Source organism: Pantherophis guttatus, chromosome 7 (genome assembly GCF_059756535.1).
Source record: "Pantherophis guttatus breed Tessera chromosome 7, ASM5975653v1, whole genome shotgun sequence".
Lineage (NCBI taxonomy): Eukaryota > Metazoa > Chordata > Lepidosauria > Squamata > Colubridae > Pantherophis > Pantherophis guttatus.
Genome location: NC_142069.1, coordinates 37,364,229 through 37,621,309, shown reverse-complemented (window position 1 = coordinate 37,621,309; position 257,081 = coordinate 37,364,229). Strand labels below are relative to the sequence as shown.

Genomic DNA, 257,081 nt, shown 5'->3' with positions numbered 1-257,081 from the left:
ACCCTGCTTATCACTTCCCTTGCCTCCTGGGGTTGGACGCTGGGGGTCAGAAACAGGTTTGGGAAGGGAGTGAACTCTTAAGACTCCTGGTTGCAATTCTTTCTTGCGTCTGAGCAAAAACCAACAGCCTGGCTTGATTTGGCTCAGAGTGTTGTAAAACCCAATCTCTGGATTTATTAACCCGAAAGGGCCTATAACCGAGCATAGATAAAATGTTTCTTTTTCTACTGACTTAACCATCTGTGCACACTCTAAAGGTTCACACAACTTGCTGGACTAAAACTTAGTTGACTTTGTGCTTCAGTGTGCTGCTCAGTTAGATGAATGGCTGCTGTGTAATTAGAGTTAGTATAGGGTCAGCAAAACAATTCTGATAAATACTTTATGCTGGTCTATGACTGTCACAAAGATTTCACTTGACTAGTTTTAACAGTATTTTATCTATACAATGCATAATATCTGGTTCACTGGCCCCTTCAGAAGAGATTCCATTATTTTTGCCTGGTGGGCATATTTGGAAAATTGGGGATGTGGTGTAGTAGACTTGTTTGCAAAATAATTTTCTTGGAAAATATTTATCAGTACGAGGCACCTATATAATTCCTTTTGCTACCATTTAGCTTGTCTTTATACTGGTTCAAGGCACATTGACATACTTAGATTAGAAAGCAAGTACTTTACTGGGGTGAAGGTTTAGAATGTCATTTTGCAATCCAGAGGTATTTTTTGAAAAGTAGGTGGGCCTATTCCGATGCTAGTTTTGCATCAGAATAGGCCCACCTCTCCACTTAAAAAAAATTAAAGAGATTTATTTTTATTTAAATATCAGGAAGCTTAGTGGGTACCAAAGGCAATCTATGGGCACAATGACAAACTAGGTGCTGTTGTAGAGGCTCCAGCATTAAATGGACGAACCTTCCATGATATCAGTATGAGAGAATATACACAACCAGCTTGCGTAGACAGTCTCTCCTTCAACATGGTGTCACCAGAATTACAACATATTTCAAATATTTCATATTTCAGACATATTTAACTGGTTTATTGAATAAATACCAAATGACTAGATTTATTCAATATGCTAAATCATAAACCTAGCTTTACAAATAGAAATATGTTTTGTTTGCTTTTGCTTAGTATGTCATGTGAACCAATTCAGCATGTACAGAAGAGATAAATCAGTTAGAAAGAAACAGAATTCTACTATTATTGCAATATATACTAAAACAAAACTTCTAAAAGTATGGATTCCAATTAAATGGTCTCCACTTCAAAGAAAAGTAAAGGTCATAACATGTGGCTCAATATTACTCATGAACAACAGTCTGCAGAGGTAAGTGTCAAGGTGGCTGAGGCTGGCAAAAACAACCTCATGATACAAGCCCACCCCCAACATTCATTCATGACCCAGTCAGTAGTGGGTTCCATTTACCTTTGCTACCAGTTTGGAATCAGGAGCACGTGTGTGTGTGAACGAAGCGAACGCGCAGCCCTTCTGTGCATGCACAGAGCATCCATGATGACGTCTAGGCGGGTGGGCGGAGCCACCACCACTACCGGTTTGGCCAAACCAGGCCGAACCAGTAGAAACCCACCATTGGACCCAATGAACAAAGCTTGTGGTACAACACCACAAACACTGATGGCAAGGCAGGAAAATCCTGAAAATATTGCTATTTATGCAGTGGTTCTCTAACCAGATCCTAGGATTTTTCTTTGATTCCAAAATTCTAAGTACCAACCTTAATTCCTTTAATTATAAAACCATACATTTACTATCTCCCATATAAAAAAAATGCTAAAATGTACAATAATACTGTCATTTTGTATTTTTTTTGTAGAACAGTTACTATTCCTGTCCTTGTAATTTAGGTGGTTAGTAGGTGCTGTGATAGTATCAGGTGCTTTTATACTCAAACTTGATCAGACTGGAAAAGAAAAGAGCTTTGCTGCTATGGCAACATGCTTGAATTGCTACTTGCATGATACGCTTTGAAGAGTAGGAAATGCTCTTGAGTTGAAGACAGCATAAAACGAACATTCATTATGCCAATGATGCTTTTACTAAGAAAGCAAGATTTAATGCAATTCTAGAATCAACACAATCCTATGCATATTTATTCTGGAATCAGTTCTGTTATATCACAGACATTCATGGCCTTTCTCCACTGCTGAGTTATCCAGCCTTCCCTTGTGTTGCCAAAGATCTACTTGCTGTCCCTACTGCCAATCTTATCCTACCTCTATTATCTTTACAGATGTCTTCCATCTAAGAAAAGTCAAGCAGATTTTTTTACATGTTGAAACCTTCTTTATATGTTGAAGCTATTTTCCAGTAGTATAAGACTAGGGGGTGGGGGAGGACATTACTTTAAAACTGGTACAGCTAAGAGCGACTTAAAGATGCCTCACTCATGGTGCGTCAATTAAATAAAAGGATACCAGGAATTGGGGAGAGGAAGGATGGCATTTTCACAGCATGTTTTTGTGCTGTGGTTACTATAGCTCTAAGTAGGAAAAAGCCCTTTGGAGCAGATAAGAGTGCGCTGGTTGTGGGAGGATATCTATAGCTCTTCAGATGTTGCTATAAAGCACATTTCTCAGCCTCAGCAACTTTAAAATGTGTGGATTTCAACTCCCACAACAACTGGGCAGGGAATTTTGGGAGCTGAAGTTATTAAAGTTGCTGAGGCTGAAAAATACAGATATATAATATTCCAATTCTCATTATGCATTGTAGAACAAGAATCCTAAAAAAAATATTTGTATTTTGAAGAAGGAAAAAAGTAATATTCATTTGTTTACTTATAAAATTTATAGGCTGCCCATCTTACTTTGAGATTGTGCAGCTTAGAATCATAAATATATATATATATATAAACTAAATGTGTAAATAAGATAGGACAAAATCAAATAATCCTATTCATGCATTATTTTATTTTGTATATAAGGCTGATATGTAATTTGCGTATTAAAGGCTGTGAGAAAGTTTTGTACCAGCCAAGCTTTGCAAAGTTTAATGCTACAGTTGATTTTGGAGAGTAAGGATGAGCTTGATTTGGGAGAAAGGGTTGCCTAGCAACTCTAAAAGTATTGTTCGATCTCTTTATTATGGCCTTGCCTTCCATCTACGCTAACTTTGAATTGTTTACTAGAACTGGTACACTAATGTTACCTTTTCTGTTACAGGCATTTGAGAGACTTTAATGAAGTCTCATCTTTTAGATTGTTAGCAATGTTGTTTTGGAATGCTCAGTGCAAAAGCCAGGCTTGGTGGGGTGGGTGGGAACTAGATTACAACCAAGATAAAATAAATTATATAGAGAACATGAAACTTTGGATTTCACCTAAGATAGAATTTGATCAACTGTGCCTTGGAGTATGTCCAGCTGGACCCATTCTGGAACAGCTGTGTGCATCATCAGAGGAGATTACTGGCAAGGAGTGTCTGCAGCAGCTGGCTGGAATGTGTAACCCCTTTTGATCCTTTTCTTCCAGGAATAGGTAAATTTTTATATTTTTGTTTACATTTGATGTTTCATCCTAGGTTCAAAATCTGTACTGGTTTTTAAGGCATTTTACTTGCCAGATCTTATTAGGTATGCTCTTCAAACAACACCTAGAGATAATGGAGCCCAGAATATTGAGAATAGGAATAATCATTTTGGGGGGCAGGTCGAATTAATTTAACATTTTTAGAAGGCATAGTTCTTCCATACTTAGTGTGTATTGAAAAGGTCTGGGAGGGTTTATTGCTTTCAGTAAGACTGTTTTAGCCTCACAGTGCACTATTTGTGTAATTCCCAACTCAAAAAGGTGAAGAATGTCTAGTAGCTACTATGATTGCAGCGGATTCTGGGACTCAGAAGAAGCTTCCTTCAGCACTAAATCAACAAATACCTTTCAACTGACTTATTGTCTCCAGTAAGTATTATTTAAATAAATGTCTTCTGTTTTTATTACTTGGGGGAGGGTGTTCCTAGCAGGCCCACTCACTGCCTGCATTGCCATTTCACAGCAACCGTACTCAAGAACAGATTTTCCTTATTGTAAATCACTCCTTCCCGCTTCACCCACCTTGTCCTCCATGTTAATATGTCCTAGCCTATCAGATGAGATACTTTTGGATATAGGATTAGCCGTCTTTCTGAAGAATGCTAGACCCATGTTCAGAAATAGCCTGACAGTAGTAACAAGAGTAGAACACCTCCATTCCTGGGACCCACTTGAGAGGTGGCTAATCCAGCCATTTTTAACACCCACCAAAACTCACCCATCCCTGATCCACTGTACATGAAGAACAACTAATGGCTGTTCTTCACACAGGCAGATTATACTGACACTGGAGGGAAAATGAACGTGGGAGAACCTTAATTTGTCCCTTTTTAAAACAGGAGAGTGTCACTCATCAGGCTGAATACTGTGATAGAAAAGAGTTAGCAAGGAGAGTGGTACAGATTATGCTGATATGCTTTTCTGCTGGTTCACAGACTGAAGGGCAGCACTTGAAGTGTCCATCTGACTGTGCCCATAGTTGGGTCAAAAGAAAAATATATAAAACATTTAAATAATTTAATATTTTAGGACACTGTTAGCCTAAGGAAGAGCTGAGGTGGCGCAGTGGTTAGAGTGCAGTAGTGCAGCTACTTCAGCTAACTGCTAGTTCAGCAGATCAGCGGATCAAATCTCACCGGCTCAAGGTTGACTCAGCCTTCCATCCTTCTGAGGTGGGTAAAATCAGGACCCAGATTGTTGGGGGCAATATGCTATTTAGTATACTGTCTTTGGTGTAAGCCGCCCAGATTCCTCGGAGAGTGGGCGGTATAGAAATATGACTAATAAAATAAATAATAAAATAAATAAGGGAAAAATATTTTTATTCCATTCTAGAAAGTAGTCACTTAACATGATTTTATTTATTTAGCAGGGGATCAAATGAAAATAATGTTGTGTGATTAAATTCTAAGACCATGAAGATACCACCATAAACTTCAAATAGGACAAGGTCTGAGACCTCTATCAATGTTTCCTCATTCCTAGAACTGCTTCTTCAGGATATTGCTATACTTTAAAACCAAGATAGTAAATTCACATTTCCTGCACTAGTCCTGCCCCAGCATTTGACCACCCTCATGCATTTAAAAAAAATATTTTGCTGGAATATGGAGAAAGCACATTTGAAATGTGGAATATGGGGTTTGAACACACATGCAATGCTTTTGTTATTAAGTCAGCAAAGCTACATTTATCCCAGTGGCTGCTGGTCCTCAATGAGCAGGGAAGAAATAACTATTGTAGATAATAAATAACAAATCTTAAGACAATTCCAAAGTGAAGTCAGAGACTTTTTTACAAATGAATGTCAGAATGTCAGACTTGCAGGTTTAAAATATTATGACCTATACATAACATCCCTTCAGCATGTTAGTAGGAGCAGGAGTAGAAGCAATTAAAGGCTAATATACTAGCATTTATTTTGCATAAACTAACATTTATATGATGTAGAAAATGTTATCATACCATAGTTGACACTTGGAAACAGAAAATTTTCTGTTATTCTTACAAAGTGAGTCACGTGTATCATTTTAGAAAGCATGAATGAAATTGAAATCCATTCATAATTACAGATTAACTAAAGCATCTTATACCAATCTAAGGACCTCCAGATATGGGGAACTATAAATCCTGGCATTTCCATGCTGGCTGGTGATGATTGGAGTTATGTCCAGTATATTCAGAGAACACCAGGCTGCAACAACAAAGTATATTAAGCCATTATTTTGTTACTTGATATGTCACAATTGGCTGGGTTCATCTTTTATACCTAGTCACAAACCCTGTATGCATAACACCCCAAGTCAAAATGAGACATCCACCGTACAGACTGTCTGAGATATAAAGCCTATCTTCCGAGTATAGTTTAATTAATAACTAATTGGCAGAACAAGTTGAATGGACAATTATACAACTGTTAAGTGGTCATTTTCAAACTCCAGTGAACTTAATTGTACACAGTTGAATCTATAAATGGATTCCCAGATTCACAGTGAAATTCCCCTTGAAACTTCTGGAAGGTAAGTTGGCTTTAAGTTTTAAATTCCCTGCAGATCATACAGTACATGCGCCATCAAATAGTGGATCAAAACTTTCTTTACAGATTTTACTTTATTCTTTATTTAAAACAGCTAAATTTTTATGTATGAAAAGCTAGTTTATAGGACTGTAAGTAAATATCAAGAACAACAGGAAACAATTTGGTATTTATGCTTTTCCCCCCTTGCATCTAAATCAATTGTCTGAAAGAGAACAAGGAAATTGCTGTAGCATAGCAACTATGATGTTAGCAAGCATTGAAATAGTATCATTAGCTACAACAGCACTCTTAGTATCTGTACGATTTGAAAGGCAATAAACCCATTTCCCACTAAGGTAGAACTGTAATTAGAAAACTAAACATGATTTTTTTCATAAGAGATAATGTACATAAGCACCACTCACCATGCCAAATAATTACAACAATTTAAAATGACAGGATTAATGACATAGGTTCCTTTTTTAAATGACAAAACAGAAGTCTGGATTCTGGCTCTTTGTCCTCTAAGAGAAAATGGCTCCAGTAGAAAATGCAGGTCATCCTGCTCCCTCAGTGATTTCAGCCAATGCTCCCAGCCATTTTGTACAGCTCTCATTCTTTCCTTTGTACAGCTCTCACTCTTTTCTTTTGCTATACTTGTTTTCTTATTATTAGGTGCATGATTATTTGTCACTTCCATTCTGTATGGATCAACTACATACAAATTTGTGGTGACATGGTATGAACATTCAATAAAATAAAAATGCTATAATAAATAACTGAGGATAAGTGCAGGAGTAAAAAAATGCATAGCCGCCTTTTTCTTGCTGAATTACAACTTCTAGGAGACTGTCAGGATGACCACACAGATGGGATACTGAACACTATAATTCAGAAGTATCTTGAAAGACATAGATACCCCCCACTTCTGGAATGAAAGAGTAACTCTATTAATTTGTAAGTGCTTATTTTGTCAGAGGGGACGGGTTTATATTTTTAATTGTTAAAGTTGATATTTGGAAGACTGTTCTAAATGTAAATTTGTTCTATTAATCTGCTCTAGTAGTTTCCCCCTGCAAAAAGCAGATGCCACTAAGTAAGTAATGACAAACAGTTATTAGGTTTTTTGTACCTCTTTGCCACCATCCAGGATTTATATGTATTTTTGCAGCCCAGATAATAAGCCTTATAACAAACTCAGTTTTTCTTTTATGTACAGTACAGTATCTGAATGTATTGTACTAACGGTGGCATTCAGCAGATGGAAAAATAGGAAGTCAAGTTTTTCTTCTTATTCAATGTTGAATCCAGTCTTATGAGGAAACCTAATATCCTTTTGAAGCAAATTTATTGGGCATATGTACATAAAGGAGGGTGGAGAGCAGGATGAAGTTCTTTATACAATTTTATACGAGTGGAACACAAAATTGTTTAGTTTCTATGTGTTCCTACTGCAGGCCTTGGTGTTCTTTTTGTTTTGCTGGTGTATCAAAATAGAAATTCCCTAGGATTTCAGAGAAGTCATCTGGGAATGATGTTCTTAAGAAATCAGAGCAGTGGATTCTACTGCTGTGAACCATTCAGGAAATTTGATTGGAAGAAAAGTTGCATGTAAGAGGTGTTCCTTGCTTTGTTTTGTTTTATGGGATGTTTGGACAATAGGGACCAATTTATGTTCTTAAGAGTGGGAACATCTGATTAGAATCACCAAGAGGTATTTTTGATATATAATTGAGAGTAGAATCTTAAGCTGCTACTTATTGGAAGAGGTTACAATACCAGCTATTGCATTAAGGTTGTCATATTATAATAGGAGGAAGGGACAAAATGGCTGGGTTTGTCAGCTGAAAAGCTGATAGCCTAGATTCTAGAGCTGAACACTATGCAATGGGATGAGCTCCCTTTCCTTGCCCCAACTTCTGCCTACCTAGGGAGAACATGCAAATGTGAGTAGATTAATAGGTACCACTTCAGTGAAACGGTAACAGCTTTCGGTGCGCCTTTGGCGTAAAGCCATGTTGGCCACATGATGACGGAAAATGTCTTCAGACAATGTTAGGTTCCTCGGCCAAGAAATGGAGATAAGTACCATGCCCTAGAGACAGATACGACTGGACAGAGAAATTTTTACCTTTTTATAATAACATAATTATAATTATATATAATTACAATAATAATAATAATTTTTTATAATGTGTTAACAATATAATAATATTGTGTTTGTATAGAAAAGAACAATAAATCATGCTATGGTTGCAAATGCAATAAGAATAAGGGTTAATTCAAACTTTGTATGATTTACCCTTCATATATATGACTTTGTAATAGTATTTTTGTGAAAGTATTTTTGAAAATCTGTATTATTTGGAGCTACTGTACATTCATGGAAATTGAAGGAGGGATAATGAAATGGATTTGTCACATGGCGAGAGACTTGTCATTCAATTGCTTAAAGACAAATTTATGAACCCAATTACGCAATGAACTGAAGATCTGATATTAATTGTGACTTACAAAAAATGCTTTTGGATAGATGTATAGAAAATTATAATGAAATATGATAATTATTTATCATATTTAATATTACACACAGAGACACATATATGAGATGCTCCTTAAATTTTTTATTTTCTGTTTAATTGAATAAAAGCATAAAAATACAATAAAAATGCTAGAAAAGTCTATTTTGTCTTGTTTTTCAAAACAAAAGTATATTTAAAACCAAATGACATATTTAAAATGTTGGTAGGTAGTGATATACTACCACTAATAATAGTAATACTAACTTACTTATTCAAGCACTACCATTAGTGATTGGTTGATTATGTGCCATCAAGTTTGGTGTCAACTTTCAGCAACCACACAGATTTTCTCCATCACGTTCTGTCTCTAACCCAGTCCTTCAGGTCAATGGTGATTTCATTCATCATCAGTGTAACTGAGTTCATCCATTGTACTCTTGGTCCTCTTCTTTTTCTCTTTTCTTCCACCTTCCACTGCCTCAGAGGCTTCTCCAGAGAGCTAGGGTTTCATATAATATGTCCAAAGTATAATAATTAGATCCTGATCATTTGTATTTTGAGTGAGTGAGAACTCTGAATTGATTTGTTCTATGATCCATGAGTTTGTTTCCTTAGCTGTACATAATACTCAGAAATCTTCTCCAACACCAAAGTTCAAAAGCATTAATACTTTTTCTACTTGTTTCATCTAAGTCCAACTTTTATTTCCATAGAATGTCACAAGGAATATTATTATGTTTGCATTATTATATGTTTGCATTTTTGTAGGTATAGATGTATTTCACAGCATCTGAATGTCTTTTCCAAGGCCTTCCTGACTGTTCTACCAAATGCTAATTTGTAGAATATTTCTTGACAGCTTGTTCCTTTATTATTAATAGCAGATCCTAAAAGGCTGAAGCTATCTACTACTTTGATATCTTCATTATCAGTTTTAAGCATGGTTGTTGTACCTGTAGTCATTAGTTTGGTTGCCTTTAATTTAGTCCCATTTTCTCACTCTGCTCCTTGCCTTTTATTGCTAGAACCTATCAATCCTTTGTATTTTTTGCTATTCATGTGTATGATTATTAACACCAAATTTGCCAAAAACTATAGCCAAAGTTCATGTTCACTATTTTTTTTTCAATAGATGGAAAAGAGAAGGGAAAAATGAGCAACAAGATCTTTCAGCAATAGGTTTTAAAATTCAATACAAGAGTGAGTGCTGCTTTAAGTGAATTAGGCTAGAACTGTTTACCTTTTCAGACTTTTTAAAAAGTTTAAATGTTTGGGAGTGTGAAATATCAAGTGTGTTGTGAACTGTCAAATAATGGCTACCACAATGAGTGCTTTTAGTTTCAAAACATTCACTTCAGCCAAAAGCCAACTGGTGATCTCAGAAAAAAGCAACCTGCCAAGATTCAAAATACCAAATTAAGTATTTGTTCCATACAGTATATGAAAACAGAGCTTAACAGAAATCAGACTGAGGATACTTAGAATACACCATCCATTATATTTTAAAACAAATGCAACATTATCACTGGTGGTCTATTGGTGGGCGAGTTGGGTAGTAAAAAAACTCCAGATACTAATCACAATTGTGCAGTTGAAGCCGTGCACTTTTCTACCTGTGTATGCATAGACAAAAAAGGGGCGTCATTATATGGTCACAATTGTTATTTCACCTTTGACACACAATCCCCAGCCTGTTGCCACTAAATATTTTTTGTTATTTATCAAGTGAAAGCTACCAGTTTAAATGGACCTAAAACAAATGGTTAAAATACAATTCCAGCAATAATCTGCATTAGAATTTAATTATGCCTAAACTAGTTATCAAAAGACAGTGACCTAAGAATTTGCTGCTTCATTTTACATCAAATAAATGTTTCATAAAGGCTGAACTAGACCGTTTTTTTTTAGTCAAAAAGAAAGCTCTAGAGTAGAGGTGTCAAACTCACGACATCATGGCAGCATCACTTGACATATCTAGACTTTTTTCCCTTTTCCTAAACTGGGAGTGGGCATGGCCAGCGCATGATACATCCGGCCTGCTGGCTGGGAGCTTGAGAGCCCTGCTCTAGAGTCTAGATCTGTGATGGCAAACCTATGGCACATGTGCTGGAAGTGGCATGCAGAGCCACCACCTGGGCATGCAAGCTGTTGCCCATCGCTCTTCCGGGTCCCAGTGCACCGGCCAGGTGGTCTCCACGTGTGCGAGATGGCCGGAAACTGGAAGATCATATTCCTAGAGCGTGCATGTGCACTGGACAGCTGCTATTCCATTTTCCTGCGCTTCTGCGCATGTGAAGACCAGCTGGCCAGTGCACCGGAACCCGGAAGAGTAACAGGCGATGGCTCACGTACCCAAAGACATGGTGAGGGGATTCTGGCAGTCACTTCCTAGGAGAGCAGAGCTGTCAGCCAGGACGGGTGAGCCGGGGCTCCCCTCCCTGCCCAAGCTTCTTGCGCAGCTCCAGCCCTCCAGCCCATGGCACTGACATGTATCTATGGTCCGGAGCGCCTGGCCAGCTCAGGCACCCCAGAAGAGCAGCAGTGGCGGCAGCCACAGGGTGAGGGGCCTGAATGACCAGCCGGCCCCTGCAGCCACTCCCACACCGGAGAGTGGGAGCAGCTGCTGCTGCTACTGCTACTCTTCTGGAGCGCCCGGACCACGAATGAGCATCAGTGCCACAGGCTGGAGGGCTGGGCCATGCAAGAAACCTGCTTGGGCATTGAGGGAGGGAAGTCCCGGCCTGCCCATCCTGGCCAACAGTTCTGCTCCCCTTGGAAGTGACCACCAGGATCCCCTCTCCAAGTCTTTGGGCACACAAGCTGTTGCCTGTTGCTCTTCCGGATTCCGGTGCATCAGCCAGCTGGTCTTCATGCATGTGCGCTCCAGGAAGATGATCTTCTGGTTTCAGGAACATGCATGCACACTGGCCAGCTGGTCTTCGCACACACATGTGCACCAGAAACTGGAAGACCAGGTGGCCAGTGTGCATATGAATGCTGGAAACTGGAAGATCATCTTCTCAGAGTGCACATGCACACTAGGCCACTTCTCTTCTGGTTTCTGGCGCTTTGCGCAGAAGACCAGCTGAACCAGCGTGCCGGAACCTGGAAGAGCAACGGACGACAGCTCACGTGCCCAGAGAGATGGTTCTATGTGCTACTTCCAGCATGCGTGCCATAGTTTCACCATCATGGACATAGGGCTTTATAGGTAAAACCAGCATCTTAATTTGCATTTAGAAATCTATTGGAAGCCAGTGTAGTTCCCGCAGGACAGCATCACTTAGCTGCACACAACTTCGACTGTGTTCTGAACTACCCTATTTTTCGGAGTACAAGATGCACCAGAGTATAAAATGCAGCTTAGTTTTTGGGGAGGAAAATAGGGGGAAAAAATCTGCCTACCTGGTATTCATCTGGCTAGTGTCCTTAGTCTGGTCAGCTTCAGCGCATTAGTTTGCTGGTTTTTATCCCCTGCTTGGGGATAAAAAAACAGCTTCTAAAGCACAAGTGATCTTTGGAGAGAGAAGCAATGAGAAAAGCAGGCAAACCACGGAGATCGCTTCACTTGCTAGCGCCTCATTAGGGCTGAAAAAAAGCTTTGAAAAAGCTACATTCAGAGTATAAAACACACCCAAATTTTCAGCCTCTTTTAGGAGGGAAAAAAGTGTGTTTTATACTCCAAAAAATATGGTAGTTGAAGTTTCCAGTTGGTCTTCAGGACAGCCCTGAATAGAGTGAACTACTCTTTTATTTTTATTAATTTTATTAAGAGATGACAAGTGTATGAGTGACCCTCTTAAGTACATCTTGTTTCAGGTGGCTGCACTTAGGACACTGACTAAAGATATTAAAAGTTAATGGTCCCATCTGATATTTTGAGAAAGAACCTACTCTATCATGAGCCACAAATAGTAGTCTTTGAATCAGCCCCAAATCAACAACCACTGCACCTTGTTTGGGTTGTCTGAATTTGTTTTCCTCATTGAAACCCAGTCCGCCACTAGACACTGGCTCATCATTTCTACTCTAGCTCCCAATAGGCCAAAGGTGTAACTGAGTATCATTTGTATATTGATACTTCATCCTCAACCAGAAAGAATCTCTCCAGTAATTTTATGTGGATCTTAAACAAGAAAAAACACTGAACTGAGACCAAGTGTAGGTGGATATAACTTCTCACCGCTGATACCTATCCTAGGACACCCATTTACTGTGTTCCCTATTTTCTTTTTTCAAAACCAAACTTAGGGCATGACCTCAAGCCTGTCTTTGTCAGCCTCCTCTGAACCTGCTCCCAGAATCACCACACTGCCCCAGCTGTATCTTCAGCAGTAGCCTCCAGAAGAATAAAGACTTCACACATTTTTATTCCTTTTTTTTTAAAATTGAGGCCAAAGACTCAAATGACCATGTGTACAATACCTTTTCTTAACCCTTCTAAGCTATCAAGAAGTCCTTAAATTACAATGGAACTGGGCTGGAATTTCCATTGCTAAGTGTTGCATGTGTAAAATTCAATGTCATATGCCCACACCCCTTAGCGACAGCAATCTTGGCAATCCTGGTTGCTATTGCAACCCCAGGATTGTAGAGTTTGTTAAGTGGGAAGAGACAGGAGTCCAGGCAGAGAGTAAAGGGGGTTGCATGAATACCGCAGTCAAAGAATAATCTACACCTCTATTCTGCGTTGTAGGGGGTGGGATGTCACAGGCAGGTGCTATAGGTTGGTGGAGCCTGTAAGTGGCTTGGTGGGGATTGCAAGCCAGGTTGGCAGAGACTGATGGCAGGTGTTATACAGCATGGGGTTAGCAAGGAAGAAAAATAGCAGAAGCAACTTACCAGAGCAATTTGCAACTCACCCTACTGCATTTTCTATTGACTTTGCTTGTAGTAAAGCCAACAGGGAAGGTTGCAAATGACAATCCTGATCATGGGACGCTGCAACCATTGTGTGAGCTGATTGCCAAGCATCCAAATCATGATCATATGACCTCAGGGGTGTTGCAATGGCTGGAACTTTGAGGACTGGTTGCAAGTATTACTTGTTCAGTACTAACATGACTTTGAACAGTTGCTGAACAAGTGGTGATAATCCAAAGGCTGCCTGTACAGTAGTCAACAGTATTAAAAGCAGCTGAAATATCTAGGAGGATGATCACACCACTTCCACAGGCTCCTCCATGTGTCAACAATGAGTAATTCATGTAGTTTCTGTCCGATGCTCAGGTTTGAATCCAGACTGTCAAAGTTCTAAATAATTTCTGGCCTTTTCCCATTTCTCAGAAACACATTGGCTTTAGCCCAAATCTGATTTGCAGTCCCTTTCTCGTCCGTTTAATTAGCCAGGTAGGATTAGGGGTCCAATCTGTAAGTGGCAGAACTAAGATTACACAGAACTCTCTATTCTTACTTGAGTCTACAGTACTTGAGGTTTGAAAGCCTCCCAAGTAACACAATGCATACATCACCTCTACCATAGCAACAGATTCAGCCAGATATTAATTCAGAGCAAATATTTTATCTGTCACTGCGTTTTTTTATTTACCAGCTGAGCTCTCATTTCTGGACTATCAGACTTTCCGTAGCATGCCAAGAATCCTTATCAGTAAGCTAAACTGCACATGTACTCCACCCACATTCTTTCACACATCTTTCCTTTGTTCTCTTGCCAAGAAAGGTCCGGCTACTGAGAAACAACCGGCACGAACTTTTGCAAAAATGTAACAATTAACTAATTAGATCAGTAAGATGTTTTATTTTCTTCTTTACAATAAATATGAGTATAATTAGAAGATGTATTCCGGTTTTATTTTTCAAAAGTATACACAAGGAAAATGCCACTATCCAGGCAATTACCCTAGGAAGGTAACGGGGCTGATTGCCTCTGACATTATCCACAAAAAGCTTATATTAAATTATTAGTCTTAATACCTTAAGATCAAGGAAGCTTACCGGTATTTATTCTTATCTGCTTATTTATACTTTAAATATTAACTTTTTAAAATATAAAATGCTATCCATTCAATTGTGTCCAATTCTGTGGACTAGCTCTCTTCATATATTTCGTGCTGTTGGTTTCTTTGTTGTTTTAGGCTCTAGCTCATTGGCTTTGATGGTATCTAGCCAACACGTTTTTGGTAGCCTTGTTTCCTTGTACCACCAACCCAGTAGTGGGTTTCAAATCCTGCCGCTACCGGTTTGTTGGTGGACACTTCTGTGCATGCGCAGAGATGTCCGGGCGGGTGGGCACTACCAACCACTGCACCAATCATTCTAAGCACAACTGCCTTTTCCAGTGAGTTTGAGCATATGGCATGGCTGAAATAAGACAACATTTAGTGATTTTGCCTCCCAGCAATATGCATGGGTTTATACACTCCAGTCCTTGTCATCTTTGTGGTCCAAGGAATGAACTCTCTCCAACACCACAGCTCAAATAGATTTTGCTCCCGTCAACTTTCACAACTATAGGTAGCCATAAGTAACACAATACAGATAGTCCTTTATTTACAACCAGAATTGAACCCAAAATTTCTGTTGCTAAGAAAGACATTTTTGAGTTTTGTCCCATTTTATGACCTTTCTTGCCATAGTTGTTAAGTGAATGGCTGCACCTGTTAAATTAGTAACACAATTGTTAATAAATCTAATTATCCCAATGTATTTGTCAGAAGGTCACAAAAGGTGATTACATGACTCTAGGACACTGTGATCATCCTAAATGATGTGATCATCCTAGTTGCCAAGTGTCTGAATTTTGATCACATGACCATGGGGATACTGTAATGATCATGGGAAAAACAACTCACTTTAAAAAACGTGTAACTCACTTTTTCAGTGCTGTTATAACTTTGAATCGTCACTAAACAGTTGTAAGTCGAGGACTATCGTGTAACCACAGGTGTCAAACTCATCACATCACGTTGCTGTCACGTGACGTATCACGTTTTCCCCATTCACAGAGCTGGGATGGGTGTGGCCCGTGCATGATGCATCCGGCGTAGACTAACCTACATTTGGTTCCCAAACCAATGTCTTTTCCATTTAAAAGTATACTGATACATTTAAAATATGTATAATATGTATGTATTTAATATATTCTGGAGTGATATGTTTATTTTTATCATATATAATAAAGATATTTTATCTGGCTGGCCTTTTTCAAAAAGGAATTGTGCCCTTTTATTTTTTAAAACTTTTTGATTTTGTTAAGAAATGATCAATGACCATCTTTTTTCCTATTGCTTCTCAGGCTGCAAGGAAATTACTACTGAGAGGGACAGAGAGAATGAAAACTTAGCAGCCTTTACTAGAAGACAGGTACACTAGAGCCTGTCATCAGTTTTATTGTATATACTGTATGAAATACAGGGCTAAGTGCTGGTTAGAGCTGAGTGTCAAAATAAACTCATATACTCCCTCCTCTGGCACAGCTGTGGAAGAACTCTGAATTTTTTGTATTCAGTATAGATAAGTCAAAATTTGTTTTACTGTCTGAAATGAAGCAAACCATGGTCTTAGCAATTAGTAGGTACGGTAAGCCAAAAAAACTGAACTTGAAACATAACTTTTAAATAGTTTCCATTAACCTTTAGGATTCAAATGAGACAAAATGCAGCTAATATATAACAAAACTAAGACAGTACAGTATATATGCCTTGAATACTTGTAATATTAATCTTAATTCTCTAAACAATAATATAGAAATAGGCTTAATTGTATTCCATATTTACCACATTTAATAATTTACCCAAAGGGCAAGGTTCTGAATAGTCCTCAGCTTTTATACAGATTTATGTTTAGGAAACTGACTTATTAGAATTATTAAAATGTATATAGAGTTTCAGGCAGAATAGTTTATACTGTATAACATGGCACCAAAGATACATCCATAGCATAATATTTGAATATTTAAATGTACTCAAGAGAAACAACTAGGACAGAAATTATTATTTTCATATTTAGCTTGAATAGTAGTATGCACGTCATTTAACTTTACAATATGTTAAAATTAAATCAATGTTAAATTCTGTAGGACAAAATGACAACAATGAAAGGAGGATTTTCTAAAGCACTGAAAAGGGCTTACTCAAGATCTTTTACATGGCAGAGCTGACATTAGCTGAATGAATTCCTAGAAAAAGGAACATTATTCTGGATGACTTTATTTATAGCTCAGTCACTATACTATATCAAAGAAAAATATTCTAAATACAATATTTGATATTCATTTATTTGATCAATTTTATGGGTAGTTATGGGAGCAGCATGGCGCTCCATGTGGCTCCCCTCCTGCGCGAGCTGCACTGGCTCCCTGTGCTCTTCCGGGTGCGCTTCAAGGTCTTAGTTACCACCTTTAGAGCACTCCATGGCTTAGGACCGGGGTACTTACGAGACCGCCTTCTGCCACCAATAGCCTCTCACCGCCCAGTACGCTCCCATAGAGAGGGGCTTCTCAGGGTGCCGTCAGCCAAACAATGTCGACTGGCGGCCCCCAGGGGGAGAGCCTTTTCTGTGGGGGCACCCACCATCTGGAACGAGCTCCCCCCAGAGATACAGAAGATTCCGGATCTGCGCACTTTCCGCCGTGCCCTCAAAACATTCCTGTTTCAGCAGGCCGGCCTGGCCTAACTTTCCCTTTATATTGCTTTTTGATTTTATTTTAAACTGGGATGTCTTGAATTATCTAGGACCAGAATGTTTAGTATATTTTAATTGGTTTTTTTTTATTATTAACGTTTGTATTACATGTATTTTTATCGTTCGCTGTTCACCGCCCTGAGTCCCTTAGGAATAGGGCGGTATATAAATTTAATAAATAAATAAATAAATAAATAAAATTTTATGTATAAATTATTTTAACTCAGAATTTGGTAACTAGTCTAAATTTTGAATATACTAGTGACATTATTAAAACATTATTGAAGTTCAAAGATTTTACGCTGCTGATTCTTTTAGATATTATAAACCTTTAGACAAATCTTAAAAGCATGTTAATTTGAAGCACTTCAAAACATCCTGCATTGAACAATATTCTTTTCAAGGTCAAATCAAAAGTGCAAGAAATAAAATAATTGATTTGTTAGACTGTATTTTCACTTTATTTTATTCACCCAGATAGTGTTAACATTAGACATTCAACAGATATCTATATTTCATTACTTGTTTTGGTATGGTGTTACAGGTGGAATCAAGAAATTTTGTTTGAAGTTAGTTGACATTCCTCACTTCTGATTTAGTCTCCGAGTAAAGTTTTTAGTATTAGTTTTTCCATTGCACACTGTGTGACTTGAAGCTTTTATACATCTAATTTATATATCTAATAATTTATATATCCTACAATGATTATAATAGAGATCCATTAATCCATGTTTCTATCCATCTGGTGAGGTCAGGAAGAGTAGGTATGTTCCAGGTTCCATCAATCAAGCAGTGTGTCTTCCCAGTGGCAACCTCCTCATCCTTTGAAATGACATTCTCAGAGTGATCTATACTACTTCCTCTTAGTGACTTTATGTAAATTGTTGAAAACTTGGATTGTTTTCCCAGATCTTGGACAGAGTATTTATGATATGGTAAGCTACATTCTTGTTTGATCTTATATTGTTTTCTTACTGAGGAATATTTTATAATGAAAGCTACTGGATTCTACCAGACTCTCAATTCTACAAAAATATTCCCCAAACATGCACTTTTACAGCATATTATATATCCGGTTTCTGCCCATTCCATTACTCAGATAACTCTTTCCCAACAGTTTTTTGATTTCAAAATGTTTTTAATCAAAATTTTTATTTTAAATAAAGATGCACAACAAACAATCTTTTTCTTGCAAATCACCATGTTCTTTTTCTTTCACTTGCTAGGTGTAGATGGTGGAACCCACTCTTGTATCTTCTTACGTGTTGTAGAGTATGGTACATATTGTTTAGGAGTACCACTTTCATTCATTCTATGATTTTGGAAAATGAATTTACGACTCACTGGTGGATGTGTAGTTGGGGGATCTTCTGTCATACAGTGAATCCAACGATGCCTTGTAACGAAAACAATACAATAAAAAATATTTCCTAAGGACATATATTTGCACACATAGGTTCACAACAAATTATGTTTTATGGACAACAGTTATACTACCTAAAACATAAAAAATATTTACATTTTTAAAATTATGCAGACTTATCGGTTAAATTTTATATTTAATAAATTTGAAGTCATGGAAATTGAATATAGTTGTCAAAAAACTAAGGGCAATTTCTCATATTCAATAACTTGACAAAGCTAAGGCTATAAGATTTGGACTGCAAATATTACTTAGTTTTATAGACTTTTCTGCTGCCAATGAATGGTAATCAGGAGTTTTGAAGTACGGATGCAGTAGTCCAAGAGAAACCTGGTTGTGACAAGCTGATTAAATAAAAATATGATAAAAGGTCTAATGAGGAAAATCAGGAAAAAAATTCTCTTATTTATACCAATGAGTACATCAAGGATCCAGAGTGATAGAATTTATTTTATTCATTGCATTTAATTTTAAATTCTCAGTACTGTTTCCACATGAAAACAAAAATTTAGAGATTTCTCTCCCCAGGCTTCAGTGAAAGACTGAAAAACATAGGCCTGCTTTAACCAAAACTTTTCTTCCAAAGCATTTTTTAAATATGCAAACCTTAGAAATTAGCATACTATAACATAAATACTAATCAAACTTTAAAAAAACAGAACAAGTTCTTACAAGAATTAAATTAAATTAAAGCAGCAAAATGGTTATTGTTAAATCAGAATTTTTTCCATTGAAGTAATGGGAAAATGTAATATTTAATATATTCATAAAATATTCATGTAATATTTAAAACTTATCAATGATGGTGCAATTGAAAATATCCAACAGTACAATATTACAGAACATTTAATGACCTTGACTAAAACTGTAGGTATTAATATACATAGTTTTTCAAAGCAATTAGCAATTGACAGATTAATCATTAGACATTAAATGAAGAATATGGCAAAAAAAATTATAGGCACTGTGCCTTATTTCTAAAGCTTAAGCTAAGAATTATTTATTTAATTTGTATGCCACCCAACTTGCCAGAAGCAATTCTAGGCGATCTACAGACATTCAATTAAAATGTTCTAAAAACATTAAAACAATAAATAAGATCATACATTTAAAATCAAATTAAAATAAATTAACCAGGATGGAGAGGGAGGGAACAAAGTGTGTACAGGAAAGAAGTGGGATGTTATTGTGGTAAATTAGCACAATCATTATGGCAATTGTTTGGACTACTGTAGCCCCACCCCCTCTAAAGTCTAATTTAAAGGAAAACAAAAGACAAAATTTTAGTATTATTTGAATCATATTTCTTTTCCAAAACAGCCAAGACAGACAATGGAACTTCATATGTAATATTGTTTTTGGTTCTAGCAAACTTTTTGTAACATGTTTTTTCAGATCTTATCACGATAAAATACCAATAAGGCTATTTAATATTTCCACAGAATGTTACCAATCACTCTACAAGTACATAAAACAAAATTCCAAAGACACTGGTTAGTTTCCAGTAATAAATATGTATTTATAGTGATGTTTGAACCTAACACTTTCACTGATCTGATGTAACGACCATAATGATCCATAATGATCCATTTGCTGGTAAAGGGTTAGAGACTCAGGTATAGTTTAAAAGACTCAAATTAATTTACTTTATAAACAGAATTGTTCTGAGATACCTGTTTTACAAGTTATTAAAAACATAAATAAATGTATGTATTTACCATTCAGGAGGTATCATGCTTCCATCTAAATCCCAGTATGTGTTCTTGCCATCCATTTCTGCGGTATATATGACCCACCTATGACGACCTTAAAGATAACAATTTTAAAAAGTATATCAGAATTTTTAAAAGATCTATGTATGCTATTTTATTAATTACAAACTAATTCTCTTAGAGTTATACAAAATCAAGTTTTATGGCAATCTATAGTTCTATTCTCAATTTTGGGAAGGACTAGCTTGACATATGGAAAGAAAGAGGATAATTAGAAACCAAAAATATCATTCACATATACAGTTGTTGTTTTTTTAAATAGAAGAATGCAGGACAATATATGTATCTTTACTATGACTTCCCAGGAACTAATATTTTAATTTAGCAATTTAAATAACTATTATATAGGAAAAATAACTTCTAATGGTAACATTTCAAATGGAATTACAAGGACAAATATCTATTGGTTTCTATAAGATAAACTACTTGTTTATACTTCTAATTTTGATACAAATTATTTACCATTTTCAGATTTATAAATCTGGAGTTTATACATCTCTTAAGATTAAATTTCCCTTAACAGTTTTATTTGTATGAGAAACGTAAAATACAATATTTTGCAATACTAAGGAACCTGTGATCAATATAATTATTATGTATTAATTATTCTTCTAATTAAATTACGGGTCTGTGTCTCTCTGATTGTTTCTATCCTTCCTATTTGACCCATAGGAGAAGCATGTTGTAGATTCCATAGGCTAAGTAGTCTCAGCAGGCAGAACCCAAACAAGACCCCTTTCCGCTTCTGGAACATTGAGATTTGGTTCACTCCCATTCTGTGGGCCTTTCGGAAAGTCTTGAAGATCCGGTTCAATAACTACGTCTGCCCCCATGTGTGATCAAGTTTCCTGACTATATTGAACATCTTTTATGATTCTTCAACTGCCACATATTTTACCTGTGATTCATTTTTAAGTTTATTTTAGTAATTGTATATATTTTTACTTATTTTAAAATTGAAGGTTGTCTAGAGTCAGGATGTGAGATGGGCAGCCATATACAATGAATAAACAAATGCAAACATGTTTTAAAACACTAACATTGTTTATTTTTTCTATGCATGAACTTTTTTTTAAGTAAAGTTACTTTTTAAAGCTAAAATAATGCCAGAAAAGCAAGATCAAAATCTGGCTTAGTCATACAAAAGATTTAATACTATTTAACCCATTTTAAAATATATTTATTTGAGCAAAAATCCAAGTCTCTGTTGTGGCAACAATGACTTCTTATTGCTATTGGCTTTTCCTATTTAACATCAAATTTAATTATATCCATATAAGACACAAGAAAAAACAATACTATTATTGTTGGTAAATATGTTAAATAACCCAAATTCTTTAGAAGAATAAACTCAAATAATCCAAGTATCCTTACTTACCAAAAAAGAACCTCTTGTCTTCATAGTATTTGTTTCCATACTTATCAGACCCTACTAGGGTACCAATCTTCAGATCATTGACCCTGTGAATGTCCAAAATAAGATAAAATCTTCAAGGGGTTTATAGTTATGTGATCTTGAGTCTCTGTCACCTTCAAATAAATTGTGAAAGTATCTATCTGAAAGCCTGGAGATCACTGTTAGATAACTAATGCAAAACTACTGTAAAAGGTAGCTTTGGTTGGTTTTACCTTTCAAATATCTTATTAGGGCAATCAAATGGATAAGATTTTTTTTTTCAGTTGCTGCTCCAAATAAACAAAACTATTAGGGGAAGGTGAAAATAATCAAGTCCCCTATATATTACATTATTATTTATTACATTCTTACAAATAATACCACAGAAATATTATTATTTCTACATAACTTGCTTGCAACTAGACAAGTTATCTGCCAATGAGTTAGCAGCCTGAAAAATTATTCCCAAATAATTGTAATCAATTATCTGTTCTCTAAGTGACTAAACCATCTCCGCCGTATTATTTAAAACTATTGCTATCCTTTCCTTCAGCACAGCACCGGTGAAACAATCGGCGCAAATGTATTTCTTAGTCCAGTTACAGTAACCTTGTTAAAAGCAAGGTCGGGAGGCAAAGAGCAGCTCGACGTCAGGAGTGACTGGGGGAGAGTGACTGAATGCAACCTGTATCTCTCAAACCTTGGACGGCGCCCATAAACAGAGCCCCGTCCTTTCGCAGGGATTACGCCCCAGTCAAGAAGAGCCCAAAGTTAGAGAAAGCTTCCCAACAGTGACCTTCCCAACAACAGGCTTTGCAGCCATTATAACAGAAGTCCTCAAACTTGGCCGCTTTAAGACTTGTGGACTTTAACTCCCAGAATTCTCCAGCCAGCATAGCTGACTGGAGAATTCTGGGAGTTGGAGTCCACAAGTCTTAAAGCGGCCAAGTTTGAAGACCTCTTCATTATAAGATCGCCCTAGTTCCCATCTTCGAGAGATGCCCGCTCCGGACATCAAAGGTCGGCTTCCTTTCGGCCCTTTTCTGCTTAACTCACGAATTTCTGGAAATACTTTCTCCTCTAACGATCCTCTGAGGGTCATGTCATTCAACCCTGCGAGCCGGAGTTTCCGGCAAGGCGTTCCCCAGGTGGAAAGGACCGCCCGTCCTAGTTCCTCACGTTGGCGCAATCAGCACATTTCACCTGAGCAGCTGCCACATAAGGCCACGGATGCCGCCATGTCCACCGAGCTGTTGCAACGCCCTCTTCATCACCTGCACGTATTCCGCCATTTTCCCTATTCTCCTGGAGCTCCGCCCCTTTACTCGTTTCTGCGCCTGCGTCGCAGCTCCTTGGTTTTTTTTTTTTTGGTTTTTTTTTGCAGACTCGAGGAAGGAAGGAAAACTGGTCTGTTTGGCGCGCGCGTTACTTACTCGGCTGCGCGTGCGAAAGGCGGTATTCGCAATTTTAATGCACAATTTAGAGCAAACCAATTCATTGGCGTGACAAAATTGAATATGAAATGAATGCCATTTGGAAATATAACTTTTATCTCGCCATTTTATAACATTTTCAGATTCAGTATTACTCAATGTGTATCAGACTCAAGATTATTGATTATTTCTGTTGTGCTTTCAAACTTGGTACTGTATCTCCAAACAGGAAACCAAACTAAATTACATAGAATGGGAAAAGTAAAAAGATGTAAACTAGTGAGCAATAAACGTAGAAAAAACCTAATGAAGAGCCAGTGTGATCATTTGGTTACAATTTCAGCTAATTACTGTATATTGAACTGTAATATTGATGAATAGTTTGCCTGAGAGGTTTTTTTTAAAAAAAATGCGATTAACAGGATTCTATAATAAAAGTTACAATTTATTTTTTAAAAATACAGCCAAAATAGAATTTACACTTCTTTAAGTTTAAAGACATTTACAACAGTATATTTACACAATAAGGTAGTAATTGGGACATTATGATGTGTACACTACAAGTGAATCACTAAAACGAATGAAAAATTGGAATGGAATTCAGAAAATTTCTACTGACTGCAGAACAGATTTACAGACACCATTTAGGGAGGTGTGCAATTCAAATGATTTTTAAATATGCTTTAAAACAGGACAAGTTATATATGTAAGATGTTGCCAAAAATACAGCAAAAGCTACCACAACTGTAGATATGATTAATTTCTGCATGTGCCCAAGTGTATGCATATATTTTGTGTGCATAAAAAAATTAACTAATCAATTCATTATTAGGTGTTTCATTATGAAATATATAAAATATATCCCTTTGTAGTCAAATAATTTTAGAACCTTCAAGTAAATAATCTTACCTGTCATATTACATAAACTCCTTTTTATTAATTAGTAGAGCCCATAATTTGATAGAGATGGTTCAATTGCTGATTAAGAATATCTAAAGTAAGGGTGAATTGACAGAACACCACTGTATCAGTATCCTCTGGTATAGTAATATGGTGAACTCTACTACCTTTACTAAACAACTAATGAAAAACCACACTTTTAATAAATCTGAAAGGTGCACTGGGAAAAGTTTTCAAAAGCTGAAAATACAAAGTAGCAAACTCAAACATGGAAACATAAAATATGAAATAAGGATTCTAGTGCAATCACTGCTATTTAGGAACAACATACCATTTAGTATGCAATACATATATTTCATCAATGTTTACTTGTTTATTCACTTATTGCCTTTTCAAAAAAAATTAATTTTATCTGAATTCTTTAATGAAAACCTGAAACTTAAATCTTAAAGGACACAGAATTTAATAAATTCATTTCCAATAAAAGTGGTAATTTTATTCATTAGGGTAATTCTGATGGTGGAACAGTATCAATGGGGAAAAATTCTACTGTCATCTTTCACTTTCTCTATATTCTTCCCAAATTTGCTCCAGGTTTAAGATAAGGGAGCAAACCTGGGATACACAAGGATATAGAAAAGGAGAGAGGGAACACAGTGCAAGCATCATTGCTCACATAATACTGGATGTGGCTGAATGTATTGTTTCATAGAGTTGCATACAATGAAATTCAATAAACTTCCAAATTTACCTAGATACATGTGGATAAACATTATTAAAGCATAATCACAGTGACAAATTATCTTGCATTTATAAATAACAGGAGTTAGAAAATAACAATTCTTGATGTGATTAAAATATCTAGGATTATATTTACTCTGAAATCTTGGCAACTACTAAAAACTCTGAACATAACAATTACTGCATGTAATCACTGATTTGGAACAGTAACATGAGATAAAGCCCTGTTTTAAGTAACTCCAAAATCACCTGTTTCTGAATAAAAAATTAACTTCTGAAAAAAGTAGGAGTTATCCAGGATTGAAACTCTGTCTCATCAGAAATGAAAGGAGAAATAAAACTGACAAAAGTAAACTTGTAGAAACAAGATACTGAATCCAGAATATTTGGAAAAGAAATTTATTTGTCCTAGTATCAGGTTGAAATGTTTTTATGAAGCTTCTCTTTATCAAAGGTTAACTTATGTGTATTTGCTTGGAGTTCACAAGTTCCATGTATAGCTAAGCTACAAAAATAGGATGAACTACACTTCTTGATTTTCACTAATTATCAGAAATGTACAAAGTTCTTGAAAATCAGATAAAAGCTAAGTCATCCTGTACCACTGAAGATATTCCATTGTGTTTTTCAAATGAATTGCTAAAGAAGAATTAGCACCTTCCTTTATTTTTCGTGCTATGCCTTCACAGGAAAACTTTTTTTTTTTTTTATCTCTTGGAGATAATGTACATTTAAATCACCACGATTGCCATGGTATAGAAACTGGTTTAATTTTTTTTTATATAGTATGACCAATTATTTGAGAGTTGTAGTCTGCAGTCTCCATTCGTAGAATATATGGTATGATACTGTCAATCTGAACATTTCCAATTAGTCCTGCAAAAAACAGTTCTTCTGTGATAGCTGCACTCATCAGTCTTAAAGCCGGCAATCTGAGAAGTAGCCTAGAGAGCCTGGAAGACAGATTGGACAAACAGTGGTGTTAAGGTTATATCCTAACCTTATCCTAACAAGTGGCACACTTTTACATGTACAGACGAGACTGATTATTTAATACCAATGAATATTAGCAAACAAAAAGTATAGTTTTTCAGCAATAAATGCTAAATCATATTTTTCATGATACAATCCTGTTGACCACTCAAGCTAAATACCTCATTTCTGGAATTTTTGACAGATACTATGTGAGGACCTCCTCCCTCCCCACATAACTCTAAAGCACCTTTTTTGCTTTGAATCCAACATGATGAAGAGCACTACAATTGTAATTAAATTTGAATATTCTGTCTGGATAAACTTCATTACAATTATCTATGGATTAGTTTTAACAGAAACAGCAGTTTGGTAACTTCATTAAAACAAGGGTAACAGAATCCAGCTATGCATATATAATTTATATGGCTATAAGTGAAATAACATGGAACTGCATTCTATTAACACTAAAATTAGGAGCTAAAAACTAATATTTAAGATTAGGTTAGATTGTTTAAAAAAAATAAAAAATTAGTTATAAGTGAACTCTAAAACTAGATGCTTGGTTTATAGTGCACTAAGATGTTATATAAAATTATATCCAATTACAAAATCTAATAGATTCATAAGTGAATAATTGATAGTTTATTCATATATGATAATGTTTGAGAGCAAATATGAAGATATTATTCAAATAGTCTAGAAATTAGTTGTTTGCATAAATTCAGAGCTGCTGTGTGAAATTTTGCTACATTATGCATAATAAAGTTCCACAATTGTATATCTTACAGTCAATAGCTTATCCTAACCCAACGTGGCAAAGAAACAAGTATGCTACCCTACTTGTTAAGAAATTTTGATGTTGAATTATTACATTTTATTCAATTTTGCACTAGCTTTTGCAAGTGATTCATTCCTAAAAACTGTCATACAAGATCATACAATTAGGCTGAGTAACTTTTTAGCCCATCAATTTTCCTCCAATAGGAAGCAGTTAGATGCCACTGACTAGTTCACTAGCACACTAGATGGTATACCCAGGTTTACACTATTTATTGTCAAAAGGACTAAGGGATCCTCTGGACTCACGACTCCTGTTCTAAAACGAGGTGGCAGTTGTGGCCAAGAGGGCCTTTATACCAACTGTATTGTGCACGAGTTCGCTCTTAGTTGGATCTGAACATAGTCACTCATGTTTTAGTCATCTCTTGGCTGGATTACCGCAACACATTTTACCTGGAGCTACCCTTGAATAATCTAATCAGAAGCTGCAGCTGATGCAGAATGCAGTAGCACACAGCACACAATGGAAGCTCCTAGGGCTGCACATATAACACCACTACTGCACTTGCTGCATTGGTTGCCTTTTACTTTTAAAGCCCTACATGGTGTGGGTCCAGGATATCTAAGGAGCTGTATCCAGGTAAAGCCGTACATGGTGTGGGTCATGTATCCAGGTAAAGCCCTACATGGCATGGGTCCAGGATATCTAAGGAGTCTCCAAATGGGACTAACCCGCCCCACTCATGCCAGTGGAAGAAGCTGGTATGGGTCCCATCAGCTGAGGAATTTCAGCAGGCGGGTTCAAGAAGAACCATTGTGGTTCCATCGCTGGGGAAGACTCTACCACTGAAGGTGAAAACTGCTCCCAGCCTTTTGCCGTCTGGAAGGGTATCAAACCTTGGATTTGCCAGTTGGCATGGGACCCCAAGGGGTACATTCACCAATGGAGGTGGCTGATGGGGTAAGAAGATTTCATTCACGTCCTGTTTCTTAGTTCTGATTTCAGTATAGTTTTAAAATAATAATCTCTGTAGTTTTAATGTTTTAATATTCTAATTATATTTTTTTACTTATGCTGCAAGATAGAGATTTAGACTTCCTTCAGGGATTATTTACCCAGAAATTAACCAATCCAAATCTTAATTTTGTAAGATTTGTTATATTAATAGTAATTGAATAAAGAATATGCTATATTTTAAATCCTTATTTGTTGATAAAAGTTTTGGTGCTACAGGAAAAAAGAGTTCAGTGTTCAGGTGAACACAATATTGCCTGGAACGGACAGAATTTTTACAAGTAGTACTAAATTGGAAATATTTACTTGTACAAAATAACTGACAGGTTCTTGTTGTGTGTATACTTCAATGGCACCATATAGTTTTTATACTAATAAACATTTAAAATATGTGTGCAGCCCTACAGGATTAATTTTTTACTAGTCTTTATACAGCCTGTGACTTTACACCCTATTATTTTAGGGGAAAATCAAATATGAATTTAAATTTATATCTACTATTCATTTACTGTTATTCCTGCAAGAAAATGCAACAGGGTAACACTATAACAATATCACCCCACAGTGAAGATAGAAAAAAAAGCTTGAAGTTTCTCAAATTTTAAAAGAAGCCTTTTAAAAACATGGAAATAAGATACTTGTTCAGATTCTACACACCTGTAGGTATCATCGGGATATACTTTCATTACATAATCCTGGAATTCCATATATGCCTTTTCTTGAAATTTTTCAATCTGTACCACATTTTCTAAGCCTGGGTGATCTAAAACAAATCTACAGTTATATTTACTTGAAATAATACAGCTATAAGAAGGGTGCAACTAAACATATCTTATGACAAATAGTTTGATTTTTAAATTGTTCATTACATGTTGAGAATTAGGACTACCACATTTATAGTGACTTTGCTGGAAAAATAACATTTTATTTGAACAGGTAGAGATATCAGAACTCAATGGGTCCCATAAAAATTATCAGAACTCGAAATCTATTGAAGTGAAAAATGCTTTCTGACCCACATATGGGGAAGATAATAGTCCTTGTGTGATATCAATTACATTACAAAATTGGTACTTTCCTTCCAAGATCCATCCAGAGTAAAGGACAGCATTTTATTAACTTGAGCTTCTTAGGCAATCATATAAATTTAAATAAAATTTATTTAAAAAATTATTTATTGAAATAAAACTAAATAAATCCCAAGGTCTTGTATCAGTATTTTGTGAGATTTTGACAATCTAGTCTCCAGAAGTTGTGAATGTTCCAACACTGGAAGTTTTAAAGAAGAAACTGGAAAACCATTTATCTGAAATGGTATAGGCCTAGGGTTTCCTGCCTGAGCAGGGGGTTGGACTAGAAGACCTCCAAGGTATCTTCATTCTGTTCTGTTCTGTTCCCATTCTCATTCCTATTCTGAAATTTTGTATGATTTTTTTTGTGAACTGCTAGTTCCAGTTTTAAAATCCAAAAACATGTTACTGAGACATACGCATTGTCAGATTCCTCAGATTACTCCACTTCAGCATTATATCCATGTAATAACTCAGCATCAATCTTGGACCATATTCACAGCCCACATACTAATTTAAAAATGATTGAGACATCCATATATTGTTGTTAATTATTAGGTTATATCTATATCTCGGTTGGATTACTGCAATGCCCTCTACATGGGGCTGCCCTTGGGGTGCACCCGGAGGCTCCAGCTGGTCCAGAATGCGGCCACGCGGGTTGTTACGGGAGCTTCCCGTTACTCCCGTGTAACACCTCTCCTGCGCGAGCTGCACTGGCTGCCGGTGGCCCTTCGGATCCACTTCAAGGTGCTGGTACTTACCTATAAAGCCCTTCATGGCATGGGCCCGGGGTACTACTTGCAAGACCACCTCCTACCAGCCTCCCACCGCCCAGTGCGCTCACATAGGACTGCCCTCCTCTGGGTGCCGTCGGCCAGACAATGTCGGCTGGCGGCCCCCAGGATGAGGGCGTTTTCTGTGGTCGCACCGACCCTCTGGAATGGGTTACCCACCGGGCTCCGGACGGCCCCCGACCTCCGTACTTTCTGCGCCGACCTGAAGACATGGCTTTTTCAGCAAATTCCCTGATCTGCCGCGAGGTTTTAATTGTCTGGGGATTTTAAATTGGCTTGTTTTAGCACTATTTTATTGTTATGTTGTTTCTATTCTGTGAGCTGCCCCAAGTCCTACGGGAGAAGGGCGGCATATAAATTTGATAAAATAAATAAATAAATAAATATGTATTGATAAGATGAAATATGAACAAAAATGGATGATCTCAAGTCAATATATTTATAGAAAAGTTAACTATGGCACAAGTTATTTCCCCCAAGAAGAGAATGTTTCTACCCAAAATATATTCAAATATGTCTGGATCAGAGGTATTTGAAATTAGTGTAATCTCAAGTAAAATAGTAAGGACAATCATTTTTATTGCTTTAACAAAGATAATTTTTCAACATAAGAAAGCTGGATGCTTAGATAAATTTAGTTAAAGCAGCCATGCATAAGAATTTATTTATGAGAAGGCAGCTTTTCTATAGGCCATATTTTCACACAGACAGAAGAAGGACAAATGCTTTAAATTCATCTGTTTACATACCTGGACTGAAGAGGACAATTGCTTTCAAATAAGCATATTCATAACCATCAAGACAAAGCTTCACCATGCTGTTGCAGAACTCCTGAAGTTTGAAGATATGCTCCATCACTAGTTTTCCTCTATCTGTTGACAACTTATCTACATTAATACACAGCAATACAAAGATTCTTATTTAGAATTTTAAATTATTTTAAATGGAAATTTAAATCCAGATAACCACTGTTATACTCTGTCAGAAAATAGTTAATTACACTTTTCACAATCTATGTAGCAATAATGTTTATTATTCTATCTACAGAAATAATACATACACACACAAACACACATATATTCTTTTAGAATTAACCAAAGTCTCAGCTAATTTTGATATACTAATATCAATTGGTTTGAGATGGGCAGCTATAGAAATGGAATAAACAAACAAACAAATAACAGATTAACAGAAATAATGAATGAATGTATGAAATCATAGACAAGGAGAGTGTGATAGGAGAGTGATATAAAAAAATAACAGGAGAATTATAATTGTTTCCATATTTACTCTTTTCCTTTCAATCATCTTTTATTCATCTCCTTTTTGCATGAATTCAAGTATCTCTAAATAATGACATGTCCTTATATTATGTTTTTTCTACCAGTATATTTGGCAAAAAAAACAACAACAAAAAACCAGCCTGTCCAGAAGAAAATAGTAAAAAATAACTTTTAAAAGATGGCTGTCAAGACCAACTAAGAGATTAGTAATTTACTGTCTTTTTATCAGTCAGGTAATGGTGACTATTTGCTATTTCCTCTTATTTTTATAATGAAATAGTGCCATTTCTATTTTACTGAAAAAGAGTGAAAGCAGCCTCCCTTTTTTGGTATGAATGCACTTATCAATTCAGCATTATTTATATTACCACAGGGTACATAAAACTTGACTGACTGCTATTAAAGATGAAGTTTGAAAATTGAACAGATTAAAATGGAAGAAAGAAAAAGAAGGAAATATTTGGCAAAAACAAATATAAGGAATACAATTAGATGCAAATAGTCCTTAAGATTTCAATAGCATTCCTTTTTTTTCCTTTTTCTTTTCTTTCCTTTTCTCTCTTTTTCCTTTCCTTTTCTCCTTCTTTCCCTTTTTTTTCTTTTCTTTTCTTTTTTTGGTGTTTTTGCTTGTATTTTTGTATGTATGTCTTTGGTTTTGTGTTTATTGGAAAATTAATAAAAAAATAATAATAAAATGTCAATAGCAAAACAAATAACACAAATTACTGAAATCACCCATATCTATGTATGATCCTGGTAAGAATATATTTACCTTGCTGTAAACTATTGTGAAGATGATTAACAAATGCAGTTAAGATTGTTGCTACATTCATTACTTGTGAACACTGTGCCAAACCAAGTGTAAAAAGTTCATTCCAGCAGGCTTTTACTAACGATATGCTATTATCCTGCCTATTTAAAAACAAACAAAAACCAGAATTATTTAATGAAAATATATGCTTCAATTCAACATGTGCATAATTCTGTTATGCAGTCTCTCTTATTGTACAAGGAAAAGTTCGAGGCATAATTTTAATAAAACGTGTCTCATTAATAAATTTAGTGCAGGAATCAGGGAGCAGAAAAGAGATAAGGGTAGTTTGGTTATTAGTTGGTTCACACACATCACACAATGCCATAAACAACACTTTATAAACTACAATGGTTGGATTCATATAATCAAACCAAATCAACTTTATAGTTCAGTATTAATGCATTTAAATCCACCCAATGAGTCATATGATAAAATTCTTCTCCATGGAAATCTATATTTAAGATGCTACTCATCTGTATGGTACCAGATCAGTTGGAGGTTTCTGACATGACAGAAAATGAAACTGAAATGCTGAGAAAAGCCGATGTTTTATAAAGTGTTTTAGTATAATGAAAATAATCTATCCTCTTGCTTAGCCTTTTGGGAATTGCATTTAGAAAATATCAGATTGGAAAAAGTTAAATTTTTGATATTTTTTATTTAATATGAGTTTCAAGTAATAAGTAATATAAATCTGTGTTGTAAAAGAAAGCTTAATTGGAAAAAATCCTGCTCTTTTTATTTCTAAAATAAAGAGCAGATAAACAAATTATGACACTATGCCTTTGTTTTTCATGTGTAACGCATAAGAGCAAAAATTACAAGTGAGCTTCAGGGATTTTATTTGGTCACAGCAAGTGCATCCTCATCGTCTGCTAACCATGATCAATAGGAGGTAATAATGAAAATTATGTAAAATAAGCGAAGTATGTAGAATATTCTGGCCATAAAAGTTCACTCTGTCAGGAAAAGTTGAAGGAGAGGCTGGAACTATTGGAAAATGCTTAGGATGACTTTAAGCAATGACACTTACGCTTGCATACTGTCCTCATCCCAGAAAAAGCTAGAATCTTGCATAAAATGTTTGGCCAACTATAAATGTTTGGCTTAGCCAGGTAAAAATTATATATTTTTAATTATCCATGCACCATAGCAACAATATTAATGCAATTATGTTAGAATTATCCAAGCTAAATATTTTGACATATGCCAAGAGAAATATTGCTTAGAAACTTGATTATCTAATTCAACTTTTTCAGTACTTACCCTAAAGCTTGAAAGGAAGGAATAGAACGGGCCCAGTGCATAGATAAGAAAAGCAATCTGGAAGCTGATTCACAAATATAATGAACATTCAAATATTCAGGCATAGGTGAAGGCATGGTGAGCTGTCAGAAAAGAATTTTAAAAATGAACTTGATTCATTGATGAAATGATATAATTTGTATATTAACAAGAATAAATTGTTTGTGTATGTGTGTGTGTTTGTGTGTTTCAAAGCCTAGCATAGTATCAACTATCAGAATTGGAACACTTTTTAATTAATACCAATATTCTCAATAATCTGTCTCAGAGAAATGAATTATTATAAAAATTTCATGTAAATATTTAAATATAAATGTATTTCTTTCAATAAAACTATACTGAGAATAAAGAATGTCACATTTAAAACAGTTTACAGAATAAATAATGTCCACGTAATCTTTTCCATTTCAATATCACTGTTAATTTAGCAAAGATAAAAATTTTCTTTTTCCTTCTAACCCATGCTTATCTCCAGGTGGCACAACAGATTTTTTTTTTGGGGGGGGGGGTTCCCAACCTCCAGGCCTTCTGTAAGGCTGTTAAGACCTGGCTTTCCCCCCAAGTACTAGGCTGAGATATTACAAGAACCCCAAATTAAGTCACATAATAGTGGGAGGCATGTTTTATGTTAAAAAGGCCACAAAGTAGAACATTCTACAAAAACATGAACATTGTTTATTAAGAAATATGTTGCACTGGTTTTGAAATAATTTATTCTTTAGCAGCATATTATTAAAATGTATCATTAAACTTGGTTGGAAAAATCAAAATAGCTACATCCTATATAAATTACTTAATACTGTTTTATTTAATTTCATATCTAGTAAAATTAGTCTACAGACCTCTCATGGTGGGTATTTATTATTGATTGATTGATTGATTGGTTCGATTTATATGCCGCCCTTCTCCGGAGACTCAGAGTGGCTTACAATGCGTTAAGCAATAGCCTTCATACTTTTGTATATACCTGCTTAGTAGGCTTTCGCCCCTCCCCAAGCAGTGTTCTTTTTTTAATACAAAGTCAGCTTATTGCCCCCACAAATCGGGTCCTCATTTTACCTACCTCGAAAGGATGGAAGGCTAAATCAATCTTGAGCCTGGTGAGATTTGAACTTGCAGTAATTGCAGGCAGCTGGTGTTACTTAACAGTGCTTTAGTCTGCTGCGCCACCAAGGCGCAGTATCCATATCTATCAGAATTTCTATTGAACCTTTCTATTATGTTGATTTACTGCAAAAGTATCAGTTCTCATTACTGCTAAATGTTCTCTGTTGTTTGCCTTGTACAAGAACTATTCACAGTTACAGTAGTGATAAAAAGTAACTTTGTGACAAGTCTCCCATTTACGACCTTTAAAGGTCTGTAAAGCAAACCAAAGATGAAGATCACAAGCACAGTAACAGTTTTACTTAGCAACTGCTCAGCTTAATGACCAAGCTACCGGTTCCACTTGTGACTGTTAAATGAGGAGCATCTGTATTGTTCAATTAAGCAATTGTATATATTCTCTAGAGCTGTCAGCTACTCAAATTGAATCTAAATACATTCCTCAAATATTAAATGCATATAAACTCAAACTTTAAAATAATCCCTACAGAAGTTAAATAGCAGAGTTATAAATAAATGCATATTTTAAGTACCCGGAAAGCTACATGAACATCGGTTAGTAGTGGGCCTTCTATTTCAACAATATTCATGCTTGCTTCTTCTCCAGCTAGATGTGCACTTGCTTCCATACTTTCTGCAGAACTTGGACATGGTGTACTTTCTCCTGGGTTTAATGCTTTTGCAAGAGTATCAAATGCCCTATAGACAATACATTGGATACTAAGATTAATAAACTACAAAAGGCAAAAAGATTTTTAAAAAATTATTGATCCAAAGAATACAAATTAAATTAAATTGTAAGAGGAAAGGAGGAACCAGAAATGAGATTCCAGATCCTGAATCTTGAAGACCAACCAGGCAGAACCTGAAGATGCAATTTATTTTAGTACAAAGCACTGAGTGGTGAGCTACAAACACTAGTTGTCAGCGTTCCAGAAAACCCCCAACTCCCAGTAAAGACGCGGAAGCAGGCATTTTCCAAAGTTCTCTTTACTCGAATAGGTAAACTGACACATCTGGGAAATCCCGAAAAGCCCGGGCTTTCCTTCAGTAATTCAAAGCTCCCAAAACCATCTCCCTTCTCCCAAAACCATCTTCTCCTTCTCCCCCTTCTCCCATCACATGCTCCAATCAACGTCCGTTCCACCTCGACCCAGCCCCTGACCACGCCTCCTCCAGATGCTGGATCGCCCTGACTTTGACCGATAGGAAGAATGCTATTATGTCTACTAATTCCCCTCTCCTAAATCCCCCCCTCCTACTTTCCCACACATGAGGAGGTGGCAGCATTGAAGCTTCCGGCCTAATATGGCTTCCAAGGCTGACACTAGTATCCTGTTAATTCATATAATTCATTCTTAGTATCTGACATGCCTAGAGTCTCAAAGCACACTCAGTCAATATTAAAAAGAAAGCTGGTACATAATTTTGAGTATCAACATATATTTAATATACTCTTAAATTCTGGGTCACACCTCCCGGAAATTAGTTATCTGAATCATAAATCAACTTCAATCTGTGATGTAAGGTTCTGGTTTTTTTTAATTTAGTTAAGTAGACTTTCCTAATCCAGACATAAATTGAAACTATTGTTAATTAACCCACAAAATGATGATTCAAGGCACTCTAAAAAGATAAGAATGCCAAAATAAAGGAGCAAGTGGGCATAATACTCATGCATATATCTCCTGCTCTAAAATCAGGTAGTGAGCATGACCAGGAGAATTTTTGCACAGCTCCAGTTGTGCACCAGCTGCAATCTTTCCTGGTTTCTGACTCCCTGCGCTCAGTTACTCAAGCCCCAGTCATCTCTCATCTGGACTACTGCATATCCATGGGGCAAAATCTATTCAGAAGTTTCAGCTGGTGCGAAGTGCAGCAGTGAGAACATTCTTTGGGACCCCATCTTATATACTTCTATTGTGCAAACGTGACTGTCTACCAATCTGCTTCTGAGGGAAGATCAATGTGTTATGACCTTTAAAGCTCTTAATGGTGTAGGTCTAAGCTACATGGTGAACCTTAATGGCATAGGTCCAGGTTTACCTTGCCTGTCTTACTCATGCCATCAGAAAGGGCCTACTACAGGTCCTGTTGGTCAAAGAACTCTGACTATCAGGATCCAGAAGAAGTGCCTTCTCTGCAGCAGCGCCTGCCCTTTGGAATATCTTAACCTCTAGAGCAGGGGTGTTAAACTGGCGGCCTGTGGGTTGGATGCATCATGTGCAGGCCATGCCCACCCGAGCTCTGCGAAGGGGAGAAACATTGCAATATGTCATGTGACAGCAACGTCACGCTGCAAATTGGATACCCGTGCTCTAGAGTAATAGCTGTACTATCTCTCCTATCCTTCCACATGAGTCTGAAAACTTGCCTTTGCTGGTTGGCCTGAGGACCCAATGGGGGAGTTCCACGCTTGAGGTGGATGCTTGATGGCAGACTCTACCTACCCTTCTTGCTCTCTACTCTTCACCCTTTTTGTTATTATATTGATATATTCTTAATTGTTTTTTCATTGTTTATGTTATTGTTTTACTATTTTACTTGTTTTGTTTACATTCTTTTTACAGGTAGTCTTGATTTACAACCACAATTGAAGCTAACATTTTTGTTGCTAAGTTTTACCCCATTTTATCACCTTTCTTGCTAACAGTTATAAGTGAATCACTGCAGTTGTTAAGTTAGTAACACAGTTGTTAAGCGAATCTGGCTTCCCTATTGACCTTGTTTGTTAGAAGGTTGCAAAAGATGATCACATGACCCCAGGACACTGAAACCGTCCTAAATATGAGTCAATCGCCATTTGTTTGAATTTGATCACATGACCATGGGGATTCTGCAATGGTCATAAGTATGATAAATTACTTTTTCCAATGCTGTTCTAACTTTGAACAGTCACTAAACAAATTGTTATAAGTCAAGGATTACCTTTATTGTTGTAAACCGGCTAGAATAGCCCCATGGGCAGATAGGCAGCAAATAAATTTAATAAATAAATAAATAAATAAATCTCACTAATAAAACAACGTACATGTATTCCAACTAGGTATCTCTGTTAAACTCTGTTAAACACTTAGCTGGCTGCTCCATGTTGCCTACTAAGATACAGTTGAACATTCAACATTATTTTTTCATATTTCTTCAAGATTCTACTGCATTTCCTATATTATGACAACATATTCGGATATTATTACTCCTTACCTTGTAACATCAGCACTTGCATGTTCATCTTGCTGAAGCTCTGATAATGATGCATCTCCATTGCTTAAGTTGTCTATCATTGACAGATCATCACTATTTTGAGATATATCTTTGGACTTATTTAGATTTGCTAGTGAAGTTACAACATTTGCTAAAGTACTTAAATCTCCTTGACACGTTTCAACCTAAAGAGTGGGAAAAAGTAACTTAGTCATTATTGATAGGTATTATTCCTGACACTATTCCTGACATTTTATTGCAGAATATTTGTTGCTAGTTTTATAAGATGCTTGATTAATACATAAAAATCGAAGTACTGATACTAGTCATTATATATTTTAACTAAAACTTATTGCTTAGCAATGTTTTTGACAGAAAGAGTTTTGTAGATACTAAGCTGCTAGAAATAGCTACAATCTTTATGTTAATAACCACTGAAATATTAGGTGGTTCACAACTAACAATGACTACCAATTCTTTTACTTGCAGAAACAAGAATCCCCATAAATCTTGCCATTAGATATCCATTTAAGAGATTAGCATGATGTTGCAATCTAGGAATTTAAACACAGTCTCTGTCATGTATTAAAAGAGAAGTCATTTGGGTTTTGAATATAAAAAGGGGATTCCTGCACATCCAAATCTCCTCTCTATGACAACTTTCTTTAGCAGAGATTATTCAGGAAGTACTTTTGTCTTCAACTGAATTCTGATGTATATTTAATCTTTTTGTGGTGAGTAAAGATTCAATCAAACTATAGCATAAACACTGAGGTGATGATACAAGGAGGAGATAAGCATTGAAGAGTAGGCCAAAAGAAAGTATTTTAAAACAATGTACAAAAGGTGCATTTTAACAGAAAAGGTACAAGCCTTTAAAAAAGACAGTCAGATGAACTCACTTTCTAATCACATTCAGAAATGTTCAATTTAACTTTATGGATATTAGAATATTCAAAACTGAGTAGTTTGACACCTAGTGAATTTTACCTTCTTTGGGTTTAAGAAATTTTAAACAGAGACTAAAGAATTTAAAATAATTGTACAATTAGCAAAAAGCAAAAAAAGGAAAGGATTTGGATTTAAGAAAGTTTTAAACATATTGGGAGAGCAAAAAGATTTTAGAATATTGGTTATTTTTTCTGTAAGAGTTGAAAAACAAGAATATAATTAAGTAATATACTCATGGAAAACAACTCTAAATCTGTAATAGGAATGAGACTTGATGAAGATTGCAAATGGACATTACAGGGAAATAAAGGATCAATCAGAAAAGAGTCAAAATGGCAAAAAAGTTTTTTTTGACAACTGGACTGAGATATTGCTAACTACAGAAAAGATTCCGATTTTAATGGATACATTTGTAGAAGATGAGAAAAAAATTGAAACTACTTTTACCTGACATTACAGAATTTGAAGGCATAGAAGACAACAAATTTGAGATCACCAAAATGGGAATATAAAAGACAAATAAAAAAAAAGTTCTGGACATAGAACAGTTGTGAGAAGAAATTCTGGATGACGCGTCTTTATTATTACAAAATAAAACATTGAAAACTCCTCTTGAATGCCAAAGATTGATGAAAGATCAAAAACTATGTTGCCATTGGAATGATTTTGATCAGAGAAAAATTAACTATTTGATATTTATGGCAATTCCTAATGACTTTTTGCTGAACAAAGACTGAAAAGATGGCAATTCCCTAATTACATATAGATAAAAGTTATGCTAAGGGGAAAAGATATTTTTTTTCACCTTCATTTGCAGATTTTTTTTAATTTGTACTTTAAAAGACGGTGGAATGCTATTATATTAGCTTATGGATGGCATGATAAAACTTGGAAGCCACTTCTTTAATATTATAAAAATATTGTAAAAATCATTTATTTTATTCAATACCTTATCTGCAGTCATCAGTACTGCAGGTTCATTCTTTAATCCAGACTGATGAATATTAACAAACATTCCAGACTCCAACATTCCTGTTGATCTGAAATGAAAGAACACAAATATTGCTTCATGGTTTTAGAAAGGCCTCAATGTCAAAGAGATTGAAACTAAATTAATATTTGCGTACCTCGCTGTTTCGCTATCTGTTACAAAAGTGGGAGTTGCTGTAAGTGGGCTTCGCAAATCTTTTCGAATATAAATCTTTTCTGTAGAAGCTGCACAATTTGAAGATTTTTCTCGTGATGCTTCAACAGGTTTTCTTTCACACTGTACAGCTACAAAGAATGGTGGAATTATCAAAATCAATTCAATATTCAACCACATTTGGCTTTAGTTTTTAGAAACCAGTTTTGAATTTTTAGTTACTTGGTCAACTTGATAGTTTTAAATGTAATTGCTTCTTGTATTAAATCTAAATAATTTCTTTTGAAACAACCTCAGATATTATTGATGATTATCTTATGCTTTGAAGTTTGGTATACAGAATAACATACCATCATTTCTTTCATATGTAAATTCTAATAGAAATAGCATTAGCATCAATTTATATAAATGTATAGAGCTTGTCGAAGTTAATATGATTATAAGATCAGAATTCATGCAGGGGAAACAGGAGGTTAGGAATAAGAAGATCATAACTTTATAGCAGTTTTCTAATAAATTTTTATTACTGAAACGTTTCCAGTGTTGTATTCCTATTACTGCATAGTTTTGCAAAACTGAAATTGTACAGTATTACCAATTTATGTAACCATATATTTTCATAAGAAAATATTAGTTTGTAACAACAGTAATTACTGCTAACAGTAATTAACAGGAAATTACAGCAGTAATTTCCAATCTTATATTGTCTCTGTAATGTTTTAAGATATTCATTCAACTATTTTGTCTCAAGTTTGTATTTGTTATCTCTGGGAAAATAGTGAGCCCAAAAGTCTTAGCAAAGACTAATAACAGGTTTATTTATTGTATAATTGTGTCCGTTTGCACAGCAAGCTCAATCCTCCCATTTGGTTGCATGTTTTAAAGCAATTACAATGTATTTGATAAACTTTCAAGGAAATAGCTATTTATATTATTGAGAATCTCTAGAAAGGTCCTAAAAATCTTGTGGTTCGTTCAAACAGAATTTGAAAGCAATTGGTCCAAAAAAAACCTGATGCCACTGATTTAAGCATCAGAGAAAGGTCTCTTTCAACCCAAGTAAACAAATGAGTTGTTTTCCATAGATGTCAATATGTACAGTTCTCTGTTTTATAACGGCGGAAAAGAATGGACTCGCAAAATCTAAAATATCTTGCATCTTTAAGATATACTGCAAGCCTCTTTATCAGCATTATATATGCACACATATAAGAATTCTAACATACAGGTAGTCCTTGATTTATAACAGCTCATTTAGTGACTGTTCAAAATTATGTCACTGAAAAAAGTGACTTATGACCATTTTTCACACTTACGATCATTGCAGCATCCCTATAGTCATGTGGTCAAAATTCAGACATTTGGCAACTTATTAATAACAGTTGCAATCCCAGAATCCCAGTCCCAGAATCATGTTTTTGTGACCTTCTGACAAGCAAAGTCAATGGGGAAGCCAGAGTCATTTAACAACCAAGTTACTAATTTAACAACTGCAGTGATTTATTTAACAACTGTGGCAAGAAAGGTTGTAAAATGGGGAAACATTCACTTAATAAATGTCTCATTTAGCAACATAAATTTTGTGCTCAATTGTGATTGTAAATCGAGAACTACCTGTATAAGAATCCTAAGAAAAAAGATCATTCCAAAAATAATTTAGTTTTCAGAGCTTAAGTGGCATTTTCTTTCTAAACTTTTAATTTATTATTTACCAAGATAAATGTATCATGCAAGAATGGTGCAAAAAACAATACAGCATTACATGATTTTATTTCTTTCGAACTTACAGTCTTGTTTCATTCCAAATGCAATACATCTCTGCAACCTACAGTACTGACATCTGTTTCTATGATGCTTGTTAATCACACAGTCTCTTGTTCCCCGACATGAATACACTAAATTCTTCCGTATACTTCTTTTAAAGAATCCTTTGCAACCTTCACAGGTCACTGCTCCATAATGGCGTCCTGATTTCATAACAAAATGTATTAATTTTACTCTAAGTTTGCTTTTGTTTATCAAATACACACTAACAAATGTACTGTTCTCAGAACTGCTGAATGCTCAAAATGTTCTCAAAATACAAAATGTTTTATGCTTAAAATGAGCTAACTGTTGCCATTGAGAAAAGAGTGCAGGCTTATGGAATATAAACATTATCATATGCTCATCAGAGATACTCATATCAACTTCATGGAAATAGAAATTGACATGATCAAAGAACTCTGCTACTTATCACATATAAGTGCTATTCAAAATGTCTCATTTTAAGCAGAATTATTTCATGCTTTCAACAATTTCATTTTTCCTTTCTGATGTAACAAATTGTTTTTAATAGCTCATAGCTTCGATGCAATCATATTTATGCAATGTTTAAGTGTATTAGTCATAAAAGAAAAGGAAAATTAAGTTACATATTTCATAAGATGAACATAGGTTAAAAAGTCTTCTAATTCATTCTGCAAAGTACATAGTGATTTACCTGAAGCCTTGTCTCCACAAACAACACAGAGATCAAATACTTTATTTAAGCTTTGCTCTGTTGAAGAATTGTCTGTCAAAATCTGGAAAAAAAATTACAAAGTAATACATCTTGTTTTCACTAACTTCTTTTTTTAAAGTCATATTTATAGACAAATTCCCAAAAATGAAGGAGGGTAAGCATATTTCAAAGGAGTATGTATTTGATAATATTTCAGAAACTATTATTGTTTTACTATAATCCTGCACTTGGTAAAAACTGAACAGGAAAGAATAAAAATAATTATGATTAAAGGCTTATGAATCATTCTTTAATTTGATTTTTCTATTTTACTGTTCAATTTCAGATTGAATCTATTCAAAATTAAATTGTATTTACTTTAGAAAATTAAGATTTAATTTAAGATGCAGGATATCTAGAATGGTTATAAATATAGTTTTATTATAATTTTCCTAATTTCATGAGTATCGTAAACAATAAAACTATTCATTGGACTACATTGTTCATTATCTAATTTATATCAAAGAAAGTTGCTATATGTTGATAGCATGAAAATGCTTAGTATAACTACTGGGAACAAGGCTTTCATTTTTAAAAGTTGTATGAATAAACCATCATAAAATAGGATACCATACCTGAATGTGCTGTGCTGATATATCTGGGGATGTAAAAAACAGTTGGCCTCCTGCAGCATCGGGAGTTGTCAGAAAAACCTTTCCTGGTGTAGCATCTTGTCTTGCAAGGATCACTTTACTTGGGGTAGAACCATCATGATTTGTTAAAATGAACTGCTTGCTTGTTGCAGTCTGATCGAGTGCTGTCACAATCTGAATTTTCTGCCCTGTCTGTTGATCTGTAACAATCTGGTGACATATTTACTTTGACTTATTATTGTGGTTTATTATTAAAAAAAGTTTTTAAAAGATGTGATCTAAGATAGCTGTGATATTATCAAGTTTGACTGACAAAATGAATCTGCTTTCAGAAGATGAGCATGTAGAGTATTCCATGAATTAACATTAAGGACAACAATATTTCAACCTTAAACATTGTGCCCAGACAACTCTCAGAATCCTTGTCTGTGGAAAATTACTCAATGGAATACATTTTATAGTTTAGTTCTCAATTTACCAATAATTTTAAAAAATCTATGCTTGCTGGCCTGAAAAGAATTTTATAACTTTTATTAAAAAAAAGAAAAGAAATCAAAACCCTAAAAAATATGTGCACATTTTGGAATAGATTCAATTCTTTTCAAGGTAAGAATTTATTCCTGTACAATAGGTAGAATACTAGACAACCATCCATATTTCTCAGTCAATATGTTGGATAAAAATTATTATCAAACCCATCTGAACAACATTAGATGGGAAGGCTAATCTAATGCATTAATAAGAGATCATTCCTTTTACACTACTATATGTAAATAGTATAAAGTACATCCCTTCCTTCAAATCTATCATCTATTTCAGAATTCAGAAGATGATCTTTTCTCCATAAGAACACATGGGAGCTTTCACAGTTGCTTGTGTTTTTTCTGGAAAACACTTTTATCTGGAAACGAAAGAAATCAATATATTGGCTGATTTCTTCTGACTTGTTCCTTGGCTTGAAGAATTAAGATACACAAATCTGAAGAACAGAGCAATGGTTTGTAACTCACCCTCTTTCTAATACTGTCATTTTACAGAATAGTTCTTTAAAAAGATATTTTAAAGCATAATGCATGTTATGTTGTATTCTAGATAGTTTTATTATCTTTTATTATTTTTTTCTGCATATTTTTCTAGGGCTTCAAAAATCATGTTATTGTACACCTGATGTTTAGATACCAAAATATTTTTCAATTATTTAATTAAGTAAAAAAAGAAACAGATTTTTACCTGTATCCGCTGTGGTAAGGAAAGTCCTGCATCAGCAGGAACAATCTGAATTCTTTGTGCTGTTCCGTCCATTAATGTCTGTGTAACAGATCCTTGGGAGTGTGTTATCTATCAAAAAAAAAAAGGTGAAAGCTGCATTCTTTATTGGAAGTAAACTCCTCTAGCACAGGATACAGTTATTTGCTTTGTACTCAAGATGTCTATAAAATTCTAGTGTTGGATAATGACCTACTAGAAAATTTCTATATATTCCTTATTATTATAAAACTTTTTTAAAAATGTAAATACCTCCCCCATTTGTTGTTCCATAATTTGATGGGCCAATTCCTCAATAGTTGCCATGATTCTGAATCATCAGTATTCCCTGTTAAAGAGACATTTTCCTTTAAAAAAAAATTACAATACAAATAATGAACAATTTGGGTAAGGGAAGTAGTTGACCTCATGCTACTTTCTTTAATTTCCCTCTTTTTTACAGAGAAAAATGAGTACCCCTTTCAAGGTCTATTCCATATAGGCTCATGACATTAGCATTTCCTGCTTATGCAAAAAAAGAACAAATAATCTTCTTCTGGCAACCACAACTGGTACCAGCAATTTGATCATAAAGTGAAACAGTCGCTAAGTGAAATCATGACAGCCTTTATGATCTTATTTCAGTTTTCCTTTGCTGAAAGTCTTAAATGCAAGAATTGGACATAAATTATTTTTCATCACCTTCATAACTGCAAACAGTTGCTAAACAAGGTGTAACTGCTAGCAATTACTTCTATTGTTCTACATTCGTAGTTGCTTATTCACCCAACATACTGTATTAACACAATAGATAAGGAAAAGATCATGTTATATGGCTATATTTTACAAAATGGACTTGACTGCATACATAATTACTAAGTTTTATTTAAGGCATCTTTTAAAATTTCATTTTGAACAAATATCTATCAATTATAGAAGTGTATATTTCCTTAAGAATTAAGTATTAATTTCAAAGCCACCATAATTTCTATAAATTTCCCCCCAAAGAACATACCTTCTAGGACAGTGATGGCTAACCTTTTCCGGACCGAGTGGCCAAAGCGCATGCCCGAACCCCCAAAATGCAATGTGTGCGCCCCCCCTGCACGTGCGCATAGCCCCCCTGCATGTATCCCGCGCATGCGCGGCAGAGAACTGACAACCAGCTGGCGAGGAGGCATGCGCACATGTGAGGTGGAACTGAACTGGGGCGACGGCTCACATGCCCACAGAGAGAGCACTGCATACTATCTGTGGCACATGTGCCATAGGTTCACCATTACAGTTCTAGGATAATGTTTTTGGGAGCAAATATTTGTATAAGAAAGTATCTAAATAGCAATCATAATAATAAATCCAGGTAAACAAAAAAATAGTTTTTTCCCCATCTAAACTGAAGCCATAAAAGGCTAGACTGGTGGTTTTCACAGATCTTATTCTGGCATTCACTACAGAGGCAATATAAATTTTATCTGAAATACATGCTTGATTTTACTACATAGTTTTTGACTTATGACTACAATTGGGATCTAAATCTTGGTTGCTGAATGAAGTGGTTGTTAAGCAAGATGCCCATATGAATGATTTGCTCAACAACCGTAATACTGGCACTCCTGGTTGAGGACATTAAGTGATCTCCAGGGTGGTTAAGTGGACAGAGTGAAAGAGCAGCCTGCCAAACGATTTTGATTTCTCTCCATGCGTGGAATAGAACTTTGAGAGCTGAGCTCTTTTTTTGCAACCTGGTGAAATTCAGCTTCCTTCTGTGCAAAAACGCCTTTCCCAGGCTGCAGGAACGGAACTTGGAGTTCTAGCATCCAGGATCCATTTCTGGAGTCCAGTGAAGGAATTCAGCTCCCCTTGGCAGGCAGCTCTTTCGACCAGTCCCAGAAATAAGAAGAAATCTTCTTGATAGGCAGCTGCAGCATGCAACCTTCCCTGTCGGCCTCCCCATTTGCTTTCTGGAGAAGCTGGTAGAGAAGATTACAAATGGCGATCACATAATTTCAAGGCATTTGGCAAGTGGTTGTACGTGCAAACAGGTTGCCAAGTGCCCAAAAAGCATTGTGATCATGAGGGGGATGTTTTATGAGAGCTGTAATTACTTAACAGACCATAAAGTACCTTTTCCAAGGCCATTATAACTCTGAATGGTTAAACAACTGGTTGTACATTGAGGACTACCTGTATATAATTCTTTTTTAAAAAAACTAATTATTTCTTTTCATTTTTCTTCAATATAATTCTAATTTTTGTATTAGATTTGTTAAAATTATATCCATTCTAAATGACTAATCCACACTGGAAGGCAGGCTTTATATACTTAAATACCTAAATGTTATTTATGAATACACTGATGTCAGGTGTTTAATTTTTCTTGTTTGTATTCTTTTTCAAATTTTTCTTTTGCTAATTTGAGTTGAATTTGAATTGAATGATGAAATATAAACAAACAGAAATCAAGAATTCTTCTTACCATAGGTATAATGTTATACTTCAGTTCCTGTATGCATAATCATTATTTGGAGACTCCTGTGAGTTTATAGAAAGAAATATAATTCATTATAAAGCATTATAAAATCCAAAAATGGATTTATAGAAGGATTTTCAATCAAAGCAAGAATTAGCCAAATACCAAGCATATATATTTTATTAAAATTTAATTATCTGAAGTGAAGATTGTCAATGACTTTTTAATATTAATTGATTATGACTATTTAATATATACATGCACACATTAATGGACTGTATCGAGATCTGGAATCTAAAGGGAAAGGTGATTTGGAATGCATACACATCATACCTCTCAACACCTCCTTAAAATAGATGCATTTTCATCAAATTTGTGTAACAGTAGTTGTGTAAATCAGAAAAGAATTGCTGATAGTACAAGATGAATGCCTATACAAAAGCAAGGGCTGTTCAATGCTAGACTATCATCTAGTCCTCTGACTGAAAAGGCAAACTCATTAGACAGCATTAATTGGATCCCAAGAAGCAGGATATGGGAGAAACCAAGTCTCATCCACTGATTAGCATTGTCCCATGCTAATTATGAAGAATAACATCATACTAATCCCATGCAGCTATTCAGCCCATCTGTCCTCTCTCCAACAATTTCCACTCAGCAGGTGATGAAACAGGGATGTACATTTGTCCCAACTTCATTCAACTCCTCTATATTACGCAAACTATCAAAAAAGAAACATCACCCACCTACAATGGATAATAAAGAATTCTTGGCTCTTAATTGGCTATGATAAAATTCTATTGGAAATATAAATGTAAGTTCCTTGACCTAGATTTACAAAAAGACCTAAGCTTTACTTCAAAAATCTGAAACTTAGCCATGCTAGGAAGGCCATGGTCAGAGATCAAATACCTTACCGGAATTTTGTGCCTAGAGGCAGATGAGTCTGTACATTAGCTAGACTCAATGTTTCCTCTTTGCCTTTTCCAGAAGGGTACAAAATGGCATACCAATACAATAACATCCATGCACACAGAAGAAATGGAATGAATAGCATGTCTATGTTACCCCTTTTATTCAAATTGGCCTTAAAGACTCGATTAGACTTCTTTTAACAAGAGACAGGCAATATACAGATGCTAATTTTATTGTGGCCCTTACTGCAGACACTTTGGATATGACCTCAGGAAAGTGGCCAGTTTAGTTTTCCCTATATAATCTTATAATCTTCTGATCAAGGTATTTTAAAATTCATCACATATTTTATAATGTTATACAACAATCAAAGTTAGCTAACACATGTGTATTACTTTATTTATGTTAATAGAGTTATCACTTAAAAAGTTAAACATTCTAATTACAATTAACTTAAAATTAAATATTTGAAGTTTTTTGTGATGGATAATTTAATCATTTTAGTAATTTAGTAAATTAGCTCTGAATATTTTATAGTTAGTTTTATACATTTTTTCAACTCTTATTTATTTTATAATGGTCTACCATTTTACCTGAATTTACCTTTTTCTTTTAACGTAAGTGTTTTTATTTGTAATTACTGATAATAATAAAGCTATTACCACTAGTGCCTACATACATTGTTCTCTAAACTACTTTGCTCATTTGAAACTTTATCACTGCCTAATCCTAACATATATACACACACTATGAGGTGCTCTTTATGGCAATTAAGATTTTTTTCTTAATATAATAAATAGCACATTAAGAGCATATGCCCACTATATGGTGCTATTATGTATACTGCAAACCAAAATTTGTTTAAATTATATCAATAAATGTCTTATTCCTAAGAATGCATACTTCTACCCATTACTTTCCAACCTTGAGAAAAAGCTAGATGTATTAGAAACTACATTCTATAACCAATTCTTTGTTAATGCCACTTTTTTGTCTTTGTCAATTTATTGGCTCTTGATGACTGCCTGGAGAAATCCCTGCAGTGTTCTTGGCGAGAATTTTTGGAAGTGCTTTGTCATTGCCTTAGGGCTGAGAGTGACTGGCCTAAGATCATCCAAACTAGCTTCATGACTAAGACAGGACCAGAACTAATGATCTCCCAGTTTCTAGCCTGATGCCTTAAAACCACTACACCAAATTGGCTCTCCAGGTACTGTATATTCTCAATTCCTTAAGTATTTCTACAATATTAACATTCACTGTACCTGTTTACAAAGAGTTCTGGTTTACTATGAGTGGATTAAAAAATTAAACTTCATAAAAACAGTTTTCTATCCATGGAATATTTAAAACAATCATAAGTTGTGTAGCTGAAAAGGGTGTTCACAATTTCTGAGGTTAAAACTGTTGAGACATGTTATTCCATAGCTAATCTTGATTTTTTGTGACTGAAAAGACATTATTTTGTTGGAATCTTGCTTCTTGGAAATCTTACAGATTCATGCTAAGTCATTGTGATACTTTTAGCTACCATATTATCTGTTGGTCTTCAATTGCCTGTGATTCTTCCAAGCAAGATGATCTTCTTGGATAATTCTTACCATCACACTATATGTCCAAAATATTTAAGCTTTAGTTTTTTATTAGCATTTTCTGTCTATTTTTCTCCATGTAGTATTAACTGTTTTATTCTTACACTCTATAAAGTTCTCAATGAATTTCTTGAGCATCACAATTCAAAGGCATCCATTTTTCTTTATTCACCTTTTTGAATGTTTTCAAAGCCATATTTTACAACTCAGAAAATTATCTTGACAATATTGTTCTTGAGAATGTTATGTCTCTGCATATGCATGTAGTTGTCAACTTACAATATATTTAGTGAACGTTCGAAATTATAATGGCACTGAAAAAGGTGACTTATGACCGCTTTTCACACTTAAAACCATTGCAGTATCCTCTGGTCATGTAATCAAAATTCAGATGCTTGGCAACTGGTTCATATTTATGAGTTGCAAGGTCCTGGTGTCATGCAATCACCTTTTGCAATCTTCTAACAAGCAAAGTCAATGGGGAACTACTCAGATTCACTTAACAAATGTGTTACTAACTTAATAATTGTAGTGATTCACTTAACAACTGTGACAAGAAAGGTCATAAAATGAATTTGAAATGAAAGGACAAAAAAAGATGACAAGAAATTAAGCTTTGGGACTGCATTGCAAGGAGTTCAGAATGTTAAAATTATAGAGAAGGAATTTAAGGTTGGCTTATTCAATCAAGGTTATGAAAGGTTAAGAAAGATAATTAGTTATATGTGGCATCCTTCATTGGACTTTTGCTGATTAGTTAAGAGAGAAGAGGTGAAGAGAATATACTCTGTATCTTAAGAAAGGTGATAAATTACTTAACTTGTTTGCATTTGTTGGGATGAAGATGGAAGTTGGAATCAAAAGTGATGAACCTATGAAATGAACCTATAAGATGGATGGCCATACAAATTTGATATGCAAGTATAAATAAGGTAGTTTTTCTTCATATTTTTTTTTATATTTTATAGTTTGTATACTTTTTCTTCTACTTATACTATTCAATAACATTATTTGGAAAAAAAAACCAGAAGTATAAACATTCCAAAGAAGAGAAAGCAGGCTAACCATGAAGCAGGCTAACAAATATATTAATCAAGGAACTACCAAGGAGAAAACCAGACCTCCACCAAAACCATATTCTTGAGCATGCTTTTAGACCTTAGTGTTTTTCAGTACCTTATTTGTTTTCCGTTATGCTTGGATTTTTGTATTATATGCTTTATTGTGACACTATATGCCCAGAATCTATTAGGATTGCGGGAGAATATAAATACTGGAAATAAATATTACAACTAAGATGATGGTGATACTATCTGTTCAATTGTGTCAGATTCTCAGTGATTGAATGGACCACCTCTCTATATATATTTTCCTACCTTATATGGCTTCTTTCAGTTGTTTTATGCTCTGGTTGGGGTTGGCTTTGATGGCGTCTAGTCAACAATGTTTTCTGGTAGCCTCATTTTTAAATCACCATTTTGAGCATATCTGCCATTTCCAATTAGTTTAATCGCATGGCATGGCCAAAGTAAGTAAGGAAAAATTTTATGATTTTGCCTTCCAGTGAAACGCCTGGTTTTATACACTCTTGTCACCTTTGCTGTCCAAGAAACATGCAGGAGCCTTCTCCAATTCCACAGTTCAAACAAGTTGATTTTCCTCCTTTAATAGTTTTCATTGTCCAAAAATTAATGTATCCATACAGTAATAATACATTGCAATAGTATAGGTAACTAACACCCATCATCCTCCAAATACTTCCTAAAAAGTTATGTTCACTATTTTTCAGAAGATCATTAGTATGAGCACTGATCTGACAGAGAGATATTGGTAATGAAACACCATTGACAGATGTGTTGGAATGCATATATCAGTTTCACACACAGAAGGCAATCTTACAAAGAATAGAAGCCAAATTGCCCAGGATTTTAAGATGAAAACCAGCACTCTGAATTGCACAATAACCAGTTCCACAGCAGTCAGCATTAATTGCAAATTTTTGGTGGTCTTAAAAGGCAGACCTTTACACATTACCAATCTGGCATGACACTATCTTCATCTTATTATGGGAAATGGGTAACTATGTCACTACAAAAAATAGCCGAGCCACATTGTATTACAAAATCTTCAGATACTGCTGAATTGTTGAAATTAATTCTTCACCATTAGCTATGTAGATTAAAGTTGCTAATAGTTATTCCATAATACCCTAAGCATCACAGACACCTTAATTCTGTTATAGCTTCTTATGTTTCTATTTTTGGCAAATGTACAAATCACATCTAAAAATTACTTGTAAGCATTTTAGTCTGGATTGCTTATTCCCGGGTAAATCTACAGAAAGTATCAGAGTAGTTAATTTATATCAGAAAAAAAGGGAATCTAGACCACAAACTGGATGAATTATTTTAAATAGCAACTTCAGAGTTTACTTCATTACACTAAAAATATTTAAAAAATTAAGTTATATATATCTTGCAGCAATTTAAGTACTGCTATACAGTAAATAAAAATTACAGCAATATGTATTGCAGTATTGTCACAGAGGTAAACCTTTTCCTGATTTCCAGATTAATTTGTTTACAACTACAGTCTGTTCTGAAACTAAGAACTATGAACACAATTAAGTCACTAGGTTCTTATGCATTCTGATTTTTAGATCAAATATAATGGTTTTTCTGAACAATCAAGAAAAATACAAATGATGCTTCTAATTAATCTGAAATAAATAAGATCATGACAATTATTTGGAAAAGGTCTACAGCAGAATAAAATAATCATTTTATTTTCTGCAATGTTCAGCTGAAAGGCCTGATAACTGCTTGAAACCTAAATATTCATATGGATGTTTGACCCACCCTCAATTTTTTTAATAATAAGAACAGTGAAAATTAACACATATATAAACCTTTTTAAAAACAACAGAAAGATCTATTAATCTTCAATAACTTCTTTGCAACAGTATAATTGATCTTATCCAGCAGAATTTCCTTTTTGAGATAATGATTCACTTTTAAAATTTAGAGACAATATGAATGTAAGTTCAGCTAAGTATTAGAAGTTTCAGAAATCACATTAGTTCACTGTTATTTTTGAAACTTACAAAATTGAATTTTAAAATTTAGATCAGAACTGTAATACTCAGACTAGAAGTATATAATCTAAGCAATCTAAGAAATGCATGTTAAGAATAAGTAAGGGAATGGGCAAGGGAACGTTTTTAATGTCATTTTCAAAGAAAACCTGACATATATCTGTTTTATTGAATCAAAATGCAACATCCCAGACTTCAAAGCCAGATACTTTTTGATGTCATTAATGAGAAGTATTCTGACCACCAGGAGGCAGTGTGTGTCTGGTTTTATTACGGTTGGGACTCATTAGGTATATATAATTACATATCTTTTCCACTGGGTTTATCAGGAATTGAATTTGCAGGCAATTGCACTTTAGAAGACTGTATATCTCCTCAAAATGAAGTCAGCAAAACAGCATTGTGCAGTTTAACAACCTTTAAAAGAAAAAACCAAAATAAATACTCCATCACTATTATCGTTGCCCCTCCAAATATATTGTTGACTGCCTCCATCTCCAGGTCCGTCAACTCCAGTTCTGCTGACACATTGCTAGGCCTCTAATGAGCTGATCAGCATGGCAAGTATTCCTTTGCAACTAGTAATTATTTTTAATTCATCAATGTGACCCTTTCACTTTTACAAGTTGTACGATTCATTAGCTTTAAGGAGATACTCAGTCCCAGTGGCGAATGCTATTGCAGGGCGGGATAAGGTGAGTCATTGGAGGGAATGACATAATGTAACATCTGCACTGACACTGGTCTGAAACCTAAGAAAAAGTGGACTATATATACCATGCTTAAAAAAATGTAAAATAATTAGTACAGTATTTTATAAAGCAGAAACAAGCAACCAGGTACTTTGCTATATTAGTTATGGATGACAGCTTAAAATCCTTACCAAAGATTAACTCATCAGCCGGAGAATTTAATTAAATTATAGTGAAAGTGTTTTGGCGTAATTATGATCCCACACTGTGCATAAAAATAGATTGATGAATCAGAAAGAAATCTTTTATACCATTACTCAAAATTTTGGGATAAAAGAACTAGCAAATTAAGCTAAATCTTTTAAAATTAAGAACAGAGGTTACTCTCCCTTCAACATAATGTACCTCTACAGACCGAGAGTATTTCTTGCACTCGGAGAGAGGAGTTAACTGTGTGTAAAATCAACATTATCAGGAAAAATTAGGAAAGGGGTCAGTCAGTGACATCTAAGGTGCAAACTGGTTGATGGGTGTGCTGTTGCCGTTGTATCCACCAACGTTCATCGATACAGGAAGGGATTAGCCCACTTCCTCTGGAGTTTTGAATAACAGGCCTCAAGTACTGAGCCCACCCGGGGAGCCGTCCGTCCGTCAACCAGTCGGAGGGAGGCACCAAGCCCGCTGTCACTCGCCGACACAAAATGGCTGCTGCGGAGGCCCGGCTGCAACGCTTCGAAGCCTTTCCACACAGCAAAGCGGCAGCCTAAGTAACGACCGGGCCGACTCCAACTCCAATTCCATCGCGTTCCCATAAACCTGAGGGCGAGGTCCATAATGAAGAAAAGGCCCCGGGGCGCGGCTAGGATCCGGGGAGGGGAGATACAAGCCTTTCCTGTGGGTGAAAGGTCAGAGGGGCGGCGGCGGCGACACCAGGAGGAACTACTTCTACCGCCCAGCACATGCATAACGGCATCCTGCCACTGCAGGGCACGGAAGAGGCCGCAATTAGGCAGCACCACCACCACGACGACGCCTCGCCAGCCAAGAACCGAAGGAAGGGAAGGCCTCTCTGACTTGGGATACCACCGGCGGCGCTTCGGCTCTCTCTCCCCGCCCTCCCCTCCTCTTACCTGTCAGGCGCAGCTGTAGCTCTTCGGGGTTTATTTGTCGGTGGCGGCTCCGGATCTGGGAGGTCAGAGTTCGTGACCCCGCCTTCTACGTTCGGTCCTGTCCCGCCGTGTGGCGTGGCGTAACGTTCTGTTTCCCCTCCCCCTCCGCAGTTAGCCTCCGCCACCCGCAGAACGGCTGCGCATGCGCAAAGCCAGCCCGTAGCGAGGGAAGAATGAACGTCACCGACGAGGAAAGGGAAGGAAAGAAGACTTTCGCCTTTGGTAGCCGTAACAATGAGGGGAGGAGGGGAAGAAGCAACACGAGAACTAGCTAAACATTTTCTGCGCGTGCTCGCGGGTTTTCCTGTCAATCAGGTTTATTAAGGAGACAAGTGGAGAGAGCTATTGGAATGGCCATTCAGTATTCCGGGCATTTTTCAGAGACATATTCTAGGAAGATGTTTTATCGCTTGGAAGTCCCCGGAGGACTTAGTCTAGACTTTGACACTAAGAAGGACTTGATCTAATTAGTACTTAGATGGGTGGCCACCATTACTCTAGGCTTTAACTGGGAAATCGAGGAAGCACTTTCCTTTGTTGCCAAGAAATTGTACGCTTGGATCCGTAGAAGCCCTTGGGGTCAGGCATCTTTAATTTGGCCTTCTATTTAGCATGCTTTAGAAAGTTGTTTTTATCTTTTACAAGAGAGCCCTTTTTACTTAACGTTTAAATATTGAGATGTCAGGCTAGAAGGAGGAACTGCAGGCAGATTTTCAAGAGGCCTCCTGGCAATCTGTTTGCTGTCAAAGTTAGAAACTATCAGAGCTTGCTATTGGTAGCACATTATCACTAAAGGGGGCTGCTTCTTTTTGCTTATCCCTTTGTCTTATGAAAAGGCTTGAACCCACCCTTCTTCATTCTTTAATTGGGAGGGGGGGGAAAGAGATGAAGAATTACCGGGTTAAGAATATGCTTCAATTTGTTTTGTTACGTAATTGGTAAGGACTGTATGTGGTAAAGGGAAATAAGGGCCGGTGTCATCAGCAGAATCAAGTTTCTTCTGTAGGAAGGAAAGGTGAAGGGATTAGGAAGTCAGAAGATGACTGTTCCTGCCCTGTGCTGGTTTCCCAATGGGCTTGGGAGAACATAGAGACCTCCCTGTCCACCTAGAGCAGCGGCCTCCAACCTTTTGGGCACCAGGTACCGGTTATGCGGAGACAGGTTTTTCTGCAGACTGGAGGGTGTATGGTTTTGTGTGCTGTTTGCATCCCGTGGATGGGGCTTTGCTTGTTTGTGCAGCCCGGTTTCTGACATGTTGCAGACCAGTGCCGGTCCACAGACCAGGGATTGGGGACCCGACTTAGAGTGTTGTTAATCAGTGCAGTTTAATTTGGAACATAACAGTTCTCATCCCTGATGAAAAAGGCTATCTGGTTTTACATCACTGACCTAGAAGTGGCGCAGTGGTTAGAGTGCAGTACTACAGGCTACTTCTACTGCTCACCCACTGCCAGCAGTTTGGCAGATCGAATCTCATCAGGCTCAAAGTTGACTCAGCCTTCCATCCTTCCGAGATGGGTAAAATGAGGACCCAGATTGTTGGGGGCAATATGCTGACTCTGTAAACCACTTAGAGAAGGCTGTAAAGCACTGTGAAGCTGTATATAAATATAAGTGCTATTGCTATTGCTAATATAACAAGTAAAAATTCCCCCAAAGTGCATAGTTCTCTACCCAGCAACCAGGCGCATTAAGTGAGAAGACTCACAGCCTACATCTTATCAACTGGCAATTTTTTAAGAATGGAATCTGAAGCATTCTGGTTGTGTCACATTGGATGGACAGAAATGATGAAAGAAAGTTGGTCTCTCAGATACCCAGGCCTTTGTAAATATAGGCTTTGCAGGTCATAATCAGCACATTATTATATCTGGAAACTCACTGACAATTGGTACAATTAATGTAGCAGAGTTATTACATAGGCACATCTTGCTATTATTGCCTGTACAGCCATATTATGGATCAGGTATAGCTTCCCAGTAGTTTTCAGGTAAAATATAATTGGGTAAATCCAGTAAGTGGTCAGTGCCTCTTTATTGAGGACATTATTTATTGGCTTGAAATAACTAAATCCATAGATTCTAAACAACAAGCACCCAAAAATAATGTCTTGGGAAAGATTTCAGCCATTCAACTACAAGTATGATTGAAAGATTATTTAGATCTTTTACAGTCTGGTTTCAACCAGATATAGCACAGAAAATCCATACCACTCTGTTCATATTTCTGTATCTCTAAGAAATTTTTAATACTAATGAACTGATCTTGAGATATTGCTAGAATGGGTTGAGTATTTGCTAGAAAGTTGCAACTGGAGATTTATTTGTCCCCGTGGCACTTGAATTATGAGCCTCCAGAAGGTTCTGTTCTTCTGGAACACAGTGGTGGCCTGTTAAAAATAGTGATCCAGAAATGTAAAATTAAATATCATCAGGAAAACTGATGCTTGACAGATGTTTTGAGGCTGTGATGAAGTGGATAATGACTAAAAATCTGAAGCTCAATTCAGATGATGGTGAGATTATTGCCAAACCTGGCAATAAAGTGGTAGCTGGTATTAGACAACATAGCACTCTCATAGTGCATAGCTTGAGGCTTCTCTTATTTTCTATCCCTGAATATTACAGTGTTTGTTCTTAAGAGACAAGGAAGGCCAGTGGTTACTTTTGTTTGCTGACTTCAGCCTATTTTCTGTGTCTTATGTTCTAATAGTTTTTGTAATTATTGTAATGTATTCTCTGAGGATAAAACAAAAATACAAAGAAAAGAACTGAACCCACATGAACTCCTGAAAAGGTCATGTGATAGTGAAGAAACTTCTGCCAGCTTAGAAGAACCATCTTAAAAATAGTGTTTAGAAACAAAATGGGCAGCTATTTCATTTTTTCTTTTGATTCTAATTATACAAATTTCTCTGTGATTTCTGGATAAAAATATTTATGCCTGAATCAGGCATATAGATAAAAATATCTCGATAAAGAAAAAAGCCATCCTCTTGTGGCTTGTTACCCAACTGAACAGCTAATGATGTTTGACTATCCAAAGAGAGAGTTCTAGAGAGATTGGTATATTCCATTACAAATATTTGGACTTTTCCTGCTAAGACGTTTCATTAATTTTAGTCTAGTTCAGGCTTTAGTGAAAAAAGCCCCACACAAAAACTTTCGTATATAGCACCAGTGAGTGATCAGATGCAGCATTATGGAATATGAAAAAGATAAATAACGTAAGAGATTAATGTACAATTAATCATTATAAAGTGATTTGTACATTACCTCATGTAGGCCAATTAATAAACTTAAATATAGTTGTTTCAAATATGAAATAGTACTATATGTTTGATAGAATGCACAGTAGAGTTCAGTTGATTTACCAAAAATGTAAAAATAAATCCTAAAAGCTTACTGAAAAGGCTTGCATTTTGCACATGTGAAATTAAATAACAAATGGAAAATAGTCTTTGGAACAGACCAGAGAAATATCTTGTTGCACTTTTCCACTTAATGATACTGTGGTTTATAAGGTTCTGTAATTAAGGAAACTTTCAAATTCAGTTTGAGTTTCAGAAATGATTCTGACCATTACCAAATGTAAAACAGTGGCAGAGTTTAATAAATAACATATTTTGTATGACAACAATTATTCACATTCCTTTAAAAATCATTATGCCTGAACCAGAGACCAGGTTCAGGCCACTCTTTAAAAAAAGGCTTTGCCCAGCCCTGTGCCAATTTATTGACTCTAACATACAGAACTGTAATATCATTTAGTTATCTGACAGTGTCTTTAAACCCAGAATGTGCTACAATATTGTGGCTTCTTGAAAAGCTTCTATCCACCTATTGAAAAAGAGAAAACATTATTTTAATAACAAAACCACAACCCCATCCCCATATGCTCTCTCATTAACCTGCCCACCAGCCTCTTCATTGAGATGGCAAGCTGCTAGTTGACACATCTCTTTCTGTTGTAAAGAGAAGCACATAGTTTTGGCACATATGAAACAAGCAGCTTTTTTTCAAATCCTTTCTTCCTGCTCATTAGAAATCTTTTTTTAAAAATCGCTCAGACTTTGCTAGGCAAAAGGCTGGAAACAAGTGGGATTTAAAATAACCCTTTAGACTTGAATTACAATTTGCAGGAAAAAGCATTTGCTAAAAAGTACTGTATGAACAAAAGGAGTATCTGTTCTGAGGGTTATCTATTCTCTAGGAAAATAGGAAAAGCTAGGAATTTATATTTCTTTGCTGTATCTACTAGTTAATGCCTTCTTGTTTCTGATAATTAGGTTCTTTATTTCATGTTCTATATATTTCTCTATGAGAAACATGTTATCTGTAATGTTAGTTGCTCTATATTTTTATCTCCTCTGCTACTGAATGTTTTATGTGTATATTTAAAAATATGGAAAAATTTCTTTTTAATAAAAGTTTTGATTCCATTTATATTCTGTATGATTGTTCTGTCTCTGTGAGGGGATGTTGATTTTTTTTTCTAGTCAGCCAGCTCAACAGAGGGCCAACAATTATTATGACTTAGTGTTACAACATTTATTTCCATTTGTCATTTAATTTAATTTGATTTGTCAGTAAGGGTTAGGGTTAGGTTTGTTTGTCAGTAAGGCACATAGACTATGGGTACCATATTTTCTCATGTGCCAGGAATGGAGAACGATGCTAGATAGCAGGATTTCTTTTGAAGAGTGGCGAGCACACTAATAACTACTACTACTAATATCAAGTCAGGAAAGGGTGTTAAGATATGTAAACCCAAACAACTTCTGGGAATACAAGATTTCTAAACTTACAGCTGTGTTACTACATCAAGTGTAATGGTTTTTAGAGTATATATAATTAGAACATTCACCAAATTGGAATATTTAAGTAATTGACTCAGTTTATCCTTATTTAGCATAATTACAATCAAAGCCACACTAGAAGATGTTACAGTTAGTTACCTTGAGGTAAGATGGGAAGCCTATAAATTTTATAAACAAACAAATAAAAAACCATGCATAATCCTAAATGAAAAATGGTTAAGACAACAGGTTTGAATCCAAATATTAAAGAGCACCCTACTTTTTGGAATTGGCTTTTAAAAAAGAAATGGGGTTTTTTTCTGTATTTTTGCTCAATTTATATACAAGTAGCAAATGCCTGCTTTTTTCTGCTAAAATCTAATGAAATGAACTTCATTTACTCTAGTTTTTAGGTTCTTCACTGAGAATATTAAAAACATATCTATACGTTGGCAAAATAATTTCTGTACAATCAGGGAATAATCAATAGGATCACAGACACAGATAGAGATATATACATACAAACAAAACAAACAAACAAATAAAATAACTGACCACTTACCTCTGTGTTGACTGGGAATCATCAGATCTGAATATGTAAAATAAAGTATTTTTGTGCAATAAATGGAAAACTTTAGATTCTAAGTGTTCATCTTTAACTTCAGCAACTGTAAAACCCAGTAAAGGTTGGCTCTCTAAAGCAGCTACATCCTAATATTAAAAAGAAATCCAGAATTAGACGTGATTTTTCATTTTTGAAACTCTGAAAATGCTATACAAGAATGTTTCTTGCAATTCTAGGCCAATACCAAATCCTGAGTTTGATTCTAAATGTCCCAGTTGTGAGCAAACAGGAATTATTTTGGTTCAGATCCTTCAATTACAGTATTTAGCTAATGGCTCAATACATACCATTTCTACCCTACATTTCCTTCCAAACTCATAAGCATGAATAGAAGGGTGATAACTCTCTTCCACTATTGTTTGTTTAGGCTTCATGAAGCCACCCAATTCCCTTGAAATCTATCAGAATTGCTGGCTGTTGCTAATGTGTGAGAATAGTGAATTCCAGCTATATACTGTTCATTATTTCGTGTGAATCATTTTACATACTAGGTTATTTTCTTCCAGTGATTTGTTTAAAGATACTCTCCACATTCAGTTCAGGTGCCCTTCACTTAATGACCCATTAAAATTATGTCAGTGCTGATTGAAAGGACTTATGAGCCTTGCCTGAAGGTATGGCACTGCAGGATCCCTGCAGTCAAGTGGTTATGATTTGTAATCTGTTCACATTTATAACAGATTACCTAGTGTTTTCCATTCATCTGTTCACCATTTGCAATCTTGCCTACTAATTTTCCCAGGAAACCAGCAGGGAAGGTCCCAAGCTACTGTCACCTGCTGAGATGACTCCCTCTAGTTTCTGGTGGCTGGATGAAAACGGTTCATCCAGAAATGATAGCTTGACAGCATGATCACTTAATACCACAACCAGGAGTGCTGAGATTGTGGTCAACTACTGAGGATTCCAGTGTCAATTGATGTCATAAATCAAGAACTATCTGTAAACAGAATACATAGTAGTACAATTCCAACATTCTGCCTATATGAAGTATTTTCTCTGTTTTTCCTTTCTTACCTCACTAGCAGCATATGTGTATAGCACTTTATTTTTTATCACAAACCACAGGTGTTTCCATGGTTTCTTAGCGCCCTTTGATCTGTACAAGTAGCCACTTATTGAAGAATCTTCTGTATTAGCTGATACCTATAATGAACGCAAGTATGTAGTTTAATTACAAGAGAGTGTCATATAACTGCTCCTCTCCCTAGTGTACTGATCATTAACTTCATTATAATCATGCTGAAAATAAATAGTTTCAGTTAAGCATAACTGCTTGCTATATTTATATTCTACATTTTTGTTAATTTACTGTCCAAATGCTCAAGTTCTGTTAGTAAACTGGGTTTTCAGCAACTTTTATGCTCTATGACACTTTCAGCATTTCCAAAAAACCTAGGAATCAGTCTTTCTCTCCTGCTAATTAGCCCTCCTTCAGTGAAGTAGAGAAGGGGTCCCCAACCCCCAAGCCACTACTGGGCTGCGGCCCCTTTGGAACCGAGCTGCACAAGTGGTGTTTGTGTGTGCATACGTGCAGCTCCACTTGCACGAGGAGCGGGCATTCACACATGAAGCTTCATTTGTGTGAGTGGAGAGCTCACGCCTGCAGCTCACATGGAACCATCCCCCATCCCCGCTGGCCCACCAAGCTGGAAATATTGGACCGCTGAAGTAGAGAACTATTTTTAAAATAAACAAAATATTTTACAAATGCAATATAGAAAATAATGTTTGATTCAAATATACTATGACAAAGCTATGAAAAGTCTTTTAAGAGTTTTGTTTGCTTATTTCTTGGACTCTTATTTCATATTATATTCCCAAGGGCCTTTAGAATGAATGAACAAATGAATAAAAACAATTACAATTAGGTCTTATATTAAAATCTGATTAAATAGATCAGGGATGTCAAACTCAAGGCCTAGGAACTGGCCCACGGGGTGCTTAGATCTGGCCTGCGAGGCTGCCCTGGAAACAGCGAAGGACTGGCCTGCAGGGCCTCTGCCAGCGAAAACGGAGCTCGAGAAGGCTGTGTGCGCCCCTATCAAGCTCAATTTTTGCTGGCAGAGGGTTGCAGGAGGCCATCACAGCCGAAAATGGAGCTCACAAGGTCCATGGGTGGCACATCCAGCTCCCTTTTCGCTGGCGGAGGGTTGCAGGAGGCCGTCACAGCCAAAACAGAGCTCGGGAGCTCGTTTTCACTGGCAGAGCGCTTGGGCTACCACAGGCGCCCCTGATACAAGTGACGTTGAGCTGGCCACACCCACCCTAGCCACGCCCACCCCAGCCCCCCAAGGTCAAACACAACCCTGATGCGGCCCTCAATGAAATCAAGTTTGACACCCCAGAAACAGATCAATCAGATACATATTTTAGCTTCTACTCTGTATTCCATTCTCTCCAAATCAGAATCTCAGAAACCTAGAGGAATTAAACTGAACAACACTCTTCTGAGAATTTCAGAAAAGATATTTTCTACCCTCTAGACATACCAGGGATTGTGTTACTTGATTTACTATACCGCACTTTCTGGTTAGTCTTTTTCTCATTACTGTTTTTCCTCACAAGTAAGGCAATATTTTTCTCTATAGTTGAGTCTGATGCTGCACTTCTATATTCACCTAGGATCAAACCCATTCCACACAATGGGACTTATTCCTGGGTAAAAAGGAATGTGCTGTAAAGGACATTTTGCTATCATTCCTTCTGCATCTGAGAATACCCTGTGGGCAATTTGTCGTTTTTAAGATCCTTTTTTGAACAACATTTTTATTTTCAATTATACATATATAGACTGCATATAATGCTTGTTGGTGCCTTCTGGAAGTGTTGAGCTATAATCTTTCACCTCCATAGCCAATATGAAATTTTAAGTCTCTACAAATGAAGCACATTATAATTCATTATTTTGATGCTATTGTTAAATGCAATTCAGCTTGATCTGATGGTGGATAAAAGCATCAGATTTTTTCAGCACAGAATACATACAATTCAGGGGTGAAATCTAAATTTTTTTGCTATCGGTTCTGTGGGCATGGCTTAATTAGTGGGCGGGGCTTGGTGGTAAGGTGACTGGGTGGGCCAAGTCAATGTCACTTCTTTGCCCTTTTTTAACCTACAAAACACAACACAACACAACTGGCTCACCCACAATGTAAAAGCAGCTGTGCTAGACCCAAAATGGCCCCTGCAACAAGCAGAAACCTCACACAGCCACAAAAAGCCCAAAAAACCAACTTTCACACTTTACACACACAAAATTCCACATACAGCTTTTTGAGATTTTGTGTGTTTGTGTAGTTAGAGTGAAACACTACAGAAACACACTAAATCTCAGAAAGCTGCACAAATATTATTTTATTTTATTTTATTTTTATTTTTATATAAAAGCAGCTAAATTTAAAACTTCCTAAACTTTAAATGGCTAAGTCTAAAAAAAGAACAACTAAAAAAAACCCCAATTAACTATTTTTTTTAAAGCTCCCAAAGGGGAAAAAAACTTACCCAATATAACAGGGGTCTCCAACCTTGGCAACTTTAAGACTTGTGGACTTCAACTCCCAGAATTCCTCAGCCAGCTTTGCTGGGAGTTGAAGTCCACAAGTCTAGGCAGGAAGGCAGGCAGGCAGAAAGAGCTGCTCACCGATGAGCTTGATTGCAGGCAGGGAGATTCAGTTGCTTGCTGATGCATGGATTGCGATCGTCATGCGATCAGCAGCTAAGGTAAGCAAGCTGGAGGCTGGGGGGGGGACTTTTTTTCTTTTACATGGCTCTGGCAATCCAAGCTGAGTTACCTGATTAGCAGGCAACTTAGCTGGGATGTCAGAGCTTGGCTGGTCAGAGCCATTTAAAAGGAAAAAAAGGCTCTGATGATCATGGGACTCAGCTGGGCATGGGGGGCGGGGGCAGGGATTTTTGCTACCGGTTCTCTGAACTGCCCGCCGCCATTGCTACCTACTCGCCCAAGCAGGTCCAAACCGGGAGCATTTCACCCCTGATACAATTCCTATTAAAATTAAAAAAAAATTACTAGCATTTACTTTTCTATAAAGGTATATTTTAATGAAAAATTACCGTAACTCATATTAAGAATCCCAAAGAAAAGTTGCACACAGGCAAAACTCAAATCTCAACATTCTCTATGTGGTATTTTGTATTTCACATAACATTGCATAGCATTCCTCCCAATATAAATTAAAAATTAAAGCAAAAGAATTATAGCAGATGCTAAAAGGTTTCCGATAGCAGGATAGAATATAAATATACTGAAACTATATAAATAATTTGTGTTCAGTAAATACTCAGAGGGAGCCAGTCTGGTGGAGTGATTAATGGCTTCAGGCTAGAAACTGAGACACCATGAGTTCTAGTCCTGCCTCAGGCACAAAGCACGTTGGGCCAGTCACTCACTCTCAGCTCCAAGTCCATGTGAGGGAGGGTAGTGATCATCAACCAATCACAATCCATCTCTATAGCAGATCTGATACTAGCTTATACAAGCCCCATGATAAGAGGTTATTAGTTAATCTTGAAGTGAAGCAGAAAAGAAAGCTTAATTGGATCAAGGTTGACATCAAGGCATTATCTAGCTTTCTGAATTCAGAACAGACTCAGCCTTGGAGAAACTCCATTTTCTCCTCTACCCAAGATTCAGATTTGCAGATCTGTGTCATACACTGAGAAATTTTTTAATAGTCAACTTCCTATTAGAAACTGTCAGCAAATATAGTAAGTTCAAATTGGTTTGATTCTGTTTATGTAGCAAAAAGCTATTGAGGGCAGCAATGTGTCAGGCCTGGGACATCTTACCAAAAGAACCCCCTGCTAAAATGCTAAAGCTTAGCATGACCACAAGAAATTGCTAATATTTTTTTAAAAGTCTCCTTTAAAGTTAAAATATGGTGAGATCTGGAAATTTCAACAAAAGGGACAATTTTCTTCTGGAATGCTATATTAGGTTTATTGAAGTTTATTGAATGCTATATCAGGTAAATTGCAATTTGACATTCCAGCTTCAATTTGGGAGGATTTTGGTTTTTTTGCAAATCTTTTTTCAAATTCTAACCATGGTCTCCCAAACAAATTACTGATACTGTAGCCTTTGAAAACCTTCCTCTCTGGCCTCTAGTGTATCAGAAATAAAATTTACAACTTGATCGCTAAAATCTAATAAGGCACCTGTAGAAGGTTTTCTACTCCCAGAACTTTTGAAGATTCATATTGATTGGTGGGCCCCAGCAGGGGGTTCACCCACATAAATAATATAGTTGAATTCCAGTCAGATAGGAAGTTGCCATTATACTCCCCCTATATAAAAAGGAAGACAAAAGTGACCCAAAACCCTACAGACCGATAAGCCTTATTGGCTAAAATGTATGTGAAACATCTGTTAAGCAAAACAGAAAATGGGATAATGGAAATAAATCTCTTAATGGAGGAATGAGCTGAATTCAGACCAGAGTGCTCCACAATAGATAATTATTTGATCTTACACCATCTCATAACAATTAACAAATGGCAATAAACTGTTTACCATATTTATGTATCTTAGTATGGCTTTTGATTCTACAAACAGAAACATTCTAGGAATGAAATTGGCTGGCTTAAATATGGAACCCAGACTTTTTTATTCTTGGTTAAATTCCCCTACTCAGAAAACTATTTGAAAGTCTGTATAGGTGTAAATAGTTCTCTAATAAACAGTATACCCACCCAAAATGATGTCAAGACAGGATTGTATTCTAGCGCCAATGCTTTTTAATTTCTGTGTTAATTATTTACTGGGATTCCTGTATGCTGCAGATACTCATATGCCAAAGACCAATGATAATTTTATTCTCTTATATGTTGATAATGTGGTTCTAATAGTACATTTCCAAATAGGCCTGAGAAGACTGCTGCAAAAACTAAATACCTACTGTGCCCTTAATTCTTTAAAATCAATAAAATCAATAAAATCATATCTAAAGTATTTAGCAGAACAAGTGTGAAATATATATGGGAAATATATGGAGAGCCTATCAAACAAATGCATTTTTTAATCTATTTAGGGATGGTTTTTACCAGAACTGGGTCATGGTTAAATCATTTTAAAAGAAACTCAGCAAGGGCAGAGATAAGTATTTAAAGACTATGCAAAGTTAACTACAACTACTTGGGTATCTTGATCTTTAGGCTGAAAGTATTCAAGGCAAAAATAGTCCAATGCTGACCTATGCCCAGAATTATGGGGCCTTAATATAGCTACGCCAAATTGAACAAATTCAGACCTGTTTTTTAAGATGCATACTGGGAATGGATAAGAACACATCTTCCCCTGTGGTCTGGTACGCATTCCTTGCACAGTCACTTAATAACTAAAATATTCATATACTGGCAGAGGATCCATTCAATGAACCCTGACAGACATTCCAAAATATGCCTAACAGAACAGATAAGTATGGCCCAGTCCAATTCCTGGGTCAACCAATTTTCCAAAGTTATTTCACAACATGGCTTTTCTACCCAGCATCTACTCTTAATGACCTTCCAGGCAGAGGAAATTTTTAAAGAGATAGTCCTGGATTTTAGCACTCAAATCAGCATGAAATTAAAAGGTTAAAAATAGATCCCAGAATTGGCTAACAATAACATGTTGGCTAACAAGAAAATATATATATATATATTAAACCTGAGAAATATCTGTCATTGAATCTGACACAATCTTTAAGAAGGATCTATTCTAGAGCAAGATTTGAGTTATTGGTCTCCATGGCCAAATATGGGCGTTTCCTCCACTTGCCTTTAGAGAACATGCCATTGAAAATATTTCTCATATTTTGTTTGACTGTCAATTATATGCCCCAATTAGTCTTAAATACCTATCATCTCTTTTGGAAAGAATAGCCCACTGGGATCCTAACACAAATTGTTATATTTCCTTCTAGGCCAAATGTACATAGAACTGCTAAGTTTATAACTAAGGGAGTGGTTTTATGAACCACTGTATTTTGTAAGGGAGATTTATTTATTTAATTACTGTATCTTTGTATTATTAACACATATATTTTATCACTTTATTTCTTCCTATCTTATTGCAAATTTGGACTATGTACCGGTACTATATTTGATTTGATTTGTTAAGGTCATAAGACTAATAAATCAATAAACTACTACTATTACCACTCCCTCTCAACCCTAAAGAGGCAAAGACAGAAAACTTCTGAAAAATTGACAAATTGACAAATCGGTTTCAGACCTTTATCTTGGTAGAATTCTGAATTAGATGGGAATAAGAGTGATCTAAAGCTTACATACTTTACCCACATTTTAACTGGGTCTAATGTTGTCCAATTATGATTCTCAGTTTTGTAACAAACACCAGATACAAAATGTTTAGTGCAGTGTATAAAACTTTTAGTACATTGTATAAAACCTTTAAGGCTGCCGCTTCAAAGCTGCCAGTCTACCATTGTTGCTTATCAACACTTCAAATTAAGACAGATAATGGTGTTTCATGATATAGATCTAGTCTTGTTCCACTTTCACTAGCTGAGAATAGAGTTGGTCCTAATTAAGCAACAGGTCTTTATTACTAAATACAAAAAAAAAAAAAAAATAGTGCTGAGAAGATCTGACATACTTCCTTCAGTGCAGCTGGAATTTTTTTCTGCTTCCTGCCAGATGGAATACTGTGCAATACTGTAGACAAAGCATTAGTTGGCGATCGGTGATTTAGTGGAGATCCATTTTTAGAAGTGTACATATTATCTGAAATCAAAGTAACAGTTACAGTTATTTCTGATTCAGAGAACTAAAGGAGTAAGTTTTTAGTTTATCATTTATTAATTTTATAAGCTATACATCCATCTCTGATTATATTTGTATACAATATTTCAAAAACAGCTTGTAGCTTTTTAAAATGTCTTAATGTTCAAGTGATTGTACAGCTATTCTGAACGTTTTGCTTTCTCATTAGTTTTGATCATAGGTGGAATATTGGTGATCAAAGACTTGCAGGTAACAATTTTCATTTCAGACAGATGCAAGTTCTTTTTCAAAGTAGCAGGCATTGTAACTCAAAATGGCTGACTGCAAATAATTTAAAAGAATAAACAAGATTGGTTTAATCAAGAAATATATTTTCATGCTTGAAGAACCACAATACTATAAACTAAAAATGTTGTTAAATAATGCATAGGTTTTATATTTAGGATTTTTTTGTATTTAACTCTTGAAATACCATTTTAAATGAAAGATTATTATTGTAATCCTAAAAATTCTAATCCCTGAAAAATATCTAAAGTAAATATATGAGGAAAAGTGAAAAACAGTCAAACGTTTAATTTTACCCTGTTTTTGCAGCTCTTTAAAGCAATGATCACAAACTCTTGCAGGGTGATTTTTCATGTAGTCTAATCCATGTTTATTTGATGAACAAGCTTGGCAGATTATCTGAAAAAAGAAACAGGTAATAAATGCGCATAGATCTTTTTCAAATGCATTTGTCTCCATTTTTTCCTTCTTTTTTTAAAGCTAACAATATCAATTTTTTACAACCTTCCCACAAGCTCTGCAGTGGTGTCTTCTCCATGTCAGAGTGAATTCACTGGTACAAATCATACACATGGTAGCTCTGGTATCAGGAATCCAGATTGGAGCTTTGGATCCTACAGGTCTTTCTTCTTCTTTTTCTTGGTCTGCCTAAGGAAGATTGAGAAACATTGTATGCAGAAAAATATATTTACAGGATTTTTATTTTTCTATTTTTTATGTAGAAAAGTACATATTACAGGCTCATTATCAATATCAGCACAATTTCTTAGATTTCAATGTATATTAGAAGGGAAAATTAAATTTTTATTTGAAGGATAAACATTCTCAGCAAGGTAAAGAAGGCTCTCTTCTCATATCTCATACAGTCAGAGTTGGGCAAAGATTTTTAGGCTGTATAGACTATTTTCCTGTCCAGGACAGGAAATGCAAAGTTAGAATATACCCACCTAACAACAGATTGCTCAGCCTTCTCTTGGGTCCCAATGTACAGAAAGAATTATAAGGTCTCTTGAGTGTTGAGCATGACATGGTTTGACTGTTTATAATTTCACATAAAAAATATATCCCTTCTAGAAAGAAAACCTACCTCTTCCAGACTTTTAGTAGGATTAAACGTGATTCTTTTTTTGGTGTAGTCTTCAATTGACTGAGAGATAGTTTCTAACCATTCATCTCTCTCTGTAGCAGAACTGTTGGAATTAAATACGCACACCAGTTAAGCAACGTCTTTCAGGAAACGTCACTAAGTAGAGTTTCCTTTGACTTTATGAGGCTTTTTTTTTTTTGCAACACTTACTTTGCTGAGAGGATGAAGGATCGTTCTACACTTTCTATGTTCAATTCGTTTTGATAAGCTTCATGGGTTGGCTTCTTAACCTGGCAAGTAGTAGAAAGTATAAAAAGAGAAATGTTCTATCACTTGTCGTTCTGAAAAATCAAACAAATAAGAGAATGACATACTACTCCAGCCACAATGCATGGCAGGACTAGCCATGCTATGGTTCACTAATTTGTGCCTCTCTTCTGATTGTGTCTGCTGGCAAGATTTGCAAATGGTCAAGCCTAAGATGCCATGGAAATAAACCAGTGAACTAGAACTGACTTTAAAAAAAACCTGAAAGGAATAAGCCAATAAACCATAGATAAGGTCAGTCATAGGGCATGCCTATCTGTAGAACAGCCAGCAGATGAGTTCTACTGAAATAAGCTGGAGAATGGTGCTTATTTGTTAGTGAGACCTGCTAAGGCTGCATAAAGTGAACTGGGGCTCAAATGATAGAACTGGGAACAGTCTAACATACAACAAGAAAATCTGACAAGCTGTGGAAAGAACTTGCCATCTTTGCTTTTTCCCTACACTGCTTTTTTATCACTTTTTATTCAGCTTTTCTGAAAATGAGACCGCTAATAGTTACCTACGTTTGGCAGAATGTTCGGAGCAATAGATTTCTCAAATAGCAATTTCAGACTATTAATTTTGGTGCACAAGTTCAAACTATGTTTTATAAGGCAAGCTACTGTACAAAATAATAATAACTCACTTTCATTCCAGCCAGCGAGAGCATGTTGTTGAGTTTATACATTCCAGACTGCAGAGGAGTTGTATACAACAGGGTGTCATTAAACTGCAAAGTAAATAATTTTTTTAATGTAGCTGATACACTTACATATCAATTTACAACTTTACAAGTCTGATGTAGAAGGTCTACCTCATCCCCATCTTAATGGGCATATAGCAGAACGTTGTGAATAGACATGAGATTTGTCTTCTTCCTTAGGGCTTTTCCTACCCATTTTTCAAGAGTAAAATTCAGATTTCAGTAATTTCTATATTTATGAAGAATGCAAAAATTGATAAAATTGCACTGCTAAAAATGAAAACATTAATATTAATTGTTAATCCTTTAGGATAGACCCAAACAGGAAATAATACTCCACAGAAAAACTAGAATTATATACTTTATTGAAATTGGTTATAACAACAGAATCTTGGAAATCCAAAATATGTGTTACCTCCCGTCCTTCTTATACCACAGTGAACTAGGGAAGGCATTTGTTTCAGTTGCTCCAAATATATTTGTACCTTAAAGACATCTTCTGGATTTTTTACAGCAATATATTGGAGAAAGCAGTGGAAATAGCTAATCCTTAAAAATAGCCTTTTTTAATTTGCAAAATACACCTAAATTATTTGCTTTGTATGAAACAATGGAAATCTTGCAACATATTTTTAATTAACAAACATCCCCTCCACTGCTATTTTTCCCCTGCAACTGGGGAGGTATTTTGCCCCAAAATACTAAGATCACACTCAGCCTCAAAACTAATAGACATACACCTATAAATGTATCTAATTGCTCTTTTAAAGCTATCCAAGCTAGCAGTCACCCGTACTTCTTATGGGAATGAATTGCCCAAGTGAATTATATGTTGTGCGAAGACATTATTTCTTCTGTCTGTCTTAAATCTTCTAATTAGGTTCACTGGATGAAGCATATCCTAGTGTCTTGAGAGAACGAAAATCTTCCCTCTGTTTACTTTTTCCATGCCATGCTGCCTTCCATACACCTCAATTATATTCCTCCTATTGATCAATTCCAGTTTAGTTTGCAGCCAACACACTCCAGTCAATTCCTATTTCCAGATCTGAGCAAGCAGACAGAATACACAAAGCAGCTGGAAAAATCCAGTTGATGTTTATTTATAAAAGAAATAGCAAAGATCAAAAACTTTTAAGTGGCAAAAAAGAGGATGAAAGGCAGACAGAACCAGGGAAAGAGACTCTTGAAGTCAGGCAAACATTTACATTACCCACATATGTGTACATTAAAAGGACAGATCTTTTAGCATCATTGCAAATAGCATTGTCGGAAACTATCATGGACAGTCCAAAGCGAATGGACTTTGGTTAAATTAGTCTTAAGCCTTTTTTTGTACATAACAGCAGCAGAACAGAAAGCAGGTCACTTAGATGATCCTTCTATTCTGTGCCATATAAAAGTTCTATGAAATCCTACATTACTTGCTGGTCTTTAAGTTGGAATTGTTATTATATGGAATTTGTTGTATTGTAACTAGAATCTTACTTTTTCTGCAGATCAATATGATTCAGTGATTGGTTCATAAATCACAACAGGCTATGATTTCATTTTGTTTGGTTTCAGCTAAGTCAGCTATGTCAGCACATTCATTCAGTCAGTATTGTTGGTAAACAATGATTTATGGCTTAGTGAAATGTATGAACCTAATCAGGTCATTGTTGAAACATACTCCAGCTTTCTGCATTCATTACATATGGTGTTTTTTTGCATCTTAAGTTGGAGACTGCATCTTAAGTCAGATATTTAACATATTGTTAAAAGAATTATGTGATTATGAAATAGATATTTGAATTGCATTTAGTCATATACCAAGTACAATTCCAATATGTTATAGATGAAAAGTAATTTTTACATTACAAGAAGTGAGTTGCTTGTTTGAACTTTGAGGGGAATCTTTCTCAAGAACAAAAAGACTATGAAGACCACCAACTATGGAGGAATGGTTACCGCAATTCACTTATGGAATATTAATGAAGCCACAATAAAAGAAAAACAGTAGCACAAAATTGCAATGTAAATTATTCAAAACCATTAGCTGAAATTGCTAGCTGTTGGTATTTAGTTCTCCATTAAAAATTACTTTAGCATTAGGGTGTGCATCTTACCAAAAAAAACATTCTTGGCTGCATTACTTTCCGGGACAGTTTCATCAATGTTCCTTCTTTCAAAAAAACCTAGTCAACAAATATACACAGAAAATCAGCCAAGATCATATAAATCTCCTATCTAGTAGTAAAGTACTAAACTCCAGACTCTTTGATAAGCCCTTGTGAATATACTTTCCTTTTGACCTACCTCTGCAGCAAGAAAGTAAAGTTGCTTCTTACCCAAAAAGTAACAAGCCTTACTTTCCATGCAGCGATTGGTTCTTCTTGGCCAGAAAAAAGCCAGTGTTTGCAGCTGGGTAGAACATTGTGTGTTGCTTTTTTCAAGCTCAGAAAAAACAATCCTGAAGCTTTTTTCATGTTTTTTTTTTTTAAATATTGACTTTTGTGAATAATTTACTCTAAAACAATAGGTGTCTATTACAGAAACAGTATAAATAGCCAAAGGATATATTCCCTGATGGGAGGGGGCAGTCCTATGACCGCTTTTCTGCAAGATCAGACCTTGAGGATTCCAGAGTTCCTTCAGGCTCCTTTGTGTAACACAGAATGTTTCTGTAGGAGATGCTATTGCATTTTCTGGTGAAAAAATACCGCTTTTCTCCTTGATCCAGCTTCAGTCTCTCTCAGCAGTTACATCTCGGAGCCGGGTTATTGAGAGTATGTGTATGACTCTTCTAACAAGTAAAGAAGGCCATAGAAGACAGATCCCAAAAATAGTTTAACGTTTATGGGATAGGATAGCAATTTTTGCCTTGGAGGACAGGAATAGAGAAGCTAATTTATAATCCACGGACTACATTTAAAACTAGATGCTAGAAAGAGTAAGACAAGGCTGGATCAGTCTATGTAGACCTCCATGGAGCACAACAAGCATCATGAAACAGTGGGCTGTGCTTTTGACATCATACTTTGCTTTATGGTGTCTCTTGTAATGGCAGTAACTTTCTTGCTTTTCAAAAGGAATAAAAGTTAATATCCCAGCTAGATATGAATTATTTTTTTTCCTTTCAGAACTGTTAATCTGCAAAGGGAATGAAAGGAAGGACTTCAATCTACAGTTTTCCTGTGATATCTAAATGAACTTACCCTCCCAGGCTGCACAATCTCATGATGACCAGTCAAGCTGTATTGTATTTGCATAAGTTTCTGAAAATTATCCTGGAAGGTGAAAGTAGTAAATGTTACTGTCTAGTTTTTAACATCTTTTATTGTTTTATTTTTGTTCACTACTATATTCTTTTGTTTATGAACTATCCAAAGTTGTTGAGAGTTGAGCATTTAATAATAATCCAAAATAACTCATGATATAAATAAATATCAGAAATCATTCACATGCAATCAGCCAATATGGCCATAACATCCTCTCAATCTCAACCTTACCATTCCCTTTTACAACTGGAGATTATATATTTGTAAAAAATGATACATACTGTACAAACATACACACACACAAATATATTTGCCTTATATATATTTAATAATTACAAAATATATTCTATCTTTTTAAATAATTCTTGTGGCTATATGTATTAAAAATACAATACAACAACCATAGCATATTTAAGAATTTTAATTTCAAAAATAATAATTTAAACATTCATATATGTTTATGGTTTCATTTTAATATTGTAAGCTGCTTAGAGCTGCCTTGCAGTGAGATAGGCGGCAAACAAATTTAATAAATAAATAGCAATGCTTAAATATGTTTCAGTAGAAACGAATTATCAACAGCATGTAAAAATATAATGACATTCTATTTGTGCACCTTTCAGCTTTCTGACAAAGCAATAATTCAAATTTATTATAGCAAAAAATGGTGTCTGCTACCGGTATTTTAAAACATTAAGCTTTTACAACTGGAACACCACTTACCCCCTGTTTCATAATGTCATTTGCATGATTGGCCACTTCTATAACAACAGCAAGAGCATCTTAAAAAGAACAAAGAATTATTCTTATATATTCTATATTGCTTTATTATGTATTCAATACTTACATTCTAATTCTCCTATATGGGCACTGCTTGAAACATATCAGAAATAGATTGTTCTAACTGGAAGAAATCACCTTACAGAAAATTGGTGTCCTTATTCATAAGACACTTTAAAAGAAATCAAACCACAATAAGCTTATTAAGGACTTCCAACTTATCAAGAAAATCTTAATGATGGCAGCTCATGAACTTGATTACTGCAGTATGGTCTATCTGTGGCTGTCTATGAAGAGGATTCAGAGATTACAAATGGTACAAAATCAGTGACCAAACTGCTAGCAAGGGAAACCAGATTTGGCAGAATATCACCCATTTAGAGTTGCTGCACCCATTGCCAATTAACTTCTAGGCCCAATTAAAATACTGGGTTTTAAATTTGAATGCATATGGCAGTGCCTGATACAGCTACAGCCTGCCCATCGTGTAGGACCTCCAGAGCGTACCTGCTCAAAATTTCATCCAGCCATGCGGTAAACGGGAAACAGATCAGAAAAGGGGCTTCTCGGTGGGTTGCCCTATACAAGGCAGCACTCTGCACCCAAGGGTGCACTTGGCCGTCCTCTTAAAATAGGCTTTCTTTGCTTTAGTAGTGCTAGGAGGCAGTTTGTTCTTTCACTGTAATCTGGAGTTTAATTGTATTAAATGAGATTACTGGATTGCCTCATGCTATTTTATATAGTATTCTATATCTACCAAAAATCTTAGCATTGGACAGTATAATTTTAGAGGGAATAAAATGAAATGTTTAATAAATATATTTCAGCAAATGTTTTCAGCTTGCCATGGAGAACTATGAATTTCTCTAAGTAGCTGCAGTTACAATCAGTATAAAACCAGCTGTATACTTAAGTTCAAACACTTGCAGAAACACTTAGGTGTTCTCTTCCAGAATTTATTTAAATCATTTAAACTCCTTACACAAGCTGGGCATACGTTGGATTTAAATATCTATTATTATGGATGGCTACTTGGAATTACAGGACTTAAAAATTAACACATCTGGGAGGATACCAAGCTGGACAGACCCCATATTGAGCATAGCATTTCTCTGCTATTTATTATGGGAGCCCAGCCATTTTCAAACATGAAAATCTAGAAGGTCAAACTCCTTGAAAAATAGTAGAGAGAACCTGTTCTTAAGTGAAGTCTAAGGCATTTCCTCAGAATCCTTTTTGAACTGTGCACAACCCAAAAAGTTATCTCTTCTCCCCTCAATGTCATATCACAATCAATGATGGCATCATGTTAAAGGAGAAGTGAGAACTCTCACTTCAGTTGCCCAAAGGGGTACATAAAACTTCTCAACTGCTTGACTACAATTAAACCACCCAGAATGGTAACCTTTATGTAGCTTTAGGACTCATTTAAGATTGATTTCTAGGCAATTAGCAGAACACCTTTTTCAACTAAGAGCAAAGCTTGTTTGTTTTTGGAAACTCTGCAGTGAGCTATACTGATAAACCCATTCCTGATCTCAGAAGATTTTACATTCCTTGATTCTGCAAAGATTTTTATTTCTTTTTTTTTTTGAATTTTTTTTATTAAACACATATTAAAACACTGGACACAATGTAACCGTCCTGTCATTATCTTTGCCATACATACTAAAATAAACAATAAGTATCATATATACCTTGCTACTTATATACAATTGGTCTATTCAGTATTTACATAAAGACATCATTTTTCTATCTATATTACTTATACATTTGTCTTATCCTCTTTCATTCTATTGTAATTACATACATAACTTTAGTTCTCCATTCTATAAGTTCTAGTCCATATTTTTCATCCTTCCTTTCCATTACAACCATTGATAAAATTTGTTCCATATCTTATAATAATCTGACTCACCTTTATTTTTCAATTCCAATGTTAATTTGTCCATTTCCACACATGTCGAAATTTTTTTGATCACTTCATCTTCTACGGGAATTTACTTATTTTTCCAATTTTGGACAAAAATCATTCTTGCTGCTGTTATAATATGTATTATTAAGTAAATTACCCCTTTACTATATTTCCTATTTATAATTCCCAATAGGAATAGTTCTGGTTTATATTCTATTTCTTCTCCAATTACTTCTGTCAGCCATGAATGAATTTTCCACCAATACTCCTTTGCTTTTTTACATGACCACCACATATGGTAGCACATGCCTGATTTGTGATTGAATTTCCAACATTTTGGTGATAAACATTTTTGTCAATCTCGCTGGTGGAAGATGCCACCTGTAGAACATTTTGTATAAATTTCAAAGATTTTTATTTCAATAACTAATAGCCAACAAAATAATTACCCTGAGTATCTTTGAAGTCAGCTGAATCTTCTAAAAGGTTCTTTAGATAATCTGCAAGGGGAACAGAATGATGTTATTATCAAAAACAGCTATGGGATCAATAAAAATTAGTGACCTGAAATATGAAGTGAAAGTTTTGTACAAGCTAAACCAGACAATATTAAGGATTTTTAAGTATTGAAGGGTTCTGACAAATTGAGATACAAAATACTGGCATGTTGTATACAACGAACATTTCTCTCTTTGCTATGAGGGAATCAGCAGCTTTTAGTATCAAGGGAGAAAGAAATTATTGAAAATTCTAACAGCGCACTTTTACCACCGTGTTGAGTGACACTTTTCCATTAATAAATTGGACTGTGGTCTTACTAACAGTTTTGCTCTCGGCCACTAGGTGGCTGAGCTGACTACAAAATAATTCCAGCAAATCAGATTCTTGCTAAAACAAAATCAAAACAATTGAGAATTGAGCTAAAGGCTTAAAATGGCAATGTCTTATCTAAATGGTAAGACTCCCAAGGAGACTCTGATAAAGAAGTGGAACTGATACATTTTTTATTTAATAGATTTACGCCCAAACTTCCTTTCCCCTTTTCTGCCTTAATATCTACGCAGATCTCTCACACAAAACTATTTATTATTTCCCTGAGATTTCCTTAAAATTCACAGTAAAATATAATCCATCTTCTGAATCCACCGTAACATAATTCTTTTTTCCACATAAAGATTTTTTTTTACTTTCAAGTTTAATATGACAAAGATGTTAGGAGGAAAAGCCACCTTTTTATTTCTACAGAAACACAGCATTTTTGGAATATTTATTTCAAGTATTTGAACTTCTAATTAATGCAAAAGTTAAGGAATACACAACAGTGCTATTCTGGCAAAAAAGTAGTATCAAAAAGAGGATGTTGTAAGTAATAATAGTCCACAGAAAGAAGAGGAAGAGCAGAAGGATATGAGTAAACGGAAGGAAGGGAAATAAATGATCCTTTTGAGTCAGAAAAGACCCGGAGGAACATTTTGCTCCTCTATTAAAGTAGTTCTACTGGAACTTTTCTATCAGAAATTAATCTGAGCCAGAACTGTTCTAGAACCAGCTGTCCTTTTCTATAGAACAAGGAGCCCTGAAATATATAAAATTGTACAATTGCTTCCGAAGTATATACTAGGTGAAACTTGTAACATAACATAACCTTTTTGTCAGAGATTAGAATGGAAATTTGCTAATTTAATGCATAATTAGCCGACATGCTATAAACCTAAAACCATCTTAATTGTTATAGTTGCAATAATACAACCCAAAGTTGTATCACATCTTGACTGATTTAAAATTCTACCATTTCTACCACTACATTAGAAAGTAGCACATGCAAACGAGAACAAGTCATTATGTTTTTCTTCAGCTGGAGGACACATAAAGGAAGAGGGGTTAATATAAGCTGATGCAGTCGAACAATTATACAATATGTAAATGGTACATTGTGAAGCTATGTTTTCGGTTTGACTTTCTCTAGTGTTTATATACAAACAATTTGCTATGAAGGTGCAGAAGATGGTGTTTGATGAAGTGAAAAACCACCTAATGATATATTTTTATTATTAAATAGGAGCACTGGAGAGACAAATAAGGACCCTTTCCCACAGTACGCAGAGTGACCCTTCTACCTGGGTCCTTTTTTAAAACAGATCCACCCCCCTTTTATTATGTTAGTAAGAATCTTGTTAAAATATGTTATTTCAATACAATGACATAGTATACTTAAATGCTTAACGTTTATACAGGTAGTCCTTGACTTACAACCAAATTGGGTCTGGAATTTTTATCCTAAGTTGTTGTCATTAAATGAAATGCCCATGTAATCATTTTGCTAACAACTGCAATCCCAGCTCTCCTAGTTAAGAAACCATGCAAGAAACTGTTAAGCAGACAGAGTAAAAGGGCTGTCTTCCAAAGAAGGGCAGATAGTTCCCCTCCATGTGGGAAGGGAACTCCTGCATTGGACCAGAGAAAGGAAGATCCCAAAGATCAAGCCTCATTTCCCTGGCCTACCCCAAATCTTCCCCTTCCTTGCACTTGCAAAATAGGGCTGCTGTGCTGGGACAGAGAAAGAAAGTTCAGATCCAAGCTTCTTTTCTCTGATTCCCCTCTCCTCTGTGTGCAGAAGGGAATAACTGTGCTGGAATGGAGAAAGGGAACTGGGATCTTCAGGGTTCAAGCTCCCTTTCTCCGGCCTACTTTAGAAGTTCACTACTACTTCTTTAACTACCTGCAATTAATTCTCAAAAATATAACAAAAAGGAAAACACAGAGGTTCTATATTATAGGAACAGAGCTATATTAGTCTATGATGGCACAAAACCTGGTAGCAACTTTTCCAAATATCATGGTCATTTCTTTAAAAAACCCAGACGTATCAATTTCACGATCCAAATCAAATGGATTGTTTTGTCTTAATCAGAGGCTATTCTACTATACTACAGTTCTTTTTTAAGTACCAAGGCTCATTTTCTCTTGTAAATAGTTTCAGCTACAGGAACTATATATCTTTCTAATTTCTTTCATTGAATTAGTAACTGCAAAGTTCAGGAATGTAACAATGGTTCTGGGATTACTGAGCTACTGAATGTAGGCCACAATAATTCATCCAGTTGAATCTATTAAGTCTCACTGACTTCACTCTCAAGGGAGCTAAAGTAACTGGAAGCGTTTCATGGTTCTTTTTTAAAGTCCCAGGCAAACAAAGGCTTTCCTTTTTATCTAGGAACTAGTCATAGGGATTATGCATTGTCCACAATAAGATACGTTACTCGTATCAATGAATGGAAGCAAAAACATATGTATATCTGCACATGTAGCTTGTATATTTTCAGAGATTTATAGAAACAGCAATATTTCCTTAGAACAAGTATCTTTCATATTTAGTAATTCAGGTACACAAATCCAAAGAAGTGGAGAAATCACTTATTTATTCATATGTAAATGATTAAGTAGAGACTAATTAACAGAATTATCATTTCGACTGCACAGTCAACTAAATAATAAGATGGAAGAACTTTTGTCAATCAAAAAAGACAACTTGCTAAGTTACTTTCTTTCATATTTCACCTAGCCGTTTCAAACTTTTCCAAAAACCACAGTATGAACAAGACCAGAACCAACATTAACTCATTAACTCAGCAAAAATACCATTCTCTGCACCTTTGGCAACAAAGGCAACATTTCTATAATCTGTAAAAATAAAACATAAGTTTCATTTCATTAAATACATTTTTTTTGCCTCTCATTGATCACAAAAGAGTGTTTCAACTCATTTCCATAATTCATTATGATGCAGTCAAAATATTGAAAACAAAATACCCCACCACCACCACCAAATTTTTGTTTTCCATTCCAGTGGAATACAAAAATAATATCCAGTTTACTGTTGAAGTTCTGCTTCATTTTCTTATTGAAAGCATCAGCTCGGAACTTTTGGTTTAAATAATTTTAAAACAGTTATTAATTCTAAACACAGCTATTAGCCAGTGAAAGATTTACTGCATGTATAAAAATGGTTAGCCATTATGTAGCAGTGGACGTCAAAGTAATCTACTAGGTGGACAGGAGAATCTTGAGCATCTTCAAAACTTCATCAATGGGACATGAATGGTTCAGCCACTATAATTTGGTTCTGAAGGAATTGAAATAGCAGTAAGTATTTTACAGAATAAAAACACATCAAAAATGGCTTATGCAAAAGAATGACCATACACTGGAAATTTCCACTTTTGTTACATAATTTTCTATTATTGGTTACCCAATTGTTACACATGCAAAATTTACTCATTAAAATACAGAACAAAGTGATATTTTAAAACATTTAATTTAGGGTGGAAATCAAATGGCCTATATAAAATACTGCTATCCCTTTATTATACAGATACACATACATCCACAGAAATATGTTTAGCTTGTAAAGTTTAGCCTTACCTGTTAAAAGAAGCCTGTATTGAGGGATCCTCTGAACTGGTTTCAGCAAATAGTGTTTTAGTGCCAAGTTAGCACAGCGGGGACTCATCTGAAAAATAAAATTCTAGAATTTCCACACAAACTTCATTTAAAGCAACCTACTTTAACACTTGTAGAATGAGTTGATTTGAGTCAGATGAAGCAGTTATCATTCTTGTGATTATATGTTAATTTTTATACCACCAGTGGACTAATATGGGCTGGCTACATTTTAAAAATGACTTCTAATTTACATATGGGGGGTTAAGAATTTTTTTTTAGGGGGTGTTAGTTTAATGATTGGTTATGCAATTTAGTTTATTGTTAAAGGTCAATAGAAATACCTTGTGTTCTGCTCTGGGAAGTCGGGGAGGGGGAGGGGGGTTGGGAGGGGGGGTTGTGGGGAAATTGTGTTTGTTTTAAAACTTTTTCAATAAAAAAAAAATGACCTCTAACAATAAATAGCATATCACCTTGCTACGATTGTAAAAGCTTCACTGTTTTGTTTTTGCCCATTCCTGAATGAGCCGAATATAATTCATCCATACTAGGCAGATACCCAACTGTAAAACATTGAAGAAAATGGATACTTTTCATCTTAGTGAAGCTGAGGCATTATGCCTTCATATTGATTCATGCTCAAATATACAAAGATAGATTCATAGATTTACGTTCAAATACACAATGAAACTAAACATGGAGGTGTGGTGCTTTAAATGTGCATTTTGGCAAAAGATTTCATCTGAAGTGAAAAATGATTTTACCAAAAGTCTTGGCTAATGCTAACATGGAATAGCAAAGTGATGGGGTTTTCTGATCATATTATATGAACCAAAGCTATCATGGACCTTATAAGCATTTTTAGGTCAATATTTTGACAGTTATATAAAAATATTGATATATTAATATTATTATTATTTATTAAATTTGTATACCGCCCTTCTCCTTTCGGACTCACGGCGGAGAACAGCCAAAATAAAAACATTTGTACACAAAAGTTAAAATAATTATTTAAAACTAATTAAATAGAATTTGGCCCATAATTTAAAACATATCAATTAAAATCAATATCAAATGTTAAAACCAACATGGAGTCAGGCCAGCCCGGCTAGCTGAAAAAAGTAAGTTTTTAGGGCCCGACGAAAAGTCCGGAGGTCTGAGATCACTCGAATCTCTGGAGGTAGATCGTTCCAGAGGGTAGGTGCCACCACAGAGAAGGCTCTCCCCCTGGGGGTCGCCAGCCGACATTGTCTGGCTGACGGCACCCTGAGGAGGCCCTCTCTATGGGAGCGAACTGGCTGGCGAGAGGGAATTGGTGGCAGAAGGCGGTCCCGTAAGTATCCTGGCCCTAAGCCATGGAGCGCTTTAAAGGTGGTCACCAACACCTTGAAGCACACCCGGAAGTCCACTGGAAGCCAATGCAGCTCGCGCAGGAGAGGTGTCACGTGGGAGCGCCCCGTCGCTCCCATAATCCCCCGCGTGGCCGCATTTTGCACCAGTTGGAGCCTCTGGGTGCACCCCAAAGGGAGCCCCATGTAGAGAGCATTACAATAGTCCAGGCGAGAAGTGACGAGTGCTTGAGTGACCGTGTGTAAGGAGTCCCGATCTAGAAAGGGGCGCAACTGGCGTATCAGGCAAACCTGATAGAAAGCCCCCCTGGCCACGGCCGTCGTATGCTCTTCCAAAGACAGCTGTGCATCCAGGAGGACACCCAAGTTGCGGGCCCTTTCCGTGGGGGCTAATGATTCACCCCCAATAACCAGTGATGGCACCAGCTGGCTATACCGAGACGCCGGCAGCCACAGCCACTCGGTCTTGGAAGGGTTGAGTCGAAGCCTGTTCCTCCCCATCCAGACCCGCACGGCCTCCAGACACTGGGACATCACTTCCAAGGCATCGTTGGGATGGTCTGGGGTGGAGATGTACAGCTGAGTGTCATCAGCGTACTGGTGGAATCTCACCCCGTACGGATAATCTCACCCAGCGGCTTCACATAAATGTTGAACAGAAGGGGTGAGAGGACCGACCCTTGTGGCACCCCACAAACAAGGCGCCTCGGGGTCGACCGCTGCCCCCGTCAACACAGATTGCGACCGGTCGGAGAGATAGGAGGAGAACCACTGCAAAACAGTGCCCCCCACCCCTAATCCCTCCAACCGGTGCAACATGATACCATGGTCGATGGTATCAAAAGCTGCTGAGAGATCTAACAGGACCAGGATAGAGGAATAACCCCTACCCCGAGCCCTCCAGAGATCATCCACCAACGCGACCAATGCCATTTCTGTGCTGTACCCAGGCCTGAAACCGGACTGGAGCAGGTCCAAATAGACAGCTTCATCCAGGTACTGGGGAAGCTGCCACGCCACCACACTCTCAACAACCTAATATCAATATAAAAATATTGATCCCTTAACATATGTGCAATCTAACCCTCACAAAATCCTCATTCATATGTACACTATATCTGAAAAAAAAAGATATATGCATTTTATATCCTGAACTTACAGTACATAAAACTTTCTTAAACCCAGAGTCTGCAGATGAGGTGAAAACCAATATATTTGAAAAGATTAAATTACCTCAAATTCTCGAACAACAGCCGCAAATCCAGGGTTCTTTTTACAATGTTCATCAAGGAGGGCTACATTCCTATCAAATTCTTTTATGTAAGTTGAATACATCTTTAAGTAAGGCCCCTTTTTCACAAATATATCAGCAATTCTCTGATGGTCAATCCTAGAATGCAACACAGTAAACAATTAGAATTTGCAGCTGAAGAATGCAGTACAGGTAGTCCTCGATTTATGACCATAATTGAGACCAGAATTTCCATTGCTTAAACAAGACAGCTGTCAAGTGAGTCACATCCAGTTTTATAACCTTTTTGCCATGATTAAGTGAATCACTGCCGTTGTTAAGTGAATCACATAGTCATTAAATAAATCTGACTTCCCCAATTTTCTGACTTTGCCTGTCAGAAATTGGCTGGGAAGGTCGCAAATGGCGATCAAATGATTCCAGGATGCTGCGGCCATTGTAAACACATGTCAGTTGCCAAGTGCCCACATTTTGCTCAAGTGACTGTGGAGATGCTCTGATGGTTGTAAGTGTGAGTACTGGTATTGGAGAGTAATTTTTTCAATGCAGTTGTAACTTTGCATGGTCATTAAACGAATGGTTGTAAATTGAGGACTATCTCTGGGAGTATGGGGCTATGTGTATTTTCTCTTTCTACCCCTTTCTGTCCTTATATATTCTTCATCCAGAGATCAAGGAATCTCAAAAGAAGCCACACTCAGATCTAGGTTATTCATAGTTATGTTTCTTTGAAAATTTAGTCGTCGCTGTAATAGGCTCAGAACCAAAGGGGCTTTACTTTCAACATATATTCCAAGTAGCTTCCTAAATTCAAAGGGCTCCCAGTAGCTTGTGAAGTAAATTTAGGCTTTGGACAATTACCTTATTTTCCACCCTAAATTTTATTGGAAGTTTTGATACTCATCAAGATATTCTATTAATCTCCATGAGAAGCAAAAGGTACAGAAAGAATGAGAGAGAGAAAGAAAATGTTACCAATGAGAAAGGCGTTCTTCTAGTTCTCTCAGGAGATCCCGATTAAGTTCATATAGCTGAGGTAGATAGTACAAGATCTGATTTAGAACCTTATCTTCAATTACTGGCTTTCCAAACTGCCTAGAAGCATGTGCCACTGAATCCCGAAAATCCTATTACAGGGCAAGTGAGAAACATATAAACATACTTTGAGAAACTAGCCTCCAAACAACAATGCAGGTTACATTTCTTTCAATGTACTTTCTTTCTTTCTTTCAATCAATCAATCAGTGTACAGACATTGATTATCCATTTACCCAACTTTCTAGGACCAGATAAGCAATCCAAGGTAAAATAGACTTTGGAAAGGAAGACAAGCTCAAACAAGCCTGAACAAAATATAGATTCAATCTTTTGGAAAGTTTGCTTTGAAAAGACATGACTAAACATCTAAACAATTTCTCTGACTTATTTAACTCCTATCTTAATTTATATTGAAAATATATAAAATAATCTTACACCACTTTAACTCTCGTTGTTTCCTGCAAAGAAAGCAGGAAATTGCAGTTTGGCAGGAAGGATTATTTATCAAAAATTCTTCTATAGAATGCTTTTTCCAAAAAGTTGTTAGTAAGAGGTTTTATTATACACTATGGATATGTCCTTGGATTGTTTGATTAATTTATAAAATTAAAACACGACTTTATATGTCTGATGTGATAAAGAATATACTGTATGAATGATAGCATTGATTGTTGTGTCCTACTGGTGAATTACTTCTTCCAAGAGTTTCCCCGGAAAGTGTAATTAAAGTAGGTTGTATCAATCAAGCTGAAATTTTGAGATACCTTAGTCTGTCCAGGATTGTATGTTTCAGAAGATTTATAGAACAAGTAGTAGCTGTAACATACATAACTCTCAATGTTCCATATTAGGGTTGCACAAGGACCATTCAGTTTAAGAACTAGACTACTGGTTTTTTAAAAAATGATTAATCCTGTATTGTGACAGTAGCCAGTAATTTATGATCCTAGAGCATGTATCAGAAAAACTAATCTCCACTTCCACTCTAGAACACTAAAACAGGACCACAAAGAGTTATGTCACTCATGCCCTAATCATCTCTTGATTGGATTACTGTAACATGCTCTACATGGGGCTACCTTTAAAAAGTATTTGGAAGCTACAATTGGTACAGAACACAGACGTGTGGACAGTTCTGGAGGCCCCTTGGATGTCACATGAATAAAATTACTACTGTTGCTATTTTATGGAGAAAAAAATATTTTTACATATAAGATCACTTGGAGTTGAAAATGACTTGATGGTACATAATCAGTCAATCAATTCTATTATTGTTTTTATGCAGATCTCCTAGCAAAATAGCTACATTACCATAGAGAGTAGATGTGAAAGAAGTTATGTTTTATAAAATGTTTAGTTCTGCTATGTTTAAATTGCATGGTATGCTCTCCTGCAAAAAGTATATCTGACTAAATTACACACTAATCAATATTCATTATTAAAATATATATCGCTTCTACAATATTCAATCACAATTAGTAAAATATATCACCTACAAACCAGCTGATTCTTGTGCAAATCTAAATGCACACTAAATAGAGAATTATCTACCCCCACATCTGCCAACTTGAAATGGAATTTCAGTGCTTGTGCTTTTGCTTGCTTCCTCATTATGGCTTCCATATCCCCAAAACAATTCCAACATCCGTATGGAGACATCAGAAAAATCTAATTAGAATAGATTTGTTCCATGTGTTCATAACTGCATGCTTTTCAATGCAAATAAGGCACAGCAATTATATACACAGATGCACAGCTGTTTGAAACATTGGCTTATGCACAATTTTAAAAACAGTGCATCAGAGGAATGAATATTAGTAGGCTTTCCACTTTTTTTTAGTTTACTGTAACCTCCTTTTAACATTGCATGACCTAAAACTGGAATGGGAAGGGATGGGGATGCCTCTTGATATTAAAGCCTAAAGTACATTAAATTCCAAGGTAAAACAGATGGCTTTGTCCATATGGAAATGAAGAGTTTTCATGCAATGGGGGCCAACTGGCAACATTTAACTAATTTCTTGCATCCTTGGGGGTTCATAATTTTCACATGCAAAGAAATAAGCCAAGTAACTGCTATTGCTTAATAGAACCCATATGGAACTCAATAGCATAAGCAACATTTAACTTTCTTAATATTAATAGAAATGCTTAAAATTGCTAGAGGAAAAATGCTGGGAATGTATGCACTTTCCATTTATTATGTCCCATTCTTGAAAACACTTATGCTTCAATCTTGAGCACACCTATTCATGAACATGGATCAATGAAAAACAACACTGAGATGTAGCTTTTTTTGGCTCAAATAACACAATAATTACTTCTCCTCTCAACTTAGTCCTCCGAAGAAAATAACTGATGTATATTTCCACTAATGCTCCAGCTAAGCAAAAGGAGGGGGGGGAAACACCCTGAATGCCCAAAATTAAATCTGAGCATCTGTTAATTCACTGTTACAAATATTAATGGATATATAATCTTGTTCTATACAAGATTAGAAGAAAAATAGCTTTTCAGAAAGACAGATAAAAAGCAATCATAAATTCTACTCAGTATATGCAATATGCAATCATACAAACAAAATGACACAGAAAAAAATGCGAGCTTATTTTACTATATTGTTACGCTGAGCAGAACTATAATATTGAATTATAATGCCCCTCAACTTTTAATATACAGCTGTAACTGTAAATACATAATAACTCATTTATTACATAGTGCAATATGCAGCCCGTTGGTGTTAAATAAATTATCCTTTTTTGATGGTCATTTTTTGTTAACATTAGAATATTTATTGCTACCCTCAAATAAATTTATTTATATATTGAAGCTGTGTTTCTACTATTCATCAGCATACACACATTCTGCTGTATGTTGTAGACTGAGTTTGAAACAGTTTCAAAAGTGACTTGTAATGCTCTGATAAGCCCTCCTAAATTTAGTCCATATAGCACTCAGTAAACTCTATTTCTGTAACAACTGAAACAACACTGAAAAATAATGACAATATTAAAATAGAAGATGCTTGTATAAGAGCACTTTTCGTGAAAGGAAATTTTAAATGTTCTTCTTTGAAAGTACAAAGCATTCATGTTCACTGCCTAATCACACTAATTTCTAATATGCAGATTATCACTTCAACGTTATATGCAGATATGATTGTACTAAAGCATTCATGCCCATTGCCTAGGTTTGTAGTATGTTGTATGGCATCCAGAATTTGGGCAGCTTTCTAAATTTGGTACATAAACTAATATCTGAATTTATCTGACATATTTATCATATGTTCCTCACCCATGCACTTGCCATGCTACCTAGATAATAGCCATTAGGGCAGGCCTGTCAAACTGGAGCCCGCAGGCCAGATACATCAGGCGCAGGCCATGCCCACTTGGCTCCGCAAAGGCAAAAAATGTCACGATATGTCATGATCTGGCCCATGATGCAATCAAATTTGACACCCGTGCAATAGGCGAATTAACAAGCGCAAAGTAGTTCCCAAAGGAATCCTTTTTTAACAAGTGCCTATTTGCCTAGTGTCTAAACTAGGCAACTTAAACTAGTGTCTAAATTTTCATTTGTTCTTGCTGCTTGTGAAATCAAACATTTTGCCAGGGCTTCCAATGCAGCTAAAATTATATATCTAGAAATGAATAGTAAACAATTTATAGGATGACACAATAAGAAAGATAAATAATTAAAAAAATAAAAGTGCTATCTGAAAATTAGAAAGACCTTTTTAAAAAAAAAAAATGTGTAGAGCTATCAATTTGGAATACAAACTTTTAATAGCCTATTCTGTAAAGCTATAAATTCCTTTTCCATCAGTTTTAATAGTGATCATATAATGAAGCCTAATTTTCTGCACAGACAAGAAGTTAGATTGAGCTCTTTAAATATGGATCCAACTTCACACTTTTAGCCTTACTCCTAAAAATATAAACGAATAAGAAGTAGAATCTTTGCTTTAAATTTTGTGGAGATATTTTGGAATTCATAGGCTACAAAATTAAGAAATTCTGAACTGTCAAGGAGCCTTGGCCTTTGAACTTTGATTGCCAAAGGATAGAAAAATCTCAACAGTCAACTTTAAATGTAGATGCCTAGTAAGTCAAGCTCACATACTTTTGGTAATGCTCGAATATGCTGGGGGGGGGGCAGTTACTTAAAAGCTTAGTTAAAATAATACTACCAAATTATTCAAGTCTTATTGTATATTTCTCCATTTATGTGTTTTTAACACATGTAAATAAAGGCTAAACATTCTAAAAGTGAAACAAACAGCAATATATCATTTTACTATTTTCCACTGTCGAATAACAATGTACAACATTTGCTCCTAAAGCACCTTATAAGAGATTGTATTCTGGTCTCATTTAATTGCATAAATTATCATAAACTATGTTCCACATTTTATAAGCTTATGGATCACAACTATGATTAGATTAAATGCATATAGTAACATTATACAATATAGGTATGTTATATTTCCCTTATATATGAAGGTTCACCTATGTACACACAAATGAAGAATGTTGAGATGTCAAAAACAAATCTCTGGTTCTACAACATTTTGACCTTTCGGGGAATGTATATGAACTCCTTTCTGTCTATCATGTGCTTATTTTCAGGTTTGTTAGTTCTGAATCTAAAAACTTAAGAACATACCCATCTACGATTCAAAACTTTTGCAGAATTTGGATCAAACATCATGATTACATCCCTTCTGTTTTAACTTATTAGCAGAGTTCCATGAGATTTAATTTTTTTACAAAGAGGAACATTATAACAATCGTAGTTTAAGACAATTTTTAAAAGAATTTCAGGGATGATTAAGCTAAGATGTTTATAAACTAAACATATGTTTATAAAAGTAAAATTAAATACTTACAATGTGCAGGAGCTTTAGAACATCTACAAACCTATTGCCAAGAGAAGAACAAAAGCATTTCAGTGGAAAGGGAGAGGAAAGGTAAGGGAAAGTAGATTTAATTAAGTACCACACAGATACTTACACTTTCTCTGAGCTCATGATTTCCTTAGCAATATGATAAACCTTTGTTTTCTTCCCAGATGCCCTAAACTAAAAATAAAAGCAAATATTAAAAAATCAACATAGGAAGGGTAAAAAAGCAATATTACTGGATTATGTGTATTTTAGACATTAATTTTTTTACACATAAAATTTATCCTATAATTTTATTGCATGCAGCTCTATTGTCTATATTCAATTGTTCCTTATGCAGATGAATATTCAGTTATTATAATGATTGATAATATATTATAATCAGAATATTATGACAGATGGTTCCCTCTCTCCCTCCCTCCCCCTCCCCATTTTCTCTCTCTCTCTCTCTCTCTCTCTCTCTCTCTTTATATATATATATATATATATATATATATATATATATATATATATATATATATTTCTTTTCTTTTCTTTTCGTAGGCTTTTATGTGTATCTCTTTAGCCAGGTTTCTAGGCTTTAAAGAGAAATACAAATACAAATACATATACATATACATATACATATACATATACATATACATATACATACACACACACACACACACACACACACATATATATTTGTTTTTCTTTCTTTTTCGTAGGTTTTATGTGTATTTCTCTTTAGCCAGGTTCTACCTACGTAAACCAAGATATTATGCAGCCCTGGAAAAAGAAAGAAAAACAAATATTGTACCTTTACAGGGAGGATACATGAGTTGAGGGTGTGGCTAACTGATGAGGCCTTATAAGGCTGAAATAGATCTATCTTAGTCTCCCAATGGGCAGCAAAGGATCTGCTGGCTGCCAGAAGGAAGAAAAAAAGCCCAGAAACTAGTGAATTGTGATTTCACTGAACTAGGGATGCATATGATAAAGAAATAAAGGGAGATTTTATCAGCAGATATAAATTTGGTATAAAATGGTTTGTTGTGAATGCAACTGCTTGAGGGCTCCTGGATTGGAGCTGAAAGGCGAAAGGGAAGCAGTACACTCCCTCCCAGGTGCTTCGATACACACACACACACACACACACACACACACACTGAACAAAAAAGTTAAAAGTGCAGTAAGAAAATACAGGTAGTCCTCAACTCATAACTATTTATTTAGTGACTGTTCAATATTACAGTGGGGGTGAAAAAGTTCTCACACTTATATCTATTGCAACATCCCCATGGTCACATGATAAAAATTCGGATGCTTGGCAACTGGCATGTATTATGCAATATCCTGGGGTCATATGATCATATTTTGTGATCTTTGACAAGCGAAGTTCATGGGGAGGCCAGATTCACTTAACAACTGTGTTACTAACTTAACAACTGCAGTAATTCACTTAACTGTGGCAAGAAAGGTCATAAAATGGGGCAAAACTCACTTAACAACTGTCTTGCTTAGCAATGGAAATTTTGGGCTCAATTGTGGTCATAAGTCAAGGACTACCTGTAGAAGAAATAGAAGATATAAAGAGATAAAGAAAGAGATAAAGAAAAAGTCATAAAGAAGTTGCTTCTGATGTTCTTTACAGCAGTTAGAAATATATTTTAATATATTTCTATATATTAAAATATATTTAATATATTTTAATATATTTAAAATTACTTCATGACTTCTTTCTACTATCTAGCCTGTCTCATCATCAAAACCATAAATAACAAGTTCATTTTTTTATAAAAAACTTGGGGTTTCCCAAGTCATAAAAACTTGAGAAAAGGGGTTTCCAGTCATCAGTAAATATAAATATTGTCGTTTCTCTAATAAAAGAAGTTATAGCGTATTTTTTTTTCCTATTGCTTTCATTTTTTCCAACTGTTAACAATATTCTCTAAAGACTCATGACAAAATAGATTATGTAAGCAAATGTTATAGTCTTACTTGCTTGTTTTCTTGTGCATCAGACTCCCCTTTACTGGAGTCTGAATTCGTATCATCTTCATCCTCATCAGAGCTATTCACATCTCTTGGCATTATTTCATCATCTGAATGTATATCTTCTAACATTAATTCTGATCCATCACGTTCTGCTGATGACCTACAACATTGTGTAACATAAGCAGAGTTCCATCTAATTGTTGGCTGAAACACAGAATGCTATTCACTGTAGAAATCTGTTAACTATCAATACAACTATAAATTGTATAATAGAATCCTCAAAGAAAGAAATAACAGTTTCATAAAGGAACACAATTTTTTTTCAATCACAATTGTTAACGTGATCATCCAAGTTTCTTTACAAATTACCTTGTTTGGTGGATGTCTTAAAAATTTTTGTTTTTTTTTTACTGGTAAAAATGTCAACATTTCTCATTATATCATTCATTTTTTCTATCCCACAATGAGAGATGTGCTTTTTTATTATTTTCTGATGACTTCAAAATCATTTTACCCACTCACTTTCAAACAAAAACATATTGATATTCAAAGGTTTCTGAAGGCACAGTTAAAATATACCATGTTATCCAAATGTTAACGTTATCTGCTCTATTATATAAATATTAGTCAGCTGAGAACTTAAAATATACTTTCTTAATAAATAAAAATACCTCAAAATATCTGCTCTATTATATAAATATTAGTCAGCTGAGAACTTAAAATATACTTTCTTAATAAATAAAAATACCTCAAAATATCATTGTTCATTAGCTTATTTACCTTAATCAGATTATTTTATATACTGATCTTCTGTAATACTATCAAATAGTGAAAAGTTTTAAATGTTGCCTGATAAGAACCTTACCAAATATTTTAGAGAATTGTGATATCCCAAAGTCTGAGAGCCCCTGCCACAAAAGGTAAAGATATTGGACACATATAGCTATATTGGAAAGCAAAACAGAAGGTGCAAATGTGAAACACCCAGAAAGGCCAGATTCTATGGTTACTCAATTTCTCATGAACTGATTTCAAGAGAAACCCATCAAAAAAGAATAATTCTGAATATCAATGTATTTCAATCTGTAAGCTAAAAATATAGCATACTAGGCTAATTAAAACAATCTCCCACACTGTCATGTTAAAGATTACCACAAAGTAAGGGTTTTGGAGGTTTTTTTTGAAAGAGAAACTTCTGCATAAGCAGTCATGTGAAATAAATCACCACTGAGTCATTATACTGTTCTTTGATGAAAAATAGCTTGTCACAGCCTGTAAGACAACACGTCTTCTCATATACCTAGAGGAAGCATTCTGGTTTGCTGAATGTAATTACTTGATTTTACTTTTAAAGCAAATTAACTCAATTAAATAAAGGAATACTGCACTAAATTTTTGCCATGTTAACTTTAGAAGAGAGTTTCATTCCAGTGACTGTAGAGACAGATGCTCTCTGTCTTCAGCGGCTTCTAATAATAATGTATAGCTTTTCCACAGATATCCCAATAATCTTTTTGATCCCATCTATCCAATTTATCCGTTGCATTCCCTTTCTTCTATTTCTTCAACCTGGCTCACATAATTTATTATCCAGCCAGGTGCTCCAAATACGCAAGTTTTGTCTTGCATATTTGGTTGTTTGTTCTTGCAGTGCACGATACAATTGATTCTATTTCGAAATCAATAATTCAAAGCAGATGTTAAAGTATGTAGACCTAGCTTGAGTCGGAAGAAGGGAGCTATGAACCAATAAGGGAGGAGAAAGAATTAGTCAGTCCTGGGAAAAAGGAAAAAGCCTGTGAGAGAAACTCATAATAGCCCTGCCTTGATTTTGTTGCTCATAAAATGTGGTAGAGTGAAACTGGTATCTTTGAAGACTTTGTTATGGTACCTTACAACAAAGAAGAGATTCCTGAAATTCTTGCTGTTCTATGTGTCCTTGCCTTCTTCAAATCCTCTTCAAGGACTGATAATACAGGTACTGTAGTCCTTGACTTAGAACAATTAATTTAGTGACCGTTCAAAGTTACAATGGCGTTGAAAAAAGTTCAATGTGACCATTTTTCACACTTACGATTGTTGCAGCATCCCCATGGTCAAGTGATCAAAATTCAGATGTTTGGCAACTGACTCACATTTCTGACACTTGTAGTGTCCTGGGTTGCATATGATCACCTTTTGCGAATTTCTAACAAGTAAACTCAATGGGAAAGCCAGATTCACTTAACAACCGTGTTACTAATTTAATAACTGCAGTGATTCATTTAACAAGAAAGGTTGTAAAATGGGGCAATATTCACTTAACAACTGCCTAGCTTAGCAATGGCAATTTTGGGCTCAATTGTGATCGTAAATCGAGGACTACCTGTAATCTAATTTCTCTCACTTTTTCTTAGTACACAGTTTTTACCACTGGAAGATAATGTTTTTCACTATTATGACCCTTCTCATCATGGTATGTCACCATCTTCCAAGATGTTATATGTTTTCGTTATTAATTTACTTCTTAAAATTAATTTTCTCTTTGGTTCCCCATTTTTATCTGTTCCAGAACAGAAGAAAATAATATAACTATCATTCTCTTCTCTCCTGTCAACTGTAGTTAATTTCAGGTATTTAAATTCACACATTTTTCAGGCAATACATTGTTTTGAAACATGGATTAAATCTATTTTTTACAGATTTCGTTTTTCAATATTTAAGGGCACATAGTTACAAAATCATAGGTACTTTGGAGACTGATCATGACAAATAATGAAAAAGAACATGGTAAGTTCATTAAAACAAATAGTTTTTCCTTCTTCCTTTCAAATCCCTTTTTTGCATCAAATCTATTTAATTATAAATTCTGAAAACAAAAACTACTGAAATATATGTTTATTTCAGATAAAACTGACCTTGATCATTTTTTACTGAACTGGATATGTTCAAGGCAATATTTTATAAATATCAGATTAGTGTTATCATACAATTTATGTTTTCTAGAATTAATTTTTGATTTCTCTGTAAAAAAGCAGTAGCATTTCTATTGGCCAAAAGCAAACATTCTCTACAAACAATACCTTCTTTGGATCAGTTAAAAGTTTAAAATTTATTCATTCAGCTACAAATTCTATGCCATAAAGGGAGAAGGAGACTTTTGCACATTCTCTTTAACAGAATATTTGATTTTAGCACTTTTTCTTAACTATGGCTTTAAAGTAGTAACAGCTTTATTCTAGCTGTATCTCACAAATAAACAGATTTCTGATTATATTTTGCCAATAGTTTATACTAAAAAACATTTACTGGTACTTTGAGAGCTGACCTCAAATTTACAGTCAAGCAATTTCTGATTCTCAAACATCAGTTCTCATAGGCTATATACATTTCCAGTTGACAAACAGTTCTTGAGATGTCAAAAAAGTTACGTTTTTTAAAAAACAATAGTTTTAACATGGTACCATATAATGCAATTATATGCAATTACATATAGTGCAATTTACTATACCTATTTCATTAGGCATCATATTTACAGCAGAAAATTAAAGAAAGGAAAAAAGGACAAAAGATTAAAAAGATGGAATAAGTAAAAAAAAAAAAAGATGGAATAAGTAAATCCCATCCTACACAATAAAATTACAAGTGCGCTCCATTTGTAAAACATGAATCAAATGTACACTTCCAGAAATCAAACATTAAAACACTTTTATATCAATTCAGATACATATTTTGTAGTTTGTAAAATAAATAGCAACTTTAGGGATGAAAAACATAAATTACATTATCTTGGCTTTCTTAAACAGTAATCTTACCAAGTTTAAATCATTAGCTCTTTATGTCCAAAAAAAGGAACTGTAATTTAACGTCAATTTACAAACATAAAAAACAAGCTACAGTTTGGACAGTTTCATATTTTTGCATTCTGTCATATCCTAATTTTAGTGCAATTTCTTAACATTTGTTCAAGTATTATATGACATCATTTCTCAATTCAAATGCTGAAATGCCTTTATTTTGTACTAGTTTGCTTCCTTATTGGTCTACTGAGACAACCAGTGCAAAAAATGCAGAAAATAGAAAATCCAAAGTTTCACCATAATAAAGTAAAAAATATTTTTTGTAATGCACATAATACCAAATGAAAGTTCTGCATATTTATATTTACATAGATGATTCAGGAGCAAATATTACAAAATTTCCAGGTTTTCGTATTGTTCAAAACATTATCTTTTTTTTTTTTTTTGGCACAATATCAAAACTTCAGGAATGTATACTACTTTAAGACAAGGCTTCTGTCTTTTCTGCCATTATTTGGGTTTATGCTATAGATACTATGCTATTCTTGCCAGGAGAAGCCCATCACTGCCATTCATTCATGTTAATTAAAAATATGCTGTCAATTTATGCTTTTCCTGGGAACCTATTCATCAGTACTAATGAGTTCACATTATGAAGGAAAAATATTTCTTTGTTCAAATATAGATAAGAATAACCCTGATTGCTGCCATAAGGATCTTTAGAGAATAATAAAATTGTCTAGTTTTACATTGCTATATTCATTTGGTCAATGTTGAACTTGTCTATATTGCAGTATTATTAGATGACCTGGCAAACCTGTTTCAAAATTATATACTGTATGACAGACTACATGTCAGAGACTGCAACATCTAAATCTTTCTCCAGAGGAAAAACACACCCTACATTCCCTGCACATATAGAGAATAATTCAAATAGCCAGTTTTCTCCATGACAAGCTTATGTATAAGATTGTGATAAGGAAACATTGGATTCATAAAACTCTATTCTTGCAGCCTGAAGTTACAAAACCTAAAAGCAATTCTGTGTTATAGCAAGCTATTTCTAACAATTATAGGTTTTCATGTTGTGGATTTTTAATGTTGTAAGCTGTTATAACCTGTGATTGGAGGAGGGCATATAAATTTATTAAATCAATCAGTCAGTCAATCAATTATAAGTATATCTATCATCTTCAAAATCCAGTGAAATCATCAATGAGATTTGTATGCAAGTTTGCAATAATTTCATCAAATTTAGTTCAGGTTTGTAGCTGTTCATATGGATGTCCAATCATTGTATTTCCACATTCAGCTGCTTAAGGACATTTGCTCGCAGATTAGGATAAAAGTTAACTATTGTTCAAAAAGTCAAATTGCTTATGCCATAAACTGCCTTCAGAAAAAATCAAGCCAGTGATCCATCAAAAATGGCGAAAGAAAAGTGTGTATTTAAACAAAATATAAAAATGGGAAATAGCCTGCTCTAAAACAGCAACCAATAAAAGTTATCTTGCTAACCATGTGATTATGGTTAGCATGGTTAGCTAACCATGTGATTAATAACAAAAGTGATTATGACATATATAGAGACCAAATGCACTATGCTTCTGGATAAGTTAAAAACTATTTGGAGCATAGAGATGTCAGCAATAATAAAATGTTTCACACATCATGCTAATTGTAGTTTTGAAAAGTAGGCTTTCATGCATAATGCTATGCCATAAACAGTTTACAAACCCCAATAGGTGAATGTACAGAGCCTATTAAAAGTAAAAACAACCCTACAGATTGATGCAATGGGAAAACCACACCTATACATACACCTATAGTGTTTCCATTTTAGCACCTTACCTGCCAAATTCTAAACAGCTCCCTGTAGGTTCATACAGCTCTTCCACCTCATACATATTAGTATCCTGGTTTTCAACAATGCTAGAATTTTGCCTGTCAAAACGTATGTTTTCATCAGTAGCTGCAAAAGGCAAATTCTCATATTCTGGGATTTCTTCATAATGGCTTACATTTTCATATTCATGTGTATTGTCTTGAGTAACAGAAGTCAAGTGTCCTTGTAATGAGAAAGTCTGTTCATCTAAAGACTTTGATCTTTGATTGATTTTAATTTCATTCTGAGCTCTGGTTTTTTGTTTTCCCTTTTGTGAGAAAAAACTGCCTATTTCTGCTGAATGTGCCTTTGCCGGTTTAGCTTTCCTTCCATTTGCCATAGCAATCGCATTTCCATTTTTGCCAGGCCCCTCTCCACTAGGAATATCCCCATTGGCATTATCTGTAGACTGTGTGCCCTTTGCCAGGAATTTTTGGAAGTCACTTTTCAACATCCAAACAGACCACTTCATATTTAAGAATTTTTTTAGTGAGCTTTTCTTTTGAGGTTCTTTTGGAGGCTTGTGTATTCTGTCCATATCTACAGAAGACAAGGACTTGGCTCGAGGTTTAGTTACAGTACTGAAGTTTTCTACCTTTTTTGCATTTTTTGTGTTTTTTAAGGTTTCTGGGTTTCTTGAAAATGGAAGAATAGGATGAGGTAATTTCCAAATTGGTTTTTCCGAAGATGATGTTGGAGTATCACACAATAAGACTGTATTTTGTTCTCTGGCTGAGAAATGCCTTATCCGAGGCCTCTCCAAAGGAGCCTCTAAAGTTTTATTTTCACTAGAAAAGTAAGCACTTGTGTCTAATAGTTCCTCTGATGCAGATTTTTTCAAAAGCCCAGCTACAGCAATGCCATGTCTTTGAGGTTTCTTTGGAATGATTCGAGATGAACTTTCACCTTTTAAGTAAACATCTTTAGCTTCCTTCTTTTGTGCAGAGTCATCAAGAGTCACCAAGGCAGGTAAAGTTTGATTGCATGATAATTTTATTTGTTTAGGCAAACTCATGGATAGGTTACTACACCTTACAAAGCCAGTCTCTTCAGCATCAGTTGCCAACATACTGTTATCTTCCATTATGTTAATGGAAGGTTTTATTGAATTAAGGTCTGAAGAATGCCCAATATTTTCTAAAAAGGGACAGTGTTTATGTGCAATTTCAGATAACTGGCTTTGTGGAATCAGTTCTTTGGCATCAGTAGATTCTGATGTTGAATGTACTTTTCTTACAGAATATGAAGCAACTTCAGATTTATCTACTGCACTTTGATGTTCTTGATTTTTATAGGAAACACTTTGAACTAGAACATTAATTTTTGTTGTATTCTTAATGGCAAACTCATGAATCCCAGAACTATCACATTCATCCTCTCCTGAAGCATCTATGCCATCTTGACGAACTAGACAGGGAGTGTGTAGCTTTCTTGGTTTTGGAACTGGAAAAGGTTTAGTTGATACTACCGAGTTGGTTCCACATGAAAGTTTGTCACTGTCTTTTGTGCAAGATATCACAGATGTATTATTCACATCCATTTTTTCCATATGTGCTGGGTTACTCAAAGAGAAACAATTATTGTTGTTTTCAGTCAAAAGTGGAACTTCTAACATTTCAGATTCAACAGCAGTTAACTTTGCATCATTACTTGAACTCTCCTTAAATTCTTCTACATTGGATATAGGTGGAGAAAATTCTATTTTAACATTTTTGTTAGAATTAACTGCATTAACTGTTTGATATTTACTTAAATGTTTTTGTCTCAAATGGCCATTATTAGGGTAAACATTTTGTATCATAACATCTTCAAGTTTTTCCTCTAGATCATTAGCCTTTAAGACAACCTTATAGTTATTTAAATTGTTTTCATTATTGCTTTCAAATATTGTCCCACGCTTTAGAGATGATGATGGCTGTTCATCTATATTAATGTTCTCTAGGTTTTCTAACTGTTCAAAAATGGTTGCATTTTTGTGGGTATCCTCCCGATTTCCACATTTATGAATGCATTCAAAATTGCAAGAACAGAGAGATATAATATAAGCCGCATTATCTGTTGGAATCCCATTTTTATAATTCAGATGAACCAAGTACTCAGAAGAGTCTTTTTTGTGATCTTCTAAAGTCTTTAAATTTCTCCTTATGGAAGTGGGGGCAGTTTTAAGTTCAGGAACAGTCGAACATTTAAGCACCTTTGGTTTTGGTGCTATCACTGGCTTTGTTTTTCTTGAGGATTGCAAAACATCCACCACCACAACTTCTGGTTTTGGTGCTACAGGAGGTGGCACTATTTTGTGTCCTATCACCAGTCTTGGTTTTGGGGCCACTGGTGGCTTCTTAGTTTCTAGGAGGAAAAAAGAGAAATATTAGGTTGGTCAGAATAATATTGTGCAAGTTATAAAATTCAAGCCTTTGTAGTTTATGGAAATAGATCTCCCTAATGAAAAGCTTCAACAACTGATGAGAAGGAAGATTAGTGCTAATGAGTCATCATTTAATTGTGTTTATTTATTTAATAAATTGATATGCCACCTATTTCACTATCCCGAGTAACTGTAAATGTTTGTCTGCCAAGAATGGCTGTTCTGGACAACAGCAGAGCGGGAGCCATATGGATCTACCTCATTCCAGAGAGTAGGCACTGGACATTTCATTGTCCTGATAGATGACATTATTTAATTAAAAGAACTCAGAGTGCACCAACCTTTCAAAATCAAAGTGGATGGATAGAAGCTATCTCAAGTAACTTGGTCCCACATGCCATGTAGGGTTTTATAGATAACAATCAGCAGCTGCAATTGTACACGGAAGCAAACTAGCAACCAATGCAATTCATGAATCAGGACTATAATACCCATATCAAGGCATGTCCATTACTACTCATTGTTGTGGCTCCGTCCTCCGAGCCTATCTTATCGGAGGGAGAAGGCTCCGAACATGAAGGAGAGGAGTCGGCCAGGCCTCCCTCTCCAGGCCCCTCCTCTCTGGCACTGCCTCAGGTGCCGGCCGAGGAAGAGGAGATTAGCCAGGAGCCAGGTGTCTCCGATGATAGCGATGGAAGCGATCTGTCGTTCCTGGATCCACGCCAACAAAGGCGTGATAAACGGTTGCAGCAGTTGAGGAGGCGTGCCAGGGATTAGGCTGAGTCACTGGACCACACCCCAGAGACTATATAAGAGAGTGTGGTGGCCATTTAAGACTCTCTGACGGACAAAAACTAACTCTGGCTAGTCACTTTGAACAACGCTTAAATCTGCCGAAGGTTTCTTGTTTTGAACTGGACTATTTGCGAACTGTGTGTATTTCTGTTTATCTGGTGAAGGGATATTAAGTAAAAAGAACTTGGCAGTCGTGCTCGTATTACTGCCAAGTTTTTGATAACAAACTGTGCTTGCCAAGTGCTTCCTTTAACCCTCGGCTGGCTGTGTGTGTGTGTGTGTGTGTGTGGAGACGGGGACAGAACACTCATGCCATTGCATTTTGGACCATTGACGTTTTTAGGTTGTCTTCAAGGGCGCCTCCTATAAAGTGTGTTACAATAGTCAAGCTGGGTAGTGACTACAGCATGGGTACTCTAAAGGGCCCACAATAAAAAAAAAAAGTTGGAACTTCAGATGAAGTTGTCCAAAGGCGTTCCTGACCACAGCTGTCACCTGTTCTTCAAGTAGGAGTTGCCTGTCCAGGAAGACCCTTAGATTGTGCACCAACTTTGAAGGGGAAGTACTACCTCATCCAATACCAAAGATGGAATACTGGTATACCCAGATCTGGATAATCCAATCATCCACAACCACTCGGCCTTGGTAGGATTGAGTCAGAGATGGTTCCTCCCTATTCAAACCTGCACAGCTTCCAGGCCCTGGGATAGAATTTTGCCACCCTCACTTAGCCAGTCCAGATCTGAAAGATATAATTGGGTATCATCAGCATACTGATGACACCAAAGCCAAACTGGTAGATGGCCTCCCCTAGTGATTTCATATAGAAGTTGTTGTGGGAGGGGGAAGAGGGCATGACTTTATGGCACTCCACCCAGGAGGGTGCTGGGGAGCAATCCTTTGCTCTTCCCCCTCCAATCAAGCACTGACTGGAATTGACTCAGCATTATACCTTGACTATATTTATTTCTTCCACTAAAACACTTACATAAACATTCCTATCAAGACAACAAAATCATGATTCCTAGCCCACAAACATTTGAAATTGTCTGCCTCACCTTGACCTGGAAAAAAAAGTACCAATTGAACAACTGAATTAAGGCAAATCTGTAGTTTCTGACTTTAACCTTTTTGCCCTGAAAAGTAAGGAGCATGCACCAACAAGTAAAATAGTTCTGACGCCCTGAGGAATGAGAGAAGATAAAAAAACAAAACAGGAATGTAATAACTTCAAAGAGAATTGTCTGGGGTTTGTTTTCTTTATGTGGGAAACAGGAAGTAAGATGAATCTATTTTAGAATAATATTATATACTTTAGAAATCTGTAAATAAAGTTTCAGTCTTGCTCTTCATTTTTTTGTAAATTCTCATCCATCATAGATGATCTGGCTATTTGCAAGCCTACTCTAAGAGACCCTATGCAAATTCTAAATCAATATAATAAATTGAGAACTGAAAACAGCCTGTTTTCCATACAACTTTGCCAATAATTCTTGGCCACTTACACACTAGACAATTTAAGGTAAATCCCCCTCCCCAATCCTTTAAAGGAATCCTGTTCCCCAACACTGATAGGTCACCTTTTCTTCTTATATTGAGAATCTCTATGAAGATTTGTTATCAACCTAAAATCCCTTCACATACAATGATTGTGGAATCAGAGGACAGCATAACTAATGGTGTATTAGAGCTATTAGGAATGAGCTCATTTAAAACACAATGGCCATCCTACACTATATCCCAAATTTGATATTAAGAAAAATGCTGGACACCATTCTGAATATTTATATATTTTTGCAAAGAACATGTAAGCCTCCTCACCCAAAAGTATTGCCAATTTTCTTTTTTCACTAAAAAGGGTACAAAATAAGTTGGAATAAGTCTAAAAAACACATTTTTCTCTTCAAAACAGAATCTCCTTCCCTATTCACAGCAGACACTTGTCCTGAACAACTAGAGACAAACATAATTTAAAAAAATAAAGCGAGATTCTCTCCACACTGAGATGAAGGCCTTCTCCACTACCACATGCACTGATCACCAGCTGGCTTCCAGGTGCAGTTCAAATGTTAAGTACAGTTAATATATAAAAGTTCTTTATAGCATAAGGCCTGGTTATCTGAAGGATGTGTCTGCCTCAAATACTTTCTGCCATCTTGTATCAGGCTGAATGGGCATGCTCCAGGCTCCAGCAATTAAACAATGCCTAGCGGGACTCAGGAATCACTCCTTTTCGGTCACAATACTACCATCTGGAACTGTATCCTCATAGAGAGCTATATGGTTCCCACTGTGACAAGTTCTTGAAAATCTTGCTGGTTCTGCAGAGCCTGGGTTATGGAGAGTGTCAAGGCCCTTCTGGATTTTACCTGTTAATAGCCACTTTATTTTGAGACATAGTGTTATTTTGCTTTTTTTTTTTTTTTTTTACTATTGTAATGTTATGCATCACACAATCTTATGGAGTTTGGTGGCCTTATAATTTAATAAATATCATTACGCACTGATCATATTGTTATTCTTCCTGTATCCTAAGTAGGACTGAGACAAAGATTAATGTTCTACATTATTCTAGCAGTTGAAAATATTGGAAATCAGCCATATAAAACAAAGGTGCTTTTATATAAATGGTATACCAGTCAACCCTCATGCCTGGAAAATGAACAACCATATTTAACTAATGAAAATATATAAGGATACCCTTGTGTTTCTAACATCTAATGTACATTCTTGAGATCTATGCTCCAAGCTCTTTGTTCAGATGCAAATGGAAATCTCTGATTAGAGCAGGGGTGAAATGCTCCTGGTTCGGACCAGCTTGGGTGAGTAGGTAGCGATGGCAGCGGGCAGTTCGGAGAACCGGTAGCAAAAATCCCTGCCCCCACCCCCATGCTCAGCTGAGCCGCTCTATCATCAGAGGCTTTTTTTCTTTTAAATGCCTCTTGACGAGCCAAGCTCTGACGATCCAAGCTCTGACGATACGATACCAGCTGAGTTGCCTGCCGATTAGGCAACTCAGCTGGGATCATCAGAGCCATTTAAAAGAAAAAAAGTTTTTTCTTTTAAATGGCTCTGATGATCCAAGCTCTGACAATCCTAGCTGAGTTGCCTGATCAGCGGAGGGTTTTTTAAAAACCCTCTGACGATCAGGCAACTCAGCTGGGATCATCAGAGCCTTTTGAAAGCATTTTTTTACATGGTTTTACATGTAAAAAATGGTTTTAAAAGTAAAAAAAAATTGGCCACGCCCACCCAGTCACATTACCTACCACCACCAAGCCACGCCCACAGAACTGGTAGTAACAAATTTTAGATTTCACCACTGGATTAGAGCCTAGATAAGTCTCCATGGAGGTCCACTTGAGGCTGTACTAGATAAAGCACTGGCTCAAACAAATATGTAGGGTGAACACTTTAGCACACTTTATATTTATAGCCGGATAAATTTTTCCACGGAAAAATCAAACTTTATCTTATCTGATTCATTGTGAGTTTACCCTCGGTCTTTATCTCTGTCATACCTGGACAAAACCTGGAGCATTTTAAGCAGAAAACTGTAGATCTCAATGTGAAAAAGGATAGATCTAACACTGTACATCTTTGCTATAATGAATTCATGTTTATGTCTTTTACCAACTTTATCTATCCTTGTGCCAACAGAACTTACACTGGCTCACCTACATGGCTCACCCTCAATTTTATTGAAAGAGAGATTTACAAATCCCTCACCAAGAATATTTATAATTAGTGAGTAGTCAGTTGGTAAGCAGACCAACATATGTCGCAAATATAGAAATAGCAATAGTACTTAGATTTATATACCGTTTCATAGTGCTTTACAGCCCTCTCTAAGCAGTTTACAGAGTCAGCATATTGCCCCCAACAATCTAGGTCCTCATTTTACCCACCTCGGAAGGATGGAAGACTGAGTCAAACTTGAGCCGGTGAGATTTGATCTGCTGAACTGCAGCTAGCAGTCAGCTGAAGTAGCCTGCAGTGCTGCACTCTAACCACTGCGCCACCTTGGATCCATATGCTATACTCCTACGATGTCCTATCATTCTTCAGGGATGGTCTCCTCTCTAATGATAAATTATTTGGTCTGTATACTTCTATTGCAGTTCCCCCAAAATAAATTTGTCCAAAGTTTATATTGTAGAAACTAGTTGTCAGAAGTTGTTAAATCTCAACACAATTTATGTTTGGCTGTGAATGGAGTTTTCAGGGTTTTTAACTCCGATTAGTTTTTAAAAAACACTTTGAAAGTCAAGTTTGAAACTCTTTCCCGCTGGACGAACGTATCTTTTCTTTTTATATACACTGAGAGCACATGCTCCAAAGACAAATTCTTTGTGTGTCCAATCACATTTGGCCAATAAAGAATTGAATTGAATTGAATTGAATTGAATTCTATTCTAATTTCAGAACATTTCAAACAACAAAGTATTATCACATCCACTCCCACTTCTATTTTATGATTTACATCATACTTACACATTATTTGCTTAATCATTATCTCTTACTAAGCATATATACCACAAGTGGCTGTTTTATACAATATGCTAAGTTCTCGCCTATACTGAAGAAACCAAATTGCTAAAAATACATGAAACAGGCCATAGTATAACTAATTGTGATATGCAAGCTCAGCTAATATATGAATTTGCCAATTGGTTTGTTTCATTTCTCTAAAGATTGTAATTCAGTTTAAGGAACCCGTGACCTACCAGATGTTGTTGAACTACAAATCCTAGCAGCTTACCATACACAATTGGCAAAGAGTATTTTCTTCTACACTATTTTCTGTCATATTTGATTTTTAATGCACTAGCTATGTCTAACAAGTGATTTCAATTTGGCCATAAAGGAAGTTTCAAAAATTGTTGTTAGGCTTTCGGTATGTTAAAAATCAAAATTCCACCTTTCTATAGAAAGCTGCATGCATAAACTGATACTATATCCTCCAGCTGGCAACTGAAGATTCCTTCTTTCTTCTGAAGACTAAAGTATCTAGGCTATTGAGCAAATCTGAAGACAATGAATCATCTCCAATTTTAAATATCAGTGTCATTTTCCTTAATGTTCAGGACAAACAAGTTCTGTCATAATAATCACACACCATCTTTTTAACTTCCAAGCTTATTCTTTCCTAATCATAAAACACTGATGTAAATAATGTACCTTATAACAATTTAAGAAACAACACTAATGGACCACAGACCTATTTGTAGATAGTTCTTTCAGATAACTTTTCAATTTAACCAATACTGCACAGTGTTGGGAAGAGTTGGATTCCTTAATATTTCATAATGGAATGCTCATAAGATTACTTTAGAGTAATCACTACCTCTCAGTTCAAATTACCCCAGAAAACTGTAGTGAGAATAAGGACAGACCTTCATATATACCACCTCAAATGTTCAGAAGAAAGCTGGAATGTAACTATAACAAGAAAAATTATCCTATTCAGATTTATCATTTTAGCCTCTGTACAGATTTTACAGAATACATACATTTAAAGCAGTGATGAAATCTGAACCAGTTTACTACTGGTTCGCTGGCTGCGCATGCACAGTGGGCACCATGTATGCCAAAAGGAGGCATGGATTAAGTAGAACAGCGCAGGGGGTGGGTGATCAGCTGTGGCGTGCGATCTTTTTTTTTACTTTTAAAAACCGAATAGGTTGTAAAAAAATGCTTTTAAAAGTAAAAAAGGCTCTGACGATCGTGCGGCTCAGCTAGGATTGTCAGAGCTTTTTAATTTTTTTTTTAAAAGCGGCAAGCAGGTGAACAGGCAATTAGGTGGGCATGGGTGGGGGAAGGGGGCAGGTATTTTTGCTACCGGTTCTCCAAACCACCCACCGCTATTGCTACCAGATCGGGTCTGAACCAGGAACATTTCACCCCTGATTTAAAGTCTAAAAAAACCCAAGTCTCTTAGTAGCTGAGAGCAAGAGAATACAATTAATTCAGAAGCTTTTATACTCTTCCTAGGTTTATCCACTTATAGAAACTTAAGCAGTAACACCCACACATAAGAAACCAACAAGACTATAGGCCAGTAATGGTTAACCTTTTCTTGACCGAGTGCCCAAAGCGTGCATGCGCGACCCCCCAAAATACAATGCGTGCGTCTGCCCTGTGCACGAGCCCAGCTCCCCACACGTGCCCCCTGCACACGTCCCTCCCCGCACATGCATGTGCGTCCCACGTGCATGCATGGCAGAGACCCGACAACCAGGTGGCCAATGGGAGGCACGCATGCATGCGTGGCAGAGCTGAACTGGGGTGACAGCTCATGTGCCCAGAGAGAGCTCTGCGTGCCACCTGTGGAACGTGTGCCATAGGTTTGCCATCACGGCTATAAGCTCTTTCATTCAGGAATTATACAGCACTTTATATTCAAAAGCAAAGAAGTGTTCTGGGATATGTGGTGGTTTAATTATAGCGTCTGTCTACAATTCCTTACACCAGACACATATTTTCCTGATATCGCACGGTAACTGCAGAAAGGAGATTCTTGAAAAAAATAAGTTATTTCTAAATAAACCTGTCACATAAAATAGTCTTTGCCTTTATATCTACTTTCGAAGATAAACAAACCCTCCTTTCTCTAGATTTGTCACATATTATATTATCTGGATTGTATACGCTCTGATGCAAGATAGATTCTGTCAGTGACCACCAGATATTATGGACAATTGGTTTATCAATCCACATGTAACCTTTAAAACTAAATTTAGATAATTTTTTCTACAATACCCAAAACTGAAAGCCTGCTATCTTTCCTGCAAATAATCATAACTACTCTGAAGCTGATGACTAAAAATTTCCTACTTTATTCTAACCATTTTTATGTATGCATTCAAAATGAAAATTTGCATACCGAATTTTCCGGCATATAAGACGACTGGGCGTATAAGAGGACCCCCGACTTTTCCTGTTAAAATATAGGGTTTGGGCTATACTCGCCGTATAAGACTACCCCTCTTCCAACGCACACCAAATAAAAATTAAAAAACATCAACTGGCTCACCCACAATGTAAAAGCAGCTGTGCTAGACCCAAAATGGCCCCTGCAACAAGCAGGAACCTTATACAGCCACAAAAAGCCCAAAAAACCAACTTTCACACTTTACACCCACAAAATTCCACATACAGCTTTGTGAAATTTTGTGTGTTTGTGTAGTTAGAATGAAACACTACAGAAACACACTAAATCTCAGAAAGCTGCACAAATATTATTTTATTTTTATTTTTATTTGAAAACTAAATTTAAAACTTCCTAAACTTTAATTGGCTAGGTCTAAAAAAGAACAACTAAAAAAATCCCAATTAACTATTTTTCTTAAAGCTTCCAAAGGGGAAAAAAACTTACCCAATAGAACAGGGGTCTCCAACCTTGGCAACTTTAAGACTTGTAGACTTCAACTCCCAGAATTTCTCAGCCAGCTTTGTTTTGCTGGCTGAGGAATTCTGGGAGTTGAAGTCCACAACTCCCTGCCTGCTTGATTGCAGGCAGGGAGTGGCTTGCTGATGGAATGGATTCAGGCAAGCGAAGCAAGGCAAGTGTTGCGATTAGCAGCTAAGGTAAGCAAGCTGGAGGGGGAAAACTTTTTTTCTTTTACAGGGCTCTGGCGATCCCAGCTGAGTTGCCTGATTAGCAGGCAAAGCTGGGATCGTCAGAGCTTGGATCGCCAGAGCCATTTAAGGCTCGTCAGAGTCTTTCGGGCTGGTCTGCCTGGTTACAGGAGAACGACACCCGGCGTATAAGACGACCCCCGACTTTTGAGAAGATTTTCATATGTTAAAAAGTCGTCTTATACGCCGGAAAATACGTACTTAGAAGTTATAGCTTAATATTTCCATTGTCTCAAGTTGTATTTTCAATAAATATTTATTCTCTCAATCTTACCCTATGTCATGTCCATTACACCAAGTTGGGTTCTATAAATTAAGCTGAAGAGTTATCAGTGATCTCATAAAAGAATATTTTTCACAGGAAAGTCCCCAAATTGTTTCACAGCTACATACAGTTCTAATTAATGCAGGACTCCCTTATTGTTCAATTTACCTCAGGTTGAAACTTGCCTTTTAATTTTCATAATCAAGTATACATCCTACAAAAGGTTTTATCAAGTATGAATCACAGTCAGTGGTGTTTAGCAATCCATTTCTCCTTCAAAATGCTTCAGACTTCTTTGCTCAATCATGATAGTAAATAATCTGTCAGTGGTAGTTTCAAATGTAAAACTATCTGTAAAATCTGAGAATAAAAGCAGTTTCTTACACACAAAGGCAATTTCAACAAATACTTCCCTAGCCTTTTGCCAGTGAAGGCATTCTTTAAGCTTCGTTATAAAATATCTCCTTTTATTTAGTTATAAGTTTATTTTCTTTCTTAATTTCTTATTTAAATGTTTCCTTACCACTGCTCTCCCATAATAGCTATTAGCATTATGCACAACAAAAATACACAATTCTTCTTCCAGTTTGATGCAAACTTTAAAATATATATATTGATGCTGTTTGTATGAAGGCTGTGATATCTTTCAGGTGCTTGAAAGTGTAAACATAAAAGAAAATGACTCACAAAATCCCAGAAGATGTTCTTTAGAACTTTAAGGGAGGGAGAAAGGGAGAAAAGGTAAATAGTTACCATGTAAATTTTTAGAAATGACCAAAATATATTCAAAACCCAAAGGAATATAAATTAAATGAATAATTTAAAAAGGACAAACAATCTTGAATGCCTTTCTGAGAAGAAAAGTGGGTTTAAATTAAATAAATGTTGAAACCTATCTCAATACTGGAATACTTCAGCACTAATATTTATTCTAAACAGAACATTTATTGAGTTTCAGGTTGGAAAAAAACCTCCACTGGTTCATTCACACCATTGCTAAAACTGACTGCCATTTTCAAAAAATAAACAAATCCTTTCAGCTGACTCTGCAAATCCTAGAAAATGTATGGTTAACCCTAGAGCCAAAGCTAACAGGAATTAACACCAACTTAACACAATCTGAAAAGAAATAGAAATTCTATATACATCAACATTATGAGAGTGCTTTATGCAATGTCTACAAGAATTAAGCCAACTGCATTTAACTAAGTTTTCTTCCAATTTACTGCATCTGCAAATAGTCATATGGGTTATAGTGCTCAACCAAGAGTAGCTTTTTTAAAAAAGGAAATTTGGATAGACTTTTAATGTTCTCTCTTCATAATCATGTCTTTTGCCTCTCAATGAACAGTCATAGTCTAGATGTCAACAATCTTCAAAAAGAACACTGAAACAACACTTTTCTTCAATGAATAAGAATTAAAAGTAGGAGCAGATGTTAACTCATATGCTCTTGCTATGTCAATGTTACCTCTGCCTAGCTTTCAAACAACTTTAAAATCAAGACCTGGAGCTGATTTGCTAGCCCAGAACAATGCTAGTTTTACCTTGATCGACTTCTCTACTCTTTCTACCAAGAGCCGTGATGGCACAGTGGTTAGAATGCAGTATTGCAGGCTAATTCTGCTCACTACAAGTGTTTGATCCTGACCTGCTCAAGATTGATTCAACCTTTCATCCTTCCAAGGTTTGTATCTGATTTTCCCCATTGATTTTGTTTGTTGGAAGGCAGCTGGGAAGGTCACAAATGGTGATCATATGACTCTGGGATGCTACAATCATCATAAATAAATTCCAAATGTCAACCACACATATTTTGATCATATGACCATAGGTATGCTGTGATGGTTGTAAGTGCAAGTATCGATTATCAGTTTTCCACTGCTATTGTAACTTCAAAAGGTCAGTAAGCCAATGCTTGCAAATTGAGAACTACCTGCATTTATTAAAAAAAATTAGCTGTTTAGTAGCATTTATTTTTTACTTTGATCTATCACCAATATTGTTTTAGGAAAATATGTAACATTACTGAAAGCAAAAAAACCTCTTTCTATAATTCATATGGCAGTTATGAATCTGTAAAAAAAATAAATAGAAATGAAGAAACTTAACAATACTCTAAAATAAACCTACAGACAACTATGCAACAACTATAAGGCAAGGAATAAAAGGAAGAGATATGGGCTTTATCAAACATTACAATTACAAATTAGTCTTTTATAGTTATGCTTTACTATTTTAAAAGTTAGTTCTGTATTGCTTCTTCAAAGTCACCTCAAACGAGCTAATCTATGTTTTATTACTATGCTTTGATTCAATGAAGAATTTATTTTAAATATTATTCATATAGACAAAACATGACTATTAAGCTAGGGAACATTAAATGAAAATTGATGAATCTGAAAAAATAACTAAAACCATTAACACATTTTTTTAAAAAGTATGGCTTTTCTTTAGTTTTCTAAATTGACAATTATCAGGGAAGCTAAATCATGAGTATTGGTCTGTTCAAACAAAGTATTATTCATGAATGTTTCGAGTCTTATTTTAACTTGATGGGGTATGTATTCGTAATCCATTTTCCTGAAAATTCAAAGTCCAATAATTAAAGTCAATGGGCAGACATTACTAACAAACTGAATGCTTTCAAATACAAGGCAGAATCAAAATTTTATCAGAAACTGGATTGACCTATCAGGACCCAGAAAATAAAAAGCCACTTCTGATAATCTCCAAATCAGTTTCATTAGAGCAGCCTACTTTAGCAGGAAGGGTAGCTGATGTTTTTACCATTTTTTTTTCAAGATATCAAATTATTTGTAGTAAATTTATCAATTTATTGCAAATCATTAGATATCTTGAAAGAAATTCAGATCTACCGGTAATGCTTTAGCCATCCTGATCTTGATTAAGGTAGGTTATGTACTTAAAAAGTAAGAAATGTCATAATGAAAGTTGCATTAAATATTAAGGCACCTAAAGCAAAATAGCACTAAGAAATATTTACCATTAATGGTAAATGTATGTATTCAACATTGAATCTCACACAAGTGTAGTTCTCAAAAAAAAAGTAGCAATTAGACCTAATGATAGTTTACAAAGTCCAGAGCTCACCCAGAATATAAACTATGTGTCAGCGTCACCAAATGGATAACAGATAAGAATTTGAGCTTTAGTGCTATACTGACTTAATCCTACAGACAACAATCACTATCAAAAATCTAATGGTGCTTTCAGTATGCATTTAAATTCCAAAGACCCATAAATTTCTAGACTACCATGTTTATATTGATTCTATGACTTTTCCATGCCACTTTTCATGTCTGCCATAATAGTATGTGCTCATTCCTAATATAGAAATATTTATTCCTGAGTAGAAAAAAAGGAGGCTGCATAATCACATAATTCTGGTTAGTTCATACAAAAATGAGTTCATAAATACTAATGTACAACTTTATATACTAATAAAATACAGCATACAAGCACAAGAAGTGTATATACATGTTTACAGAAACAGACTAAAATAGCTGCATCCAGATAAACCATCTCCTGTTCCATTTCTTCATCATACTAGAACAATATGGAAGTAATTATAGATACATATACACACTTTATGATGAAGTTGCTTAACTATTTTTAATCCAATTGTTTGCTTCACTGCCAGTGAAAATACAGTATGTTTTCCAGTAAAGCACTATTATTCAGAGTACTTTAGTACTGACAGCTCCTATGTCAAACCCAGAGAACAAAATATCACAATTACTGCCATATTATATATTTTATTAGACCAGTCTCTTCAATTCTATATACATTTATAAGAAAATAATGAAATCCAAAAAGTTAACTTCAAGAAGAAAATTGTAAATTCAATTATTTGCAATTAAGTATGATGCAAACAAAAGATTGGCCAAAAGTGTCTAAAATGAAACTTTCTATAATTATATGTCTACCAGTGCCTGATTTTCTGATTAAGTTCAATTTTACATGCTCTCAAAAATAGCTGTTTTCACAACACAGTAATCATAAACTAATTTAGTGGGCTGTTTGTTAAAATATGCTATTTAAATGTAATTGGGTAGTCTGCTGTGGTATTTAGTGTGTCAAGAGAAGGCACCCTTTAAGCTCCACTGATTCCCCTGGAATTTACTTCTGAATAAACATGTATATGATTGTTCTATAAGTAAATTAATAGGTAATCTTCAGGTCATAACGTTTTTTTAAAAAAACACTTTGATTTACTCTCAAAATAGACTATTTAAAAACACATTGCAGACCATTTAATGTATGAATTCTCACATTTGAAACAGAAATAATATATGTTTTCTCTGACAAGAGCAATGGCATTCACATGAAAGTAAGTGATAGCAAAAACCATGCTAATGACTTAGGCAGAGATAAGAAAACAATTATAAACAATTATATTTTTGGATTGGCACAGCAAAGTTTAAATCAGAAAGCTCTTACTATGGTATTTCAAATCAATTCCTGAACTCTTATTTGTAATTAACAGCTTTAGAGTTACTTTCATATTCACTATTCAAAATGTCAACAAAAAGTATTAATATCAAAATGCCCTTAACAATTGCCTCAACATACTTGTGTAACTTTTCAACAAAGGATCTCTTAAATCCTTTGCTTTACATATCTGCATAAAATACAACTACACACAAGACTGATTTAAATTCTTAGACTTAAAACACAAATCCTGTAATTTTTTAAAAAAATGTTTTAATCCTTAAGTCTTCTTGCCTGGAAAAAGTGAAAAGACTTTTTTTCCATACAGTACTCCCCGGGTCTATTTAAGGTGATCTCCACACATCCAAAAAGGGTGGGAAAAGAAAAAGAAAACACAGAGCAAAAATGGATTCTCTTCCAACTACAGAAGGCAGGAAATTGGGGTTGTGTTTATTCCAGCTTTCCTCCAGATGTGTTAGCCCTATAGGTCTCATCAATCCCGGCAACAACGAAGGAAAGTGTAATTCAGCCGAAAGATCGTTCTCCCAACTGATAAGATAGCGAGGAAAAAATAAACTTTATTAGACAATATTGAACAGTTCAGGAAGAGTTACTTTTTCACTCTCTGCTGTCGCTCAGAAGAACACGCGCTAGGAAAACTTCATAACACAGATTTCACAAACAGACGAGAACAGGGGCTGAGAAATAAAGTAAATGTGGAGGGCATGCAAGTCCTGGAGACCTTTTCTTTCGAGGGCAGTTGATCTTCCCCGCTTCTCCCTCACTCAGGAAAGATAAGAAAACAAAGAACTCCGGGGGTCCTTGGTGGTCCCTAAGTTTGGTTGTTTTCTTGCAGACGTTTCATTACTCAAACTAGACAACAAACTAGGTAAGTAGCAGCTATGAAGTTACGTAGTTTGGGTAATGAAACAAAGAACTCAGAACTGAAGACAAACGGCAGACAAGGAAAAAGAGTTGCACGAGGAGTTTCTCACAAGTAGACCCTTAAGCCACCTCCCATCTCTGTTGGAGCTTTAAGGAACGGGCAAGGAATTGGAGAGGACTTCTGAGGAGGAGAAGCCATTTCCTCCTATTATATATCCCTCTCGCTTCAGCTGGCTGTGGGGCATTTTTAAAATCTGCACTTTGACCCGCCACATCTGTCGCGGTGGCGGTCGCCAGAAAAGTTCCCAGCTCTTTTTTACTTTGTATCGAGCACTCACTCACCCGCTGAACTCATGGTGCCTCCCTTCCATGCGCTTTGCCTCGCTCCGCTCCTTCTCCCTCTTTAAAGCATAACAACCCCTCTCACAGTGGCTGCATAGAAGGGTAAAGTCCACCGAAAACCGCAGCCCGTCGCTCCGGTGCCTGTATAACATTCCCGCAGCGAAGAGAGGAAGACTGACGGACCGAACGAACCAGCTCTGACCGTCTTTGCAGTGTAAAAGCGAAGTTCCCTGATTTACGCCGCGCGACTTGCAAGACAGCGACCCCTGCAGGCCAGATGCCATCAACGCAGGCGCCGCCCCCCCCCCCCCGCCGCTTCTTTAGACCTCCTCGGCCCGTTCAATCTGCGCAGCAACACCACAGATTCTTCTCCTCCCCTTCTTCCCGCAGTGGCTATTGGGTAGCCGTAGTTGTTGGGCCGCCGCGATGGGGCTTTGTGGGGGGGTTGGGGGCGGGGGGATTATAACGCCGGCGTCGGCGGACTCGCTTTCCCATGGTGCCTGAGGAGAGGGGAACGGATGGCGGAGAAGGATGACACCGGAGTTTGACGACGAAGTGGTGTTTGAGGTGCGTAGCGTAGCAAAAGGGGCCGGTGGAGAGGTTTTGGGTGCCTGTTGGTACAGATGGAGAGGCTACTTTTTTTCTCTCTCTCAAGCTGCCGTTGGCGAAACAAGGTGGCGTCGTAGAACGGGCGCCTGGCGAGGGCAGGTGGAGCTCTTTGCAGGGCCCGAGGAGGAGAAGGAGGGAAGGAGGATTTCCCAGGGCGGTTGAATCCAGTCGTGTCTCTGGTCGTGAAACCTCGCCTCCGAAGGGAAGGAACGGTGCTATTAATGGAGTTGGAGAAGTTTGGTGTGAACCAAAGTGTGACTAGCAGATTATTCATGTCTAGTTCGAAGTACGTCCCACTGAGTACATTACGAATTTACCATCGCAACCTAAGAATAATTGGAGGAAAGGTTTCACGCCAGATCTCCCAGAAATAACGCGTATTTGCAGCGAGGTAATACTACTTGCTTTCAGCAAAAACAGTATCCTCTGGAAGCATAAGTGCTAAGCATTTTATTATGACACATTTTAGTGGGCTGGTCTTTCTTCAAGATGTATGAATTACCACGTTAATACCCTTTTGTTTATTTGTATAAAACTTTGTTTATTATCTACTATCTGGGACTCAAGAGGATTTGCAATCTGGAACCAAAATAACACAACAAACATGCAACTACATTAACAAAAACTAACGATATTAATTGGTTTCCTAGAAAACATTAGGGGACTCTTTAGCCTGATCTACCCAAATCCAATCAATGGGATAGAAGTGATAGAATTGATAAAAACAAAGATGATTATTTGAATTACTTTTTTTTAATTTGATTTATATGCCGCCCTTCTCTGGAGACTCAGGGCATCTTACAATGCATTAAGCAATAGTCTTCATATTTTTGTATATTTATACAAAGTCAGCTTATTGCCCCCACAATCCGGGTACTCATTTTACCTACCTTAGAAAGGATGGAAGGCTGAGTCAACATTGAGCCTGGTGAGATTTGAACTTGCAGTAATTGCAGACAGCTGATGTTAATAACAGTGCTTTAGTCTGCTGCGCCACCAATTTATAAACGTTAGTTTATAAATTCTAATCTCTGTATATAAAAGCTTTCTATTATATGCCATATGAGGCTGTTGATTTGGAAAAATGTTAGTAATAAGGCCAAAAGTTTTTCTACTGTTGTCTCCCACATTCCCTTTATAATAAGGCTCACTAGAAGAATATAACTGAATTCTGCTTTGGAAATATTACCAATTTTAAATTGCATGTGAAGAAAATAAATCAAAAATTTTAAACATCACCTCTGTATTAGTATTCATGCAACAAGTACTATATAAGTATGTAATCAGTTTTGATATATACTAATGCTGCAGAAGCTAGATTGACTTTAAATTATTAATGAGATGATCCCTTTCTCAATGTTACAATTCAAAATACATAATACAAAGAAAGGAGAGGGCTGTATTACAGTATAGTGATCAGCTGCAATAAAAATAAGGTAGTTTAACAGAGTGGCTGCTGGCTGGACTACAGTTGGATGAAGCACAAGTCTGCAGCATGTTAAAATGGCTGCTGTTAAGTAGTTTATGATAATGAATGTAGCTTAAGGCATAAGTAATGCATTACATTATTATATATTTATTATTTTGATAATGATATTTATACAGTATTGATTAGAGACAGTACTAATGTTTAGCTAACTTAGACCTTTAAGGAGAAAGTGTTAACTATGATTTGAAATGTGGATGTAAGAGAATGTTTAAATTTTGCATCCAAAGCTAAATATAGTGTTAATAAACAATTGCAAATCACATCAAATTATTTTTGTACAATATATTTTCTGTCTTAAATTGAATAAGGTATCCACTGTACAGTATAGTTACTTAGCTTTCTGCTTTGCTCTTCCCATATTCATGAAAAAAGTAGCCATAAGGAAGGCATTGGAGATTTTTAATGTCAGTTTGAATGGTTTATAGATTTAACAAGCCATCATTATGATTTTATAGTTCTATTCAGATATTAAACTATTAGTAATCTATATTGAGTTTTTAAAAAGTGCATTGTGTATTTGTACAGCCCAAATATCCAGAGGACCTAGCTGCCTACTATGGGAACTTACATAAGTCTGCATATCCAATTACAATTGCTTAGTTTCATTCTGGAAAAAACTTATCTGATAAGAATATCTCCCTCAGAAGATATAGTTGCAGCATCCAAAACAGAATATGAAAGTAGACTATAGTTAACTAAAAAATGGAGAAGAGAATTATTGAGGATGAGAGCAAAAATGTGCAAGCTTCAAACGATCCCTACTGACATGTAGAATAAAAAGCAAAATACATTTGATGGTTTTTCAAACCATTCTCAGTGTTATAGAATTTTTTCCAACATGCATATTTTTTCTTTTTGAAGAATACCATTGCTAGGATTGTTGCTTATAACATTGCTAATAAACAGATCTTCAATGTATATATACTCAAGATTCCGAGGTTATACATTTTATGCTGTGATATAATTTATTGGGTATTTTTCTTGGTATGTTTATTATCCCAATTACTATAGTATTTTAACTGGGTTTTATGCTTCTGATTAGTGTTAACACAGAAAATTATGTGTAAAATTAGCAAATTAGATTTATGCAAACTACCTGTCAAGGTTCACACCAACTGATAGTAAATCATAATTCTCCAAACCTTATTCAGCATTCACCTTCATTGCAGAAGACTCTCAGATACAATTTGGCTAGGTTAGAATATTCTAATCCTTTCCTCCTGCCCTTTTGAGTGAATGAATATTCTGGCAGGTCTCTTAATGGACTTGAGAGGCAATTGAGATAAGTTTCTGTAATGATTCTCTCTTGTCTAGTAACCAGTTGCTCTTTGTGAGTTTCAACCCTAATACTTTTCCTATTTTCTCTTTCCTTCCATCTATGGGTCTGGATATTTCTGGTAATGGGTAGCTGGAGGTACTGTGCCACCTCTTCCATTTTCATTTCTCCTTTGGCTGGAGCTGGAAAAATTTACCCCCTCTCAATCCCTCCATTTTATGGCACGGAACGGGATGTTTCTAACTCTTAATTCCTCAGAATTAAAAACTTCTGGCTGGTCCAAAGATCTTGATTGCCACTTAGATAATTTGGACTTATAAAGGTGTTACAAATGGAACTGTTAAAGGAGATGTGATACTTGAATGTCATCTGCTATATCTCAAGTATATTCAGGTTCTGGATAATTTTTACAGTGGATCAAGTATTCAAAGCTACCCATCCTGTGTTGACAGTAAAAATGCCTTCTACACTGAATTATTTTCCCCTGCCCATTTGAATGGAAGATTGTGTTTCAGGACCAGGAGAACAGTGAAGAACTGGATATATTTTAATTTGTGCTGTTAGAGAGAGGAGTGCAATAAACTGGACATTCAGCTTTGTAGCCAGTTGAGTAGAAAACTGAAATCCAGTACAAAGATGATCCCCAACAATAATCAGGGAGGGTCTTTCTGATATGAAGTCAGAAGAAGAATTGTAGAAGTCCTTGGCATGATTTGGTTGATCTTTAAGGAGGCACAGAGAAACCTGATAATTCTTAGACAAAACAAATTCTCTGAAAGAAGAAAAGGCTTGGAACCGTTTATCAAAAAGTACAGGTGGCAATCATAGTTGGCCTGAAATGACTTCATCCAAGTGGAGAATGAACTGAGTTATTATATAACAAACTCACCCATAGAGAAAGGATCATGCCCATTGTCTTGCTGCTAGATTACAATGAAGCAGTGAATGTATTGTTCTGAATTTGCATTTGTCCTCCTTGCTTTGACATTTGACAATGGGTGATGGGTAGAGGACAACTAAAGCTGTGCATTCAGTTGTGGAAATACAGCTTTTCAATCTTCCATGAAGATTGGATTGGCCAAATTGTGATTTTGGAAAATTTGCTCAATGACCAATAAGCTGTTTCAGAAGCATAGGAGAAAGCAGAACAGACCATCTGCCAACAAAATAGCATTGTGAAGGTCAGAGGTAATGACCAAGAAAAACATCCCAAGGGAAGAGGATAGAGCAGTCCAGATAGCTTGTTGGTGAGAAATTGGCATGAAAAAAGCATGACAAGAAAAAGATACAGGCCTTGACATTTCTAATGCAAGGCTGCCAAAAGTCTCCCCCCCCTCCCCATGGGTCATTTTGATTTATCCCCAAGGCTGCAGTCACAGAGCTGATGGGCAAGCAAGGTCTAGGCTTTCTCCTTTCCAAATACATCAGCCTCCTCTGTGTAGTAGGTGGCAGGCAAACTTGAAAGTTATACTTGCAGACAAGTGGTAAATGATGGAAATGTGATTTCCAGCAGATTTAGTTTTGCATTCTAGACAATCAAAAGTGTTTTCATTGTGGCATCAATGAATATGTGGATTCTGAAGCCCTGTGGCTGTTCCAGCAACAGGATTGCAACATATGGGGACACTCAGTTATGATACAGTTTGTCCCACGTGCCGGGATAGTTGGTTCATAATCTTTTAAATTCTAATATTGGAGCAATATATTGCCAACATCATAAATATTTATTTATATTTGACTTTATATGGCTATCTCTCTTGATAACTAACTTGAGGTCTGCAGCTTAGTTAAATTTTTGGTCTCTTGTGATGCTAATGGAAGGAAATAATAGATACCTGAGAAGCTAGTTCCTATCTCAGTCCTTATCAGCCCCATTTATGACTCCAGTCAGGACAATCACGTAATTGAAATGCTTAGGTCTTTAGAATAGAACATGGTTTGTGACAATATTTATTATACTTTGTGTATGTTTTCAACATTTGTATGATTTGTTCATTTGTTGAAGATAATTTTAAATGGCAAGATAATTTCTTGGAGCATAGTTATTAAGCAGTTGTGAGGGGAGATAAGTGGGTTTTTTGTTCTTGAAATCTTGTATTTAGTAATTGTGTTGACTCTGAAAATGAGATTTTGAATGTTTTTTCAGGTGAATCTTATGAGAAAGGCTCTTATATAAAAACAACAGAACTTGTAACATAGGTAGAAAAAGATTGATATTTAGAACTGCCTAGATCATATATATGTTTCCGGCAATGTGTGAAAAGCTGACATTGTATAGAATGCTTAGGACAGTGATGGTTAACTTTTTTGGCACTGAGTGCAGAAACTGGAGCACACGCAAATGCGTGCATGCATGCACTGGAGCACTGAAACCTGGAAGAGAGTGACTGGCCAGTGTGCATGTGCGCGGTGGTCAGCTGCCCTTCCGGGTTCCATCGTGTGCATGCCCGCCTGACAGCTGGTCCAGTGCGCATGCTCACCGGCAAGCTGCTCTCTTCCGGATTCCGGAGCGTGCATGCGACAGAGCAGTTGACGATGGTGCACGTGCCCACAGAAAGGGCTCTGTGTGCCACCTCTGACACGCGTGCCACAGGTTGGCCATCACAGGCCTAGGAGATCTATAGAATGTGTGACATTTTAGACAAAATATGAATGTCTGGGTTATTTTAATATACTATATACTTTCCCTAAGCATTGTAGATAATACTTAGGCATTATGCAGAATGGCAAGATCTATTCAGGCAAAATAATGAAAAGAGTCATGAAATGAAAATTCGTGAAAAGAGTTTCTAACCCTTTCTCGAAAAGACATATGAAAATGAAAGAAGAAATGCAAAATAAAAGATTTTTTTACAAAAAAAAGGATTGACCTACTTGTTGCAACAAGGAAGGCTAAAATGGCATTTTAGCAGGAGTATTTTACACTTTGCTGGTTTGCCTTTCGGCATAGCACAGAATGCCTGGGAAATGTGTGAATTGTTAAGCATTTTATACTTTGATACTTCCCGATTTTTGGCATTTTACAGGTTTCCTAGGCATTCTATAAAAGGCTTCATTTCACACATTGATGGTAACATATACATGTCCAGTGTCTCTCTCCCATACTTATCTAAAATGAGATTTGAGTAATTTGCTAGCTGATAAGTAAACCAAGATGATTATGCTCCAAGAACGTATGACTAAGTCTTTTAAATAGAATTGCTTGGCAAGATCTGCAAAAGATTTTATTGACGTGCATCATTTCGTTTAAGCATCAGCTTTCTAAAAGCCTTTCATATCTTATCAGCTGATGCTGGGTTCCTCCTATTGCACAGGAACAGAAGAAACATCTTAGTGAGCTGCTTCTGGCTGCTTCTGCTTCGATGCCACAAAAATGTACTTGGATGAAAGTATAGGTGCAGTTTCTCTGATTTATACTTCAGATTTTCTGCTCCAGTCACCCTGGAGAGACAAGTAGAAAGAAATGGGGAGGTGGAAGAAATTATCTCGGATGCCCTGGAAGTGTATTTAAGAGAAAGGTGGAATCATATTTTCCAGGAGACAAGATTCATTTTGCCTGTAAGTCTTGTGGACATGTGTTTTAGCATAAACTTTCAGATGCATTTATTTTAGCAATTAAAATATGTCTCACAAGACAGGTGAAGGTAATTCTTGAAGAGTGTTGTTTAACTTCTAACTTTTGATCCATCTTTACTATGGCTTTAAACAAGGATAATGGGCTTTTAATATGTAGCAGTTTGTAAATTTATGCAATTAAGCATTAATAAAAAGGTTAGGTATGCAGGAGATAAATTAGGGTGGAGTAGGGAGGACCTAATGGAGAAAGTCTTAGTCATTTCCTTTACCTTGCATCAGCAGAAATGTTCTTGGTATGCCTTAAATATAGGCAGTTATGATAATGCATTTGATAGTTGTTCGTGTTTATATCTTAGTTGCAAATTATTTTTTTAAAAAAATAAGTATTTTTTTATGGAATGCATTCAATATGTTAAATAAAGCGATATTAATGTGGAAAAAGCAATAGTAAATTTTATGATGTTTTTCTTTAAATGCCTTTTTCATAATCTTTTGTGTGCTTATTCTTTCCTACCTGCTAACTTTTATTTTTGCATTGTAGTTGAATGATTATTTCAGTTTATTTTGGAAGCATTTAGTCTTTATTCATGGTATTATAATATAGCATAGCAAACCTAAAACAAAAGAACAATTGGCTACAGCATTGTACTGTAAAAATATTTTATAGCTTTTTATCTTGCATATTTAATGACTATTCCATTGTTAGACTAATTCAGTGAAGTATACTATGAAATGCTAATTGAGGGCTTTGGCAGTTATGCATTATCCTGTTGCCATGATGAAATATATGAAAGGCAATAACTAATATGAAAATTAAGTATATGTTGTATGGTGTATGTACTTTTAATATCAACTAAATAGTAGCTAGAAAATGCTAGTAGCTAAAAAAATGGATTATGGGAATGAACTCGGGGAAAGGACGGAAAAGATGCTGCCTGGGACACAGATAAAAGAACATGAGCCCCCAATACTTGTAATGGTCAGAGAAAAAAAAATTAGGAAGGACCTGCCCTAATGGATCAAGTAGTTAAATGTGGCAGTGGGAAATTTTGTACTTTCAGACTTGCAAGATTCTATTTATGTAGCTTTACAATAAAGTAGATTTAACTCATCTAGTCATGTTTGATTTCCCAGACAGGCTGATAAAGTCATAAATGTCCTGCCTAATTTTTTCACCTCTCTTTTGTACTTAAGAAAGCCTTTCCAAAGTTCTATGCACTTCTCAATCTCATCAGAGGAACTCCTCCTTCCAGGAATAGGTCTACAGGTAAGTCCTCAACTTATGACCCTTCAAAAGTTATAACTGGTCCACTGCAGCATTCCCACAGTCACATCATCAAAATTCAGACACTTGGCAATCATAATATATTTGCAACAGTTGCAGCATCCCAGGGTCATGTGGCTGCCGTTTGAGACCTTTCCAGGGGCTTCCAGCAAATAAAGCCATAGGGGAAACTGGATTCCCTTAATATCCACCTGGGTCGCTCAGTGATTTTTGGGGAAAAAGTCATAAAACTGGATGCAACTCAAAAACTACATTGCTTAGTGATGGATGTTCCAGTCCTAATTGTGGTCATAAGTTGCGGACTATCTGTAGTTCCAATAAAGAACAGGGTTTCTTATACTTAACCTGGATTCCCTTTATGTTTTTGCAGTTGGCTTTTAAAGTAGCCAGTGTCATTTCTTGATATTTTTGTTTCCGAGATGCATTGTTTTCATCTAACGTTTTGTAATATTTCAGTAAACTATAATAATTATTTCCAGCTCTTCTTTATAAACAAGCTACTTATTTCTTTTCTTTTTTTTAATTTTTATTTTAGAATTCACCACTTTATCAGTACTTACAGGATCTGGGGCATACTGATTTTGAAATATGCTCACCATTGTTGCAGAAGTCAGAAGAATGCACATCCAAAGAGGGACCAAAAGATATGGATGTAAGTGTTATTCAGGAGGTAGGTAGGTAGTGTTATACACTATATAATCTGCTGTGAAAATTTTGATAACAGGTATCTGTTTAAAAATGTGTTATCTTTACAAAACTTGCCCTATGTTTGCCTGTGAGCACTGTTGGCGACATAGTGTATTTGTTGGCTAATGCCATTGCTTTTGGATCCATTATGCTAGTTGTTCAGAAGTTTAGATTTTAAGGAGCTACTAAAGTCAAGTATTAGACATTGTATCTTTGCCTGCTGTGTTTTGGGGTAGTTGTGGTAATTGGGAAGACACTTGCTACTTTTTATTATCTTATCCATGTTATTAGACCTTAATGTTGTGTTGCAGTGTTTTCAGTTGTTCTAAAAGAGCTCAGTCTCATCTAGGAGATAGAGTTAATGAATATTTTCTTCTTTGGCAGCAGCCAAAGCAGAAGAGATCAGTGATTTGAACCCCAAAACAAGCATTTTGTGGACAAAAGAGAAATATGGACTATTATGAAATAATAAGCAGTTCTACCAGTTTTCATAATTTTTTATTCCAGTTCGACTATTACCAAAGTGCTATTTTCATTACCTTAAAGCCCATAGTCCAAAATTAAAGGAAATAAAAGGATGGATGGATGGCAAATAAGAAATCTCAGGTACCAAAGTCTTATTGAAATGACCATGATTAATTAGATTGGAATCATTAATTAGATTGGAATACATGTGTGTAGAATGAGGAAAAGAAAATGATGTTTCTGGAAAAGAAAAAATGTAAACACTCCAACTGAAAGTTCTAAAGAACTATTGATTATTAGGCTCCTTTATGTACCATATTTTTCAGTCTATAAATCGTACTTTCCCCCCCCCCCAAAATAGTGGGTGGAAATGTCTGTGCATCTTATAGAGCGAATGTTGACGAAGCCCCACTGGCCCACACCCACCGGCCTCTGCCTCCCAGCAATTTGCCTCCTTGCAGCAAACAGCAAACAACCGGGACAGCTTCAGCACAGCTGACTTAGCACAAGCAGCTGATTGGCGGTTGGATCGGCTTCCTCTCTAAGTTCCAAGCTGCGGGGATTGCTGCCTATCGTGCCCATGCACCCCATTTGTGGCCTCCACGCATCCTGTTTTCGGCTCGTTCCAGGCGGTGGGAATCGGTAGGAATCGGTGGCACCACCACCTATCACCGGCAGTGGGGGTGATCGGCGCCAATAGGTGGCGGCAGTGATCACCTCCTGGAATGGGCTGAAAATGGGACGTGTGCAGGCTAAAAATGGGGCGCGCAGAGGCGGTGATGGGTGGTGGCGATCCCTGCAGCCTGGAACAGCTGATCAGCAGTATTCTGGGAGGCCGATCCAACTGCCAATCAGCTGCTTGTGCTAAATCAGGCTGTGCTGAAGCTGACCAGGCTGTTGTCTGCAAGGAGGCAAATTGTTGGGAGGTGGAGGCAGAGGCAGATTTCTTTTTTTCTTTTTTTCCTCCCCAAAAGCTAGGTGTGTCTTATGGTCCAGAGCATCTTATACTGCAAAAAATATGATGATTACTTTTTTGAGAAAGATTGATCAGTGGTAAATTCTAATATATTTATATTGGAATTCATGGATCCTAAGCTTTGTTGCAGTTTATTCTCTGGTTGGCGATACAATACAACGCAGGCAGAACTGGAGTTTACATGGGTTTGCCACATAGCTAAGGTATCTTCATGGTACAAAATTACCCACAAAATTACTGGTTCTTAATTTCAGGTATTTTTTCCTGGGTTCTAGCATTACATTTCCAAAACAGAAGTTCCCATGGATAATACAACCCCTGCATGTTGCTGTTTTTGTTTTAAGCAAAATAGCAACTATACTTATCTTGTGAGACTATAGATCAGAAATCTGGAATCTAATTCCCTGTTATTTTCCTGTAGTTAAAAATAAGCTTATTGTATACATCAAATTCAGTCTGAAGGCTTTCAGTTTAAAATATATATTTGGAGTAAAAACAAGATCTGTTCATTTTAGCAGAGATATGATGAGATGATGAAAACTCTGATGGATTGCACGAAAAAGAAGAGAATCAATTCAGTTTAGTGGTTAAGATACCAAGTAGAAACTGAGATCTGATCCCACTTTAGGCTTGAAATCCCAGCTGGGTGACTCTGGGTCAGTCACATTGTCTCAACCAAACTCACCTCAGAAGGTGGTGGTTGTGAGGAAAAGAGGAGGTGGAAGGAGTATTGGGTTATGTTCCTTGAATTACTTATAAAAATAATTAAGGCAGGATAAAAAAAAATCTAAATCTAAAAAATACAGAAATAAGTTTAAAAAAAGAGTTGCAACTATAGCCATATCTTAAAAATGAAGGATCTGCTGTATACCCAATACATTAAGATCTGGGCTTATATTTGGGATTTGGATTGGTGATACCCATATCATGTACAATCTGTAATATTCGATTGAAGAATTTGAGTGGGATGCAGTATCAATAAAATTAGGCTAACAGGCACAGTAACAATCTTACAAATTGTTTGCTTGCAATGTAATAAGCACAGTTTATAAATTTTTATTTTTGCATAATTTCTAAATTCTAAATTATTCTGTTGGGAACATAATATATTGGCTAAAAATACCCTATCATGCCACTTTTGTATCTCTTTAAATACAGATATAGTCAAACTGATGCCTTTTTTTCCTGTATTGCTGAAAAATGAAGCTGCAGTTTCTGTTCAATGATAGACAACTGGAAACAAATGTTAAAGCCCTCATTTGTTTTTAATATACCAGAAAAACAAATATATATTCTATTCAAATTCTGGAAATAAACCAATCTTTCTGGAAATCCTGAGCCTGTATATCTTGATGATGGCATCATACTACCACCATACATCACTTCAGCTGGCTCCTCATTCTTAAAAAGCAAAAATGAAAAGTATAGTAAGCATATGACAAATGTTGGCACCTACCAATTTGTCTGATTGTCTGTTTTTATTTCTTTTCTTTGTTCTCCAGACCTTTTTTCAGTGACTTTATTACTTATAATTTTGAAGACCAAGTAAAAATAAATAGTCATACAAATACAAATTTAAAAAGATATAGAGTTGAAAATCCTGCTTGGATTTCAGCAAGGAGCATTTTCAGTCAGCCCCCAGTGCTTGAGAGGGAAGCCTCTTGAACTGGGGTTAGTTGAAAATACCCTGAGCCAAAATCCAGCTTTGATTTCAGCACAGAACTTTTTCAGCTAGCCCCCAGAGGCAAAAGGGAATCCTCTCACCAGGCAACAGTTTCCCCTTGACTTTGGGGAAGCCAGCAGGGAAGATTGGAAGTAGTGATTAAATGGTCATAGAGCATTTGGCAACGAATCCAAGGTGCGGATGGGTTGCCAAGCACCCAGATGGTGACTGCAGGGGCATTGCAACAACTGTAACTTTAGGAACTGATTATACAAGTCCTTTCATTCAGTACCATCACAGTTTTGAAAGATTGCTGAATGAATGTTTGTAAATCAAAGATTACCTGTATCTCTTTGTTCCAAACTAGTTCAAATTACTCAAACTTTCCAACAATTAATTATATTTTTAGTTTTAATTCTCTGTCATCATGCTCCTCAAGACAAATCTCAGATCTTAGACATTTAACTCTCATTCAGGATTAGGCCTACTTATCAGAACATTTCCCAACAGGGCTCAGCAAGATGAGTTCCTTTATTGAAAGCACTCTAAACTCATATGCACATAGACTTGCGTGCTGTAGCATCCGTAAACAAAGTATTTATGTAGGCCAGTGTTCTTAATTATACATACTAGGCTTTTTCCTCCTACCTTAATAGATGAAGAGTTGCCTTAGAAAAGATGTGCCCTATGTTGACATAACAGTTCAATCTGGGAACCACCAGTTCTTACAGGTTAGCTTCATTCCTTACATTTTCTCCCTCCCAATTTTCAGTTTCTTCTTCCTTCTGAATCTAAAAGCATCAGGTTCTTTTCCCGAACTTCCCTCATTTTTCTTGATTGCTAGATTTGCCCAGCTGTTCATTTCCTTCTTTTCTTATCTGGAACTACTATTACTTCTCTCCCCTCTTTTTTTAGACCTCTTCTCCCTAATGGTTTGTTGCTTATAGAATTGTATGGCAACATGTGTTGCAAAAAAAGGGGGAGGCAGTCTTGATATATGCTCTAATACAGTGTTTCATTTAAGTAGTTTAACCAAATATTGAATAATGCTAATGTTACATTCAGTTCCTAATTATAGATAAGGGGTTTAGTTAAGCTGACTGGCTGGCATCCTCAGTGGGATTTTCTCCTCTTGGCTAGTCATATATGATCATTTCTTTTCCTCAGGTTTTTACAAAGCTACCTGCATCGGGTAGATTTTCCCATGGCTGTACTTTTCTTCCTTCCATGGGACTTTAGCCCTCTTCCCACTCACAATTACTTAAAGTGACATTCCCCTTGGAAACAATAAACCTTCAACAGTTTTATTGGTCTGCTAGTCTTTACATCTCTTTTTCCCTTCTATTTTCTTTACAGAAAACTTTTCTTTAAATTACAAGTGACTTAATTTCCTATGGGAAGTTATAAAAATCATTGCTAGTTGTCTACTATTGGGATTTATTTACAGTAGAAAAAACTATTTCTGGCCGGTTGGATAAGTGACAAGATAGCAAAAGTCAGGGGCAATTACATGTAATCACATCCCTTCTTTATAAGATGTGTTGGTTATGGTTAAAGTAGCAAAATTAGGAATTGTTTTTAAAAACAATTTGTCAAAGCCTCCCAATGGGAGATGGCTTAGGAGGAATGGTACCTGTTGGACTAGCACCAGGGAGACCCAAGTTAAGTCCCTCTTCTGGCAATCTGGCACAAATGCTTACTGCATGACTTTGAGCTAGATACTATCTCATAGCCCAACCTAACTCATTTGTTATGAGGGAAAAATAGATTAAGAATGATATATATGCTGCCATGAGCTCTTGAGCAAAAGGCGGGATATAAATCTAATAAATCATACATTGCACATAAGCCATCCTGTTGATTGGCCAAAAAGGTAAAAACACTAGCAGAGGAAGTAGTGGGACAGATGAAACTTTTCTGTAGGGTCTCATTGATACGTTCCTTTAAATGGATTAATTTTGTATCTGACATTTGGTAGTGGTATTTTGAGAATCTAGGCTCTAGGATTGATAGTGGAGTCACAGAACTGATGAGAGAGAGCAAGGTCTGTTTCCCCCTTTTCAGCAGCATATCTACATACGAATTTAGCAGGCAAAATTGAACAATGCACTTACTGAGAGATAATGATGAAGGTTTGAGCCAGTTTTGCATCTCGGGGACTCTAAGATGTTATTACCTGGTCCCTGTGATGGTGAAGATTGTGAATCTGTGGTCAATGTTTTCTAAAGACCATTACAAAATACAAAGTTGCACAAAATTTCTGATTATTTGCAAAGGTTTGAAATACTTTGTGATGGGTATTGAATGTTAGTCCTTCAGAAGTGTGGTGGTAGTGGTTCTTACAAGGATATTTATGTATAGTGTGGATAAGCTCTCCATAAAATAGACATACAATTTATGTGCATCAGTGCAACTTATCTCAGGCAGAAGACAAGAGGTGTTCTTTTCCAAAGAGAGAGATTGGGAGACATAAACTTTGTTTATGCATAAATAGAATACTTGTCATTATCCTTTCAATTATAATTATATCTAAGGATGTCATTCCAAGATACATAAATAACTTAATAAGGGGATAATCATTATTGGTATATATTGAGAGAATATTGGCTTGCTGTATTTTCAAGTGCTAACTAATTGATACATCATTCTAGAAAAAGATTTTATGCATTAAAGATGCTGGGTAGTCTTATTGAATTGTAAATTTGTTTATTAAATAGATTTATTAAAGTGCATAGATAATCTATAGGTTTTTTTAATATAATAATTTATAAAAACCACTTTCAGTACTCTGTTTATGATTTTAAAAACTTCTTGACTTGGTATACATTAACTTGGTGTGCTGCCAACAATCCATACACTGATCTCTAATATGTTATGGCCTGCTTGCTTTACAGTATGGTTTCTTTGAACTTGGTTTGAATGCAAATAATGTTCAGATGAAAGTAATGAAGACTGTTTATATATTTAAGACATCAGACAGTTTTTAATTCTTTGCAGAAAGACATCCTGTCAAACCTAGCTGAGAGATTAAAAAGCTGGCTTCCTTTTTCCCTATATAAGAAAAGACATGATATGCTTCATCAGTTGGTAAGCACCTGTTATTACCAGCTCACTTTCCTTTCAAACAATTCATCCATTTTCCTTAATATTTTTATATTCCTTATTAAATTTCCTTATTAAATATTTCCCCATTTTTATTAAGCATTTCTTGATCATATTACATAGTTTTCAAAGTGAATTGTTTGGTGTTTAAATCTAAATAGAAGATAATCTAGATGTGAGGGAACTAAAACTGTCTTAACTGTTTAAGAATCATTTTTATATGTGTTAGGAACATAATTACTTTTACGAATGAAGCTGCTAATAAGTATATCTTTTAATTTTTGTAGCTTTCATTTTTATTTTCAAAATAAATATGGTATTAATAGTAAAACAGATCTTCATGTAAAAATCTTGCAAATCATATTTCATCCAAAAATTGATGTTAGAAGAGCAGCTTGCTGGCAATTTCAGATAATCACTTCTACACATATTACTGTCTCCTGCCTCAGTTATTCTTTCCCACTCTGAAATGTTACCAGTTGACGAGGCAAGCACTGTTAAGAGAAAATGCTATAGGGTTATTGCTGGGTGCATAGCCCTGTGCATCTCTTTTGAAGTCTAGATCCTTGAAAATAAAGATCCATGTTTCATTTGTTTGAACAAATGAAAACCCATCAGACAGGCTGAGTAGGTCCAGAGCTGCTATAATCTTTGGCACAAATATTTGTGGCTCCTGATACAGTATTGCTACACTAGAGGCAGAGCCTAAAAGCAGGAAGTGTACCAAGCTGGCATTTTTCTTTCTAGCACCCAGATTCTGTCTTTAACTAGTCAGTCAGAGACTTTAAATATTTGCTTCAGGAACTCATGGGCCTCTCAATTTTCCTCAACACAGACAGCTGCATGTTGCTTACTTTTTCTTCTTTCCTCCCACTCTTCTGTGCAAATTTAAAGTTATAAACACTAGGAGAAGATTATGAGTGATGGCTAAATTAAACATACGTTGGTGGCACTGGTAGTATGTAATAAAAATGGAATTACAAATGATTTAAGTTTAATGCTTGCTTTTGTGCATGAACGTGATCGATTGATATATTTTTCTCTTCCCTCTGCTATAAGGATGTTGGTTTTCGTTCAGAGGCACTCGGCACCATCCTGCAACAGGAAGTTTTGCTACAGGAGGATGTTGAACTGATTGAACTATTTGATCCTAGTATCCTGTCTGCAGGACAGCTCAAACAGCAGGAACATGGACATCTTCCAACACTATGCTCCCTAGCAACTCCTAATATTTGGTATTCACTTGAGCTATATACATGTTATGTGAATATATTATATATATTGTTAGAGGAAGTGTATTTGCGCACATGGCCTCCCAGTGAATAGAAGTATTATTTAGTTTGTTTTCTCCGTTTGTTTTATATTCTATTTTATGACTTTGGTATTGGCTACATCTCTATGTATTCCTTGCTAATTTGCAGGAGTTTGTTTTGCTTTATCATATTTTCCCAACAGGCAAATGACCCTGAATTTATGACATCCTTCCCTGAAAAAGAATTAGAAACATTAAAATTCCAATTACTAGCTAACTTTTCTCTTTTTGTGATTCCTAATTCCTGGATAACATTTTTCTCCCAGCAGCATGTATATGACACATCTAAACATATGTATGTGTATATATGTTCTACCCAAAAGTTTCACTCCAAAGAAGAGTTAGGCAAAAAAAATAATATTAATTGAATAAAGATTAAGGTTCTCACACAGAATTTTCTGCACATGTAAGCATATTCATGCTTTTTAGTAAGGCACATTGAGTTAAATAGCCCTTACTCTTAGGTAAAAGTGAATAAATTGCTTCTGTGCTGGTGAAGGATTCTTTAGCACTACTTATCAAGTGTAAAATGAAGTGGAAACTTTGGAAGACATCCTTGGAGTGCTGAACAGTTTTTAACTTTTGCTTATAAAATAGATCATAAGAGACACTTCTGCCTGAGCTAGAAACACAAGGAAATCTATGGGTGCTTACTATTTAAATATATCTTACTCTCAAGTAAATTAGTCAGAGTAAGTCCTTTTGCTGAGAACTTGGAAAGCTGTACATTTGCTAGCTTTCTTTTCTGAACAATACTCTTTATATCATACATTTGAAAATATATATTGGTTCAGTAAATACATTTTAAATGTATTTTAAACACATTTTAAATGGTCTGTATCTTGTTATTGTTAACCTTCATCAGATGTGTTATTAGAAAAAGCTTTGTTAATAAATTAAGACAATTTAAGAACAAGAAAATATGCTGGATATCGTTAATTAGTTGAGAAATTTATTGCAAAAATACAAATCAAATCCAGAACAAAGTGTATTTCCCTGTAGGTGAATGTTAGTAGAAATTTGCAGTTAATTTTTTGTGCTAGTGATAAAAATGGCTAGAGGTAGTGCAATTGTACTGCAGTTCTGTAAGCCCAGACAATTAATCACCTAAATGCAACTTTTATTTTGCATGGATATTCTCATTTTTAATTATTAAAATTGAAATATATCCACTTGCAGATAAGCCCAGTTGATTTTGCTTCAATTTAAAGCGAGAGTTATATCTGCACTTGAAAAATACTCTGTGTAGAAATCTTAGGCTGAAATCCAAAATCAATCAAAATTTTGAAATCCAAAATTTCAAAACCACCTTTTAAACTGGTTTCAAAACCTTCCATTTCAAGGCTGTTGTTAACTGCTCACACTTAGTCAATAGTTCTACCAATCTATATGACTAATGGAATGGATTGGTATTCAGGAAACAATTTTTAAAGATTTTGAAAAGGAATATGTGTCACACAAAAAGACTAAGTAGAAACACCGAGGAGAATGTAATATCCTCAGATCTATGTTTCTGTGTGTGAATTTTCTTTAAAAATATAACCTTGGATCACTAATTGTAAAAATAAGCATCAGAACTTTGAAAATCAAGCCATACTTAGATATGTCTTGTGCTTTTTTTTTTTGCAGGGATATTTCATTATTATTTCTCTTCATCAGTACACTGGTGACGATTCCTTCTTTATGGAGTGGATTCCTTGGATTAATTTTGGGAGTGATTTTCTTGGTTTACCTAACTATGCGAGGTTTGGATATAACACGAATTGCAAAGTTGCAAATATCTCTTAAACAATGTCATCTCCAACTAGAAGATATAGTGGTTAATTGCCGCACCTTCACTAACCTTGTGAGGAAAGCATTGCGACTCATTCAAGAAACTGAAGTAATTTCCAGGGGATTTACTCTGTGAGTCTGAATTGATTTGCACTCATTTTTCAAATCTTAAATTAATGAATGGTGTTGAAAATTTTCCTTTCAAATTCAATCTCAGATTTTTTAAATTTATGCAGTTTTATCTGATATAACAAGTGAATTCCTGGCCCTCAAATCAAGCTTACTGTATGTATAGAAAGGTGATACAATATTGTAACAAGGGCAAATGTATTGTTTGGCATCTTAACTTCTGACATAATTTCTAAACAGTGTAAACTTTTCAGTCAAGGAGACTTGAGTTAGTATTTGTTGGATCATATCTGAGAGAGACAAGAATGAGTAAACTCTTTGACTACTGAAATGTAAATACCAAGTGCAATATGCACATATATATTATATATATATTTATAGTAAAGCATCTAGCTACCTATTATCAAGGTTTAATGGACTAGGTCTTCACTATAGATGTTTTTCATGTATGAATACACACTAATTTGTTTTTATATTAGCACATAAATATGTTGTGTACAAGGGAAATGTACATTTTTAAGGTTTGTTTTTTATTTCACAAATAGAAGCACATTGATCTTCCAGTTCAATAATTATTGATTATTAATAGATTATTTGACAGATTGAACCATCTATGAGTATTTCTCTGTCCCGTCCCGTCCCGTCCCTGACCCCCATTTTTGGGAATTAATTTTTACAACAGGTTTCCCACAAGTATGCATTCTAATTAAATGTAAAAAATAACCTGTGAAATTCAAGTTTAAATTCAGTGGTTCAAAACAACAGTTCTAATTTGTCAAAATTTTCTTATACACTTCATGCATATTTGATCACTTATTTTGAAGCGCATGTAGACAATAAACTGTTTTTTGCCAGTTCAGATAACTTTGTTTAAAAACTGTAGCTGTCTTCAGTTCTCTTAACCATGGATAATAAATCTGCATTGCACTTACCAAATACGCATTCTCTTTTTAAATATTCAGGCCTGTATAAGGCTGCCTAGGTCCATTCCTGATAAAATAAATGTACAGTAAAGAATGTTAATCCCATTGTTAACATGTTTCAAAAAGTATAGCTGCAATATGAAAGAGATTCTTCTTTGTTGTCATTGAACATTATTGTGAGAATACCATAAGAAGGGACATGTATGTTAACTTGAAGGTGAACAAAAAACAGATATCTCAGAAGGAATTACTATGCTAAGGAGTATAAATATATATACATTGAAAAAAAATCCATTTTCTTTTCATACATATAGAAAGGAAATTGAATCCAGTTTGATGCCTGCCCCAAAAGCTTTTATGCCTATCTGAATCCTTTAAAAATTATTTTCAGATAGAAACAGTGTGGCTGTTTTAAAAGTAAATCCATTTTTTGTTAAATTGTATAGTTAATTTTATAATTTTAAGCATTGCCAAATAAATTTAAAAGTCCTTTTGCAGTTTAGATCCAAATTAATAGGTCTTAAATGAAGAATTTCAGGACTGTTGATTTTACAGAATTGGAAAGAAGAAAGTAGAATTCCAAGCCCCAGTGCTTTTTCATTTAAATTTTAGTAGTCAATATTTTAGTAAATGGCTTATTTGCTACATAATAGTTCAATTTGTAAATTGAAATAATATCTCAGGATATATGAAAATATATTCTATAAATTCAGAGAAAAGACTACATTATTGTTTTATATTTATATTTTTATAATTCTTTAGGACATCTGTACAGTTGTATCACATTTTACTTTTCAAGTTTGCTTGACAGGGTTAGTGCTGCTTGCCCATATAATAAAGGTGGACAACATCCTTGTCAGCATCTGATTGGTCTTCGAAAAGCCGTGTATCGATCAGTAAGAGCCAACCTCAGAGCTTCAAGACTTGCTACCTTATATATGCTTAAACAATATCCTTTTAAAAATAATAGATTATGGGGGTGGAAATTAGCATACGACAGTGATTGGCTGCTATGCAAGAAGAATTTGGAAAATTGCCAAGTTTTTACTTAAAAGTTCAATATTCCACCCTTTCTCTTAACAGTTCCTTTCAATTTGATCATTTGCTGTTTTATAATCAATCCATTTTCACTGAAAACTATTCATATATCTTTTTCAAAAAGGAAGTTCGTCTATCTTTGTTGAGCGGGCATTTTATATCACATATAAACTTAGGTAACTAATAAACTTGTTCAGTTTTTGAACTAGAAATAATGAGATCCTGATTCTCTGCTAATGATTTTTCAAGCTGAAACCCCGGAGTTTGGTGTGACTATAACATGATTAATGTCAACTCGCAAAGCATCCCTGGCCTGCTCTCAAGTTGCCATACAACTGTAATCATTCAAATGTTTAGTCGATTAAATCTGTAGAATCACTCAAATTATCTTATTTCACAATCTTATACCCAGTTTGTTTTTGCTCCAGCAAGTTGTTTGAAGTAAAACTAAAATTGTTACATCGGCAACTATATTGTTAGCTGTTTAATTTTATAAAGTAGATAAATTATTTCTTTCCCCATAATATTTGTCAATATTGCATGTGATGCAAAAGGTTCTTTAACAACCTTAACACTAAGTAAACTTACCCACTGAATTCTGAGAGTGACAATGTCACAAACTATATATGTGTAGTGCCTTTTAAGGAGCTTGGTTTGGGATTAAATGAAGAGCAAGTATCTGAAGAAGAAGCACACAACCTCACTGATGGCTTCAGCTTGCCTGCATTAAAGGTAATCTAGTATTCTTTCACTGATCATACTATCAACTATTCTATCATTGCTTTCAGCCTGTAGAAGCTAAACAAAACAAAATGATCCTGGATTATACTATTATTTTAAAGTTTGAAATACATTAGGTTTATATGATTTTTGTAATTTTCTTTGAATCTGTTTTCAGTTCATGCTAAGACATATTATGGTTTAGATCTGAATAAGCCTAATCATGACTCATGGTTACACTATGAGCAGCGTTCATGGCTTACTGTACTTGTCATTATAATTTGACAAGCCTAGTCTTTTGAATCAAATCATGGAACCAATCCATTCATTTCTTTCTTTAGCTTGTTACAAGTTCCTGATTTTCATAACATTCTGAATAAGTCATATAGGAATGTTTATAATTTGTTGTCCATTCCAATTTACAAGAAGAACCTTTGGATGTACTCTGTTCACAATTAAGCTGTTACAGCATAATGCATTTTGGGTGGATAAGTATTATTTTGGATGATTTTATTATGAACGAGTATTTTAATTTTCAGTATAAATTGATACAAAAAATAATTTTCCCCATGTTATTTGTACTATTGTACAAAAGAAACTCAGTGTGTAAAATAAATTACAAATAATTTATAATATACTGTATGTAATATTACCTCATTTTTACTATGTTTATACAGCTAGTCTTATGGTAGGACTGTTCATTCAGCAACCATTCAACATCATGACAGCACTGAATAAATGGTACTTACAATCGATCCCTGTAATTTCAGTTGTCATACCATCCCTGGGATCACACGATCACAGTCTGGGTACTTGGCACCCCCTGTATGATTACATCACCGCAAATTGTGATCACATGATCACTATGCCAGACAATCCCTTCCAACTTCCCACAGGCAGTCATTGGGGAAGACAGCAGGAAGTAAGAAGTCATGGTCTTGTGAGGTGCTCATTTACAAATCTACACTGTCCTTATTAAATGACAACAGAATTGCTCTCACTAAGCGGTATGATCATTTGATGTGCTTTATGACCATATCATTTAACAACAGCAGTTCTGAGCCCAATTGCCATCATAAGGAGAGGACTACCTGTATATGGAAGTGTTAAATCTCTGCTCCAAAAGAATTAGCCTTTTTTTGTGGGAGGGAGATGATAGAGTAAAGGGATCTGCATAGTTATAATGGATAGATCAATATTTAATATTATTAAATATTATTGCTTTGCTTAAATATACTGTTCATGGGAAAATAGGAAAAGTAGATAACAATTGATTCCTTTTGTTTCTTAGGTTTTATTTCAGCTTTGGGTCGGTCAAAGTTCTGAATTCTTTAGGCGACTACTTCTTCTGTTATCTCCCACTAATGCATCTCTCAAGAGCCAGATTACACCAGAACGTTTGCCTCTTTGTATCTTTTCTGATATAATTCAAGGTCTGCCACATGCTCATGCTGCTTGTTTAGAAGAACTTAAAAGGAGTTATGAATTTTACCGGTATTTTGAAACACATCATCAATCTTACTTGGAACGTCCAATCAAAGCTAAACCAAAATCAGGATCACTAAGCCATCTCCATACTGCTGTGCGCAGTTTGCAACTCCATCTAAAAGCCTTACTGAATGAGTAAGTTAAAGATAGGAATAATTTCTCATAGTTATAATTCTAGTTTCTAGTTTTAGTTATTGTACTTTTAAAAATAACTCAATTTTTTTACCATGATTGGTGTAGATAGTTATTACTGTTACCTCCTTATTCTTATCATTCCAAATTAATCTAATTAATATTTTTTTCTTCTATGTGTGAGAGTTGTGTGTAAAATGCTTAAGGAACTTGTTACTACTAACAGTCAATTTCATCATAAATTGGAGTTCCACTTAAGAAATACAAATGTAGTACTATTTTTCTTCAACCAATTTTCTGTGGTCAGATACATCAACAGTATAGTTCATATTAACCCTTCAGAATTATTATTGCCAGCCATTTTCATTCACTTGTTTAGTGGTAATTGACAATGCAACTCTGTGCCAGCCTACTTACAGATCAGTTCACTGAATTTAATTAAACTTTTCCTGAAATAATTCTATATCATGCATTTATACATGTATCAACAATTATTTATATATATAACATATATAATGGCAGCCTACCAGACTAGGAACCCAGAGATCATGGGTTCTAGTCCTGCTCTTTTTAGGCACAAAGCCAGTCACTCTTTCTCAGCCCCAGTAAGAAAGCATTGATAAACCTTGCCAAGAAAAATCTTGCCAAGAAAACTTTATAGACTTGTCCAGGCTGTCATCATGAGACAAGACTCATTCAAAGACACAAAAATCTGTTTTGATTATATAGCTTTACTTTTTAGTTAGGGTTTAAAAATAAATACCTGTATGGCAGGTATTACATTGCTCACCACTTTGTTGAACCCTCTCATTCACACAAGGTTGACCTAACAATTTAAAGAGATCAAAGGATGTGAGATAAACCCCTTATGTATAAAAGAAATGTGTGTGTATATATATATATATATATATATAGTTCTTCATTTTGTTAGGAATTTAAGGACTTATCTCTAAACTTTCTGGGAAACCTAAGTCATAATCCATATGAGGAGCAAAACTTGCTACTTCCAGTCCTTGCATTAATTTTCACTTTTTGAGCCCTTCCAAGTACTTTCGTTATTGATTATGTTCCATCACATGAGTGTCAATTCTTAGCAACCACACAGATTTTATTCATGACTATCTAACCCTAAATTTGCCTTTCATGTCTTCCAGTAATGCACCAACTGCCACTTAACTATGTCCATCCACCTTGCTGCTGGTCGTTCTACTTTTTCCTTCCACCTTTCCCACTATTAGAGCTTCTCTAGAGATCTAGGTGTTTGCTTAATAGGTTAGGATAATTTAAGCCTCATTATTTGTGCCTCAAGTGAAAACTCTGGCTTGATTCGTTTGATGAGCCATTATTTAGTTTTCTTGGCTGTGCACAGTATTTTCAAGATCAGCATTCTCAGGATCTTCCCTAACAGCAAAGTTGAAAAGAGTACCTACATGTCCTATCCCAGTGATGGCTAACCTTTTCCGGACTGAGTGCCCAAAGCGTATGCACGTGCAAATGCGTGTGTACACATCCAAACTCCCAAAATGCAATGCATGCACCCCCCGCATGCACTCAGCCCCTTGCACATGCACGCAGCCCCACTGCATGCGCATGCCAGGGGTGAAATCTACTTATCTTCCTTTCCAGTTCAGAAGTGCACACGCTGCACATGCGCATGCGGACCCTCTGCACATATGCAAACAGAGGATAAAAAACAGGTTACTTCCTGGTTAAAACCAGGAAGTAATGACAACCGGGCTGGTGGGCAGAGCCTCGGGGTGCCATCGCTACCGGTTCTCTGAACCACCCACTGCCATCGTTACCAGTTCGGCCTAACTGGTCCGAAACGGTAGCATTTCACTCCTGGCGCATGCCCCACTGCTCGCGCTCCTCCCCCCACATGTCCCTCCCTCCACGCATGTGCAGCAGAGTCCTGATGACCAGCCGGCTGGCAGGAGGCAAACACATAGGTGTGGTGGAGCTGAACTGGGGCAACAGCTCGCGTGTCCACAGAGAGGGCGCTATGTGCCACCTGTGGCATGCATGCCATAGGTTCACCATCTCGGTCCTACCCTGTTTCCTCAAAATTTAATTTTCACTTTCATAGAGTGTCACAGGAAATACCATTGTTTGTACTGTTCAGATATTTGTTGGTATAGACCAGGGGTGTGAAACTCAATGCCCAGGGGCCGGATCCAGCCCATGAGGTGCTTAGATATGGCTCGTGAGGCCGCCCTAGAAACAGCAAAGGACTGGCCCACAGTGCCTCTGCCAATGAAAATGGAGCTCAGGATGGTCACGTGTGGCCCTCCCAGGCTCCATTCTCAGCTGCGATGGCCTCCTGCCGCCCTCTGCCAGTGAACACTGAGCTTGGGGGAGCACATGCATGCGGCCCCTCCGAGCTTCGTTTCATTGGCAGAGGGCGGCAGGCCATCACAGCTGAAAATGGAGCTCTGGAACCCATTTTTGCTGGCAGAGCGCTTGGGCCACCACAGATGCCCCTGATACAAGTGACGTCAAGCTGGCCATACCCACCCCGGCCCCCGAGGTCAAACACAACCCTGATGCGGCCCTCAATGAAATCGAGTTTGACACCCCTGGTATAGACAAATCTGAATATTTTTTCCAAGGCCTTCAAGGCTGCTCTACCAAATGCTAGTATGTGTATTTCTCCATTGCTTGTTCCTTACTGTTCATGATTTATTTTTTTGTATATTAACATCTTATTTTCCATAAAAGTTGATTTTGTGTTGATCATCTTATATATGCAATTTGAGAATGAATTACTATAAGCCTTAGGATTACATGCTTTCCCTTTTCTTTTGTGCTAGACCTGTTAGGAGATTTAAATGCTTTTATTAAGGTTTGTCACATAATCAGCCACAACTGGATTTGGCATTTTTATCCATCTATTGAGTTCTGGCCAAGGACCTGGGATAGGCAGATGTTGATGTTTGATAGTATTAGAGGTATTGTCACAGGATATAAATTGTTCCTAGTAAAGCTGATTTTTAATTCTATGATATAGTTTACTAAGAGGTATTTTTTTCGCTTGAACAATATGTTATATAAACTGCTAAATCCACTAGTTATGATTGGATGTCTTTCTCTTCAGTCTTGCTATTATTTGAATTTATCAGTGCAGATTCTTCAATTCTATGTAAAGAAAGACTTTAAGCCATGAGATTCTCTGTTCTTTGATGTTCTGGTTCTTTTTGCTGTGTTTGCATACTTTTTTTTCATAATAGGCTAATAACCTTTGTTTACTGATCAAAACTATTAGGCATCTTCTAAGTGTTATATCCCAATACAGCCCAATTGTAATTTTCTCCCTATTTTTTCTGAAATACTTGTCTGAGATTTTCTTTTTTGTTTTTACAGAATGATAATTCTTGAGGATGAACTTGAGAAGGTTATGAATTCCAAGGAAAGCCCAGAATTAACTTGGGAGGCCTACCAAATTGCAGATCAAAAATTTAAATTGATTCAACCTCACATGCATGCTAGCAATAGTTGTTGGGAAGAGGCTACTTCTCAGGTGGAAAAAATGATTCGAAGAAATTCAGATAAAAAAGGTATACCATTTTCATAGGGTATGAAAATGCCTATAACAAAAAATGAAGGTTTAGGACAGAGGAATCTGTAAAGCCACATCGTTTGGGTTAGATGTAAAAGAAAAGGTCCTCACTCCTGATGAATGGTGTGTGCACATGTATGCACAAAATGTATCATCTGACATGAGGATATAATTAAAGGCATTCATAGCAAATTTTCTATGCAGATAAAACTTTAAAATAGTAGTACTCATCTATTACCGTGTTTCCTTGAAAATAAGACCCTGTCTTATATTTTTTTGAACCCAGAAATAAGCTCTTGGCCTTATTGCCATGCGCTCAAAAGCACGATTGGGCTTTTCAGGGGATGTCTTATTTCAGGGGATGTCTTATCAGGGGATGTCTTATTTTGGGGAAAACAGAGTAATGATCTAATCCTAGCTAAAATTTGTTTTGCGGCAATTTTTGTGGGTTATAATTCAATAATAAGGCTTAATCTGAGGGAATGCATAGAGTTCTGATTGATTAATTTTAAATTCAATTGAATATTTGTATTCTGGTCACCTCAGATGATGAAGTTAAATTGACATCTGCTACAGATGTCAATTTGAATGGTATTTTACTACTTTCCAAACCAATTTATTAATATTTCTGTATTAATAAATAAATAGGAATCTTGCATTTACCATACCTCCTGCAGTAATAGATTTGCTGAATTAGGCTGTTCTTAACTGAAAGTCACTAAGACATAATACACACAAGTCTTTGATCATGTATAGAGCCTATAATTCTCTTCACCGGAATCACAATTCAGCCAGGAAGACCAATTTAAAAACAAACTGGAATATTAAATGTAATAAAGCCTTTTGAAAGAGCTTTCCTGGCTTTAGGTACAGTGTCTGGACCAAGTCTAATTTAAAGGTTCTGATTCTGATCACATTGAAAAGCTGGAATAAAACAGGAAGTATAGATTGTAATGAACAAAACTGATGAACCAATCTGAACAAAACTGATCATAATATCTCCTTAAGAAAATCTTTCTATATCATTATTCCAAATATTCCAATCTTATGATATACTTTTTTACTTCCAGGTAAATCTGAACCATCTTGTGAAAACAAGCATTGCACTATGGTACCTTTAAAGCAGCCGACTGTGCATATAGAAGACAAAGACCCTGTTCCTGAAGAACAGGTAATCATAGTATAGAACTCTAGAAAGGTTTTATTCACAAAATAAAATGTAGTGATTATTCTTCATGCATACAGATAGGAAAATCACTATTAATAACTGCTATAATTTTTTGCAACAAACTTTTTGGTTTTTAAGCTAGGAGGGATTAAGTGTGTTATCAATGGAGTGCATATTTGTCAGTTTGCATCCTGCCTTTCTATTCAATTCAGAAACAGTATTGTGTAACCGTATCAACCCCCAGAATTTCCCATCTTTTGTGTAACAAATAACTTCCTATTTGGAGGGTAGAGCAGAGAAAATATATTTTGTGTGGAAAAGAGACAAATCTAGCTTAATTTTTATTTTGAACTATTTACGAATATGTTCAACAAATATTACTAGTTTTCTGCTATGGAATATATATATATAACTTCAAATATGCAGAGTTACACTCGTCAAATATGTTTCAGTGGTGCCCACTTCATGCAGCACTCTATTTCACATGTTCACACAGCAAAGGAAAGCTGAAGTAAGAACGCAAGCACAGTTGCAGTTTCACTTAGTGACTGCTTCGCTTAACAACAAAGTTGCCGGTCAAATTTGTGATTGCTAATTAAGAACTACCTGTATCTATTAACAGGATAGAAATAGTTATCAAATCCATTTTATACCCTGCTATTTTTGCTATATATTAGCAAAAGAAGTAATTATTCCTGCTTAGTATCGCTGAATAGTGTTTAAAAAGAATTATAATTTAAATTATAATATTAATGCCAGTTATTACTTGGCTGAAAAGTATTTATTCCCAGGGTTGAAGGTAAAAATTAAGATGGGGCATTTTTTTAAAAAAATATGTCAATTGTGATAGTAATAGGAACATAATTTATATAAAGAATTGAAAATAGTAAACAATTTTTGAGTAGATTGTTTTATGATTTCAGTCATTAGAAATTCTGTAGTCTGCATCTGTGTATCTGCATTATAGAAATGTAATAACTGAACTGAATTTAGTTTGCCTTGGCTATCATCTTGCTTGAGTTGAGTAATGTGCCAGTTTAGGATAAGGTATTATTAGTGTACAGATGATTCTCAGGTATATATTTCACCCTGGGCTAAATAGGGTTTATGGCAAAGTCTTTATCCAGTCCTTGGTGGCTTCAATGAATGAAGAGTATCAGGTTCAGAATTGGACTCAACCCAAACCAGATAGAGTGACTCTTAATTCCAGATAAGATAATATAAATTTTGACTCTCAGATTGTGCTCCCCTGGAGAGATAGGCCAATAATTTGGAGATTCTTCTAGACTCAGATCCTGCTAGAGGAACTATGGCACTAAGGGGCCTTGCCCAACTTCAATTGGTACACTAATTGCAGCCTTACAGGGAACAGGATGCACTGAGGATAGACTCTCATGACCATGTCATCTTGCAACTGGATGGTTGTAACTTGCTCTACATGAGGTGTTCTTAAAGACTGTCTGGAAACTGCAGCTGGTTCAAAAATACAATGGCTAACCAAGCATTCTTAGAACTTCCATTAATTAATGATGTATTTCTGAGTAGAATTTAAAGTGCTGATTATTTCCTATAAAACCCTATATGGTTATCTAAGTTCCTTGGCTTTTCTAGAAGGTCATTGAAGATTGATCACTGTGGAGCCACTGATGACAGGATAATATATATTATATTAGATATTTGCTTGTATTTCTTTCATCACCCAGATGGTGTACATTACCTACACTCCTTGTGGAATAAGATGATAAATAAATTCTAGAAATAAGTATTTCAGAAAATTCCTTTCGAATTTTAACCCAATTTGAAATCTGCTGCTTTAAAATATAAATTAATAGATGATCAAGAATGCTAATAATTTCCAGGATATGGTAATATATAATTCAAACCAAGTATTTGTTGACTTTTCTTCAGGAACTTGAAGCATATGTTGATGATATAGATATGGACGAGTGTAAGAGAGATGATTTTTATTACTTTTCTCTGGAAGACAGACAAAGACAAAAACGTGAAAGAGAAGAATCTAAGAGAGTGCTGCAGGAACTGAAATCTGTGTTGGGATTTAAAGCTTCAGAGGCAGAAAGACAAAAGTGGAAACAACTGCTCTTTAGTGATCAAGGTAGATAATAATGATAATGTAACTATCTTTAATATAGACCATGATAAATCATGATGTATTTGCAATCTTCATTTACATAGCAAATTATTCAAATTGTTCCAATTTATCTGAATTTGTATTTTGTAAATTAATTTCTGTTCATCAGGAGATTTCTGAATGATGTAATCTGATTATATACAAGAAATCTACCATATTTTTTGAAATATAAGACACTCCAGAGTATAAGACATAGATTAGTTTTTGGGAAGGAAAACAAGGAAAAAAAAATTCTGTCTCTGCCTACCAGCATCCATCGGTATTCATTTGGCTAGTGTCCTTCAGCAAACAGCCTGATCAGCTTCAACACGTTATCGCAGCCTGATTCAGCACGAGCAGCTGATTGGCAGTTGGATCGGCCTTCCAGAATACCGCCAATCAGCTGTTCCCGGCTTTGGGAATTGCCACAACCCATCGTTGCCTCTGCACGTTGCATTTTCTGCTTCCGCACGTCTCATTTTCTGCTTCCGCACGCTCCGTTTTAGACCCATTCCAGGATGCGGGGATTGCTACAGCACATCGCCACCTCCGTGCGTCACCTTTTCAGCCTCCGTATGCCCCATTTTTGGCCTCCGCAGGTCGCATTTTTGGCTAGTTCCTGGCAGCAGGGATCCCTGCCACTTGGAACCGGCCAAAAACACAACGTACGGAGGCCAAAAATGGGGTTTGCAGAGGCCGAAAACACAACATGTGGAGGCCAAAAACAGTCAGCGGGTGGGCGGAGCTTTGGCAACATTTGCTGTATAAGACGCACAGACATTTCCACTCACTTTTAGGGGCGTAGGAAGTGCAGCTTATACTCTGAAAAATACGGGTATATACAATTTATTATGTTGTCTTCAATTATTTCTTGAGAGGAAATATGATTTACAGCATTTACAGTCTTACATCCTCTATGTAAAATACAAATGTTATTTTTTTTAAAGTAAAGCAAAAACTTTGTGTATTGGTTGTTTAGAGTATTTATTTTATTTTTCTCTTTACTAAGCTGCAATGAACACTTCTACTTCAGAGAACTGTGTACCAAAATCAGAATTACTTAAAAATTCAGACAGAGACAAGCAGGATTGTAGCAAAAATGAAAATCGAGAAGAAACCATTTCTGACCACAAAATGAAAGCTCCCAAAAATGAAAAAGAAAAGATGGAATATTTATTTGATGGCCTTGAAGTGAATGAACATGAAGTTGTTGCTATTGCTGCCTCACCAGAAGTTGAAAAAAGAACATGTTCCCAGTGCAATGGAGAAGGTGAGGAATCTAAACAAAGTGCTGTAGATGTAAGTATGGTAGAGTCATTTGAAAATAAACAGTCTTCCATCAAACAAAGGTTGGCTGAACTCCATATATCTACAGATTTTAATTTCACATCAGGTCTAGCAGCACAGGTTGCTGCCAAATCCCTCACATTTAGAACCATGAAAGAACAGATGTTTGGAGAAGACGAGGAAACAATGGAAATTCAGGAGAATGAGGACATTTTTGAAAAAACAGAAAATACATGACTGAAAATGACATATTGTAAAGCTCACTGTAAATTTGCTTTGCTGACTTGAAAGCAAGTTAAGGGGCACAAGAAAATCAGAATTTAGCAATGGATGACAAGGGATATGTATATCTATTGTTAAAGTAATACTATTTAGTTGACTTTTACTAGCCTTTTAAAATGTATACAAGTGCAAATACAAGCCAGACTCAAGATGTACAGTACAATTCTTATTGCTGCCGGAGGTGACTGAGTGTTTTTATTAATATTTTATTTATTTATATTATGAGGGTTTTTTCCTAATAGAAAATTATTTGTTGTTTCCTTAATAGCAACATTAATTTAAATAAAAATACTTGAAATCATTATTTAACAATTTCTTGTGGTTCTCATACCAGCTTTATTTCTTCTATTGATTTTGCTTTATATCACTAGCTTTTGTTCAGCCATTACTTCATCATGGTTCTATACTAAGATGTAAACTATTGAAATAAAAAAATAACATCCATTATTGATGTATGATAGCAAATCATTTGCGTATGTTTACTTCTGACTGGAGAAAACAATTTGAATTTATCATGTATTTGCAACATTTCTCTGTACTTTTCCAGCCTATTCCTTATGATAACTATTCACTTCTCTATTTGTACATGAGAAAAATTAAACAAATTTTGAACCAGTCTTCCTCTTTGCTTCTTCTGTTAATTTCTTTGAATAAAAGCAATTTTGTTTCTTCTATAAACATACTGATTCTTAATTGTAATAATGTACATATCTGATTTGTGTCAGTTACTCTCTATTCAGGTAACTCAATTTCTTTTATTTTTAGTCTGAATATTTCAGATAATTAGTAATTATTCAACACTATTGATTGTCGTTAAACAATATTAGATTATTTTATTAAACGTTAAGGTTAGGGCCTAACAATACATGTTTTATGAATTAGATTGCATATCTTAAAAAGCAAGTGAGGATGGATTAGGCTTGTATCAATAATGAGTAAAGTCGACTTCCACCGGCACCGCTGACGTTGCTGGACACTCTTTCTTGGAGCGCCAGCCTTGTGATCTTGTTAGTCGTTCTTACAGCGTAAATCAGCTGTCCGAGGGCTGGAAAACCTTTCCCTCAGGAGAAGAGGGAAAGGAGAGCGATCGGATAGGGGTAGAGCTCCCCGAAAGCCCCTGAAATAGCTTTGGGGGCTAGGAAGGTGAGAGCTCCCCAGGAAATCCGGTGAAACTCCGAGATCCAGGGCGCTTCTGCTTTAAGCAGAAAAAAAAGTCACGACCGTCTCTGCAATCTTTATTGAGATCTAAGTTGTTTATCCATGCATACAGAGTGAAGACAGGAGAGCAGATAATCGCAAGTAACAAGCCCTTAATTCCATGCTTAAATTGTTACTTTTGGAAGTTGGTTGAAGGAAGGAAGAAGATGGCTCTTGTGCTTAATAGGGCGTGAAAATGAAACTTAACTCTCGTTAAAGCTGTTAACATCCAGCATTCTTTAAGGTGGTTGGAGAAAAAGAAAAAGAGAAATGGCTGGCTTTGTTGAAAGTCTTGAAGGTTCACTATTACAAACATCATTAAAGACATAAATACTGATTGGGGATCTTTTTAAAGAAATATTAGAATCATTTACCTCTGTGATAGTGGAGAGAATTGAAGGACTTTTTAAAAAGGATTTTATTCAAGTTGGAAACAGACACAAGCGAAGACATTGTATCGGAATTGCAGTTGTTAAATAACAATGAATTGTGGAATGAAGAGGTGAAAATCCAGTTTAATGTGGCTCCGGGAAATGGAATGGATGTTTCTCAAAGTAAGAAGGAAAGGCTGAGGGGCTTGAAGGAGCGTAATCAGGAAATACTGACTGATATTTCCCCAAAGGCTTTGTTACAGTCAATTGGAAAATTGTCAGGAAATGTTGGGATTCCTAATATGAGAAAGAAGATTCGAAGGGGAACTTTACAATTTTTTTTTACAAAAATGGATTTTTAATCGCAGTTAAGGAGATGTGTTCACTGAGAGGAACTACTTTGCGAAGAGAACAAGATGAAGGTGGAGGAATAAGACTGAAAAAAAAAGTTTAAAAATGGTGCAAGGGTTGAGGGAAGGTTTTTATAATATTTTTTATAGATTTAAATAGTGAAGATGTTATTTGATTATACGTAATGGATTTGAAGAGAACAAGATGAATAAGTTTGTACAAAGTTATTAAGCAAGGAATGTTTCCAGGCAGAATCAATATAAGTTTGTGGGGCAAAAAGTAAAAATAAGGTTTTTTACAATATATTTTATTTGAGATTGGTTAAAATATTTTGCTAATGTGTTAATATATGCAAGGATTGGAGATGTGATGGTTAATTGTATTTGAGTTTTGATTGTGTAATGCTGGAAGAAAGAAGACTTGCTTATTACTGAAGAACATAAGAAAGAATTTGGATCGATTACTTTTAAATAATAATTGGTTTAAATAGTTATATTTAGATATGAAAGGGGAGTTAAAGTTCTTTTTTCTTTCTTTTTTTTTTTATATATGTTTGTTAGATGCTGTACCCTGTATTTGCTCTGGGAAGTCCGGGGGGGGGAAGGTTGGGGGAGGAGGGGGGAGGAGGGCAGGGAAAACGTGTAAAGAATTTGGAGAGGTTCTTGGAGTTTACGTAACTGGTTTTTTTTTTTTAAGAGGTTGTTAATTTGCAAATGTGATTGTACAATCCATATATGGAAAGATGGCAAACAGTTTATGTTTTTCTTGTAAAAATGTTTTTTGTCTTGTAAAACTCTTTAATAAAAAAAATAATAATGAGTAAAGTCAGCAACTGCCAAATATCCACTTATATTAAAGTAATAAATCAAATGGGTTTATGATAAATGATGCTTAGTTCTCATTTTTGCTTAGTAAAATTATTGAAGACTAATTCCTGTATTAAACTTGGGAAACTGCTGTATAGTGAACTACCTTTATATTTTTCAAAACTCTCTCAAGTGTTTAAAAATCAGGAGAACCTATGCAATTTTTTTGTTTCCTACCTGCTTTTGGTAACTGGATTGATAACTGATCATTGATATCAATTTATAATTAGAAATGACAGTATATCATTCAGTATTTTTTTTGTATTTAGCTTAAAGTAATTAATGTAATTAATACAAAGCTATGAGACATAGCAATATTAAATTCTAAAAAGCTTAAATATTTTTCTTTTTTCCTCAAGGAAAAATTACAATTTAGGACAAAAAAGAAATATATCCAATATTTTAAAAAATGTTAAAGATAAAAATATACTGTATGTGTAATAATATAGTAAATAATTTGATACATTTGCAAAAATTTGTATACAAGCACTTTGACTTCATTTTTACAAACATTACAGATATTTCCCATGTTTCATTTTGTAACTGTTCAGCAAGATATCTAAAGCTAAAATGCTAAACATGTTTTTCAGGGAGTAACTAGAAGTTTTTGATTGTGATATAAGTCCATTTTTCTACATTAGAATAATAGAAGAAATTAAAAATGAAACCTTTACATAGGAATACTCCATGGATACAAGAAATTCACCAGGGCTGAAGTTCATTCTGAATTTGAATTAGGATGGGATCAGAGTGGGGAAGAGGGATGGCTAGAGTGCATTTGATCCATTTTTCTACCTCACAAATAGACACACATAGCTAAGAATGAATATATACTGCTACTTTTAATAGCATGACAAAATTAATTACCCTGAGCCCATTTTATATACAGTATACATAAATTCATTCTAGTAAATAAAGCAGAAATTTAACATTAATTTACCAACTCACTTCATGTAATTGAAAAGTCAGCTTCAAACATGAATTTAATATTTCAAGATTCTGGATACTTTCCATGAATATTTAAAAATAGAAGTTCTACTAAAATGTTTTAATATAACATTCAGATTGTAACACAATTATAATAAATGCTGTGATTCAGAATTTTGATGTTTTTGCCTTATGGAAATGCATCTTAAATTATATATATTGTACTAGCTATCCTTTTCCCTACCTTTCTGGATGCTCAAATTGACTATATAGTATTTGTCTCAGTAGCAATATTTATCATATTCTATCTGTCATATCATCTTGAGTCCAGTTGTGGCTGAACTCAAGATGATAATAATGTATTACCTCAAGTACCTCCTTCCTAAAATGCCTCCTGTTCTTCACTGGGTAAGATAAAAATCATTTTGTGAAGGGAAAAGGGAAAGTTGTTGCTGAGTAACATTATATATCTTTAAAACTTAACAGCTGCCAGGGCATTTTTGTTTTAGATAGTAGTTCATATGGGCAACTTGGCCTTATGGTCTCAAGAGATAGTGGTTGAATGCAAGTCAAAGTGTTGAATTGTCCAAAAATAAGAGATTCTGTACTCTCGGGGCCCAAAGACAATTGGATAGCCATGAATAAAACTTGATTTACTATTAATCTCTTAATGCTGCTGCACTGCAGTCTCTTACGAGATGAAAATTGTTTGGAGGGGGGGATCAGAAATCATGAATGGTTGTTATTGATTTTGCAGATTAGAAAGGAAATATAATAGTTTAAATACCAGTTTTTCCTCCTCGCTGCTCAGACACTCCTCAACATGGGTATTGCTCACTCCTATTTGCATGGCTGGGTGTCAATCATATCCCTCTAGAGCTGGATACACCCTCCTTCCTGCTCCTTCCTCAGTCTTTTCACTCAGCCATTTGCAAGTGCATTAGGGTGTCTGTTCTCTTTTCATATTTTGACAATTTACTATTTGATTTCGTTTTATTACTTTTACTGGTGGATTCCATCCGGCCGTAGGCGCTTTGTTTCGCCTGGCTTGTGATCTTCGGAGGATCTCCTCACGGGCCGCCATTTTGTGTCCAGAGGCTGCTCGCTTCATTTTGCTGTTTGTTGGCGCCGCAACCTGGGCTTTGGTTTCCAGGGTCGTTGGCTTGACCGCAGGTGTGGGCGCTGCTCAGACATTACCTGCGTGTGGCACCGGTCTGGAGTCGCTTGATTAACTGCATTCAGGGAAGTACCTACCTTTCATTAATTGAGATACTGATTAATTCATTATAAGGAAATTCATACGTGTCTATATATATTGATTTATTATATATATATATATATATATATATATATATATATATATATATATATATATATATTATAATCACAATATTAATTTCATTAAATTTTGCACATCAACTATTATATTAATTAATTACAATTGTGATTGGACACGTGAGGGTCTGTTTTGTATGGATAAAATGGAGGCTGTTGCCCTTTCTTCAGACCTTGACAAGAGTCCTTCTCCTTCTCCAGTGCCTTCCCCTAAACAGGTCAAGGGGAAGAAGTCTAAAAGTTCCAAACCTGCAAACTCTAGCAGATCTTCCAAGTCAGATAAGGATGCCCAACGTAGGCACAACGCCTTAGAAAGACAATTTGCTAAGGCAAAATTGCAGGCTCCCTCGCTCTCTTGTCATGAGCCAGTGGATGAGGTTGTGGGCCAAGAGGAGCTTTGTGATCCAAGGGTCTCCCATAATGTGGGTAACATCTCTAATGACTTGTGCGAGGATTGTCCATCCACTTCTCAGGGGTTGCCTTTGATTCAAACTAACCAGCCCTGTGTTAGTGTTAGGTCAAGGTCGTCTAGCGCTGCTAGCCACATGTCTCAAGCTTCTAGGTCTGCCCCTGAAGCTACCTTTACGCCCACTGCAGCCGGCCTCCGCCCTGAAGTGGGTCCTGCTTTTGTTCAGCCTGTGGATTTTCAATCACTATTTACTCAGGCTATGTCCCATATTTTTCAAGTGGGGTTACAGCAGACCACTGGTGCCTTCCCGACTCCAGTTTGTGTTCCTGCTACTTCATGTCATATTCAGCCTCCTTGTGGACAACAACTTTCTGCTCCCTATGGTCATGTGACTGAACCTGCCCCGGAGGATGATTTCCTGGAGGACTTTGAGACGTCCGGTGACGAGGAAGAGGTCCAGGACAAGCCGGCCTTTCCAGGGTTGTTTAAGCCTTCCTTGTTCCGTTCTCTTCTACACAAAGCGAAGGCTGCCACTAATATGGATACCAACACAAATCAGGGTTCTGCCTCGGTTCCACCCGGCCCTAACTGTAATTTGTTTAATCTGCCTCAACCTGACTGTGACTTTGTTCCGTGTCCTGACCTTTTCTGCCAGGTCATTCAGAAGCCATGGGACCACCCAGCCTCGCTTTCTGGCCCAAATTCATTTGATCGGAAACTTTACGCTTCGGCTCCTGTGCTGGATGCCCTTCTGCAGTTGCCTACGATTGATGATCCGGTGGCTAGTCTTACGTCCTCCTCCATTCTGGTAGGTGAAGCAGGGGATGGCCTCAAGTTTGAGGATAAACGGGCCGAAATGGCCTTTCGTAAGACGCACCAGGCAGCGGCATGGGCCATCCATGCCGCTACTTCATCATTCTTCAACTGAGCATCGCTGGTGTGGTTGCGTCAATTGAGGGACAGGCTTCCATCTGAAAACGCGCGTTTGCAGCAAGACCTGGCTAAACCGATCGCAGCGGCTGAATATTCGGCTGATGCGTCCTTGGACGCTGCAAAATTTGCATCTCGTGCCTTGGCTTCAACAGTTTCTTCAAGACGTCTGTTGTGGCTCCGTAACTGGAGAGCTGACACTAAGTCCAAGTGGCGTCTAACTGCGGCTCCTTACAAAGGGCCTGCCTTGTTTGGCCCATCCCTGGATTCCGTACTAGTCGAGAACCGGGATAAGAAGAAGGTTCTGCCCACATCATTCCGACGCCAGGAGAGGCGTTACGTGCCTTATAACCAGCAGCCTTTTCATCAGGAGCAAGGCGCTGGCAGCGCCTCTTATCACAGATCATCTCAGTTCCAGTACCAGCCAGCTTCAGATCGGGCGTCCTTTCGTGACTGCGGTTGCCGACAAGCCAACTTCAGATGCCCTTTCAGGTCTTCTTCTGCCCGCTACGCCAGGCGCGGTAAGTGACTCACCGTCCCTGGTGCCGATCGGTGGGAAACTCCAGGCCTTTTCCCACCTGTGGCCGCTTACCACCTCGGATGCCTGGATTGTCCAAACTGTCACCAACAGTCTATGTTTGGAATTCACTACCATACCACAGGACTTTTACGTTCATTGCCCTTGGCCAGCCCAACCGGACAAGGGACTTCTACTATCTCTCGAGATTCAACATCTGTTGCAGATACAAGCCATAGAACATGTTCCATTGAACCAGCTCCGAACCGGCTTTTATTCAACGCTATTCCTGGTACCGAAGAGCTCGGGAGATTGGAGAGGCATTTTGAATCTACGACGTCTCAATCAACACATCTTATACCGTCGGTTCAAAATGCATTCTCTCAAATCATTGCTCGGCTGCATCCGGAGGGGAGATCTAATGCAATCTGTGGATCTCAAGGAAGCGTACCTGCACGTTCCCATTCACCAGTTGCACAGAAAGTACCTCAGGTTTGCGTTTGGAGACCACAATTTTCAGTATCGGGCTATGCCATTTGGCCTTTCGTCCGCCCCGAGGACTTTTACAAAATTGCTGGCAGCAATGATGGCGTCGCTCAGAGAGGTTCCTGTCCGTCTGGCGTGCTACCTCGACGACATTTTGATCCTGTCATCAACCGAACTGGAAATTCGAGACCGGGAGTTGGTAGTTCAGACTCTTCAGGACTACGGGTTCACTTTGAATCTCACCAAAAGTCATCTCTCCCCCATGACTCGTATTCTGCACCTCGGAGCAACGATAGATTCGAGTCAGTGTGTGGTCCTCCTGTCCCCCAACAGACGAGCCAGTATTCAGCAACTGGTGTCTCACATCCTGCTAAACCGGACTGTCCCATTACTGATACTTTCCCAGCTCCTGGGAAAACTAATATCGTGCATAGACATTGTCCCTTGGGCACGTTTCCATCTTTGTCGCCTACAATGGTTCCTGCTTCCTTTCCAGAAGCAAGATCGAGCGGAAAATCTCTTCAAAGTGACAGTACCGGCTCCAGTTCGGCTTTCCCTGCGGTGGTGGTTGTCTCTGGCTCTCAGCAGGGGCTCTCCCTTTCTGGAACCGAAATGGATAGTTTTAACCACGGACGCGAGTCTGCGGGGCTGGGAGGCCCACCTCAACTCCCAGTTAGCCCAGGGTGTCTGGTCGTCAACAGAAAAACTGCACAATATAAATTGTCTAGAGCTCAGAGCGGTCAGGTTCGCTCTTCTACACTTCAAACATCTTGTGTATCGCCAAGACCTTTTGATTCTAACGGACAATGTGGCCACCAAGGCCCATATCAACAAGCAGGGGGGGACCTGTTCTTGGACTCTAATGCAGGAGACGGAGAGGCTTCTGTCGTGGGCGGAGCTCCATCTCTTATCGATAAGAGCCGAACACATTTCTGGGACTGTGAATCGGGAAGCAGATTGGCTCAGCAGAGACCAGATAGATCACGCCGAGTGGCGCCTGGACCCCGGATTGTTCCAGGACCTGTCGACAAGGTTCAGCCTGCCGGTAGTGGACATGTTTGCGACAGCCCTCAACACTCAATTACCGAGATTCTATTCCCGTTACCCGTCGCCAGCGGCGGAGGGCCTGGACGCTCTTCGGAGTCCATGGCCCCGGGGGCTCCTTTATGCCTTTCCCCCCCTGCCTATCATCTCCAAAGTAATCCGGAAGGTAATTTAAGAGCGGGCGAATCTCCTGCTGGTGGCGCCGTATTAGCCTCGTCGAGAGTGGTTCGCAGACCTCAAGAACCTGTCAGTCGAACCGCCGTGGAGGCTTCCATCCGACAAGGTCGTCTTGACTCAAGGTGCTATACGCCATCCGGAGCCAGAATGGCTCCGATTAGCCGTGTGGCATTTGAGCGCATAAAGCTGTTCAAGGACCATTTATCGGAAGATGTCATTTCCATCATTCAGGCCGCCAGGTGACCATCGACAGTTCACATTTATGACGCTTCATGGACTGCCTTTGCGAAATGGTGCAGTACTCATCACGTTGACCCCACAACTGCGGCTGTTCCGGACATTCTGCGATTCCTACATGCGGGGTTTTCTAAAGGACTAGCTCCTGCGACCCTTCGCCATCAGGTGGCGGCTCTGGCCACTGTCTTGTCTGGGGATAATCGAGTTCCCTTGTCTCAGGATCCCAGAATCCGTTCCTTTCTCCAAGGGGTCACCAACCTGCGGCCCCCGCCGATTCATCGCTACCCTACATGGGACCTTACCTTAGTGTTACAGGCCTTGACTGCACCACCGTTCGAACCTCTTGCTTCGATCAGCCTGCGCTATTTGTCCTTGAAGATGGCATTTTTGTTGGCAATTACTTCGGCTCGCCGAGTATCCGAAATTGCGGCCTTGTCTATGAGAAGTGATCTCTGTATCTTCTATCCCGACCGGGTGGTCTTGCGACTTGACCCGGCGTTTATTCCAAAAGTGAACATACGCTTTCATCGGGCCCAAGAAATTATCTTGTCAAATTTCTGTCCGGACCCTCGCCATCCTTCTGAGAGACGCTGGCATACCTTGGATGTGCGAAGGGCATTGAGACGATATCTTAAAAGGACTGCCTCCTTCCGCAGGACTGAGGCGTTGTTGGTATCCTTTCTCCCCTCTTCCTTGGGTCAGAAGGTATCTTCAGCAACAGTAGGCAGGTGGCTCAAAGCCTGCATTTCTAGGGCATATGAGTTGCGGGAGGCTCCTGTCCCGGGGGGTATCCTGCCCCATTCTACCCGTAGTGCCGCAACATCGGCGGCTTGGGCTACCCAGGCATCTGTAGATGATATCTGCCAGGCGGCAACCTGGTCCTCTCTTTCTTCTTTTGTAAGTCACTATCATTTAGATAGGTTTGCCTCTGCAGATGCTGCCTTTGGCAGAAGAGTTTTACAGTCTGTAATCTCTCCCCAAGGCCAGCTTTCGGCTTTGTTCCCTCCCTCTTCTTGAACTTGGGTATGTCCCATGTTGAGGAGTGTCTGAGCAGCGAGGAGGAAAATGGACGTTGCTTACCTGAACATCCCTTTTATCCTCGCTGCGAAGACACTCCGTCCCTCCCTTTTCTTCGCCGGGTCTGGCCTTGGTGGAGGTCTGTTCTTGTTTCCCTCTGTAGCTGTTCTGTTCCTGTCCTGCAATCTGGTGATTTTCCTTCGTATCAAGTCCTGATGCCATTGGGCCAAGATGTCTTCGTGAAAAGACTGAGGAAGGAGCAGGAAGGAGGGTGTATCCAGCTCCAGAGGGATATGATTGACACCCAGTCATACAAATAGGAGTGAGCAATACCCATGTTGAGGAGTGTCTTCGCAGCGAGGATAAAAGGGACATTCAGGTAAGCAACGTCCATTTCATTCTTCACTCCTTTGAAATATTAGAGTATCTAAATCAGGCATCCTCAAACTATGGCCCGCAGGCCGGATATGGCCCATCAGTGCAAAGTATATGGCACGTGGAGTGGTGGGATTCAGCCCCACCCTCACCCTGTCCCTCACCATCGGCTTTATCTTCCAGCGATCATCCACTCTAGCTGCACTTCTGGTTAGTTATTTTACCAGTTGAGCTGCACTGCTGATCACATGCTGCTGCCGAAAGTAAGGCCGAAGGGTCAGGGGGGCAGCTGACTGGGGGATGATTTCGCCAATGCAGTCACATGATCTAGGGTGGGGTGGGGGGGGAAAGTAGGGGAGGGGTTGCTGCTGGCTTGAAAAGCAGCTGCCAGCTTGTAAAGTAGTGCTTTAGAAGTCTTTAAAATGCTTTAAAAACAGCCTTTCAGGATGTTTTTCATAGCCACATGATCCAGGGCCGTTGGGTGAGTAGGGGAGGGGCTGCTTTTAAAGTAGCACTTTAAAAGTTTGTGGGTGGAAGTCATGTCTCTATGTCTGCTAGCTTTTTCAAAATCAGCTGAAGTTGGCTAACACTAATTCAAATGTAGCTTCAGTATAATGTCTGAAGGAGAATTCACCCACTGCTTTGATTCTTGTCATATATAAAGTACATGGGAGTGTACTTTATATAAGGGAGTTGGGAGTGGGAGGCACCATGTTACAGTGGTTCTCCTATCTCTCTGATCGGTCACAGTCGGTGTTGGCAGGAGGACAGAGGTCAACCCCTAGACCCCTTGTTTGCGGGGTGCCTCAGGGCTCGGTCCTCTCTCCCCTCCTATTTAACATCTACATGAAATGATCTCACTGGGTGAGATCATCCGACGACACGGGGTATCATGCTGATGATACCCAGCTGTATATCTCCACCCTGCATCAGTTCAGTGAAGCGGTGGATGTGATGTGCCAGTGCCTGGAGGCTATGAGGGTCTGGATGGGAGTCAACAGGCTCAGACTTAACCCAGACAAGACCGAGTGGTTGTGAGTATTGCCTCCTAAAGACTATGTCGACTATCCAGCCTTGGTTTTGAGGGGGGAGAAACTGTCCCCCTCAGAAGGAGCTCGCAATTTAGGTGTCCTCCTAGACTCACAGCTAAGAATAGAGCAACATCTGGCAGCTGTAGCTAGGGGGACCTTTGCACAGGTTCGCCTGGTGCACCAGTTGTGACCCTACTTGGATCAGGAGGCTCTCCTTACAGTCACCTTGTCACCTCACGGTTAGATTATTGCAACGCGCTTTACATGGGGCTACCCTTGAAGAGTGTTCAGAGACTACAGTTGGTCAAGAATGCAGCTGCGCGAGCTGTCGTGGGTACACCTAGATACACCCACATAACACCAATTCTCTGCGAGCTGCACTGGCTTCCTATTGGTCTCCGGGCACAATTCAAGGTGTTGGTTATTACCTTTAAAGCCCTACATGGCTCAGGGCCAGGTTATCTTCGAGACCGCCTTCTACCACATATCTCCCAGCGACCGGTAAGATCCCACAGAGTTGGTCTCCTCCAGGTCCCATCAGCTAAACAATGCCAGCTGGCGGGCCCATGGGGGAGGGCCTTCTCTGTGGCTGCCCCAGCTCTCTGGAACCAGTTACCTCCTGAGATCTGGACTACCTCCACCCTATTGGCCTTCCGGAAAGCAGTGAAGACCTGGCTTTTCCAGCAGGCCTGGGGCCGTTGATCTCACTGTTGCAATCTTGCGAGATCCGGCCATGAATGGTGTGCATGGGCTTTTAATGTTTTTAAAATGTTTTTATAATGTTTTTTAATAATTTTCTTATGTTCTTTGTTGTATTATTTTTGCTGTAAGCCACCCAGAGTTTCTTGGGAGTTGGGTGGCATAGAAATTCCATAAATTAAATTAAATTAAATTACATCCACCAAATTGGTTGCTGAACAATTTTGATAGATATTCATGTACACATGATAGATATACATATGCACAAGTGTGGCAAAAAGCAAATTAGTTTGTGAATTCTCCTCCAGGTTTAAAAGATCTTGCCCTGTAATCCCAAATAATTAAAAAAAGAAGGCTGGTCTCCTATCCCTTCCCTGGCCGCCTCCCCTGCTGGCAGGCACTCACAGGTCATCTGAAACATGTGATCAGGAGTTGTTTTGAAGGAAATCCTGTTTGTTTTATTCTTATTCCTATTTCAAGGAGTTTGAAGCTGCTGTTGTAATGAAATTAGGCGAATGGCAAGAAAGTCTGAACTCTTTTTCCCTTGTTTTGGGGGGGGGGTCTTAAGTAAATAGATTCCTTGGGTTGATCAAGTACAGCAAGGACAAAGGCAAAATGCACTGCTAAATTGGCCACGCCCACCCAGTCACATGACCTAGCCATGCCCACCCAGCCGGTCCGGGCCCCCAACAGTCAGAGGGACTGAGGAATCGGCCCCTTGTTCAAAACATTTGAAGACCCCTGATCTAAATGAATATTCTGAAATATCTGAGGATATACAAAATCCCGTGTCACATTTACAAATTAATATCAACGACAATTTAAGAAAACATTTCAGTTTAACCATTCCTGAAAATATTGTTTTCCATGAAGCTTGAGACTTAGGTAACAGCTATTGTCGAGTTTATTTCCCTACTAAACAACAGAAAGAGAAAATTTAAGGCAGAGAGTGCCAAATCATTACAAGAATACTATACTATATATAAACTATATATAAACCAATTATTGTAAAACGGATGTGTAAATTGAATTTTTTAAAAATACCTATTTCTAAAAATATGAATATTTGGGAATGCAATGAGAAGAGGTACGCATATAAACACACAATTTAACCAGTTTTTGAATGGGGATCTTAAAATATAATTTATACAATTATAAGGGAAACAAATATACTTGTTAGTAAAAGGTTAATTGTTTAATGTATCAGATTTACCATAATCTTTAGTTGCCTTAAGACAACTAAAACTACAGTATTTAAGCATCCATTTACAAAGGTAGGAGATAGATTTGACCCTGGGCCTCCCGAGTGTCAATCCAACATTTAACCTCTATACCTCACTGATTTTTACTAAATTAATCCAACTTTCTAGGTTTGAACAGCACACTTAATTTATTGCTGACTAGTAATCCAGGGATCAAGCAAACATGATTGTAGTAATCTGCATGTTGGGTCAGTAGGAAATATGGACATGGAAAAGTAGACAAATACGAGCTGTGGAATGAGCTGCCCCTAGATGTATGTATGATCCCCGACCTGCGTACCTTTCGCCGCGCCCTGAAGACCCTCTTATTTCAACAAGCCGGGCTGGCCTAACATGAATATGAATTTTAAATGGGTGTGTGTTAGTTTTAATTTGTGGGCCAAATTTTTTGTATATTCGATTTTAATGGTTTTTTAAATTTTGTAAATTATATGTGTTTTAATATGGCTGTACACCAGCCTGAGTCCTTCGGGAGAAGGGCGGTATAGAAATCTAATAAAAGTCAAAAGTCAAATATTAAATCCCATAATCTAATTTTGTATTCCTTTAAATAGCTTGTCATTTTTATTTTTTTTATCATTTACTTTGTTCAATGTCCTGCTTCAGTCTTTTTTCCTGGCATCCTCTCTTCTTTCAGTTATGATTTTCATCTGTTCATCTGTCTATGTATCTTTTTCTTTCCCAATTTTTCTTCTTAAACGGATAGCATGAAATTAAAACTTCCCAGAGAGTAACATGAACAACTACAAACCTTATACACTTACTCTATTGTTTCTGCCAAAACAAGTTCTTCTGTTACTTGATAAGAAATCAACTGCATTAAATGAAGAAGTATTTTACTTATAATTTATTCTGATGCTTAAGATCAGTATATTTAGTACAAATTGTAGGAAATGATGTTCATTCAGTCATAATAGATAGAGTCAGGGAAAATGTGGAAAAGATAAGTTAGTCCTTCTTTGTGGAAATAAAATTCCATTTACTTATTTTAATACTGACTTTCTTAATAACTGCTTTTAAAAAAATAAGCTTAATTGCCTTCTGTAAGGTTTTGCTGTGTATTTCAGAAAAACTTGAGACAGATTTAGACAACAAATTATTTGCCTGGCTCTTTGGGGAAAAGGGGAGAATAAACAGATACAGGGACTCAAGGTAAAGAATTTCTAATACGTTTTGCCCTTTTATTGTACCATTGTGGTTTCCATAATTACATGATAAGCAGCAGGAAGCCTGAAGTTTTTTCTCTTGGCATAGAGATGTGGCAATTAAGGGAGCTTCTTCTCCTGAACTGTTGCCTATTATAACTGATGAAAACGCATGTAATTTGTATAACAAATAATACAACTCTAATGATTGACTGTAAAAATACAAGTCTAAATTGCTATTTATTTAGCTTCTAACAGTAATATGACAACTGCTAAAATCTTAGCTGTGTGGCAGCTGATCCAGAGAACAAATTGTTCTTCTACTTTAACCTTCCCAATGTGGGAATAGAATAGTTCACATCAGTCTCCAAATCTTTTCTGTTTTATTACCATGAGCAGTTGTAAAGCTAACACTGAGAGAACATTATACAGTGAACCTTGTGCTGGATGTCGGGAATTTGCAGAATGAAGATTTAAAAAAAAACCTAGATGGCAGCCGCAAACTCCATGATCAAAGTCCTGTCCATTTTATACAAGCATGAAACAATGGAAAGGAATTATGGAAACAACTTTGGTCAGGAAAGTGTGTGTGGGGGGGTAAAACTTTTATTTAGGAAATAATGTAGAGAGAATTATGGAGAGAGAATAAGTCAGGTAAGTATCCAAAGTATAGAGATTAGAGTCAATGAGAATGGAAGGAAGTGACAAAAACCCTGAAAATAGCTATCCAATCAATAGGATACAGTTTACATATAAATATGCAAAGACTAGCAGACAAGCACACAATCCTATTGCTAATAATGTTTACAAGTAATCCTTGAGTTATGATGATTTATTTAGCAACTGTTGAAAATTACAACAGTGCTGAATGAGAGAGACAAGTGATACTTGAAGTTCCAGCTATCGCACTAACCCATGGTCATGTAATAATTCAAGTGGTGGGCAATTGCATTGGACTTACAATGGTTGCAGAGCCCCATGTCACATGACTTCCATTTGTGAGTTTGCCTGCTGGCTTGCCACAAGCAAAGTCAGTGTGGAAGCCAGCAGGAGGTTGCAAGTTGTTCTGACAAGTCATTCCTGCTCTTGCCGTTTTATCTTCCACAACTCCTGGGTGGCTGGGCAGCTGTCCACTCAGCCACATTCACACCATGTTGCAGCATCCACACATGTATCCAGCCACACTCATGCCATGCTATAGCACCCACCAGTACACTCCCATACTTGCACAGTACCGCCCATCCACATGACTGGCTGCACTCATGTCACAGCAACCCCACCCACACACCCCAATGGCCGCAATCTGCAGCATGTTCCCTTTATCCACTTGTACTTGCACATGGCTGGCCTTCTTGGAAGCTGCCTAAGGAAAGCCTTGTAACCAGAGCTTCCAATTTCCTGCTAGTTTCCCCATTGACTTTGCATATAAAAAGCTGGCAAGAGATTGAAAATGACAGTACCATGAGCTCCACACTTAACAATTCTCATTTAATGATGGCAATGGAAGTTGCTGCAATTGCTATCGCTAAGTGATGCTATCATGTGACATCATGCTTTACAACCGTATTAGTTAGCAGTGGAAATTCTGTTGTAACCCAAGGACAAGCATATATATTTCCCCAGCAACCAATAAGTTTAAAATAAATAGGGTCAACTTTGCCTTATACTGAATGGGCCAACATGCCAAGTCAAAGAAAATTATTATGTTCCTCTGCCAAATGAATCAGAAGTTATTGGTGGCCCAACTCCTGTATTATTATAAAACGATACAGTAGTGCCAGATACTGATTCCAAAGGAATAAGTAGACAAAACAAGTTATTTCTGGCAATTGTTTGAAAAATTACAAGGTCTTTTGTTTTGAAACATTTTTTTATTTCTCAGTCTCATGTTGAAGTAAGGTTACCTCCAGGTAGGAACAAACAAGCAACTCAATATTTAAGAAATAATTGGACATCACCATGGAAGGTCCTTGGCTGGATTGTTTTTTAATGCAGAAGTACAGTCCCACTGCAATAGCCCTTTCATAACTATATACTAGCATGAAGAACTTCTTACTTTCTTCTATGTGGATCAGGTAGCACAATGTTCCTTAAATATTTGCTATCTGCAAGTAATATCTGACTATACAACAAAATCATGCCTCTGTAATTCTGTGCCATGTATCAGATACTGCAGTAATTGTACACTACTACTAGTTTTCTCTTACCTGACATGTTCATGGGGTAAAAAGTATCTTCAGATCTTGCATGATAGGAAGGGGCTTTTCACCATAAAGTCAAGTAAGTGTCCAACTGTTAGCCTCTGATTCCAGGGCTCAATCATTTGTAGTAGCAATTCTTTCATGAAGAGAGGAAGAAAACAAAACTCTGTCTTTCAAGTTGTAAACTATTACTTGAAAAGCAAGCCGACACAACTTTGCAATTATTTTCCTCCAGAGGAGAAAAAGAAAAAAATAATAATAATGTGACCTACGTATTAACTAAGTCATCAAGATTTCCTACTCCTTGCCATTTACACTGGTGAAGAAGGATGGCTCCACTTTCATTAGTCACCATGCTTCCTGCTTGATTAAATAGTAATGCTGTGGTTGCAGGAACCCAAAACCAGTTTTTCTGGGTACAATTCAGAAAAGCACAGTAATTCAGGAGACTATTTTGATCTTTTAATTAACATTTACATTTTTATAATTTCATCATATTTTTTCACACAGTATTCAAGACAGGTGTGCATGACAAATATGACTGCACAATCTACTCAGAGATAAGCAAATAAATATGGAACCATTTAATTGCTTTATAGTGGGAAAGTATAACTATAAAATGATTTTATAAATTGGGTGTTTTAATCTGTGTTTCGGCCAAAATATTTAATAATTTTAAGGGATTTTTTAAAATATTTGTATTATCTGTATTTTATCTTGGCTGTTCACCGCCCTGAGTCCTTCGGGAGTAGGGCGGTATAGAAATTTGATTAATAAGTAATAAATAAATAAATAAAATGTGCAATTGTCTGAAAAGTTCAAGGAGACTAATTTTTTAAGCCTTTATTCCAAGTGCTTTTGTTTTATATATGACATGTATTATATATTTTGCTATACTTTTATCCAAAGCAAACTCCAAATTCCAATCGCTTTGACTTTAATTCACAAACAATATTCATGGAAATATTTACTTTTAATTGTTTTCATTGTAAATATATTTGCCTTTTCCCCAAGGGAAGTTGAATGTCAAAAAAAAGAGCTTTTGTTGTTACATGCTGATGACACGCATTTCAAAGGTGACAACCATAACATTTTGGGTGATACATCAGCATTCTGCAATGCCTGAAAACAAGTATTCTCTAAAGCATACCTCATTCTTGCATGATTTGGGGAAGTTGCAGAGGCTGCATGAGAATAGAGTATGCTCTCACACATCCTCCAGACCCTTCTGTGAGATGGCCGTGCTCTTACATGGTCTCCAAAGTCATAGAAAGGGTCGAGAGTACAGTCTTATTTTTTGTATTCTGCATCTTCTCTTAGAACCAATGCAGCAAAGTCTTTACACCAAGTGTTTTTCTTCATTAGCACTGGTTGTACCTGAATTGTACAAAGGACAAACATGTAGAGAAAAGAAGGAAAAATGAGTGGTGTTGCTACACAGCAAGTTGTGACACAATCACTCTTGCTATCCAAATTTGTATTATTCTGTGCCACACAATCACCTGGCCTACACATTTCAGTCACTCTCACAATTCGCTATGAAGTTGGGCATGCTATAAATTTTGAATGTTCATATTGTAAAATGTCTGTATATAGTTGTTTTCATTCCATTTCATCATCAACCCTTCTCAATCTGGTGTCTTACAGATTTAAAGGAACTAGTGTTACTTTGTAGGGAATACAGGCATGCTTACTTGAAATTCACCAGCTTGAAGAAAGTTATACTATGCCATAGTGCTAGTCTTGCCAGAATTTTCAGTTAGCTAGGAAACTTTGAAAAATACTACCTGTTAGGACAGCATATATTGCTATATCTAAAAGAAGAAAAATAGATTAAAAACTATTCAGCAGACTGGCATTTTATTTCTTTTGTTGAAACTTTGCAGAAGTTTGGCTAAGATTCATGCAATATTTTATCGCGCCACAAAAATACCACATGAATAGTAGTCAACATCTACATAATGGGGGAAAAATGTTTGCAAAACAACATTGTTTTAAGGGGCATATATCAGTAACATATCAAGCAAGCCAAAAGGTGTCTGTGATAACTATAGTTGTTTCACTGAGCAATAGCTAAACTATAATTCATCAAGATGCTCAACCTTCATATAGAATAAAAAGAGAAATATATGTTTTTATATCAAGCTTTAATTAGTTCAATTCATCAAATACTGTGCCATTTACTGTTGTATGAAAAACTGCTACCCATATCATTGTAATCTTCTCAATTTCATAATTTTTTTCTTGCCTAATTTCTCCATTATCATTTATATAAACTCTTATCTCACTATAATGCTTCCTGTATCTGATAAAAAAGGAGCATAACTCACACTAATATATATAGAACTGATTTAAAAATGTGGGTTGTATTATTAGTGGCTTATGCAATGATTGTATGATCTGCCAAAATTGCTTTGTTCAGACAATTATTTTTCCTGTTTGAACCCTTTTAGCAATTTTTTCCTTTACCCGTATTCATAAGAATGTAAGAATGTAACATAGTTTTTAAATTCAACACAAAGCAAATCTGTACTTGTTTCTCCAAACAGCCTCAGATAAAAGTTTGACTTTGTAAGTTATTTGGAAACTGCTTAAAGAGGCTATTCATTCTCTTTGGAAGCTTTTTTTGAAGTGATCTGGAATTTAACTACTTGAGAAAGTAACATTTATTCAAAAGCAAAGCCAATGCAACTAGACTTACTTGCTGATAAATGTATTTAAGATTTATAATTTTACTTACGTTAAAACATTTCTTATTATCGCATGATCAGACTCCCTTTTATTTGATGAGATCAAATGATATTAAATTAAACATAATCTATCGATCAATCAATCCACAGCACAATTCTTAAAAGGCTGGCTGAGTTTGCTTGTTCTATAGTAAATAAGATTATTCAAGAAGGCTCATGGAGATGACAGACTAGTGCACCTTTTAATGTTTATTGCACAGATTTACTTCATAATGTCACTTTAATGAGAGAGAATAACAGGTTTGTCAAAATTCGGACATATATTATCTCTTTTTTGTTTTGATGGCTGTGAGTAACCAGTTGAAAAACGTGGCTCATTTCCATATTGTTGATTTTGGAGATGAAAAGCACAGAAATGAAAACATACAGCTATGACAGCTCTGCTCCTCCGCAATACTATACAGCAATATATTTAATCAATTAAACAATCATTTTAATAGCTAATATCCCAGGATAACAAGTAGTCAGGGCATTTATTTTTGTTCCCTTTTTGAAATATTGTGAGTATAGACATACTGTAATTAGGTTTTTTTTCTCACCCTAAAAAGTGAGTGTTCTTTAATGAATAGTTTAATTTTTTTTATTTATTTGTATTTGAACCTTTATTTTTTTTACAAATAACACAAGGCAGAAAACATATCCAACATACATATCCATTTTGCCTAGTTTCTCAATTTCATTTTAGGTGGTTATGTATTTTTGTCAAACTATGAGTCTGTATGAATAATTAAAAACAAGCTTTTTGCAAATAAATAACTCTGGTAACTTTAGTAACTATTTCTTTTTTGTGTAAATGTTTTCTTCAACCTGGTGCCTTTCTGTTATATGTCATTTCATCTCTCAGTAACTAAATGAGGGCATTAAATTATATAATACTATAGATTTTCTGCAACAAATTATTGTAAATAGAAGTCTTAAATACTAACAGTACCCTATTGCCTTTATGATAAAAAAAAAAACCCACTATAATTAGTATCAACAAGACAATATTCTTCTATTTATCCAAGTCTAAAATAGTTTTACTAACAATTGCTTTCTCCTTCCTAAAAGAATTCACCTATCTTCGATGGCAGAGTGCTTAAGAATATTGTAACAGCTGTACAAAGAGCTTCCTAACAGACAATTGAAATGATAAAGGGAGAAGGGACTGCAGCAATGGAATTAATTTCCTTCAAGGTCACAACTTTTGACTAGTATCTATACAAGCCACTACTTGTGCCATTTCAGTTAAGAGAGATATACAGGCATGGTTTATTACAACTTGTAATTCACCATATTTAGTGGAAAAATATAGCATATAGCAACTTTATTTCAATGCCCCCTGAATTTCTTTTAGTCTATATTTATTTAAAAGATTAAAATGGATGCTGGTCACATTAAAACAGAACTCAGGGCAGCTGTTAGACATTAAATAATAAAGTTAAAGTAAAACATGCAGGCTATTAACTATACACAACAATGTAGCAAGAAATCCTTCTAGATACCTATAGTATTTAAGTGAAGAAAATTTAAGGAGTTAAGAAAGTTAAGGAAATTTGCTCTGATAGCAAGCCATTGTGACTGAAGTACACAGTACACCTTTTTGCTGACCAAATTAAAACAGGCACTTAATAATACTGACTCAAGATGAATAGTGTTGGCAAAGAAATTTGGCAATAATCAGTCAAATACATTACAAAATGAAGATCAAGATTTTAGCGCCAGGTATATGTGCCAACTGAGGTGATAAGTTCTAAAAGAACTCCTTTTTCCCTTCGAACCCAGAGTACTTCACCCTCTTATTATATGACTTAATAACAGAGTTAAGCACATAAAAATTAGCATAGTTGTGGTTGAAGTAAAATTTGCCCTTGGGAATCCTCAGTCAAGTATTTTCTTTCTCAGCCTTGGTTCTTCACCTTCCAGGATTACAGGCTGAGGCACTGGGTGCAAACAGTATCATTTTAAGAGTTTCCCAGCTCTAACAATTGGGAAACAAAAGCCCTGTTTACATTGTGATGTGGAATAAGAAAGCAGCTCTTCAGTCATTTCTTTGGATGCAGCATATCTTGTGCAATTACAGCTAGTTTGGGAACATGATGTATAGAATGCACACACCTGCTTTAAATAATAGCAAATAAAAAGTGCTTAATGGTTGACTTCAAATAGTTGATAATCAAATTCAGATAATTTGACACAAATATAACATATGTGCCTTTTGTACATGATGTGTGGGCAAATATACACATATTTACCTCCAAATATACTAGAAAGTTAACAGAATAACAGAGTTGGAAGGGGCCTTGGAGGTCTTCTAGTCCAACTCCCTGTTCAGGCAGGAAGCCCTATACCATTTCAGACAAATGTTTATCCAATCTCTTCTTTTAAAATTTCCAGTGTTGGAGCATTTACAACTTCTGGAAACAAGTTGTTCCACTGATTAATTGTTCTGTCAGGAAATTTCTCCTTAGTTCTAGGTTGCTTCTCTCCTTGACTAGTTTCCATCAATTTCTTCTTGTCCTGCCTTCAGGTGCTTTGGTGAATAGCTTGACTCCCCCTTCTTTATGCAACCCCTTAGATATTGGAACACTGCTATCATGTCACCCCTAGCCCTTCTTTTCATTAAATTAGACATACCCAATTCCAGCAACTATTCTTTATGTTTTAGCCTCCAGTTCCCTAATCATCTTCGTTGCTCTAGAACCTCAACATCTTTTTTTCATTGTGGCATCCAAAACTGGATGCAGTATTCCAAGTGTGGTCTTCCTGATTTATCTTTCATATTTTCTTTTTCATAAACACGTTGTAACATACTAGAATAAAATGGGTTATATAAAGTTTTATCGCCCCAATAGCCTTAGTTTTGATCTAAATTTTAAATTGATAACCCCAAGCATATACTATCTCTTTGTCTTTGTTTCGATGACAGTGAAATACAATTGTAAAATATGCATCATTTCCATATTACTGAGAAATCAGGAGATAAAGAGCATAGAAATGAAAATACAGAGTCCATAAGAATCTTCAAAAAGAGCAAAAAAGTGGATCCAGTAAACTACAGATCCATCAGCTTGACATCAATACCTAGGAAAATCCTGGAAAAGATAATCAAGTATCTAGAAATGAAAAAGATGATTACTGGAAGCCAGCATGGGTTTGTTAAGATTGTTTGCCAAACTAATCTTATTGCCTTCTCTGATAAAATGTCTAAATTAGTGGATCAGGGAAATGCTGTGGATACAGTATATTTTAACTTCAGTAAGGTATTTGACAACGTAGACCAAAACATACTTCTTAGTAAAATAAACAATATGTATTAATAGACTGTGCCATCATGAAATGGATCTGCAGTTGGCTGACCAACGGTACTCATTGCATGTCGCCCTAAATGGAGCTACATCTATGTAGAAGGAAGCATGCAATGGGGTACTCAAGGTTGTCTTGGGCTGGTGCTCGTCAATATCTTCGTAAATGATCTAGATGAGGAGATAGTGGGGGAACTCATCAAATCTGCAGATGACCCCAGGCTGGGGGGAAATTACCAACACTTTGGAAGACAGACTCAAGATTCAGGATCTTGACAGACTTGAACATTGGGCCCTAACCAACTAGATGCAGTTCAGTAGTGAGAAAAGTAAGGTCCTGCACCTAGGAAGGAAAAACCAAATGCATAGGTATAGGAGATACTTAACTCAACAGTAGTGACTGTGGGAAGGATCTAGGTGATCCGATAGATCACCACTTAAGGATGAGTCAGCAATGTGCTGCAGCTGCCAAAAAAGCCAAGACAGTTCTAGACTTCATCAACAAAGGGACAGGCATCACAGGAAGTGATAGTACCATTTTATACACACTTGAACTACTGTGTCCAGTTTTGGTCACAATTCAAAAAAGATGCTGAGTCCCTAGAGAGTACAAAGAAGAGCAACAAAAATGATAAAGGAATCTCAAGGTTAAATCATACAATGAAAGGCTAAGGGAACTAGTATGTTTAGCCTAATGAAAAGAAGGCTTAGGGAAGACATGATAGCCGTACTTCCAACAACTTGAAGGGTTGTTACAGGGAAGAGGGTATCAATTTATTCTCCACAGCACCTGAGGGCAGGACAAGCAATGGGTGGAAGTTCATCAGAGAGAAAGTCAACCTGTAAATAAGGAGGGATTTCCTGACCCTTCCTCAATTTAGACCCAAACTGCAAGTTTCATGTGTCCCCTTCATCCTAGATAAGAATGTAATGGTCCCACCACTGCTTGAACATTAGCCACTTTTTCAGCCCTCTGACTTTCCCACTACTTTTTTACTTGCTTGATGGAGAATTCTTACATATTCTTTCATTCATTCATTCCTTAGATTCAACACACTCACTTCAATAGTTATCTGCTGGTAAAAACGACTTTGTCCCTGGACTCCTACACCATAGATGATATTCAGCACATCCTCTTGTATTGAAATTTCTGTTTTGAAACTGCATGAAATATTAATTCAACTGCTCATAAAGGAATTCCCAAAGAAATATGTGAAATAGTACAGCTCCAGTATTTTAGCAGAATGTAAAAGCACTATTATCCACATTGCCAAATTTTGCCTTGCTGCTATAAGAGTGAGGCAATGAATACTATCCATAACATTGAATTTCTTTGATATCTTTTAACATTTTCCCCTTTCATTTCTTCATTCATATAACTTCTCTTAATTGCCATCTAATGTATATTTTATGTATTTTATATGTGAGTGTGTGTACATGTTGGTCAAAGACCGTAATAAAGATTGTTGCTGAAACAGAAAATCTCCACTAAATCCAAGCACTCTATTAGTTTAGAAAACAATAATACTTGATTTACATATAAGTGCATTCACATTAATAATTTTAAGACACTATTAGAACTTCTTCATCATCACCCACATTAGAATTACAATTCTTTATTGGCCAAGTGTGATTAGATACACAAGGAATTTGTCTCTGGTGCATAAGCTCTCAGTGTACATACAACGATGATAGATCATTATCATAGTAATTGTAAAAATACATTCATCATAAAACATTAGACATAATACTTAGTGATAGATATTAAACATATCTTTTCAATATGAAATATAAACTTCCTTCTGCCTGAATTTTTTTTATCTAATATTCTGAATAGGGGGAAAAAAGTAATATTCTGCTTCATTCTCCAAATCACATTTCTTGCCCAAACTGGCTATGGTCACAGCCCCCCCCCTCTGCTGTTATTTGTTTTGCTGGCTGCGAAGGCACTAATTACCTTGACTGCTGGGCACATGACATTTTCTTGGCTTGAGAAAAGCTTGGTAGGTACTTGGCACATATATTTTACTTTTATTCAAATTAAATTACATTAAAATCATTTTGTAACTTAAATAAGTCCTCTGATGCATCCTACATCTAACTAGTCACATCTCCATTCATGGAAAAAGCTGTAAACATCAATTAAATTAACTGCATATTAGATGTGAATCTATAGCTATCTCTTACTGGAAGGGAAAATCAATGTATAAAATACATATATATTATTGCTTTTTGCACAGACTTTAATAGGTCCTTTTTTTTGCCTTCCTCCATATATTTACTCATAGTCATACATCACATTAAATGTTTTGTAGGTTGTTTTTTTTTTTTTACAAAAATTAGTGCAAACCCAATTGGTTTTAGTTTACAAAACAATAGATTATTATTTTACATGTGCTAACTTATGCTTTACAATTTATTCAACAGACCATGGTCAAAACAGAATGTAGCTTAGCCTGAGAACAATGAGGATCCAGCTTAGACACTTGTCTACATTTCTTCTTTCTATATACTTAGGTAGTAAAAAATGAATCTAGGCTGCTTTTCAAGGCATTGTGATTGTATACCAGGAATATGTTGAATTGTGATAGGTTATTTACAGGCATGAGATCCAATTTCATGTTTCTTTTAAGAGTTTGAAACAAAGTCACAGAATTCTGTATCACCTTATAGTGCAGTACTATAGATGATTTTTTTCTTCCTTTCTATTACGGCAAGGTTTTTCAGAAGTGGTTTGCCATTTTATTTATTTATTCAACCTCTATGCCACCCATTTTGCCAAGGTGATGCTAGGTAGCTTATAGTCATTCAATAAAAAATACCATATAAAGTATTAAAACAATGAATAATGACAATACATTTAAAATTCAGTTAAAATTCAACTAAGGCAAGGTGGAGAGGAAAGGAACTAAGTGCACACAGGAGGGAGAAGTCTATCTAACCCAGGGGTGTCAAACTTGTGTTGTCACAGCAGCATCACGTGACATATCGGGATTTTTTTCCCCCTTTGCTAAACCGGGCATGGCCAGTGCGTGACGCATCCAGCCCATGGGCTGTGAGTTTGACAGCCCTGATCTAACCCATTAACCACTTCCAGGATGCCACTCCATTATTGGGGCCCTAGGCCAGTTGGCAGAGCCAAATCTTCAAGCCCTTTCAGAAACCCAAAAAGATGAGTGCAGATCTCATTGGGGTGGGGGGTATGATGTCCCAGAGGGTGGGTGCCATGGCAGAAAATGCTCTTCTCCTGGAGTCTGCCAGCTGAAATTCCTTAACCAACAGGATCCTCAGCATGCCTTTTCTGCTGGCATGGATGGGGAATGGGCTAATCCCATTTGAGTGAGATATTTCCTCAGATAACCTAGACCCATGTCATAAAGTAGGGGTACCCAACCCCCCAGGCGGTGGACCGGCCCAGGGCCACACAAGCAAAGCCCCATCCACAGGATGCAGCACACATAATCATGCCTCCTCTGGTCATCAGAAAAACCTCTCTCCACGGAACTGGTCCCTGATGGTTGGGAGCTGCTGTCATAGAGTCCTTTAAAGGTGATAACCTACACCTTCAGTTGGAACCAGAAGCAAATTTGCAACTAGTGCAGCTCATGGAACAGCAGTGTATCCACTCTGTATTCTGTACCAGTGCCTCCTTCCTAAGGCTGAAAGTGACTGTCCCAAGCAGTGGTGGGTTGCCCCCGGTTCGCAAGAACCGGTAGTAAAACCGGTGGGAGGTCCTGCTCACTGCCCCGGATGTTGTCAATAGCGATCTGTGCATGTGCAGAAGGTACACGAGAAAGCGAAGCAAGGGCACACACACAATCCTGTTGCGAACCGGTAGTAAAGGTAAGTAGAACCCACCCCTGGTCCCAAGGTCACCCCGCTGACTTTGTGTCTAAGTCAGGAAACTAGAAACGCCCCAGTTTCTAGCTTGATACCTTAACTGATACACCAAACTGGCCTCTATAGATAACTACCCCAAAGAAAATCTCTTTGAATTGTCCAAATCTTTTTTTCCTAAATCCGTGATGGCGAATCTATGGCACGCATGCCAGAGGTGGCACACAGTGCCCTGTCTGTGGGCACACAAGTGGTTGCCCCAGTTCAGCTCCACTGAGCATGCGGTGTGTACCTCCCACCGGCCAGTTGGTTTTCAGGTCTCTGCCACACATGCAGGGTGTATGTGTGCAGGGGGGGGCACATGCATGGAGGGCATATGCGGGGGGGGGGCAGTGCACACGTGTGGGGATGCACAGGGGGGAACATGTGCAGGGGCCGCACACACATTTTGTGGGTTCAGGGCGTGTGCTTTGGCCACTCGGTCCAGAAAAGGCTAGCCATCACTGTCCTAGGTTGTCTTGTAAACTTTTAAACACAGAGTGGCCGAAGTTTTCATGGAAGTTTTCATCTGAAGCAGACTCAGTACGAAAACTTTTGCTGCAATTAAGTGGCCTTGTGGTTCCGTTGGTGCTGAGCTGGAAACTAGTTCCACTCAGTTCAGTGGGGCTTATTTCCAACTGTATCTGGCTTCAATCGCTCGTTCTGTTCTTTCCTGCAAGATAAATCTGTTAAACTCAAAACCACATTATAGTTTGGTGGGAAAGACGGAGCCCTCCTAACTCTATATAAACAACAATGAAATTCCCACGAAGAGCCCCAGGGCAGTTCGCGGCTCTCTCCTCGCGGAACCTTCCAGGCGCACGTGCCTACAACCGCCTCCATGCCGACTTCTCCACTTTCCCGGCGTGCCTCGCTTCCGCACCATAGAGTAGCCGGAGCACGAGCGGCAGCCCTTTCTGATGTCCTGCCCCTTCTGTGCCTCTGTTAGTGGCAGTCTTGGGAACGTCGGCGAGCGCTCAACATGGCGGGCGTGGAGCAAGAGGCCGTCCCGGTGGAGGAGAAACACCTGAACGGAGAGCTGCTTTTGGAGCCCGAGGAAAGAGAAAGCGCCGGTGGGGCTGCCGCCGATGAAAACGCCAAGAAAAAGCGCAAGAAGAAAAAGAAAAGCAAAGGAGGCGCAGTCGGTACGAGGGGACCTGGGCCGGGCAGGGCAAGCTTAGGCCGCCACGGGGAAAGGGAAGGTTGGGGTGGCCGAGGAAGGAACTTTTCCGAAAGCAAGGCGGAGTAGTCCCCTGAATATGGGGAAGCGTGAGCCCTGGGAAGCGTGCGAGGGGAACGAAGGTGTTGGCCGTATTAAGTTTGCATTCGAGTGGAGCAACAGTGCTATGGCTGGCCGGGGATCAGCCCTTTGGGTTCCCGTGGAAAGGCGTTTGGATGATACCGGACGATCTCCCTTCTTCGTTATTCCCCGGTGCCGTACCCGTTGCTGTTGGAGAATTTAAAAATTGTTTTTGGAAAGTGGTGGCGGGAAACATAAGTCATTTTGGTATTCATGGTGGGAATACTACGATATATATGAAAGTTAATTTTACTGCGCGGTACTAAGGAGGATTTCTTGCGTAAGAAATATTGTCCCAACAATGGCATCTTTCCGCTGTTCTGTAAAGAAACAGGGCTTGTGAACTGGATTGAGGGAGGGATATTTTATTAAAAAATTAAGCACAGTCTTCACAGAGATGAGGAGAAATTGTATTTAATAGAATCCACAATTAATACATTATTTAATACGATATTTTTCAAGAGGTGACTGATCTTTTAGATGAAAGTCTAAATAGGTTGAGCAGTAGGGATAAAAGAAATTAACTATTGCAAAATGGCACTAAACTTTGATTGTCATTGTTTAGAAAAATAAGATACAGGAATATAACCTGATTGTGGAGATAGAAAGTGTGAATGGGTTTAAAAACTCTTCCAGTAGAAGAGTTTAACTTAAGAGTGAAGAATAGATTTGAATGTATAGCTATGCTTTTTTAAAATGTGTAGTTTTTTATTTATTGTGAAAAATTATAGACCTGAGGAAAAGACATAAGATCACTGATATCTGGGAGTTTGACATTCGTGTTAACTTATTTGTTTATTTTGCAAATAGGACAACAAGAGACTGAAAAAGAGTTAGAGACAACACTTGATGAGGTAGCAAACCAATTAGATAAACAGACACTGGAAGAAAAGGAAAAAGATGATGATGATGAAGGTAAATATTCATGTGACTTTGTGCTAGCAATATTTCTAGAATAAAAGTTTACTAGAATGGAGAACTGAAATTCATGTTGAAACTGTCTGATATAGGTTATAGTAAAAATGGTTTGGTTTCACGTAGTCTTTAGCCATAATATTTAACTATGTTTATTGAATAAATAATGTTGCCAAAGATCGTTGGATTGCAGTAGGTTAGTTGGAAGAAACAGACTAATATACATATCACATTTGTTTCCAGCCTGATACATGGAGCATATCAATAATATATTAAACTTGTATGCTACCAGTGACTTTGGATGGTGCACAACAGCTTTTTAAACCAAAGTTTTATTTATGTATTAATACTATAAGATACAGAAATGCAAAAGAAAATAGTAGGGAAGACAGAGGAGGGAAAAGGGAAGGGAAAAGTGTGAGAAAAAGGGGGAAAAGGCAACTTCTGATTTCCTTTGGTGCAGTAGAATAAAAAAATAACATCAAAACTTAACTTTTTACTTTTACATAATAGTATAAACTAGCCATTTTTATAACAACAAACCTATGTAATCGGTAAAACACAAAATCAAAATTTTATGATTTTTATCAGAATCAAAACTTTATACTACAAAGTCCAGAAGCGGCTTCCAAGTAGAAACAAAAGTAGTTGTATTTTTATCTTTAATTAAAGCAGTCAGTTTAGCCATCTCTGTTAACTCCATCAGCTTCTGCAGCTGTTCATCCATTGTGGGAATCAAAGTGTCCTTCCATTTTTGCGCATAAAGTAATCTTGCTGCCATCAACATATATACTGTAGCATCAAAGTTCCAGAATTTTTTTCCAAGTCTTTTTCCATTAAAAGCAAAAAACCAAAAAATAATCACTTTGAGATTCTTTTGTATTAAGATATGAATCGTACTCCCAATATTTATTTGCTTTGCCACATGTCCACCATAAGTGATAAAAGGTCCCTTCTGTCTTTACTTTTGCATTTCCAACACTCATTTCAAATACCTTTATACATTCTTGACAACTTGTGTTAAATACCAATGATACATCATTTTATAAAAATTTTCTTTTAAGTTATATTTTAATGTAAATTTTAAACCTTTCATCCACATATTATCCCATTGTTCAACAAGACATATCCAAAATTCCTTGTGCACTGAATCATGCAGTGCATTATATATTCATTCTCCAAATTCAATAACAATTTATAAATTTTACCAATAATATGTTCATGACTACCACACAGTAGTATTTCCAATTTGTTTTTCATAAAATCAAACCCATAACTCTTTTTGTCTGCTTTAAATCTTTCTTTCAATTGTAAATATGTAAACCAATGACAGACATGTCCTTCTGATTTTAATTCCTCCTCAGACTTAAAGATAGGATCACCTGAGTTAAAAGATATTATTTGACCATAAGTCCAGTCGTTTGATGATGCACAATTAGACAGTATGATAGCTAGTTTAAAGTACAATGTAAATGTTACCTGAAAGAGTGGATAACATGTAAGTTTAAACATTTTAACTGATTCAAATACAGTGGTATCCACAGCTTTTATTCTGAATAAAAGCAATGGTTCATTGCCTAGTTGGCTGCCATACACATAGTTAATGTTATTTTATGGGGTTCTTTGTGCTGCTTGAACTTGGTTTGTTTGCACATGTTTCATTATTCAACTAGCTGCCCAGAGTCATTTAGGAGAGGTGGGTAGTATAGAAATGCAATGAATTAGTAAATAAACTAGGTAACATAATCAATGTGACTAACTGGGATTTGCTGCCTGTTTATATATGCAGTATCTTGCCCTGCCAATTTTGTTCGGAATGTGGTTTCCTCCTTGGTAATTCTTGATTAGAACATTATTTTCTGCTTGATTGTTTTTCGGGTGTTGATCCCTGTTTATTGCACTGTTGGCTGCTGGAGACTATGTGTTCTCTGTCTAATCTTAGACTAAGCCAAATATAAAAATGCTAGGGAATTTCTGGAAGCTTGGCATTTAGCCAAATATGCCATGAGTAGAAAAAAATCTAGGAAGGCAACAAAAAGATTTAAATGGAAAAAATTAATCATAGTTTACAAATCATTTTTCTGGAGGGGGAAAAATAGGAAGCGGCAGCTCAGTGTGCCTTTTTTCCAGTTTGTTAAAAAAAAGCTGACATATACATAAAATAAACTGTGTGTGATCTAGTGTACAATATCAGCAGTATTTGTGATAAAACGTGGCTATGGCTTTATCAAATGAATCTTCTGGAAGAAAATAACTGTGAATGACTAAATGTTATTTTCTTAGGACATTTTCAGTATTTAATATTTTATCTGATGTGTGTAGATGGTGAAGGAGATGCTGACAGTGCAGCAGGAAAGAAAAAGAAGAAAAAGAAGAAAAAGAAAGGACGTAGGTGTTGGTTAAATATTGACCATAATTCTGAAATGTTTATGAAATACTACTTTATTCTGAATAAAAGCAATGGTTCATTGCCTAGTTGGCTGCCATATAGCATTGGCAAACTCTTGAGCAACATTCTTAAGTATTGGATTTGCCCTTGTTGATCCGGTGAAAGAACACTGATCTTCCATTTTGATTAAAATGTAGTATCAATTCAATTTAATATCTTTATTTGTTCTTCTATTGCACAAATTTGGATTCTGAGATTAAACATACTATCAGGTACTTAATTGTTTCTTTAAAAGTTTTCTGGTAGCAGTAAAAGACTCAATATCTGTGAGACAAAGGATCTAATAGATGCTTTAAAATATTTATAAAAGAAATTAATATATGTACAGACAGAAAATGACTACAGGTAGTCCTCATTCAGTGACCATTCAAAGTTATGAGGGTTCTGAAAGAGGAGATTTATAATTGTTTCTCATAGTTGTAGCTGTTGCAGCATCCTGTGGTCACTTGATTACAATTTGGGTGCTTGGCCACCAGTTCACAATTAATGGTTGCAATGTCCCACCATCACATGTTTTCCATTTGTAACCTTCACTCTGGTGCAAGCAAGTCAATGGGAAGCCAGCAGGAAGTTACAAATCTTGATCATGTGACCATTGAGTGCTTCAGTTCTAAAACTAGAACTGCTGCAACTATCGTCATAAATCAGTGTGGTCATGTGATATCCCAAAGGTGCTTTTTCAAAAGGCACCTGGACGTTCTTTGTTTTGCTTGAAGACATTTTGCTTTTCATCCAAGAAACTTCTTCAGTTCTAACTGAATGGTGGCGAATAGAAGGATTTATATTCCTTGCAGAAATCTTTCCATTCTCCACCATTCAGTTAGAACTGGAGAAGCAAAACATCTTCAAGCAAAATAAAGTCCAGTTGCATTTTGAAAAAGCACCTTTGGGGCAACCATGACCTGGATGACCGAGAATCTCTGTAGACACTTCACTTAAGTGATGGAGTTTCTGCTCTAAATTACTGTTGTTAAGTGAGTTCTACCTATATTGCAGCATGCAAGTATTTTGTGGAGGAGGGTTCTCCAATAATCTTTACAAAGATAAGCCAGTTTTTCTCTGAAATACAAATGTAAGTTTAAAGGAACTAAAAGTTAAGGAACTGTAGTGTCTGTGTGTGTACATACATAAATACACAGATATACACTAACAAAAGATAGGTTTAATGCTTTATGACCAGTGTAGATTGTCCTAGAGGCATGTGAAATATATGTTAAAACTGTTTTAAAGAAACTCACATGGTATCCATAAGACCAGTTATCTAAAACTGGCCAAGAAAAACTTATGGGTGGAATTCTGACCAGTCTGAGAATTGTTTATTTAATATATATTTGTTTTTGACTAAAACTCAGACAATAAGCAAGAATTATTTAAAAAAAAAAAATTTGTTGACAATGATTTTTTTTATTCTAAGACGGACTCAAAGTCTCTTTTTCCAACAGCAAAGCTGCAGACAGATCCACCATCTATTCCAATATGTGACTTGTTTCCCAGTGGGATATTTCCAAAAGGCGAGGAATGCGAGTATCCAGCAACACAAGATGGGTATGTGTCGTGATGTGTCTTTTTCAATGTAGGGTTCAATGTAGGGTTCAAGATACTGATAATTTAATTGATAGGATATTGCTTTTGAAGACTCATCTACACTTCATATATTTTATTTTGCACTTTATAATATATCTGGGCAAAGAATAGGTTTGGCATTTATGTGATATATAGTATATCAGCAAGTTTCTAATAATGGCGGCTGTATGTATGTATGTATGTGTATGCATGTATTTATGTATCACGATTGGCCTCAGAAACCGTGTATAATCAAAGAAAACCCATCCACAGTGCCTTAGGTTTTGCACTACCCCAAAGATTGGGAAAATAGACACTATAGATAATAGTGTCCTCAGCATTCTGAGGAAATGGAATATAGCCATTGTAGGGTAAGGCTGATAATTAAGGATAATGTATACTGGTACCCAAATCCCATTTTCTAAAATCTCAGCAGATAATTTGGCAGATATTAGTATATATAGTAAAGATTTTATTCCAAGATTTTTTCTTTGCATAGTATGTGAAACAGATTTCATATACTATGCAAAGTGTAATTTGTTTGATTATACATAGCTTGTTTTATGAGTCCAAGAACTGTAAACACATGGCTTGGCCTATGTCAGGGGTCTGCAACTTTAAACACTCAAAGAGCCATTTGGACCCATTTCCCACAGAAAAGAAATCACTGGGAACCACAAAACCCTTCCCGTGCCTATTTCTTGAGTGGCCACAAAACTAGGATATGTAGTTGAAGTAAACATTCTGTTTTCTTCTGAAACTTTTCTTGGATTTATCCATGGTTGGCTTATCGGGGGTTGAAAAGCTTAATCAATTGCATACCAGTGGGTGTCGCACATTGGTGGTTGAGGTACATATTTTGAGTGATAAGGAGCCGCAGCAGAGGGGTAGAAGAGCCACACGCGGCTCCAGAGCTGCAGGTTGCTGACCCCTGGCCTATGTGAATGTAGCCTAGTCGTGATGTAATCAATAAAGAATGATTCAGCATGTTCTGTGAACCCAGTCATAATGTGAATGCAGTATTTTCATGTTTAAAGACATAACTCTAATTACTTGACAGCTTAAAGAACTATTTGGCATTTTTTGTAGAGTCATATGGCAAAAAAGTATCAATGTCAATTTTGAGTTGGATGAAAATTAATATTTTGAAAAGTTACATATTTTATTACAGGGTTCCACTATCATCCTCTGCATCCTCCCTCCCACCCCCAAATTGAAATTCATCTGATACTCAGTTTGGATTTCACATTATGGTGACAAATATCTGACTTTTCTTTTCAATATTAAAGGAGAACAGCTGCTTGGAGGACTACAAGTGATGAAAAGAGAGCCTTAGATCAAGCAAGTGAAGAGATCTGGAATGATTTCAGAGAGGCTGCTGAAGCACATAGACAAGTGAGGAAATACGTTACGAGCTGGATCAAGCCTGGAATGACCATGATTGAAATTTGGTAATAATAAAATATAGTAATATTTTTTTAAATAATGAAAGTCTAACGTTTTAATTTAAAAGTAGATGGCATAGTAGCTGACATGTTTTTGGATTTAACTTTTAATTATTTTCAGTGTATAAGCTTTCATGAATGCAGAAGCTTGGCACAAGAGTTCTATAAAGCAATAAAAACTGTTCTTCATTTGTTTTGAATAGTTACATCTAGAGATTCAAGATTATCAGTAGTTTCCTAGTATTACTCAAAACTGTTTAAAATATTGTGAAATATTTCTGGGTTTGCATACCACATCAAAGTTTGCATAGCATTTATACTTCCGAAACAGAAAATGTTAGTCTTATGCGGTACTGTGTAATGTCAATGGTATGCCTAGAAATAATGGACTATTAGAAACAGCTAAGTAAACATATGGAAACAAACCCTTTTTTGTAATATAGATGTTTGCTTTTCTAGTGAAAAACTAGAAGATTGTTCACGGAAGTTGATACGAGAAAATGGCTTAAATGCTGGGCTTGCATTTCCCACTGGGTGTTCTCTGAATAATTGTGCAGCCCACTATACCCCGAATGCTGGAGATCCAACTGTTTTGCAGTATGATGATATCTGCAAAATAGATTTTGGAACACATATTAATGGTGAGTTCCTTTTTCTTAAAATACAAATATAATTTTTAGTTGAAAGCAAGTTATTTTATCTCCTTTGTATCTAATTTCAGGTCGTATCATTGACTGTGCTTTTACTGTCACATTCAATCCAAAATATGACAAGCTCTTACAAGCTGTAAAAGATGCAACTAATACTGGAATAAAGGTATACTCAAAAATAGTACAATTCCGTCTTTATCTACATACTGTAACTGAAGATAAAAATAATTTTCATTTTCTCTTGTATATAAATAGTGTGCTGGAATAGATGTTCGCCTCTGTGATGTTGGTGAGGCTATCCAGGAAGTCATGGAATCTTATGAAGTTGAAATTGATGGCAAAACCTATCAAGGTGATTTATTTTCCAACTAATATGTATGGTTATCCTGATGAAAACTTGCTTATGTATATATTGTATCTACAATAAAAAATATTTTGAAGCTGATTTTTAAAACATCAATATATTCTTCTAAACTCTGAATATTGAGTTTTTAAAATGGCTTATTTCAGAAGGTATAATTTGCCTAATAAAAATGTCAGTAAATTTGCCTGACATGTAAATCAGCTAAAACTAACTTAAGATTCAAGTTGTATTTGTAAATCTAAAAACTTATGAAAATGCACAAAGTCTTATTAAATCTCACATTTCCTTTGATGTTTTACACTGCCCTCTTACTTACATGCATATATTTATCTTAGTATTTTACATTTTATGTAGTGAAACCTATTCGGAATCTAAATGGACACTCTATTGGGCCATACAGGATACACGCAGGCAAAACTGTTCCCATTGTGAAAGGAGGAGAAGCAACAAGAATGGAAGTAAGTATAAATAGAGTTTGATCCTACTCATGCTTGCTTGGAGGTCCTATTGATTTCAATGTTTTTAATTACCACTAAATGTTTTGACCAGCAGGAGCATTTTGGGATTTTGTAAAAATGTCACGGATGCGATTACAAAACGCTGCTATTGGAATGTAAACTGGGTGCCAAGTGGAGCAATCAGTCATAACACCCATAGTGCAGAAAAGCAAATTAAGGAAACCAAATATGGATGGACTGGGTTGAAAAAAAATTCTGGTCAGTGGGATGTCAAAAGAATTAATTATGTTCTTGTACCACTGATCTTTTGTTATCTGTACAATAATGGCTCTTTAAAAATAATTCCAAATTAACTGTTCATATGATTAAATGTTGTTGTTCATCAAAATTAACAGTTTAAGATGTGTGGCGAGTCAAAAATATAATAAATATACAACACTGTTTTAGTACAGTGCATTGATACTTGCCATTTTGCTAATGGATAGTCTTCACTTGGGTAACTTCATATAAACATTGAATAAAATGTTTACATGAAAATGTTTACATGAAACCCTATGGTCTTAACAAGAAAGGACCTTTCACTGCTAAATAGATTGCTCCATTAGGAACTTTGTTAGAAGAAAACTATGCATTCTCTTTGAGAACTGCTAATTTTCAGGAAGTAAATAAGTTCACTCTAAATTTAAAGTGCATTTTGCGCATGTACTGTTCTGCAGATAATACGTACAAATTCTACTATAGTTAAATAATAGCTTTTTGAAGAACAGGTAGTGGTCCTGGTACAGACATAATGCTAAATTAGAATTGCTTAGAATCAAAATCTTATACTGTGTATTTAAAACAAATAAGATTTAAATACAGTGCTAAACAAACATATGAACAAAGACTTATTAGTTAATTCAGCCGCTCTTCCTGACACGAGGAATAAAATGATTACGTTTCTTCTTGATTAAAAAAAATGGCATATATTATGTGTAAACAGGATTATGGCCAGATTAATTTTGGAGCAAGTAGCCCAGTTCAGATTCATAATTTTAAAGTGTTATATACATATATTAAATTAATATATGTTTGTTTTTAATAGGAAGGAGAAGTATATGCTATAGAAACCTTTGGTAGCACAGGAAAGGGGGTTGTTCATGATGATATGGAATGTTCTCATTATATGAAGAACTTTGATGTTGGACATGTGCCAATAAGGTTAGTGCTGATTTTACTGCATTATATGAAAATGTAACTTTAAGTATGCTTACATTACGGATAAGAAAGATTTAAAACTTGAAAAGGGTGGTAAGAACATAGTGCTTATATGAAACATAGTTTTAGTTCTCTTGTTAAACATCCAAAAATATAAATTGTGTTTATTTCTCTGAGCAGATAGGAACATCTTTACTAATAAACAGCATAACAATGCACTTTCAAATGAGTAATAAAAAGTAGGAAAATTATCATCAAAAAGTGCTTTCCTGGCATTGACATATTAAAAGCAGATATCTCTGCCAAATGAAAAGTTAATGGGATAAGCAAAAAAAAAAAAAAAAGCAATCTTTGAAGATGAATTTGGAGGTCATGTTTCAAAGTTACACCTAGCTGCTTTGGCATGGTTTGGGCCTTGCTAGATCTGAAAATGGTGAGTTCATCTGGCACATTATCATTTTGGGGCTTGGATCTATTGATGGATAAAGCAAGAGGAAAAATTAGATTTGGATAAATTAGAAATTGGTATACCAGTGTAATAGTTGCACTTCACTTAAATTAGTGTCCTAATTTTGTGCCTTCAAGTTATTTTAATATCACGAATAGCTTCAGTTGTTTATTTGCTAGCATTTTTATTATGTTTAATCTGATAGACTCTAGGTAGTTAATATTCAGCTCATAAAGGAATCATACTGACATATCATCACAGTAATAATAGAACAATGGCAATAACACATATGAAGTAGTAAGGGCTATTCATGTTGTGGGCAATATGGATTTCAATAGTTGCATATTAAGGATGGGATGGTTATTGAAAAGGCCTCATCCCAAATCCTAAGAAATGTGTCCCATCACTAAAATGTTTTCCTGAATGGAAATAAAGCCAATAAACCAAATAAAGCTGCACTGCACTTCCTAAATTTGCTCATTACCATATTCTTTGATCATAATCTTGTAAAACATTTTCCCAGGCAGTTTTAACCGGCTAATCTTGCTGTAGTTTTTGCATTCACTCTACTACCTTTCACTTTGTGTAAGTGAACAGTATTGGCATTCTTTCCCATTGTCAAGCAAGTTTTCACACACAAAGAATTTGTCCAGTTACTCTAAAAGCAATCCACATCTATGTAATCTCTCATTTTAATTTTTGCAGGAATCCTTATATAATTTTTCTTATCCACAAACTATCATTCCCCCACGCATCCTTGTTAATGTTTCCCATTTGTGTAGTTCCATATGATTCTGTAAAGCAATTGTTTTAATTATTCTAAGCATCTTTCATGTCTTCCTTCATTACATCTATTTCTATTCTCTTTCTTGTAGGCTTCCAAGAGCAAAACACTTGCTGAATGTTATCAATGAAAATTTTGGTACTCTTGCCTTTTGCCGTAGATGGTTAGATCGTCTGGGAGAAAGTAAATACCTAATGGCACTGAAGAACCTATGTGACTTGGGTATAGTGGACCCATATCCTCCTCTATGTGATATTAAAGGCTCATACACAGCACAGTTTGAGCACACCATATTATTGCGTCCAATGTGCAAAGAAGTTGTCAGCAGAGGAGATGACTATTGAAATGTCAAAGCCATTACCTCACTTATGTACTCTGTTGGAACATGTTATGCCAGAATAAATTTGCAGTCTGTTTTAACAGTCAACTCAATGTGATAACTTTCCATGTTCAGAAGAAAAGAATTTAATCAAAGGCAAGTTCTCTAATGTAACTAAGAAAAAAAAACCAGCTACTGGGGCTTCTAGAATATTTCAGATTACTTCTATATTTTTCTTTTGTGAGAAATATGCTACAAAGTGTTATTTTTAGTTTGGAATGAGTTATACATATTGTTTGAAATATTTCTGAAAATACGCTTTTCAGGTATTTATATTACCATATTCTTACTTGAATGCTTTGAATGATCACAAATGATTTCTGCACCTAAGCTGTCTTTGCTGTTGCCTTTTAAACTGCCTGGAATGCATTTTGTAAAATTAATAAATCAATAAATCACAAATTCAAATAATTTTTAAAAGTGTCACAATCCAAGGCAGTAACACACTGGAAAGTCTCCCACCTTGTATTAGAAAAAGTTTCCAGTGTAAGCACAGCAAGCAAATACAAAGCATGGTTTAGTTTTCAGTTGCATTGTGTACATGTTTATTTTGCTTCCTTATTTTGCTTTGAATCAAATTACTGGGTTTTCTTTTTGATATGCTTTTTAATAGAGTGGGCTAGAACTGCAATTTTTCTTGCAGTGAAATGCTGCACTTTTTTAACCTTACAAGGGCTTTAAGAGAAGTAAGTGGTGAATCATGATGGGTTGACATAGAATTTGAGGGAGTTTTGCAGCTGCTTGACTTGGTTGCAAAATTAATGAAGCAGCACTGAAGGGGCAACATACAAGGCTGTACTGTACTTAGAATTTTTTAAAAACCCAATGTAAATACTTCTATAGTATTTTTAGAAAATTGCAGTGGTATGCAATATCGAGAATTGCAATGGTCTATCCAGCCACCTGGAATCAAACTCAAAGGCCATTTTACTTTTTTTGGCACTGTATTGCTTATTAAAAAGTACAGTGTTGTTAAAACCTTCTCAAATTCCAAGTGTGGGATCTACTCACTTGGTGAATTCTGGAGACTACCACTGGGCAGTCTAGGCTACTATGATTATTGTCTGCCATTCCTGTATGATAAACACTAGTGTTCATATAAGCCTGTTTTATAATAGGCTATTTCTTCTACAGTGTGAGCTTCTATATTTTTAATTTATTAGAATTTTTTACTTATAAAAAAGTTCATCTCCTATGCAGTATAGCTGAAGCCAATCAAAATCATACAGTCATTCTGTTTTTAACATACAAAAAGTTTGAAGCATAGTGTTTTTTGTTCTATGCCAACCAGGAGTATTAAATCAACTTATAATTTGCATATATGATTAATGGAACATTTAATAGATCTAAAGGTTAAAATTGTTAAATATTTTGGTGGAGCTGCTGTATAGTAATTGCAGAGCTCATTAAGGTACTGTATAAACTAAGAGGTTTCTTACTTGCAGTACTATTTAACTTGGACAGTTTGAAGCTGCTAAATATATTATAGCTTTGCCAACCTATAATCTTGGCTATTAATTAAAAATACATGATGCTGAATTCTTAAGCCAGAAGGGATATTTCAGTTTTAATAACTTTCCATGTTTTTGTAGACACTAAAAGAATATTTAAATATTGAGCTCTTATTATTTGTGTTAGAAAAAGTATACATGTAAAAGGCTGCAAACAAGTTGTAATCAGCAGGCTGCTGGGATACAGCTTATTGTAGTGTAAATAGTTTCCCAAACTTTCTTAGGGAAAAGCTGAAACAAGAGGAGAAAGAAAAATAAAGGCCAGAGGATGTCAGTATAAGAGAAATGTAGGAGTTTAGAATGAAGTGTCTGTTACAAGATTTGCATTCTCAACATTCAGTTTTGGCTTTCTGTGTCCAAATGAAGGAGTTTTAATATTTATATGTACTATTATTACAGACAGTAGAACTGGAAACAGCTGAACAATCAACACTATGTTTAAGACTTTTTGAAAAACGAAGTATAAACAATAAGCGTGCTATTTTTGACTTTAGGTTTCTATGTAATAAAGCTGAAGCCTTTCCTTCACACCATAGCATATTTTTGCAACAGAGAAACCAAGCAGATTAAAATATCTATTGTCGCTAATGGTGTTACTTAAGCTTAAAAGACAAGAAGATAGGTGAAACTCTTTCTTGGCAAGCATATAAAAAGAAATAAAAGGTCTTACATTTGGGAATTTATGATAACCTAAATGTTAAAGCACAGGCTAAAAAGAACTACCTGAACTGATTGTACAGGCAGACACTGGGGCTTCTTTTAAAAGATTAAATCTGTGTCATAGACTACAAATTCAGCATGGAAGTGAAATCTGATGCATTGTAATAGTCTTTTAAGTTCATTGTATTATTCCTATTATTTTCCTCAATCCTTTTATTTCTTGCTGAATCCTTTTTCATATCTTCTATTTCTGTTCCTTTCACATTGTTTTATTTACAGATAATCTTGTGCATCTTTTAAAGTGGTAAAAACAGAGCTTGTACCCTCTAAATTTGTAATGTTATCTGCCTGCAAATAACTTGCTCTTTAGTGTGCTTGCTCTACCATGTGTCTTTCACTTGAACCATTGTGTTCTCAAGATAAGACTGAACTAATATCTTTTGCTACCTCGTGTGATGCAGAAAATAGTACATGGAAAAGTATCTGCTGAGTAGGCTTGCCTTGCAAATAATAGCCATTAACATGAAACATGCAGAGGAAAGCAAGTTTTGTTGTAAATGAAAATCATAACCACCATAAGATATCCGAAGCAAATATTTTAATCTCTTAATGAGATTCAATGTAATTATTATTGTAACTTGGACAAAGACCCTCTCTGTATTACAGTTCCTGGGTTTGGCAAGAAATCAATTATTCAAGAGTGCTAACTTGATTCTTAAAAGTTTCCTATGAAGAAGAATTAAAATAGATTTCTATGTAAATTCAGCTATATCTAAAGTCATTTTTGCAAACCTGTTTTCAGAAGAAATGGTGAGAAGGCAGGAGTGCTTATTTTACATATGAATGTTCCTATATGCAAATGTATTGTATTAAGAGCCTTTCTTGTCATTGAAAAGCTTTGCACAGGATACTTCACAGCAGAGAATGGTTTCTCCAAACCATGGAGAAAATTTTTTGAATACCACAATTTGAGAGAACTGTAGTTCAGATAACTGTTCATATTTTAGGAGATCAGTAGGGCAAAAAGTTAAAGGCAATTTTGGTTGGTTTTTTTATGTTCTGGAGAATTTTAATTTTAGCCTCGTTGCAGTAGAATGAACATCGAACAGTATTGCAATCTAGTCATAACCCAAATGTCCCTCCAATTTGCAGAATGACCCTCTTAATTGCCAAAGCTAGCCTATGCTGCAGTTTTGCATTGGATAAATGAACATAAAGGAGCAACTGAAGCACTCGAAAGAAAAAATGAACACAAAGGCCTTTAAATTTCGATAGGAGGGAGCAAAATTCATTAATATCTATAGAGCAATAATTTGAATTTTGTTTTCCAGTAGAAACTATAAACAGCATTTAGGAAAATTAATGATAGTGATAACCTGACCGACACATCTTTGCTGTAAAACCTTTCCAGATGTTAACAAAAAAACCCACAATTTTTATCATCTTCCATGGATTTTACTATTGCAAGTCACAGATCAGAGTAGAGTTATTCAATTTATGATCATAACTGACCCTGGAATTAGTAAGTTATGCAGGTCATCATATGATAAACCCGATTTTATATTGTTTTGGGTGACTGTTGATTAAGCAAATTACCATGGTTGTTAAGCAAATCCACTGTCCACAATGGGTATTTTTACAGAACCAGAAGAAAATGTCTGTTTCCGGCAACAAACATAAATTGCAGTCATGTAACTTGATACACTGAAAACGGGCCATAAATGCATACTAGTTGCTGGGTTTCCCAAATGCAATCATGCTGACTGCTGGGGGAAGGGGTCTGTCATAACTTCAGTCACTAAATGTCCAGTTGTAAGTCAAGGACTATCTGTACAGTAGATTTGATATAGAACCTGTGACAAAAAACCTATGAGCTGTTTTTGCAATTAGAATTGCCATTTACACAGCCTTCCTCACAGATTTCCATTTAGTTCAGCAGTATACTTGGAGCGAAGCAATAAATAGGCTAAGGGAATGATAATATTTTAATGTTCTTGCTGATCTTTCTAGTGATTTAGTGCTTTTAATAATATGTGAAAAGTATTGTACTACTTGAACTCTTCGGTTACAGAACAGAGAAAACATTTTAACATGGCCAGAAGAAAACCTAAAAGCATTTGTTACCATCACATCTTTTAATCATGGAAGCAAGACAGATTCCTGCAGACAATATCCACGGTACTGCTAGTAGTAGTATAAAACACAGCTTTTAATTTAAAAATAGTCCAGAGTTTGCCCACCCATATTCCTCATCTAAGTTTCCTACTTCAAAATATTAAAATGCTGAAAAACAGCTTGAGGTAAAATTTAAAGATTCAAATGGAAAATTTTCTCTTAACAATTGAGATATATATGCTAATAACTTGGGAAGTTACTGTCATGAATGAGTTTAAAAGGTACAAAAGATCTGAACGCGTAATAGGGTTTGGCTCCAGAAGGCAGATTTAGTACATTTTTACGCAATTCAGACTTATCCTGTACATAGCAATTTGGCTCTGAATTAGCTGTCACTTTTCGCATTGGAGCCATTAACTTCAGTATTTGCCTGTTTTCCAGATGGTGAGTCGAGACCTGACATTCTCCAATGTCCATTCATTAAAGTAACTCGTTGGGTATAAAACAAAATATATGCCTGGGCCTTGCATACTTCTTCCATAGTGCACATGGTGAGCTTGGAATCATTGCAGTGTACCCAGAACCCTAGAACAACAAAAATAAGAGTAATAAAAATGGTAATATAGATGTTTTCTTCTAAAAGCACAAGATTGATCTTTTTATAATTTAAGAATCTACATTTATCAAGTATGTAACCAACACTGCTGAACCAGACCAAATATTTAACTAATGCAGCACTGCGCTGCCATAGTAACAACCACTTCCATATGAAGGCCACAGCCAAATTAAACAAACCTTTCATTCACTCTGTGAAGTGATTTGTAATTAGAGGCAAACAAAGGCAACATTCCTAGTGTAATGAAGACACACACACACATCTTTCAAAGTTGTTCAATACAGAAACAGCTGTATCTGAAATAATTATATGAAACAGTTTCTAATATTCGAGGAAAATGGGATTTCATGCAAGGTAGTTAAGCTGAGAGACTTGTCTTTCAATGTGATATGCTATAATTTTCAGATTTCCAGATTATGAATCTCAAGAATGTAAAAATTGCTTATAACATCTCCAAAAAGTTGCCATTAAAAGATAACCTTATTAATTGTATTTCTCATATAAATCCAATAATCTCTGCCTTTCTATATGAATTACCTCCTTCTGAATTATAGCAATAGGCAGTGTAGTGTCCTGAACCAAATCCTTTCCCATGATGCATCACAACAGCAGACAAATCATAGATAAAGTAATCTGTCATAAGGGATTTTAGAGATTTTCTGCAACAATAGGGTTCCATGTTTAGAATCTCATCAAAGTTGACATGCACACCAATCTTCTCACGATGATTGCGTCCTGACCATCTACAGGAGGAAAAATGAAACTTAGGTTTTTTTCTTGTTCATATTCTGAAAGAATATGTTACTTATTTCATTTTTATAAATTATCTTACTAAATAAAATAGTAGTCCAATAGTCTAAAAATAGTCTCCGACGGTATGCAGTTTGTGTTGGCAGGGGGGCAGAGGTCGACCTCAAGGCGTCTTGTTTGTGGGGTGCCGCAAGGGTCAGTCCTCTCGCCCCTTCTGTTCAACATTTATGTGAAGCCGCTAGGCGAGATCATCCGTGGTTTTGGAGCGATATTCCACCAGTACGCTGACGATACTCAGCTGTACATCTCCACTCCGAACCACCCCAATGATGCCCTTGACGTGATGTCCCAGTGCCTGGAGGCTGTGCGGATCTGGATGGGGAGGAACAAGCTCAAACTCAACCCTTCCAAGACCGAGTGGCTGTGGTTCCCAGCGTCCCGGTATAGTCAGCTGGGTCCATCGCTGACTATTGGGGGCGAGATCTTGGCCCCCTCAGAGAGGGCTCGCAACTTGGGTGTTCTCCTGGACGCACGGCTGTCTTTGGAAGAGCATATGACGGCCGTGGCCAGGGGAGCCTTTTATCAGGTTCGCTTGATGCACCAGTTGCGTCCCTTTCTGGACCGGGATGCCCTGCGCACGGTCACTCACACCCTCATCACATACCGTCTGGACTACTGCAACACTCTCTACATGGGGCTCCCCCTGAAGAGCACTCGAAGCTGGTCCAGAATGCGGCTGCGCGGGTGGTTATGGGTGTGACTCGGCGCTCCCATGTAACACCCCTCCTGTGTGAGCTGCACTGGCTCCCGGTGGTCTTCCGAGTGCAATTCAAGGTGTTGGTGACCACTTTTAAAGCGCTCCATGTCTTAGGACCGAGGTATATACGAGACCGCCTTCTGCCACCAACAGCCTCCCACCGGCCAATACACTCCCACAGAGGGGCTCCTCAGGGTGCTGTCGGCCAAACAATGTCGACTGGCGACACCCAGGGGGAGAGCCTTCTCTGTGGGGGCACCGGCTCTCTGGAATGAGCTCCCCCTAGAGCTTCGTCTTAGCCCCGACCTGTGCACCTTTCGCCATGCCCTGAAGACTCTTCTGTTCCAGCAAGGCGGACTGGCCTAATATGAATTTTTAAGGAGTGGCCCCAATTCTGGTTGCTAAACAAGATCTATATATGGACTCCATCCCCAGAGAGCTCCCACTAAGAGTCTCAGTGAGTTGCATAGTATTCCTCTCATCTTCTTTTATGTTTTAACAGTTTTACTAACTTACTAGCTGTACCCAGCCACACATTGCTGTGGCCCAGGCTTGAGGGTATACAATATTTTTTGTCTGAGTGCCAATAATGTCCCTCTGTAGCTCAGGTCACGCCTACTTTGCGTCCGTCCCACCAGTCTTTTCACTTGGTCGATTGGATTCAGACCTGAGTTGCCTTTCTCTATGTTTCTTTTTGGACTTTAACGTCGCTTAATCAATTGCTTTCTTGGACTTTAACTATTTGGTGCTTGTATTGGGAGAGCTGTGCGTCGTGGGATTGGCGGAGGCCTCCGCCCGGGCTGCCGTTGGTAGTTTGCGTTCCTGGGGCTCTGGAGGTTTGTCTTCAGACACCTCCAAGGATACTTTGCCACAGGTGTAAGAGATGGTTTCCCGGCTTGCCAGTATAACCACCTTCACCTTTGCAGCTCTCCGCACCATAGGCAGCATCGGGGTCCCTGCCAAAGGTACGGCATAACATACTCCGTTAGTCGGGAGGCCGCTTCGCGGCGGTTGACATTTCCCATCATTTTGCTTGTGGGTTTGGCAGCGGCGGTGCTGAGGGGAAAAGACCCGGCTTGCGCCTGCCATTGTGGTGCTGCGACGTTAAAGTCCAAAAAGAAACGTAGAAAAAGGCAACTCAGGTCTGAATCCAATCGACCAAGTGAAAAGACTGGTGGGACGGAGGCAAAGTAGGCGTGACCTGAGCTACAAAGGGATACGGCACAGCTCAATTCCAATGCAATGTCGCACAAAATAATTAAATCAAAATGAAAATAAATCGAAATCTATGAAAATTCAATTTAACAATGCAATTGGAAACACTGAAATGGAATCGTAAAACTGGAAATTTGGAAATCGTAAATGGATCGTAAATCGGAAATATTGAAATGGAATTTTACAATATTTAGTATAGTGTGTGCTGCTTTTACGTCCAACAGATGGCACTGTTTTTCAAGAAAGCATGTTTTTACCTGTCACAGGTGTGACATCTAGATAATATAGATATATAAAAACACACGCGTATTCGAATGCAACATTGTGTCAAAATTTCAAAGCAATCTGTGAAGAACTTTCGGAGATTTACAATTTTGAACAAACTAACATTTACATTTTTATTTATATAGAAAATATAAAATATAAAAATACAAAAGCAAATAGTAGGAAACAAAAGGGAGGAAAAGGGGAAGAGAGAAGTGTAGAAAAGAAGAGGAAAAAGGAAAAAAAAAGCGTAGACTTCCAACACTATCTGGTACAGTAGATAAAGCATTATCATCAAACCTCAACATTTTACTTTTTCGTAATAGTATAAACTAGCCATTGCTATAACCACAAAGCTATCTAATCAGTAAAACCCAGTATTCCTCTCATCTTCAAAGTTTATGGAAAGTCTTCATTTAAGTTCAATTGACAATTTTGCTTTCTCTCATAAATCTACTTGTTTTGGAATGGGTAAAATGTTTAAAGCACTTTATATCAGCTGTAATAATTATTACAAAACATCTCTTAATTACTTTCTTAGACATAATGATGGAGATGCCATTAGAGAATGTAGCTTGCTAACCATTAAAGAACTAATTCATTGAAAAAAAGTAAAAAATAAACCTCACAGAGACAGTTTACTACGTTACCTGAATCGCTTAAGGTGTAACCGCAGAATCTGAGGTAGGTGGCACACCAGAAGCTGCTTCTGTGCCTCTGTGAGTAGAACAGGTTTAGAAGAAAATTTTCTTCGTTTTGCTGTAAGAAAAATAGCCTCCCTCTAATTTATAGCAGATCACATTATAAAATTAGATTAATACCCTTTAATATGTTCATGACATACAGGATAAAAATATAAATGAGGCATTCTAGAACTATTCCAAAATACAGTAACAGAATTTTTGTCCATACCAAGTTAAATTAGAAAGAAGTAATCACTTTAGAACTATCATAAAAATACATTTCGATTGGCAGAACAGTCAAGATACAATTTAGATTGCAGTATCTATTCACAGGTAAGCATGCAAAATGTAAAGAATAGCCATTTGTGCTAATGTAAGCACAAAGTTTGTTTCATGTTCTGTTATTAAAAAAGCTCACATAGGTAACAATTTTTTAAAATAACCCTATTAGATAGTTATCATCATATATGAAAATCAGATCCATGAGTACATACAGTCGTTACTCACTGTTGCACTGGTTACAGGCATATATTTTCCCTTCTAAAGCTTCAGTTTCTGTAAATTTGGCCAACATCTCTGTCAACAAGCATGGATACTGACAGGTTGCCTCCCTCCCATTGCAGTGGTATCTTTCAGGAAATTCCAATGACAAGTCCCAGAAAGGTTCTACAGTATTTGATTTGTTGTCACATGCAAGGCATGTTACCTGTCAATACAAACCATCAGTTAATTTGAATTTCCAGCTCTTTGTTAAGAATTTAAAACAGCTAACTATATATGAATAAACAATGCAAAGAGAAATTACTTGTTTTCTTTGTCATCTTGTAGGAGCCTCATCCTTAATTTCAAGTGGATCCACTGCCATTTAAAGATTAAATCAAAATTTGAAAGTATGACTAGCTTTCCTCTCAAAATAGTTTATCTTTGAAAGGGAAGGGTTAGTAGTATTATAGCAAAGTACAGTTTTAAAGAAGAAGTCATATAATGTCATACTACTGTATATTTAAAAACTTATATTTAGTAGAAAAAGCCTAATCAGAACTGGGCAAAGTATATTTGGATCCGCACATTTCACTAAGTTCCCAATTCATACTAACCCAGAAAATTTGCAATAAAGATATAATGCAGATATATATACTGCATACTATAATTGTACATCACTGTAGGAAACTTGTACAAAACAAAACACTATTTTTTTTAGCCCCAAAGGCTAATTGAAGGACCGCTGAAGAATAAATTAATTGAAATTAAGATGACAAAGAATACAGTAGTCTGAACTATTTGGATATTTGTATGGTGTAAATATTTGGATCTAAAGAGAACAAATTGCTTTAGATCCGGTGTGGGCGCTTTATTCTACCTAATGGCAGCTCCTTACATTATTCTCTTCCTAAGCCTACATGGTAGATTCATGGCTTAGGAAATACTGGCATTCAGGAAATCTTATGGAAAGTGTAAATCGCATGTTGGCTGCCTTTCATCACCTCCCCATCTTAAATGCATAGTTTCCTGAGATGTGCAAGCCCAGAAAAGACATTACTTTTTACTAATGATTGATGCAGCAGGAATGCCAAAGCAGGATCCAAAGCACAGGGTCCATTTCAGATCTCAATACTCTTATATTTCTTCTCTGAAGTACAATATATAACTAAAATCTTATAGAAAATATAAAGAATGTTGCTATAGTTTAAATATATTTACTATTACATGCATTATGAATTGTTTCTCTTCACCCTTCAAATAAAAAATTCAAGGCATGCAAAGTGAGGTTGAGCAAACTAATTCTGAGCTCATATTGAAAATCCTAGCTTTAACTACCGACTTTAGTAATGATTTTGCTTAGCAATTTAGCCTAGGCAGACCACCAACTAAACAGCAACTTTGCTTAACACATAAACTATTTGTCTTTACAAATGTGAAGAGTTATAGTCGTGGTTTGCAAGTCTCTGCATCCATGATTCCATGGGTCCTCTTGTATAACAAAACAGAGATGGATGGCTCAGCATATGCTGTCACTTGCAAATAACTGGGGGAATCTCTATACAAATGTCATCAAACGCCCTTGTTTCCAATACCAAGTCAAGACCTTTTGGAGTAATTGAATTGTGAATCAAAGTGCTGGGAGCTTGACAAGATGGATTTTAGAAACTGATTCAAAGCAGCACATTGTTTAAATATACATTGTTATATTACGTAAGAAGTAAGAAAAAATATAACATACTTTTATTAAAATGTGTAAATTTGTAAACTGCAATTCACTTCATCAGATGTAAGTGAGCTACAGTTTATAAAAGCTTAAGCTTAAGCTAAGTTAAAATTGTTTAGTTGGAAAAGGTGGTACCATCATAGACAAACACAGCTCTAACAGGATTAAATACTCAATCTGCTAAATGGAAGTAATTTTTCATTTAACCAAGCTTTAAATTATGGAAATACTGTTGCTTATTTTTACTTGTTCTACTGAATTATACTTTATTTCACTTTTGAAATTACCTCAAGATCTTTACTAAACAACAAGTATTTTTTTTATATTTGTTAAAATACAGGTAGTCCTCGGCTTACAACAATTCATTTAGTACCCATTCAAAGTTACAATGGCACTGAAAAAATGACTTATGACCATTGTAGCATCTCCACGATCATATGATCAGAATTCAGGTGCTTGGCAACTGACTCATATTTATGATAGTTGCAATGTCCTGGGATCATGTGATCACCGTTTGCGACCTTCTGACAAACAAAGTCAATACGGAAGCCAGATTCTTTTAACAATTGTATTAGTAAATATAACAACTGCTGTCAGGCCTGGAATCCATCTTTTGCATTGGGCCTTCAGGCCTGCCACATTTAGTGCTGTGGGAAACTGGGAGGAGGGATTGTATGGAGCAGGGGTGATATATAGTCATAACAACATTCCTTTCTCAGAGAGTCAAGGACATCTTGCCCTGACCTGGAGGGGTGTGACTGGGAGGCATCTCCAGTTGGGATGGTGATTTGATTGGATGATGTGATGGGCATGTGGGTGCTAGGCAGGGACTTGGACTTTCCTTTGGGTGGGTAAAACCTGGAAGCTTTCAGATTCGGGTTTTCCCAGAGGTGCCAATATGACATCTCTAATAAAATGGAACTTTGAGGAACTTCAAGCCTTGGAGTCTTCTTTCGTTGGGGTCTTACTTGGAACCCTGACAACTGCAGTGATTCATTTAATAACAGTGGCAAGAAAGGCTGTAAAATGGGGTAAAATTTGCTTAACAACAGTCTCACTTAGTAACATAAATTTTGGACTCAATTGTGGTCCTAAGTTGAGAAATACTTATAGTTCTAAAGTTTCATCTAGAGAGAATCCCTGTGCAATATAAGTAAAATTAAAATTAATTTCTATGATATTAAATACACTGCTCAAAAAAATAAAGGGAACACAAGCAGAAGACATCCGAGATCTGAATGAATGAAATAGCCTTATTAAATACTTTGTTTGTTACATACAGTAGTTTATACACTGCTCAAACAACTAAAGGGAACACAAAACTACTGTATGTAACGAACAAAGTATTTAATAAGGCTATTTCATTCATTCAGACCTCGGATGTCTTCTGCTTGTGTTCCCTTTATTTTTTTGAGCAGTATATAACAACTTTAGAAGCAGAAAATCCTTCAAACAGCAAAGGACATAAAAAGATTAAAATAATTTAAAAATCTTTGTCCTTGCACCAGGAGAAATACTGGGTTGATGTCAGTTATACTTTCTTGTGACACAGTGTAAGAGTATTGATACAAGTAATGTCGTCTTTTTAAACACATTCTGCTTGTGTATTAATGGGAATCTGCGTAACTATGTCTTTACACAAACCTTTTTATACAATCATAATATGCTGACAGAACTGCAAGAAAGACAATTCTTAATTTAAGAAATAAGTGATGTAGCAGGCAGTGACAGAAGCCTGCTTGAAACAGTACAAAATATTGCTTACTCAAAATATAATATTAAATTGGATTCTTATTTGGCATAAAACAGCCAGGAAGTTCAGTCTGCAATCTTATACTACACTGAATTTTCTATCAATCACTCACCGAATAATCTTAATTCTAAAGTATTTACCTGACTTAAAAGCTGTCCATGAAAAATAGTGTTGACCACATTCAAAACGTTTTTAATGAGTTTCCTTTGAGAAGCAGGAATGAGGGCCGGGCTTTTTGCTCTAACTGTCTCCAATTCTTGTTGGACTTTATCCAAAAGTTCACAAAGAAATTCCTGAGCATCTTGTTGGGCATAACCATGGAAGGCTGGGATTAGTTTCCACACAGAATGGAGCATGGCAAAAGGAGACACCAATGCCCACTTGCCAGACCACATAACTTGAAACAAAGTATGTAATTCATGACAAAGAGAAATGTACTTTGAACTTGGTTCCTTGGGCTGAATAAGTTCCATATTTCTATTACTTGATCCACCACCACTTAAACCTGATGATGTACTAAATCGCCTTGTGGAAAATGTCTGGTCCTTAACAAAGGTTTTCTGTTCCTGAACATCAAAGCTAGGAGATAGAGGCTGCTTTGTAGATGATCTTGTTTTGCCACTGGCGGCAACTGCTAACAACTCTTGTGTTTGGTTTAAATCAAGCTTTAAAAAACATTCCCGAAATATGAACAAATGACTCAATACCTGAAGAATTGAGTTCATATAGCAAGTATTTCCCAAGTTTCGTAGTCCTGTCACACCAGGAGTCATAGTAGGTCTTCGTTTGGCTGGAGAGTCATTAATTTTTTTTAACTTTACGTCATCTGAGGTAGCTGCTACTTTTAGCTCTATATCAGAGCCCAAGTTTTGAGGCATTTTTAGTGCACAGACTGAAGATTCTTTGTTTTGTTTTTGCAAGCGAAAGCTTTTCCTTGGTGGTATTTTTTCCATTTCCTCCTTCAATTGGCGCTTTCGCTCTTCTCTTTTCTTTCTAGCATTGACTCGTCTTTCTTCTGCCTGTTCACACAGCTTATCTTCTTCTAAAATCCTTTTCCCAGTTGGTGTTAGTTCAAACCAAGTTCTAAATACTTTGCCCATTAATGCATGCCTCCTGTGCCATAGGGCTGTGAACATCCGGTCTTGACTTCGAAGCAAAGCCTGAGCATTATTATGTGAAAGATCATCACTTATGCCCATAGATCGCAAAATCCTACCACTCCGAGTAGTACAGTCATAATTCTGGCTCTTGATTGCACTTAGTATACTTCGTAAAAGTTTTATGTCACCAGTTGCATTATCATTAAGAACATAATCATCACAAAGGTAGCAAAAAATGTGCAGCTCATTTACTTCCAATGCTACTGGATGATTGCTTTCCTGAAAGTGCTTTAGTGCATGTTCTTCAATATATCTTCCACAAGCAACATGAGAGCAACTAAGACAGGCCCATACAGATTCTGTAGTATTGCATACCATACAATGCCATTTGTGAGGATTCACAATTGAATGGTCCTGGGCAAGCCGCAGTCGTCCTACATGCTTACATTTATCCATTGTCAATCTCACAATGTTGAGAATATACTACAGAAATTCATCAGTCCAACAGTTTCTTAGGTTTTGCATTTTCACCTGAAAATGAGGGGGGGAAAGTGCTTTTAGTATCATGCCACAAAAATTAAACCATTAAGACTTTTAGATCAATAGACAAAGAAAGTAAGATAAATGTATATATGTTCATAACCGTCTGTAGGAAGCTATGTAAAAACATCCAAATTTGAAGCAGTGTTGCATGGTAAAAAAAATTCTTTCTATTGTGAAAATGGTCCGAGGTGAAAACAACACTTTGTTCCACAGTGTAACTCTGTGTAAGAGTTACACAGAGACTTATATCATAAAGACTAAAATCAACAGAGAGAGAGAGAGAGGGAGGGAGGGAGATCCAATAATTAGAAATCCTTATTGCTCTTATGCTAGAGGCCAAGCTTATATTCTGAAATGGCCGCTATTACAAGAGAGGTTTTAAAAAATTAGTATTGGTTAACCCCCTTTTTCTTAATCAAAAAGTCAGTTTTATGATTTATTCAAAAGCAAACCATCAACCACTAAACCTGCCTAAATTGTAATATGGGATCTAAGTTTGATATGAGGGGCCATCCTGACCATAGATATATCCAACCAAATTATTAAAATTTCCTAAAATTGTATCCCTACTTTTATCTTAGCACATTGTCTTTCTCAATCATGTCGGATGGGATTTCTGAGAAGGAGGTTAAAAATGAATGGTTTTGCCTACAAACTGTTTTGCCTACATTTCACAGTGGCAGGGACATTGCAGACCAACACACTTTCTCTGATAGAGAAATCTAAGAGAACAAGAGCCTCAATTAAACATTACTATTTAGGTGCTCCAGCTTAGATTTCAGCCAGTTTATTCCATACTACTTGCCCAATTTCCTATTATATCCTTTCTCATAGTTTCATAATCATTCAGCTATTTTTGTTTGTTTTTTTTAAAAAATGTTTGCAAATATCAAGATTCCCCTAAGCCTGTTGATACTGGTGCTTCAGCAGTGCACAGTAAAACTTTACTTCATTCAAACATTATTTATTCCCAAGAATCGAACCTATTTAATATAAGAAGTCCTTGACTTATGATCACATATTCAGCCACTATTCAAAGCGACGAGGCAATGAACTAAAGGACTTACTACCTTTTTCCCCCGGTGGTCATGGGATCAGAATTCAGGCACTTGGCAGCCCACCCACACTAACAACTGCAGGGTACTTTCTTTTAGCCGTTCTGCAGCCTGTATTCTGTCTGTATTCTGCAGCGTGTTATCCTAACTGACCTTTTTCTGTTTCCTTGCTCCCACTGCTAACAAACCATGCCTGGTTCGGCCCAGCAAGACAGCTGCTGGCTCCGCAAAACTTTCTTTTCAAGGTCATGCATGATGGTTTCCTAGTGAGACATGGGGAAGATGGCTCACGTGATTTCCAGGATGGGACTGCCTCATCAGCAGTGGAAGGAAGAAGATATTAGCTGGACTTCGAGTGCAGGTAGCAAGGACGGGTAAAGGTGGGACTGGGCTGGACCATTTCCCAGGATGCTGAGGTTTGGAGATGCACCATTGGAATATCCCAGGACTCTGAAGCTTAGGTCACGAGAGCTTCCTGTGGTACAGCAGCTTTGTCATGAAGGTATGTGCTCAATTTACCCAAATCCTGCTATTTTGCTGGATAATACAGAATGCATTCCAATTCCAGAAATAATGAGATACTTAAAAATATATTGTTTATTTCATCCTGAGTTAATTTAACTGCATCCTCACATTAAGCAGTTAGCAGATTTGTTAATTACTTTGCTTCACAGCAGCTACTGGATGAGATACATGCAGAATAAAGTATCAAATCCAACTTGTCTATTTATCTTAAAATAAATCTTATTTATCTTTTATAAGATTTGTTCATTGTATTAAATATTATCTGCAGAAAATTATATATAAAAACACAGCATTTAGATACATACTCAAGATCATTTGTCCTATTTACAAATAATATAATCCTGAGAACAGGTAAATTAATGCTCCCTTTATTTTCCATTGTATATTGACTATTAATCTTGCATCTATCTCATCTGAGTTAGCCATCAAATAAATGCCTGAAGTTCATCTTAATCAGTATGTCAACTTCCAAAACAAAGATTCCCGAGGAAGACCCTGTTTCCAGGAAAAAGGCAATCAATTTAATATCGAACCACAATTCTGTCTAAACTAATTTTTAGACATTACCAACAGTACAAACATATTTTAACTGCAGCAACTACTTTCTCCAGAATTTTATTTCTATTACTCTGCCGGCAGAAATCTTAATCGGTTGATAACTCTTCCTTCTTTCACTCTCTCTCTTTCTCGTAGGATACAGCTAACCCATAAAAAGAAAGCAAGAGTAACACCGTGATTGGATTCATTCATCCTGTTATGCTATGGGTTGTTGAACAAACTCCATATTTGCTGGCTTTCCAGAACACAGCGCGATGTATAAACGCACATGGGAAAGTTTTAAACACTTCCTTATTAGCCAACCATTTCAGTAGCCGAAAACGGCTTTAACCTATAATGCTCAACAATGTTTTGTTGTTTTTTAAACACCCTCTGTATTACTGCGACGGGGGGGGGGGGACGGAGCAAAGAGAAGAGAGTGAGAATGAAAAATGAGAATTAGCGGAGTGGATTAGTAGAAGACAGGTAGAAAAATTTACCCGCTCCAAGTTCCGGACTCCTCTCCCAAGTCAGTTTCTGGCGCCACCAGATTTCGCCTTGTTCCTCCACACCTCGGAGGCAAAACTGTAATACAGGCGAAGGCGGCTTCCCGGGCCAGCGGGAGAGGAGTTCCTCGCCCAGCTTCTTCGAGGAGGTCAACATCGGGGACCGGGACGGGGCTGCCCGAGAGATGGGGAGGGCCAAAGGTCAGTGGGAAGCAACGGGCATCCCCTACCTCCTTCCCGCCCCCGGCTGTCCCACCCCCCCACCCCAGGGATCCCCGCTACCGCCAGGAAAACGGAGACACGCCAAAGTCCGCCAGTTCTCACCCGACCGGCCCGAGCCATGTCGGTGGCCGAAGCCACTCAGCTACTCGTTCCCTCGCGCACCCGCCGACCTCGCCAGAAAGCCTCGCCAGGAGCCGCCATCTTAAGCGCCTCGGGCTTCTGGGGTTCTCAAGCCCCGCCCCCTCGGCGCGTCACGCCGCGGCTCCCTCGGGCAGCTCCTCTGCGGCGGGGATTCCTCGTACGCTGGCCGTGCCTGAACCGGAGGCGTGCGTAACTGTTGTTGGTGAAGCTTGTCACAATGGGAGCCTTCCGCGTCTCTCGAGTCGTGTTTCCTCTCTGTGGTAGTCTTGGGTAGTCTGAACAATGGTTTACTCATATCAGTTACCAGGATTCGCACAGTGTAGCGCGCTGGATCTGAGCGAAATCACAATCCGGAGCTGGAAAACGAGCTGAGTCGCAAACTAACCGGCCACTAACCAGCCTCTTTAGCTGATAAGCACAGCGACAGTCTTTATTTGTGGGGCAGGGGGCCTTAGGAATGATGTAGCAGTTTATTCAATAAACTAGCGTCTGGTTTAGCTAATTTGCCAAACTAAACAAAGTGGAGCCTAGTTAACGTTTGGATGGGGAGCATCAGATAATATCAGGCCTGGGGAAAATGGGAAGAGGTTGGGACAGTGGGACAAATCCACACAGAATGTACGAGTCTGAAAGATTTGCTCCCATGAAGGATTTGTCCCATCTATGGAATCTAAATTTACATACTATATAATATAATGTTGTTGCTTGTTTGCTCTTCAAAAGTGTGGTTTGTGAACCCAATGGTTGTAGATAATATATGACAGTGCAAGTAATCTTCAACTTATAACCATTTGTTTAGTGACCGTTCGAAGTTACAACGGCACTGAAAAAAGTGAGCCCTGATCATTTTTCACACTTACAGTCATTGCAACAACACATGGTCATGTGATTAAAATTGTGATACTTGGCAACTGGTGCATACTTGGTTGCAGTGTCCTGGAGTCAGGTGATCACTATTTGTGACTTGACAAGAAAAGTCAATGGGGAAACCATATTCAATTAACTCTGTTACTAATTTTAACAACTGCACTTAACAACAATTGATTCACTTAACAATTATGTCAAGAAAGGTTGTAATGTGGCAAAATTATTATTGAAAGGGGACAAAAAGTAATAGTAACATTTGAGAAGTATGATATTTATGTGGAGATAGGTCTATGTAGATTAGATTTTTGTTGTTTAGTCAGACATTGAGAAATGTATAATGTGAGAAAAATATTGTTTAATTTGAGAAAAGTTTATTGTTTAATGTGAGAAAAGTTTATTCCTTATCAATTCAAAGAAAAAGTAATGGAATGTTTTTTGAAACATGGCATCAGAGAAGGAATTGGAAGAAGATGGAAGAAAAATATGCATGGCTATAAATTAGATGAGGTGAGATTGAGCAGGAAATAGCCAGGGATGGGCAATAACTTTACTCTTTAATAGAGGGGGCATGATGGCTCAGGGGTTAAAGGCACTGAGCTGGTCAGCTGGAAAGCTGACAGTCTGGGTTTGAGATCCGAGCACCTCACAACAGGTGAGCTCTCGTTCCTGCCCCAGATCCTGCCCATCTAGCAGTTTGAAAGCATGCAAAAGTGAGATTAATAGGTGCCACTTCAGTGGGAAAGTAACAGCATAGCCCCCTAGACTCAAATACGCCTGGAAACCTTTACCCTTTATCTTTACTCTTTAATATATTCATGAATAAATATACAAAATGCTTTTGGTAGCATTAAAGATGCACTGTGGTGGGGGGGCATGGATGTATTTTTCTACAGATGCTGCTGATTTTTTTGGCTGAAAAACCATTTGCAACAAATATTAGATTGTGTAATGCAATGAGGAATATGGATCTCATCATTAATACTAATTCAGGTGCTTGGCAACTGGCATGTATTTATGATAATTGCACTATTCCAGGGTCACATGATCATTTGTAACCTTTCCAGCCAGTTTCCGACAAGTGAACTCAATGAGTGAAGCCAGATTCACTTAACAACTATCGTTGATTTGCTTAACAACTGTGCCGAAAAAAATCATAAAATGCAGCAAAACTGACTTAAGTGTCTTGCTTAGTAATGGAAATTTGGACTCAAATCTTGACCTGCTTCTTGGATATTTAATCTGGGTATTCCTCCCATCCCTACCCTCTTCCACTGCCTAATTTCTAACATTTCTACCCAGGCCCGTATCTTCCTTTCAAACATATCTTCCCACTCTCAATATATTTCCCCCCTGGTTTAATTCATCAATCATTATTATTTCCATTGTTGCCTCCCCTTTGTCTTCTTCATTCCTTCTGTTGACTCCTCCTTTTCCTGGGTGTCTTGGTCTTTACTCATCATCCCTCGTATGGTATTTTCTATTTTTTCCATAATCTCCTTAAATCCTTTCTCCATGATGCTTTTGTATTTTGAAAAAGTAAGTCCATCTCCTTCACAATTCCACTCATCTCTTCTTTATTAAGTGTTTTGTTTTGTTTTAAAAAATTCAATTTTTATGCAGCAGCCCAAGAACTATTTATTCAATCTTTAAATTACCCTTCAAGGAGTGCACTAGTTTCAATTTTTTATGTCCCATAGGTTAACGATCAGTTCCATTTAAGTAGTCCCAGAAGTTATACTTGGGTCTCCAATAATCCAGTAGTCATAAGGTGGTTAAAAGTAATCCAATAGAAATTTTCACACACTTTCATATAGATATTTCCAGATTTGTAATATACACTAATTTCCAGACTTGTAATTTTCCCTTTTGTCAGCAGGTGGCATTCTCAGCTTAAATTTCAATATCACCACATTTCCAGCATTCTTTTAGTTATAGAAGAATTATAAAAGCAGAATAAGTTTTGCAAATAAATGATTCCAACATTTTAAAATTGCCTTCCCAGTACCATGCCTTCCCAGCTTAAGGGTTCAATTTTCTGTATATTTCAAAATTTCGAAGTTTATTATTTTCACTCCTGCACCCTTCACTTCTGGTTTGGTGGTTTGGTGATTTCTCAGAATGCCTAGATGCCGCTTTGACAGATGATTCTGAGCAAATAATTCTAAATTGTTCCTTGGGATTAAATTTAAGGTAAAAGAAAAATCCCCTCCTCCAGTTCTACTCACTGTTCACCTACTTTGCTCCAACACCAGTCTTAGATGTTCATCGGCTGTCCCAGCTTTGTGGTGGTCATCTTTAGGCTGCCTCTTCTTCTTGCCATAGTTGAGTGGGAAATGAAACCCCGGGGCTGACAGGAGAGCTGCGACTCTCCTCGACCTCTCAGGGTGTCTCTCTTTGCTTCCCTGGCTTTGGCTCCTCTTGGAGCCCACGAACATGAAGAAGTCAGCGTAGGGGACACAGAGACCCGTTCCCTGCGTCTGTATCGCCGTGACATCAACCGGAAGCTCTACTTTCTGCTTTTTAGGATGTAACAGTCCTCTTCAGCCAAGTATTTTCAGAATGATCTACTTTAATAGATTTCCAATAGTTTGTATATGCTTTGCTTTTATTGTTCATCTCTTTGATTGCACCATGTGCTAAAAGACAGGCTAACAGTATTACTGATGCTCTTACTACTGCTTCTATTGTTCCTAAAAGTAATTATAGCATCACTATGTTCATTTAGGGCCAAACCAAATGCCTGCATGTATATTAAACACATGTTTTCTCTGCTGTAAACTGGCAGTAGTAGGCTACAGATGTAAGGGGAAAAATCTGTCCAGTGCTCTTATTTTAATGTTATAGTGCACATCTCCCATGACAATGCTAGCTGGTTGTTCTGTCAAGAAACGGGGTTATTATTTTTGATTATTTGAAAAGAATAGAATATTTAAGGCAGTGATGGACTGGATTATAATTTAAAGAGCATAGTAACACTGATACTAGTAAATCTATCTGTGCATTAAAATCTGTTTCAAATCTTTCCCTGGAAAGGACTTTCTTAGTATTATAGTCTGTTTAGTAGGAATGGTAGCATGTTTGCTTGTGTTAATTTCTTTGTTTTTTAAAAAAGTTTGTTTAAACAAGGCATCACATAACAATATTAAAGTAAATAAATAATAAATCTGCAAGGACTAAATAGTTACTAATAGTGGTAGAATAACTGGAGTAAGCATCTGCCTTGAAAAATTGAAATTACCGTATATTGGCTAGATATTTCCCTAAGAAATCTTAATAGCCTTTGACCAGAAGATGGCACTCCAGGATAACTTTTGCTTACATAAGTGATTTCCCCCCCCCCCCTCTCCAAATGTAGGGAAATATACTTCCCAGGATAATATTGTAGGTTCCAATCTGGATGGGTCACTAGTTATCTGAACTTTTGGATTTGTGCTGGAGCCCATCCTCAGGGAAATTCTCACCAGAATGTTTTCCCCCCTTATAGGTTTATCAGGTCTAATTTTTTTAAAAAAATGTCATTTTTGTAATTTTAAGATGTCATTAAAATAATTTTATTTGTGTATTTATTAGATTATCTTGTCTAGAATAAGAAAAATTTGAAAGAAAACATGGCTTTCAGATATCATCTCTATACCTATATCTATATCTATACCTATACAATTTCCCCCAAAATACACACACACAAACACACACACACTTATTTCTGCCTTTCAATTAATAAGGTCTCAAGACAGCTGAAAACAATTGAACATATGACCATAATAATTTGGGTCCCAGGGGATATGACTTTTCTGCTGTGGTGCCCACCTTATGGAGCATTCTTTCCCACGAGATTAGATTAGCTCAATTGCTTTTGATATTTCAGAAGTTCCTTAAAACCTGATTTCATTATCAGGTCCTGGGCTCCCAAGGAACTGAAAGCTTGTTTGGATAGTTTTATTGCTAAGATGGCCATTCTTATTGCCTGTTTCAGGGGTGGGTTCTACTTACCTTTACTACCGGTTTGCAACGGGATTGTGCGGGCGCACTCACTTTGCTCACACATGCGCCATGCTTTTGCGCATGTGCCATGCTTTTGCGCATGCGCAGATCGCCAATGACAACGTCTGGGGTGGTGGGCGGGGCCACCTGCCAGTTTTAATACCGGTTTTTTAGAACCGGTCCAAACCAGGGAAAACCCACCACTGGACTGTTTGCCCAGGATTTGTATGTTTTTATGTGTTTGTATCTGTTGTTTTTAATATCCATTGTTTTATTTAATAGTTGTATACCACCCAGAGTCACTTTTTGAGAGATGGGCAGATATACAAATTTGATAATAAAAATAAATGCTTATGGAGATTCTCAGTCATCTATGGTTGTCCCAAAGGTGCTTTTTCAAAAGGCAACTGGACTTTGTCTTTCCTTGAAAACTTTTCGCTTCTCATCCAAGAAACTTCTTAAAGTTCTGACTGAAAGGTGGAGGATGGGAGGATTTATATTCTTCGTTGTCATCTGGTTGTTAGCACTCTTTCTGAGAGTTGTTGAGGCCACTTGGGGGTTTATCTGTACACTCAGGGTCACCTGAATAGAACAGATGGGTGTAGAACCTTCTTGGAACCCCAGGGCAACCAAGAAATGTTCAGGGATTAGCAAATTTTATCTTTCAAAATATCCTCTTTACCACCTGCTTTCTGTGAATTCTAGGGACCTTGAACCTTTTGCAGTCTTTCCCTTTTTCATTAGTTAAGAGAACAAGTTCTCTTTTCATTAGTTAGGAAAACAAGTTACATCCTACTATGGGGTTTAGCTTTACCAGTTTGAAAAAATATAGCTTCAGCTCCGAAATGTGATTTTTATCTACCACTAAACAATATATATTTAAACAGTGCAGCAAAATAATGTAAATTCCAAAACAAAAAGTAGTTTTGATTCAAAAGTTTCCTAACAATGACAAACATTACAACAATGAAGCATAAAATGTTATCTAACTTCTATAATGTTTGAAATAAATATCCTTTGGAGCTGTAAAAATACGAAATATATGTACACAGATGAAAATGGAGTAATTGTTTGATAATTGACAGACTTTATTAATGTATAATTTCAGCATTATAGTTAAAAGTAATTAGTTCAGAGAATTCACTAGTGGAGAATTATTGTAAAATGTTATTTTGACTTTCAACTGGATTTTTAAAATGATTTATTACTGTGCAGTTACTATACATCCATTTTCATTAGCCAGATCTTTCTACCTCTTAAACATATTACTTGCAATTGTATGATAAATATAAATAATCTTAAGGCATCATATTTTAGGAGAAATTCCAATCCCTTTCCCAAACATATTACATTGCTAACATATTTTTTAAAAATGAGGGACCATTTTCAAGATGATTATCTTTTCAGATTCTTAGATGATCAAAAAAATGGCACGTGAAAAATAAATAATTTTTGTTATTTGAATGTGGTTTATTAGATAGTGAGACAGTTAGTTTTTAAAAGAAATTAACTGAGCTGGATTCAATGGCATATTTTTGTTAGTAAGAACTGAATTCTCCTAAAAGACAGAGAAGAAAACAGCTTCCATGCAGTTTGAACTTCTGCTGTATCGGAAGGAGGCGATTTTGAAGGTATACAGAGTATAACAGGCAGGAGGAGAATTGTAATTTCACTCTAACTGAAAGATAACATATAAATTAGCCTTACATATCTGTTTTCCAGTGTTGCATTCCTCTTTCTAAAGTTATAAGCTATAATTTAAAGCAGCAATCCCCAGCCTTTTGGGCACCAGGGACCGGTTCCATGGAGAGAGGTTTTTCCACGGATCAAAGGGGGCGTGGTTTCATGCGTTGACTGCATCCTGTGGATGGGGCTTCACTTGTTTGAGCGGCCCAGTTGGGGACCCTTGATTTAAGAAATAGCTCTTACAAGATAGTTACAGTATACTAGAAATTCAAAAGCTGCAATCTTATAGAAAAATACATTGGATAAGCCTAAGAAGACAAGGTTTATCCAAGTTTCAACTTAAGATTCTCAATGGATGCAAAGCCATTGTAAGGGGCAGCAGGCCTTTTTTAGCTGAACTTTGGATCCAGAGCAGTTCACTCCAAACATGGAGACAAAATGGAAAGATCTAAAATTGATTTAAATTACTTGAAAACTTTTTCTACTTTTCTTTTTTCTAGCTTCTTTAGCATAATACAGCCATTCAACTCTCTCTACATAGAAAACAAATTCCCTGATTCTTTGTGAAATTCTTTCCATTTGCTTCTTGCTTTTTGAGAACTTTTTCTTGAGAAATCATATGTATTACAAAGCACTGAAAAGTTGTTGGCTTTATGGTTTCATTTAAATAGGAAAATGGTATAAACTTCTTTGCATCATATTTAAAGATAAAACTCTAGTACTGTAATTAATTATAAATAATGGCTCTGTTTACCCACGTGGAAGAAATATGTAGAATTGCTGGAAATAAGACATTCAGCAATTTAGGGCTGGTAACAAAAGATTCAGAGCCTTTTTTATTTTCCTCTTGGAAAAACTCTGTAATGCTATTTCTTGAATTTCTTTTTTCAGTCCCTGAAACCAAGTCCAAGTATCATTTTTCACCTCCCTTTAAATCATTTTTAGGTGACATTCAGATACTTGTGTTTTGCATCTATGCTATGTAATAACTGTGTTACTTTGAATGAAATACATTTACAATAGTTGACTCAAAGTAGTTGTTCCATTCACATGAATAGACCTTTTAAGCTTCTCCCCCCTTTCTACCCTGCTGTTGAATAAAATGATAAAGAAAAGATCCTATTGTTGTTGTTTTTTGTGTGAAGTCTAACTTAAATGTATTTGCTGAACCAAGAGAACTCAATAACTTTATTGCTGCTTAAGTAGCTTAGTACAATATCTATAAATAACCGGTTGAAAGAATAGTTCTTTGTGGAAGGGTGTGTTGAAGCTAGACCCCTCTGATGTCTCAACAACAGTAGGGCCTTTCCCAGACATACAGCAAGAAGTCTTGCCACTGATGCAATGGGGATGGAATTGGTATAATTAGAACTTTTTCCCTCTAACTATGCTGCCTGGCATACTCACACAGCAAAGAGTTCAAGGTTTTTATTCAAACTCCCCCCCCCAGATTTCCAGGTAGAACCCATGTTGAGTGAGTCCAGTCATTTAACTCAGGACATCAACAAATGCTAGGCAGAAATCCAGTCTCAACAGAAGACGAACAGAGTCCAAAGTCAGGATCAGCTTGTGGAAAACCTGCTTCCCCAATTGTTAGGATTCTTACCTCATCCCAGTTCTTCACTACTATGCTTCAGCTTCCCCAAAAGCTGTCTTTTAAGAGAAAGATACTTTATAGGTTTGCAGCAGTGGTGAAATGTAAAATTTGTTATTACCGGTTCTGTGGGCGTGGCTTGGTGGGGGGGGGTAATGTGACTGGATGGGCGTGGCCAACTTTTTTTTTAACTTTTAAAGCCATTTTTTCTACAATCTCTTCGGCTGAAGAGGTTGTAAAAAATGCTTTTAAAAGCCTCTGACGATCCCAGCTGAGTTGCCTGATTGTCAGAGGCTTTTTTTTCTTTTAAAAACATTTTTTTACAACCTCTTCAGCCGAAGAAGTTGTAAAAAAATGCTTTTAAAAGCCTCTGACGATCAAGCAACTCAGCTGGAATTGTCAGCGGCTTTTAAAAACATTTTTTCTACAACCTCTTCGGCCAAAGAGGTTGTAGAAAAAATGCTTTTAAAAGCCTCTGATGATCCCAGCTGAGCCACGCAATCATCAGAGGCTTTTTTTTTTTACTTTTAAAAGCATTTTTTTGGCCGAAGAGGTTGTAGAAAATATGCTTTTAAAAATAAAAAAAAAAGCCTCTGATGATTGCGCGGCTCAGCTGGGCGGGGGGGAAGGGATTTTTACTACCGGTTCTCCGAACCACCTGCCACCATCGCTACCTGATTGGGCGATCCAGTCCGAACCGGAAGCATTTCACCCCTAGTTTGCAGGTCCTCCTCTTAGAATCTTTAAGGATTTTTATATGTACTATGTTCAAACAAATGGGTAAAAATAATGTAAGGGCATGGGTGGAAAAGTGCAAAAATATTTTATTTATGCATGTAAGTGACATTGGAGTATTTTGTTTTGTTTCTGTAAGGTACATTATGTAGCGGCTCAGGTCCCATAGTGATTCCATGTTCCCTTTCCTAATCAGTGTAACATTGGTAGAGGACAAGGCAATCATAGATCTTTTTCAAATGCTTTGCAAAATTAGGGATAGAAAGAGTGATGGTGTAGATATGTTGTTAGAATTATTTTAATTTAAGGATAAATGGAATAGAGAAAACTGATGAAAGATTACTTAGACTGCATTTTTGAACAAATAACTCTTCCTAGTTTGAATTCCAAGTGAACGCATCCAAACCTTTCTTTTCCTATAATAAGCAACTAAGAAGATATTCTTGTTTAAGATTCATAGAAATGACAATGACACCCAGACTGAAATCTTCAATAAAAATATGTCTCACTAGGCTGCCGTTCACTGGCTTGGCTTCATAATGGAGAATGTCATGCTAATTTAGCTGGATATTTGGGGGGTTTAGTTGTGATTTGCTTTATTACTGTTATTTGCCTAAGGACTAACTGAATAAAATTTAGTAATTCTTAGTATGCTATTTCTTAAAACCATCATCATACTATTTTCTCAAGAGAGAATGATTTTGCTTTGTATGATGGTCCTTAGAAAATCTGACAAAATGTTTAAATGAAAACATTTATGCTTGAAGCAGTGAAGACGAACTTCACAGTTAAAGAAAGCAATTGTGTTTGTATAGTTTGGAAAAAATGTGTTGCCTCTGTTGTTTGACTGCAGAGAAACACATAAAGAAGTGGTAAAAATGTCAAGGTCATAATGTTCATGAATGCCTTTGCCCAGTTAGGAATTTTTATTAATTCTTTAAATGCAAATACCATGGCACTGTGGACAAGTTCCATACCTCCTGCAGAGCAAAAGGTGGAAAATTACAATTAGCTTTTCAGAAGGGAATGTTACGTACTAAGCACAAGAAGCCAAATTCTTTTTTTTATCTAAATGCAAATGTATCTCTTAAATTGAGACCTCTGAGATTATCAATATTAGAATCATCTCGTTTTTATAGTGAAAGTAAGAGACTTTTGGGGCCAACAGGATTTGCTCTTGTTTCAGGGATGCTAAATACATTCCTTCACTTTTCATATATCAAAGAAGAAGAATACATATTTGCCTGCTTTGACAATTTAATGTTATATATAGTCCTGGAATATTTATTGAGAAATAACTAGTTTTCTGAGAGATCTAGCAAAGGTGGTTTTCTACAAGCCTTCATCTATTCAAAACACGTGTAGAACAGGAATGAAATGTGCTATTTGTCTGAAAGGAAAAAAAATCCTTTTCCAAGTGGTTTTCCTCACAAATGTTTTTCTGGCTGCTGAGCTCATATAAGGGAACATTTCTGTATCTAATTGGCTATCTCTAAACCTATCTCTAATCCTTATGCTTAAAAAACAGAAAATCTTGGTCTTCCAGAAGGATGTTAAATCTTGGCTTTTCCCCAAATGTTAGCGCCAAGATGATAAGGGAGTGCAATATATGTATACATTTTAACATTTAACCATAATCCTAACAAAGCTAATAGGATATACAAAATTCTTTTTCAATATACTTGTTTCTGCTCATTTTTTTCAAGTTATGTGAATAATAATCTTTTAAAGCAAATTCCCTGGTATGAATCATACTATCCTAAGACTTAAACTGCAATTTTCCAGGTAATATGCAAGGCTAGAACAGAAGTGGGTTATATGCAGTGTACTGTAATAATTAAATTCACATAAGAGGCACTGTCAAGAGTGTCAGATAAATTCTAGCATTAAATCAAATCACAGCTAATACATATCAAAATAAGTATTAGTTATGAAGTATATTTTCTGCTGGTATCAAAAAAGCTACATTTAAAACCATAATATATATATTATAAAACTTTATATATGCCAAATTAATACTCTCCTTGATTAAATATGCAAGAGATAGTTTATATAGACACAAGCACATATCCATCTTAATTCTTTGAACAATTATTGTGTGAATTGGGAAGCTATTTACTTTCTGTTTTGCATTTTCTCTGCAAACCATTAAATTGCAAACCATTATTTTAAATTAAGAACTGCCTTGAGTGAATCAGAAAAGTTCTATATAAACAAACTAAGAAAGAGAATAAATCAGTGGCTACTAGAAACGTGGGCTTTGGCTGACTTTCTCATATTTATTGAAGAAGAACTGTTCTGTTTTTGCACAGTTCTCCAAAAAGAATCAAGATGGAAATTATTGCAATAAAATATTGTAAAGGATAGGTGTATATACCCCCTTAGCCTTTGACTCAGGACAAAGCATAAGATAAATGGGAAGCAAAGTAGCAGGAGATGGTACTTTTTCTTGTTTAACATTGCAACAAGAGCGTAGCATTTCTGTCACAATAGCAGTATACTTAGCTTCAAAATCATGGTATGCTACATATTTTAATTTCTAATCTTTTGCTTTGTGCAGTAGATTACAGTATACTAATGTTTCAGTATGTCTTGAAGTTTTTCCATATATAGAATATTTCCAGTAATATTTGCCTACTTGTTTTTCTTTCTATGGCTCCCCACCCCTCATTAATGTGGAACAGTCATAAATATATTCTTACTGAATTGTGGGAAAGAACTTGACCTTTGTACAAGGTTAGATTTCAGAACTGAAGAAAACCAATAAGAAAATATAGAAACTTTGAGTAGCGGCAAATATGGTTGCTCATCTCTTCAGTATGATCTTTAAAGTAGGGAGTAGTTCTAAAAAAATCACTTGACTGTATTTGATTGAATATTTAAAAATATATTTGTTCCAAAACTATTGGTTATTTATGGCAATCCTAGCTCTCCATTTAGATACTGTAGTAGAACTAAATTTTTCCGTCATTTATAGTAACAGGAAGATGTAGTAATTATATTAAAATTCAACCTTCTTCATGTAATTTTCCACTGAGAACCACCTAGGCACTTGCATACTTGCAAGACCAATATATGTAACCAAATATAGTGATTCGAGTGAGAGGTGATAATTGCCAGTCTAGTTTAATTGATAATCATCTTTCACTTCATTGCAATCTAGGGAGCAGCAAACTAACCCTTCACAGAAGGAGCAAGTTGCTGCAAATAATTTCATACAGTTTTTTCTTTATTAAAATTTGAAAGATCATCTAAATGACTACAGGAGAGCAATTATTTGTACAGAACTGTCCCTCATTGTCCCTAATTTCAAGCAGGAACCTATGATGCTTGGCATTTAGTTCCACAATAGAAATAAGACTGCAATCCTGTAACCATGTATCTTGGAGTAAACTCTATGAATCTCAGCAGGACTAATTTATCTGTTAATCGGTATATATTTGCATGTAACTATCATGTGTGGGAAAAAAACTCATTTGTCTTAGTCCTAGTGACCAGTATTACAACTTGAATACACAGAAAATTTACTTGTTTTCAATTATTTTACATTTAAGATTTTGACATGTTATAATATTGCAAAAACATATGACAATTCTTAGAATTGTAACATATTTATTATATACATAAAATAGAAAAACAACATCTAAAACAGTATCATTTTAAAGAATCCATAGGATCACAATAAAAAATAACAGATGAGCCATGGATGACTTTTATTTACGTTGTATGGTGCCTTTGCCTTTCTTTTTTGTATGTTCATATAAATAGGATATGTTAGTGCTTGCGTTTGTGTTAACAGAACAGTGTAAATGCCAGTGATGAAGTTCTTGATATATAAAATATATGCAATTTTGAAAGAGTATGTACACCATATATAGAAGCAGAAGATGACAATTTAAGAAAACAGTTTAAATTTAAATATTATAAAAGTAGAAACTAAAGCCAGCATAATGCTAGGCAAGTTCACCACATTTTTCATAAACTTCCATTTTTTTTATGTTTACTGATATCAATCAAATCAAATTATTATTTTGAAGTTGGAGCTCCAGTGTAAATATATTCTTTTTCATAAGTTATCTTTAGCTTTTCTGAATGGCTTTTGCTATGTTACAAGGAAAGCAATTATCCTAATAGGTTTAGCAAGATTCTGTTCCCTCATCCTTTCTCCTGTGCTGTCCCTGTTCCCCAATATTAGATTGCTCACACTGGAAGGGGGCAGGTAATAAAGTGCTTTATATATAAAGTATTTGAAGTCAAAATTCTAGTAAAGGGATCGATTCCATTTCATTACTTGTTTTAAGTGCTCATGACTGCAACATCCTGCACAACCCCCAAAAGCCATTGATTTAACCAACTTGAGTCAGCATTCTTTTTGTTCTGACCTAGGCTCCCTTAAAAAGCAGGAAGCAGAGTCTTGGTCATGGCAAAACCCCTTTTATTTACCCGACTGTGAATTTCTTTCATTCACAGTTAGCAAGGCCTGGCAAACAGTCTTTCAAAGGAATATTTATCAACACAGACCTTATCTCACTTGCCAGGTAACTAGTTTCCAAATGCAGTGCAAGGCAAAACTTGGCACAGAGTCACGGACAGATCTTCCCACTCTTGAAACAACCAAACAAATGAATTATTTCCTGCAAAAGCCCACTCCCCGTTCACGCCTCTTTTGTTTCCTATGGGAAGGGCCTCCAAGGTGTAGCTTTACTCCTAAGTCGACTCTGCTTTCTTAGTTGTTCTTGTCTTCTGGCAGCTCTGCGCATGTGTACACTGGGAACAGGCTCCAGCTGTTCCTCTGCCTCACTGCTGTCTAGCTCCCTCTCCACCTCCAATGCAGAGCCTTTGAGCTTTCCCTAGCCCCCAGGACTGGCCCATGTTCCTCCCCCACCTCCTCACTGTCTGACTCTGCTGCCAGCTCTGCTGGCCGCCAGCGGGCCACAACACTTTTGTACTTCAGTGGAGATCTTATGTACTGCTTTTATAAATGACCATTAATATATTGGTCATTTTCATTTACAGTATATCTACAGAAACCTGAATATAAACCTAACCAAATTCTCCTTTATGATTGCAATATACTAATGTAGCATTCAGTTAATCTCATTCATTACAACAGTACAAATAACAGCAATTACTTTATCCATCACAAGTGTATATACATATTTCCAAAGAAGAAAATGAAAGCTTCAACTTTTAAATTATCCATACATTTCTGTGCGGCTTAAATAAAATATTTAAATTGGATATTAAATCTATATTGATTAGGAAAACTTTAAGAAAGTAATGACAAGGCATATTCTGCCAAATTAATGGGTTTTACTTTTAAGTATCTTGTTCCAGTCCAGAAAAAAACTGTGAGGAAATTCTGTTCACAAAATGCTTTGACCAAACCAAACTGATGATTGTTGATAAAATGGAAATGCTAGAGCTGCAGGAATGCAGATGTGGATGTATATCTTATTACCTCACTTGTGGATTGTTACATTTAGTTCATACTTCTCATCCTATTGCAAGAAAAAGGGGGTTGTGTAAGAGAGCTCCAACTATTTCTGCAATCTGAAATGAGGTGTTTTGAGACAAAGTGAATGGGTTATGAATTAAAGTTCTTTTTATACTACATTTGGCACTGTTCCCTCACATTCCAGTTTTAATCTCAGAGGTTGTTCATGAAGCTTACACATATGTTTTTATGCATAAACAAATGCCCTTTTCAGACACATTTTTTAAAAACCTGTAAGATCTTTTTCCCCAGAGCTGATTTCCACTGGTGAACAAAGCTTTTCATATTGACTATCAGTCTGCTTGTATGAACATCTTCATATCCAGCTACAAGATATTTCAATCCTGCCGATGAAATAGACATATGGTATATCTTAATGATTTGTGCTTAACATAAGATAAAGATTACTTATCATGAAAGATAAAAACATTATTTAATTACAAGAAAAGGAGAAATAATGTACATGAGAGTACTGCTGTAAACTGTCCAAAGTCACTTCAATGAAATAGGTTGTATGGAAATTTAAATAAAATTAAAATAAAGTAGTTTTAGATAGAATTTTCATTGTGTTTATTGTACGGTAACAAATGCAATCCTCGATTGCCAATTAGTCAATATATTTTTGTAATTGCTGTGTGCATGATATTGTCAAGATGATATCAGTATTATTATAGCAACTGTCATTTACAAGAGATTGTATCTATATCTCCTTTAAATAAAATATGTTTACTTCATTAATTGTACGGCTTCAGCAAAGTTACATTGGAAAAGGCACTTTGTTAAATAAAGTAGCCATACAGCAATTTTTGTTTCTCTAAAAAAATTAAGTTATCTGCATTAAGTTATTTAAAGGTATAAATTAAATTTGCTAGGAAAATAATTGTGTAGAAGATCCACAGTGATAAAAGTAGTTAGTATATATTATAATGGGTAAGCAGTGAAGGAATTGCTTAGTATTATATTAAACTGCTTTAACAGTATAGGCAGTATGGCACTTTCATTTTCAGAAGCATCAAGCTTTTTTTAGCACATGGAACAAAATGAAATTTATATAATATACAAACAGTGCAATATCTATTTAGCTATCTGTATGATATATACAATCAATTATATATAATTAAGATTTTATGAAATAAATATGGAATATATATATATAAAAGCCTACCAGGATTAAGTATTGGGCAGGTACAACCTCGGTTAGTCCATGATTCTGGGTAAAGAATCCGTTTTCCTTGCAAAATCTTCAGTTTTGTAGATTTCAGTACTTTCTGGATCATCACATTGACCTCAGCATGAGACCCTTTATCATGAGCAGACAAAATCTTTGCCTTTACCACTGTGGGAAGACAATTTCAGAAGGAAGAATATATCTTCTCTTTTTATTCCACTAGAATGGAATAAAACATAAATATTGACTAAAAGCAACATGTGCAGTGTACTGTAAATAGATCCTTTCAGAATTATTTTTACTTACTTTTAAAAGCCATACAATGATGTTTTATGCATTTCCATGTTCCATTGTACACTGCATAATGCATATACACACACGAATACACATACACAGATATATGCGATACAAGAAGAAGAGAGAAATCAATCAAAGTAGTGTCAGATCCTATCTTTAATACAAGGGTTACAACCATAATGGAGCCTGCCCATTAAGTTGGGAGGACCCTAGTGGGGAGGACCCTAGTGAATCATGTTAAGTGAACGAGCCCCAATCCCTGCTCTCCCCAATGTGTTCATTAAATGAATCAGGGTCGTTAAGTGTGCATGGTGTACCTTAGGGTGGGGAAGACCATGGGTGGCCTAATGAAGGAACAAGACCACCTGCCTCTGCCATCCCAAGGCCTCCTCCCACCCACTGAGATACCCCATACTCTGCTTCCCACCCTTTGTGGTCCTCACAGCTGTTTGGGACCCCTCTGCACCAATCCCCTGTCACCGATTTGGTCACTTTTTTAAGATCTCCAGTGCTCAGATGTCAAGAGTAGGAAAGAGGACAGGCATTGCTGGACCATGTGGCAGAAAAGTGGCCAACTTTTTCTCAGACTCTGGCAAAGCTGTTTTCCTTTTGTCACTAAACAGTAGCTTTCTCTCCCCACTGGAAATAATGGTGTGGGAGGGAAGACATGCAGCCAATGGCAAATCTCGCCTTCCTACATGCTTGCCTCCGTTCAGCGAACGTAAGCAGCCAATGAGAATGCAAGCATGTAGGTAGGTGAGATTTGGGCTGCATGCTTCCCCTCCCCACCATTATTTCCAGGGGGGAGAGAAGGCTAGCATTTAGCAACAAAAGGCTACTGTAAGACTAGCAGAGTTAATGTTGGGGAGGAGGAAAGGCTAGCATATAGCCATGAAAAGAAACCAGCTTTGCCAGGGTTTGAGAAAAAGAGGGCCGCTTTTCTGCCATGTGGCCCAGCAATGGAGCAGCCTGTTCTCCTTTCTTACCCCAACACTGAGCTCTGGAGAGCTTTGCAAGGTAAATGAGAAATCATTACAGGGCTGGGGCGGAGCATGTGGAAAACAGGCCCAGTGCCTGTGGGGACCTTGCGGAACAGGATGGGGGAGGAACAGGTGGGGGGGGCAATTTGCTGCATCTCTGCAGTCATAAGAGTGGATGACTGCAGGGGTGCTGCAACATGCGCAACTTTGGGACCAGGTTATCTTGGGGGAGAGTCTATTGTAATTGTGAACCATCACTAAGTGATCTGTCGTAATTTGAGGACTATCTTGTATACCCGATTTGTTCTATGACCTGATTGCTAAGAATTTTATATTATTGTTTATCTCTGTTTAGAGTATCAAGAGCTCTAGCTTATTCATAATTTTAGGTTTTTGCATAAAACAAAAACAAAAAATGATGATTTTCCACAATATTATTAGAAAAGAAGTTGATTTCTTACAAACGAGATAATTCAAGCATTTAAAGTTAAAAAACTTGGAGTTTCTACTTATTTCTTGCCCCACTAAAACATGAGTAGTGTTAAAGTTAGAAACCTAGAAATAGTTCTGTCATCACAAATAACTGCCAGAAGTAAAGTGCCAGAACATTAGGGAAGAATAGAATTGATACCAAACATCAAATATACATTTTTCATGGAATATGTCTTATTAATAGGACACATACCAATAATATTACATATAATCTGTTGGAAAGACTATAACTAGCACTTAAAATATGTTGGTAGCTTTCACAGTTTATTCAAAAGAAATTCCCAAATCAAAGGGTATAATGTAGCCTAGCAGTTGAAAAATGTAGTGTCCTCATAAACAATTTTCCATTTTGAATTATTTTGCCTGCATAATTAGTACATTATTTCACACTAATAACCAGTTCTGCTAATATTAGGAATAGTCCCTTTCATACATGCTATTATGTGCATTTTTTCCCTAGTATTTTAACATATTTACTGCTGATATCCGCACCAATATGGGGACACCTACAGGATTTATACTGAAGATAGGATCTGCTGGTAGGAACAGAGGGAAATCTGAAACCTGCTATTCTTTTAAATTGTCAAAAGAATATCTTCTTTATCACAATAGGATTTGCTGCTGATGGTATATTTTGTGCACCTAACACATCATAAGATTCTTCTCTATTCCATTTTAACAATGGAGCAGAGGGCAGCTTGCAGTTTTTTAACATGACCACAACACATTTGCCTTCTCCCTAATTCTTTGTCTTAACATCCAGTAAAAAAGAAAATATTGTGAAATCAATCATAGATTATTTTTATTGCTGTTGCACTTGTTCAAAATGCTGCCTTGGTAGCTATAATCAAATGCACGTTATTTGCCTTGAAGCAATTTACAGTAAAAATTTGGGACTGTAGAACTTATTGATTTCTCCTCAGGCTACTTTTCAACTTAGTCCAGACTAAGAGAAGAAGAAATCCATGTGTTGCTTCCTTAAAGTAAGACATAAATAGTTGGAACAGATGCAGTTTCTTATCTAAAAGGAGCAAACTGTTTTTCCAAGCTAAGTCCTACTCTAACCATGGGTGAAATGCTCCCAGTTCGGACCAGCTCGGGCGAGTAGGTAGCGATAGCAGTGTCGGACCGGACACTGGTAAGATCTCATATTAAGAATTACCTAGTGGCGATAAAAGCAGCAAAATGTACTCATTTTGCTGCTCTTATTGCGTCATCAGATAATCGCCCGCCGCCCTGTTTAAGGTGACCCGCTCCCTGCTCCACCAGGAAGCGCGGGAGGACCCCTTGGAGGGAAGAGCCGAGGATTTTGTTCAGTATCTGCATGACAAAATCACTCAGATTCGGGAAGGTCTGGACTCCGACTGGGTAGGTCCAGCGAGGGTGACGGAGGCAGGTCTTGAGAATGTTATCTGGGATGAGTGACCCCAGATGACATGGACAGGATTCTGGATAGATTGAACGTGACCACATGTTTGTTGGACCCGTGTCCCTCCTGGTTAGGGCTGGCTTCCTGGGAGGTGACACGAGACTGGCTCCAGGGGATTATAAATGCTTCATTGGGTGAGGATGCCTTCCCCACCGCCTTGAAGGAGGCGGTGGTGAGGCCTCTCCTCAAGAAGCCCTCCCTGGACCCAGCAGTATTGGCTAAGTATCGTCCAGTCTCCAACCTTCGCTTTGTGGCGAAGGTTGTTGAGAGTGTGGTTGCATGACAGCTTCCCAGATATGATGATATGATGAAACGTCATATCTGGATCCGTTCCAGTCGGGTTTCAGGCCTAGGTACAGCACGGAAACGGCATTGGTCGCATTGGTTGATGATCTCTGGAGGGCTCGGGACAGGGGTTGCTCCTCTGTCCTGGTCCTGTTAGATCTCTCAGCGGCTTTTGATACCATCAACCATGGTATCATGCTGCACCGGTTGGAAGAGTTGGGGGTGGGAGGCACCGTACTATGGTGGTTCTCCTCCTTTCTCTCCGACCGGTCGCAGTCTGTGTTGACGGGGGCAGAGGTTGGCCCCGAGGCCCCTCATATGTGGGGTGCTGCAGGGATCGGTCCTCTCGCCCCTTTTGTTCAACATTTATGTAAAGCCGCTGGGCGAGATCATCCGTGGTTTCGGGGTGAAGTACCATCAGTGTGCTGATGACACCCAGCTGTACATCTCCACCCCGGACCACCCCAACGATGCCCTTGAAGTGATGTCCCGGTGCCTGGAGGCCGTACGGATCTGGATGGGGAGAAACAGGCTCAGGCTCAACCCATCCAAGACCGAGTGGCTGTGGTTTCCGACGTCCCGATATAGTCAGCTGGTGCCATCACTGACTATTGGGGGCGAATCACTGGCCCCCACAGAAAGGGCTCGCAACTTGGGCGTCCTCCTGGATTCGCGGCTGTCTTTAGAAGAGCACTTGATGGTCATGACCGGGAGGATTTTTCATCAGGTTCGCCTGATCCGCCAGTTGCATCCCTTTCTAGATCGGGACTCTCTACACACAGTCACTCATGCCCTTGTCACCTCTCATCTGGACTATTGTAACGCTCTCTACATGGGGCTCCCCTTGAGGTGCACTAGGAGGCTCCAACTGGCGCAGAGTGCGGCTGCGCGGGTGGTTATGGGAACGACATGGAGTTCCCATGTAACACCTCTCCTACGCGAGCTGCACTGGCTCCCGGTAGTCTTCCGAGTGCGCTTCAAGGTTTTGGTTATCACCTTTAAAGTGCTCCATGGCTTAGGACCTGGTTATCTACGGGACCGCCTGCTATCACCAATAGCCTCCCACCGGCCAGTACGCTCCCATAGAGAGGGGCTCCTCTGGGTGCCGTCGGCCAAACAATGTCGACTGGCAGCCCCTAGGGGGAGAGCCTTCTCTGTGGGGGCACCTACAATCTGGAACGAGCTGCCCCCGGAGATACGGAGGATCCCGGATCTGCGCACCTTCCGTCGCACGCTTAAGACTTTTTTATTTCATCAAGCTGGCCTGGCCTAAATCATCTCCCCTTTTTAAATGTAAATTTTAATTTGTTTTTAAATTATGGGGTATTTTAAATTTGTTCAGCCAAATTATTTAATTCGTTTTTATTCTATTTTAAATTTTTGTATTTATGTGTTTTATCCTGTGGCTGTTCACTGCCCCGAGTCCTTCGGAAGTAGGGCGGTATAGAAATTTAATAAAATAAATAAATAAATAAATAATAAAGACGGCGGCGGGCAGTTCGGAGAACCGGTAGCAAAAATCCCTGCCCCCGCCCCCCATGCCCAGCTGAGCCGCGCAATCACCAGAGCCTTTTTTTTCTTTTACATGGCTCTGACGTGCCAAGCTCTGACGATCCCAGCTGAGTTGCCTGCTAATCAGGCAACTCATCTTGAATCGCAAGAGCCATGTAAAAGAAAAAAACTTTTTTCCTTTTAAATGGCTCTGACAATCCAAGTTCTGACGATCCCAGCTGAGTTGCCTGCTAATCAGTAGCAAAAATCCCTCCCCCTCCCCCCCTCAGCTTGCTTACCTTAGCTGCTGGCCGCAACGTCTTGCTGTAATCCCTGCAATCCATTGCATCAGCAAGCAACTGAATCTCCCTGCCTGCAATCAAGCAGGCAGGGAGTTGTGGACTTCAACTCCCAGAATTCCTCAGCCAGCAAAGCAAAGCTGGCTGAGGAATTCTGGGAGTTGAAGTCTACAAGTCTTAAAGTTGCCAAGGTTGGAGACCCCTGTTCTATTGGGTAAGTTTTGTTCCCCTTTGGGAGCTTTAAAAAAATAAGTTAATTGGGTTTTTTTTTAGTTGTTCTGTTTTTAGACCTAGCCATTTAAAGTTTAGGAAGTTTTAAATTTAGTGCTTTTATATAAAAATAAAAATAAAATAAAATAATATTTGTGCAGCTTTCTGAGATTTAGTGTGTTTCTGTAGTGTTTCACTCTAACTACACAAACATACAAAATCTCACAAAGCTGTATGTGGAATTTTGTGTTTATAAAGTGTGAAAGTTGTTTTTTGGGGCTTTTTGTGGCTGTGTGAGGTTCCTGCTTGTTGCAGGGGCCATTTTGGGTCTAGCACAGCTGCTTTTACACTGTGGGTGAGCCAGTTGTGTTGTGTTGTGTTGTGTTTTATAGGTTAAAAAAGGGCAAAGAAGTGACATTGACTTGGCCACGCCCACCTGACCAACAAGCCACGCCCTCCCTGTTACCTTACCACCAAGCCCCGCCCACTCATTAAGCCCTGCCCACAGAACCGGTAGCAAAAATTTTTAGATTTCACCCCTGACCCTAACCTATAAAGATTGACAACAAAGATACTTAAAATCATGGTAGAAGTCAAGATGCCTTCTTACCTATCCAGTATAAAATTGTTTCTATTTATTTTTGTGAATCATGTTTGTAGGATTAAAGAATTTGAAATGAATAAATGTCTGCTAAAGTATCTTCTGCAAGAGAAAAAATATGTACTTGAATCCTGCTACAGTTGCTAACTGATTTGTTGTAATATCTCTGTCCTTAACACTTGCCTGATTTCATTTCCATGTCAGGAAAATTTTTGTCCAATTAACTGCTGGGCCTGATGCAACAGTTAAAAGCACTGGAAACCTGCCAAGAAAAACCTGATAATTTTTGCACTTTCCGGTCTATAGAACAATCAAAATGGTACATTAATAACTTCTTAATATCAGGATATACCACCTGCACAACTATAAATAAAAAAAGGAGAATTTAGACATTGAAAAGTGTTTATAATTTACTCTAATTTGTTTATTAGAAATTAGTACAAACAGCCTAGTGCTTAGAAACAATATGGGGTGGTAAAGTTATGTTATATTGCTTCAGATTCATATAATTAAATGTGCACCAAATTTTTTCCATATTTTTAAACTAATTTCGGTAACTGTTCAGCCATACAGTAGACATGAATTCGAAAGTTTCATTTTGCCTCATCAGAAATGTAGCATTCAACCTAAATGCAAAGGAACTCCATTAGTTAGCTCAATTAGTTAGCCCTGAGATAAAGAAACCTGGAGTATACAGTTCAGAATGTGTCCTCTGCTTGTGTCCTCTGCTTAGAAAATAAAATTATAAGCATAGAGTCAGCTGCAAAGTGAGGATGCATTGGTGTTAAAAGAAAAAATGAACCACTTTTGGAAACATGCTTCTTGGTGCTAGACTACCAAGCAAACATTGAGGGGGGAATGGGCATAACTGATCAACTTGTCAGCTACATTGCTCACTAAAGATAGAGAAGCAGCACCATGGGAATTATGCTGTAGTTTTAAATTCTAAATTAAATCTAAATTAAATTCTAAAATCTAAAAAAATTCACATTAGGTTCCTAAAGTGAACACCAACTATTTTTGATAATTAAAATGACAACATATTAACTAGCCAATTAATGAGCTGGGCTGCAAAGAATAAGGAACCATACTCTATTAAAAGTATATAATACGGAAGATAAAAACCAAATGGGTTGGATGTCATGAATTAATTCGGACATCTCACTAGAAGAAGAAAAAATGCAGAACCTCGATAATTAGAGTTACATGTAGCTGCTGCCCTAAAAGACTATAGTTTTCAGTGGAAATGAATGACTAGAGAGAAGATGTTGAAGAAGATACAGTAAAGAAGTGCCAACCAAAATATTTTTTTTTTATTTTGGCTAGAAAGTAAAAGACAGGAAACCTCCTTATGGCAGAACACTGGCATAGTGCTAGATGCTGAAGCAGAAAAATGAGTACAAGGCAAGAAAGAAGAGTTAGCTCAAGGGAGAAAGATCATTAGACGAATTATCCCATTAGGTTGGCTCCTTTCCATTTAATCCTCCTGAAATCCTTCAAGACCTGTTTATACCATCAATCCCGAAGACTTGTTTAGATGACTGCACTATTGAGATTGAGTTATTCCGAAAGTGGATTATTTGGTGATGATGTAGGCTAGGCAACCGCTGAATATCCTACCACTGTGGGGCAGAGTTTCCAGTGTTGAAACTCAAGGGTCTTGGACTACATCATCACAGTCCTTATTTTCTGACAGAGTAAATATGTATAAGTTTAATGAACTAGTACTCTAAGGCACTGAAAATTCTGCATTTGGTATGTAGCATTGTCTATTCCTTATTTTTCCAATTACAGTAGTTTTGAATAATTTTATATTAATTAGGAAATAATTATATATATATATATATTTCTGTACATGTGTGAAACATATAGGTGTATGTGTATGTATTTTGACTCACCATATGTATATTTCATGGCACAAAAGATCTTAAAATTTTGCAGAACTTGGTCTTTACATTCACACTTGCCTGTGGAAACACCAAAATACCTGTTACCATGAATCACCAACATTTCTAACTGCTATTACATCATATTATAGTCCCCAAATGAACGATATCGTTGCCCATATTCTCTGAAGTGAACTTGGAAGGAATGTATTATATATAAGAATATATAATACTTAATGAATTGTAATTAGGAAGGATACATTTTTTTCAAGAAATGGATTATTTTTGCATGAAATACTGTTTGTGTATCATGGTGAGACTGCAGGTCCTGAATTGCTCAGAATATTTGAAGAAGCTCCTTGAAGTCTTAATAGGCTATAAATGGGGAACATTTTGATGGAGATTAATTTTGGGATTAATATTTCTGAAATTCTAGCTATGCATTGGATCAAATTGCCTACGAATATTAATTGTGGTGGAAAGTCTATGGGAGGGGGTATGTCTCCATTTACTGTTGTGTCAGAGGCATGTGGATGACTACTATGAGAAACAAAATGCTGAAATAAGAAATAACTCTTGGCCTAATCCAGCAGGATTTTTCTTGAGTTCTTGTGGCTTTCTCCCCAGTTTTCCAAGTGTTCCTTGTTTGTTTCATTAAAAAAATGGAAAACTTCAGAATATATTCTACCACTACCAACAATTCTTCTAAATTTTCTTCAGGAAAAGAAACTTATGATAGGCTAAATCTTCTGACACTTCATAGTTTCTCTGTGTGGCATTCTTAATCATGTAACAATATTTTTGCCCTTCAGTTAGGTGCACTAGAACTTTATATTTTTGTCCAATACAGCAATATAAATATTAATAAATATTTTGTCAATGTGAAATCACAAGGGGTAGGTTTACACAATCCTGTAGGCAAAGGTTTTAATGAGATACTATTTATTTTAATATACCAAGCTAAAAATTTAGAAGGAATTGATTTTGGGGGAAAGGGAAAAGACAAGAAGCCAACACTGATACACATAAAAGTCTAAAATCAATAATATAAACCTAACAACATTAGTTACTTATTTGCATAAAAATTTGAGTTTCAGAACCCAGTTAACATTAATTCCAGAAACAATGATTGGAGAGAGTTCATTGGTGCCAGGAAGGGGAATGTGTCCATCAGAAAAGCAGCATCTTTGTCTATCCATACTCCAATTCTTGCTCAGTTTATTCTTAATTTTCTGGCTTTTGGAAACATAGGCCTAGAAATCTGGGTAATGGAAATCACTTCAGAATAAAAACAGAACAATTGTTTTTATATGGTTCAGATGAGATCTTGTTTCTTTTACTGAAGATTTTGTCTTTTACTTGTGACCTTCTGTTGGTTTTCCCACCATTTCTCAAAATCGTCATTTCACTGATTATTAATCAGTAAAATTATCCTCCTAATGAGATAACTAGCAGGCCTGGGAACACATTCTTACCTGAATGTCGAAGAGCAGAGTATCCTTGTTCTTCCTCCCACTCCCAAGCTACTTCACTCTTGTTAAGGGCAGAATAGAGACCAGGGAATTCATGGTACCACTCTATGTCTCTATTGCTAAAAATCAAAGGAATAATGTGAAATATTTCTTATGAAATCAGTTCGGTTCAAGTGTTAATATAGAGAACTGTCTTTGTAAGATTTAGGGAATCAGAAGTAAGTTAAAAAATAATCATGTTAAAAATGTATATGTCATATTCTTAATCAGCATTGTTGTTTTCTGTTTGTTTATTTTAAAACCCACTAGAGACCCGAACTCATTTAATTTCCTCATAAAATATTCTAAGTTGTTTTTTGGATCTTGCAGAAATATAACCAAATCATTAGCAAAGGCCTTCAGTTTATAAAGTCTTTATACTTCAGTCTTTATACTTCTTATTTTCCCATTTTGTCTGATATCTCTATTCAGGAGACAAAGGACAATCTTGTCTCGCACCCTTTCGGATTTCACATGTGAGTTACCGGTAAGTCACTATTAATAACAATTTTTGCTTGCTGTGATGTATAAGCAGCTTTTTGACCCCCTTGAATAAAATTCCCATCAAAGTCCATTTCTTCCAGGACTTTAAACATAAAAAAACAATTTAAGTTGTCAAAGGCCTTTTAAATATAATGTCAAACCTTTTAAATATAATCATGAAAAAAAAATCCCTTATAGAACAAAATTGTTCAGATGACAATTGTTTCAAGCATAACCTCAAGAGATTTATCAGGTCTCAACTTTCTCTATCCTACATCCTTTATATATATATATTGAGCAATACAGTATATATTTGGGGAATGTGCCATGCATCCACTGATGCTACTATCTTTTGGGCCAATGATTCTATGTATAGTTTAATACATTCAGCTACTTTCAAATCTTTTTTTTAAAATAATTTTTATTAAACATTTTTTCAAAAAACAAAAAAGACTCAAGCTACTTTCAAATCTTATTGGTTCAAGCCGAATAGCAGAAAGAAAAATCATGATGTTAATTTTGTATATCTTGCAGTCTAGTACTACTAAGCTTTTTCATTTTTGTTCATAAAATAGTATGAATCTGTTTGTAAATTTGTACTTTTTTTGATGACCTCTACTTCTGACGCAGGATTATTAAAGGTAAATTCCTCTCCCTATTATGATAAGTCAACTTGTTCAGTTCTTCTACTCACCTGTTGATGCAGTCTCCATTGATTGAATCACAACTTCCTGCACAATCACATGGTTGACAGCCATAATGTCCAAATCCCCAGTATCCTACCATACACCGATCACACTGAGGACCAGACACTCCAGGTTTGCAGGGACAATCACCATTGCTAGGGTCACAGAAAGTGCTGTTGCTAAAAGGAAGCATGGCTGATCCAATGGGGTTGCAAGAGCACACTGCAATATCAGAACATGCATATGAGAGACTGTTCTTCATATTCAATAGAAATGACAGCTTGCTTTCTTTGCATATTGTTCCTCTTGGTTATTTTTTTCCTGAATATTTAATTTATTTATAATATCTAGGGGAAATATTCCTCTAGAGTCTTCCAAATTTTCTTCTAAAGCTTCTCCTGAAAATTATGCCTATGCCTATCTCTTCTCAAATATATAAGCATTTACAGCTAAATATGAAGCAAAAAAGTTAAATTAACTAAATGAGTACATTTCAATCCCAACAATATATAGAGAGGGGGCACTAGGTTCAAGAAGACATGTATAAATTAGGTGTATGAAATAATGCACATATTATACAGCAGGAGCTTTATTCTCATCTGAGCTCATGTAATAGAATTCAGTTCATCTGTAACACTAGAAATAAACATTTGAGGAAAAGGCCAGTGTGTAGATAAACATCAGTCATTTTCCTTCTCATCCTCTAATATCTCTGCTCATTACATTGGTTTCTCTGTTTCAATTAACAAGAAGTTCATGCTTTGATTCCATCATTTCTGATTTGGCTATAACATTACATATTATTATTTAGATCTTTTTTTTTTTTTGCCATCACTCAACAAACTCTGAAGTGCTCCTAATATTTTGAAAAGACTAACTTTATTTTTTTTTTTAATATACTTTGTTAAATTTTTCCGTTATAAAAGAAAAAAAAAGATATACAATCTCTATCTCCTTCAGAGGCACAATGTTTATACAATTTACGTAATCATACGTCAAATAAACTTCATCCTTAGCTGTTCAATATTCTATGCAATATAGCTCGTACTTCAAGTACATAATATATCATATCCTAAAATCATGTTTTTGTCTTGTTCTTCAACCAATTGTACCAATTTCCCCATACTTCATAATATTTAGATTTCTCCTCATTATTTATCTCACTCGTCAATTTTGCCATTTCTGCGCACTCTAGGATTTTGTTTATTAGTATTTCTTCTGAGGGTATGGATTTATTTTTCCAGTATTTCGCAAAGGCTAGTCTAGCCGCTGTTGTAATCTGGATTATGAGTTGAGTTTTGTTGTTATTGAGGCCGTCTCCGATTATACCCAGAAGGAAGATTTCTGGAGATAAAACTATCTCCTGTCCTGTTATTTCACATAGCCAATATCGAATTTTTGACCAGAACCTTTTGGTCTCTGGACAGGTCCACCATAGATGATAAAAGGTGCCGACCGCTTTTCCACATTTCCAACACGTGGCTGAGAGATTGGGAAACATTTTCGCTAACCTAGCTGGTGCTAAATACCACCTGTGTAGCATTTTATAATGGTTTTCTCTGAATGTTACCGATTTCGTCATTTTATAGTTCCTATTCCAAGCCATCTCCCAGTCGTTAAAATTTAATCTGTATCCCAAGTTTTTTTCCCAAATATTTAGCTGATTTTTTGCTATAATCTCTGCCCTATCCTCATCTAGTAAGAAGTTATATATTTTTGCTAGCATTTTCTTGTCTACTCTCCAAATAATTTTGTCAAAATTTCCATGCTTAGCTTCTATACCGAATTGGTCTCTGTCTTTTTGAAATCTTGAATTAATCTGCAGGTAATTCCACCAATCCAAGTTGAAACCCTGGTCCCTCAATAAATCCAAAGATTTGAGCTTCCCCTTTTCATCAAGAATATCTTTATACGTGGCCAGTTTATAATCATCTCTCCTGTTTGGGGCCGCCAACGCTTCCGTAATAGAAAGCCAGTTAGGTACCTTAGTATAAATCCTCTGTCTAATTTCCTCCCACGTGCGTATAAGTGTCTCCCTAATTTTATGTTTATGAAAGTAGGATTTTTTCTTGTTCTTTGTGTCCCACAGGTGAGTATGCCATCCTTCTAATAGGTCATGTCCTTCTAATGTCAGGATTCTCCTATTTTGTAACGTGATCCACTCCTTAATCCAAATTATTTTCGCCGCCTTTTGGTATATTTCCCAATCGGGGAACCCGAATCCTCCCAAATTTCTTTTTCCTTGCAGTATCTTGAAGGAGATGCTAGGGTCACAGAAAGTGCTGTTGCTAAAAGGAAGCATGGCTGATCCAATGGGGTTGCAAGAGCACACTGCAATATCAGAACACGCATATGAGAGACTGTTCTTCATATTCAATAGAAATGACAGCTTGCTTTCTTTGCATATTGTTCCTCTTGGTTATTTTTTTCCTGAATATTTAATTTATTTATAATATAAATCATTATATCTCTGCTCATTACATTGGTTTCTCTGTTTCAGTTAACAAGAAGTTCATGCTTTGATTCCATCATTTCTGATTTGGCTATAACATTACATATTATTATTTAGATCTTTTTTTTTTTTTTGCCATCACTCAACAAACTCTGAAGTGCTCCTAATATTTTGAAAAGAGTACATTTATTTTAATATCGTATCTATAGTGGACGGTTTTTATATTATTTGATGTTTACCGCTTTATTAACATGGAAAGCAACTGTATAACAAATGCCAAAAGGTACCTGTTTGTATTAGTTGTATGAATTACATTTGGCAAACTTTATAAAAAAGATATAAAGAGCTAAATACCACCAGAATCTGTAATCATATCTCTGTTTAACTGGATACTGAGATTATGAATTTAAACAAACCAATTTCTGCTGACATGTATATAATTATTTTATATTCTTGCTTGTGTTTATTGACTTTTGGGAAAAACATTTACATTTACAAATATAATCCCCACTTTTTAAAAAAGTGTTCATTGCTGTTTTGTTGTGTATTTAAGAATGAAGTGTGGAAAGATATACAGTATGTTGCCCAATGTTACTAATTTTCATTATGTTATTAAGATATCCACTAATAATTTTACCTGTATATCTTTAAATGTTGATAATATTTTGAAACTGTTTAATTCTACGGTAGTTTCTTACTCTAGCTAGTAAATTTGATTATTTTTACCTGCTACTACGTAATTCTATAAATTAAAGATTAAACATGGGCTAGCATTTTTAGTCACTTTTAGCATTTTGCATGAAAACTTTGGTTAGTTAACTAACCAATTAATTAGTTAATTAATTAATGAAACAATAAAATTATAAATATGAGGTCTGGGTAATGATATATGTTTAAATTGGGAAAAAATACTTTGGAACATATAGGCATGTAAATAAAGCATCTATTTGCAATTCATTAGAGGAGATGTATAATTTGTCAGGATTGTGTAGCTACTTTAAGGAATCAAACAAAGCCTGTTCAATGCATTGCAGATAGAAGCTGTGTTCACTGTACTCTATATTCCTCCTAAACTGAATCCAAAGCACTGCACAGTTAGAATAGAATAGAATAACAGAGTTGGAAGGGACTTTGAAAGTCTTCTAGTCCAACCGCCTGCTTAGGCAAGAAACCCTACACCACTTCAGACAAATGGTTATCCAACATCATCTTAAAATCTTCCAGTGTTCATCTTCATGCATACCACATAAATGGAAGCTCTAAATTATATAAATGATTCTGACCATTCTATTTGCCTGGGTTGAGGCTGATAAAATTCATGGTTGAGCAGGAATGTAGTTGAGATTGAATTAAAACTCAGGTTCCCTTGTTCCAACTTTCTGTTGTATGGATATTGTGTGCAGCAGTGGTGGGTTTCAAATTTTTTTACTACCAGTTCTGTGGGTGTGGCTTGGTAGGTGTGGCATGGCTTGGTGGGTGTGGCAGTGGAAGACTACTGTAAAATCTCCATCCCTATCCCACTCCAGGGGAAGGTTACTGCAAAATCCCCATTTCCTTCAGATCAGCTGGGAATTGGGAGACAGAGAACAGATGGGGGTGGTGCCAGTCAGAATTTTTACTACTGGTTCTCCGAACTACTCAAAATTTCCGCTACTGGTTCTCCAGAACTGGTCAGAACCTGCTGAAACCCACCTCTGGTGTGCAGTATTTATTTAGAGAACCTAATATTGGTATTAAATAACTTGTGAAATAAGTATATTTTAAGTTCCCTCCTGAACCGTATCAAGAAATGAACTGTTTCCTCTGCAGTACTTCCTACTTGTAATTTTTTTTTAATTATCCAAAGTATACTCAAATACATCTATCAGGTATGCATACATAAAAGAAGCCTAAGGTAAAAACCCTAATATATTAATTTTAAAAAATCACCCAATGTTGGAAGCTTGCAAAATTAGGATTGCCTTACATTTGCAGGTGTCAGGAGCAGAAAAAGGCTTTCTAAGATCTCGATAAAAGCCTGGCTTGCAACGTTCACAATGTTGTCCTTCAGTATTATGTTGACAGTTGTCACAAATGCCCCCACTTTGGTTCCCTGATGCCAGCCATGTGTCCATATCAAAGTGACAAGTGTCAGAGTGCCCATTGCATTTACAAGCTGAAACATACCCAAGATTAAGGAGAAAGAAAATCAGGATTTTGCTGTTTTTGTAAAAAAAGGTACACATCATGGAAACTGTAAATATTGAAAGCAAATGGTATTAGAATATATGGGTTCGTAAAATGAGCAGATTGTATTACTGTCTAGTTTTTCTAGTATATTTAGCTTGTTAAATGGGAAATTTCTAAAATTATCATTTTATTTGGATGGATAGATGAATGGATGAATAGACAGGTATACTTTTTATTTAAATAATGTTTCCAATAAAATACTGTAAAAGCAAGAAAATACAATAAAAATTCATGGTCATTTCAAAATGTTAATCAAATTTCAAATCATTTTTTCCTGGTATACATTTAGGATCACTGTAAACTCTTTATGTCTAGGTACTTTTTATATTTTAAATGAAGGCTGCAAATCTTTTGATTTTAATTCAGAATATTTTATTTAAATGCTATGGGAAAATATAAGTAACAGTTCCTTGACTTTTCAGTAGACCAAACTATATGACTTTCTTCAATATGTTGCTCTCCATACAATACGCACCAGTGGTGAAATCCAATTTTTTTACTACCAGTTCTGTGGGCGTGGCTTGGTGGGCATGGTAGGGGAAGGATACTGCAATTCCCACCCCACTACAGGGGAAGGATACTGCAAAATCCCCATTCCCACCTTACTCTGGGACCAGCCAGAGGTGGTATTTGCTCATTCTCCAAACTACTCAAAATTTCTGCTACCGGTTCTCCAGAACCTGTCAGAACCTGCTGGATTTCACCCCTGGTATGTACTAAATAATCTAATAAGGACTGGAATATTTTTTAAACCAGTGGGCTTTCTCTCAGGATTTTGAAACAGGAACCCATGACTGAGCAAAAAGTGGAATTAGATGACCTATAAAGTCATTTCCCAATAATATATTTATATATTATATTATACTTATATAATATAAGAGAACTTTGTTTTTACACAATAGCCTATAAATGATTTCATTACTTTGGTCTCATACTTACATTTGCATCCATTTGGAGCGCCTGTTTGGCCATTTGCAGCAAGCCAAGGTTGGTCATTGTAAAGAGGGGCACAATGCTGACAATGAGTTCCTGCAGTATTATGTTTACAAATGCATCTCCCATGGACCTAACAATTGAAAACAACCATGTCTGCAATGGCATGTGTACAAATTTTAACATTCAGATATCCCCATTACACAATTTCACAGAGTATGTGCTACTCTAAGGCAATAGAATAGCACTTTGTAATGAAAATAATTCCTTTTTGAAAACTGATGACTGAGAGCTCATCCAATAGATAATCAGCACACTTCCCTACCATGAATTTCATTGCACGTAACGCCTTCTAGTTTTAAGAGGATTTAATATTCTTAATGCTGTTTCCTACACAACCAATGAGTTGTATGGGTTTTTTTTAAATAGAATTAAGCAAATGTATAGATGCTGGGAAACTGAGAATAGGGAGAGGCTGCTACAGCTCACACAGTAAGTAAGTTGTAAGGAATGGGAAATCAAACAATTGGAGAAGGAAGATAAGGTTGCAGTGATACTATTATTCATATTCCAATCTTCCATTACATACTTATTATACTGCACAACTTTCTCAACATAGAAGCAATAATACTTGAAAAGTGCTGCCAAAAATGAAATACATTTTTCTGAAATAAAGTACCGTTTAAGCATCACAAACACAACCTGTAGAAAAAAGATGATACAGTTCCATTTGTTGAATAATCTTGGAATGAATGATTCCTATTTAATTCTATTTAAAAATAAGATATACATACATTAAACAATTTTATATAAAATGATACCCATTGTAATTGGCCTTCCATTAAAATACTTGCCTGTTCCTTTTTATATTATTTTTCTTAGTACTTTGTAACTTCAGTTTTATTTTGGTTCCAAAGTAGTAAAAAAGAGTGGCCATCTGCTTTACACACTTCATGTATCATATGTGTTGTAGAGTCAAGCTAGAAGATGAAAATACAATCTGTGGAGGACTAGGAAAAGTAGTGCAGACAAAGATATTTTCTTCTGAAAATACGTAGTTCTTAAGATTATTCTGCATCCTTCAAGATATTCTTAAGAAGGCCTGATTGTGGTGGGCAAGGATTTACAGTATTGGAAGCACATTTATGGAAACCATATTATAAAATATTCTTATGACGCTGCAGTGCAACATTATTCAATCTTGCTTAGAATATTATGACAGAGGTACATAATAGCAGAGTAGACTTAATGGACTTAATACTTCAATTTTATTATACCCACATGTTAACTATATGATTTAGGAGATTCAAACAAGACATTCAGTTGTATTTGATTTATCAATGCACATATTTACATTGATGATGGGATGTTCATACTGAAGCCAGTGTCCTATATAGAGGAATGGAAGTAGAATCCAAGGGAGGCATTCATAACAGTAGGTTTCCTTCCAGCTTTAACAAACAATGTCTTTTTGCAGACCCTAATTCTTGCATACACATGTATGTGCAACTAAGATCTGTAGTTAGTTTTGGAATGTAAATATTTCCTTTGGTAGTCCCAAAGGTGCTTTTTCAAGAGGCATCTGGACTTTCTGGGTTTTCTTTGAAGACGTTTTGCTTCTCATCTAAGAAGCTGAAGAAATTTCTTAGATGAGAAGCAAATCGTAAGAAAGAAAAACCAGAAAGTTTAGTTGTCTCTTGAAAAAGCACCTTTGGGACAACCATGACCTGGATGACTGAGAACCTCCATAGACATTTCCTTTGGTAAATATGAAAAATCACATTATTCCTGCTTAGTGATATGGAAAAGGCAATATCCCATATAGTGCAACATAAGTGATACCATATTCATAAAAAGCATATCAGTTACGAGTTGCATCCCAACATTTCTAGAGGATACTAGATTAACACTGATATAAATATTTCCATTTGAAAATGTTATAAGGAATTGCTAAACAGACACATTTCCCAGGCTGTTTCATTATTTTGTGAATCAACACAAGCAAGTTCATTTAACAAGAATCCTTTTACACACACACTATTTTTCATTCTGTCACTAGGCCTTTCCCTTTCCCTTCACTTACAGACTGCTTTTCTTCTTAGCTTGACAGCTCTCTCGTAATGTCATTTATTATGCTATACAAGGCAAACAGTGTTACAAAAGTTGACCTATGTAAGATAAATGAGTGACTGATTTTCACACATGAAGACAGTTGCTAGGGCATGTTTCCTTCCATTGCCTTTTTGTTCTTGAATTAATATATTCAATTAGTTCTTTTCAAATTGCCTGTTGTTTTTTAAGAAAATCCCCCATGACTTATGTTCCTCCATATACAGTATCAAGAAAGGAGTGACTAATCAGCTGTAGACTAAGTTGCCTTCTCTACACCCCCTTTGATTATTCTTAATTGTATTAAAACCCAAATGTCTTGGGTTTTAATTTACAAGTGCAGGGAGGTTTGTTTTTAATAGATATCATAGGAATGTATGCTGAAAAAGTAAAAGGCTTCGAAACAATATCAAAAGAATAACAGAAAACCATCCTTAGGAAATGGTTTTAAACTATCAATCTTGAGCTACGCTTTCTTCAACAGAATGAAAGGCAAAATGCCACAGCAATAAATATCTTCTGTTAGGAAACTTCACAAAATAAAGGGTTTTTTTGTAGTGTATGACCTGTCTTGCAGCCACTTTGAAACTGGTTTGATTAACTACATTTTTATTTTGAGTGTATAATTATGGTGATTGTGAGAATGCTTAAATGGAAATATATTTCCTTAAAAAAAAAGCCTTTTCAAGTTTTGATATTAGCTTTTCTACTATTTCTACTGTTGAACAAATAATCCTACATCCTATTAAAATTACAAATGAAAGATTTCATTAGATAAAGAATTCATTAACAATAACATTTAAATACCAACATGTTATATACCTACTTACCAATGAGATGTTACACAAACTGTGAACGGGTTATTTGTCTACATCCACCAACTGACATAAGTGTAGTATTTTTTTAAAAAATACTTCTAAAATATTTAAAATTAATTATCTGAAAGATTATTAAGAAAGTAATTTCAATAGCCCTGTGACTGGGTCCTAAAAAAGCCCTTCTAAAGGGCTAAGAATTCTGAGACTGAGGCTTGTAAATGAATTATAAAAAAGAACAAAAAAGGTTTATTAGATATGCGTGGAACTTGAAGACAAGGAAATTATCAGATTGCTAGTGAGGGAAAATGCGAAAAATTATATATAATAGGAAGAAGGCTGGACTGCTTAATTCATTCTTTGCATCAAAAGAAAAAAAAATAGTCCAATCTATCAGAAACTGCACCATGGGGATAGAAGACAAACACCAATCAAATTAGCAAAGATGTTATGAGATAGCATGGAGTTTTTAATGAAGTTGCTGGGGCTAGAAGGATTACATCCCAAGATACTAAAGGAAGGGCAGATGTGATTTCAGAACCACTAACTGTAATTTTTTAGAACTTCTGGAGTACAGGGGAAATGCCAGAAGACTAGAAAAACTAACATTGTTCCTATTTTTAAAAAAAGGAACAAAGAAAACTCACAAAACTTCAGACAAATCAACCTGACCTTAATATCTGGAAAAATTCTAAAAAAGATAATCAGTAAGTTTGCAAATGCTTAGAAGAATCAAGGCAATTACTAGAAGTGCACAAGGGTTTGTGGAATAATAAACTGTTGTTTTGTTTTGTTTTTTGACAAATTGACTAGTAGATCAAAAATGTTTTGGATGTGGTGTACCAAGACTTCAGTAAAGTATTTGATAAAATTGACCATAACCTCCCTCCTTAATAAACAGAACAATGTGCGATGGATCGTCCCACTAGCAGGTGAAGTTTTAGTGTTTGAACAACCATATCCAGTGCCTGGACCTAAATCTATGTTTACACGGAGGGAGATATCTCAGGGTTCTCTCCTGGATCCAGTGTACTTCGACATTGATATTGTTTACTATATCTTTAATAACACTGAAGATATTATAAAAATAGTCCTTGATTTATGACTGTAATTGAGTCTGGAATTATAGTTGTAACTTATTGCAGTTGTAATTTTTGGCATCACATGACCATACCTGATTATTCCACATTTTTTGTGGTGGACATTAAACAAATCCTTTTTCTCTAATGCATGTTTTTGCTGGAAACTAGAAATAAATGCTGGGAATTGGCAAAAATGTTGCAAATGTTATGTGACCACAGACATCGCAAATGGCCATAATGGGGAGAAGGAAAGAAGGGTCAGCAATTGAAAAACATAGTATACTAGAAAGTGGTCTAAAGGGTTTCAATCCAGTATAGCAAAAAAGAAAGAAAATCTTTGGCATCTGAAATAGGCCCTTTCTACTGGAACAAATGGGATGAGCTAGTCTGCCTCCAGCAGCTCAGGCAGGGAAGTTGCTTCCTAGCAGGCAACCTTTTATGATAATCATAAATTGTACACATGCATAGATAAAGGGAAAAGCACATTTATAATTCAAGCAACTGGAAAAAGATTGTAGAAAAAAGATCACGGGTATGCTAAAACCTTCAGAAGTAAGGAGTGGCATAACCAGTTTCAACAAAGCAGTCAATCAGGAGAAAAGTTCCATCTGAAAAAAGGAATGAGGTCCAAGGGACACATAAATGCATGCAGCCCATATAGTTTTCAAGAACTTTTGATTCCATTTCAAAATATTTGGATTTGAAGTCCTGCTGAATTGATTTAGTAATAACCATTGTATATTTATTTATTTAATAAATAAGTATACCCATTTATATGCATATAAATATGTATGTAAATATGTATATCCATTTATATGTATACCTATTCAAAGTGCTAGCAAGACTCCTACATCTTCTCTTAGCATGAGGCACCTGATGAACTAGGAGAAGCAAAAGCTGTCATTATAACCGGCTCATCTATATAGAGCCAAACCTCTGTAAGTAGTGCCTATTGCAGAAATGAAATAATCTTAACTTAAAGTGATCTCAAATTCTGTAAAAGCCATAGTATTTGTCAGTAAAGTTGTGTGGATAATTAAATTTTGCAGACAAATCCCTTGAGGTTTTTAAGAGAAACGAGGAATAATTCGTGTGATTCATGTTCAGAAATGTACTGTTATTTCACTGGAGCAGACTAGAATTATAAAAAGTCCTAGACCTGGCCTCTCTCTTGTATAACAATATACTCATATTGTTAAAATAGCAGTTAGGTATGATGTAAAAACTAGAATTCCTATTTCCTGTAAATTCAACAAATGCCTTTTTTTCCTTGTCTGATATTTTTCTGTTCCAACATATCACCTCTTGCAAAGACCCGCATCCCCTTCATATTTAATAGATATACAAACATTAAGTAGAATCAGAATCTAAGGCTGAATGCAAGTGCTAGTATTCCCTAATTAGTCCCATGCTAAAGACATTTTAAAATCCTAAGTATGTTTATGTAATTCATAACTCTTGAACAGCAGAAGTTGCAAAGAGAAGCAAGGAATTATGGAAAAACTAAAAGCTTCACTCACACTAGATCCTACAGTTTCTAAGTATTTTCGACATGGGTACTTATCAATTAAAATAAAATCAATAAAGCCATTAGCTTGTCCTAGTGTTTGTATTATGGATCCTACTAGCTAAGATTTCTGCCAAAATATTGGTTATTAATATACATAGTCTGTTTTGACATTATTGGCTTTCACTGTAACATTTTAAAGTGGCCCAATTTAGTATAGACTCCTAATAAGGAATCACTTATCTTCATTATTATTCTAGGGCATCTAATATTTCAGAGGAGTCATCTGGAAATTCTAACATTCCATCAAAATGGCGTCTAGTTGAGCACAAAGTTTTCAAACAATTATCTGCCCTTCCAAGATTTGAACAATACAAACTTACCACATGGAAGACTCCTGCTCCTTTGACAGGCCTAAAACCTTTAAGAGGTGCACAGCGATCTGCATGGCCATTGCAAAAACAGCTCCCCTTCACAATAAAATCATAGATTGCGTAGTAAGTTAGCTGTGGTGGGTTTGCATTCAGATCATTGCTATGACATGGGCAGGATTGTCGCTTTAGCAGTTGCACTCGAAGGTTGGTGATTTTCAACTGTGCCTGAATTTTAGGACTGTAAGGGTCATCAGCAGAGTTTGGAGGTGACAGAGCTCGATATATAACCTGAAAATAATAAATAAATTGAAACTAATCAGTGAAATGAAACAAGTAGGCCAACTAGAAATGTAAAAATGCTTGTGTAGAAGATGATCAGGCTGAGCCCGAGGGAGGAGTTGCACGTATGATCAGTCTCAAGTTCCTTTGCGCCCACAAGACATCTAAATCTATCCCAGCTTGAATTCTGTTGACTCTTCAACAGTCAATTTGCTTTGACCATTAGTAGTTCAGATTCTTGAAGAAAGTCTTAGCATATATTCATTTGAACTGCCTTGGCTCCTGATTTCTTGTGCCCGACAGCTTATAAAGACAACTATTAGCACCTAAAACATAGTTAGAGCAAGATGCAGTTTCTTGCAAATTTCATTTATTGAAAGCCTGTGACTCTAGACTTTATGTACACTGATTTTAAATTTTAGATTTTAAGATTGTCATTGCATGAGGATTTTTAAAATTGGAAAAATGCCTTTGAATGAACCAATAATAAAGCTCCTAGCTTTGTCCTGTCCTTGAGGTTGTAGAATATTTCACCAATGAACAAGATTTTGTTCGTTTATGAAACAGAATTGCTAGCTTGGCTTTCTTTCCTTAATAATAAAGGAATCACACATTTGTTTCTATGTTAATCATGAAACAAATAAGATCTAGATCCGGGGCGGAGGGAAGAAATAATGATCACCTAAATTTCTGCTGAATAATGGTGCTGTAGTTTAGTTTCAATGTACACCACAAATGTGAAATTTAAATACAACTACTCATCTATGACAATTCTTCTTCCATCATAATCTCTGTTCCTGAAGTAAGGATATAACAAATATGTTCCAATAATATCTCAACATCCTCTGAGTATATGTATTCTGTATTAAACTGCAGCAGGAGAAGCATGTTACGTGTTCCATCCATTGAAGGCTGTCATCTGGTGGAACCCAAGAAGAAAGACTTCTCTGTTGTACCACCTTTTCTAGAGAATATCATTCCACACCCACCACCCCATGAGAATCAGATTGGCTTTGACATTGTAGGCCATTTACAAGGCTCTGAAAATGTGGTTGTGTTCAAGGTATGGGATTCAGTTGGAGCCTGTGAAATAATTGTATTGAAATTGTTGTATTGATTACACCCTCCCTCCCTCTCAGTTTTTTAAAAAATCACAGCAGCTGATTAATATTTCGAATTTTGTTTGTGTGTGTTTTCTGCTGTTTTTTGTTGTTTTTGTTTTTGCTAGCTACCCAGTGCTGCTTGTTTGAGGCAGGTGGCCTTGTGAATTAAATAAAGCAAACCACACACATAAATTATGCAACCAAACATACTTTGAAATCTCAAAAGATTTAATTCAGGCTATTATGTTTTTCTGAATCTGGTTGCAACTTCTGTCTTAGTTTTCCAGGATTTTTCACAGATAATAAATACGAATTGAGCCTAACTACTGGTTCTTTCTTTCAATTCTATAGTATATGATAAATTGTAATCAGTATTGTAAGTCACCGAAAACAGCTATGGATGTCAGACACAAAAGACCAGGCCCACATATGAAGTTCCAATTAAACTAATTTATTGCATATGCCTATGCACAGAAATGTACTCAACGAACGTTTAGCACTATTTTGGCGCTGGATAAGGATTAACAGAATTCAAGGAGGGGTTGGATTTAGTCCATTTGTGGCTATATAGAGATTCAAGTTGATTCATCTCTTGACTCCACCCCAACATTCTGCCACAACTTCGCCTATAATGGAAGAAGTAATCACAAGGGTTCTATGGAAAAGATCTTTTAGGTTAGATAATGTGGTTCCAGGAAACTTTGATGAAATAAGTAGATAAATATAAATATATAAGTATAAAAATATAAATAAATAAATAATGCAGCACATCTTATTTTAAAAACCATAAATTAGTTTATTTTCATTACCCATGGCCAATAAATATTTGATGGAGCAAGTGAAGGAACCCTCTTGTATTATTTAACCCTCTTTTTAAAATAATAAAGTGATGTACAAATTGACATGCAAAACTGATGCAATCCTTGTCTAAAGCCTTTCTAATGGAATGATTTAGTTGGGTTTCTGATTCTACTAACACATTGAATTGTCAGATTGTTTCACCTTCTAACTGCTGTAGAGATATGGTGTTGATTCCAAGATGTCATATCTAATCACTTTTTTTTTAATCAAGATTCTTTGCTGACCCAGTATTGGCTTCCTTTTTGAACTACCAAACTTCCCTTAGAGACTGGGGCCACTTAGGGTGGGGACGGGGTTGAAAGAGAAAAGAAAGGATTTAGATAATTTACATTTCTGAACAGAATGAATGCAGTGTGCTTTTGTCTATTCTGTCAGCATACCAAATCTGTCAGTGGCCAATGTGACAGGGACAAACCCAACTGGATATTTGAATGCCAGCAAGCATGACTTTAGAACGTATCTAAGGGTTTTTATCATATAAAATAATAATAAAAAAAATAATCTGTTGAGTACATGTAAGTGTGCCAATTTATAAATCAAATATGTTCTTTTGGGTGCATTGAAATGTATGTTGTAATGAATAATAATGCTACTGTATTTCTTCAGATACCAAGGGAGAAAGAAACAAGAATGAGAAATGCACTGGGAAAATGATGCTCATGGGTTGTGTTGGACCTGGGTAAAAATTCTGAGTCATTGACGGGTGATTGAATAAGTGGTAACAAATTTCAAAATCTGCTCCCTAATACATATGTTTCTATATTTAACCAAATAAAGATTGAATTAAACTGTGAAAAATCCCAGCTCCCGAATCTGTGTACAAGCCTGAGTTCTTCTATTTCAGTGACATACATTCCCAACTTCAATGAATTTTTAGCAACTATGGGACACACAAGATGTCTTAACGTATGAAAGAAATTAGAGTTGTCTCAAACTGCAAGATAGTGGCAAATAAATTCAATAAATAAACAAACAAACAAGCAAGCAAATAAATAATAAAATAATCTGGAACACAATAGAATTTTTAGACAGTTTCATTTTTCCTAATATGGAAAATTCAGGTTGATAATTTTTCAAGAAAAAGACCACTCATGTTTCCTTTAATTAAAAATAATCTGCATTGTATGTTTCTTTGTTCTTTCTGCATAGTTTATTTTAAAAAAGCAGATTTTAAGGAAAAGAATAACATTGATACATACAATAATTTATATTGTTCCTAGTTTTATTTATCTCTATTATCTGCACTTTATAAATGAAAGGTAGTAGTCAATCACCGTTTATAGTTAAAGGCAAAAGAGCACTTATTCATTATTTTATGACTTCATTTTAGTAATGAAAATAATTTGTAGTATTTGACAGAATTCTTTACAGACTTTTCTAAGATTGCCATGCTAACCAAACCCCAGAAAATACATAAAAGAACACAATTAAGATTACTACAAGTAAAGCATCAAATCTAGCATCAAAAAGGGAATGGAAGTACCTTGGTGTTCCTGCTTGGGAAGAATATATAGTTTCTTACCGCATAGCTCCTCCTTCCCAGAGGTCCCACAAAATAACAGTTAATTCAAGATCTATCACCAAACACTGTCTGCCTATTTTCCACATTGCTTGCCTGGAGCTACAAAATAGGTTTTCTGGCTGGGTGTTAAAAAGCTTTCGATTTATTATTGCGTTTTCTGAAAAGTCCAGTATTGCTTCCTTTCATCCTCACTACCTGGATGTTTTGCTAAGCAATTGTCTATTGTTTTTTACTTCCACCAATGGGATTGCTGTTATTTCAGGCAATGAAAATAACAGCCTCCTGTGTGTCAGTACACTGCCAATACCTCCTGCTCAATGAGAAGCAGACAACAAAACAGTGCCTTGCAAATTAGTCTCAAGTTTGTACCTTATATACATAGAATAGCATGAATGTCATTATGGTAAATCTGGGTTTTGGCTGTGCTTGTGGCACGACAAGCCAAAATATGCCTGAACTGACCAATATTTTCTGTACCACCAGCAGGAAATGATAAAACAAAATTAAAATCCACCAATCTATGATACATAAAGCTTGGTTAATTAATTAATTAATTAATTAATTAATTGAATTTGTATACCGCCCAACTCCTGAAGGTCTCAGGGCGGTGAACAGCCAAATAAAATACATATAATACAAATGTTAAAAAAACAATTAAAATACAATTAAATAATTGGCCCGGAAAACAAAATTTAAAACACCCCAAATTCATAAGACAAATTTAAAATTTAAAAATTTTAAAAATTTTAAAAAACAGTTTAAAGGAGAGGTTAGGCCAGGCCGGCCTGCTGGAAAAGAAATGTTTTGATGGCACGGCGGAAAGCATGCAGGTCCAGGATCCTCCGTATCTCCGGGGGGAGCTTGTTCCAGATGGCGGGTGCCCCCACAGAGAAGCCTCTCCCCCTGGGGGCCGCCAGTCGACACTGTTTGGCCGACGGCACCCTGAGGAGCCATTTAAAGTAATTTTAAAGATAAGAGAGCAGTTCTTTTTAACAGCGTCACAAAAACTTATAAATATATTACTATTAAACATAATTAACTATTTTCTAGGCAGTTTTTGTGTTCTGGTCTGTATACATGTCTATATACAAGTTTTCTTTCCACTATCAGTGCTGTTATTTTAAGGACCACCTGCTTCAGAGATGAAATTCGACCGGTTTGGACCAGTTCAGGCAAACTGGTAGAGACAATTTGAATCAGTTCACCGAACTAGTAAAAACCACCCCTGCCCATGCCTGCCCAGTCGCCACTCACCCCTTCCAATCGCTTGCTCCCCCGTTCTGGCCACTCGATCCATTCAACGTTAAATGCTGCAGCAGAGAAAACCCAAACTTTTCTCCCTCCATTCACAGCGGAGCTGCTGCAGCCTGTCCATTTAAGGTCCTTCGACCCCATGAGGGAGGGGGCCAGGGAGGGACCATAAAGGGAGCAGCAACTCCTCTGTGAATGGAGGGAGAAAAGTTCAGCTTCTCTCCACCACAGCATTCACTATGAGCCTTTCTGCTGCTCATATACACATTTTTTCCTACTGGGTTCTGAGGGTGTGACTTGGTGGGGGGGTCATGTGACTGAGTGGTTGTGGCCGTGAGTGACATTGAGTTGGTCATGCCCATTCAGTCACAGGACCCCCCCCCACCAAGCCACACCCACAGAACTGGTAGGGAAAAAATTTGAATGTCACCACTTACCTGCTTGTTTCAACCTCATGCTTTTTAAAATACAAACAGCTCTTCCAATAATTGCTGTCCTGTAGAATGTACATTTAAAGCAGTGGTTAAATCCAAATTTTTTTACTACCGGTTCTGTGGGCGTGGCTTGGTAGGCTTGGTGTGGTTTGCTGGGCGTGGCTTGGTAGGTGTGGCAGGGGAAGGATACTGCAAAATCTCCATTCCCACCCCATTCCAGGGGAAGGATACTGCAAAATCCCCATTCCCTCCCCCCTACTGGGGGAAGAATATTGCAAAATCTCCATTCCCACCCCACTCTAGGGCCAGCCAGAGGTGGAATTTGCTGGTTTTCTGAACTACTCAAAATTTCCGCTGCCAGTTCTCCAGACTGCTCAAAATTTCCGCTACCGGTTCTCCAGAACCTGTCAGAACCTGCTGGATTTCACTCCTGATTTAAAGGCAATGTGCCTGTATATTTTATTAAATGAAAATCACAAATGAGAAATTGTATTGGGCCAACTCAGCCAGGGGTGGGTTCTACTTACCTTTACTACCGGTTCACAATGAGAGCATGCGCAATTCTGTGCATGCGAAGTTTCTGCGCATGCACAGAGTGCCCAATATAACGTCCGGGTGGGTGGGCACAGCCTCCTGCCGCTTTTACTACTGGTTCGCAAGAACCGGACAGAACCGGGAACAATCCACCACTGAACTGAGCTCTATTTATAGAATGATATAAAACTTCAAAGTAATCTCTCCTCAGTGAAAGAGAGATAGTTGTAGGAAATCTGCAGCTTGCTGCTGGATATAATTATAGGAACTGTTATTGGGGAAGGAGAGAAACTTGTGCACAAAAAGGAAGACTTTCCAAAGTAAATGTCTAGAAGAGGCTGTTGCTTTTAATTTTTCATTTAAAAAATAATAATTGATGACAATAAAATATGTACGTATTGGAAGTAAGTCAGGCTAAGTGTTTAAAGTTAAATGTAAAATGTGGCACAGCCCTACTTCAAAGGCGATTCTGCCATATGCAGTAGATCAAGAACCATGTACTTCTGTTCATGTGTTTTTAGCCATTAATTGAACCTTTCCCAATTTTTTTGCAGTAGTTCTAAACTGAGTATGCCATGGCTAAAAAAATGGATCTTTCAAGTCTATAGTGGCATAAACTATTCTTAGCCCTCCTTCATCATCATATAATCAGGAAACTCTTAAAACAGAAAGTCCTAAAGATCCCCAATGCCTTCCAGATGTTTTGAATTATAAATCCCAGACTTCCAAAAAGGCTTGCCATAATCAATGGTTATTTGACACATACATCATATCTGCACTTCTTGTTTCAAATTCATCTTTTCTTGTGTTTATGACTACTTAAGTCTAAAATGGTTTTTATTTAAACAAAATATATTTTGTTTGCAAGTTATTTAGTCTGGACTGCAGGCTATCACAGTCTTCTATTGGACAATTCTTGTATTGATGTGGTCTACCACCCTTCTCTTCCAGGAAAGGAACTTTCAATCACTCTCCTTCTTATGTTTGAGTCTTAGTGGGCCTATACTTGTGTATATGTCTGTATGCACAAAGTTCAGAAAGAGAGAGAGAGAGAAGGAAAGAAGGAGACAGAGAGAAAGGTTAAATTTATGTATACAAAATTAAATAAAGCAGCAAAATGCATACATATACAAGCTTACAAAACAAGAACCTTTAAAGTAAAATTTTCTTTTGTGTCAGAATTTTTGAACTCTAAAAATTTTTAGATATTCCCTTTACTATATAAATGGTATTTATCATACCATTTACAATACTAAATGCACTTTCAGGAAAATTTCAGATACACTCATACTTTCTTAGAAAAAAGTTTATAAAAAGGATAATTAAGATGTAGAAATTTAAGAACCATGAAATTATACTGAAGGAACTGGGAATGTTTAGCCATGAGAAAAGGAGATGATGTGGGTTGGAGATTATTATGCCATTCTAAATAGTAGAACAATAACATACAGAAGGTTAAATCTGATTCTCCATCATTCTGCAGTCCAGAACAAGAACCAATGGATTATAGAAAAGAAGATTCCAGCTGAATCTGCTTCAAATGGCAAGACCAGTTTGATTGATTTGCTTTGGATCCCGCACTGCAGTCGTGGGGTTGCCCCCGGTTCGCACCAGTTCTATAGAACCGGTAGTAAAACCGGCAGGAGGCTCCGCCCACTGACCCTGATGTCATCAAAACCCTTCTGCGTATGTGCAGAAGCTTCTGCGCTTGTGCAGAAGAGCAGGCGCGCGTGCGAGCTCAGCAAGCATGTGCGCAGCCCCATTGCAAAGCAGTATAAAGGTAAGTAGAACCCACCCCTGCTACACTGGGCAGAGGATCAAATTTAATGGCTTAATTAGCCACATCTAGATTTTATGAAATTTGTTTTAGTTTAGTTTACTTTATTGATTACCCCTTGGGCCATATCAAAGTGCAGAGTTTCAGACACACATTATTACTAAAATCTGATAAAAACAATTTAAAATGGAATTGGATAAAATACAATTTAAAATAATATTGGAATAAAATACAATTTAAAATGAAATTGGATACAGTTTAAAATGATAGCTTTGATTAGCCTATAGGCCCGTGATGGCGAACCTATGGCACGCATGCCACAGGTGGCATGTGGAGCCATATCTGTGGGCACGCGAGCGTTGCCCTAGCTCAGCTCCAGCATGCATGCATGCGCCGGCCAGCTGATTTTCAGGCCTTCTGGACCCACCGGAAGTCAGGAAACGGGCTGTTTCTGGCCTCCAGAGGGCCTCCGGGGGGTTGGGAAGGCTTTTTTTTACCCAAGAAAGCCTGTGGAGCCTGGGGAGGGTGAAAAACAGGTCTACCAGGCCCACTGGTAACCTTTTTGTCATTGCGTGCCAAAAGCGGGGGGAGCACACATGCGCGGGAGTGGGGAGGTGTTAAATGGTGTGGGCACGCGGGTGCGCGACCGCTCCACGCCCCCCCCCCGCTTTTGGCACACGATGGCAAAAAGTTTAGCCATCACTGCTATAGGCCATATCAAAGCACAAGGTGCAAACACATATCGCCAATAAATCTTATACAAACAATTTAAAATAAGAGTAGGGTATCATACAATAATTATAGGATAAGATACAATATAATTTAATACATAAATATATAAAATAGAATAAAATGACATAAAATTATATTTCGGTATCACCCTTACAATCTACCCCAATCAGTCCCACGTATGCAGATCTCAACCGAACCATTTTGTTTAAGTACTGTGCTGTGTTAAATGTTATTTTCAGATTCTGGCTGCACATAAAGTAAGTTGTTTTGATATGGGGATCCCAATAGGTCTTTTGTTTGGTATATGGACCAAGGAACCTGTCTCTCACCCCCTTATACAAGCATTAAATTTGTTTTAAATATTTATATGTAGTGGTGTGCAGCACTTCTGATTCAATTTCCAAAAGATGCTTCAGAAGGCTATACAGTATTGCTAAAGGTTTATTTAGAATCCATGTAATCTCATTAGTTGACCTGGGGTATTTCCAGACAGATGACAGCTAGTGCTAATAAATTTTTCTTGTTCTTTCTCTAAATCATAAAACAGAATTGCAAGTATCTGTCAGTATTATAGAAATACATCCCATTTCTTACATGTACATGCTTATTTTACAGGTTTATAAATTTCTTCAGTGCTGTTTATAATCCCGCTATGCATAAACTAGATTAAAACTACTAAGAAAAACTAATAAATGTAACACATTACAAGGTAAAATATTTCTATGCTGAGGAACTATAAAAACCCATATAGGTTATTTGTTGTTATATTCGATCTCTACCAGCATAATTCCAGTTCCCCAGTTGCTGTAAAAACAAATGCCAGCTTTCTTTTAAGAAGCATCTATTTCAGAGTTACTGGGTATGGATGTTATGTTATTGGAATTTTTTCTCTTGACAAATGTTGATAAAAATTTAATTGAGAACAGAATAGGAGGGTCCCAGGTATTTGTAGATAGAGTCATTGCATTCCTTTTAATTAGTTCTTTAATCTTGCAATTATCTTCTATAAATATTTCAATGTATTTCAAAAGAGGTTTTATATCCTGAATGGAAAAAATAAAAATCACTCCTTCTACCTTCAACTTTGAAGATTTTTGACCTTTAACGGGGACATATAAATATTCCTCAGACACCTTTCCTCCTTTATCCAAATATATATTTATATTTATGTTCTTAAAGTCAGCATGCCATTATTATGTGTGGATATTTGTCAATTTAAAAAAATGAATTTCATCCCAAAACTAAGCCAAAGAGTAAGGGACTGAATGAGCAACTTTACTTTCTAGTTAGGATACAAAATCATCAGAAGACTTGCAGGACAATCTCCTGTCACTGAGCATTTTACATATGTACAAAAGCAAAGACTTGCCAAACCATCATTGATATTATGCTTGTAGGTTAGCAATGTCAGTACAGAAAGTAGCATTGTGAATACAGAAAGATTTTTCTATTAGTATCTTCCATATACAATGGAATAAACTAATATATTCCACTTACAAAATACCTTAATATTAAGACTCTTCAGATCTTTCAATATATTTTTTTGCCTATTTTTGGCTTCCATCCAGTCTATATAGTTTTGTGGCTTCCATCCAGTCTATATAGTTTTTGCATGAAGAAAACAAATTACATTCTGTGATTCTCATTTTCCTAAGAATATTCCACAGCTTGACCTGGTTGAAATAATTTAAGGCTTTTCTATAGTTAATAAAGCAGATACTGCCTTCTTAATTATCTAACAAGCATCAACAATAATATTCCTTCTTTTTCTTACAAAGAATTTAAACATTCTGGCATCTCCCTTTCCATATCAATATGATCCTAATAATTATTTTGCTAGCAGGTGAAATAGTGTTAAAATGGTGTCCTTTCTTTGACATTGGTATGTGAACAGACTTACTGTTCTTCTCCATATATCCTAGCTAGCTACTTTTTGGTTGCTTGCCATAATTCTATAGCTATTCCACCAATTCCTGTACCCTTGTAACTTGGTAATGACTGGAATGCTGATCTGACTTCATTTTCTAGTTTTTCTAAATAGAACTTTTCTATTCCCTTCTGATACTCATCTGCCCAAAGCATATGCCCAAATATAGCATCTGCTATATTGCTGCTGCCCAACATAGATGCCTGGTAGATATCTGGGATGAGCTACAAGGCTTGGGTGACTTTTGGAAGTACATATTCTTTACATACACTCATCCATATGTTTCATAATTAATAATGTGCATTTAAACCTAAAAAGAATCGAAGCAATTCTAAATTGGCACATTTTATTATAGAAAATATTTGTTAACATACTGAGGCTGTAACAAACCTACATTGTTGCAGTTGTTTTGATTACTGGATCTTTCTTGCTAACAAGAACATGTATGAGGAAATGTTTGATAACTGAGGCGCTACAGAACATGCAAGTAGAAATTCATGCATGAGTTCTCACTTAATAACCTGTGTGGTCCTGGGGGTTACAATAGCAACTGGGACTGCCAGGATTACTATTACTAAACAATGTGATCATATGACATTGTATTTTACAATCACATCACTCCAATTGCCATTACAATCCAACCATATATATCCAAATCAGAGATGGTACTCAGCAGGATCTGACCAGTTCTAGAGAACTGGTAGTGGAAATTTTGAGTAGTTTGGAGAACCGGTAAATTCCACCTCTGGCTGGCCCCTCCCCCATCTATTCTCTGCCTCCCAAGTCCCAGATGATTGGGAGGAAATGGGGATTTTGCAGTAACCTTCCCCTGGAGTGGGGAGGGAATGGAGATTTTACAGTATCCTTCCCCTGCCATGCCCACCAAGCCATGCCACGCCCACCAAGCCACACCCACAGAACTGGTAGTAAAAATTTTTGAATCCCACCACTAACCCAAATATATAATTATATTTAGCTTCGACAGAAAGCTACTCAGTGGTGGGATTCAAATTTTTTTACTACCAGTTCTGTGGGTGTGGCTTGGTGGGCGAGGCATGACATGGTGGGCGTGGCAGGGGAATGATACTGTAAAATCTCCATTCCCACTCCACTCCAGGGGAAGGTTACTGCAAAATCCCCATTTCCTCCCGATCACCTGGGACGTGGGAGGCAGAGAATAGATGAGGGTGGGGCCAATCAGAGGTGGTATTTACCGGTTCTCCGAACTACTCAAAATTTCCACTACCAGTTCTCTAGAACTGGTCAGATCCTGCTGAATACCACCTCTGAAGCTACTACCTCTTCCATTGGACAATTCTCTTGCTATTGTGTCTGCCCACCTTTCTCTTTCAGGAAAGCAATGGACAATCACCTTTTCTCTTGTGAGCGAACACATATACTTTGTGTGTTTGTGTAGGTATGTGCACATACGTTTGTGTGTATATGAAAATGAAACACACACATAAGGGTATGCATTCACACAATATTAACTTTATATATATACAAAGATGGAGCATCAAGATACACAGACATTCTTCCACACAAAATATGGACTGGTGCAATGTATATAAATCACTTTATTAGCATAATTATTTGACAATTTTACATTTCATTTTTGGTTTTCATGGAAAGGAACAAAGAGCTTTTGGTCTTTAATTCTCCTGTTTAGGCTTCTGAAATTGATCACTACTTTTCCCAACCAATCTTTGCATTCCAAGGCATGTATGCCTGCTTTTATTGAGATTAAAGATATTTTGCTTCTTCCAGTTACTAATTCTTGAGCTTATGCAGCGTGATTATCCAGCCTATACTAAATAACCTGATCTCAGTTTATAAAAAGTGTGAGTACAGAGGGAAGTATTGTATTTCCTTCTTCTAGAAGTCCATTTCATGAGGTCACTTGATTTTTGTGTGACAATACACTAGAACGATCGAAAGAACTTCAGATCAAATAGAGCAGCACATAATTAGCACAGTAAGGATATCTTCATTAACTGGGATGAGTGGCAAACAAATTTAATAAATAAAATAAACTTACATCTACCAACCAGTTTTGGTCAGTTTTGCTACTAAGAGTGAGCCTACTGCTGCATTAGACAGTTAACTATTTTAGTATGATTTCCTGATAAAAAAGAGGAATGAAATGGCAGGAAATCCCAGAAGGCTATGTCAGAAGCTGGCTGATGTCAGGCATTCAGGGTGTGAGATGAGGAATTTGATAAGTACACTCTACATACCAATAATAGGTTGGTTTTCTATTATAGCAGTTTTCTCAACATTTAAAGAGAATGAGTGTCACTTGCAAAGAATGATAATAAAATACCCAGCTATAGACAAAGAAAACAAAGCTCACAAGGCTTCAAGCAAGCAATATTGTGCCTAGAAATCTAAGTGAACAATCTTTATCTTTTATCTTTCCATTTATTATAACAACAACTGATATTCCTTTTAAACATTAAAAATAAGGTTTCAGATGCAGGTGGCAGCATCTGGCCAACTTTGTCCGGCATTTGGAAGTTCACCAGAGTTGGACCTGCTGAATAATTGGATGGGACACTTCCCAGTAATATTAGTATTGTAGGCTAGATTGGGAACTTCTTTACTTTTTACTGAGAAATAGAAAGTGGAGGACTTTACAGTTTTCAAACAAGATTGAATTGTTTATTGTCATGGGTATCTTAATGAACTCACCTCTCCTCCAGTGCAGGGGAAATGGCTGGAGTATCTTGAAGTGCAAAGTGCGTCTTTCTTAGTTACATCATCATCCAACCCAAAGGCTGCTGAACAGTTGATGGAAAAATACTTATAAGGCTTCCAAGTTTTTCCAAAATCCTGAGATCGCTCTAGGACCATGGCTGCTGGTCTCGGTGACTTGAATATCATGATCAAATGAGTGAAATAAAATTCAGTTTCCAAATTGAACTGGATCTTCTCCCTCTCTACTCCTTGTGCTGATTGCCACCATGTGTGTGGTAATCTAAAAGATGAATCAACCATAGCAGAAGGTGGATGAGCCAGATGTGTATTCATAGAGTTGCATTTGCTAAACTTAGGCCGCTTGCATAAGAGGTCTGTATTTTCACTATAAGAACAGTATAATTCTGTGGAGTTGTATCCACATGTTGTATCTGTCCACAATTTACGTCCATGACCTAGGTTTCCCATTTGAGGATTGCATGCCTTCTCACAGCGAGACCCAGTTCCAGGAATACTACTCAATCCTAAATAGGGAAAAAAAAAAGACTAAATTAAACTCCTCATATGTATCCAATCCCTAGTGAGATATTGAGTTTGTTTTCTTACAAAATAAGAAAGCATAGTTAAATAAACAATGGATCCCTTATACTCTCAATCTCAGACCAGCTCCATTGTATATCTAGATAAATAAAAATACTCAACTATTTTATAAGGCTGTTTTAAGGAATATTGTGATAATTTTTGTTGAAAACATTGACCATTTATATCAAATGATTTTTCTAAGAAATAAATTTGTCCAAAACTCTTGAAATACTCAATTTCATTGTAACTAAATTAATTCCAGGCAGGTCTTTATTTATAGGAATATTATTGCTCTGTTGTACAACACATACCATACTTTTCATGCAGTTGTATAGTACATACTTTTCATGTTCAAATATTAACATCACTAAGTACAAATCTCTTCTGCCAGAAATCTTGAAAGACCCCTGCCAGTCAGTGATAATTATTTGGGGAAGAATGGATGACTGGCTCAGTATAAAGCAACTACTTGGGTTCTTGTGCAAGTCTAAACCAGTGGTGGGGTTTGCCCCAGTTCATACGAACTGGTAGTGGCGGCGGCGGCAGACTCCACCTACCCGCCCAGATGTCATGCGCTCACAGTTCCGAATTGGTAGCGAAGGTAAGTGAAACCCACTATTGGTCTAAATATTACAAAATAATATACTGCACATTACCAAGAAATTACTAAAAATTATTAAGTGGAAGATAATTATTAAACAAATGTCAAGAATACATAGATAATAATAGCATTGTCTGTTTGATGCCTAAGGCATCCCTTTTTCTTTTCTTTTTGACTCATGAAATGTATTTCAAACCTTTCGGTTTACATAAGCACTCAGTTAAAACAAATTTAAAATTGGAGAGTAAGATCAATAGTTAACAGCAAATGTATGCATACTATTTTCAGAGGCTGTGGGATGTGTGCCGACTCCTTGTATAAATGGGGAAAGACACCTTCAGCACAATGCAATTGTTGCCCCCCCCCCCCGACAGACTATCCAACATATAGTGAGGGAATGCTCTAACAGAAGGTATCCAGGAGATTTTAGGGACTTCCTCTGCATAACAACGACAGCTACTGACTGGATCTCCAAACTCAACATTAAACGCTGAAATGTTATTTCTGTTTTCCTCTTAGGTTTTCTTACTGCTCTTTTTTTAATTGTTTTAATTGTTTTAACCTGTAAAAATGAAGTGTTTTAATATTGTGTGTGACCAGCCATACACTAAATAAATAAATCAGAGGCTGTCTACTCCAGTCATTTCTTCTGCTCTATGCATCCTATCACTCTTTGCTTAAACAATGGAATGTTCATTTGCAATAAATTGTACTTATTTCTCAGAAAAAAACATGTTTAGAATCAAGGTTGATTTTTACTTTGAAAAGAAAAGTTGTCCTATCTTACATGCAGACAGCACGCTTATGCCCACAAAAAGAAAAAAGTACACTGGTAAAGGTCACATTATAATATCCAACTCTTTTCAAAGTGCTGTACAAACATTAACTAATCTATATAGGCCTCCTGAGAAGTAAGGAAATATTTTCAGGTGTGTTATCAGTTACAAGTGCCATAAATTGCCTCAGTTAACATGCCGGCTGTTAAATTCTTCACTTTCATTATGCTACATAGGTCCTTTACTTGCTATATAATCAGGTTTACTGTAGTAATTTGATGTCTATGAAGATTTTCAGTTATCCATGGTTGCCCTAAAGGCAATTGGACTTCCTTTGTTTTTTCCTTTAAGATATTTTGCTTCTCATCCAAGAAGAGAAGTGAAATGTCTTCAAGGAAAAGACAAAGTCCTGTTGCTTTTTGAAAAAGCACTTTTGGGTAGCAACTTGATCTATTCCATTTTTTGCTATCTAGCAAAGGAAAAATCTGAAGCATAAAAAATGTAGTTTAGAGAAAATAAGTAATGTTATGTATATCCTGTGAGTTAAACTACATCTGCATGCAATCTGATACATATGCAATCTTTTTTGAAAAAGCTTGCCTTGCCTTTTAAACTCAAATGTCTAATCCATACAGGATTAGATAAAATACTGAAAACATGCAAAATTAGGCTTATGCTTCCTGAGTATTGGTCAACACTCTTTAGAAAAATAGGCAGCGGGGAGTTCACAACCAAAGGAAGGAATTAGGAGACCAAACAGGATTAGGAGAGTTTTGTTAGAGAATATAGCAGGAGAGAAAGCAGGCGAAAAAGAAGCTGGCTTGAGATACTGGCAAAAGGATGGTATCAGTGGCATCAGTGGAGCAATGGGAACTTGGAAGCTGTGTGCTGTGTTTACCAGAAAATTATGCTAATTACCTCTGTGGCAAACACTAGCATTTCTCTTTGCAGAAGAAAAGGGTGAAAGAACTGGAGACCAGCCATTCTTTTTTATACACATCAGGGATCGTGACACTCACAGCAGTACTGCACAAACAGCTTTCCACAAAGGCTGACAGAACGAGGCCTTTAAGGGGCAGGGCACAGGAAGTCACCCAGAGACAGGGTCAATAAGGGAACGGCACAAGAAGGAAGAAAGGACTTCAGTGGAGGGATGAGTATTTGGAGGATTGTGACAAGAACGACAAGTTGAACATGGTGGTTGGTCCTCCACATCAAGGAGTCGATCAAAGAATGCAAACATGGAAGCCAAGCACCATCTACCTGAGAAAGTTTTATTATTTCAGTCTCTCCAGCTCTGGTCAACAAAACCAAGAAACTCAACTGAAACCTCCATTGAGGAGGAAAGAAGAGCAGTGGTGGTAGTGGTGAAAAAAATCACTAGTATGCTAGATATAAGAAGCCATAGTAAGGGGAACTCTGTGTTGGTGCACAAATTCAAAATATGAAGGAAAGATTATCAAGACTCATCAATCTGATCACTATCCATTCCTGTTTATCCAAGTACGGTTAACCAATGTTGCTAAAAGAGGGTTGCAAGAAATTATGAAACTAGGGTAAAAAGATGAAGCTATATGGATTGTAGGAAGTGCTTTCATCACCCTTTCATACATAGTCAAGGAACAATAAAGGAAAGAAAATCTTGGAGGTGAACAAGTAGCCATGAAAATGGTGTTGTCAAGAAAGAATTGGATTCCTAAACCATGGTCTTCTTTAACAGTAAGAGATTCTTTTAGATGGGGTGAAGTGCACCTCATAAAAACAGGAGGCAATTATTTTGCCAGGAACCTTGTGAATTTTATGCCCTTAAGGTTCCTGTGTCTCCTTGTGTCTCACTGGGCCATAGTGTTAAAAAAGGAAACAAAAGCCAGTTGTTCTGTCCCTTAATTCGGAAGATTCTTAAAACAAATATAAAATTGAAACCTTTTCTTTCAGGACTTTGGATAAATAACGTGAAAAAACGTGGAACTTTGTTGCTACATTGTTGACTGTGGCGAGAATCCTATATGTGCACAAATGGAAATACACATCAATTTCCACAATGGAAGATGTGATGGAGAAAGCGATGGAACTGGCAGAGATGGCAAAACTTGCTTTAATTAAATAAAAGAATTTACCCAGTTTTGTTTCTACTTGGAAACTGCTTCTGGACTTTATGCTCAAAATCAAAAAAATGAAACTTTGATCTTATGCTTTTGATGATTAGATTATTTTGTTGTTATAGAAATGGCTAGTAATTACTAAATATGTAACACTTTTACTTTGTACCTTTTCCCATTCCCTTCCCCCATTCCGTTAGTATCTTTGTTTCTATCTGTATTTTATATAATAAACTTCAATTAAAAAGAAAAAAATCTAATCTAATCAGCTAATCATAACATTATGAAAAATTTTTTTGACATCAGTTCCCTTTTTATACTTTCTGCTTTTCTATTTCTGTTTTCTTCCTCTCTTAGTCCAAAGTTTATTGTTAAGATGCACTTTATTTGTTAGATTTCTATCCAGTGTTCAATCCAAGAGCTTGAGGAAGTGAACATATATTCCTTTGTTTTACAACAGTCCTGTGAGGTTGGGTTGATTATTTGTACACTATACTGGATAATGAACTGAAACCTGTAGTATCAGACAAGACCCTGCATGAGGTAGTACTGTAGAGGGATTTAGAGCTGATCTTGGGGAAGATATGAGGGAGCCATTAAGCATGGAAGAAAGGAGTAAGCCATTAAGGAGAGTCTTTGACATGAGATTACGATGTCCAGAGATAGAAAGTAGCATGAAAAAGAAACTCAGAATAACCGCACCTTCGTTTTGTTTAGTATAAACAAAAAGAAAATAAAGAGAAATTTGGACAAGCTTTCCAGATTGATGCCAACCCTTTGAAGTAGGCCAGGGGAAGAAACACTTTATTGTTGTAAGGTATATTAACAGAAACTTGAAAACCTGTCCAAATTTTTCTCTCAAAGGAAAATCCAAGGTGGAATTAGTTTGAGTTTCCTTTTCATGTTTCCTTCAGTTTCAGGGCAGTGTAGTCCAAGTCCCTTAATTAATCCTTGCTGCACTTTTTCTAAATTACATTGCCTGGTCTGAATATAAATAATGTAGCTTCATTAACAGCTTTCTTATTTTTGTTTTATTCCTCAAATCTATATGAGATGTTTTCCACTAATTAAAGTAAAAATGCCAGCATGTGGCATTCATGGAATAGACATGAATGCAAAAATATAATCCTCAGGTATAAATATTCAGAAGGAAAATCAATATGAAAAGAATGTCAGCAGATCACAAATAATCTCTAAATTGTTCATTGCAACTAATGATAATCAGAGAAAACAATTGTCACACACATTCCAAGGAGTAATTCTCTGTAATCTTTTGAAATCATGCCACTGGAATTACCTTAAGTATCTTTTTTCTGCTTCTGTTTAAACAATTGTACTGTTTACTTAATGTGTAAAGAATGAAGTGTTTGTAGTAAGTAAATTCTGTCATCCTACATTGCCACATAGTTATGGTAGTTAGTCTTTCTTTAATTCCACTTAAATGACACATTACATATTTTTTGTTGATTCAGGGGAACTAATAAGGATGGTTTAGGATTCAGGGCTATATGTTTAGTTTGGTGTACAGTATACCTTCTATAGAAATACTATTTATTACCGAGTGCCTATATTGTTGCACTCTGCCAGTGAATGAACTAATAAGATCAAGGGTTCTGCATACCTTTTTTGGACAGGGTTTATGCCTTTGAGTAAGTCTTGAACCTGATTAGGTTCTTGCAGTTTTCTCGGCAAGGGTTTTCAGAAGTGATTTGCCAATGCTTTCTTCCTAGGGTTGAGAGAGAGCGACTGGCCCAAAGTCACCCAGATGGCTTTGTGCCTAAGTCAGGACTAGAATTCATGGTCTCTCCGCTTCTAGCCTGGCGCCTTAGTCACTGTACCAAACTGGCTCTCTAAACACCCATTACATCAGAATACCCATTATTCCACTATTTTTCAAGCGAGGAAGGAAAGCTGCAATATTAGAACAAAATGCTCTTATATTCGGCGATTTTAAAATTCCATTTCCTAAGGTCATGCTAAGTCATATGCAAAAACGCGGTATATTCTCTGCGGAATAGATTTAAAGAAATTCGTCTTTCTCTCTCTTGCTCAACTCCAGCCCTTTAATGATTTTCTTCTAAGCTCACGGAAGCGCTACCTCCGTTTAGAAAGCGAATTTCACCTCGTTTACTTACAATACAAGCACCTCTGGCTCTGAGTTGAGTCGAAGGAGGAACTCTGCGAGTGACAGGGGGCGTTTTTCGGCTTCCGTCCCAAGCAGAGGAGGGAACGGTGCGGGAGAAGCACCCCAGAGTCATCGTCCCCCGCGAGGAACCGTTTCTAAAAGCGTCTTTTTTCCTCTCTCAGACCTGCGAGGGGGAGAGAGACACCCACCTGCAGAGCAGCCCAGCAACACGAGATGCCAGAAGGGACTCCTCATGGCGGAGCGCGGGGCACCGAGCAGGCATGCAGTCCTGTGGGCGCGAACCCTCGATCTGGGCGCCGCTAAGGACGACAGCCAGCCTCCCTCGCCACAGGGCCCCCCCGTAGGGCGACGGCCGGAGGACCGATCGAGCCAACCCGAACTGCGGGCGCTACCGCGGGCATCTTTTTCGCTCCTGGTCGTAGCCGATCACCGCCAGCCCTGTTCCCTCGCCGCCTCTGCCGCCGCCTATTTCTCCCCGCTGGGGGATCCCCGGCCAGGTGCATTAAGAAGAGGCGCCGATCCTCCTCTCCCGCCCCTCCGGCTCGTCTCCTTGTCCCGAGTGACAGCCTGAGAGGGGAGTGGCGGCGGCGGCGGCGGCGGTGGCTCATGCTAGAGCGGCGGCGGCGGCGCCCCAGGAGGAGGAGGAGAAGGCGAAGGGCCGGCTCCAGCTGCTCCCACCCCTCCCGTCTGTCATAGTGGGGAGTAGAGACCGCCTTTCGTCGCTCCCCTGGTCGCCCCCGCCGCCTGCCTTTCCTCCCCACCCAGCCCGCCTCGGCCCTCCAGGGGGCCTGGTACTATGGTGCGCAAAGAACGGGCTGCCCCTGTCCCAACGCCGCCCTCCCGGCTCTCTCCTGGCGGCATTCCTCAAACCCACTGA

General features: G+C 36.5%; 7 protein-coding genes across 38 annotated transcripts; 2 read left to right on the top strand and 5 right to left on the bottom strand.

Annotated features, from left to right (window-relative positions):
* Positions 1-17,676: 17,676 nt before the first annotated feature.
* NDUFA12 (NADH:ubiquinone oxidoreductase subunit A12) lies at positions 17,677-23,187 on the bottom strand. Its single transcript, XM_087873990.1, has 4 exons — positions 23,033-23,187; positions 21,812-21,894; positions 20,380-20,467; positions 17,677-18,634 (listed from the first exon to the last, which is right to left on the bottom strand). The coding sequence occupies exons 1-4, from the start codon at positions 23,119-23,121 to the stop codon at positions 18,454-18,456; spliced, it is 441 nt and encodes a 146-aa protein (XP_087730116.1). The 5' UTR covers positions 23,122-23,187; the 3' UTR covers positions 17,677-18,453.
* A 499-nt stretch (positions 23,188-23,686) lies between these two features.
* On the bottom strand, positions 23,687-53,821 carry NR2C1 (nuclear receptor subfamily 2 group C member 1). Of its 14 annotated transcripts, none has more exons than XM_034403081.3 (16): positions 53,619-53,821; positions 46,202-46,257; positions 43,999-44,074; positions 43,711-43,818; positions 42,463-42,690; positions 41,828-41,909; positions 41,133-41,312; positions 39,329-39,476; positions 39,151-39,241; positions 37,251-37,435; positions 34,583-34,748; positions 32,904-33,025; positions 31,596-31,735; positions 30,290-30,427; positions 28,331-28,436; positions 23,687-25,856 (listed from the first exon to the last, which is right to left on the bottom strand). In XM_034403081.3, exons 3-16 carry the CDS (start codon positions 44,050-44,052, stop codon positions 25,682-25,684), a joined length of 1,923 nt encoding a protein of 640 aa, XP_034258972.1. In that variant the 5' UTR covers positions 44,053-44,074; positions 46,202-46,257; positions 53,619-53,821; the 3' UTR covers positions 23,687-25,681. The 14 variants fall into 14 exon arrangements, with proteins under 14 accessions (XP_034258972.1, XP_034258975.1, XP_034258973.1 ...); XM_034403084.3 differs by having other exon boundaries at positions 30,290-30,412; positions 53,619-53,789; XM_034403082.3 differs by having other exon boundaries at positions 43,999-44,093; positions 53,619-53,784.
* Positions 53,822-57,248: 3,427 nt separating this feature from the next.
* On the bottom strand, positions 57,249-112,989 carry FGD6 (FYVE, RhoGEF and PH domain containing 6). Its single transcript, XM_034403217.3, has 21 exons — positions 112,543-112,989; positions 95,761-98,140; positions 90,134-90,290; positions 88,263-88,330; positions 88,139-88,169; positions 83,185-83,336; positions 82,191-82,347; positions 79,591-79,678; positions 75,618-75,668; positions 73,197-73,255; positions 72,411-72,482; positions 71,322-71,390; positions 69,157-69,240; positions 68,412-68,491; positions 68,202-68,304; positions 67,619-67,762; positions 67,411-67,513; positions 66,702-66,829; positions 60,098-60,226; positions 59,018-59,166; positions 57,249-57,496 (listed from the first exon to the last, which is right to left on the bottom strand). Exons 1-21 carry the CDS (start codon positions 112,553-112,555, stop codon positions 57,460-57,462), a joined length of 4,254 nt encoding a protein of 1,417 aa, XP_034259108.2. The 5' UTR covers positions 112,556-112,989; the 3' UTR covers positions 57,249-57,459.
* On the top strand, positions 112,949-144,222 carry VEZT (vezatin, adherens junctions transmembrane protein). Of its 14 annotated transcripts, none has more exons than XM_034403493.3 (13): positions 113,050-113,109; positions 120,687-120,759; positions 121,313-121,447; positions 127,566-127,655; positions 128,730-128,905; positions 130,612-130,887; positions 132,619-132,756; positions 133,430-133,577; positions 134,857-135,188; positions 138,546-138,739; positions 139,812-139,912; positions 141,818-142,022; positions 143,047-144,222. In XM_034403493.3, the coding sequence occupies exons 2-13, from the start codon at positions 120,706-120,708 to the stop codon at positions 143,559-143,561; spliced, it is 2,364 nt and encodes a 787-aa protein (XP_034259384.2). In that variant the 5' UTR covers positions 113,050-113,109; positions 120,687-120,705; the 3' UTR covers positions 143,562-144,222. The 14 variants fall into 14 exon arrangements, with proteins under 14 accessions (XP_034259385.2, XP_087730099.1, XP_087730100.1 ...); XM_087873972.1 differs by having other exon boundaries at positions 113,094-113,109; positions 121,313-121,429; XM_034403495.3 differs by having other exon boundaries at positions 113,094-113,109; positions 121,313-121,429; positions 132,607-132,756.
* Positions 144,223-171,040: 26,818 nt separating this feature from the next.
* On the top strand, positions 171,041-182,453 carry METAP2 (methionyl aminopeptidase 2). The gene is made up of 11 exons (XM_034403058.3): positions 171,041-171,238; positions 172,204-172,308; positions 174,631-174,696; positions 176,200-176,302; positions 177,610-177,771; positions 178,225-178,406; positions 178,487-178,581; positions 178,671-178,767; positions 179,134-179,237; positions 180,322-180,437; positions 181,758-182,453. The coding sequence occupies exons 1-11, from the start codon at positions 171,076-171,078 to the stop codon at positions 182,008-182,010; spliced, it is 1,446 nt and encodes a 481-aa protein (XP_034258949.1). The 5' UTR covers positions 171,041-171,075; the 3' UTR covers positions 182,011-182,453.
* Positions 182,454-186,332: 3,879 nt separating this feature from the next.
* Positions 186,333-199,461, bottom strand: USP44 (ubiquitin specific peptidase 44). 4 transcript variants are annotated; one of them, XM_034403056.3, is made up of 7 exons: positions 199,166-199,368; positions 198,836-199,015; positions 194,716-196,206; positions 191,124-191,322; positions 190,584-190,692; positions 187,485-187,690; positions 186,333-186,916 (listed from the first exon to the last, which is right to left on the bottom strand). In XM_034403056.3, exons 3-7 carry the CDS (start codon positions 196,129-196,131, stop codon positions 186,717-186,719), a joined length of 2,130 nt encoding a protein of 709 aa, XP_034258947.1. In that variant the 5' UTR covers positions 196,132-196,206; positions 198,836-199,015; positions 199,166-199,368; the 3' UTR covers positions 186,333-186,716. The 4 variants fall into 4 exon arrangements, with proteins under 4 accessions (XP_034258947.1, XP_087730134.1, XP_034258946.1 ...); XM_087874008.1 differs by having other exon boundaries at positions 190,584-190,650; XM_034403055.3 differs by lacking the exon at positions 198,836-199,015 and having other exon boundaries at positions 199,166-199,461.
* Positions 199,462-211,662: 12,201 nt separating this feature from the next.
* NTN4 (netrin 4) lies at positions 211,663-256,823 on the bottom strand. 3 transcript variants are annotated; one of them, XM_034402747.3, is made up of 10 exons: positions 256,393-256,823; positions 249,995-250,524; positions 236,893-237,171; positions 231,003-231,129; positions 229,801-229,989; positions 225,391-225,604; positions 224,178-224,293; positions 222,715-222,783; positions 214,730-214,900; positions 211,663-213,908 (listed from the first exon to the last, which is right to left on the bottom strand). In XM_034402747.3, exons 1-10 carry the CDS (start codon positions 256,436-256,438, stop codon positions 213,775-213,777), a joined length of 1,875 nt encoding a protein of 624 aa, XP_034258638.2. In that variant the 5' UTR covers positions 256,439-256,823; the 3' UTR covers positions 211,663-213,774. The 3 variants fall into 3 exon arrangements, with proteins under 3 accessions (XP_034258638.2, XP_034258635.2, XP_034258637.2); XM_034402744.2 differs by lacking the exons at positions 211,663-213,908; positions 214,730-214,900; positions 222,715-222,783; positions 224,178-224,293; positions 225,391-225,604 and adding an exon at positions 226,376-227,713 and having other exon boundaries at positions 256,393-256,809; XM_034402746.2 differs by lacking the exons at positions 211,663-213,908; positions 214,730-214,900; positions 222,715-222,783; positions 224,178-224,293; positions 225,391-225,604 and adding an exon at positions 226,376-227,713 and having other exon boundaries at positions 256,194-256,765.
* Positions 256,824-257,081: the final 258 nt, after the last annotated feature.

Excerpts from the sequence above, each read along its gene's own strand:
- NR2C1 (XM_034403081.3), bottom strand. The coding sequence starts at position 44,052 with ATGGCAACTATTGAGGAATTGGCCCATCAAATTATGGAACAACAAATG. Across the intron at positions 42,691-43,710 it reads CCTTACCACAGCGGATACAG|ATTGTTACAGATCAACAGAC; the intron begins GTAAAAATCTGT and ends ATATGTCACCAG. Across the intron at positions 37,436-39,150 it reads TACTGATGACTGCAGATAAG|GTTGAAACGTGTCAAGGAGA; the intron begins GTATTGAATAAA and ends CCCACTCTTTAG.
- NDUFA12 (XM_087873990.1), bottom strand. The coding sequence starts at position 23,121 with ATGGCGGAATACGTGCAGGTGATGAAGAGGGCGTTGCAACAGCTCGGT. Across the intron at positions 21,895-23,032 it reads CTTATGTGGCAGCTGCTCAG|GGTCAATGATCTGAAGATTG; the intron begins GTGAAATGTGCT and ends GGACATTCACAG. Across the intron at positions 20,468-21,811 it reads AGACAAGAGGTTCTTTTTTG|GTCGTCATAGGTGGGTCATA; the intron begins GTAAGTAAGGAT and ends GTTATCTTTAAG.
- USP44 (XM_034403055.3), bottom strand. The coding sequence starts at position 196,131 with ATGGATAAATGTAAGCATGTAGGACGACTGCGGCTTGCCCAGGACCAT. Across the intron at positions 187,691-190,583 it reads TTACACCTTAAGCGATTCAG|ATGGTCAGGACGCAATCATC; the intron begins GTAACGTAGTAA and ends TTCCTCCTGTAG. Across the intron at positions 186,917-187,484 it reads TTGCTATAATTCAGAAGGAG|GGTTCTGGGTACACTGCAAT; the intron begins GTAATTCATATA and ends TTGTTGTTCTAG.
- VEZT (XM_034403492.3), top strand. The coding sequence starts at position 120,706 with ATGCACTTCTCAATCTCATCAGAGGAACTCCTCCTTCCAGGAATAGGT. Across the intron at positions 128,906-130,611 it reads CTAGCAACTCCTAATATTTG|GGATATTTCATTATTATTTC; the intron begins GTATTCACTTGA and ends TTTTTTTTGCAG. Across the intron at positions 142,023-143,046 it reads ACTGCTCTTTAGTGATCAAG|CTGCAATGAACACTTCTACT; the intron begins GTAGATAATAAT and ends CTCTTTACTAAG.
- METAP2 (XM_034403058.3), top strand. The coding sequence starts at position 171,076 with ATGGCGGGCGTGGAGCAAGAGGCCGTCCCGGTGGAGGAGAAACACCTG. Across the intron at positions 178,407-178,486 it reads TTTTGGAACACATATTAATG|GTCGTATCATTGACTGTGCT; the intron begins GTGAGTTCCTTT and ends ATCTAATTTCAG. Across the intron at positions 178,582-178,670 it reads CAACTAATACTGGAATAAAG|TGTGCTGGAATAGATGTTCG; the intron begins GTATACTCAAAA and ends GTATATAAATAG.
- NTN4 (XM_034402744.2), bottom strand. The coding sequence starts at position 256,438 with ATGAGGAGTCCCTTCTGGCATCTCGTGTTGCTGGGCTGCTCTGCAG. Across the intron at positions 250,525-256,392 it reads GTTGCTGGGCTGCTCTGCAG|GATTGAGTAGTATTCCTGGA; the intron begins GTGGGTGTCTCT and ends TTCCCTATTTAG. Across the intron at positions 237,172-249,994 it reads TCCCCTGCACTGGAGGAGAG|GTTATATATCGAGCTCTGTC; the intron begins GTGAGTTCATTA and ends TATTATTTTCAG.
- FGD6 (XM_034403217.3), bottom strand. Across the intron at positions 83,337-88,138 it reads TTCTAAAGCTCCTGCACATT|GATTTTCGGGATTCAGTGGC; the intron begins GTAAGTATTTAA and ends GCCCTGTAATAG. Across the intron at positions 82,348-83,184 it reads GAAGAACGCCTTTCTCATTG|GATTGACCATCAGAGAATTG; the intron begins GTAACATTTTCT and ends GTTGCATTCTAG.